This window comes from Haliotis rubra, unplaced genomic scaffold, assembly GCF_003918875.1.
Source record: "Haliotis rubra isolate DU_JTF1 unplaced genomic scaffold, ASM391887v1 Scf194, whole genome shotgun sequence".
NCBI classification, from domain to species: domain Eukaryota; kingdom Metazoa; phylum Mollusca; class Gastropoda; order Lepetellida; family Haliotidae; genus Haliotis; species Haliotis rubra.
The window spans coordinates 1,322,256-1,603,548 of NW_025765936.1; the positions used below are offsets into that span (position 1 = coordinate 1,322,256).

At 40.6% G+C, this 281,293-nt stretch overlaps 7 protein-coding genes and 1 long non-coding RNA gene across 10 annotated transcripts; 2 read left to right on the plus strand and 6 right to left on the minus strand.

Annotated features, from left to right (window-relative positions):
- Window positions 1-26,151: 26,151 nt before the first annotated feature.
- On the plus strand, window positions 26,152-48,303 carry LOC124274782. Its single transcript, XR_006898031.1, has 4 exons — window positions 26,152-26,164; window positions 28,636-28,639; window positions 44,781-44,785; window positions 48,172-48,303. It is a non-coding gene; the product is annotated as an uncharacterized LOC124274782 (long non-coding RNA).
- Window positions 36,875-45,755, minus strand: LOC124274779 (ependymin-related protein 1-like). Its single transcript, XM_046710155.1, has 6 exons — window positions 45,585-45,755; window positions 44,588-44,698; window positions 43,976-44,060; window positions 43,431-43,595; window positions 38,553-38,650; window positions 36,875-37,145 (listed from the first exon to the last, which is right to left on the minus strand). The coding sequence occupies exons 1-6, from the start codon at window positions 45,717-45,719 to the stop codon at window positions 37,083-37,085; spliced, it is 657 nt and encodes a 218-aa protein (XP_046566111.1). The 5' UTR covers window positions 45,720-45,755; the 3' UTR covers window positions 36,875-37,082.
- A 5,178-nt stretch (window positions 48,304-53,481) lies between the features above and the next one.
- On the minus strand, window positions 53,482-67,355 carry LOC124274780 (mammalian ependymin-related protein 1-like). The gene is made up of 6 exons (XM_046710156.1): window positions 67,171-67,355; window positions 63,344-63,454; window positions 60,427-60,511; window positions 57,529-57,690; window positions 55,897-55,994; window positions 53,482-53,670 (listed from the first exon to the last, which is right to left on the minus strand). The coding sequence occupies exons 1-6, from the start codon at window positions 67,315-67,317 to the stop codon at window positions 53,620-53,622; spliced, it is 654 nt and encodes a 217-aa protein (XP_046566112.1). The 5' UTR covers window positions 67,318-67,355; the 3' UTR covers window positions 53,482-53,619.
- Window positions 67,356-86,905: 19,550 nt separating this feature from the next.
- Window positions 86,906-108,794, plus strand: LOC124274746 (histone-lysine N-methyltransferase PRDM9-like). The gene is given in 15 exon segments (XM_046710118.1): window positions 86,906-86,978; window positions 87,225-87,286; window positions 89,668-89,848; window positions 89,970-90,036; window positions 93,444-93,568; window positions 95,047-95,114; window positions 96,814-96,919; window positions 98,510-98,587; window positions 104,587-104,757; window positions 104,760-104,785; window positions 104,788-104,895; window positions 106,316-106,481; window positions 107,011-107,100; window positions 107,629-108,261; window positions 108,264-108,794. Coding segments are annotated over 14 exon segments (2,085 nt in total). The 5' UTR covers window positions 86,906-86,978; window positions 87,225-87,274; the 3' UTR covers window positions 108,518-108,794.
- Window positions 108,795-119,481: 10,687 nt separating this feature from the next.
- Window positions 119,482-137,689, minus strand: LOC124274747 (chymotrypsin-like protease CTRL-1). Its single transcript, XM_046710119.1, is given in 8 exon segments — window positions 119,482-119,575; window positions 119,577-119,734; window positions 120,536-120,669; window positions 122,720-122,988; window positions 125,856-125,953; window positions 127,479-127,570; window positions 127,957-128,103; window positions 137,599-137,689. Coding segments are annotated over 8 exon segments (1,077 nt in total). The 3' UTR covers window positions 119,482-119,487.
- Window positions 135,769-144,877, minus strand: LOC124274754. The gene is made up of 6 exons (XM_046710122.1): window positions 144,600-144,877; window positions 143,336-143,440; window positions 142,245-142,329; window positions 138,747-138,912; window positions 137,627-137,724; window positions 135,769-135,850 (listed from the first exon to the last, which is right to left on the minus strand). Exons 1-4 carry the CDS (start codon window positions 144,729-144,731, stop codon window positions 138,749-138,751), a joined length of 486 nt encoding a protein of 161 aa, XP_046566078.1. The 5' UTR covers window positions 144,732-144,877; the 3' UTR covers window positions 135,769-135,850; window positions 137,627-137,724; window positions 138,747-138,748.
- Window positions 144,878-152,816: 7,939 nt separating this feature from the next.
- Window positions 152,817-183,152, minus strand: LOC124274783 (trichohyalin-like). The gene is made up of 13 exons (XM_046710157.1): window positions 183,020-183,152; window positions 182,117-182,266; window positions 181,459-181,600; window positions 180,078-180,262; window positions 178,501-178,950; window positions 176,119-176,283; window positions 174,671-174,787; window positions 172,703-172,948; window positions 170,678-170,785; window positions 163,037-163,879; window positions 159,933-160,002; window positions 158,757-158,907; window positions 152,817-156,581 (listed from the first exon to the last, which is right to left on the minus strand). Exons 1-13 carry the CDS (start codon window positions 183,026-183,028, stop codon window positions 154,757-154,759), a joined length of 4,461 nt encoding a protein of 1,486 aa, XP_046566113.1. The 5' UTR covers window positions 183,029-183,152; the 3' UTR covers window positions 152,817-154,756.
- Window positions 183,153-185,631: 2,479 nt separating this feature from the next.
- On the minus strand, window positions 185,632-228,298 carry LOC124274784 (centrosomal protein of 152 kDa-like). Of its 3 annotated transcripts, XM_046710162.1 has the most exons (10): window positions 199,440-199,746; window positions 195,903-196,058; window positions 194,432-194,593; window positions 193,274-193,474; window positions 191,892-192,039; window positions 190,074-190,165; window positions 188,031-188,194; window positions 187,631-187,830; window positions 187,039-187,159; window positions 185,632-185,754 (listed from the first exon to the last, which is right to left on the minus strand). In XM_046710162.1, the coding sequence occupies exons 1-9, from the start codon at window positions 199,620-199,622 to the stop codon at window positions 187,116-187,118; spliced, it is 1,350 nt and encodes a 449-aa protein (XP_046566118.1). In that variant the 5' UTR covers window positions 199,623-199,746; the 3' UTR covers window positions 185,632-185,754; window positions 187,039-187,115. The 3 variants fall into 3 exon arrangements, with proteins under 3 accessions (XP_046566118.1, XP_046566115.1, XP_046566114.1); XM_046710159.1 differs by lacking the exons at window positions 185,632-185,754; window positions 187,039-187,159; window positions 187,631-187,830; ... (1 more) ...; window positions 190,074-190,165; window positions 191,892-192,039 and adding exons at window positions 204,008-204,117; window positions 223,047-223,196; window positions 228,188-228,298 and having other exon boundaries at window positions 193,292-193,474; window positions 199,440-200,437; XM_046710158.1 differs by lacking the exons at window positions 185,632-185,754; window positions 187,039-187,159; window positions 187,631-187,830; ... (1 more) ...; window positions 190,074-190,165; window positions 191,892-192,039 and adding exons at window positions 204,008-204,117; window positions 223,047-223,196; window positions 227,602-227,855 and having other exon boundaries at window positions 193,292-193,474; window positions 199,440-200,437.
- Between the last annotated feature and the right edge of the window lie 52,995 nt (window positions 228,299-281,293).

Consider the following 281,293-nt stretch of genomic DNA (forward strand, 5'->3'; position numbering starts at 1 on the left):
ATATCGTATTTAATTTGGATCCCAACTGTGGAAAAGTTGAATAATTTCCGGAAAAGGCTTGATTCGATACAACCTTTGATTTAATTCACCATGGAATTCGACCATAATGAGATTTTGTTTTAAATTATAAAGCATGGAGATCATTGAAAACTAAAACAGGCCGACGGACACGCATCAATACCTGAAATTCAATTCGTGTCAGAAATAAATATTCCATATGCAGTGGCAAGAAAAGTGTGTACTATTGTTTCGGATGTGGACACAAGAAGTGTAAGATTAGAAGAATTGAAGACATATCTCCAACTTCAAGGACATCCATGTGGAGTAGTTGAAGATACTGTACATAAAGCAGTTTAAGTTCCAAGAGAAACACTTGTGAAAACAAAAGAAACAAATACAGAGACGGACATTCTCCCGTTTGTTTGTTCCTACAATCCTAATAATTGTACAATTATGCCAATTATAAGAGTAAATCTTCAAGTTTTGTATAAAAGTGAAACTATCGAAAAAGGTTAATGTAAGAGTAAATATATACGCAGCACTAGGCAGTCTAAAACTCTTACACAAATCCTTTTCTCCATCTATATTTCCAATTGCGTACTCATCACGATGTGGCTGAGCTGTTGCCGATGTGACGTTTTAATACTAACTCACTCACTCACTCCAATTGCGTACACACATATTTTTTGCATGTGTGGCAGTGTATCCTGGAATCCTATTGCTGTAGTTGTTGCCCCAGGATATTTTTACTTATGTGCATGTGTTCGTACGAGTAAGTGGTGACTCCATCGATGGCGATCCATCGTTTCGTATCCATGGGAGACAGCGACGTCTTGTTGATTCTCAGTCCATATATCCTGTGTCTGCCGAGGACGTTTTTGTTGACTGTTCTGTATTCTTTTAATACAAATTTCTCTTCACTTTCGCCACACTTCCATGCTCCTTGCATAACTTCAAAGGAGTTCTCACACCTTTTCTGCACATATCGCAAACATAGTTCACGCTACCCCTTTATAAGTTTCATGTGCTGAGAGCACCGAGGGCCTCTACAGTTCTTCCTACACAAATCGGTCGTACCGAGAAGCACGTCAGAACACTTATTCAAAGCCATTTTCATATACTCAAAGTGAGCCATTCCTTTAATTAAGCGATAAAAGTTACATTTAGAGCTATGTTTCCTATGACTATTATAAGAATCTCATATTCGCTAGGCCAACCCATTTTCTCAGCAACCACAAATCCTGTATGTCTAATTGGAAGTTCGAGCAACCTTGGTGTCAGGTCGAAGAAATGGATTTGTGGTTGCTGAAAAAAATGGGTTGCCCTGGCAAAAATGAGATTCTTATAAAGGCTTTGGGAAGGACTTGATCCCGTTCCGCTATTGTGTATACTACGCCAGGACCAAAGACCATTTTTTTTAAATATGTGCATTCACCTTTTATTTCTCACAGACCCATGAAGGTCCGGGTTAGAATTGGTCTTCAGCAACCCATGCTTGTCGTAAGAGGCGACTAACGGGATCGGGTGGTCAGGCTCGCTGACTTGGTTGACACATGGCATCGGTTCCCCAATAGTGTGAATCGATGCTCATGCTGTTGATCACTGGATTGTCTGGTCCAGACTCAATTATTTACAGACCACCGCCATATAGATGGAATATTGCTGAGTGTGGCGTAAAACTAAACTCACTCACTATCTCTCACAAAAAAAGCGTATCACCGTCATTTATATTTTTTTTAAATATTAAAGTTCAGTTGCTGACAAAATCTGGTCTAGACATTCAAATTTTGTTCGCTCAAATTTCGTGTAATACTGACATTATCAATTACAGCCATGAGACCAGGTTATCGGTCATTCAAGGCTGGGAAGGTGAAGATCAACGTCAAGAGACACGTGACCCAACTGTCTTGGGATGCAGCTTTGGGTGTGTGTCAGTCTGAAGGAGGGTCGCTGGTCAAGTTTGACACCAAAGAAAAGGAGACCGCAATCATAGAGAAACTTCAGATTAATGGCAAGACAGGTATGTCAAAGGTAGTGTTAACTGATCGATGCTTGGAGGACACGAAGCGATTGGAGAAAGCTTGTGGAATATATACTGAACCGCAAAATAAACGTCACTCCCTTTTTGAAATTGGTAATCAGTTTAATTCAAACACATGTAAATAACATAATAATTGTCGGAAAGATTTCAAAATTGACATGTTTGATAATCAATACTTAAAGACGAATTACAGACAATGACAAGTCAAAATGACGACAGGTGGCGCGACAGTGCGATCCGAAACTCAATAACGTGTAAGGCCTCCTTGATCGTTGACAACAGCGTTGGATCGTCTGTACATGGAGTGGATGAGACGGTTGATGAAGGCCGTAGGAACTTGTGCCCATACTCGGGGATACAACTGAGAGAGTTCAGCTTCAGTTGTCGGCCTTGGTCGCACATCATTGAGTCTCCTCTGAATCTCGTCCCACAAGTGTTCTATCGGGTTTAAGTCTGGACTGAGGGCAGGCCATTGAAGAGTTTGTATGCCATGTTGACGGAGAAAGTCTGTAGTTGCTCTGGCAGTATGGGCATGCGCGTTGTCATGCTGGAAGACGTGGTTTCCATGACGACCAAAATGTGGCACGACGAAGGGTCTCAGCGCTTGATCAATGTAGCGGGCAGATGTTACACCATTTCCTCTATTACGACCAATATTCTGGAACACCATAGGGCCTAGTTTGTGATTGAGAGCAATAGCACCGCACACCATTATGCTCGGACCTCCCCATGAGTCTCTTTCCAGGACACAATCATCCGCAAAACGCTCCCCGCCACACTCTCACTCTGCCATCAGCCGCCGAGACGCAATATCGGCTTCCGTCGGAGAAGACTACAGTTCGCCACTCGCGGTGACGCCAATTCTGATGATGTGTGGCCAACTGGAGACGAGCACGACAATGTCGAACATTGAGGATCGGACCCCGGTAAGGCCTGTGACATCTGACGTTTCTCTGCCTCAAACGCCCCCGCACTGTGTCGGCGCTGATTGGTCTCTGATTACTGCCAATGGTTGTCTGTGCCGTTTCCGTATTTCCCTAGCGAAACGATTTTGCAGGTGATGACGGACAATCTGCCGATTTTGCCTCAACGTTGAAATAAACGGCTACAAATGAGGCCCAACGATCTAATCCCTGTATCGCAGATCAGTCAGACTGCCATTGACAATGACAGGTTGTGTCCGACCATCAGATGTGATGCCACCACATACCATAAAGCTTTCGCCACCAAACTGCCGACGAATGCGTCCCCATACAGCTCACCTCGCCGTCTGTACACCTTTGCCCTGCCATCTGAGCTGTCCACATGAACTTTCGACTCGAACAGTGCACAAAACACCATCCAAATCGTGTCTCCTGTACCGTAGACGTTGAAGCAAAACTGGACATATTGCAGGCCGTCGGGGCCGGATGTTGTGCTCCCTCAGTCGGTTCGGTACAGTCCAGGAACTGATTGGACGTAAGTCAGGAATGGTACGAGCAGTGAATCTGTCAGTCTGGAATCGATATCCTTAGACGCTGACTCTCTGTAAGCCGTTGCATGACGTACGCGCAGTTTAGGGTGAAATTAACGTGTTTTCCACAACATCTAGCGGCCAGAAAATAATCAACCGTTCTTTCATTTTCAATATCAGGTGTGTGAACTTTAGGTGTCAATAAGCATGCAAAAGTGAGTAAGGTCATTGTACACAAAGTGCACTTGCCTCGCACGATACGTGACATCAAATTCCATGCAAAGTGCTTTGCTACTTTTCCAAAAACGTCAGGGGGCGGTGGGGTAGCCTAGTGGTTAAAGCGTTCGATCGTCACGCCGAAGACCCGGGTTCGATTCCCCACATGGGTACAATGTGTGAAGCCAATTTCTGGTGTCCCCCGCCGTGATATTGCTGGAATATTGCTAAAAGCGGCGTAAAACTGAACTCACTCACTCACTCACTCACTCCAATAACGTTTATTTTATGCACGTTTATGTTATGCACAGTTACTTTTATCCGTTAGTATACATGTAGTTTTATTTGTATATAGTTACATACTGGTTTTGAATATCTGTAGTTTGTGATATTCAAGTTATTTTGCTGTCCATATTTGTATAGAAATGAGTACCTCGTGGTCGACATGAAATACTGTCAGTTTGACTATCGGTCTTAACTTACTCTCTCACTTTTTAAAGATCGTCATCAAACACTTACTCAGAGTTGTTTATTCAGTGTTCCCGTGTTCGTTCAGGACAGCATTTGACCTGCCTTTGCATGTGTTTGTAGCATATGTTATAGATGTGACAGGATAGTCGCACTTTTTTCATGAACACCTGGAGGTGTCCTCTCACTTAGCCAGATTCTCTCAAAAGAGGTCTCTCACATAGCCAGAGTTGGATTTGGCTGACTAGGGTTAGTGTTTTGATAGCACTTAGCCATAATCTGTATCAACAAAATGCTTAATTAGTGAGATTAGTGAAATTTGTATTAAGGTGAGATACATTGATATGGTATTATTTGCATTTCTTCACATTTTGCATATGTGTTTGTTTGTTTGAACATATTTTTTTATTCAGTATTGAAAGGGATTGGGCTCAAGTTACTCAACTTATTAAAGCCCCCTCACAATAATTTTATGCAATAAAGAAAGAGATTCAAATAATGTAAACAAATACATGCTTGAAGCAAATTTATTGCATTAAGAAAATATGATAAAAAGTAGTGACGAAAAATGTTAACATGTTAATAAATAGGTACAGACTATAGCCCTTGAACAAAGGCTCACGCTTGAGTGTCTAATGCTAATTACCTAGCTCGCATCTCTCACCTAGCCATAGTGCAATGTTGAGAGTGAACCCACCTGAAATCACGAATGTTTGATAGTGATTAAATGCTAACAAGTACCAAGTCACAGAAATAACGTTTGGTTATCCCCTATTCTACTCAACGAAGGGGATTGGGGGTATGAATATAAGTTCCCAGCATTCTTTAAGGCCCGAAATTAGGTCACGGCACTTCGCGAGACCTTAGTACTTCCGGTGACATACAACGTTTCATACCTGTTCGAATGGTCTCATGGTTGTCAGTTGACAGTGAGGAACCGATAATCCTTGCAGGATTAACAAATTTCCGATCTAACCATCCCCAAATTAGCCAACAATTACGACTGTCAACAGCTGTGACAGCAAAGAATGGATGTACACGTGGTCCGGTCTAGTAAAGTCATATATGGCGGTCGCGCAATTTGGAATCAGAACTGGAATAAAAGCTTGTCACCAATTCTCCAGCCTCAGTTCATGATATTTATGAAGGAGTGAGTGAGCGAGTTGGAGGGACGCCAAATTGAACAACATTCTCCATCGCCTTGTGTCAACTTCATGTCAGATTAAAGCCAGAAATGACACATTTCTCCAACGTGCCCAAGGGTCGTAAATCTCTAGGGCGAATTGCAGAGCGTCAGACGAAAGTACCTCCTATTTCTGAAGAATGTTGCCTGATGTTTTTATCACTATAGGCCCTGTCACACTTCTGCGTATCCTCCCAAGTAGTGGTCTAGCTTTGGTGACTGGTGGTCTATAGCTCGTATTTTAATGGCATTACATGTAATATTGATCTTTGTGTTGAATAAATTCTTTTGTCATTTGAAATGGTTAGTTTTTAGACTCAAATTGTGATAACTTGCTAAAGTTTTACTGTCATTTGTGACAGATATTTCTTAAAGTTAAACCAAATTTTTCTCGTCAGTATATGGCTGAAATATTGGCGATGAGACGTTTAATTAAATTTTAACTTACTTGCTCACTCCCAATGAGTATCCTAATTCCTTATTGACCTTTCTTTCATATACAGTCGTACGCACAATACGCACCTCATATCGTTTTGTGTACGGCCCAGTACGCCTGATACGCAGGTCATAAGACAGAAATGTGCAGTGCATCAATCCCGCATCGGTCGAGCGAAGTACGAGTACGTCAGGAGTTCGTGGGGGATAAGCGGTTCATACACGGTTCATACGCGGTAATACGCTGATCTCCCGGAACGAGCTATGAGCCGCGTGTATTAGACATATACATAGCTTACTTGCAGCGCAGATACAAGGCACGCTGAATGAACTCATATGACCGATATTTTGTACGAATTAGTACCGTTTGTCCTGCGATCGGGAAGCGCACTGTACTTATGTGTAACTTATGACAAACACACAGACTGTACAGATTTGGTATAAATAGGATGGCTCCTCTAGGCTCCAGAGTGAACAGACCTCCTGAAGATGGCAGATCCAGGCCGGAACCGGCGAGACCACATGGCTGCTGTCATCCATGGAATTTATAAAATCTGGTAATGAATCTGGTAATGAAAACAGCGAGAAGCAGCCGCCTTTTCAATATATTGGGAATAGGCTCGGAATACGCTTGACATTCGACGGAAGTGCGCCAGGCATGCGGTCGGCACAAGTTCGGTGCGTCCGGAATACGCTCGGTATGCGCACTGCATAAGCAGCTATTTGCAGTAAGAAATATATTGTTACGCAAACCATACGCAATGGATGCGCTGAATTCGTTATTTATACGCTATATGTGCGTCACACATAAGTCAAAGTAATCGAAAATATTAGCAACTTTGAGCGCACGGCTGCGTACTAAAAATGTTTTATAAGGAACTCACAAGCACTTGATATACGCAAAAGTCTGACAGGGGCTGAAGAAATTATTTACGCCCACTTATTTCATATGCTGCTTACTGTGGCATCAAAGATTTGTGTTGCATATGAATGTCCATGCACGTTTCTTTTGCAGTTTATCTTTGGATTGGCCTCAGATATTTCAAGATACAGGGCAAGCATCTGTGGACAGACAAAACTCCCTTAGAGTACGAAAACTGGCACATCGGGGAGCCAAGCTACAGTTTCCACAACTTCGGTGGCCCAACAGTCGTGGAAGATTGTGTCGCACTCGTGGGTCTGTTTCTTATTGGCAATCACTGGAACGACGTTTCTTGTAATAAAACTAAGAGCTTCATATGTGAAGTGAGTGAGTGAGTGAGTGAGTGAGTTTAGTTTTACGCCGCACTCAGCAATAATCCAGCTATATGGCGGCGGTCTGTAAATAATCGAGTCTGGACCAGACAATCCAGTGATCAACAGCATGAGCATCAATCTGCGCTATTGGGAACCGATGACATGTGCCAACCAAGTCAGCGAGCCTGACCACCCGATCCCGTTAGTCGCCTCTTACGACAAGCCTAGTCGCCTTTTATGGCAAGCACATGGGTTGCTGAAGACCTATTCTACCCCGGATCTTCACGGGTCTTCATATGTGAAGTCCAATGATTGATACCAACCATTTAGAGTTTCTCAAGTGTCACATTTCTGAGAGGTAATGACGGATCATGGATTTCTATATCTGAGTGTGAAGTTGACGGATGCTATGAAAATGTTTGCAGGCTGAATACTGGAAAAGAGCATTTTATTGGGGATAAGGCAAGACTTTCTCAGAGTTCGAAAACAAGGGAATCGGAGGACTAAGCCGGATCAACATGGCATTTAGTGGCGCAATATTTGGGGAGGAGTGTTGCACTGACGGGGAATGTGTTTCCCGTAACTTACTTGAACGGCCGCCCTGCAAGAAGCGACTTCATTTGCGATGGTCATTGACTGATACCACGTACCATTCAGAGCTTGGAGGATCCTGGATTTCTTCCGAGATGTGAATGTTTACATTTATTGTTTATTTTTTATTGTTTAAAATTTGGGCACATTTGGTGTGTGTGTTCTCAGCAAATAGTTCATTTACTGCTTTAATGTCATTGAAAATATTTTACTTAACACATCCATATCTTCTGTAACGAGATTAAAGGATTACTGTCAAACATATTTTGCCGAACTGCGTGATGTTTGCGATCACTTGGGATTTGGTCAAGTGGGGAACCCTGTATTTCTTTGCGTCCATGGTGCGTGTGCAGCTGACGATATACACTCGTCTTGCTACAAACAACAGTTAGTTAGCACAAGGACCTGTGAAGATCCGGGTTAGAACTGATCTTCAGTAACCCATGCTTGTCGCTAGAGGCGACTAACGGGATCGGGTAGTCAGGTTCGCTGACTTGGTTGACACATGGCATCGTATCCCAGTTGCGTAGATCGATGCTCATGCTGCTGATCACTGGATTGTCAGCTCCAGACTCAATTATTTACAGACAACGGCTATATTGCTGGATTATTGCTGAGTGCGGCGTAAAACTAAACTCACTCAATCAGTTAAGCACAAGAAGGTGAAACGACAGGCGTGGGTTACTGAAGATCAATATTTTAACCCGGACCTTCAAGGGTTCGCATTGAAATTGAACAAAATGTGTTTACCCATGATTTGATTTGATTTTAATATAGTTCATTTGTTTTCATTATGTCTATTGCTACCCGAACGTTTTCACATTATACATCTGTAGAATATACAGTTTTGTTTGTTTTATATCTGCTGTCAACCATATTGTTTCTTGTAGCAACCTGGCCACCGTAACCTGACCACCGCATTCCCCGTATGCCGTTAAGAGCACGTGCAGTTCATGCGTCGGGCGCGCTCGCGTCTGTATCCCTGTAGTGGTCGGCTGGTAATAAACGATGAAGGCTGGTTGATGCTGTGTCCTGTGTTGGCCAATGACATAAATGAAAACACTACAAATTGGCGACAAGGATGGGATACTCTCAGAACGTCATATTAGCAACGAATATTCGTCTGTGTGAAGGTGAGACTGAGAGCATTGGTCTGTGTTAAGGTGAGACTGAGAGCATTGGTCTGTGTTAAGGTGAGACTGAGAGCATTTGATGTAGCGAGTGTTGTGAGGTTCAAGATGGTTGCTGTCTCATCACATGGTAGAATGGAAGAATTTTCCTTATCCGAAAGTGGAGATAGGATTGAGTATATTGAAAGACTGAATCAACATTTCGTTGCTAATGATATTAAAGATCCTAGAACAAAGAAGGCTATTCTACTTACTGTGGTAGGACGGGAAACATAGTCTCTAATCTGGACTTTAGTTTCACCGGCAAGTCCTACACTGCTCTGTGTGGTATTATGAAGAACCACATAAACCCCAAACCATTGCTGACAGCTGAGAGATTCAAATTTCACCGGCAAGACCTTCTGAAAAGTCCTACGCTGCCCTGTGTGGTATTGTGAAGAACCACATAAATCCCAAACCATTTGTCATAGCTGAGAGATTCAAGTTTTACAAACGGAAACAACGTCATGGTGAAACTGTGAATGCGTTCCTGGCTTCGTCGAGTGAGTGAGTGAGTGTCACATACCAAAGTAACCACAACAGAAGAATATGTTTTTAGAACTTTTTTCCTCCCCTTAAGATATACACGTAATTAAAACCCAATGACTATACAAAACTAAACTAGTTCGAAATGGACTAATACAACTAACTAAACTAACCATCTAACCTAACTGTACATACATTTCTGTCTACCTCTACTATTGCTAAAGTTACACTATCAACACCGCTACTGACTATACCAATATCCTAATACCCACACTAATATAGACAAAATTCCTATATACAAAATTGAACACTAAAGAAATGAAATAGATAACAACAATGGAAATTACCACTCTATGGTTTTTCAGATATAAAACACATTCTCATAAGAATGTCAGTGCGCTTTTGTTCCACTTTATGTCACTTCCTATGTATTGGTGTGGTACCTCTCACACCTAGGCGATGATTTCCCTCACGGAGTAGAAGGTGCCTGTGTAGTTGATGATGGCTGTGCCATCTACATCTCACTTTACTCGGAGATAATCCTCTCCATACTAGGCAGCGGAGACTTTTTGTCTCCTTACGGGCGGAGATATTTCACCTCTCCTTACTTCAAGGATAACCGGCCAGTTCCGGGACATTACAATACAATACAGGTATCTACAGTTACTCGTAAAGGCACGTGTCATTACCTTATACTTTACACATTACTCCGATTTACATTTTTGAAAGTGGAACTGTTTACGTGGATCGGTAACTTCATTTCGTGGCTATATAAGGTTACAATATATGCATATATATATCAAGAAATAATCCATCAATAAAACATGTCTACATCTACTCAATCATTTACTAAAGTAATAATAATAAAAACTTACGCCAGCCAGCGTGAGATGTAACCAAATAGTACTTGAACCCATGCAGGTGAACACGATGGTGCTTCTGGCTGGCTGTACAAATTACTGCCATCTCCCACTATTTATACTGACCCCCCATACCCAAGCTACTCTACAACACCCCATTGTTTATCAATTAACTTGGAGGGTACGTAAGTCCCGAAACATTCAAAGGAAATTTAAATATTATCAGCTGTTTTAAATGTAGTATTCTTGTCATTTTAATTTTGGCTAAATTTGACTTCGATCGCCAGCGGCTGAAAGGGTGATATAAATCCAACTAGGGTCCATGCAGGTAGCAAAAGTACTGTATGTCCCCATGGTCCCTAGTGTGGTGATCTACCTTCAGATGTTGGCGATCTATAGCCCAATCTTACATTGTATTGTCCAGAAATAATTTTCTACATTTTAAGATATATGCTAGCTAGTTTTAACTCAATCTGTGATAATCTAGTGGTTTTACTGTCCTTCGTTGACAGGGTTTAATATATTATATGTATGTATTATGAATTTGGAACCAGTTTTAGTCACGATGTGGCTGAAATATTGCCGATGTGACTTTAAATCTTAATCTCAATGAACTCCACAACTCTCTGGCCGTACCTGGTCACGCTTCTCAACATGAGAAGGATGACTGCTTTCACAAGTCATCGAAGTGTCACTCTTGTGGTAAACATGGTCTTCTGAGTCGTAAATGTCCGGATAAGTATAAATCCAAAGTCTCAAAGTCTTACAAACCTGTGAAATTGAAGAAAAGATCATCTAAGGTGAAGTATATTGAAACAGTTGATAATGAAATGTGTTCGGTCAGTGACAGTAATAGTGATATCTCCCCTGACACGGTGTTCTCCGTGAAAGCCATGAAAGATGACAAACCCATTTTCCTATATCAGTAGAAGGGACTTTGATTCCCATGGAATTGGATACCGGTGCTGGCGTTACACTCATTTCTGAGGATCTGTACAAACGTGAGTTCAATCATATTCCGATCAAACCTTCACCTCTACTCATCTGGAAACATACACAACTGAGACATTACCAGTGCTCCGAACAATCAGTGTGGATGTTGATTAGAACTCTCAAACGTTCGCTCTTCTGTTACATGTTGTTGAAGGGAATGGACCACCTTTGTTGGGTAGATATTGGTCATCCAAAATACAGATTGACTGGTTTTCAATCAAGAGGATCAAAGCCTCAGAAGTGGATCCTGCCCGTGAGGAAATTAAGGAGCTTATGACGAAGTTTTCTTCACTGTGTGATGGAAGTCTGTGAAGGGAGTGAACCTTCATCTTGCTGTTAAACCTGATGCGAAACCCAAGTTCTACACACCTAGACCAGTCCCCTCCGCCTTACAGGAAAATGTTTGTGATAAGCTAGACCGACTAGAGTAACTTGGTGTCATTGAAAAGGTAGACTATTCTGAGTGGGCTTGTTCTGAAACAGAGGGGCCGTCCGAATCTGTGGGGATTATAAGCTCACATGTAACCAAGATTTGGAAGTTCCTCAGTATCCTCTTCCGCTGCCTGAAGATTTTCACAAAGTTGGATTTATCTCATGCTTATCAACAGGTTCTGTTGGATGATGAATCCCGAAAATATGTTACCATTAACACACATAGAGGACTTTACAATACACCCGATTGCCATTTGGTGTCGCTTCGGTGACAGCGCTGTTCCAGAACTGGTGGCTGTTCTAGTCACTGGTGTTTTCATTGATGACCTTTATGTTACTGGGCTAAATGATAAACAACATCTGAACAGATTGACAGTGTATTTGAATGATTGGATTCTCATGGCATCAAGCTGATCAAATCCAAGTGCTCGTTTCTACAATCGTCGATGGAATACCTTGGTTTTCGGTTGACAGCGAAGGAATTCATCCAACGAAATCTAAAGTTGAAGCTATCAAAGATGCCTCCTCGGGGACATGTCAACAAATCTAACAGAGCAGAGTCTTTTCTCGGATGCGTGAACTACTATAGGAAGTTCATTCCAAACATGTCCACACTGTGCTTGCTCCTCTCTGAATAGATTGTTGCATCCTCTTCCGCTGCCTTTCCGGGTGTTGCTTTCGACTGGAGCATTGAATGTGAAGTTGCGTTCCAGAAACTGTGTAGTCTCCTGACAACATCTGATGTGCTTGTTCAGTATGATCCCAAGAAATCTGTCGTGTTGGCCTCTCAGTCATGGTACTGGAGCTGTCATATCATCATCATCACGATCAATGGTGAACATCCCATAGCACATGCTTCAAGAACACTCACATCTGCAAATACGAATTACTCTCAGATTGGAAAGAGGCATTGTCAATCATCTTTGACATACAGGAGTTCCATAAATATCTATATATATAGGGCGACGTTTGACACTGTACACAGACCACAAGCCTCTGACCAGCATTTTTGGACCCAAAACAGGGATTCCAGTCCTTGCTGCTTCTAGACTCCAGATATGAGCCATACAACTATCTGCTTATACTTATGACATCATATACAAGACAACCAAGCAAAACGCTAACGCTGGCTGTCTGTCGAGACTTCCTCTGAAAACCACTGAACAGCCACAAACCATGCATTCTTTCTTGACCAGTGAAGCCACAGAAGTCCACCTAGCTAAGCTTGAGCAACTGCCAATCACACTGAAGGAAATTGCTGCTGCTACATCAAAGGATAAACTCTTATACAGGGTGAAACAGTTCACCATTAGTGGATGACCTTCAGATGCAGATAAGATTCCAGATCTCGTCCCCTATTTCAAGAAGAAGGTTGAACTGAGTACTGAAGAAGGCTGTTTATTGTGGGGAGTGAGGGTAATTGTACCATATCAGTACAGAGACTGCGTTTTGGAAAGTCTACATGATGCTCACCCGGGAATAGTGAAGATGAAATCTCTGACCGTGAAGATCCGGGGTAGAAAGGTTACATCTTGTGGTGGCCCAACATGGACATGGTCATCGAAACTTTTGTGAAGAGTTGTAAATCATGTCAAATTGTTCAGTCTTCACCACCGATGACAAGAGACAACCCTTGAATTTGGCCTACGAATCCCTATTAAAGTATCCATGTTGATTTTGCAGGACCGTTTATGGGTGAGACGTTTCTTATTGTTGTGGATGCTCGATTAAAATGGCCTGAATACAAATGAAATCGACCTCAACAGCGAGTACTATTCAGAATGATCTATGTATACTAGGCACATAAAGAAACTGTGCATACAAAAATTTAAAATATACATTTATCAAACCTGTGTAGACACATAAAGATTTAAATTCAGAGATTAGTGACGTGTATCCAACATGCATGCACGTCACAGGTTTCAGACTGCAGTGATGACTGCCCGAACCATCCCAGGACTTCGACGTATCCACCCCAACACAGTTCGACAATGTTTACGTCATCACGGGATCAGACCACGACGTCCCGCCATACGGCCTATCCTGACACAACGTCATCGACAATCTCGCCGAATGTGGTGCCGAAATCATGTCCGCAGACCCTTGTTTTGGTGGAGAAATGTTGTTGTTACAGATGAGTCCAGGTTTAATATTTCCCATAGTGACAACGCGTGGAAGAACGTTATGCACAGGCCTGTGTCTTGGAGAGGAATCGCTTTGGTGTTGGTTCCGTGATGATTTGGGGTGGATTAACAGCACGCCAAAGAACTCCTTTGGTGATTGTTCATGGCAACATAACTGGTGTGGGCTACAGGGATCAGATTCTTCGACCTGTGGCAATTCCTTTTCTGCAACGTCATGGCCCTGGGTCAACATTCCAACAGGACAATGCCCGCCCTCATACCAAGGGTTGCTATGGATTTTTTTGCAACACCAAAACGTTGACTTACTGCCTTGGCCTTCACATTCACCGGATCTCTCCCCGATAGAGCATGTTTGGGACGAGATGGATCGACGTCTACGCCGTCTTCCTCATCCGCCAGATAACGTCCTTGACCTTGCAATAGAACTAAGAGAATCTGGCGTGACATTCCACAAGCCTTCCTTGAACGTTTCATAGGCTCTATGCGTCGTCGATGCACTGCTGTTCTCAATGCCGATGGTGGACATACCCGTTATTGAGCTTGTGACATGGTCGTTTGACCCCTGTCCCGCTTGTGGACTCGTGACGTCATTGTGATTGACTTTTCAATTGGAATTCTCCCGACTTGTTATGGTCTCATGATCCCCCCCCATTAAAGTTTATATGTACCTTTGACATTGTTATCGTACTTATCAACTTGGATAATAATTTGACAATGCACAGTTTCTTTATGTGCCTAGTATATAATATGGAGAATCGTTACATATGTCCAATCAGTGACATTTTGAACGAGGTACTGACAACACGTGATTTGTGAGCAGTAGTTGAACATTGGTGGGTTCGGAAATGTTGTTTTCCTGCGATATGTCAAACATGATTGTCACGTTCGCTACAAGTTCATGTAAGAAACAATTACAGTCTCAGTACCGCATATGACCGCCACGTGCCTGAATGCATGTCGTAACTCGTCGTCTCATTGATGACGTCAGAGGTCTGATGACGATTGGTGGAATCATTTGCCACTCCTCCATCAGGGCCTCCTGTGGGGTTGTAACTGGTGGTCTTCCTGTTCTCGGCCTGTCCTCAGACCTTCCTGTCTGCCGGTAACGTTGCAGAAGCCTGGATACCGTCAGTAGCTTACACCCACCTTCTGGCAAGCTGCACCTGTGTTGCCCCCATTTCGGCCATACCAATGGCTCGCTCTCTTTCCTCACGTGTCAATCTCGGCTTGTATCTTTTGTGCTTTTATCAGCTGTGTTACCATGTTGTGCGGTGATCACATTTAAACACTACCTAGACACGTGCATTTCGTTCTGCATGCCTAAAACCTGTTTTACCAATCTCTCGTGCCAAACTCCTATTGTGAGTTGTGTTGCGTTTCGGCTATGTTATTTTCCCATCTCTGTGCTTAGGTAATAACTGTCAGAATACCTACTGTGAATCATTTTTTCAGGAAACCAACATTTGCCAACCTATACTTTCTTTTGCCGCTTAGTTTAGCTGTAAGTATCATTTAGTATTATCTATCCAAACCTGATTCTGTCACAAATGTTCACTTTTATATAAACAGGACTAGAAATATTGCTTACTTTGTTTTCAAGTATGTCGGAAAAGTACTTTAGGATTACATTATTATGCCTCCTTTCAGATAAAAGTTACAAACGAGTGTCTGTTTATGAACAAAAGGTGAATAATTAATCATTCTAAGATAAGGTTTTTGCTTAAGAAGCTAATTCCTTAATAATTAATCAGCATCCTTCAGCCAGCGTTGAATAGAACGTTAAATATATTCAGCAGCTAAAAAACGTCAATACGAATTCAAAATTAGATAGTCACGTAATCAAATCATTACAGAAATAGACATAATAAGCGGATGAAAATCATTTTTTGGTGTACAATATCTTGACACAACAATTAATAACTCAGCACAATTTCAAGACATTACGTGAACGTTCAGTCCATTCAGACCCTTGACTTTAGTATCTTGTGTGACCACCACGAGCGGCAATAACTGCAGCACAGCGTCTGTGCATGGAGTGCACAAATCGATTGATGAAGGCCATTGGCACCTGGAACGATACTCTGAGAAAGGCCTGGCACAATAAATCGGCTGTGTTCGGCCTTGGTATGACATTATTCAGTCTCCTCTGAATTTCATCTTAAAGATGTTCAATTGGGTTTAAATCAGGACTAAGGGCTGGCCACTGCATAATGTTGACACCGTTCTGCTGTAGGAAGTCCCGTGTAGCTCTGGCAGTATAGGCCCGGGCGTTATCATGCTGGAAAATGTTGTTCCGGTGACGTGCGAAATGTGGTATGACGTGGGGTCTGAGAGCTTGGTCGATGTAGCGCACCGCTATGAAGCCGCCTCCTTTCCTTGGACCAAGGTTCTGGAACACCACAGGACCCACTCTCTGGTTCAGGCCTATTCACCCCAGACCATGATGCTTGCACCTCCCCATGAGTCTCTTTCCATAACACATTGGTCTGAGTAACGCTGGCCACGTTGTCGCAAATATTCTTGTTCTGCCTTCTGCAGTTGATACGCAGTACCGACTCTCATCTGTGAACAGAACACTTCTCCATTGCCTGTATCGCCAGTTTTGGTGTTGTAAGGCAAACTGTAGACGTTCACGCCGATGACGAGGGGTGAGGATAGGTCCACGGTAAGGTCTACGGCAATGGAGGTTCCCGCTGTTAAGACGTCGGCGTACTGTATCAGTACTGATTGGTCTTCCGTGTGTTCCCACTGTCTGGCGTGCTGTTTCGGATGCCTGCATGAAGGGATTCTGTACATGCTGTCGCACAACATGGCGGTCTTGTCGTCTTGTGGTCACCCTTGGTCTGCCAGTACGGGGGCGATTATTTGTGGTGTTGGTGGCCCGGAAAGGTTGCTGCAGCCTGTAGATGGTCCGAACGTTGACCTGGAAGTGATTGGTAACGGCTTGTGCAGTGTGGCCAGCTTCAAGTCTTCCTAGCGCCTGGTTCCTCTGAGCTGTTGTGAGAAGGGGCATCCTGCTGACGTTGTAATGTGAATGTTTCAACCAGGTTTGGGGGTGCATTTTATAGGGCTGGTCCTTGTGAACAGCACGTGCAGCATGAGTTGCATGAAAACATGGAGAACATCGTACCATCTCCGAGATCAGGTTGCGTTTTTGAGACCATTTCCTGGGTTCAATTCTTCTTTTGGGAAGGAATGTCTTTGCTCAGGTAAAGTTGGAGATGTTGTCAAAATATACAATCAAAGCATTAAATAAGTTTACAGTTATCCGTTTCTGCGAAGGAAAATTCCAAACTGAGTGTTTCCTTTGCTGCTTAGTATATGACATTAATGACACTATATCTTTCACCATATGGGTAATAATAAGTAATTAATATAAACCGTCTCACTGTTGCCATATTGGTGGATGATGCAAGATAAACTAGAACGTCGTGTTATATCATTTCTAACCATGAACTTTGTGATTGCACATGTAGATCCTGGTTCGATTCCCCACATGGGTACAATGTGTGAAGCCCATATCTGGTGTCCCCCCATATCTGATGTCCCCCGTAAAACCATACTCACTCACTCACTCACTCACTCACTGCACATGTATGTGGCTGTTTGTGCTGGTGTGCGTGTCGAAAGAGTCGACCAAGGGGTTCGGGTGGTCATGATGTTGATCACTGGATTGCCTGGTCCAGACTGGATTACCAATGCTGACTTTACAGTGCTAGCCTCGTCCACTGAGGAGGGGGGGCAAGCAGTCATATGTTCCTTTAAGACAATTACCATAATCTTATAATACCATTTGACCCGTGCACAGGGGCTTGTAACGCTAAAAACTGCCATCAAGGTATATACTGTCACTGACGGGGTCTTAGTACTATATAAAAGGAAAGAGATGTAACGAGGTCAACACACCAAGTCCGTTTCAGGACGGATTCAACAGTGCTCACTGTATTTATCCCATTTAAAGTATGCACACATTTCAAGCCAATAGATGTCCCTACAAAATGAGACATACAGCACAAAAATCGAAGACGCACTTTGGGAGCTAGGGTCTTCGGAAGCTCGAAAATTCGTGATTTCTCGATTTCGAGCCAAAATCCCTGATCAGAATTTGTAGCGGTTAACTCTCCAATGTTCTTGTTTAATTCACAGTATACACAAACGACATGCACAAAAACAATTTGAACTGATGACACCTGTCAGCGGGCTAGTCGCCATTCTTTCGGAGACACTTACATATCACCGTTATAATGAGTTTACGTACATTTATTCATCGCAAACAGAATTGTGTCGTGCCCGTTCGCCATTGACGACCTTGGCCTTAACCTGCCCCGCACTGAAAAGAGTCAGCGATTTGATAGGACATATTTTATTTTTAGCCAATGAGCTCCCTTGCCCCTTTAAACGCAACATAACGGCTCTCATGGGTCCAACTGAGGGTATTTCTGACGATCTTGCGGGCTTGCTATGGAGATTTCAAAACAATAATATTAGACATATCTGCATGCAACTAATCAACTTTAATCTTTATCATTGGGCATATTTTACATCTCTGGGAATATTTTAGTCTGACATTTTTTCGGTAATTCATATATTTTTTCAGCGAATTCATTTAAAATTCCACTTGGGGTAAGACAGCAAGGTTACACGAATGTACAGTTTGAGAAATATTTTAAAGTCATTTCTGAGTTTCTGCTTTGGGATTTAATGTAGCTTTGATAATTTTATTGACATATTTAATAAAACAAATCCCATTTGTGATTATCAAACCCTATTTAGAAATATAATTGGAAATAAAAGGTGAACATCTGGTAATGATTACGTCAGAATCAGTCTGTAACAAATAAGTATTTCTCCTTCTTTTAGTTGTATCAAAATGGTTTAAAAACATAAACAGCAATACAATGTATGATTACTTCGGTGATATTAAGTACCATTGGAATCAAACAAGAATAGAGTTATCGTTCCTGTTTAAAGTACTTATTATGTTCATGCGCCAATATGAAATCCTTCCAGAGGGGCACGAGTCGCTATTCGGCTTGTCCCGGAATAACACGAGTTGGTCACGAATGGAATGGATTATTTACAGACCGCCGCCATATAGCTGGAATATTGCTGAGTGCGGCGTAAAACTAAACTCACTCACTCACTCACTCATTTTCGATGCGAGTGAGTGAGTATGGTTTTACGTCGCTTTTAGCAATATTCCAACAACATCATACAGCTGAAATAGTGAGTGAGCGAGTAAGTGAGTGAGCGGGTCGGTGGGGTAGCCTAGTGGTTAAAGCGTTCGCTCTTCACGCCGAAGACCCTGTTCAATTCCCCACATGGGTACGATGTGTAAAGCTCATTTCTGGTGTCCCCCACCGTGATATTGCCGGAATATTGCTAAACTAAACTCACTCACTTCACTAACTCTACTGATGCTGATCGTTCTCTTCAATAAATGTGAAATTTAAGGCCAAATATTTAATGAGCAAGTGTTAATTTGTAATACCATGGATATGAATAATGTAAATATATGTGTCGTAAAACACTCTTTGGCCTCCGTAATTAGTCCAACGCTGGTGATAATTAAGCTGTTTGGATTAAGAGAGGCCAGAGCGGGAACACTTAAGAGTTCAGTGGCCACTCTGGGTTGAGTTGTTAACAAGGCGTGAAAGCTCAGGGGCCACTGTGGCAAGGACCACTCCGGGCTTAAACCGTTTCCAGCACTGTTTTCCCTTTTATAAAGAACGGAGCGGATCGACAGTGATCCATACACTGACGACCGTGCATCTTTGGCTGGGCCTCACATATTTCAAACAAGAGAACAGATTTTTGTGGACTGACAAGACCTCTCCCACAACACCATTGTGCAACATTACACGCGTACATTGTACTATACATTGTGATTATTTAGATTTGTGATATATTTTAAGGGACGGCGGGGTAGCCTAGTGGTTAAAGCGTTCGCTCGTCACACCGAAGGCCCGGGTTCGATTCCCCATGTAGCGGACATAAAATTTCCGAGTCCCGTGCGCGGATTCGAACCACGGACCTTCTGATCCGAAGTCGGACGCCTTGTCCACATGACAAAAGAGGTTGGCCCCGTCAGCAAGCTCACAAGGTAAGGATGTCATCTGTGGGATGTCTCCACGCCCTACTACACCCACATGGGTACACTGTGTGAAGCCCATTTCTGGTGTCCCCTGCCGTAATATTGCTGGAATATTGCTTAAAGCGGCGTAAAACCCAACTCACTCACCCACCCACTGTGATATATTTAGGCTAATACTAGACTTAGATAGAAAGATCTGGAAATCACTCCAGCCTATGGGTTACTTGAGAATTTTCTAGCATCTTTTACAGAGGTTTAACTTACAACGAAAATAGGGACAAGTTTAACAGAAGCAATTTGTTAAAGCTGTAGAAGCAGAATGCATGTCCCCAGTAAGTGGGAATATCAGTGGTAGTTGTCAATGAATGTTTAATGATTTCTGATCTCGTTTCATTTCGAATGTGTAAATGATACTACGTTTAATTATCCGTGTGAAGTGTGTATCAGATATATCATGTATATCATTGAGCTGATGTTTCAAATCAAGAACTTAGTATCATACACACACGCGCATACAGAAAGAAAAGCGTCACTTTAAATACGAACGTTATAGAATGACAGTCCTTGCTCATGTGATACTGGCGTCAGTGTTTCACTGCAGTGTTTGTAACGAGAACCAGGGCCTAGGAATATCAACCCCCAACAAGACACAGATTGCATGTGCTCAGTTGAGGGCATCCAACTGTTCTCATTCTATCGGGTGGAATCTCCGCTGTGCCACAGAAGGTCTCACGGTGACCGCAAACTCCAAAGGTAGGCCTCCAGGTTTGAGCCTGAATTGTGTCTTCACGCTGCTCCAGTGCCTGTTCGTGTGCTGCTCATATATGGTAGAATTAGTGTCTGGCCAGTAGTTTCAGTGAGTGAGTGAGTTGAGTTTTACGCGGCACTCAGCAGTATTCCAGCTATATGCAAATGTCTGTAAATAATCGAGTCTACAATCAGTGAGGGCTTGAAGAGATTTAGCAATGGGGAACCGATTCAGTCAACCAAGTCAGCGACCTGACCCCGTTGGTGAGTCGCCTTTTAGCAAGCACCCCAAACGCTGTTAGTGTTAGTGCGTTTGTCTTCTTGTATTCCTAAAGAATCTGATTTGGTAAACAAGCAGAACCTTGCTTATATCAATACCTCACCAGTACATATATCATTTAAACAAAATACAGCGATAATTCAGATCTAGGTAATTTGGGATTCATCATTTTTAAGCAGAGATTTGAATTCACCGATTGACTTAGCGAATACGATATTATCAGGTAATGAATTCCAAATTTTTATTGTGTCAGGTAGGAACGATTGTTCATATATTTTAGTCCTACAATTTATTGTTTGTAGTTTAGATTTCTTACGGAGATTGTATTGACTGTTTTCAGAGACAAATTTAGGAACAAGGTCGCAGAAGTAGTCAGGTGCCAGATCGTTATTCATCTTGTAAACATTTATGAGTTAAATGTCGCGCCTTCTTTCTTTTAATGGTTTAGACTTTGATTCGATATATAACCTATGATGACTAGTGTTACGAGCTGCGCCGCATGTTGTACGAAGTGCATCTAGATGTAACCGTTCAAGAATAAGGGACTGATCATTTGTACAATTATCCCAGATATGACAACAATAGTCAAATATCGGCATCACAAACGATTTGTACATGGTGTCTAGCGCATTGCTTTCAATTTTGTTAATAAGGAGCTAATCCTTTCGCCATGACTTTCAGAAATCTATTTCCTATTCCATCTGGTCCTGTAGCCTTTGATGGATCAAAAGAGAGGAGAATATCTTGAACTTCATCAAGTGTAAGATTGATAGCATTTAGTGAGTCTGTAGTAAGTTCAAAATGACATTGAGGAGGTCGTAAATCTGGATTTTCTATCACTTCATTACATGTTGGGACTAAATGGATCAGGCAGTCAGATTCCATGATGTGGTTGATAGCCTAATTCGTTACTGATTCACAGGTACAGATACATGGTTTGTTACCATGGAGTTCTTCCAAGTGTCATGAAGAACGTTTCATTGTAATGATTGACAGCTATAGACTGCGGTTCTAAACAATATTGTTTAGGGAGTATTTTGAAAGTCATGTATAAAATATTGAATTTTGTCATTGTTATCCAATTATCCTGCCAAACAGATATACTCTATATTACATGTTAATTCTTAAGTTTCTAAAGATTCTAAACTAATGAAGTAGTTTACCGGGAATCAGACCGTAATCGAATTCCTTTGAGAGGCATTTAGAAGTTGTTGACGGGTGGATTCCTCTGTTTTGTTGATGAAGTTGTTAACGCTGTTATCAAAGCCCATGTGTTGTTATTGTGTCTGGCTTCCTAATGCCCTATTGTACTGTACAAACATCTCCTCTAACTTGTATATATACTAAGCAGAAAAAACCCCGTCAGTTTTGGAATTTTCCTTTGCATAAACGTATAACTGTAAACTCTTTAATGTTTTGATTGTATATTTTTGACAACATCTCCAACCTTATCTGAGCAAAGACATTCCTTCCCAAACTCAGAATGGAACCCAGGAAATGGTCTCAAAAACGCAACCTGATCTCGGAGATGGTACGGTGTTCTCCATGTTTTTCATGCAACTCATGCTGCACGTGCTGTTCACAAGGACCAGCCCTATAAAATGCACCCCCAAACCTGGTTGAAACAGTCGCATTACAACGTCAGCAGGATGCCCCTTCTCACGACAGCTCAGAGGAACCAGGCGCTAGGAAGACTTGAAGCTGGCCACACTGCACAAGCTGTTGCCAATCACTTCCAGGTCAACCTTTCCGGGCTACCAAAACCACAAATGATCGCCCCCGTACTGGCAGACCAAGGGTGACCACAAGACGACAAGACCGCCATGTTGTGCGACAGCATGTACAGAATCCCTTCATGCAGGCATCCGAAACAGCACGCCAGACAGTGGGAACACACGGAAGACCAATCAGTACTGATACAGTACGCCGACATCTTAACAGCAGGAACCTCCATTGCCGTAGACCTTACCGTGGACCTATCCTCACCCCTCGTCATCGGCGTGAACGTCTACAGTTTGCCCTACAACACCAAAACTGGCGATACAGGCAATGGAGAACTGTTCTGTTCACAGATGAGAGTTGGTACTGCGTATCAACTGCAGAAGGCAGAACAAAAATATTTGCGAAAACGTGGCCAGCATTACTCAGACCAATGTGTTATGGAAAGAGACTCATGGGGAGGTGCAAGCATCATGGTCTGGGGTGAATAGGCCTGAACCAGAGAGTGGGTCCTGTGGTGTTCCAGAACCTTGGTCCAGGGAGAGGAGGCGGCATCACAGCAGTGCGCTACATCGACCAAGCCCTCAGACCCCACGTCATACCACATTTCGCACGTCACCGGAACAACATTTTCCAGCATGATAACACCCGGGCCCATACTGCCAGAGCAACACGGGACTTCATACAGCAGAACGGTGTCAACATTATGCAGTGGCCAACGTTTAGTCCTGATTTAAACCCAATTGAACATCTTTGGGATGAAATTCAGAGGAGACTGAATAACGTCATACCAAGGCCGAACACAGCCGATTTATTGTGCCAGGCCTTTCTCAGAGTGTGGTTCCAGGTGCCAATGGCCTTCATCAATCGATTTGTGCACTCCATGCATAGACGTTGTGCGGCAGTTATTGCCGCTCGTGGTGGTCACTCTAGATACTAAAGTCAAGGGTCTGAATGGACTGCAAACGTTCACGTAATGTCTTGACATTGTGCTGAGTTATTCATTGATGTGTCAAGAAATTGTATACAAAAGATGATTTTGATCCGCTTATTATGTCTATTTCTGTAATGATTTGATTACGTGACTATCTAATTTTGAATTCATACTGACGTTTTTTTGCTGCTGAGTATATTTAACGTTATATGCAACGCTGGCTGAAGGATGCTGATTAATTATTAAGGAATTAGCTCCTTAAGCAAAACCTTATCTTAGAATGATTAAATATTCACCTTTTGTTCCTAAACAGACACTCATGTGTAACTTTTATCTGAATGGAGGCATAATAATGTAATCCTAAAGTACTTTTCCGACATACTTGAAAACAAAGTAAGCAATATTTCTAGTCCTGTCTATATAAAAGTGAACATTGGTGACAGAATCTAAAACAAATATCAGGTTTGGTTAGATCATACTAAATGATAATTACAGCTAAACTAAGCGGCAAAAGAAAGTATAGGTTGGCAAATGATGGTTTCCTGTAAAAATATGATTCACAGAGAACAGTAGGTATTCTGACAGTTATTGCCTAAGCACAGAGAGGGGAAAATTGTAAACATGATTTAGTTCCGAGTAGTAAATGTTCCGGTTCGGAATAAATGCCGTGAAATTGAGAATGGATGACACGAATAAAAATTCCGCATATACGGCAAATATTCCATCGAACAGGAACAAATACCGTAGGCCTAACCTATTCCAGTCATTATTGAATGCAAAATGGACTCATCCAACTTGTCAACATCCGGGATGTCTACTAACTTCAACTTGGTAACATGTTGACTGTAACCTGGCTACTGACTAACTGTAACTTGGTTATATGCTGACTGTAACCTGGCTACTGACTAACTGTAACTTGGTTACATGTTGACTGTAACCTGGCTACTGACTGTAACTTGGTTACATGTTGACTGTAACCTGGCTACTGACTGTAACTTGGTTACATGTCGACTGTAACCTGGTTACCTACTGTAACTTGGTTACATGTCGACTGTAACCTGGCTACTGACTAACTGTAACTTGGTAACATGTTGACTGTAATCTGACTACTGACTAACTGTAACTAGGTTACATGTTCACTAACCTGGCTACTGACTAACTGTAACTTGGTTACATAGTGACTTTAACCTGGCTACCGACTAACTGTAACTTGGTTACATGTTGACTGTAACCTGGCTACTGACTGACTGTTAATTGGTTACATGTTGACTGTAACCTGGCTACTGACTGACTGTTAATTGGTTACATGTTGACTGTAACCTGGCTACTGACTAACTTGGTAACATGTTAACTGTAACCTGGCTACTGACTAACTGTAACTTAGTTACATGTTGACTGTAACCTGGCTACTGACTAACTCTAACTTGGTTACATATTGAATGAACCTGGCTACTGACCAACGGCAACTTGGTTACATGTTGACTGTAACCTGGCTACTGACTGTAACCTGATTAATGAAGGTAACTTGGTTACATAATATCTGAACTCTTTTTAACACGATTCATTTAGAATCATCAGTTCGCATTCTGTGGAATCTACAATGTATTTTCATAAAAAAAATTAAGTAACTTTCACACATGATAATTGCTTCTTGATAGCCACATGATTTGTTCCATATGGAACAAATACCGTAGGAAAATCTTTTTTTCCTTTCCGTTCCCCCAACGCCCCAATTTTTAAGACCACCCCAACAAACAAAACCCTCTTTTAGACACTTTGTGATGTGTGTGGAAGTTCCTCTTTACCCGGAATAAATTCTGTGTGTGCGGAACGAAATAATTGTTCCGCATGCACTATTACAGGAACAAATGTTGGAATGAAAAGTTCCGCCGGAACTTTTACTATGGGGGAACCAAATCTTTTTTACAAAATAACATAGCCGAAACGCAACACAACTCACAATACAGGGTTGGCACGAGAGATTGGTAAAACAGGTTTTAGGCCTGCAGAACGAAATGCACGTGCCTAGGTAGTGTTTAAATGTGATCAACACACAGCATGGTAACACAGCTGATAAAAGCACAAAAGATACAAGCCGAGATTGACACGTGAGGAAAGAGAGCGAGCCATTGGTATGGCCGAAATGGGGCCAACAGAGGTGCAGCTCGCCAGAAGGTGGGTGTAAGCTACTGACGGTATCCAGGCTTCTGCAACGTTACCGGCAGAGAGGAAGGACTGAGGATAGGCCGAGAACAGGAAGACCACCCGTTACAACCCCACAGGAGGCCCTGCTGGAGGAGTGGCAAAGGATTCCACCAATCGTCATCAGACGTCTGACGTGATCGATGAGACGACGAGTTACGACATGCATTGAGGCACGTGGGGGTCATACGCGGTACTGAGACTGTAATTGTTTCTTACATGAACTTGAAGCGAACGTGACAATCATGTTTGACTGTTGACATATCGCAGGAAAACAACATTTCCGAACCCACCAATGTTCAACTACTGTTCACAATTCACGTGTTGTCAGCACCTCGTTAAAAATGTCGCTGATGGGACATCTGTAACAGTTATTGCCGCTCGTGGTGGTCACACTAGATACTAAAGTCAAGAGTCTAAATGGACTGCAAACGTTCAGGTAATGTCTTGAAATTGTGCTGAGTAATTCATTAAAGAAGTTGTTAATCCATATATTATTATCCTTCCGTAAACTAACTCGCTGTAATCGACAATGGCTTTCTTAAATTAACCAAGTTTACAATTTAATACAAATACAAAGGTGTTACTCCGGCAGTACAAAATAGAAATTCAACGTCAGGATAATACAAAAGCAGTGGTTATATAAAAAGACAATGATGGTAATATTCGCCTCATGGCACCAATTGTCAAGTCTGAAAATAGGCTGAGTATCTAGGGTAAGAATGATCTCCACACAATTATAGATCTTTTAGTCACTTGAGATGTAAAATTAGATGAGAGGCAAGAGTTAGCTCCCGTTTTACACCCAGGAAAAGGACCCCAGAGAATTCTCCAACTCCCTGGCTCAGTACATAGAGGAAAGACCCACAGGGTTGCAGTATCATAGATTACCTTTCAGAGCTCTGTCTAAATATAGCACAAGTCTAAATATAGCACACCACTACAGTCAATTCTGATTTATATGCTTAAGGAAATAGATTCGCAAGGAGAGGAACAAAATTGGTTCCGTTGTCAATCCTATTTCTTGTCTAAATGTTTTACACCCAGAAATCCTTTCTAGAAGGGGCGGGGAACATCAGGTTTGTTTGTTATTTTCAATGATGTATTCATTTTGCTTTCATCACTATTCTGTTTGGGCAGATATTTGAGGTTTGTTTTCATCAGTCGTTTACACTTTAAATTATGTCGGATGGTCAAGTCCACTCCAGAACCAAAGACCAAGTGTTTGAGAAAGAGCGTATCACCATCAATTATATTTTTTGAAAATATATTCCTCAAAGTACTCACCCCAAAGTCATAGTCAATTTATTTCGGTAAAAATATTTGTTGGCTCAAATTTCATGTAATATTGAAATTATTACTTTAAACCATGAAATCAGGCTATCGGGCGTTCAAGGCTGGGAAAGCGAAGATCAACGTCAAGAGACACGTGACCCCTTTGGGTGTTTGTCAGTCTGAAGGGGGGTCGCTGGTCAAGATTGACACTGAAGAAAAGAATACCGCAATCAAGGAGAAAATGAAGATTAAACGATGTTTTGGTAGGCCAGGTATGTCCTTCAAAGAATGTTGGTGGCTGTAACCACGACTGTAGTGTAAAAGGCGGACCCATTAAGGTTATGTAATGTAATTACATAGAGAATCTCACCCTCGTGTCTTCTGATATCAATTATATCAACACGAGTTGATAAAGTTACAAATATCCGAGGCTTGCCGAGGATATTTTTACTTTATCAACGAGTGTTGATATATTTGATATCAGAAGACACGAGGGTGAGATTCTATTTATCATCCAAAATCACTCTTCATTAATTTTCAATGAAAAATGTACATCTCTGAACATGGTACTGCCATTAGACTTGCAGTGTAGCGATGTCATAGCATTGTGACGTCATCAAGTACATGACGTCATAGCATTGTCAGGGCATTGTACAAAATCTACTGTCAAAACGATATCTCCTAGGAGATATCGTTTGATCTCACACAAGCGATATCTCCTGTGGAACACAGTTTTGGATGGTAAAATCATATATATTCCTACGGTTAGTGTTCGTTGGTGGATGTTCACCTACATTTATGAATAATATACACCCGAATATACATCCTGCTAGAGGCCATGCTGGTAGCAAATGTACTGTAAGGCCCCACTGGCCTTAGTATGATGATATATACTAAGAGATACAAGTAAAGGATCACAGGAGAATTCAAGCGTTCCTTTTATTTTCCAGTTTTCATCACCACAGCGATATTCAAAGATGGTGATGAAAACTGGAAAATATTAAAGGAACGCTTGACTTTTCCTGTTTGTTTCTCTCAGTATATTTTCAGTTGCTGACCATCTATCGTCTGTATCAAATATAAGTCTTTGATAGTCTATTTATTTCATGTTTTCATAAGGTCAGTGTCCCCGTGCTTGCTCGGTTGACCTCCCTTTGTATGTGTCTTTAAATATACATGTGTTCCTTACAGTAGTAACGAAATTCTGCTGTACTGACCATATAGCTTAACTGACTCACTAACTAGAGCTCTTTTCTGAAGATCATTGCAAAACTCTTACTATAAGATAAGTTAGAAAAGAGATAAGATAATGCTTTATTATCCCGAAGAAATTTTGCTGTACACGATTGCATGCAATACAACGAAAGATACATATGCAAAAACACCTATATACATGTTAAATATTACTATAATAGATGGCAATAACGCCCAATATATGAGGTCAAGATAAATGAAGAATAAATAATAACATATCTAAGATTTTATAGCTGTAGTGTCGACATTAAAATTATCCTGATGAACAAAAGCAATAAAGCATATTAAGAACACAGTTTGAAACAATTGATAAAGTATTTAGCTGCGATTAAATATTAACATAAATCAAAATTTTAAGTCCAGAAATTTTACTTGCTGTGTTAACAATTTTATAAAGTTTACATCGATTTTACCCCATACCAGCAATGTACATTGAAAACTAAAATACTTTGAATAAAAGACTTGTAGAATAACAATAATGTGGTTCTGTCAATCTTAAAATAACAAAGACGACGTAAAAAGTATAGCCACTTTAGTCATTCTTGTAGATGAAATCAGTGTTACTGTTCCAGGTGAGATTAGAATCTATCACTGTGCCAAGATACTTCCTCAAAATGTATCTATCGTTTTGTTATCAATGGCAATTGCCAACAGCTCACTTTACTTTTCCAAAAATCAACCATCTCCTTTTATTTCTTAGAATTTAATTCAAGTAAGTTGGTTTTACATCAATCAAGAAATTTTGTGATTTCAGAGGGATAGTCATTCTCTAAGTACCTTATAAATCCAACATCTGAAAACTTTACAGTTAAATATTATGAAAAACTATTGAGACAGTCTTTTGTATACTCATGCCAATAATGGTTGTCACCCCCTTCAATTTTTTTAATTGGAGAGGGGTTTTGGGGTGGGGTCGTGAGGTGTGTGGGGGTTGGGGTTGGGGGGGGGGGTTGGTGGTTTGACAACCATTATTTGCATGAGTATTTATAAAAAAATAAAACAGGGGAAAGAACACAACCTTGTGTGGCACCGGAGGATATGAATGTTGTTGATTGGGTGTTCTTAACAGTTACAAACTGGGGTCTATTTACAAGAAAAGATTATATCCATTGTATAACACATGAGTTGACTGACATATTACAGAGCTTTTGCATTACATATGAGGCTGGATGGTATTTTAAACCGAAGAAAAGTCAGCAAACAAAAACGGACATGGGAATGAGAAAGTTCTAAATGTTTGTAAATATTGTTTAATAAAGTGATGGTAATGTCCTCGACACCTCGCCCATCCCTGTAGGCAAACTGAAGAGGGTCGACAAGGTGATCTGTTTCTTGAAAGGAGCAAACGCTTTACAATTTCACTTCATAGATATAGACGTCAAAGCAACTGAGTGGAAATCATTATCTGTGTTGGGCGTGTGGAGTTTAGGTACTGGGATAATAATAGTTTTCCAAATGCTTGGGATAGAATGATTGTTGATCGAAGTTTGAAAAATTGTTTTACAAATTCGGGATAATTGTTCACTTTAAAACTTTACCACGAAGATTATCCGGACCAGTTGCATTGTTAACATTGATTTGAGAAATGAATTGGGGACATCAAAGGGAGTCAACCAATCACACGGTCATCATATTTCGAACATTCCTCTTTCATTCAAGCCAACAGTATCAAATCGAGAGTAAAAAGTGATAAAATAGTTGGCAAACTGTAGAGAGTCCGAGACGTTTATGTCAGCACTCTCCTTATTTGTCCCCAGTACACATTTAACACCGTTCGTCCGACAAGGTTTCTGTGTGTTTGTAGCATAAGCTACGGATGGGACAGTCGCACCTTTTCAGGAACACCTGAAATCCTGACTGTTTGATGGGGATTCATGAGTAAATGCTCACAAAAATCAAGTGAAAAACATAACATTTACTTGTCCGCTATACTGGTTCCTGGCGTCCCCAAGGGAAGTAACTATCAGTTTCGCTGTCTTGGTTGATGATTTTCATCGTATCATAGTGGTAGCTTAGTGGTTAAGGCGTCCGCTCGTCACGCCGAAAACCCGGGTTCGATTCCCCACGTGGGTACAATGTGTGAAGCCCATTTCTGGTGTGCCCGCTGTGATATTGCTATAATATTGTTAAAAGCGGCGTAAAACTAAACCCACTCGCTCATCGTATTATCACTTGATTATTTTTGTTCCAGACTTAATTATTTACAGACCGCCGTCATATGTCTGGAATACTATTGAGTGCTGCGTTAAATAACAAAGAACGAAAAATTTTAGGGTGGCATTAACTAGACAGTGAACCGTTATTATTATTATTATTTATTATAGTATATATATATATAGCGCACAAATCCAGGCAACTCGATCATTGGATGTCAATCTCAACGGCACATCATATTATCAATCTCAACTCCCTTGGGAGTATACAACTCTTGCAGCCACTTGGCGCACCGAGTTATTGTGGCTTTCGCATCCTTACCAGGTACCCATTCACAGCTGGGAGGACTGGGACACATAGTCACAGTACTTTGTCCAAGTTCACTGGACGTTGCTGTACCCGCAACTAGGTGTTTGCACGTATTCATGTGGCCACCATCTGGTCATATACCAACGGATTGGTTTTGTTTAAGTGCACAGGGTTGTGTACTGTACACTAGGGGTTGTGACAACGCTGAAAGAGTCTGCACACAAAGTTGACTCCAAGGTTTTTACACCCGGTCACAGGTGGGCTCGATCCCGACACCTCAACCTCACTGGATCACTCGCCTGGCGCCTTACCCAGCTCGCCCACCTCGCCCAGCTCGCCCACCTCGCCCTCCTTAAGGGAAGCAGGCGACCTGGCTGGTTACCATTACTGGACCTCAGTGTTTGGGTCGCTAATTTGTTTTACTTATAATAAAATGACTATCTTTGGACTAGAAAATACCCTTTAGTTGATGATGTTCGTGAAAAGTGAGTGGATGAGGCGGAGATCTCTGGATTCTGGCACACCAAAGGGAAGTAACTGGGCTAGGCGTATTGTGGAGCGTTAGGCGTCTGGGCCACCAGTGCCTAGCATTTAAGCATGTTTTTGTCACTATAAAATTAATTAGAGACCGTGTATTTAACATGTTGTTTTCTGCCTCATAAAAGTTCATTTCCTTTACAAGAAATGTGTCACATATGAATGTCTATACACGTGTCTCTTGCAGCTTTTCTTTGGATTGGCCTCAGATATTTCGAGAATACGAGTATGTTTTGGTGGACAGACAAGACTCCCGTAGTGCACGAAAACTGGGGCCGCGGAGAACCACGTCTCACCTCCACGCAAGTCGGTCACACTTTAAAGAAACACTGCGTGGCACTGGCGAATTTCCAGTTTGTCGGCACCTTCTGGGTCGACCGCCGATGTATTAAAACAAGCGGCTTCATTTGTGAAGTTCATTGATATGGTCCTTTCAGAGTTTCTCAAGTGGCGGATCCCGAATATCTGATGGTCTGCGTGCGCGAATCATGTGTGCAGCTGACGATGCATGTACCTGTTTTAATAAATATGAAGCATTTGGATTCTTAGTTGTCATTTTCAAAAGTGTGTGCGTGCGTGCGTGCGTGCGTGCGTGCGTGCGTGCGTGCGTGCGTGCGTGCGCCCCTGAAAAGTTATTGTGACACACAAACATTTTGTTTGCTTGTTAACGCCGCACTCAGCAATATTTCAGCTATATGGCGGCGGTCTGTAAATAATCGAGTCCGGAACAGACACTCATCCAGTGATCAACAGCATGAGCATCGATCTAAGCAATTGGGATGCGATGACATGTGTCAACCAAGTCAGCGAGCCTGACCACCCGATCCCGTTAGTCGCCTCCTACCACAAGCACGGGTTACTGTGACCAATTCTAACCCGGACCTTCACGGGTTGACACACTAAACAACAGATATCAAAGTCAGACGGTTTACAATATGTTCATGTAATGATTGATCATTTTTAAATATTGTTTTTTGTTAATGGATTGTGTCTGTGAGTAAAGTGACATTTGAGTTCACAAAAACACACGGTGCATGTTGTTACTAGGAATTATCACCTAGGCGACAGGGATTTGCTCGTGTGTAGTTCATATAGTGTGTTCATCTGTTTCATAGCTCTATCATAACGTCAAATTGAGTTCTAGTCACCAAACTATTCATTGGTATGGGTGTTTTGGATAATATTTGGATTGTTTAGTTTAGTTGTATCGACTTTCCAAGTGAGAGTTTAAACCTTCAGCACTTACAAAACGTGTCCAGTTCATTCGCATAGCCGTTCATCATGAGTGAGTGAGTGAGGAGATCGCATACTTTGTCTTCAGGGTTTCATGTTTTGATGCAATAAGAGTGTCTTGAAAAGATCTGTCACACTCGAGTTTTCACCAAAGATCATATCGTCACTGAAATTGGCAGAAAGAAAACTTGACTTAATATGAAGGTCCTAGATCAAGATTTCCCATCAATGATATTTTATCTTAATTAAAGTGTACTATTTCAGGCCATATTTACTTATAAGGAAACATTTTTCGTGCTAGAAATGTAAGAATTTCATCGAATTTATTATTCTATATTTAAGTGAGTGAGTGAGTTGAGTTTTACGCCTCACTCAGCAATATTCCAGCTATATGGCGGCGGTCTGTAAATAATCGAGTCTGGACCAGACAATCCAGTGATCAACAGCATGAGCATCAATCTGCGCAATGGGGAACCGATGACATGTGTCAACCAAGTCAGCGAGCCTGGCCACCTGATCCCGTTAGTCGCCTCTTACGACAAGCATGGGTTACTGAAGGCCTATTCTACCCCGGACCTTCACGGGTCCTATATTTAAGTAGAGGATCAAGTAACTAATATGTTTGAAGGTGAAGGAAACTTTGGGAAATATCCCGAATATGACAGCAGAGGCATAGCTTAGGGGGCGTTGAGGTAGCGTAGTGGTTAAAGCGTTCGCTCGTCACGCCGAAGACACGGGTTCGATTCTCCACATGGGTACAATGTGTGAAGACCATTTCTGGTGTCCCCCCGCCGTGATATATGTCGTATGGTATGTTTCTGGGCTAGACTCCTATCTGGTAAAGAACAAAAGCTGTCAAGAATGTTATACCAAATGTTATACAATGAAGCCTGTATAAAGAATAGCAATCAAAAATGGATAAAATCTGTGGAAGCCGTTTTTAATGAAACTGGCTAAGTCAACAAGCTGTCTTTCCCAATGAAATTCAAACTATTATCTCCGTACGGTTAAATGATATAGCAACCCAAACATGGCGCGCAGAGATTTCGAATTCTTCCAAGGGTACCATGTATCGCGTATTCAAATCTGAACTTTTTCTTGAAAATATCTCACATACATGTATATCCCTCTCTCCTTGGCTCCTAAATGTCTCTTGTTCAGAACTTCCAGCCATCGTTTACCAAGAGCGTGGCTGATTCATGTGGGAAGCCTCAGTGCATTGTACTGACAATGGTAGAAACAAGGATTTGAACATCATGTGCTCCTGGGGTAAATGTTTTCATTACATTCGGGGATTCCCCTAAATACTTCCCACAATTCCCCGATGTAATCGCGCACGCGTTAAAATGGCCGCCTAAACCTCGGAACAGAAACGTTTTTATATCACATTTTCTGAGATTTGGCTAATAACGTAATAATTATCGAACATCCATCTGTAGTTCAACACTCAGTGCTGGAGATCTTGCAGTTTATGGCTGTAATTCATCTCTCGCCAGATCGCAGATATATTGCATGCCAAAACTTCTGTCATGGATTCGAGATGCTCAGTTCATTGTCTAAAACACACTGCCTTTCCCTTAGCGCCCTTAGCGTTAAAAAAATATGCTGGCAGCCATGTTTGTTTTAATGACTCTCTAATGATACCCATAACCTTCATTAAGTTAACGGCGTCATTAAAACGTTAGTACAACTGAATATAATGATACATGAACCTACTTAATGAGACGTTAACGCTTCATTAAAATTTGATACATCCGGGATCTGGTTATCTAGTTATTTTTAAGGCAATTTATGGAAGTCTATGGGAAACATTTATCTTTGTGTAACATACGTAGGTGTGAGACAAGGGCGTTTGTATGCCTCTTTTACAATCTGATGGCAAAACTTTGACTTTCGTGCCTGTTTTCAACACTGCTTTCTGGATTCAAAAGCACCCACTCGACCGTTACATCATCTGGACATTCGTCACTTCAGTCCGTTAGGCTCAAAAGCGGACCGATGAATTGCAATCTAACTCGAAAACTTATAAACATAACATACTCAATGAAACGCTGAGCATAATCAAAACATCATACCAACTCTGTGGGGTTTTTGCAGAAATTTTGTCCTAAAAGAATAAAGTTGTTTAACAAACTATCATTAAAATATTGACACAGTTCACTGTTTGTTACGAGGGAGGAGTGCAGAGAAAGGGACAGCCAGGTGTTCGAGAAGCACGTTCACAGACAAAGTTATTTATTCATTAACCTGTGCTGTGCCGTCTCCATCCGTTCTCGAACACCTGGCTGTCCCTTTCACAGAGTTAGTATGATGTTTTGATTATGATTAGCGTTTCATTGAGTATGTTATGTTTATTAGTTTTCGAGTTAAATGTAATTCATCGGTCCGCTTTTGAGCCAAACGGACTATACACTGATGTACATATGTCCCTACAGGCCATTTACTCTTATTTAACGAGAGACCAGTCAGTAGGCGCATCAAATAATATAAGTTTAGGAACCTACCTAACATATGATTCATTTATTAAATCTACCTTTTTTCACAATGTCTGAAAACACTTATTACATTTCAAATGAACATATATTATCGACAGAATTATAATTATAAACTATTTTTCGCAATGTTATTGGAAAAAAAACTGATTCTCTGACACATGCTTCGGCAACGGCTCCATTTCAGAATTGTCAAAGAGCAAAGTAACTATGTTTCGAGGAAACAATTAAACACATTAAATAAACTAAAGAATAAAATCAACAGCAGTACTCATAAAAAGTTGTCGAACGAACATTTTATAAGTTACTATTTCCATCTTTTTGTGTGCGATCATCTAATGTAAGTCAAGTGACATCCCGGCTTTCGTCGCCTCAATCTTCACGCTCGGACACGATGTTTAATGCTAAAATATATGCATGAAGCATTTTTGACACAGATCATAACCTAGCACGCTACGTCCACTAAGTTCCATAATGTACGTATAGGTGGTGATTTTGTGCGTAACACGTTCAGAATAGCATGATTTTACCAAAGACTTTCTCCTTAATCTAAAGGTTTTCATTTACGAGGACGGTATTGATGTAATATGATTGGGTGCCTCGGGACACGTGCATGATTTTGACCAATCACGATCCTTATAGCAGTCGGTGGAGGAAAAAGCGTCATTAGAAACCAATATTTATCCAATAAACTGCGAAAAAATACAGTTACTCAGCGTTATTCATCAAATCCTCGAAAATGGAAATATTTCCCTCTGTTGCAACATGTTACCGAGCCAAAAAACCCTGTTATTGTGAAATAAACGACCATACATATTATTTCAGAAATCTTTCTAAAACAATTTTCAGATTACGTAAAAATGAAAATATCAAAAGAAAACGGTAAGGGGATATAATGACATGTTACAAAGGGAAAAATCGCCGCATTCTTTGCTTCCTTCATGGTTTATCTGTACATTATAATGTGTAAGCTTTATTTTCATTAAAATTAACTTATTTGAATTGTAGTTGTATTATTGAATACTATTTTAAAAGAATAACTTTCACATTTATAAATATTGTAGGATTAGACCTTTCAAATGTAGTTGCTATAATGTTTTCATCGGCTTCATCTATGACTTCTGGGAACTCTGTGTCATGGCAGTAAAAGTCTCTGGTTGACTGGTGTTGAAAGAGCTAAACCATGTGTTACACTGTCACAATATATGGCAATACATATTGCAATGCGCCAACACATATCGCAATATATCGCAATACGAAGATTTTGGCAATACCCAACCCTAGTAAAATATTACCTTACTGGGCCAGCACTGTAAAAAATAAAAATCCGGAGTAATACATTTTATTGTCAATCACTAAAAAGCTAATAATCTGGAGTAATACATTTTATTGTCAATTACTAAAAACCTAATAATCCGGAGTAATACATTTTATTGTCAATCACTAAAAACCTAATAATCCGGAGTAATACATTTTATTGTCCATCACTAAAAACCTAATAATCCGGAGTAATACATTTTATTGTCAATCACTAAAAACCTAATAATCTGAGAAATACATTTGTGTTATTTCGCTAGCACTGAAAACTTAATCTGGAGTAATACGTTATGTTATTTGGCTAGCCACTAGGCTAAACCCCTAGCCAGTCGCCTCTTACGTAAGTTGCTGAAGATCAAATGTAACCAGGATGTTCAGTGTTTTATGTTGCAAGCCCACTGTGCACCCCATGAAGACTCCGTGACGAATATAAGTCTACAGCATGCTACTCTCGAGAGTCTTTAGTCCCGAGAGGGGACTAAACGAGCCGTATATGGTCAGACTTGGTTCATGTGTGGATCATGAGTGCTCATGATGTCAGTCACTAGAGTGACTTGAATATTTACACATCGCTGGATTATTGATGAGTGCAAAGTTACAAAACAGGTAAAGAATGAAAGCATTTTTCTATATTTTTATTATGCATTTGTGGATGATATCAAAGGATATTATTTGCTGTCCATACTGATTCGATAGCAATCACCTCAAACAATGTTGAGATTTGAAAGAAAAACAAACATGTATTTCTTGCATTTGAAAATCTCAATGGAAAATGGTCTTCAACAGGAATACAATGGCTAGATCTTGATGTACCGTCACGGGTGTCCATTACACGTGGTGAGTTGTAGGGGTACCAAGGAAACTGTGAATGCCATGGTTTTCAAGTGGTGTCTGCAACAGAAAATACGCGTGTATAAAACGTAGGTAACAAACCGCAGGTACTGACTATTTCCACAATAGGTGCTTATGACGTCATAGAGTTTGTTGTGACGTCACTTCTCAAGTGGTGTCTGCAACAGAAACAACGAGGTTTGATTTCGGGTAAATACGTAGCAACTGACTGATTATTTTTCACCACGGAGCTCATGTTTGTTGTGACGTCACTTGCTTGTCACGTCACAACTGATACTGGGAACCCGCTGGTCGTTACTAGATGGATTTTCGCTCATTGAAGGAAAACATTCGTCACGTTCCCCACTTCATGCTTCTTTCTGTCGGAACAAATATTGGTTCCCTCCATGCGATGTCACACTGTCATTCAGGGAACCATTCTTGATTGTAGCCTATGTTACTCAATGTTTCTTCTTGGTTTACCCTGCTCACTCCGCCAAAAAACAAAGCTTTATTGCAACCACTCAATGTCACTCAAGCACTGCCTCAGGCAACCATTCGTGGTTTACCCTGCTCAATGTCACTCAAGCATTGCCGCAGGGAACCATTCTTGGTGTACCCTGTTCAATGTCACTCAAGCACTGCCTCAGGGAACCATTCTTGGTGTACCCTGTTCAATGTCACTCAAGCATTGCCTCAGGGAATCATTCTTGGTGTACCCTGTTCAATGTCACTCAAGCATTGCCTCAGGGAATCATTCTTGGTGTACCCTGTTCAATGTCACTCAAGCACAGCCTCAGGGAATCATTCTTGGTGTACCCTGTTCAGAGCCGCTCAGTCACTGCCTCAGGGAACCATTCTTGGTTTACCCTGCTCAATGTCACTCAAGCATTGCCTCAGGGAACCATTATTGGTTTACCCTGCTCAATGTCACTCAAGCACTCTACACCATGCTACGAACGCAGGAGGTTGACATAGCTTTGACATTTTAACGCAGTAACTTGAAATTTCAACTTACATCCCTTGACATTTAACCCAGTAACTGGAAATTTCAACTTACATCCCTTGACATTGTAACGCAGTAACTTGAAATTTCAACTTACATCCCTTGACATTGTAACGCAGTGACTGGAAATTTCAACTTACATAACTTGAAATTTCAACCATCCCTTGACATTTTAACGCAGTGACTTGAAATTTCAACTTTACATCCCTTGACAATTTGTAACGCAGTAACTTGACATTTCAACTTACATCCCCTTGACATTTTAACGCAGTAACTTGAAATTTCAACTTACATCCCTTGACATTGTAATGCAGTAACTTGACATTTCAACTTACATACCTTGACATTTTAAAGCAGTAACTTGAAATTTCAACTTACATACCTAGACATTTTAAAGCAGTAACTTGAAATGTCAAGAATACAATAATAACAATAATGGGAGGTTTCCGTGCATTTCTCACCGCCTTGGCCTCGTCACAAGAACTCGGGGGGTCGAATATAGAGGGGTCTTCGATTTTCAGCATGACGTCGGCGAAACCAATAGTCGTCATGGTGGCAGCTGTAGCAAAAAATAGGTTTATTCATATTTCATTAAATAAGACAGAATTTGGATGGTAAACAATGATGACACTGACAATATTTTTTACCCATATGGGACTTCTCTTTATATTTGAAAGTGATCACATAATTATATATTAGAAATAACACAAAACAACACAATAGACAGACAAAGCTAACAGTCATTTAAAAGACGAATACTTGCTAGAATAAAATAATTTTGAACTCCTTTTGTTTTAAAATAGGGCATTTGGTATCGGCGGCCTAGAGGTAAAAGATCATATTCAGTAAATAAGATGTGGCTGGAATCGGGTAAAATTCTCTCAGCGACTTGAAGATCACGGAAATTAAGATGAGATGGTAAATCCGAAACAGACACACCAGAGATTTTTCATGGAATTAAAATGATTTGTTAAGATAAGATAAGCAGTAATGGCTTATGTGAATGCCTCTCCATTATAAATATACACATGGAAGAAAGTATCGCAACACCTAAGGTTTTTACCCCTATAGAGCCGTTTATTTTCATATCGTAATTGTGTTTGTATGATTATGTTTCTCCTTCGGGTGTTTACCCTTCGGGAGCACCATACATGATTACCCTTCGGGAGCACCATACATGATTACCCTTCGGGAGCACCATACATGATTACCCTTCGGGAGCACCATACATGATTACCCTTCGGGAGCACCATACATGTTTACCCTTCGGGAGCACCATACATGTTTACCCCTTCGGGAGCATACCCTTCGGGAGCACCATACATGATTACCCTTCGGGAGCACCATACATGTTTACCCTTCGGGAGCACCATACATGCATACCCTTCGGGAGCACCATACATGTTTACCCTTCGGGAGCACCATACATGTTTACACCTTCATGGGAGCACCATACATGTTTACCCTTCGGGAGCACCATACATGTTTACCCTTCGGGAGCACCATACATGATTACCCTTCGGGAGCACCATACATGATTACACTTCGGGAGCACCATACATGTTTACCCTTCGGGAGCACCATACATGTTTACCCTTCGGGAGCACCATACATGATTACCCTTCGGGAGCACCATACATGATTACCCTTCGGGAGCACCATACATGTTTACCCTTCGGGAGCACCATACATGTTTACCCTTCGGGAGCACCATACATGTTTACCTCCTTCGGGAGCACCATACATGTTTACCCTTCGGGAGCACCATACATGTTTATACATGTTTACATTCTTCTGGGACCTCAGGGAGCACCATACATGTTTACCCTTCGGGAGCACCATACATGTTTACCCTTCGGGAGCACCATACATATTTACCCTTCGGGAGCACCATACATTCCGTTTCAGGGCTTTCATACCATGCCACATGCTTACCCGGGAGCACCATGCATATGCTTACCCTTCCGGGGAGCACCTTCTTCAAAGGCACCATACATGTTTACCCCTTCGGGAGCACCATACATGTTTACCCTTCGGGAGCACTACATTCATACATGTTTACCCTTCTGGGAGCACCATACATGCTTTACCCTTCGGGAGCACCATACATGTTTACCCTTCGGGAGCACCATACATGTTTACCCTTCGGGATACACCATACATACATTACCCTTCGGGAGCACCATACACGATTACCTTCGGGAGCACCATACATGCATACCCTTCGGGAGCACCATACATGTTTACCCTTCGGGAGCACCATACATGTTTACCTTCTGGGAGCACCATACATGATTACCCTTCGGGAGCACCATATGTTTACCCTTCGGGGAGCACCATACATGTTTATCCTTCGGGAGCACCATACATGCATACCCTTCGGGAGCACCATACATGCATTTACCCTTCGGGAGCACCATACATGTTTACCCTCTCGGGAGCACCATACATGCATACCCTTCGGGAGCACCATACATGTTTACCCTTCGGGAGCACCATACATGCATACCCTTCGGGAGCACCATACATGTTTACCCTTCGGGAGCACCATACATGTTTACCCTTCGGGGAGCACCATACATGTTTACCCTTCGGGAGCACCATACATGTTTACCCTTCGGGAGCACCATACATGCATACCCTTCGGGAGCACCATACATGTTTACCCTTCGGGAGCACCATACATGTTTACCCTTCGGGAGCACCATACATGCATACCCTTCGGGAGCACCATACATGTTTACCCTTCGGGAGCACCATACATGTTTACCCTTCGGGAGCACCATACATGTTTACCCTTCGGGAGCACCATACATGTTTACCCTTCTTTCGGGAGCACCATACATGTTTACCCTTCGGGAGCACCATACATGTTTACCCTTCGGGAGCACCATACATGCTATACCCTTCGGGAGCACCATACATGCATCACCCTTCGGGAGCACCATACATGTTTGCCCTTCGGGAGCACCATACATGCATACCCTTCCGGGAGCACCATACATGTTTACCCTTCTGGGAGCACCATACATGTTTACCCTTCGGGAGCACCATACATGCTTACCCTTCGGGAGCACCATACATGTTTACCCTTCGGGAGCACCATACATGTTTACCCTTCTGGGAGCACCATACATGTTTATTCTTCGGGAGCACCATACATGTTTACCCTTCGGGAGCACCATACATGTTTACCCTTCGGGGCACCCATACATGTTTACCATGATTACCATTCATGGAGGAGCACCATACATGTATTACCCTTCGGGAGCACCATACATGTTTACCCTTCGGGAGCACCATACATGTTTACCCTTCGGGAGCACCATACATGTTTACCCTTCGGGAGCACCATACATGTTTACCCTTCTGGGAGCACCATACATGATTACCCTTCGGGAGCACCATACATGTTTACACTTCGGGAGCACCATACATGTTTACCCCTTCGGGAGCACCATACATGTTTACCCTTCGGGAGCACCATACATGATTACCCTTCGGGAGCACCATACATGTTTACCCTTCGGGAGCACCATACATGTTTTACCTCTTCGGGAGCACCATACATGTTTACCCTTCGGGAGCACCATACATGTTTACCCTTCGGGAGCACCATACATGATTACCTGCTTCGGGAGCACCATACATGCATTACCTTCGGGGAGCACCATACATGTTTACCCTTCGGGAGCACCATACATGTTTACCCTTCGGGAGCACCATACATGATTACCCTTCGGGAGCACCATACATGTTTACCCTTCGGGAGCACCATACATGTTTACCCTTCGGGAGGGAGCACCATACATGATTACCCTTCGGGAGCACCATACATGTTTACCCTTCGGGGAGCACCATACATGTTTACCCTTCGGGAGCACCATACATGTTTACCATACTTCGGGAGCACCATACATACGGGCAATTGCATTACCCTTACGCTACACGGAGCACCATACATGATTACCCTTCGGGAGCACCATACATGTTTACCCTTCGGGAGCACCATACATGTTTACCCTTCCGGGAGCACCATACATGCATACCCTTCGGGGCACCATACATGATTACCCTTCGGGAGCACCATACATGTTTACCCTTCGGGAGCACCATACATGTTTACCCCTTCGGAGCACCATACATGTTTACCCTTCGGGAGCACCATACATGTTTACCCTTCGGGAGCACCATACATGATTACCCTTCGGGAGCACCATACATGATTACCCTTCGGGAGCACCATACATGATTACCCTTCGGGAGCACCATACATGATTACCCTTCGGGAGCACCATACATGTTTACCCTTCGGGAGCACCATACATGATTACCCTTCGGGGAGCACCATACATGATTACCCTTCAGGAGACACCATACATGTTTACCCTTCGGCAGCACCATACATGATTACCCTTCGGGAGCACACCTTCGGGAGCACCATACATGATTACCCTTCGGGAGCACCATACATGATTACACTTCGGGAGCACCATACATGATTACCCTTCGGGAGCACCATACATGATTACACTTCGGGAGCACCATACATGATTACCCTTCGGGAGCACCATACATGATTACCCTTCGGGAGCACCATACATTGATGTTAGATATTCATGAGCTACTGTCAGTGGCGAGCATCACGAGTGTGCAAACGATTCAATGTTTAAAATAATTTAAATAAAGCAGTGAAAGTCGGTGAAATACATCTCTAAATAGTGAACTCAAAAACAGCTAATCGAACGGTTTTTGTACTCCGGGCACTGCATGCGTCATATTATGACGTCATACGATTGTTATCGATACAGCTTCTCGGCGAAGAGTTTGGCGGTTACCGTGGCAGCGGGTAATATTTTTTCCAGTTGTCACCCTCCTGGGAGGGGTGACACGGAAACTTGTTAAAGCGTCATTGACAATATGAAATTAAAGTATTTTTCATGAAGGTAAGATAATACTCTTTCTTAATAAAGTACAGATTCTAGTACTTTTGCGGGATGCGGGATTCGAACCCACACCCTCAGAATCAGGCACCTAATCGCCAGCACATAAAGTCAGCCGTCTAACCCGCTCAGCTTGGTGTGCTGGCGATTAGGTGCCTGACTCTGAGGGTGTGGGTTCGAATCCCGGATGATACTCAACCCAACAAAAGTACTAGAATCTGTACTTTACTAAGAAAGTGTAATCCCAAATGTAACATATGTTACATTTGACCACTTTCTAAATGGCATTGTGTAATCATTTCTGGTGTCCCTCGTCGTGATATCGCTGGAATATTGCTTAACGGCGTAAAACCATACTCACTCACTGAAAATAGGAAAAGCTTATAAAAGACCTACTGTTGCCAATTTGTCCGTAAGTGACGAGAGTAATGGGCAGACAATCCAGGCTGGTCACAGATAGATAGCCCTCCATTGCGTTGGCCGTGAACTTGTATGATGTGGCATCAAGCTCGTTGTCAGCCCCTGCTCCAAAATAAAACTGCCCAACCTCCTCTGCGCCCGCTGAAAGAAACTTCCCACTTGAATACATAGATGTTCCTGTTATACATGGGTCGATGGGGTAGCCTAGTGGTTAAGACCTTCGCTTGTCACGCCGAGGACCCAGGTTACAATTTCCCCATGCCCCCCATGGGTACAATGTGTGAAGCCAATTTCTGTGTTGTGTGAATAGAACCCGGGTCTTCAGCGTAACCAGCGGACGCTTTAACCATTAGGCTACCCCACCGCCACACACATGTGTGGACATTTGAAGGTGTTTGATATATAATATGACGTCTGACGTCTGGTTTGAGTGCTGCTTAGAGCGCAATGCGCGCACCCATGCGTCGTGACGTCACTCGGCATTATGATTATGATTACGTAAGTTAATCAAAATAACATACGTGGGGTACAGGCCTGTTTCATGGGCTGGTCGATGGACTTTACTTCGCACAGGTCTCTTGTACTGTCGATCAGGTACATCATTTTCTGTGAATTCAAACACAAAATCAATCAGCAAGTAGAACACGATGAAACGACCGAAAGTTGATTATTCTAACCCTCCCCACAACTACACACACATACATACACACATACACACACACATACACACATAAACATACATATACACAAACATAACACACATACATAAACACATACACACACATACACATAAACAAACACGCACATATATACACTCAAACACGTACATACACACACACAAACACACACACAAACATACATACACACAAACATAACACACATACACACAAACACACATACATACACGCATACACACAAACACATACACACAAACATACATACACACAAACATAACACACATACATAAACACACACACACATAAACAAAGACGCATATATATACACACAAACACGTACATACACACATACAAACACACACAAACACACATACATACACACAAACACACATATATAAACACACACAAACACACACACACACAAGGTACACACAGTAATGTTTTGTGAAGACTTACCGTGTTGAAATTGATGATCGTCTTGTTCGTCATCCTCAGGGATCCTTCCGTCACAGTCGTTGTCTGGGCAACCATTTTATTGATGTAGTCGTATGCCGTCATACCGCTCACCTATAGGGAAAGATATACACGTACTGCAGCTTTACGTGGGTACTGGGATCGTTTCATACATCTTTCTCTGAATACAAAACAGATAGAGTCTCCGATCTTAGTTCTTATGCATTTATTTCGACCGGCATCATTTTACACATCATCTCATGACGTCATCATTTTCTACACGTCACTCATTACGTCATCATTTCCCGCACACACAGAAACTATTTCTAAACAAAAATGAGACTAATTATCATTGCTACAGAGGCTGTCTGCTGACTGATGTAAATATAACAAAAAAATATGATGTTAGCTTACATTATAAAATAGAATAATGAGGGTCTATTTTTACATACAACAGAAAGTCCTTACTTCAAAAATATTACCTACCTAACTTGCAAATCAAGCTTAGTCATATGGAAAATCAAGGTCACTTGATCAGGTGTCCATTAAAGAGTAAGCCTAATTATTTTATAAAGTAACTAGGATCTCAAGGGGACTCTAAATTTAGTTCTTGACAGGCATTTCGACCAAAATAAAAGGATATTTTCGGGGGAAGAAAAACAGTTCGTTATAACCGTCAGTTCGTTATAAGCGTGTTCGTTTTAAACGCTGTAAACTGTAAATCAAGAACCAGTCTACCTCTTCACTTCCGGGTTAGAATTTATCTTCAGTAACCCATGCTTGTCGTAAGAGGCGACAAACGGGACCGGGTGGTCAGGCTCGCTGACTTGGTTGACACATGTCATCGGTATCCCAACTGCATAAATAAATGTTTGTGTTATTGATCACTGGATTGTCTGGTCCAGACTCGATTATTTACAGATCGCCGCCATATAGCTGGAATGTTGCTGAGTGCGGCGTGAAACTAAACTCAATCACTCACTGCTACCATGACACCAACCTTAGCAGTTCTACTGATGCCGTCGGTGACCGCTCCTGTAATGCTGCCCATGTCCCCCTGCCATTGGTCGGGTGTACAGCAGGGGTCAGCAACAGCGGCAGCAACGACGACGGCGAGGACAATGATTCTCAACATGGCGGCAGGTGTCTGAATACGCCCCTCTCTCGAAAACACTACGGTTTATAGTACACGCGTGACATGTGACCAGGGAAACAAGACAGGCCGATATCTACGGAAGCCTGATGATGCCACTTTTGTATCATATTTTTTTTTTTTTCAGCGAAATATTTTCTCGTTGCCTCAACTATTTTCTCGTTGCTTCAATCATTTCTCGTTATTTCAAGTTTCTGTCAAAAACTTGAAATTTTGAGTATTTTTTTGTCGCTTCAACTATTGTTTCATTACTTCGAGTATTTTCTGGTTACTTCAGTTATATTTTCATTACTTCTATTATTTTCTCTTTGCTTCGAATATTTTCTCGTTGTTTCAATTGTTTTCGAAAACTTGAACTTTCAAGTATTTTCACGTTGCTTCAATTTATTTCCCAAAACTTGAAATTTTGAGTATTTAATCGATGCTTGGAATATTTTCTCGTTACTATTTGAAAGAAACTTTTCGAAAAAATACTCACAGCAAGGAGAGATTAATTGAAGCAACGAAAAAATAATTGAAGTAACGAGAAAATACATGAGTGAGTGAGTTTAGTTTTACGCCGCACTCAGCAATATTCCAGCTATAACGCGGCGGTCTGTAAATAATCGGGTCTGGACCAGACAATCCAGTGATCAACAGCATGAGCATTGATCTGCGCAATTGGGAACCGATGACATGTGTCAACCAAGCCAGCGAGCCTGACCACCCGATCCCGTCAGTCGCCTCATACGACAAGCATGGGTTACTGAAAGTTCATTCTAACCCGGACCTTCACGGGTAGAAAATACTTGAAGCATAGAGTAAATACTCGAAATTTCAAGTTTTTGACAGAAACTTGAAGTAACGAGAAAATGATTGAAATTACAAGAAAAATACTCGCAGCAACGAGTAAATAATGAAAAGATATATGCTGCAAAAGTGTCAGCATTAGGCTTTCGTAGATATTTGTAATTGGATAGGGTGAAGTGTCATTATACCATGTATCTACCTTAATGAGTGCACACATCAGCTGAGTGTTACCGACTTGTTCGGGTAACAACACGTACCAGCCTGAACTGTGTCAGTGCATTGTTGAGCGGTAAACAAAGTCCAAGCTGGGGTTAAGTTACAGTATTTGTAAACAATAAATAGATCTGTAACTTGGATACCTTTCTCTAAACTGCCTGGAAAGAGTGAGTAGGTTTAGTTTGACGCCGCCTTTAGCAATAGTCCAGCAATATGTGAGGCCCATTTCTAGAGTCCCTTTCGGTGATATTGCTGTAATATTGCTAAGCTCGGACAGTCCTTGAATAGGTGACTGTGTTTGGCAGCTTGACTCCAGAGAGTTTCTAGGACTTGTGTCCTGCCCCACAACGAAGCACATGTGAATCATGTGGTCCCACCTTAGGCAAGCGAGTTTGTTCAAAACTGCCTCTGTTCACCCAGTAGAAAGTGGGTACCCGGTGGGACAAGTCATGTGACTAATAACCTTCTAGCGCCTAACAGGCAGCTTGGCTATCCGGGGTAATAATGTGTTAGCGCTTTGAGCATGTACAATTTGTGGAAAAGGCGCGTTATAGATGGCCATTATTATTATTGTCAGAAGGGCTATGCTCCCGGTGGAGAACCCGGGCACTTTCCTGATCTGCGCCAAGAGATCAGGAGGTACCAAACCAAGGGCACCGAGAACAATGGGGAGTCTGACGACAGTGTACTTGGGATGCAAGCGAGACATTTCAAAGGCGAGGTCTGCATATTTATCATGCTTTTCCTGAATCTTGCCAATCACGTTGCTGTATTATTATTATTATTATTATAATTATTATTAAAAGCGGCATAAAACCTCACTCACTCACTCAATCAATCCATCCACGGTTTGGATATTCTCTCTTTTATCACATATGCATTGGCCCGTGAAGATCAGGGTTAGAAGTGGTCTTCAGCAAGCTATGCGAGAGGCGACTAACATGTAACTCGTGAACATACGGGTTAGAAATGATCTTCAGTAACTTATGCTTGTCGTAAACTGCGACTGACGGGATCGGGTGGTCAGACTCGTTAACTTGGTTGACACATGTGATCGGTTGCCAGTTACGTTGATCGATGCTCATGCTGCTGATCACTGGATTGTCTGGTGCAGACCGCTCTCATAGCCGGAATAGTGCTGTGTGCGGCGTTAAAATGCCAATTCTTACTTGATTACCACTGGCTTCCAGAAGCCTTTTCACAAACCACATTGGCTTCACGTATGTATACATTCTGCTCAATATTGGAACCCTATTGAAATTGTACTTATGTTACCGTTATTTTACGAATAAGAAAATTTCACCGTGTCAAAGAACATGGCACATCCGTTACCAATTCCGACAGCAAACCAGCCAACTTTGACCACATCAAAGCAAACCCAAATCACCAAATAGAGTGGTTTGACATCACCATTCTTGCTAACAATCAGACGAACTTCACTAAACGCACGTTCACCGAAGCCATTCATATCAAACGCCAAAAGCCCACCATCAACCGAGACCAAGGATACTTCATTCTATCCTCTTATGATGCACTCCTCCACCAGGCCCAATCTACTGTATAAACTCTACTGTATAAACATCTCATTATTATTTATCAGCTTATTGCCCAGCCAATTATGTTGTTATCCTAATTACATTCCATGTCTATACATCTCCTCCTCTTCATGTTCCATTCCTCCTTGACAACGCTACAAGAATCTGTACCGAAACGTCGCACTCACGAAATAAAGAAGTTTTTAGCCATAAAGTTTGTTCAATATTGTACGCCCTAACTTCTAAAATGCCACGCAAACAAATATTTGAACCGATTCATAATTCCAGCTATAATCATGGGTAGAAATATGCGAAAGTATATAGTAACATAAGGGTGATGTTATACTTATTGCGATTGGAGCAAAAACATTAATATTATGTGATTTGAAATTTGCTTTGTTGTTATTGTCATATCATAGTATTATGAATATTTAAAAAATGCTGACAGTAGTGCTAATTGTGTCTGTTAAGATTTGATTCCTTGCAAAGGCGAAAGCAGAATATCTAAGATTATTCGGAGTCTATAAGTATATTTCTTAAAATTGAAAAAATAAATTCCTTTTTCGATCTTAGCGCTACGACTCTCGTAAGTCTTTGTTACAGTATAGGAGGTACGATTGCAACGAGAAAAGTTACGAGATCTTAGGCTTACGATAACTTTGTGAAACGGGGCCCGGAATTTGTAAAAACAACAACGTTAGCACTGTCTTTTAGTGGCATTTAGAGGTTGTACGTAGATGTCCAAGATATTTTTATAGTTCACCTGATGAAGGGACCTGGAATGGTCACGAAACGTCTTTGGGGAAATAAAAAAGAAGTTTAAATCCATAAAAAATATATTGGACATCAACGTTAGCACTCACAAATGTCAGGCAAACATGACGTCACTCGAGAATTATATGACGTCACTCGAGCATTGTATGACGTCACCTTGCACTCATATGACAATACTGTCACGTGCTTCGCTGATAACTTGATAACTCGTCTGGTAATAGATTATGAGAGAGAGATAAGTTTCATGGAAAATATGTAAACGCGGTGAATGACTATTTATATTTTCCTTATATCTTATGAATATATACGATATAGATTATCATATTTAATGTCTGATGGTGTAAATTAACTATACATATTAAAATGGTTTAAAAACGTCAAAGGTGCTGCAGGTGCTATTGTTATTCGTAAAATAAAAGTAAATTTAGTCACAATATGTCGTAATTCAGTGAGAGTATTATGTATGGAACTTTGAGCAAAGAGAACTTTCCAGCTTCTCAACGACATGTACGTCTGCAGTTAACGATGTACTCTCGTGTATGCATGTGCGTGTGGGTGTGCGTGTGTATTGGATATGTACGCCACCAAACAAACACACAATTACATCCCGGGACGGTGGTGGGGTAGCCTCATGGTGAAAGCGTTCGCTCGTCTTGCCGAAGACCCAGGTTCGATTCCTCAAAAGGGTACAATGTGTGAAACCCATTTCTGGTGTCCCTCGCCGTGATGTTGCTAAATATTCCTAAAAGCGGCGTAAGACTCTACTCACTCACTCACTCACTCATTCACTCACTCGCTCAATTACAACCCACGCTTTCACCCAAGTAGCGATATCCGCTTATTCAAACCAATTGCCATACAGTTTTCCGCCTATATGCATACATTAATATTCAATATGGTATATTGAACCGTTAACCTTTAGGAAACACCAGACCAGCTTAAGACGTCCATTCCCACGCTGAAGCAGAGCAAGTAGTCATGTGTTGCTTTAAGCCTATTACCTTAATCTTATATGCACCATTTAAATACTATTTAAAATGTACCAATAAATATCAAAGAAGGACATTTAAATCTATTATAACTGACCCTGACCTTAACGAAGCCCAACCTTTCTTTTTATCTCAAGCTTCTTTCAAAAACTCAAAATTTTAAACAATACTTAACATTTCAGGTTTTTAAATAAACCTGTAGTAACGAGAAAAGAAACTCTTTAAAAAAAAGAAACGCATAGGCCAAAAATAGGGAAATGTATTAAACGTATTTAAGTGTACATAAGTCGACTGAGCTTGAACGTAGATGAAGGAAATTCGACACTCGGCCGAACAAATGTATTGTTGTCATTGTCAGCATTAATTCCGTTCACTCACTGCACATGTGTGGACACAAGGGGGCGTTCAGGTCAGTACCTGGTGACACCACCCCTTGCAGCTGTCACTGCTCGACACCGCCTTAGAAGGGATTGCACAAGTCGTCGGATTTTTGCTTGGGGAATTCTTTGCCATTCCTCCTGCAACGCGATGCCAAGCTCTGCAAGTGCCTGAGGATGTTGGTGACGTTTACGGACGCGTCGATCAAGTTCGTCCCATAGATGCTCGATCGGGCTCAGAACAGGTGATTTGGAAGGCCAGGGAAGGACACTGACGTTAACGTTGGCGAGATGGCACCTGTTACAAGAGATGTGTGGGATCGAGCGTAGTCGTGTTAAAACATCTCCCTCTAGCGGTTAAAGAGTGGGAGGAGGTGATGTCTATGTAGCGAGTAGCTGTAAGATTGCCTTGAACCACCACTATTTATAGCTCTGATCTACCCGCGTAGGACATGGCTCCCCACACCATGACGCCCACTCCACCATATCTGTCCACCTGTCAAACGCAGTTAGGCGCAAAACGTTCGTGATGACGTCGAAAGACACGTTGTCTCCCGTCCCGTCGTTGCAGGAGGAAACGCGATTCACCGCTGAACAAAACGCGTCCCCAGTTACCCAGGTTAAATGCATGTATCCTGTTGCACCGTTGGAAACGTCGTTGTTGGTGTAGTCGTGTCAGGTTACAGGTCCAACCTTTGGTCCATATGCTCAAATTCCAACTTCTCCCAGACGATTTCTGATGGTTTGGTTGGTTGCTGTAGCAAATCGGTGACGTAGGTGAAACATTCGGATGAATCGGTCCTGAGCAGGAGTGGTCAGTTTTGGTCTTCCACTTCTAGGGCGATCTTGGGTCGAATTGAAGCGGGTATATCGATGCCATAATCGAGATATGGTGCAGTGGTAGACGTTCAAGTGTCTTGCAACGGCAGACTGGGATTCCCCTGCTTCCGAACGTCCAATGGCGATATTATCGTCAGAAGCATTCAATCTTTGCATTATTTATCATCGTTTACGTCGTAAATTTCGTAATGAAATGATGAATTTGGTTTGGCCGTTTATATTCGATGTCTCTACTCATGTTTCCGATACATTGCACGTGCCTTACGTGGAAAACATTTTCTGCATGCACTTTCATGTACCGTTTTCATTTTTGTATCCGTTTGAGCGCAGTACACAACAACCACGACACGATTACAGGATTTAAACATAGGAAATGTCTTAATGACGACTGCTGTCAAAGTATGTCGAAATCAACTGCTGAGAACGCCTGTGCGTTTCTTATTATTTTTAGAGTGTACTTAAAATTTCAAGTTTGAAAAAATATTTGAAGCACCGAGAAATTAATCGAAGCAACGAAAAAAAATCATTGAAGCAACAAGTAAATACCTAAAATTTCAAGTTTTTAAAGAAACTTAAAGTAACGAAAAATATACTTGAAATTTCGAAAATTAACGAGACAATAATTGAAGCGACGAGAAATTGATTGAAGCAACGAGAAATTAATTGCAGCAACGAAAATACTCGAAGCAACGATCGGTGAAATTTTTTATTATGATAGAAAGTTGGCAGCATTAGGTTTTCATACACCTTGAGTCCTCGTGTTCTGCAGCGTGATAGATGTCTCTCAATATATAATTGTTTGAAGAAATCCATTTCGTGCAACACACTTCAATAGGTCCAGGGGCGTTGGGGTAGCCCAGTGGTTAAAGCGTTCGCTGGTCACGCCGAAGACCCGGGTTCGATTCCCGACATGGGTACAATGTGTGATGCCCATTTCTGGTGTAAAAATGAGTACACGTGTATAAATGGGATTGTACCAAAATATTGCAACCGTTATCAAAACGAGAGAACAATCAAAGCTTAAGGTAAGAAACCGCAACTATTTCGAGGGCCAAAAGAAACTTTACCACTGTAGAGATAAAATTGAAAAAAATAAGAGCGTCAGAAAGACTTTCTGAAGTGACACTTTCCAGAAAGGCAGTAACGGTGACAATACCAAGCCTTGTTTCAGTCCTGTTATGTTTTTAGTCAGCGCTTCTACTTTTGCGTCAGAAATACGTTTCACTCGATGAATAAATTGGTATGGTTTTTGATACATTATTCCAATAATACAACCCTAACCATCGCCGTATATGTGCGCGTGCGTGTGCGTGTTTGGGTGGGTTTATTACTGGTGTTCCCCTTCGTGAGATTTTTCAGCTGATCATGTTGTTCAAGATTCATCTCTTAATCCATGCTTGTCGTAAGAGGCGACAAACAGGAGCAGGTGGTCAGACTCGCTGACTTGGCTGACACATGTCATCGTATCCCAATTGCGTAGATCGATGCTCATGCTGTTGATCACTGGATTGTCTGGTCCAGACTCGATTGTTTACAGACCCCTGCCATATAGCTGGAATATTGCTGAGTGCGGCGTAAAACTAAACTCACTCACTAGTACTCGTCTTCAGTTTGAATCATTTTGAGCCGAGATCATGGTCCCATTCAATAAAGCGATCGTAGAGCAAAGGTGATACTTTAACATAGAATTACGACAACCGTAACGCTGAGGTGATAATTTAACATAGAATTACGACAACCGTAACGCTGAGGTGATACTTTAACATAGAATTACGACAACCGTAACGCTGAGGTGATAATTTAACATAGAATTACGACAACCGTAACGCTGAGGTGATACTTTAACATAGAATTACGACAGCCGTAACGCTGAGGTGATACTTTAACATAGAATTACGACAACCGTAACGCTGAGGTGATATTTTAACATAGAATTACGACAGCCGTAGGGCTGGGGTGTTACTTTAACATAGAATTACGACAGTCGTAGCGCTATGGTGATACTTTATAATAGAATTACGACAGCCGTAGGTTACGAGGTGATACTTTCACGTAGCGCTAAGGTGACGCTTTAACATGGAACTACGCTAGTCCTAGCGCTATCATTACTTTGTTGAATAGTGCCAAGGACAGATCACGTGGTTATGATTAGATCACGTGGGTAAGACTCGGTTTCCCTGTTGATTGCGTATATTTGAAACGATGTTAAAAACAAAACAAAAACAACATCGGATCACGGCGGAATTGTTCAGCTTGTGACTTTTTTTATTGATCTAAAGTTGAAACAGAGTTGCTAGTTCTCTCGCGTGGTTCCGTACCACATAGGGCAGCGTGGCGAGACATGTTAATCCGAGGAAAATAACTAAACATGGAGGCCAAGCATGCCACGTGTAGTACTCTTCTTGGCGTCTTGCTGAAATGACAATACATATAAACATATATAAATTACCGACAAAGCGTTGATTGGGGTAGCGATTGATATAATAATAATAATAATAATAATAATAATAATGAGAAGTCTTATAATGCGCTAATCTCCACGCAACAAGGCGCTAACACCCTGATTATTATTACCCCGGATGACCCAAGCTGCCTGTTAGGCGCTAGAAGGTTATAGTCACATGACTTTATCCAACCGGGTACCCATTTTCTGCTGGGTGAACAGAGGCTGGGTGAGTGAGTATGGTTGTACGCCACTTTTAGCAATATTCCAACAACATCACAGCGGGGGACACCAGAAATGGTCTCCACACACCGTACGCATGTGGGGAATCGAACCCCGGCCTTTGGCGTGAAGAGCAAACGCTTTAACCACTAGGCTACCCCACCGCCCCTATGTAGTGAAGTGAGTGAGGTTACCGCTATATTAAAAATTATAACGCTGAAGCCGCTTTTTGCGTCACCTTACACATGGGGATTAGAAACAGAGTTCCTCTTGCTTGTCGTACCAGGCAACGGTACGAATAGCATCTTCAGACTCGACTGTACCCGTGAAGATCCGGGTTAGAATTGGTCTATAGTTACCCATGCTTGTCGTAAGAGGCGACTAACGGGATCAGGTGGTAAGGCTCCCTGACTTGGTTGACACAAGTCATCGGTTCCCAGTTGCTTAGATCGATGCTCATGCTGTTGATCACTGAGTTCAGACTCGATCATTTACAGACCGCCGCTATATAGCTGAGTGCGGCGTAAATATTGAAACATCAGTCTCGGTTCACCGATTTTAGATTGTTTTTAAGTTCGTGTCATAATATCATGGATCGTTTTAACATCCTGGGTATTGTAACAGCAAGTGAGTGAGTTAGTTTTACGCCACAGTAGAAAATATTCCAGCTTCATTGCGGCGGGATTTTAATAATCGAATCTTGACCAGACAATCCAGTGATCAACAGCATGAGCATCGATCTACGCAATTGGAATACGACCAAGTCAGCGAGCCTGACCACCTGGTACCGTTTGTCACCTCTGACGACAAGCATGGGTTACTGAAGACCCGCATCTAACCCGGAATTCTTACCCGGATCTTCAAGGGTATTGTATCAAAAATGCTGAGGGTTGAATCAGTGAGGTAAGTATTTTGTATCATTAAGACCTTTTGAAAATGTTTATAGGCAACACTTACCACTTTGGCTTGATCACAGGCCTCCAGATGTGTATAGGTAACACTTACCACTTTGGCTTGACCACAGACCTCAAGAGGATGTTTACAGAGAACACTTACCACTTTGGCTTGACCACAGACCTCTGGTAGATGTTTATAGGTAACATATACCACTTTGGCTTGACCACAGACCTCTGGTAGATGTTAATAGGTAACACTTACCACTTTGGCTTGATCACAGACCTCTAGAAGATGTTTACAGGGAACACTTACCACTTTGGCTTGATCACAGACCTCTGGTAGATGTTTATAGGTAACACTTACCACATTAGCTTGATCACAGACCTCTGGTAGATGTTTAATAGGTAACACTTACCACTTTGGCTTGATCACAGACCCCTAGAAGATGTTTACAGAGAACACTTTACACTTTGGCTTGATCACAGACCTCTGGTAGATGTTTATAGGTAACAATTACCACTTTGGCTTGATCTCAGACTTCTAGAAGATGTTTACAGAGAACACTTACCACTTTGGCTTGATCACAGACCTCTTGAAAATGTCTATAGGCAACACTTACCACTTTGGCTTGATCACAGACCTCTGGTAGATGTTTATAGGCAACATTTACCACTTTGGCTTCATCACATACCTCTGGTAGAGATTTATAAGTAACACTTACCACTTTGGCTTGATCACAGACCTCTGGTAGATGTTTATAGGTAACACTTACCACTTTGGCCTGAGCACAGACCTCTAGAAGATGTTTATAGACAACACTTACCACTTTGGCTTGATCTAAGACCTAAAGGAGATGTTTATAAGCAACACTTACCACTTTGGCCTGATCACAGACCTCTTGAAAATATTCATAGGCAACACTTACCACTTTGGCTTGACCACAGACCTTTGGTAAATGTTTATGAACAACACTTACCACTTTGGCCTGAGCACGGGCCTCCAGGAGATGTTTATAGACAACACTACCATTTTGGCCTGAGCACAGGCCTCTAGGAGATGTTTATAGACAACACTTACCACTTTGGCCTGAGCACAGGCCGATGGTGGGGTGAAGACAGATTTATCTTTGATTCCAGGAGTGATGTTTACAAACCCAGTGGTGGTCATTACGGCGGCTGAAACAGAAAGAACATACAGAATGATCCATACTTTGAGGGCGTGAGTGAGTTAATGGAGTTTAACTCCGCTTTAGTACAAAGAAGACTTTACACTTAGGGGGGATTGATCTGGGTCTTCGTCCTTAGTAGCAAATGGTAGAGCCGTTGTGCTCTAATGAGCTATAAGGTAACATTATCGCAACTTGGAATAATATCAGCAATGCGCACAGCTAATCCATATTTAGTTTAATGACAATAGCAGGCCTAGGCTTCAGTTATCCAAACGTCCTGAATCAAAGGGTACCATATGCCTGAATCAAAGGGTACCATATGCCTGAATCAAGGGGTACCATATGCCTGAATCAAAGGGTACCATATGCCTGAATCAAGGGGTACCATATGCCTGAATCAAAGGGTACCATATGCCTGAATCAAGGGGTACCATATGCCTGAATCTAGGGGTACCATATGCCTGAATCAAGGGGTACGTTACACCTGAATCAAAGGGTACCATATGCCTGAATCAAGGGGTATGATACACCGGAATCAAAGGGTACCATATGCCTGAATCAAGGGGTATGATACACCTGAATCAAAGGGTACCATATGCCTGAATCAAGGGGTAACATATGCCTGAATCAAGGGGTATGATACACCTGAATCAAGGGGTATGATACACCTGAATCAAGGGGTACCATATGCCTGAATCAAGGGGTATGATACACCTGAATCAAGGGGTATGATACACCTGAATCAAGGGGTATGATACACCTGAATCAAGGGGTATCATACACCTGAATCAAAGGGTACCATATGCCTGAATCAAGGGGTATCATACACCTGAATCAAGGGGTATCATACACCTGAATCAAAGGGTACCATATGCCTGAATCAAGGGGTATGATACACCTGAATCAAAGGGTACCATATGCCTGCATCAAGGGGTATGATACACCTGAATCAAAGGGTACCATATGCCTGAATCAAGGGGTATGATACACCTGAATCAAGGGGTACGATACATCTGAATCAAGGGATACCATATGCCTGAATCAAGGGGTATGATACACCTGAATCAAGGGGTACGATACACCTGAATCAAGGGGTACCATATGCCTGAATCAAGGGGTATGATACACCTGAATCAAGGGGTATGATACACCTGAATCAAGGGGTATCATACGCCTGAATCAAAAGGTACCATATGCCTGAATCAAGGGGTATGATACACCTAAATCAAGGGGTACGATACACCTGGATCAAGGGGTATCATACACCTGAATCAAAGGGTACCATATGCCTGAATCAAGGGGTATGATACACCTGAATCAAGGGGTACGATACACCTGAATCAAGGGGTATCATACACCTGAATAAGAGGCATCGTACATATGAATCAAAGGACATCATACACCATTACTTGGTAGATCTGGGTTCGATTCCCTACCTGAGTACAATGTGTGAAGCCCATTTCTGGTGTATTGCAGGAATATTGCTAAGAGAGGCGTAAAACTTCTCACTCACTCACTCACTCACTCAAATAGCTACGTACTTGTGCCGAGATCACCGTAGGCGATCTCGGTGATTGGGATGCAGCCTGTTGTGGTCATGGAGACGTAGGCTGTGAAAGGATCTTGTTGGATCATGTATGAGGTTGCCTGCAGCATGTTGTCACCGGCGCCATAGTAAAAATTACCGAGCTCTTTTGCATTATCTGGAGAAGAGATAATCAAATGCCCTGGATCACGATATTACAAAGTATTCGTTTCAACATATATCGTCTTTGTATTATCACATCGCAACTTTGTATCAACACACATCGTCTTTGTATCAACACACATCGTCTTTGTATCAACACACATCGACTTTGTATCATCAACTCACGCCCGTTGCGTCACCCACATTGCGTCCGTGGTGTAGTGGTTAGAGCGTCCGCCCAGAGAGCGGAAGGTCGCGGGTTAGATCCCCGACCGCGTCATACCAAAAGACGTTAAAATATGGTACTTGTTGGTCCCTGCCTGGTGCTCGGCATAAATGGGTACAACAAGGACTGGTCGGCTCGGAGTCAGTATAATGTGTCTGAGTGGGGAATTCATGCTTCACTGCAGCATGGTATCTCAGTGGGCTAGCACTACAAAACCAGCTTCAGTCTGGGCTAGTACAAGCAGCCGCACATACACATACATACGCATGCACGTCGTCATATGAGCGGAATATTCTCAAGCACGACGTAAAACCCAATTTCACCTCACCTCACCTCATTGTAAGATCACATTGTATTATCCCCTCGGGTTTTGGAATCATCACATATTATCACATCGAGTCAGATATCATCACCTCGAGTCACATACCATCACATCGAGTCACATACCATCACATCGAGCCACATGCCATCACATCGAGTCACATACAATCACATCGAGTCCACGATATGGCTGAAATATCATCAATCGAGTACTATTGCAAATATCATCACATCGACGTTACATTGAGTACATATCATCACATCGAGTCACATATCATCACATCGAGTCACATACCATCACATCGAGTCACATATCATCACATCGAGTGACATGACATTGAGTCACATATCATCACATCGAGTCACATATCAACACATCGAGTCACATCACATCGAGTAACATACCACATCGAGTCACATCATCACATCGAGTCACATATCATCACATCGAGTCACATATCACATCGAGTCACATGACATCACATTGAGTCACATATCATCACATTGAGTCACATATCATCACATCGAGTCACATATCATCACATACCATCAACACATCGAGTCACATATCATCACATCGAGTCACATACCATCACATCGAGTCACATACCATTACATCGAGTCACATATCATCACATCGAGTCACATCACATCGAGTGACATATCATCACATCGAGTCACATACCATCACATTGAGTCACATATCATCACATCGAGTCACATATCATCACATCGAGTCACATACCATCACATTGAGTCACATATCATCACATCGAGTGACATCGGGTCACATTGAGTCACATATCATCACATCGAGTCACATACCAACACATCGAGTCACATATCATCACATCGAGTCACATACCATCACATCGAGTCACACATCATCACATCGAGTCACATACCATCACATCGAGTCACATATCATCACATCGAGTCACATACCATCACATCGAGTCACATACCATCACATCGAGTCACATATCATCACATTGAGTCACATATCATCACATCGAGTCACATATCATCACATCGAGTCACATATCATCACATCGAGTCACATACCATCACATTGAGTCACATACCATCACATCGAGTCACATACCATCACATCGAGTCACATATCATCACATTGAGTCACATATCATCACATCGAGTCACATATCATCACATCGAGTCACATACCATCACATTGAGTCACATATCATCACATCGAGTGACATCTGGTCACATTGAGTCACATATCATCACATTGAGTCACATCAACACATCATCACATCGGGTCACATATCACATCACATTGAGTCACATATCATCACATCATCACATACCATCACATCGAGTCACATATCATCACATCGAGTCACATAGTCATATATCATCACATCGAGTCACATATCATCACATCGAGTCACATACCTTCACATTGAGTCACATACCATCACATTGAGTCACACATCATCCCATCGAGTCACATACCATCACATTGAGTCACATATCATCACATCGAGTCACATATCATCACATCGAGTAACATACCATCACATCGAGTCACATATCATCACATCGAGTCACATATCATCACATCGAGTCACATATCATCACATCGAGTCACATACCATCACATCGAGTCACATGACATCACATCGAGTCACATACCATTACATCGAGTCACACATCATCACATCGAGTCACATACCATCACATTGGGTCACATACCATTACATCGAGTCACACATCATCACATCGAGTCACATACCATCACATTGAGTCACATATCATCACATCGAGTCACATATGAACACATCGAGTGACATCGGGTCACATCGAGTCACATCGAGTCACATACCATCACATCGAGTCACATATAATCACATCGAGTCATATACCAACACATCGAGTCACTCAGTCGCACGCCCCCTCACTCACTCGCACGCCCGCTCCCTCCCTCACTCACTCGCTGGCATGCTCCCGCGCTCACTCGAACGCACGTTCCCTCGCTCACTCGAACGCACGCACGTTCCCTCGCTCACTCACTCGCTCGCACGCTCCCTCACTCACTCACTCGCACGCAAGCTTCCTCACTCACTCGCACGCACGCCCCCTCGCTCACTCACTCGCACGCTCCCTCGCACACTCTCACGCACGCTTCCTCGCTGATTCACTCGCTTGCAAGTACCTGCCATCAGTCACTCACTCACTCACCTGGGACGCAGGCCTTCTGGAAGGGTTGGTCAAACTCCATCACGTCACAGACGCCCGACATCTCGTTGAAGTTATACATCAGTTTCTGGAACATTATCATATCCAGATATATCACCCCTGATGACGTCACCAGTTCGTCACTGCAGTCAAATGTGACATAATATTTACACACACGTCATTGCACACAGGTCCTCTTTCCACAAAACGATATTACAGCTACGAGTAATATCAAAGTGCATTATTTCATAGAGTTGGAACAAACAACTACAGTACAACCAGAATTTGTTGAGAATTTAAAGATTGTAATTTTTTTCACTCATTACTCACGTATTAAATGTGAATATTAGCAGAACATAACTCCAGATTCAAAAACAGGTGAACAGTTAGTATTTTGTCAAGTCACCATGGGCTGCAATGCAGGCTTCAATGTGGCGGGGCATACTACTGATCAAAGAAGTTAGAAAGTCGTTGTCCATGCTGTCCCAATATCGGACCACCTCTTCGTTCATTTCAGCAATATTTGTCAGATTTTTCCTTCATAAGTCCCCAAACATTTTCTGTTGGATTTAGGTCAGGGCTATAGCTTGGCCAATCTAATAATGTCGTATTTTGGGTCCGAAACCAGGCCTGTGAATGCTTTGAACGATGTTTTGGGTGGTTGTCCTGCTGAAAAATCCACAATTTCCATAGAACACGTGAGCAGATGGAAGTAAATGTCCCTCGAGAATATCTGTGTACCGCTCACTGTTCATATTCCCTTCAAATACACAGAGGGGCGTTGCCCCTAACACAGATATGCAACCCCACACGTTAAATTTCGGACTATACTTTGGGCGCTGATACAAAGGTTTTTCAGTTTGTTTGGTCCAGATTTTCAGTGTATTAGGAAACAGCCACACAGAACTTTCATCTGAGAAAATCACATTGTCCCAGTTAAAATGTCTATGCTGTAAGCACCAGTTCAACCTTCGCTCCTTTTGTTCAGGTTTCATGATCGGTGATGGAATGCAGCTCAGTTCTAATTGTCTCCTTACAGACAGCCACAGTTTCTCTATCAATCATATCCAGCCTTAAGTTTTCTAAACTCCTTCGTTTGTTTTTAGAAACGAGTATACCAAGCCGCCTCCTGTCACCGACAATCAATTTTATGGGCCTACCTGCGCCTCCATGGTGCTCAATGCCATATCCATTTGCAATATTTTTCAATAAATTTTTCAATATTTTTCAACACGATAAACAGTGGACAAAGGGATGCCACTTTAGCTGATCTGATGTCCTTGTTATAATACTCTAAAATCAAATTCTTCTTCTCTAAATCATCCACACTGAGGATCACTGAAAATGTCGTAAACAAAGGGGCATAACTCTTCACAAACTAATGATAAAGGATTAACGGAGTTGTCTCTCTTGAATAAAACCAAGCACTTGATAGCTGGTCAAGGTTGTTTATACTAGAAATCCAATTAAACATATTCCTAAAATTCTCAATAATTTCTGGTCATACTATAGTTCATTAAATGAATATAACAGCAATACAACGGGGCGTGTCACATCTTCCTGGTATTAGCCTGTGCACATATTAGCGATTATTACCCATATATGAAACATATATATCATATGTCCACATGTGCACATATTACATGATCGCTTTTGCCTAGCAACCATTGTTTCTGTATTTCGTCGTCTGTAACGTCATACAAAAACTGATGGTGACGTCAATGAAGAGGGCCGTCACACTTGCTTATCGTGTTTCACTGCACAAATATACATGAATAAAATGGATAATTAAGACATTATTTCACTCGAGCAACACTAAATTTCACACTCGTTTCGTATAAGCCGTATGACACACTCGTTCGTGTAATAATAAACATTATCTAGAGTATGTTAGGGGTTAGTCTGGGTCTGGGGCTGACGGGCTACGAGAAACTGACTGACTGACTGGGTTTTACGCCGCTTTTAGCAATATTAATAATAATAATAATAATAATAATAATGTGTCCATTTATATGGCGCCAAACTCCACACTAGGTATGCTCATAGCGCTAACAATCAAGGCACAGCACATTATTACCCAGGATAACCCAAGCTGCCTGTTAGGCGCTAGAAGGTTATAGTCATATGACTTTTTTCCACCGGGTACCCATTTTCCTGCTGGGTGAACAGAGACAATTTTGAACAAACTCACTTGCCTAAGGTGAGACCACATGTGTCACATGTGTTTCGTTGTGGGGCAGGACTCAAGTCCTAGAAACTCTCAGGAGTCAAGCTGCCAAACACGGTCACCCATCCAAGGACTCTCCGAGCTCGACGCTGCTTAACTTCACCGATTTGTGACCTGAGCTTTAAGCACAGGACCACGCGCCACCACAATATTCCAGCAATATCACGGCGGGGGACTCCAGAAATAGGCTTCACACATTGTGCCCATGTGGGGAATCGAACCCGGGTCTTCGGCGTGACGAGCCAACACTTTAACCACTAGGCTACCCCACCGCCCCGCTACGAGAAACAAGAAAAAGATCATGCTAGCAAAATAAAGGCTACTTGTAACTTGAAATATACGTAAACAGGCACCCATTTCATTTTGGAATGTAACGGTAGGATGTTCAGAAGAAAACTACGGGCAGATAATGAGCACAAGATTAACGGCGAGCACAGGCAGGGTAACAATAAGCAGCATCTTTTAGCGTCTTCGTTTATGGCCGGGGATCGAGCTACCGATCTACCGTTGTGTCGAAGTTTGATGTGCCGAACCTACGCTTGTTTCGAAGTAAACTCTTGGCCCCTGCGCATTTCTAATATAGTCACTATTTGAGGATTTGTCAAACCTCGAATAACTCGAAGTAGCTACACAGGTTTCTTCAACTTCGTGTGACTTTAATTAAAGTGTAGAAAGACACTCTTGTCTGCTTACCTTGTTGTAGTCGATGATTGTCTTGTTCTTGAAGGTCATGCCGTCAACCATGGTGGTGGTGTCAGAAGCTAGCATCATGTCGGTGAAGTCGTAGGACATTAAAGTCGTTGACTGTTGAAGAAGAAGATATCGATAGCTCGTCTCAGAAAAAAATGCCCATTAAAACCATCATGGAAAATGACGCCAGGTGTATTTCGCAATAGGTTCACGTGGGTTTTTTCAAGTGAATATTAGTAGTTTACCTGCCTTTGCAAGTGTTTGTGACGGAAGTGGTTGATCGTGAAAAATGAACCAGGCTCGAATAGTTACATGTGACTTTGATACGCTTAGTCATTGTTCACATACAGATATTTTACGTGATATGTTTTGATTGTGGCGTCATCGATAGTCAACAACGAAACAATAAACAAACAAACCTGAACCAAGCAGGCAAAAATAAAGAGGATTTCCTGTGTAAATCGACTCTTGACCAGACAAACGGATGGTTGATAGCATGAGCAACTGAGTACGATGAAACACAATCAGCGAGGGCGTCGTTTTACAGTGACTGAATTAAGTTTTACGCCGCTTTCAGCAATATTCTAGCAATATCACGGTGGGGGACACCAGAAATGGGCTTAACACATTGTACCCACGTGGGGAATCGAACCCGGGTCTTCGGCGCGATGAGCAAACGCTTTAACTACTAGACTACCCCACCGTCCCGCGCTGTTTTACAATGCGGTTGTCGTAATATGGGCCGTGAAATTATGCACATTACGGTAATCGTAGGGCTACGATGGTACTGTGGTACGGAACCTGTGCCCAAGTAACAACTGACTGACTGACTGAGTTTGGTTTTACGTCGCTTTTAGCAATATTCCAGCAACATGACGGCAGGGGACACCAGAAATGGGCTTCACACATTGTACCCATGTGGGGATTCGAACCAGGGTCTTCGGCGTGACGAGCCAACGCTTCAATCACTAGGCTACCCCACCGCCCCCCCCCAAGCAACAAGCACCTGGTACGGGGACGCTGACGCACCAGTATATGAGAACACGAACAACGTCGGAGGACTTGGAATGAACAAGGGCATACATGTGACCAATCGATCCACATAAATTCGGTTATTCTCGGGAAAGCAGGTTGGTGCGTAAACATTTGTTTGTTTCTTGTTTTATGTCGCATTTGGCAATATTCCAGCTATATGGCGACAGTCTGTAAATAATCGAGTCTGGACCAGGCAATCCAGTGATCAACAGCATAAGCATCGATCTACGCAATAGGGATACCATGACGTGTCAACCAAGTCAGCGAGCCTGACCACCCGATTTCGATAGTTGCCTCTTACAAGCATGGGTTGCAGAAGCTCAATTCTAACCCGGATCTTCACGCGTTAGTGCGTATAAGAGTGAGTGAGTAAGTAAGGCTTTTTTACGCCGCTATTATCGTATTGACTTAGCCATATCAACTGGTATGTTATATTTAAACCCTTGGTGTATTTGAACCCAAGTTTAGAGAATGTTCAAAGATAAACAAAAATAGCCCCGAACAATCAAACAAACAAACAAAAACAAAACATAAAAAACTATCCTACGAAAACAACTACTAGCAAGCACAGCCATATAGCTGGAATATTGCTGAGTGCGGCGTAAAACTCAACTCACTCACTCACTTGCATACAAGGTTAAGTTGGACCGGCGCAGAGAACGCGTTTACGAGCGGTAGGCGGTGCACGGCAAGGAGCAAATCCATTTTGTTTGTGAAAGGCAGAGCTGATGTAGGCTAGTGCACGTGTATTACATGACGATGAAATTGATTTTGCGCGTAGCTGCACACGCCTTGCTTCACCCATCGCACTATACTTCATCGCGGACAACCTGGGGCTCCTTCGCTAACAATGGCAAGCGCCAGTGGTCGGCACCCATACATGCTAATACGGGTCAATTGTCAGGTCGGTGCTCAACTTATCCTTGTTTGCCAGCAATAGCAGTTTTATAACTTTTGCAACATTCTTTTATAATTGAACCTTCACGGCTGGCTGCCACACTCATCTTTACTTTCAGTCGTAATATATATACAAACTCAAAACATTTCTTTCATAGTGATATGTGATGATATTCCCACATCGGATGTCTCGAAGTTCGTATAACTCGATTTTTTTTCTTGGTCCCATGAATATCGAGACAACGGTGCTCGACTGCACTTCATATCAAAGTCAAAAGTCAAAATATGTTTATTTGTATGTAAGGCCCCCGGCCCATATACATCGGTTACAAAGAAGGTTCTTATTTAGGAGGATAACAATTGTTTTCTTAACATAATAGCATGATGGATATACAGTGATAATCTTTTTAAAATGGAGACATCGCATGAGGAAACAATTTTGTAAAATGCTGCATTATTACTTCTGATTGTAATACACTTACGGAGATAATCAGAACGGATTTTATCATAGGCTGGACATTCAACAAGAAAATGTAATTCGTCTTCAATGCCTTTTTTACAAAATGGACATGATCTGTAATTTCTATCAATGGATAGTCTTCTTCCTTCTTTTACTTTTAAATCTAATAGTCCCAATCTAAATTTTACAAGTACCAGTCTCAGATTCTTTGTAGTCACGAGGGATAAATATCTTTCTGGTTCTAAAAGGGACTTAAACTGTCTGTAACAATCAAAACGGGAGCTTTCTTCTAACCTCGAGTGCCATTCTTGTTGAAAAAATACATATACAGCGATCTCTAAACTGGTTCAGGAAAACATTGACATTACCTACGCCTTGGTTTAACCAGACGATACCAAAACCTTTAGAACAAAGAAGGTTCCTTATATGGGACGCCCAAGTTTCTTTGCCGTTACTTTCTAAATGTAGAAGCATATTGTAGGAAATGTTCGGGAGACGGTGATTGTGCTATCTTTAGCCAGTATTTTAAGCATCTAATTTGAGCATTAATGAAAACTGGAAATCTCCCACATTCTCCATATACCATGTCGTTAGGGGTAGATTGTGTAACGCCTAGAAATTTCTTGCAGGCCAGTAAGTGTATCTTTTCAAGCGCTTGGAAAGGTTGGAAGCCCCATATTTCGGAACCGTACAAAAGAATAGGCTGAATGTGTACATCAAATAATTTGAAAAACACGTTGTGGGTAAGGAAACCAACGTTGTTATAAACGGACAAGAGGTGTAACAGTGCTTTCTTAGCTCTGAGAGCTAAATCTGCAGCACAATGTGTCCAGTTCATAGTTAAGGAAAAGCTTTACACCGAGGTATTTATAATGATTTACGACATTAACGGGTTTAGAATTAAAACACCACTTTTCCTTCGAAGAGAGGGGACCACCTTTTCTAAATACAACAATATTAGTCTTTTGAAGATTTACTGATAGCGACCATTCTGAAGAATATCTTTCTAGTATGTTTAGTTGGTTTTGTAACCCAATAATTAAGGTAGATACTAGAATTACATCGTCTGCAAAATCATAATGTGCGATCCACATTAATAAGTGAGCCGGTATATATTTCAGACCGTGACAGGCGACTGAAAGTAAGAATAGTTGATGCACGTCATCGTGTCCCAGTTCTGGAGATCGATGCTCACGATGTCAAGCACTTGAGTGTCTTGTCAAGATTTCATTATTTACAGACCGCAACCATATAGCTGGTATAATACCGCGTGCGGCGTTAAACAAACAAACAAAAAAACAGACAGACAGACAGACAGACAAACAAACAAGCCATAAATACCTGAGCTGAGGTGCTCTTCCCATTGGTTAAACAAAGAAAGAAAGAAACGAACAAACAGACAGTCAGACAGACACACAGACAGACAAGCCATAAATACCTGAGCTGAGGTGCTCTTCCCGTTGGTCACAGATCCCACGATGCTGCCAGCAATGCCTTCCCATTGGTCGGGGGTGCAGCAAGGATCGGCAACAGGACCTGCTGCAGTCAAGGCAACGAATAGAGCGAACAGGGCGATTTTCATCATGACGGCAGTTTTGTGATGCGTCGATGGAATAACGTCCGTACTACACGCCCTATATATACACCCGTGTCACACGGTGTGGATGGTGCTTGTCGGTAGCTGGTTGGCTGGAGTGTAACCGGAGCCTTATAGATATGTTGCAATGTGTACGGGTGTACTTTAAACATGCTTGTTGGAGTCACCCGAGCTGTGACTGAGTGTTTAACCCTGACCTGGTTTTAACAGCAGCTCGAATATCTTTGGTCCAGCTCGACACCATGAGCATGAGCCGGCTGGGTAAGCTTTGTTTACCCCTTTTCGCGAACACCTGGTGTCATGTATTTCATGTACTTTTACAGCTAGTTTGTCTTGAACGCCCACTGGAATCGGCCTCAGTGTATAATGTGTTATTCCCTGGTACTGAGGTCTTAATATACTCCCCCAAAAAAGAAACGCATCAGGAATTTCAACTGTACTTTTATGTTTATTTTGAAACATCTTGTAGGCTTTATAAGTCAATGAAATATAGCGAAATTGCACACTGGGAATGCAGACTTATCCGTCTTTGGCACCAACTCGAGGAGTTTGAGTGTCACATGGAGACGTGTGGTGGCGCTGAGGTCAATACCTCGTGTGACCACCGTGGGCATCCAGAACTGCACGGCATCGCCTCGGCATCGAACGAATAAGTATCAGAATCTCGTGTTGCCCAATCGCAGCCCACTCTGCCTGTAGTGCCTGTGCGAGTTGCTGAAGTGTCTGGGGCTGAGGGTTACGGCGTCGCACCCGTCTGTCCAGGGCATCCCACAGATGTTCGATCGGGTTTAAGTCCGGTGATCTTGAGGGCCAGGGGAGCACATTGATGTTGTGGTTCTGGAGGAAGTCTCTAGTGTGACGTGCTGTGTGGGGCCTGGCATTGTCCTGTTGAAACAACTCCCTCTGGCGATCAATGATTGGAAGGAGGTGTGGGCGTAGGATTTCGTCACAGTACCGTTGAGCTGTCAGGTTGCCCTGGATCATCACCAAATCACTTCTCCTACGGCAGGTGATCGCTCCCCACATCATAACACAGCCCCGGCCGAATCTGTCCACCTGGGGAACGCAAGCGTCGGCGAAACGTTCACGTCGACGTCTGTACACCCGCATTCTTCCATCGCGTCGTTCCAATAGAAATCGTGATTCATCACTGAACCAGATTCTACGCCAATTCGGTAGGTTCCAGGCCTGAACGTTGGTGCACCATTGAACTCGATGTCGACGATGTTGTTGTCGAAGCACAGGGCCAAAATAAGGTCTTCTGGCACGAAAACCAGCCTCTCTCAACCTGTTCCTGACGGTTTGTGCAGAAAACCTCCTCAATCCGGGTATTTGTCGAGCGGTACTGGTGGCCGTAGCTGTTCGATGACGCAGGTGATGGACCCGGATGTAGCGATCCTGCGCCGCAGTGGTCGCTCGAGGTCGCCCACTACGAGGGGCATCTGCTACCGAATTCTGCCCGCGATATCTCTCCCAGAGCCGTGAAATGGTGCTTTGGTGAACATTCATGCGTCGGGCAACTGCACGTTGAGACTGGTCAGCTTCAAGCAAACCAATGGCGATATGACGGTTGGCTTCACATAGACGTGGCATTTTGCGTACGTCAACAATATTCCAAATACATTGAATAATCGACAGACAGCGATCAATCTTTTATACCCATCATTGAGACTATCTGATCCCCAACTTCCACGTGCATTGCATGTGAATTGTGTATTCTGTGACACTACAGGCCGAAATTGAAAATCATGCTGTTAAATACAGGTATTTTACGGATGGTGCGTTTTGTTGTGATGTTTCAAAACATAAACACCATGGGACTCATAAACAGAGCAAACCTTTTGTAAAATGAATCACGTTTTAATTCATTGCTACATGAAATTGCTATTTTCATGATGCGTTTCTTTTTGGGGAGAGTATATTTGGAAACAATAAAAGACAATGAAAGAAACAGTTAATAAATAGTGAGTTTAGATTCAACGTCGCTTTCAACAATTGTCACGTTTGACGATACTGTTGAATGCAAAATGGGGTTAGTTTTTGTTTTTTTGTTTTTTTTGTTTTTTGTTGTTGTTGTTTTGTTGTTGTTGTTTTTGTTTTGTTTTGTTTTTTTTTGGGGGGGGGCGGTAACGCCGCACGCAGCAATATTCCAGCTATATGGCGGCGGTCTGTAAATAATCTAGTCTGGACCAGTGATCAACAGCATGAACACGTCTACACAACTGGGATACTATGACATGTGTCAACCAAGTCAGCGAGCCTGACCACCTGATCCCGTTAGTCGCCTCTTATTACAAGCATGGGCTGCTGCCTTTTTTGGGCCCCCCATAAAAATTGAAAATCAAAATGGCCTCCTCAAGTAGTCACATCAAGTAGTGGTGGGTGTGCATGGTATATCATCACCTGTGACCGTATATCTATTTTCTAATTGTTTTTAAAACCTGACTCTTTTTGCCATTTAAACGGTGCTGATCACGAAAAAATAGAATACCGTGCACACCTACCACTATCCGAGGTGACTATGGCGGCCATTTTGTTTTTCAAATGTGAAGGTCCAAAAATCATTTTTCAGCTTCTATCATATTTATTCATGATCAGCACTCTTTAAATGTCTTAAAAGTCCGGTTTCCAACATTTAATAAATAGAAATACAGCCATAGGCGAAAATACTCTACACACCGACCACTATTTTAGGTAATTTTGGCGGCCATTTTGGGTTTTTTTCAATATTAAGGGTCAAAAACACTTTTTTCAGCTTAATATCCTGTCTTTTCGTGATAAGCACCCTTTAAAATAATGTAGCCTGGATACCATTCTAAAAAATGCCTCTTGCATTACTTTATCCACAATCGGTCTAAGTCTAATACAGGGGCCCTCACACAAGGGCTACCAGTTCTCTAGAACTTCGACGCCCTGTCCCGCTCTGCCAAACCAGGGGAGACAATCTCTGAGATTCAAATAGTATATGAAATAAGCCAAAACCCAGCCAGACATCAGGTCTGGTAACTTCAAAATGTTACCAGCCCAAAATGGATTTAGACCAGAATATCCAAAGAAAATAACTCAATTTCTAGTTACAATGAATAATGTAATGAACCTGAGACATGTCTAACAGGCTATTCACAACTGCCATTTTCAGAGAAATCCGAGTTTGCAGAACTCCGCGCATCGATAGGTGTCGCTGTTTTAGTGATAATATAAGTAAAGGCACTGCTTTGAGCTTGCGATACGCTAGTTCAATGTTCAAACAATAATTGACAACTAATGTCAAGTCTACGTGTAATGCTCAATTAAAAATAAATTATAAGATATGGTGAATTTACTCAGATGTGTGGAACATGTTATCAAAACTTTTTACGAGACCATCAGGCTAGCTGGCTGTAAATTTGTGACCCCTCTCGGGCGGTCGGACGGGCCTTATTTCATACACTGATTCAAACCGACATTCCGATGGCAGGGGCCTACTTTGCTCCTGATTGTAGTTAAGACGATAGACACTACATGAAAACGATACGTATTGCGATACGCTGATCGAAAACCGGTATTTTGACATGCATTCGGAAAACTTCGTAACACTCGGAAATCTTCGGATATTTCCGTTTTTTTAATTGTTCTTTTCCCTGTTTCATTAGTGTCAAATGTTTCTTACATTTTTATTTTGTCATGATTAAGAGTTTTTATAAAAGGTTAATCAATCATAGTGATTTTGTTGTGTTTTTGCTTTATAACCAAGCATTAACTCGATTATAAGTAGTTTTTGTTAAAAAAAATAATCCTTGCAATATATTGCAATACATATCGCAATATATGCTTCCGCATCGCAATATATCGCAATATGAAAATTCTCTGCAATACCCACCCCTACTAAAAACGTGTGATAAATTTCAATAAAAGGGTTGAAAGATCCAAATTTCTTACAGGTAGACGAGTGAACAAATTAAATCAATACAACGACTTTCTTATATAAAAAGAACGATGCCCTCTCCGTAACAACCCGTACTGCAACGAAACTATGTGTTTGTATGATACATCCAAAGGTCCAGAATCAATCAAAGTTAGTATCTAATTGATCTGACTCAAATTGTAATTGTTGCGTTCAACGGGTGCGAAAGTTTTCCAAGTTAGCATTGAGCTGTGTCAAGCTGCAAGCTGATGCAAATTCGTAATCACGTCTTAGTGTAACCTGGCCACATCACCCCAGTCAAGGTTGTAGCATTGTATGCAAATATATTTAATCAGCGTCTCATCAAGTGTTGTATTTATTGCTGCTGTCAACGGAGATCGCCTTTCATAATCTGATAAAATGGAGCTTACGGAGTTGATACTGTGCATGTTACTACCTTTAACATATTCGGGTATTGAGTAATTGAAAAAAAGGATTAAATTGTTCATACCAAACCTGCATGTAATATCTGGGCGTATTTTGGGGTGTGGTTTTTTTTCAAAGTATTGAATTACATCTAAAATATGTATTTTATTCCATATGGTTATGACAAACGTATGCCCACTCCCTTAGATTTCAAAAACATCACGTTCCACCATCAAACATGGATTTACACTTTACCAACCTCTTGAACGTTTTTTATAACAAAATCTTATATAGAGACTCACTCACATTCATTTTATTTTTGAGTAAAAAATAATAAATATATTATTCTTTTCTTATTAGCCGCCGAATTGTTTCAGACCAGGCAGAATATAGCAGGGGTTGAGAAACTGTTCTCCCATATGGATGTTCTTTTAAGTCTAGACGTTCCCTTAAGTCTAGGAGTTCTCGTATGTCTAGACGTTCCCTTAAGTCTATACGTACCCTTAAGTCTAGACGTTCCCTTCTGTTTAGACGTTCCCTTATGTCTAGACGTTCCCTTAAGTCTATACATACCCTTAATTCTATAAGTTCTCTTATATCTAGACGTTCCCTTATGTCTAGATGTTCTCTTATGCTTAGACGTTCTCTTATGCCTACACGTTCCCTTATGTCTAGACGTTACCTTAAGTCTATACGTACCCTTTAGACTATACGTACCCTTAGGTCTAGAAGTTCTCTGGTGCTTAGATGTTCCCTTAAGTCTAGACGTTCCCTCAAGTCTCTTATGCTTACACGTTCCCTTATGTCTATACGTACCCTTAAGTCTAGACGATCTTTTATGCTTACACGTTCCCTTAAATCTACACGTTCCCTTAAGTATCCTATGCTTACACGTTTCCTTATATCTAGACTTTCCCTTAAGTCTAGACGTTCCCTTATGTCAAAACGTTCCCTTAAGTCTATACGTACCCTTAAGTCTAGAAGTTCTCTTATGCTTAGACGTTCCATTATGTCTAGACGTTCCCATAAGTCTAGACGTTCCCTTAAGTCTAGAAGTTCCCTTATGCTTAGACGTTCCATTATGTCTAGACGTTCCCATAAGTCTATACGTACCCTTAAGTCTAGACGTTCCATAATGTCTAGACGTTCCCATAAGTCTAGACGTACCCTTAAGTCTAGAAGTTCTCTTATGCTTAGACGTTCCATTATGTCTAGACGTTCCCATAAGTCTAGACGTTCCCTTAAGTCTAGAAGTTCTCTCATGCTTACACGTTCCATTATGTCTAGGCGTTCCCATAAGTCTAGACGTACCCTTCAGTCTAAAAGTTCTCTTATGCTTAGACGTTCCATTATGTCTAGACGTTCCCATAAGTCTAGACGTTCCCTTAAGTCTAGAAGTTCTCTCATGCTTAGACGTTCCATTATGTCTAGGCGTTCCCATAAGTCTATACGTACCCTTAAGTCTAGAAGTTCCATTATGTCTAGACGTTCCCATAAGTCTAGACGTACCCTTAACTCTAGAAGTTCTCTTATTCTTAGACGTTCCATTATGTCTAGACGTTCCCATAAGTCTAGACGTACCCTTAAGTCTAGAAGTTCTCTTATGCTTAGACGTTCCATTATGTCTAGACGTTCCCATAAGTCTAAACGTACCCTTAAGTCTAGACGTTCCATTATGTCTAGACGTTCCCATAAGTCTAGACGTACCCTTAAGTCTAGAAGTTCTCTTATGCTTAGATGTTCCATTATGTCTAGACGTTCCCATAAGTCTAGACGTTCCCTTAAGTCTAGAAGTTCTCTTATGCTTAGACGTTCCATTATGTCTAGACGTTCCCATAAGTCTAGACGTACCCTTAAGTCTAGAAGTTCTCTTATGCTTAGACGTTCCATTATGTCTAGACGTTCCCATAAGTCTAGACGTTCCCTTAAGTCTAGAAGTTCCCTTATGCTTAGACGTTCCATTATGTCTAGGCGTTCCCATAAGTCTATACGTACCCTTAAGTCTAGACGTCCCATTATGTCTAGACGTTCCCATAAGTCTAGACGTTCCCTTAAGTCTAGAAGTTCTCTTATGCTTAGACGTTCCATTATGTCTAGACGTTCCCATAAGTCTAGACGTTCCATTATGTCTAGACGTTCCCATAAGTCTAGACGTACCCTTAAGTCTAGAAGTTCTCTTATGCTTAGACGTTCCATTATGTCTAGGCGTTCCCATAAGTCTATACGTACCCTTAAGTCTAGACGTTCCATTATGTCTAGACGTTCCCATAAGTCTAGACGTACCCTTAAGTCTAGAAGTTCTCTTATGCTTACACGTTCCATTATGTCTAGACGTTCCCATAAGTCTAGACGTTCCCTTAAGTCTAGAAGTTCTCTTATGCTTACACGTTCCATTATGTCTAGACGTTCCCTTAAGTCTAGACGTACCCTTAAGTCTAGAAGTTCTCTTATGCTTAGACGTTCCATTATGTCTAGGCGTTCCCATAAGTCTATACGTACCCTTAAGTCTAGAAGTTCTCTTATGCTTAGACGTTCCATTATGTCTAGACGTTCCCATAAGTCTAGACGTATCCCTTAAGTCTAGAAGTTCTCTTATGCTTAGACGTTCCATTATGTCTAGGCGTTCCCATAAGTCTATACGTACCCTTAAGCCTAGACGTTCCATTATGTCTAGACGTTCCCATAAGTCTAGACGTACCCTTAAGTCTAGAAGTTCTCTTATGCTTAGACGTTCCATTATGTCTAGACGTTCCCATAAGTCTAGACGCTCCCTTAAGTCTAGAAGTTCTCTCATGCTTAGACGTTCCATTATGTCTAGGCGTTCCCATAAGTCTATACGTACCCTTAAGTCTAGAAGTTCTCTTATGCTTAGACGTTCCATTATGTCTAGACGTTCCCATAAGTCTAGACGTTCCCTTAAGTCTCGAAGTTCTCTCATGCTTAGACGTTCCATTATGTCTAGGCGTTCCCATAAGTCTATACGTACCCTTAAGTTTAGACGTTCCATTATGTCTAGACGTTCCCATAAGTCTAGACGTACCCTTAAGTCTAGAAGTTCTCTTATGCTTAGACGTTCCATTATGTCTAGACGTTCTCATAAGTCTAGACGTTCCCTTAAGTCTAGAAGTTCTCTTATGCTTAGACGTTCCATTATGTCTAGACGTTCCCATAAGTCTATACGTACCCTTAAGTCTAGAAGTTCTCTTATGCTTAGACGTTCCATTATGTCTAGGCGTTCCCATAAGTCTATACGTACCCTTAAGTCTAGAAGTTCTCTTATGCTTAGACGTTCCATTATGTCTAGACGTTCCCATAAGTCTAGACGTTCCCTTAAGTCTAGAAGTTCTCTTATGCTTAGACGTTCCATTATGTCTAGGCGTTCCCTAAGTCTATACGTACCCTAAGTCTAGACGTTCCATTATGTCTCAGACGTCCCATAAGTCTAGACGTAACCCTTAAGTCTAGAAGTTCTCTTTATGCTTAGACGTTCCATTATGTCGAGACGTTCTATAAGTCTAGACTTTCCCTTTAAGTCTAGAAATTCCTCTATGCTTAGACGTTCCATTATGTCTAGACGTTCCCATAAGTCTAGACGTACCCTTAAGTCTAGAAGTTCTCTTATGCTTAGACGTTCCATTATGTCCAGACGTTCCCATAAGTCTAGACGTTCCCTTAAGTCTAAAAGTTCTCTTATTCTTAGACGTTCCATTATGTCTAGACGTTCCCATAAGTCTAGACGTACCCTTAAGTCTAGAAGTTCTCTTATGCTTAGACGTTCCATTATGTCTAGGCGTTCCCATAAGTCTATAGGTACCCTTAAGTCTAGAAGTTCTCTTATGCTTAGACGTTCCATTATGTCTAGACGTTCCCATAAGTCTATACGTACCCTTAAGTCTAGAAGTTCTCTTATGCTTAGACGTTCCATTATGTCTAGGCGTTCCCATAAGTCTATACGTACCCTTAAGTCTAGACGTTCCATTATGTCTAAACGTTCCCATAAGTCTAGACGTTCCCTTAAGTCTAGAAGTTCTCTGATGCTTAGACGTTCCATTATGTCTAGACGTTCCCATAAGTCTAGACGTTCCCTTAAGTCTAGAAGTTCTCTTATGCTTAGACGTTCCCATAAGTCTATACGTACCCTTAAGTCTAGACGTTCCCTCAAGTCTAGACGTTCCCTTAAGTCTAGGAGTTCTCGTATGTCTAGACGTTCCCTTAAGTCTATACGTGCCCTTGAGTCTAGACGTTCCCTTCTGTTTAGACGTTCCCTTATGTCTAGACGTTTCCTTATGTCTAGACGTTCCCTTAAGTCTATACATACCCTTAATTCTATAACTTCTCTTATATCTAGACGTTCCCTTATGTCTAGATGTTCTCTTATGCTTAGACGTTCTCTTATGCCTACACGTTCCCTTATGTCTAGACGTTACCTTAAGTCTATACGTACCCTTTAGTCTATACGTACCCTTAGGTCTAGAAGTTCTCTGGTGCTTAGATTTTCCCTTAAGTCTAGACGTTCCCTCAAGTCTCTTATGCTTACACGTTCCCTTATGTCTATACGTACCCTTAAGTCTAGACGATCTTTTATGCTTACACGTTCCCTTAAATTTAGACGCTCATTTACGTCTTGACGTTCCCTTAAATCTACACGTTCCCTTAAGTATCCTATGCTTACACGTTTCCTTATATCTAGACTTTCCCTTAAGTCTAGACGTTCCCTTCAGTCAAAACGTTCCCTTAAGTCTATACGTACCCTTAAGTCTAGAAGTTATCTTATGCTTAGACGTTCCATTATGTCTAGACGTTCCCATAAGTCTAGACGTTCCCTTAAGTCTAGAAGTTCCCTTATGCTTAGACGTTCCATTATGTCTAGACGTTCCCATAAGTCTAGAAGTTCTCTTATGCTTAGACGTTCCATTATGTCTAGACGTTCCCATAAGTCTATACGTACCCTTAAGTCTAGAAGTTCTCTTATGTCTAGGTGTGTTTGTAATCGAAGGATATGTGAAGTCCATTTCTGGTGTTCCCTGTCCTGATGTTGCGGAAATGAATTGCTTACCTATAGTAATCAACGGTGCTGGCCTTTATCATATCATATAAGTACGAAATACGATACTCTAGCATATAGTACCATCATGGCAATGTGTACATCTTATAACAGTATCCTGGTATTGTTTAACCAGGTATTTGATCGGCGGTCCTGATGAGGCTCCATGTTTCATGATCAACAAGCAGCTTTGCCCAGCATTCTCCGCGGGTTGGATGGTTTGTTGTTTAACGCCAAACTCAACAATATTCCTGCTATATGGCGGTGGTCTGTAAATAATCGAGTCTGGACCAGACAATCCAGTGATCAACAGCATGAGCATCGATCTGCGCAACTGGCAGCCGATGACATGTTTCAACCAAGTCAGCGAGTCTGAACACCCGATCCCGTCAGTCGCAGTTTACGACAAGCATAAGTTACTGAAGATCATTTCTAACCCGTAATGTTCACGAGTTACATTCTCCTAGGGAGATGAGAAGGCAATGTTACAGCGATCAGGATATCAAATAAGTGAGTGTGTGTGTTGAGTTTCACGTCGCTTTTAGCAATATTCCAGCTGGGACACCAGATATGGCCTTCACACATTGTACCCATGTAGGGGAATCGAACCCGGGTCTTCGGCGTGACGAGCGAACTCTTCAGCCACAAGGTAAGAGAAATTGTCACTTTGATTTGTGTTCAGCCAGCTAGTATGACCATAAGTACAACAACAACAACCATAAACCGTCAATCTGGATTATTTATCGAAACAGGTTCTACTGGGCGTTAAAGGCAAACAGTAGTGAGTAAGTGAGTGAGAGAGTTTAGGTTTACGCCGCACTCAGCAATATTCCAGCTGTATGGCGGCGGGCTGTAAATAATCAAGTCTGGACCAGACAATCCAGTGATCAACAGCATGAGCATCGATCTGCGTAATTGGGAACCGATGACATGTGTCAACCAAGTCAGCGAGCCTGACCACCCGATCCCGTTAGTCGCCTCTTACGACAAGCATAGTCGCCTTTTATAGCAAGCATGGGTTGCTGAAGACCTATTCTACCCCGGATCTTCACGGGTCCAAAACAGTAGTGAATATTCCATGAGCGAATCAGTGATGACACCGGGTAAGGGTAGGGAGGCTGTGTCTCCCCGGTACCACCGATAACCTACACAATTTGTATAAATACTAGTGGTGGTCCGATTAATTGAAATAATCGAAGATTGGTCGGAGTGACTAAACGACCAAGCAATCGATCATGTTTTCTCATAATCGAACAAAACAATTCTGGAACACTTGTTTGCATTAACAATATTTTTCACAAGGTTGGTTTTGTCTGTTACATTTCATGACCACTACAAGCTCGTTCCAAGTCATGGTTGAATTTATCTTCAAGAATCCAAGAAATTAATGTTCCTAACCTACTAGTCATCCTTTAAAGATGTGAAATTTGCCAATGCCTTTTGTGCAATTTGCAATAACACCAAAGAACTACAGGGTTTTTTTCTTTATTTTTTTTGTCCATTAACAAAAATAATCAGGAAAATTTCATAAATGACGCTAACCAATTATTTTCGATGATTGATCGGTTGTAATGAACCAATCATCAATTATGAGATTTTGACCAATTCCCAGCACTAATAAATACGTAATACGCAATATATACGGCGGTGGCCTGTATAGATACAAATCTTAGCCGGGGGATCCCGTGATAAAGTAGACAATCTGGTGATTGTTTAGCTATTTGTAAAGCTAAACACAACATGTCAATTTTGAATTGTGACTGCTGTCTACCTATCCAGAGATGTGTAAAGTGACCCTCAACAGAAAGGGGTTTATTGCTAATTGAAACCTCTGATTGTCAGTACAACAGTACTCAATTTTATGCATCTATGGATTTGGCACGGGATAAATCGTCATAGATGATGCCCCTTAGTTGCGTCAGGATCCGAAGATCGTAGGACAAATACGACCGGATTACGACCCCTGGTTTGAGTGATTGAGTGTGATTTTGCACCGCTTTTACCAATATTCCAGCAATATCACAGAGGGGAAACCAGAAATGGCCTTCGCGCATTGTACCCATGTAGGGAATCGAGCCCAAATCTTCTGTGGGACGAGCGAACACTTTAACCCACCGACAAGGCTAAACTTGAAACAAACAAGAAATGGTTAAGTGATGTGATGATTTCTTATCGGGAATTGTGGTTTGGACCTGTGTGCAGTGGTTCAGAGACTTTTCAGACAAATAACGTGTAATTTCAATTCAGTCACTCTAATCAATTGTTAAATTTAACTTCCTTTTGTCCATTACATGAACTGTTAAATCGTAATTACTCGATTATATCAGTTCTAATACATCGAGGATTCAAATCTAAATATCCACCCCTGATTATAATTCCTTCGTCTACGGGGGCGGTGGGGTAGCCTAGTGGTTAAAGCGTTGGCTCGTCACGCCGAAGACCCGGGTTCGAATCCCCACATGGGTACAATGTGTGAAGCCCATTTCTGGTGTTCCCCGCCGTGATGTTGCTGGAATATTGCTAAAAGCGGCGTAAAACCAAACTCAGTCAGTCAGTCAGTCCTTCGTCTACGCGTTGGGCTCAAAAGTTTAGCAAAATCTTCCGGTTACAGAGCATCTACGCTGAAAACACATTGCTCGTCTCTAAATCGTGCATTTTGTCAGTTACCCTTTACCAAGCCCCAATATACTGAACACAGTTTTCTGACAGAAGACCATTAACACCCGTTACACTCCTTGACCTACAAAATCGGCATTTCAACATCCATTATCCTCTTAGTTATAGTTAAACCGATCAACAGACCTCGTCTCAAGTGTTGTCTTAACTCATTAGCCTCACATGGGTTTACCGTGTGGACTCAAACACTCGTGGATTTGCTTTCCGCTGATTCAGCAACTTTAATGTTCTGGAAGGGTGGCTGGGGAGGGGATTGTAGTGGTGGAGGGGTTAGGGTTTTAGGGCAGGTCTTTGGGGGGAGGTGGAGGGGTTGGGTTTTAGGGCAGGTCTTTGGGGGGAATGGTGCATAGATGAAGGCATTTTCGGTTAGGCTGAATATTTTTTCTGTCATAACGTGAACAGAATTTTTTTATGAAATGTTTGGCATATCAATTTCGTTTTGGCATACTGCATATCAGCTCTATTTAAATAACATGCGGCAAATAAGTGTCATAGGCTACGACGAACAAAATGGTGGTAGCGTGGTAGGATTAAAGCCGCATTCAAGTGAGTGAGTGAGTTTAGTTTTACGCCGCCCTCAGCAATATTCCAGCTATATGTCGGTGGTCTGTAAATAATCGAGTCTGGACCAGTCAATCCAGTGATCAACAGCATGAGCATCGATCTGCGCAATTGGGAACCTATGACATGTGTCAACCAAGTCAGCGAGGCTGACCACCCGATCCCGCTAGTCGCCTCTTACGACAAGCATGGGTTACTGAAGGCCAATATTCTACCCCGGACCTTCACGCATTCAAGAATATTTTGCTCTAACTGTGTGAGTGAGTGTAGTTTAACGCCACGTTCAACAGTATCCTATCAATCTTACGACTGGAACACAAGAAATGTGCTTCACGTTTTGCAAAAGTGTTTGGACTCAAACCTGTGTTTCAGTTGCGAGGAGCTAACACTTTAACCACTTGTCTCCCCACGCACATAAACACATATTGGGCAAGTAAAAACGTATGTTACTTTGTTTTTTTGTGTTGTCATGTTGCCGTGAAATAGGCTTTGTACGTGCGTGCGTGCGTGCGTGCGTACGTGTGTGTATTGCACGAGTTGCGTGTGTGTGTCATTGCGTATGCATGTGCGAGCATGCGAATGGCGTATAAACCTGCTATAACCAAGTTCCTTCCTCCCTGTAGTTTTGACAGCGTATGCGAGACAAGACACCGTAGTTCCTCCAATAAGTGCCGGATCTCCCATAAGCGCCGGGCCTCTAATAAGCGCCGGGTCTGGATATCCGTTGAAAAAAATAAGCGTCCGGGGGCTTAGTGGAGGAAGTACGGTATATTCCGAGGAGGTCTTATGCTAAAACGAGGATCTACACGTAAGTATATGAGTCATGGAAATCAGCCCTTCCGTGAAGATCCGAGTAAGAATTGATCTTCAGCAACCCATGTGTGTCGTAAGAGGCGCCCAACAGGATCATGTTTTCAGACTCCTGGCTTTGTTGACACAAGTCATCGTATACTAATTTTGCGTTGATCGATGCTTATGCTGTTGATCATTGGATTGTCTGATCCAGACTCGATAATTAACAGACCCTGCCATATATCTGGAATATTACTGATTGTGGCGTTAAACAACAAACAGACAAAGTAACCTGACATGTAAGTAACCCGAATCACAGTGACAATATGCTTGAGGTTATTTGCGTGTTTTAGTTACAATCAAAAAACTACGTTGGAGTTAACGTCGACAGTGACGTTATTGCGTCATAACGACGTTTCGTGGATCTGAAACAATGACAGTTTAACAATGATAACAATGTGTCCATTTATATAGCGCCAAACTCCACACAAGGGATCGCTGAAGCAGCTTTATCTTGAAAGAATCCACATCATGGACATGAGGGGTCGCTGGGTGGCAGTGTGGAGTTATACCAAGTTTCCCGAGCAAATCATTCATGGTCTGCAGTGTCGCCTTGCATGTCCTGTTTATGCACCTCCAGTACACCTGGTCAGTCTTCTCTCTGTTCTTGGAGTACTTGTGGCCTGTATAGTATGCGCTTCTTCCGCCATGAAGGTTTGGGAGGAAAGACAACTGAACTATTGCATTCGCCATAATTAATCAAAGTACTGGTCAAGTCAAGACACATGGTTTTTATACTGAACTTAGTCTGTTAGGAATTGTCTAAACATCTCTCATATTGATTAGAAGAATAACTTTCATTAATCTTATTACTAAGTGTTTGAAAATAAACTTACTACTTGTAATCTCTTTATTGTCAGATCACTTGGACATATCTTCATTGATAATCACGCCGAAGACCCGGGTTCGAATCCCCACATGGGTACAATGTGTGAAGCCCATTTCTGGTGTCTCCCGTCGTGATATTTCTGGAATATTGCTAAATGCGGCGTAAAACCAAACTCAGTGAGTCAGTCATTGATAAACCCCTTTAATTAATCTTATCTGATTAGTAAGCATCTTAAGACCCCAAAGATCTCCCATAGCCTCTCCCAAATAAAATGTAACAAACAGAACTTACGGGTCAGTGACTCCATGGTCCACACTGACCCATGGAGAAATCACTCATGCGTGGTTAGACAATCCAGGTATAGTCAGGGCCTAAAAATTAGACGAACCGGGTTGTAATCGCTCATACCGTTAACAGTCAAAGCACAGCACATTATTACCCTGGATAACCCAAGCTGCCTGTTAGGCGCTAGAAGGTTATAGTCGCATGACTTATCCCACCGGGTACCCATTTTCTGCTGGGTGAACAGAGGCAGTTTTGAATAAACTCACTTGCCTAAGGCGTGACCACATATATCCCATGTGCTTCGTTGAGGGGCAGGACTGAAGTCCTAGAAACTCTCAGGAGTCAAGCTGCCAAACACGGTCACCCATCCAAGAACTCTCCGCGCCCAACATGAGCTATATGCACAGGCTCACACACCACCTAGACTAACAACTAGTCTCTGAAATGAACATATTTTACTGAAAAAAATTCATAGTGAAAAAATATATAATATAATGAAAAGGAGCCCTGAGACTTTCTTCAGCTGAGGAAATCTAGACTTGCCACATTTTCTAGACTTGCGTGGGCTTTCTTGGATATATTTGCTTCAGGGTCTGTACGACAGGCTCACACACCACTATGTTACTGACATTTCTGAACACTTTTAGTCACATCGGCAGTGTTTCTGCCATATCGTGACTAAAATAAGATATACATTCGGTAAAATAAATCTGTACAAAGTGAACACAAAAACAGCTGATCGACCGGTTTTCGAACTCCAGGCACGGCATACGTCACATTATGACGTCATATGATTGTCAGCGCTTCAGCTTCTCGGCGGGGAGCTTGGCGGTTACCGTGGCAGCGGGTCATATTTTTTCCAGTTGTCACACGAGGGTGACACGGAAACTTGTTAAACCGTCATTGACCAATGAAATTAAAGTATTTTACATGAAGGTAAGATAAAAAAAACAACTGTCGACGAAGAGCAGCAAAATCAACTAGAATATCACAGATACAGCTGCAAAACTAGCATGTAAATCTAACTACTGAGTCAAAAAAGAAACTTCACATTCTTTCTTCAGGGCACTATAAAAGAACAAGAGATGGTAAGATGGTTAAATTGTTATTATTTCATTGCTGAGATCTGTGTGATGTACTCGATACACTGACAGTGCCATAATCAGTTCCATTAGGCTACACCGCCGTTCCAAAACATGGGTATACAGAATGTCAAGTCACAAAATGGACGTCGAGAATGGAGATTGGCAGCCCGCAACCGATTTCGAATGGTCTGTGAGGACAGTCGACCTCTAAACATCTCAGCCCTGGTTCGTGTAGCCGGCAGAAATCTGTCACGTAGGTGACGTAGGACGATTTGACGGTCTTCTGCTCGTGACGTCACACGTGGACGACCCGACCTTGGGCGATCAGAAGTGGTGCCAGTTTGTTGTAGACGACCTCGCAAGTCATACACAGTACGACGCCTGCATCCCATTGCACTTGCGACGTGAATAACTGATCTTCCCGCTTGCAACATGCCAACGGCACGTTCACGTTGCACATTTGACAATCGTGGCATTTCAAGTACCGTTAGAACTGTGGTTTAAAAGTGTTTTTTCAATTCTTGAGGCCAATGCAAACACGTGCATTTGAAGAAAACTTCGATGCGAAGATCACGTGATCGACTGCACGTGCAAAACCTGATTTGGCACTAACGTCATTTGCACGACGAATGGATGTGTTTGAGTGGGTTTTGCTAACGTTTTCCTAGAGTCGAAAGATAGGGGATCCCATTTCGGATACATAGATGTATCATCAGAGAAAAATTATTCATTATTTTTCAAATTACATTTTGTGAAGTTTCTTTTTTGACTCAGTATATAAACACTACAGGTTACAGATCGCCGACAACTGAAGGTGATCACCATACCAGGAACCACGGGGACTTATGGTACCTTTGCTTCCTGCATGGACCCTAGCTGGATTTACACTATCACTTCAACCGTTGGCCATTGAGACTGAACTGAAATGGACTCAGACCTTGAGTTATGTTAGGGATTAGGTCTCGCGGTTTTTTCATGTCATTTTATTAATTTACCTTTATATACTTAATCATTTATGAATATACTTATCGATAGTTTTTACATTTATTCATGAATTTATTTAACTGTAAATTAAATTTAATTTCATCATATTATTTATTTTATTTTCTCTGAATCTATCTATCGGTATATATTTTGTTTTCATTACATTACAATGAGAGAATCCAGTGTTTACTTTGATTCTTTTAATCTCTAATCATGTAGTCGGTCATTGCAAAAATATTATGATTATAATCCATGAAACATAGATATTGTTGATGTATTTCTTCTAAAAAAGTAGAATAAAGGACTCAAAATTATAATCTTTCCGTTTTTCTGCTTACTGTTGAAGCAAACCAATTTAATGTTGGTAAAAGTGAAGGATTATCTGTGTAGTCAGCATTACAGGATGTCAATCACTATAAGGAGACTCGGCGCATATCTTCGTATCCCAGCTGTGTAGATCGATGCTCATGATATCAATCACAAGATTCGAATATTTCACAAACTGCCGACGCCGCTGAAATATTGTTAAGTGCAGCGATAAACAAGAAAGCATATCTTGAACGCAGGCGGCTGATTATGAATGATGAACATCGAACTGATTCCCTCTTCAGTTAGGCGCTGATTGGCTGGTTTGAGACTTCCTCTATGGTGGGATATGGCAAATACTCATCAGACGTTATCGTTTATTTCAGGACCGGACTCCACCCATTATTTGGGCGGTTGGGTAGCTTAATGGTTAAAGCTTCCACTCGTCCGGTTTCGATTCCGAATGTGAGTAAATTGTGTGAAGCCAATTTCTGGTGACAAGCGAACATCAGGCTCCACCCTACCCCAAACCCTAACCTCAACCAGCCTACTTCGCTTCTCTCCACCCTCTCACACGCTGTCCTAGAGTCAATGGTTTGTCTAACGCCAAACTCGACAGCGGTCCGAGGCCTACCGTGACTGACATTTATCCTAATTGCTTAGATCGAGCTAAGCAATCGGGATAGTTGTTGAATCGCATCCACCAACCCCGTGAAGATCCGGGTTAGAACTGATCTTCAGCAACCCATGCTTGTCGTAAGAGGCGACCAACGGGATCGGGTGATCAGACTCGCTGACTTGGTTGACACATGTCATCCCAATTGTGTTGATTGATGCTCATGCTGTTGATCACTGGACTGTCTGGTCCTGACTTGATTATTTACAGACCGCCGCCATACAGCTGGAATGTTGCTGACAACAAACAAGCAGATAGTTTTCCAATAGTCAATGAAGCGGAAGTAAAATAATGTGAAGGTATAATTTTATGAGATCAACTGAACGGCTTGGCACTGCACCCACACTTACAGAATTTCGTTATTTGGAAATATTCCAAAGAAAGCAAACAATTTGTCATTTTGTATATATTGTTCTGATTATCAGTAAGATAATTAAATGATGAGACAATGTCTTTCAGAAAATGGCCAGATATAAAAATACTTGAGATTACTCTCTTTTAATAAAGACTAAATTCTAGTAATTCTTCCCATTCGGGACCCGAAAAAACAGTCACTGAGTGAGTTTAGTTTTAAGTCGCTTTTAGCAATATTCCAGCAAATATTATGGCGGGGGACACCAGAAATGGGCTTCACACATTGAACCCGTGTGGTAAATCGAACCCGGGTCTTCGACTTGACGGTGGGGTAGCCTAGTGGTTAAGGCGTTCGCTCGTCACGCCGAGGACCCGGGTTCGATTACAAACTCTTATATAACTCTTGAAAACTTTGAAATGTTTCAAAATTGGTCATGAAAACTATGGGGTTCACACGAGTCAATTCATCGTACAAAGGATCGTCGACACGGCTTGCGCCATCATCCATGTCAATCAAACAGCTCAATTTCACCAAAAGGATCTTCGTCATCAACTTCGCTTGCGTCATCGTCGTTTACATCCATGTCAGCCTCCTTTAGGTACATGTCCAACTATGAGATGACCACGTTTTACGACTACAGCAATTTACGATCTGCATAATTTAGATCATCACGTTCAGTATTGAAAGTTTCATCCTCTTCAGGTGCATGTCCAAAATGTTCGTGAAAACCACGAATAACACATTCAACAGAGTAAATGGATATGTTCGTCATGTCAAATATAGGAAGAAATAACATGAACTATTAATTTTGTATTGTAGAAAGGGGAGGCTACTCTCATTTGACACATTTTGGAATTTAATAGACGCCCATGGGCTTCTAAACAAGAGGGCTTGCTTTCGGATAACCCCGGTAGTGTCAGAATCATATCTTTACTAGTTCAGGTAATATCTGAGTACAAAGTATAATGGTTTTGCCTGGACAGAGATTGTTAGGATTTGGTTAATGACTACTGGTTTTAGACGATGATGGTGTTCATGAATGTCACATGAAAAATATGTTGCTTTTTTCTAATTCATAGTTTGTAGTTTTTCGAAGCCGCAAACATTATCCTAATTTCCCACTTTTTCCATGAGGGTCCTTATTTTTCCCACGCTCTCTAAAATCTTGTGATGTCGTAATGTGTCGCAAACAAAAAAAAGGAAAGAAATAGGTGTTGGGTCCTAATGTTCATCAAAGCTGAAACGATGAATCTTTAAGCCATGTTTAATTACTCAATATATTGCAAGAAGAAATGAAACAAGATCACACTAATTTCCGTCTCTTAATTTTTAACTTTATAGGAATGGTTAATTATTATTTAACCAAGAATGTTTATTCAGTGGCATTCATGGAACATGCCTTTGTAAAATCTTAATTGTTCATGAGCAAATTTCAGCAATGTTTGACCACGTCACATGAAATGTGTCACGTGAGTATGACGCGGGAAATTGGTTACCGGAAGTGCCAATGTCGTCTGCTGCTCTGTACTGGCATTTGCTTTCTGTTGCGCAACCAATTCTTGAACGTACATTTGAGAGAGGCTGCGACTTAGCACCCAGTTATATGTTTCGAATGAGACATAACTGCAGAAAGCACGCTGAAAATTCTTAGTCGTAGTATTGATCTGGATTTGATCCGTTGCTGTCGGTAAGTTCTAGATAAAGTTATGTAATATATTCTAACATTGGGCATTTTGATCCATGACAGATTTCAGAACAATAATGTCTGTATAAGTGTTTTTGTGATAGTCGCTTAAGTTATTATAGTGATACTGCCGACTCCATGTTGCCTGCGAGTACTCGGTGCTAACTCCGTATTGTGTAATAAATAAATGTAATTATTATGTATGCTATGTATGATCTAAGTTGAACAAGCTTCATGTTCACGTTTCAGATTTACACTTTTGACTTTGATTCTCTTGAGCATCGAAGTGAGCTTTCATCATGGACATACCAGTAAGTAGCTTACGTCTTCCAAAGTCTTTTTATATTTTTTTAATGTTGCTATGTTACTTGTTTGTCTTTAACCGATCTCTAGTCGTGTTCTTTTGTTATGGGCTATAGGCTTAATATTGAACTGCTTAGTCTATTTGCCAGAAATTGCGTGTTCAAGAAATTTACAGCCTTCATTAGAAAGCCACTCCGTTGACCAAAGCCGAGATCTGTCGGAAATGAGGAAATTATCGTAATTCGTAAGAAATTATCGTTTTTCTATTACAAACGTTAATGTATGATGTTATCAATAATCAAACAATTTTTCCTATTAACGATATCTCCGATCATCGATCATTTTAGTCAGCCCTAATGGGAAATGCTTCAATCTATATTGTTAAAACTTGCAGTTGTCTAACCTCCCAAGATCAGCAGCAGACAACGTGTACACCATGGTCAGGACTACCCTGGGTTTTTTTTAAATTTTGTACAAACAATGTTTAAAAGACTTTGAAAGCTTGTCTTTAATCTGTCTTTTTGTTCAATATCAATTTCTGTATGACCCCAAAGTTCACTAAGATGCACTTTGGTCTGTAGTTGAGTTGAAAATGAAATAAATCTGCTGGAAGTAATCATTGGTCCTATCACAAGTACAAGTACACAGTAACACTGCTCATTTCAAACTGGTGAGGGGCAGTGGGGTAGCCTTGTGGTTAAAGGATTTTAAAAGGTCCTTCACATTGTTTATTTTCGCTCTTAATGAACCCCTGGGTATATATAATATTCACAAAATACAGTTAAAAACAGTAATATTTCATTATGCAGCTTGTATAAGGAATCTAAAACGCACCTTCCTCGAAAACGTCACGTGGTCGCGTGACGTCATACCCGAGAGTCGCTACATTAACAAAGAAAATACAGTAGTACCGAGCATGTTTGCTTACTGAGGTCAGCTTCTAGTTTAGCAAATAAGTCAAACCTGGATTTGGATGGCATACTAGATACAGATAATATCACATACATACAACCTTTACAATTTGAAATTATTTCTAGCGGCAAGACCGATTCTACCAGTTGACAACATGTAGCTGTGGGACGATCCCGATCCCGACTATGTTTTGAATAGACCTGCTGCAGACTGATATGCAAGTCACTTGCCTATCACATGTTCATGGAAAACTGATTAGATACTAAATTAATTTTTCAGCGGTCATGGTAAAATTTGCAGTCATGATAACGGCAATGTTTGATCAATGTGTTGAGCCTGTCTTCCGGTTTACATCGGTATGGGAAGGTAAACACTGAAATAGTTACGTTCGAGGTTCATGATTTTATGAAGGTTATTAAAAGGCCACTGATCCAGAGCGATTAATGTTTCTCGCCAACAGTCTAATTACGAAACCAAGCTGCAGGCTGGTCAGTACCTGCTCTCTCAACCGTGATAGGGACTATGCTACTATCCACCTTGGCAGAATTTCTTCAACCTAAACATTAGGAAGGGTGGATGCCCGTTATTTGAAAATATCCCAGGTAGTTCTTGTCTGACTGTAATAAAGAATCCCAGCAGTGTAAACATTTCTAGATTTTCTAATGCCTGGATGGTATAATGACTGATCCAATTTGATTCTAATTCTGTGTTTTGTACCTTGATAATCAATCATGTCATGTAACAATATGATGCTTATTACCTATGCAATGATATTAAATACACACATTTGATGTATTTGAATCTGTAAACTAAACAACCCCCACCTTGCCATTGCTAGAAAATTTACTTAGGTAAATAGGTATGTAATGTACAGGGTAATCGATAATAATTACCCTATATAAATATCTTTACTATTTATTATTTTGGGTATACTAATTCCTGATCAGTATACACTGCATGTAGTGTTGTTCGCGCGCAGTGCACTGCAACATATAGTTTACCGTGATCTTAAGATTACGAGAGCTCATACCGTTGGAATTAGTATGTAAAACAGATCCAAGCCTTTTCTTCACCTCGTTCCATCAGTCTACCTGATGTGGCGTAATTTATGTCGCGACTTTGGTGTTGACTTGTGCTGCCTCAGGTAAGCTACGTCTCGACATGGGCGCCGCCATGTTGTGATGTCATAGCGAGGTGTTTTAGAAGGTTTCGTATCTAGGATTTTATGTCACAATAGAAATAATGGAGACGAGGAATTCTTTGATTAACATTTGAAACAACAGCAGAAAAAGACAGAATCATATCTTCATTAATGAATAACCTATTTATACCAAATCATGGAAACTGTGATTTATTTATGGATATGCATATTTTATGAAATAGAGAAATTCAGTCTTATGTTGATCGTGATTTTATTTTACCTACCGTGATGTTCACATAGATTTGATCCAACTCAAGAGAATTTCTTATACCGCAGATCCTACCAGCTTTGAACAGAGATGGTGAGCGTCCCATTGACTACAAGGCTATAATGAAGAAGAAAGTTTGTGATGATATCGATCAGTTCTTCACCAAGGCTGAACTGAGCAGCTTGTCAGATTATGAAAAGTTGCGATTACGAAACATGAGGAAAAACTATGAGATGATGGCTGAATTAGGTATGATACCTTATTTGTTGTTGTTTTATTAGATTCCATATTTAAGATGAAGGATTAGAATGTATTCAACATACAGCAACCTTGCTTTGTCAGCATCAAAATGAAGTGTTTGACATTGTAGGAGGTCCTGGGGTCCAATTGGGTGTGATTTTGATGAACAATCTGAAACCGATCTGTGAAAACAGAAGGTCATAATTTTCAAATTGATTTTGTGCATATCAAAACGTATATCATGAGAGGATAGAGCGATTTCTTGAAATGTTTTGACCTTCTTGACAGTGTTAAATGACTTATCAGTGACAACATTACTGTCAAATTAAACGTACAAGAACCTGTGAAGATCCTGGTTAGATTTCAACTTCAGTAATCCATTCTTGTCATAAGAAGAACTAACAGGATCAGGTGGTCAGACTTGGTTGACATGTCATCATATCACAATTGCATGGATAGATGCTTATGTTGTTGATCACTGGATTGTCTGATCCAAAATTCTGTCTTTGAGTACAGCATCGCTCTGTCTCAAAATTAATTGTATTATCAGCACAAAATTATTTTTGTTTTATCAAAGTTCCATTACTGTAAGATTTGTGTTTATGTGACAATGAGTTACTGATAACTGAATCTACTCTTTACTGCTAAACAAAGACACATTATAAATTCAAAAGGTCTGACACCTGTTCATTAACTACAGTTTGTAATAAATGAACTGCCACTTCTCCAGATTTTAATTGAAAAGTCAACTTCATATCGTATTTGTTATTGTTATTCTTAAAGAGGCTGGGTTACCAGCATTTCAGAATATCAGCAAACACATATCACCTCTTCATTTTAACTATTATCTGCACAGTATTAGTGACTCATTGAATAGTAAATAGTATCTGATGAACTGTAACACCATCTTTTTAATGGTACAGTATCTGTTTTTAATTTATACCATGTTTATTCAGTTTAGATCATGACTAAGAACCAGAAATTAAACTCTTGTGACATTTGCTGGTCATTATTAAAGCAAACACCACATAATTGTAACTCCAGTTCCTCTTTGCTCTAGCCTAGCCTTGTAAGGAAAAAATAGTCTCCTTTGCCTTGCACTATTGCACAAAAGTTCTTAATGTCCTGACACTACTTTTGTCATATTTTCAAAGCCACATTAATGACTTTCACCACAATATTTCAGTACTGCCTTATACTCTGTTACTCTCCTTCCCCACCTGCCTACTACTGGCTACCGATATGACAGTCTATAAGTCAATTTTGAGGACCAAAAAAGCAGTCTGTAGAAGGGGGTCGTCTTATCCATGAGTTACACTTTCGTCAAACTTTTTCCAGGGGTAAGAAAACAACATCGTGATTACCACTTCGTGTGAACAAACAACAGAAGACGACTTTTGTCAGTAGAGACGCCAAATTTGCAATTAAACATCACTAGACAAGATTAATTACCATTTAAGGTATAAGTTGTTTTTGCTGGGCATTGTATTATTTGCAGGATTAAGATTACCGTGTGTATTTGTCTCGCATTACACAAACCCGGAAATAGTAATCAGCTGTGCACATCGCTTCCCGCTAACAAGTTCAAACATGCACAATAATATAACGGGATCTAATTCTGACGCAGTAAATCAGTAAAATATAATACAGAATACCATTATTTAACCCAAAGAAATATATCCTAGCATTGTGTAATTTTAGTTACAGTTTTTGCTCTATAAATTAATTAAGATTACCGCGATTTGTCTCTGCATTAACAAAGCCGAAATAGCAATCAGCTGTGAACACGCTTCCCTCTTAACAAGTTCAAACATGCACAATAATATAACAGGATGAATTCTATTGATTGAATACTATTATTTAACTAAAAGAAATATATCCTAGCATTGTGTAATAGTTTTATGTAAAAAATATATTATCAACACTAAGGCTATAATGGACCATCATGAACGTGGTAAGCACGCGACATGGAACGAGGCGGTAATCAGTTTGTGATTGTTGAATGGGGTAAAATAAGCAAGCCAGTTTGTTGCTACAATAAATATGATATTTAGAGAAGCAAAATATATTATGCATTTTTCTGTCAACTACACTTTGTTTTCGATCCGTGAGTAGACACAATATATATGACAGTGAATTCTTTGAATAATGTGGACCAAAGTTATAATTATTGGTAACTGCCAGTTGTCTGTGGATGAGTTTGTCGCTATGGTTTATTGTTAGTGGACTATTTTTCTTATTGTCATATATATATAGATGAAATATGGACACTTAAATAAGATATTTTGAAACAAAAGTTGACTTCAGTTTTTATTTACCGATGGTACTTTTTCTCTTGGGTTCACATTTCCATACTCACCGATTTCACAAAATGCATTCGCTGTTGATGCAAGCAGTGATCGCCGGGATATAAAAAGGAACACAAACACATGTTGCCACAATACACCGTAATCTTTATTATGTAATATTCTCACCAACACTTACGCTTGTATATCCACTTTCCAAATGGCGCCTCGCTGATGCAAGCAGTGATAGTTAAAAAAGGTAAACAAACACCGTAATCTTTATTATGTAATATTCTCGTAATGGTGTCTCGCCGTTGATGGAACATACTTTACCGGGTACTTTGGTCTTCTGTTGGCCATGACCTATCGCGGGGCGGCCTATCCATGAGAGATATGATTTTGACACTGATTTTGAGGGTCAAGTTTGGTGGTCGGCTTATCCATGGGGTCGGCTTATAGACGGTCATATACGGTAGTCAACTGTGTGCTGTTATGGTGGAAACAGACATGTAAACAAATTTCAAAGGCCTAGACCTTGATTCCTTCGCTAAATGCAGTAGTGCTAGTCATTTTTATATAGCTTGAGAACAAGTATTTGTCAAATTCAGTCTTCATGAAATGCTGATGAAGCTCAATATCTGATACTACTGATTTCCTGAATATTTATGGTTTGGGCAAGGAGAATTTGGTGCAGATTTTTGGCTTTGCTGTAATTAGGATGGATATGCAGATACTCTATAAAGCGACCCAATGAATAACATCAATACCCCCATTAATTTATGCTAATTTTTATACCCTATCTATAAAGTGACCCAAAACACATGACATTATAATTGCATGCACAACCCCTTCCTTCGCAGTGTTTTGTTTATATCATGCCTGGTGGCATAGAACTGCAGTGCATGGAAACATTTTATATTTTGACAATGTGCGACACCATATTGGTGACATTAAACATTCATCACTATGCATTCGTCCAAATGACCAATACAGGGAAAAAAGTCTTCTTATTTAATTGCATCCCTACTAGAAACAATGGTGGTGATAAAACATGGTTTTACTTTTCTTACTTTGTAAGCTCTGAAAATAGTAAGGGAAGGCAGTGTAACATTAAGGGTATCTTTGGTTTTCTCGCCATTTCTTTTGTATCTAAGAGTTTGCCTCTGCCTCTGAAAACAAGGGATCATTTAGATTCACATACAGGCCACAGGAAAACATAGCTCCTTTGAAAAGGGTCATGTTCACAAAATATTCATTGTTGTCAAATTTCATACTCAAAATTCATTTTAATTTCCAAATGACTACTTTTCTTTGCTCAGGTTTACTAGTCATCAAACCCTGACTTCATGCGAGGACCCAAAGGCAAGAAGGGTAAAGAAAGTTGTTGAGGACTCTGATAGTGATGAGGAATGGATACCAGCATCACAGAGGAAAAGTAGCCGAAGTGGGTAGACCAGTTTTGAGAAAAGAAATGTCATGGTTCGAAATGGATATTTGTATGCTACTTTGAGACTAGTGAAATATAGAAGGAAATGATTCATTACTAGTGATATATTTCAAAGTACCTAATGGCTTAATGCTTAGAGTCCCCTTTGAAATTCTCTGAAAGTGTCATGGAGTTAAAAAGAAACTCACAAGTAAGATGGTAATTGAGGGATGTTATAAAGACAAATAAATTGTTAATGGCAAGTTTAGATTCAACCATGAGGTAGTTGTCATTGTTAGAACTTGTTGATTTGTGTGTATTCAAGAATGATTTGAATAGATACCACTTTCCAGTAAATGTTTGTATTATTAGATGTTTAAATGTACTTTTGACACAGAAATTTTTTCTTTCATATGTAAATGTAAAAAAAGATTTGGATAGCATTAACAGAGGTACAGATAATCTGCGTGCATTCATGCAAATTATGCAAATATTTTTATGTGAAAACTCACCTCCTATTATGTCTGTTATGCATAAGTACGCTCATTTGTATTTTGTAAATACTCTGTAAATTTGATTGTACATGCGTACACAGAAAACTGAAGTCTTAGCTTGCGTACCAGTGGATAGATAAAACAACAGGTATATTGAGAGGTTCTATTTCGGCACATGAACACTCAACTAGCAGTCTTTCATATCGTTTCTCATATTACAGATCAAATGTAAATAAAACACTAACATTTAAACTTGATTATATTTTTACAATTAATGGAAAATGGCAAAATACCCAATTGATTTTGAGTGAGGTGAGAGTACAATTTGTTTGGTTACTCAAAGGAAAATTAGGATACCCAATTGAGATGAAGACAAGCGGGTACATAACTCAATGACCCAAAAAGTTATCTGTAGCTCTGGCATTAAGCAGACTGAGATGTTCTTCACATGATTTATTTATCAAAAGTGGAAGATTAAAATGTCAAAAAAGAAAATAGAACTTGCAAACTTTGTGATCTCAACCAAATAGAAGATGATTATCATTTTCTTTTAATTTGCCCTGCTTATAATTCCCCAAGAAAGTTGTATATTAAGAAATATTATTTTGTCCATCCAAACCATCTCAGCATTGTTAAATAACAAAAAACATACAATACTTCAAAACTTGTCCATGTTTGCTTACTATGTCATGTTGTTTAGAACATAATATACATGTATCTCAGAACACAATGTAACCTACCCTTGATTATTTTCTCTTCTTCATGTGTATTACATGTGCGTGTAAATATTGTTTTGTAAATGTGTTGTACGACAGGCCTGTGGCCTTTCAGCACTGTAAATATAGAGATTGAGGATTTGTGTGTATTCAGATAAAAAATATGATAAGGCAGAAGTTATTTACAATATTTAGGATTAGTTTCTAATGCTGATAGTGGGATATCAATGAGCATTAACAGATTTTGGTATTGAATTGTTTGTAACTCTCATGTCATATTTTCTAGCTGTCCAGCCAGTAGCTACATTCAGGTATCCTGTCAAAGAGGAGCCAAAAAAGAGAAAAGTAAAGCAGGTGAAAAAGACATAAAGTGTCAAGGTAAGTCTGTGCTGTTTCACTCAAACGCCTAATGAAATTAGCTCAGTTCTTTTGAAAAAGGTATTTTGCATTATATCAGTAAAACATGCTTTCATGAAACAAAGCAGGCTTCACTGCAACAAAAGACATGGTATATATAGCTGTCAGAAGAATATGTGTTTCCTTAGTGGAATTATCCATTTGTACTATTTTCGTACATGGAATAATTAACTTGGATTTATTTGGAAAACATTTCTATTAAATATTGATGTTCTTTTTAACTCCCCGCAACTTGTTTTGCGGGGTATTAACCATTCAATACCGCAAGGGCCGCTTAAGTGACCACAACGCTATGAGTCCCCAGACACGGAGGCCGCTTTAAGCTGCCAGGCAGTAGTCACGCCAAAATGAGACATAATTTTCAAGAATGTAATTGAAAACAACGATTCTCGACACATGCTTCGCAGCGGGTCCACAATAACATTGTCAAAGAGCAAAGTAACGATGTTTCGAGGAAATTATTAAATAAATTGAATAAACTAATGAATAAAATCAACAACAGCATTCATAAAAGTTGTCAAACGCACATGTTAAATTACTATTTCCATCTTTTGTGCGATCATGTAATGCAAGTCAAGTCACTGACAAGTGACATCTCGCCTCGACACTCAATCTTCACTGACACGATGTTTAATGCAAAAAATATGCATGAAGCATTTTTTGTCACAGGTCATAACCTAGCACGATACGCCAAATAAGTCCCATAATTTACGTATATGAAGCGATTTCTTGCTTAATATGTTCAGAATAACATTATTTTACCCAAAACTTTCATCTAAATCTAAAAGTTTTCATGGAAAAAATCGCCATAGTTTTTGCTTCTTTTCGTGGCTTATCTGGACATTATAAATGTAAACTTGCATTTTCATTAAAAAATAAATTTATTTAAGTTGTAGTTGTATTATTTGAATTATATTATAAAAATAAACTTCATATTTATCAACAGTGGGATTTAGATCTTTTAAATGGTGTATGCGAGATGTAGTAGTAATAACGTTTTACAAGCATATAATTTCCTTCATAAACATAGAGCTTCCATCTGTGACCTTAGAGTCTCTGGGAACTCAGTGTCATGGCAGTAAATGCCTCTTGTTGACTGGTGTTGAAAGAGTTAAAATGGACTCTGTCCATGCGTGCACATTCGTCTTTTATGGTGCAGAACTTTAAAACCGTTCACTATTTCTTCACCAAACTTGGCTCATAGATAGGTCTGGTAGTGAACTGGTGCCTTTCAGTAGTTTTGATTTCTGAATAACATATTTTTGTGTTTTCATGGCAACAAGTTTGACTTCGAGTTAATTTGGTGGTAGTGCTCACCTCTGGAGCAGAAATTCAAAACCTTTCAATACTCTCCTTCCGCTTTGCTATATACACACCAAAACATTTGACATAATCATAACTAGTAGACATGAAGCATGAAGAGTATTTTGCCATTGCGGGGGTATCGATGACTTTGTTTTCTTGTTGGAACATAATTCATGTAGAACAGATCATCAGTGACATCTTGAGAGCGAAAAAAAAGGACTAGGGTATGGTTGTCAGGGAAACTTGAAACGTGCTTGTTTTACAGCTTACAGTTACACTCTGCCCGCAATTTCTTTCTTTAATATTTAGTATAAACTAATGTTGCAGAGAGCTGTTAAACCAACAGCTACTGAGACTGTCAGCTCCCTACCCCCTTCGACCGAGACCTGACTTGAACTACATGAGGATGGAAGGCCCTGATGATGATCATTTTCTTTGTGAGTTTCATCAGGAGCAGTAATGGTATTCTAGCAATGCATGCAAAGAAATATTTGAAAACTGGGTATTAATACCTTCATTGTAACTGATGTAAGTTAAATATGTGGGGTGTTTTTTACATGACTTAAGTTTCGTAAATAAAATAAAAAACATCAACTTAGAAATCTTGAAAAAGTGTACATTGCATTGAATACATAATTTTCAAAAGTTGAGGACCATAGGATGCGTCCATGTTTATCTATCATTATATCTAATTCTTGCGTATATGGCCAGTGTTTGATTTCATTCTGTGCAGCAGTATGTCCAGTGATAAATTTAGGGAATGTTGAGAGACTTTTAATGTCTTTATTTGAACTTCTTGACTACATGAGTGTCGTATAATGTATTTTCAACTAGTAAACTTTGCCATTAACATTATTAATTACTGAAAACAATGTCAGAGAGAGTAAGACCCAAAAGTATTCGGCATAAAGATTCAGGTTTTGTATGTGTTCATAGTATTTCTGGCTTATGTGAATAATCTGTTTCAGTGAGTCTGCTCAAAATTCCATTCATTAGTGTAGATATTTTGTACCTGGTGAGTTGTTACAGGGCTCAATTTAAAGAAATGAAACCTACTTGCACCCAGTGCAACCTTAGGTAGAAACCTTGTTGCATCAGACAAAAACAGGTTGCACCTGATTCTCAATATAAAATCTTGCATAAAATATTATGCTTGAGTTTTGGTAATGATAGTTTGTGAACATAACAATTTCATGAACAGTAAGTCCTTCAGTCACTGCTCATACAGTCATCAGAGTCACTCTATTTCAAGTTCCTCATTCTGTTTTCCAGCTGAAGTCTATATAATTGACTTTCACCTGGTGCAAGTTTGACCAACTAGGTTGTACTTTGTAATATTGGGTTGCACTAGTGCAAGTAACAAAGCACTAAATCGAGCCCCTGACTGTTATCAATTAGATGTATGCATTGTTTGAGAGGCATTCTAGAAGTTTAGCAATAGGAATGAAAAGCGTTTATGGATGATCAACTTCTTTATTGTACAATTGCGACGCTTCGGTATAAATTCTTGAAAACGGTATAAGCATCTTTAACGTAAAACGTAAATTGTACAATAAAGAAGTTGATCATCCATAAACACTTTGTCATTCCTATAGATATATAAAGGTTGTGATTTCATGCTTAACATCCAAAGATGTCTGCTCATTATCAGCATGATCGGCTGATATAGTCATGTCTTGCCCTTTGTCAAATTTGATTACTTTGGGGACTCAGTCAAATTTCTCCTTTTTAGCTTGTAATGGAGAAAGGACTTATTTCTTTGCGGCATCTTTATATATGCTACAATTGTAAAACTTTGGTCTAATGTCTCAATTTGCCAAATGGATATAACAATCATCACATGAAGGCTTGCAAGTCCTGCAGTCCTTGGATATCAAATTTTGTTCGGCATTGTAATTTTAGCCACCAGCAGAACACAAATTATTTGACTGATTTTCATTTTCTGATACTGTTTAACATATGTGTTGTTCCATTGTTGCTAAACATCAATAGATCATCAGTTATTCAACTATAGAATTGTGTTGCAGACTGTGAAGAATGCAACAAGGAGTATGAAGGAGATTGTCCTGTTCATGGACCACTACTAGTCATCTTTAGACACTCAGGTTTGTACAAACAGTGAAGTGTACTGTGTATAATATTGATACGCCAGATTTTGAAGATCTAAATATTGAAATGGCACGGAGAAAATATTTCCAGTCTGACGGCAGCAGCACAACTAAATATTGTACAATAATTTTCACCATGATTTATTTAAAGGAGCACTGATCCAGAGTGAGTGTGTTTAGTTTTACGCCACACTCAGCAATATTCCAGCTATATGGCGGCGGTCTGTAAATAACATCATCCAGTGATCAACAGCATGAGCATTGATCTGCGCAATTGGGAACTGATGACATGTGTCAACCCAGTCAGCGAAGCCTGACCACCCGATCCCATTAATCGCCTCTTACGATAAGCATGGGTTACTAAAGATCAATATTCTAACCCGGACCTTCACAGGTTCACTGATCCAGAGCAATTTCCGTGGACTGGCTGTTGCTTTTGTTATTGTTTTTCTCCCAAGACTACCCGGATGATATCCCATAATTCTTGACTAGGTAGCGATCTCTGCTGTGCAACCCCGCAAGCGCAATTGGTAGTAATAAAGTTTTGTCTTTGAATTAATTGGAAAATGTCATCTATTGTACGCTTTAATATTTCCTTCTTTGTTTATCTGGCAGTGGTAAAAATGTTGATACAGAAAGAAGTCAATGTACGTTTCGTATTTTGCCTTATTATTTTTTATCATATTGTAATGCACTTTGGAACTTCATAAAAAGTACACAATCTATGTTTTGGTGAATTTATAAGATGACTGTAATATCTATACATTTTATAGATAGATTTCACACACACACCTGCGCCTTAAGTGCGACCTAGTGCATGTTGGCTGTCTCGCATTGAAGAACTTCACGGCTTAAAAAAAAAAAATTGAATAAAACAAAATGCAACTATCAATATTAAAAGGGTTAATCCTTTGATCGATGTTTATCATTTTATCTCGTATGGATAGTTCTGTTTGCTTCACTTGCATGCATATATTACATAACATGAAATACTGTTTGAAACATCACACCTTAATTCATAATGCTTAGTATTTACTCCAGACGAAATGCTAAATGGGAAACGCCGGTTAATCTGAGTGGTGTTACCATTAATTATACCAGTTATAAATTCATTAACTGACCATCAATTGAACAGGTGTACCGTATATGACCGTCTATAAGCCGAATTTTGAGGACCAAAAAAGCAGTCTGTAGAAAGGTCGTCTTATCCATGGGTTACGCTTTCGTCAAACTTTTTCCAGGGGTAAGAAAACAACATATCACTAGCGTGAACAAACAACAGAAGACGACTTTGTCAGTAGAGACGTCAAATTTGCAATTAAACATCACTAGACAAGATTATTTACCTTTTAAGTTATAAGTTGTTTTGGCTGGGCATTGTATTATTTGCAGGATTAAGATTACCGTGCGTATTTGTCTCTCATTACACAAAACCGAAATAGCAATCAGCTGTGCACACATTTCCGCTAACAAGTTCAAATAAGCACAATAATATAGCGGGATGAATTCTGACGCAGATCGTCAGTAAAATATAATACAGAATACTATTATTTAACCCAAAGAAGTATATATTAGCATTGTGTAATTTTATTTACAGTTTTATGTAAAATATATATAATCAACACTAAGGTTATATGGACCCTCATGAGCGTGGTAAAGCATGGAATGGGGTAAAAAATCACGGAAGCCATTTAAATTCACACATTTTACCGATGTTACTGTAAACTAGCAGTCAATGGAAAACGAGGCGTAATCAGTTAAGTGATTTTTCAATGGGGTAAAATAAGCAAAGCCAGTTTGTTGCTACAATAAATATGATATTTAGAGAAGCAACATATATTATGCATTTCCTGTCAACTACACTTCGTTTCAATCCGTGAGTAGACACAATATATATGACAGTGAATTCTTTGAATAATGTGGACCAAAGTTATAATTATTGGTAACTGCCAGTTGTCTGTGGCCTGTGTTTGCCGCGATTAGGGACCCCATTGCGGAGGATCGACTTATGCACCGAAACATACCATTTTGACACTGATTTTAAGGGTCAAGTTTGGGGGTCGTCTTATCCATGGGGTTGTCTTATAGACGGTCATATACGGTAGGTTTATACTACCAAACATGGGTTACAGCAAGGGATTAGTATCACTGTATCACATGCAATTTTTATTCCCTAAAAACTGGGAGGTGGGGGTCAACGCTGTTTCAAGGATATGAACTTGTTGTTACATGAAAAATACATATAAGAATTTGCTGTGTACAGTATATAACTGTGTTTACCTAAGTGTTCACCATCAAGCATATACTGCTTGACTGGGCGTGGACTTTTCGACTGCAAGGGATTAAGCGTTATGAAGTGATAAATCTGAAAGACATGTTTTCTCCAGGTGGGGGCATCTCATTGTTAGCTACCTAAGGGCAGTTGACCTGTACCATAAATTGTAGCTCTGTAATGTGAATAACAATTGCCTGCTTTTTGAATTTGGTGCTAAGACATTTATGCCTGGGGGCATATAGGTAACCACCCTGTCCGTCTGTCCGTAAGAAACAGGGACTATACTTTTCAACAAAAGACGCTCTGTTGAATTCAATGAACTTGTACATGGGCTTTCTTGGGACTCTAATGGTGTGCATCTCATATTTTGTTTTTCATTTTATTGTTCAACTCAATTCAAGTAAAATTTTAGATTTTTCCAGCAATGTCAATGTGATGTACAGATTAAAAGAATCAGATATGTTTAAGTATCCTAGGTAAGGACATGACGACGTTACATGATTACATATTGAGGTAAATGCCACAGAAATTTGATAAATTGGATTAGTCATCACACCATCTGCAATCTGAAATTCTGCCAAGGTGGACAGTTGCCCAATCCTTGTCAATGTCCATCACGGTCAAGGGACCACATGGCAGCTAGACATCGTGATTAAGATTCTAGGTGCTAAACAGGATTCGCTCTGGATCAGTGCCCCTTTAAGGGAAAATGCTATTAATTTGACGAACTTATGTGATTCAAAATATATTTTGCTCCCCACCAAACCGTTTGTCGGGGTATCATCAATTTCATAGCTTAACGTGGGTGTTGTCATTTTTGAATGTTAGTATACAATGCAGGAAATCCCATTTTGATGATAACATAGTTTATAGGTCCAGGACAAAATGAATCTGAACTGTTCTTGCAGTCATGATAGTGTTCAGGAAATCCTGCTCTCAAGTTTACAGCAGGTTTACATGTTTACTGATTTCTTAAACATTAAGTTGAAAATGACATGATTGTTGTGATGTTTTAAGTTTAATAGGATCATTGAAAGGTATGGGCACACTTATTTTCTCAATGCTACACCTAAATTATCTGGATGGTGCCCTTTAAAAACATTGCCCTGTATTGTTTCAGGTGAACAAGCAATCGATACCAAAACTTTGTCAGGGAAATTTGAAAGCAACTTATTAAACAATATTAGACACAATGATATATACATTTCCAGTCAGGAAATTTGAAAGCAACTTTATTAAACAATATTAGACACAATGATATGTACATTTGACACACACTGAACTAGAAGGTTAATTAGAGTAACATCTACGGGTATAATGGAACAGTCCACTGTCTAGTGAGTGGAGCAGGGTGAGCCTGAAACAGGTTCTGTCACTGAGAAGTTTGATTGTGGGTAAATAGAACTTTGTTGTGATTAAATGATAACTGATTTCTCTTTCTCAAAATTGATTTTAGTATCAATTACTATCGAATATAAAAACAGGTTTGTCACTAAGAGGTTTGATTGTGTTTATTGATAGAAAAGACCCTCCCATTAATAGAATATCTACAACAGAAGTTAACTGAGAAAACGTTTTGTTGGAGAGATTTAGATATGTACATATTTGAAAACATTCTGATTTGCAGTAAATGATACACCTGCATTGCAATGTAAGATGCGATTAATACAAATCAGTCTTCTAATTTTAACAATACTTTCTAAAGATTGTAACAGTTTGTGTCTTTGAGTAGTATACAATGGACATAATAATACTGATTGGCTCGAAGAGCACCTTGTTTCCATCACAGATGCTCAACGGCGCTGCATACATCGTTAAAAACACAGTAAGTGTGAAAAGAGTTCCTTCAAGGAAGTAATGAAAACATTCTGACATCCATGGCCACGTGGCATTGACATGATGCGTCATATTTTAAATATTTATTTTAATACATCGCTATTAAGTGCACTCGTCATATATCATATTTGATTTATATGATACAACAGTGTTGCAAAATTCTAATAGCTAAGCTAATGTTTTCAATATGATGATGCCGACTCCGTTAGACTAGAAGGTGAAATCAAAATGTTTATGAAAATAAACTGTTTTCATATTGCAGCAATAAAATTTCAAATTGCTGTCTTTGTCCATCTTTCAAAATAAATAATATAGCTTCAGTTTGTTCCTGAGTTTTTATTTGGACTATTCCATTATAATGTGCAGGTAATCAATAGTAGATAATCTGTGCACTGAACCGTAAATGTTGTTTTAAAGTGTCTACGAACTGGCTGTCTGCATAATGGGAGGACACCCATTTTCTGGTAAAATAACAGTCAGGTTTTCTCCTAGCCAGTCTCATTACAACCATAAGCAGGATTAGGGGGTAGCTATTTGGTATATTGTTATGTTAGTTACATATTACATATGGAAACAAATGGCGAGTAACCATTGAGGCTTTGCAGTTTTTCATCCCAGAAATATTATTTTGACATATTGAGGTTATAAATGCTAAACATTTTACTTCAAACGAGTCAAAGAATTGAGGAGTTGAGACTTTTGGGAAACAAATATTTTCACCTGAATTCCTCTGAATATATCCAAGCCAGACATAATCATATTCAATGCTCTTATATATTTAATTTTAGAGAAACACATCACTGATAAATTATGACTGTCCCGCATAGTCAAAACATGATTTTGTTGTTTTCCTGAACATGATGAATATAATTGATAGTAAAGCAACAACTAAATTGTTATTGTCTTTGATGAAGAATAGTTTTATTCATTTAGAATATTGCCCTTCAGTAACCCATGCTTGTCGTAAGAGGCAACTTAAGAGTTTGAGAGTTTTAAGCATTATTTTTCTGTCTGATTTCTGTGATATTGTAGGAAAATAGTTTTTCTTAGAAATGTTATTTTCATATTATCGGGTGTCAGGTTCATAATGTAAACTTAGTTGGAAGTTTGAAATGTCAATCACCGGAATTCTGAAAGAGGTTGCTTGTAATTTATAAAAATTCCCCTTGTTTCTTTCGTTTTGGCAGTAAAATTCTGTTGGAATTATCCTTTCCTGGTTGGTTTATAGTCTCGTGATGTGCTGCCATGCTGTGCTCAGTTTGCCCTAGCCTGGTGTGTTTTCTGTTGCGCATTCCGAAGTGTGTTGTGGTAGAGCTGCCGTGATTGGTTGGCTGACTACCTTATGGGCCAATGGGTGATAAGGTTACTACTTGACTATGGTTAAAGGTTAGCCGACGGGTATATAAGGGCCTGTAACACTCTCAGAAGTTGCTTGCTTCAGGATACCCTGACCGTTAAGTAAGTTGGGAGGTCTTCCTCCTTACCTTGGTTATTTAGTATAAATTTTAGAATGTAGAATAGGAAAATGATTATGGGGTTGGGGAAATGATAGGTTTAGAGTAGGCTTTATTTTGTAGGAATTTATTAGTTAGGACTTTCTTTTAGGTTAAACAGATTACCTTGCGTGAGTGTGTGTGAGAAAGGCTTGTGTTTGTTCTGTTAAGTTTGGATCAGTTTAGTTTAGTTAATTAATAAATTGTATTTATTTGGTAAATTTGAATTGTGTTATTGTTCGGGAGAGTTGTTAGCAATGACATGAACCACCATAGGACCTGAAATAAGGTTTATAAAATGTTCCAGTCTCTAGTTAAGATCAATTAAAAATACACAACGCAGAGTCTTCTACTGAGACCGTTTAACAACACTGAACCTTGACACTTTACATGACCTTACTGTCACTGGGCGACCTATGTCAGCGGTAAAGCCTATTACAATATATTATTCTGGGGTGATATATGCATAATATCTTGTGTTCTTGCTTCTGTATGCAGGTGTTATCTCCAAGTAAGAAGGGTGAACGAGCTGAAAAAGACACTTCCACCAGGTCTAGAGATTAAAAATCCTCAATCCCAGATGCTGGCCTCGAGGAGTGTTTGCCACCACTGACTTCCCAGCACGCACAAGGTTTAGTCCGTATGAGGGAGACATAATTAAAGATGCTGATGTGGCACACAACTCTGGATACTGCTGGCAGGTACTGAACCAGAGACAAATTGTGCAACAGGGCCTGTGGTGCCAGTCTTTACTTTAGGTACTAAGCTGGTTCCTGGCTCCCTTTGTGCGCATCTCAACTTGTGATATGCAAGACAGGGCCCAGCTTACTTCTGGTTCCAGATTTCGGGTGACAGGGGTATATTCGAGAACCAGTTTTGGTTTAAACTTGCTCGATTTAATAAGATAAGATGATTTCTTTATTATCCCAAGGGAAATTTGTTTTGCGTCATACGCAGTTCTCCAGTTTTTCATTCAAAAAGCAGCTGTATATAACATTGCAAATGATAATCATAAATATGACTATATTTAGACCAAGTGAACAACCATGTTTGGCTGTCACAGCTGTTGAAAGTCATAATAGTTGGCTAATTTGGGGTTGGTTTGATGGGAACTTTGCAATTCCTGCAAGGATTATCGGTTATTTACTGTCAACTGACAACCATAAGACCATTCAATATGGTATGAAATGTTTGTCACTGGAAGTACTCAGGTCTCACAAAGTGCGTGATCTACTTATTGGCCAGAGTAGCTAGTTAATTAAGGAGGGGACTAAATTGGGAAAGTTTCAGCCATATTTCGAACATTTCCTATCTGATGTGAATTACTATCAAAAGAGGAAGGGATGGTGGGTACACGAAGCTATAGTATATTGATGATTCAGTTGTTAATGTCCCAAAGAGGAAAAACATCGGTATATTCTGAACTGTATTCCCTCGTAAATGATGTAAGTTGTGCCCCTGACAAGGAAATGCTGTGTAAGTAACACCATGAGGCGATGCTGATTTGTAAATGGAAACTATTTGCAAACAATAGACATCTTCACATTTGCTCACACCATAGGTTATGGATTGATTGATTTTGTAACTAGTTTCAAAATTTGGAGACTGGTATCTGTTACCCAAGTGCATAACTATGAATGATAATTTGCAGTTGTGCTTTTTGAAATTTCTTGTAAATAATAAACTCACTATTATATATTGAAAAGAACTTTTACAATCGTGACTATATCTGCTATCTCACAATAATATCATTGCAGTCAAATGTAACAGAACATGATTAATTATTGCTCTGTAGATGTTATGAATGTTTCTTATTTGAAAAGGTTTAATCTTATTCAAAAGAGATGGACAAATTATTTTATTACTGCCAGGGCCTTGGCAGTGAAAATCAACAACTGCTCAGGAAAACGTTTTAGTTGAATTAATCATGTGAGCAGGTTTTACTTTTCAAACCCAGTATAGTCGTGTTGAAAATCTCCATAACAGGAATTATGAAAATATTATACAACTGTTCTCCCTATGATTTCATTCAAAGTTAAGTGAGGCAATACTTGTTTAGTTGCAGGTCTGTGTGTTGTATGTTGTAAGACTTGTATGATTTTGATGACTACTGTGTTTCAGGTCTGTGTAGATGGTCGTGGTTCTCACTTTGTGGATGCTGCCAATATGGAGACTGCCAACTGGATGAGGTTCGTGAACTGTGCTCGGACAGAGGATGAACAGAATGTTACAGCATATCAGTTCGAGGGAAACATATATTACCGATCATACAAGCCAATCTTACCAGGTGAACTGATCCGTGAAGATTCGGGTTAGAATTGATGTTCAGTAGCTCATGCTGTGTATTGGACAAAGCATTGTATTGTTATACAGGTATCTGCACTGTGAATCATTAGGAATTTAAGTGTTTTAAGGATACAGATTGTACATATAGGTCCTATTTCCTGCATTATGACTGGTGAATATTACCATGTCGAAGTCAGTGGAGAAAGAAATCACTGTTACTTTTTTGGTCAATTTGAATGGTGACCATTTGTAAATGAACTTCTTTGTTGATTTCAAGTTAAACATATAAATAACAACAACAACAAAAATCTATTTTTTTCCAGCACAGAAAAATATATTGCAATCTGTATTGTTTGGAAAGTATATTTCATTATAATTATATGTTGGTAATGCCATTTTGACCTATCTGTATATTGACTAACTTGATACTGTCCTAAGCTTTATATGTAATGCGCCATTACAATACTGACATGGATGTGAAACCATAATTCACTAACCCTCTAACTCCTGTTGTGATTTGTTTACATCAGGTCATGAGCTGTTGGTTTGGTATGGACACAATTATGCACAAGACCTGGGGATAAGAAGAGAAGTGAAAGTGCATCATTCAGCAATTCCAGGTAGAAGTATTCTGTGTGATAGGTTTTGCCAAGAAACCTATCATTAAAATGGTTCCTGATAAGGAATTGTTTTATAGGAATTTAGAGAAAAAATATGAGCAAGTTAGGTGTTACACCGCACTCAGCAATATTCCAGCTATATGGCAGCTGTCTGTAAACAATGGAGTCGGGACCAGACAATCCAGTGATCAACATCATGAGCATCGATCTGCGTAATTGGGAACCGATGACATGTGTCAACCAAGTCAGCGAGCCTGACCACCCAAACCCGTTAGTTGCATCTAATAACAAGCATGGGTTACTGAAGATCAATTCTAACCTGGAACTTCATGGGTAAAAAATATGATGGAAGTTCTGAACTATTTTTGGTATCTTGGTTCAGCACTACTACAATGTTTAGTTGTAAATGAGTATCGGCATGAGGTCCTGTGTCCTGTACTAAATTATCACCATTATCTATAAAATTTATCAATTTTTAATGTGTCAATTAAGTTATGTTTTATAATGTTCATGTTTTTAACGTTACAGATATCTATCCATGTGATAGCTGTTACCTGAGTTTCAACTCCATTGGCTACCTGTGGAAACACATGAAGAACAAACATGAGGGCCGAGTCACTGATCAGATCCGTTCCATGGCCAAGTTATAATGGATACAGTGTCAGAGATTTCACTTTCAAGTTGGGCTCTGGATTCATCTTTGTGCCACTCTCTACCGCAGAAGGAGAAGTCAGAAAAGCTGCATGGAAATGTGTAAAACGGAACCATCAATTGATTTAAAGATCCCACAAAATACTTATAGAAACATAGAAGCTAGTAGAAATCATGTTAAATCAGTGAAAGTGGTATGTCTCAAATGTGGAAGAACATTTAAACATTCAGAGTCTTTAGTGAGACACAAATGTGTGATACGAGAGAGACCTTACAAGTGTAGTGAGTGTGGGAAGGGGTTTACAGTAGCAGGTAACCTGCAGACACACATGAGATGTCACACTGGAGAGAGACCTTACAAGTGTAGTGAGTGTGGGAAGGGGTTTACAGTAGCATGTAGCCTGCAGAAACACATGAGATGTCACACTGGAGAGAGACCTTACAAGTGTAGTGAGTGTGGGAAGGGGTTTACAGTAGCAGGTCACCTTCAGAGACACATAAGATGTCACACTGAGAGAGACCTTACAAGTGCAGTGAGTGTGGGAAGGGGTTTACACAAGCAGGTAACCTGCAGAAACACATGAGATGTCACACTGGAGAGAGACCTTACAAGTGTAGTGAGTGTGGGAAGGGGTTTACAGTAGCAGGTAACCTGCAGAGACACATGAGATGTCACACTGGAGAGAGACCTTACAAGTGTAGTGAGTGTGGGAAGGGGTTTACATATAGGCATTCCCTAAAGAGTCACATACAATGTCACAATTGACGAACATTATTTAATTGGGGTCGTGCAATATATGAATTAGTGTATGGAATTTTTAGTTTACTAATGCTACTTGAATGTGTTTAAATCTATATTTACACTGCATGAAATATATATACTCAATTCATTGCAAGAATTATTATTTTGTACAGTCTTTTAAAATATGCCATTTTAATTGTGACTAAAATTTTCAAGCATTTATAATATAATGCTCTTATGAAATATTGTTAATATTGTAAATATATGTCAAGTTAGAGAAATAAATACTATATACATGCAATCGTATTCTGTCTTCGGGAATAATGTACAACATGAATACACTGTTCACTATTCATTGTTATATATTTTTTAAAACGGTAAGACATTTGGATGTTTTGTACTTCCTAAGGTCTGTATATTTACTTCTTGTTAGTCTGTGCCAGTAGATTTATGGTGGGTAAAATGAGTGAGAAAGGTGCAGCTTCATGAGCCCCAGACACGAGACCTCCAGCACGAGCTCATCGGTTTCCACGTGCAGGGCGTGCTGGTGTGCACTGGGATATGACAGCCGTCTGTTCCCTCACAATAACCATGTGCATTTGGGTTATAAAAAAAGTGTTGCGATCGGTTCCAGAGCAGGAAGTTTATTTTTTATCCTTTTGGTATGCACCGCAGGCATTTAATGGGTCTTTCTTGGCCTTTGACTAGATAAGCCAACAAGTTGAGTGAGTGAGTTTTACCCCGCTTTTAGCAATATTCCAGCAGTGTCACGGCTGGGGACACAGGAATGGGCTTCACAATCGAACTCCTTTGGGTGACGAGCTAATGCTTTTAAACACTGGGCTACCTCCGCGTGGTTTAAATGGAAGAATAGTTCGTATCAGGTGTGTAATGTTCTTTGTTTGGGTTTGTTTATTCTATAGTCACCTTAACCTTTTAGTAACCTTTTTAGGGTTTATATTTGGACTAGGATAATTATATTACCTAGAATTTGTTGTCGGGGAATTAGCTTGGGACTGCAACACCTTCAAATAGCCAAGAGAAGCATCGATTTGTGGCCAGTCTTGAGTGCATTTCAAATTATATAATAATTAGCAATATAATAACATTAGCAATATTTCAAACTTGGACAATTAATACATATGAAAATCATGTGAATTAATAATTACATGACACTATACCTTACAACAGGGAGACTATATAACGTTCTAGAGTATCCCTGCTTACAATAAACAATTGCCAAGATTACACGGAAGTGAGGACACTTCATATTATATTGGAAAACAATACTGGTGATGTAGGGCAGCTGAGAAATATGCGTAGAGAATGATGAGGTAAGACACATAGTACTAAATAATTGCTAAAATAATCTATGTTTATGGAGGTCGTAAATGATGGGCGATACTTTGCTACATCCCAAGAATACAACTTGAGCAGAATATTAAGAATACACAAATAATAAACTTTCAGTCGGCTTGTTGAATATTATTACCACTTTTATATCTAAACTACCGTGAATTACTAAAGAATATATGTCAACGGCCTGTTTTGTAAGTTCAACTTCTACATAATAAGAGCTTAACGATACTGCGAGCGTAGCAATATCTGAGCAACAGAATGAAAAACGAGCATAGGCGGCTCCAGAGGGGAGTGCGCACCCCGCTTTTGTGATGAAAGTTTGTTAAATGACCATTGAAACTCGGGTGAAATTGAAGTGTGCACCCCTCCTTTTCTCCATAGTGTGCATCCCCCCTTTCTCAAAAAGCTGTATCCGCCCCAGACAAGGTTTATGAGTTTTGCATGTACAGTATAGTTACCTCACATAATATGTCCAATGTTAAAACATTGATCAAAGGATTGATTGCATAACACGCAATAAAATATACAACACGTGCACAAGAATTACGTTGCTTCCACGAGAACGGTTATACGTAATTTAATATACTTACATAATGTCTAAACGTTACTATATTATGCTGTAAACTGTTTTGATGTACACTAAGTTGCTAGATTAGTGCTAAATGGTCTGACACAACTATGATTAAAATACTCCCTGTTGTACTTAATAAATACTGCATAACTTAAATGATAATATTGGTATAAACTTAACAGTATGGAACGCAATAGAAAACAATGGAAATAAGAACATAATTTAAGAACATACAATGAATTAAATGCATATGGCTTTCCTTCAAATAACCAAGAGAAGCATCGATCAGTGGCCAGTCTTTATTCGGTGCATTTCATGAGTGAAATACCCCGAATAAAGGCCTTTATATATACCACCGATGCTCTCAGAGTTCGTGATATGGTGGCACGTTCAACGGTCACTTTAAACAATACTTACAAATGCTGCTAATCTACACTGATGTCCGGGGTAGAATAGCCCTTCAGCAACCCATGCTTGCTATAAAAGGCGACTATGCTTGTCGTAAAAGGCGACTAACGGGATCGGGTGGTCAGGCTCGCTGACTTGGTTGACACATGTCATCGGTTCCCAATTGCGCAGATCGATGCTCATGCTGTTGATCACTGGATTGTCTGGTCCAGACTCGATTATTTACAGACCGCCACCATATAGGTGGAATATTGCTGAGTGCGGCGTAAAACTCGACTCACTCACTCACTCAATCACTCACTCACTCACTCACTCACTACACTGATGTCTATCTGAATTTTGAGATTACCTCGTAGGTTTGAAAGACTTGAGAATGCAGAAATGACTAAACTTATCTAACAGTTATCTCGGAGAGCGTGTTATCATAGAGTAATGTTTACTTCTCTCTCTGGGTGCAGTTCCACTAACCGATCTTAGCCCTACGCCAATCGTAAACCCCTAAAATCCCAATCTTAGCGTGACGTTACGATCGGCATACCGTTCCACTAACCAACAATTAGTACCTAAAGCTTATCAAGAAAACTCGGCATTCAAGACGAGCGTATATCGACACTGACGGATTTTAGACTTTGGACGGACCAGGCATGTGGTCTTAAAGCTTAACACATAATGCTAAATATCTTTCAACTTGGAAAATGAAGATCAACACTAACTGAGACAGCGTTTAGTATTCTCGTTATTGAGTAAAATATAAAAAAATGTGCCGTTTAGTCTTATTTTATGAAGTCACAATTATTTATATAAGAGGAAAATATGAGATATTTTAGAACTATGATAGTTCTTAAAAGCCACGCTCGGCAATCTTTCAGCTATATGCGGCGGTCTGTAAATATTCGAGTGTGCGCACCACAACCGATCAGTCGCCTTTTATATGCAGGGGTTGCTGAAGACGGGTTCTAACCCCGGATCTTTACATGTCTACCCGTGAAGATCCCGGTTAGAACTGATCTTCAGTAACCATTGATTGTCGTAAGGGGCGACTAACGGGATCGGGTGGTCAGGCTCGCTGACTTGGTTGACACAAGTTATCGATGCTCATGCTGTTGACCACTGGATTGTCTGGTCCAGACTCCATTATTTACAGACCGCCGCATATTAGCTGGAATATTGCTGAGTGCGGCGTAAAACTAAACTCACTCACTGTTTGCATGTCAATATTTTTACCTATATCTTGTGTGAAACTGTATGCTGGCCAGGTATGTGTATTTGTCTCATCGGCATCTTTATTGTTAATTGTTATAGTTGCTTTTATAAGGCACCAACAGCATTGACTTAGCTGGGTCCGACCACGACCATATTTTGCAGAACTTGATTTAGGCAAAGGCATCGTACATCAAATCAGGAATTATTTATGTATTTTTATATTTTTGTACGTGAATGTAATTTAAGTTTTCAAAGTATGCACAACCTTGCAATTGAATGAAAATATCGGTCTTTCGAAAAATGCAACCACTAATGGTGTTAGTCATTAATCAAGTTATCAAATATTCAGAGCACGGATTATTTTCCCCGGCATCTCCACCATAATAACCCGTGAAGATAACCCGGGTTAGAATAAACCTTCAGTAACCCATGCTTGTTGTAAGAGGCGACTGACGGGATCGGATGGTTAGGCTCGCTGACTTGGTGGACACATGTCATCGGTTCTCAATTGCGCAGATCGATGCTCATGCTGTTGATCACTGGATTGTCTGGTCCAGCCTCGATTATTTACAGACAGCCGCCATATAGCTTGAATATTGCTGAGTGCGGCGTAAACCTAAACTCACTCACTCAGAGCTCATCATGTTACTGTAAACAACATAGTATTTGTGTTTTATGCACATTCAAACACATGTTTGATTTTAGTCAGTCTTCGGTCATCAGTGTTGGTTGACTGACTAAAACAAAGCCTCTGACACACGCCTGTCAAATCAAGACATCCGCGCAATTAAGATTGATAAGGGCCGCTCATAATTTATGGATGATCATTACAAGGGGGTGTCATCAGTCTTGTACACATGTATACTAAGGGGTCCACAATGATTTTGTAGATGATATGGCGGGGGTGGGGTAGGGGTGTCATTCACATTGTACATGATTAACCGTAATAACATCACGGTCTTTTATTAAGGATTCCGGTATATAGATTGGTTTTTTCCTAAAATATGTGCATTTTAGAATATAATCGAACTCATCGCCCACATCATTCATACAAAATAATTTAATAACTTTGTTAAAGGGTAGGGACGTTAAATAATTTTCAAAATTTAAATTTATATTTCAAAAGAGCATATGTTTGACTTTTTAAAATTTTCCACCACTAAGCTCCAGGTTTGAATAGCACTGGCATTTAAAATTGAGTGAGCTGTAATTTTCATCCAGGAAGATGAAAAAGAGACTGAAAGCCATACATAACTTAAACCAATGCTATTAAACATATTCTCTATACAGGAAATCTAGCTTCAGTTGTGAATACCTTCATTATGTAGATTTTATACAATAGAAAAAAGATTGAAGAAAACTTAGATGAGTTGTTTGTAAATAATTTAGATAAAAAAAAGTTAACATACGAGTTTAATCTTAAACAGAAACTGGGACTCTACCTAATTCAACATAAAGCATATACAATAGTGTACCTTTCTGTACATGTAATACTTTTCTCATAAAACAGATATGTACATTTTCTGTTTGTTTTAAATTAACATATCCCCAAATTTCACAACCGTACAACAAAATGGTTTCACCATTGAATCAAAGCGATATAGTTGACATTGTATTGATAAATTTAACATTCGACTTTGCGTTAAACAAAATACATGGCCTTAGTAGCTTCTTGTATGGGGTTTGATATTGATAATTTGAAAGAACATTTTCATCAAAAATGACTCCAAGATATCTATACACAATAACAGTTTTCCTTAGGTTCAACTAACTGGTTGAAATATCCAATTGGGACATTCACATTTATATGTGGGTGTTGCCCTAATTAATCCCTAGTCCAGTGTCTGATAATTGGGATGTCTAAAACTTTTCAAAACTATAATATACACAAACTTATCCTTACATTTAACACTAGATCGCTGTGAAAATACAGGCGACAAAGCACTATCCATCATAAGAAGTCAGTCCGTTTTAGGATGCCGACTTAATTGACTGTTGTCTTATGTGAATGGTCACGTCCCATTAGTCCTACTCCCACTAGTCATACAGCAAATGAGGGAGTAATTAAAACAGCAACAGGCATATACCCTTTGCGCAAAATGGACTAGCCCGCTAATTAGAGAGCTTGAGGTTAACAATCAACATTGTATACAGTTCTGACTCCAAAGATATTGCCGATGTGACCTTTAACTTTCAACCCACTCACCTCACTCTGACTCAAATGCTCATTCCCACTGACCCAGCTTCTTGCTGGGGATTAAAAGAGATTAAGAGTTACGGGTCAGTGATTGTGCAGGGTGAATTTGTTACCCCTGCTTTGGCTGTGACATAAGTTCACCCAGCACTCCAATCAGACATTTTAAGAGGAGCAAGCCTTGGTAGAGGCATGTGTTCTACAGTTAAGAAACGGTGCCAGACCTCCACCAAGGAAAGAAGATATGTGGCACTGAACCATGCCTTTGAAATGTACAAAAGTGAACTGACAATTGGTGCCAGAACAGTCATTTCATACATTGACTCAGTATCACATTTGACTGGTTTTATTAAGTGTGCTGTGAAATATTGATGTTGTATTAATTTGTATAAATGGATTATATTATATATATGATGTGATATATGTTGTATAAAATGGATAAATGATTATAAGTATATAATATAAGTAATAGCTATAGACACGCATTGAGTCAACAACAGTAGTATTATTTTATCCCATGTGAGGAATCGAACCCGGGTCTTCGGTGTGACGAGAGAACGCTTTTAAAGAACCAATAAACCTTTTTTTTTGATACTCTTTTAACCATTACATATGAAAGATTTGTGGTTAGTCTTATGCGGAACACCAAATTTATTCTTTAAAAACTTGTGGTTAATTAATACCGAGCGATTAAAAGTGGCTCCAAAGTCGCCTGCTTCCCTCCTCGCCCGCCAACGAAACCACAGACAGGTTACGTAACTCTGTCGCCAGAGCACTGCAGTGACGTCATATGAGGAACGATTTTCAGTTAGTTGTATAGAAAGTGTGTAGCACGCTCATCATTTTGATGATTTTCGACATCAACGACGACATGCCGAATCGTTGCTTTGTCGTCAATTGCGCCTAGGGGTCGGGCGGATGGTGTCACCATGCACAGATTACCACAGGACCCCGCAGTTCGTGCTAAATGGGTTATGTTTGTGAGTGCGAAGTGAGCATTGTGTGTTCAGATCGCTTCACGGAAGTTAAAGAATCAAAACTACTTACTAGTTGTAGTAAAATATGTATATGATTGATGACCATAAAGATTTTCCGTGACACAACTTGTAAATATAACGATTTCTTCCTCGGAAGCGAGGTTGTAGTCGAAGTAACAATAATATTGTAAGTAGTATTATATTGACACCCACCTCGCTGCCAGGAGAAATTGTTATGTTATACGCTTATAGTCATGCAAAATCCTATTGGCCATCAATAAAATATATATTTTACTACCAGTAAAAGTAAGTTTTGATTTTGTAACTCGGTGAAAACAAACCTAAATAGCATTTATCCTCAGACTGGCGGATGTTCCCGACAGGGCGCCGCCATTTTGAAAATCGTAAAAGTCTGTTAGAATTAATGAGATTATAGTTTGTTTTCATCAAGTTAGAAAAGCAAAACTACTTTCTACTCAGAAGTAGTTAAATATGTATTGGAATCATAACCAAACGGATTTTGCATGACACAACTTATAACATAACGATTTCTTCCACGGAAGCGAGGTGGAGACCGAAGTCACAATACTGCGCGATAAATTTCTGCTACATTCACATGGTTAATGTCCACTCACCAGTATGTATATACTAGTCAATGTGCGTCTTTATATTTGGTCTTATAATCCTAATTAGTTTATAACCATACTTGTATGCATTTTCAAACTTAATAAAAGCAGACGATCTGCTGATACTTATAGAGTGAATTTATATCAGAACTGTAATATCTAGACATTTTATAGTTTGCCATTGTCAATCATAATTCGCACACACACCCTAGTGCATGTTGTCTGTCTCATTACACTCACGGCGAAAAGAATGATTCTGTTGAATGCTACGACAAAATGAATAAAACAAAATGCAAATATTAAAATTAAAAACAGATTAAAGTTATAGGAACAATATCAGGCCATTACCTTGTTCGAGGAATGTATCCATCAATATCCACAGAACTGTTCCAAATGATATTTCTTTTAACAGTTTAATATACGAAAAAGTGATAAATCTTTCAGGTATTGGTGTATAGTCTCATTGGTCACCCAAGATAGCACACCTGGCAACTAATTGCACAATGTCCGCCTTTCTTTAAAAAAACAGTAATTTAGTTAGCCAATAATGGGCAATCAATCAATGTATTGCCGGTTAATCCTTTGAAAGAAGGACGTTGTATTTTACGCATACACCGACACGACAGAGTGTATTCAGTATAGATTAGTAAAATCTACATACATAAACAATACCTTTTGACAATTCCGCTGTGTAAGATAAAAGTAATTAATCAATCAGCGTGTTATCGGTTAATCCTTTGATCGATGTTTATAATGTTGAATATTTACTCCAGACACAAGAAATGCCAAATGGGAACCTTTGTCGGGTAATCTAAGTGTGTTACCACTAATTATACCAGTTATAAATTCATTAACTGACCATCAAGTGAATGATGACAAATAACATGTGTAGGTTTATACCACCTAACACGGGTTACAACGAGGGAGTATTAATTGCTGTATTGCATGTGAAAACTTATGGGCCGACACTGTTTTGAGAATACAAACAGATTTTACATGACATGATTAAATATCGAGGTAAAAAACACAGAAATGGGATCAATTTGGATCAGTCATTATACAAATAGGGCCTAACGACACCAATCGATTTTGACAGAATCGTCTATGAAAACAAGTTGTAACTCGGAAACTAGGCAAAGCAGGAGACAAAATTAAATGACAGTAGATTGTGAGAACATATAGCTTTCATTTCCCCACAACAATTGTCACGATTTCAGGTTTATACAAGCCTGTAAACAAGATAATGTACCCCCTAAAATGTAGATGAATTCTGCATCGGCCTTCAAAGCTATTCCTCATATGACGTCACAGAGACGCGCCGCTCTGATTGGTTGAAATTTCGTTCGCGGGTGAGAATTGTGCACTGTTGTCAAAAGGTCGATTTAAGTCAATTAAAGGTCAAAATGAGTAGTTTTAATGACGGGGTTTCATTTATAACGATGCCAGTTAGTGATTTATGTATTTGTACCTCTAGGGTATATGTGATCTTTAACCACTAATCTACCACACCGCTCCCTATCTAAAAAACACGCACCTCAGGGAAACGTTGTTATCGTTGCGAGTGAGTGAGTGGGAGCTACACTAAATGTTGAAAAATGACCTCAAAGGTATATATGTGACAATGCAAAAAATATCAGTCTACTCTTTTCGCTGAGAAAACATCTGTTTGCTCGTCATAAAGTGAAGTTTGTTAGTATGTTAATACGGTAACACGATGAGTAAGAACGTTCTCGATTCACTCGAAGCCGATTTCTATTGTCTTCTGGTGTTTGTGTATTCCAGTTGCATGTGAGGTATCCGGACCAGACAATCCCGGTGGTCAACATCATGAACATCGATCTACGAGTGAGTGAGTGGAAGGTTTAGTTTTTACGCCGCACTCAGCAATATTCCAGCAATATCACGGCTATATGGCGGCGGTCTGTAAATAATCGAGTCTGAGCCTGACAATCCAGTGATCAACAGCATGAGGATCGATCTGCGCAATTGGGAACTGATGACGTGTCAACTAAGGCAGCGAGCCTGACCTCCCGATTCCGTCAAGCATAGGTTGCTAAAGACCCATTTCTTCACAGGTCTGTCATTAGGGAAATATTTTTATTAAAGTTTCTTGAACAGTGTTATATGCAAGAACACTATGTGAAATGGAATATTGGTCAAGCTCACTCACTCCAGAGTGGTATGAGCCATCAATGTACATATTTGATACATTGAGTTGATCTATGCTTATGATGACGGTGGGGAAGCCTAATGGTAAAAGCGCCCGCTCGTCACGCTGAAGACCCAGGTTCGATTCCCCAATCAAACCAAACTCACGCTCACTTGCTCTAATTCAATGGATACCATTAATCAGTTTCCAAGGCGACTGCCCCACACACAATAATGTCCTGGTACTGTTCGAAGGGGATTTAAAACCAACTCTCTACCACTTACCCATTTTCACACAGACGTTACGCCATTTTAATAAAACTGGGTCCCCGACCCACAAAACATTGCAGCGCTACGACTAAGTCTATGATAAACGATAAAGTTACGACAGGTCGTAACGTTACGAAAACTATGTTGGATCAGGGCCAGGGCCTAGATTTTTCGAAGCCTCTCTTAGCGTTAAAATAGCCGTAAGTTAATGTTAATGTATTGCACTTACGACTATCTTAGTGCTAAGAGAGCTTCTGAAAATCTAGGCCCTGGTCCCTTAGCAAGGTGGCTGAAGTTAGCTACGGTAGCTATTGTTCTGGGCCCACTTGTGCAACGACCTTCGTAACTCTACGCTCAAAGAATGGGAGTTACGATTGTCGTAGAGTTATCACTTCGTGCTATTGTACCTAGGTTTTTAACGATTAACCGACTTTGATTTTTGACTTGTTGCCTAACAGAGCTACTCTGTTTGCCTAATACTAGTATATTCCCGAACTAGCATCCCTACCATGGCGAACATTGAAAACCCACTAAAACTGAACACGATTCAGTTCCTAAACACTTAAAATAGGATATAATGTGTGAAGCCCATTTCTGGTGTCCCCGCCGTGATATTGCTGGAATATTGCTAAAAGCGGCTTAAACTAACCTCAGTCAGTCCAGTCAGTCAAATAGGATATATTATATTTGCACTTCTGTATTTTATGTACATATCAGAGGGTATGGATTTTTTCACCATACTTGCTGAGCAACCTTCCGGTTCCAGCTGCTCAAAATAACGGCATTCTTGCACGTTTTAAGATATACGTATTCGTGTTTGAAGTCAAGGGCAAAATGAAACTTTATAACTTGCGTTGCATCTTCGTCTTCAGATCACGATGTATGCACTTACAAATGTAGGATGCAGGTTTGGATCTGAAATCTGAAGAAAAGACGATGGGATGTTACGGAGTTCCTTCAAAACGACATGTCAGCATCAAAATCGTTTTATGTGGAGCAACACAAAGAGGATGTTTGTGCTAGTTGTAAAATTTAAATTTGGGGATTCATTTTGAGATAGTTCGACTTCGGTGAATCTTGATCTTCATAAGATTGTCTTCAATCAGACAGCCATATTGGATCGAGGGTTTTTAAAGTCACCAAAAGTCACTTTGGCGGATCACATCGAGATATTCTTTAACTTTAGATTCTACTGACTTAATGGTCACATATACAACTACATGGTAAAGACGTGTTTGCTATGTGTTTAATGTGTGTACAGGATGCGACAACGGTCTAGAGATAGTGTAGTCCAGTGAGCTCCGTTCCCCGGCGGGTTGACTTGGTGTAGTATTGCATGACGGTATTGATCCAGTCCCGGAAGTAAGGCACATTCGTGTAGACGCCAGGTGTGTATGCGTCTGCGCAGTTGTAGCCCCATGATACAATTCCGGCTACCTCCCAGAGACCGTTCCTCTTGCAAACCAGTGGCCCGCCGGAGTCACCCTGGAATTAGAGAACAACGTGTAATCATTCTATTTTTAAAAAAATAAATAAATAAATAAAATAGAATAAAAAATATAGGGCGGTGGGGTAGCCTAGTGATTAAAGCGTTAGCTCCGTCACGCCGAAGACCCGGGTTCGATTCCCCACATGGGTAAAATGTGTGAAGCCCATTTCTGGTGTCCCCGCCATGATATTGCTGGAATATTGCTAAAAGCGGTGTAAAACTAAACTCACTCACTCACTGCAAAAATAATAACAATAATTAAATGATAATGGTGGTGATGATAATGATGATCATGAGTCTAGTATATATATTTGAGAATTATAGTGATAATGATGATAATGAATTCTGTCTTGAGAGATATCAACATTTTTAAGACTAAGTTGGTTATATATATTGTAGCCAGATCTGTTAGCATGATAAAGTAAAGTATACACTAACGTTTTGTCTCTGAATATATGTCATTTTGACAAAACAAATAATTCCATTTTAATTTAATTTGTGGAATGGGAGACACAGAACCTAAAACCTGAGAAAATCTAGACTTGCTTCATTTAGAGCTTCAACACTACAGGAAGGTCTCGGAAAATAATGTGGTCCAGTGAGAGACTAAATAAAGTACTGACTGTCATCATAATTGCAGTTAATTCAATGTAAGAAAACCGACCATTGTCTTGATATCTTTGAGTGTCCAATGGGGAACATGACAGAGTTGATGGTGAACGGCCCAGGGTATTTATGGAGATTTGTCGAGATAAACAGCATTAAATACCCTGGACAATCGAAGATGGTTACCTGACAGGTGTCCTGTCCCCGCGCTTGTTGCCGGCACACAGCTCGGAACTGGGGATTGTCTGGTCCATCAGATAGGAGCAGATATCATTCTTCACTAGAGGTAGGTCCACCTTGTACAGACGCCGAGTCCCGTACCCGTCTGGGGACAGTACATACAACAACGTCACCATACACGACTAGAATAGATGCATTATTTTTTAAATAACGATCTGTCTGCCAGCGACAAAACCGCTTTTAAGCATTATTTTAAACTGACAAACAAAATAAATTATACTCCTGGTGCTCGAGGATCATTTCCCCAAACAAGGTAAGTAATTTGACAAGAGTTGTCATTGTCACTTAAGAGTCTCAAATACTGTGACCCGTGAAGGTCCGGGTTAGAATATTGATCTTCAGCAACCCATGCCTGTCGTAAGAGGCGACTAACGGGATCGGGTGGTCAGGCTCGCTGACTTGGTTGACATATGTCATCGGTTTCCAACTGCGCAGATCGATGCTCATGATGTTAATCACTGGATTGTCTGTTCCAGACTAGAATATTTACAGACCGCTGCCATACAACTGGAATATTACTGAGTGAGGCGTAAAACTAAGCTCACTCACTCACTCTAATACTGTGCACGTGTTACCTAAATGTTACCAATTGCGATGTAGCTAAAGCTTGACGTTCCACCCCAGCGAAACGATGAAAGATACTGTGCGTAAAACAGACTACGACTGACCTGCCCAAAAGTGTTTGCAACCCTAAGAAGGATAGTATTGTCCATCATACGGAAAGTATTACTACAGCACCAAAGATATAATTAGAACTGTCCATATAGATAAAAAGTGTACCACAGTTATCTACACCTCTGACTCTCTGGGAAGATGTCATCGTCACATTTCATAGAAAAACCTTGGCCCACAATTGCTGTTGAATGAGTGAGTGATTCGGTATAGCATCGAACTGAATAGCATTATAGTTCTATCATGGGAAATAAATCCGCAACAATACAGATCGGAGACAAATCTTGAAACACAACAGGGGCAAATCTGGAATTTTGAACCTCCGACCATGGGGTTCTGGCAAGGCTAAGAGTAGACTAAGGCTAGGCTAAGAGAAGCAACTCTGCACAGCAAATGACAGCGTCTTGCAAGACTGGGCCATTCACTGGATGACCTCGTCCCTGTGGCTCCCTTTACTAAGCTTTTAATATCACTCGTGACAAAATCCGTTACTCCAAGTTGTTCTCTAAATAGTGGACCAGGCCCAGGAAGCAATGTCAGTAGTAGTACATGAACTAGGACTCTGAAAGTATATGCCACACATTAGACTTATTTAGGAGTACTGTTTGTAGAACAGAACAGAGCGTCTCATATTTGGCATGTGGGGTAAGGTGTGCCTTTGACAGTACGGAGCATGGTGTCAAACATTTGACAGAACTGGACAGGTGAGGTGAATCAGGTTTCATTTACGTGGCGTTCAAGGCTATTTCACTTATATAGCGGTGTGCATGTGCGTGTATGCGTGCGTGCTTTCGTGCGCGTTTAATGCATGGCTAATGCATAAGTCACCTGCATTCATTGGCCCACTGAAGATCATGCAGCACTACTCAGATACAGTATTGTTACTCGACCAGTTCCTTGTTTAACATAACCTAATGCCGAACAGTAGGCAGGGTAACATCAACCACCATCTTTTGACGCGACCGGGGATCGAACCACTGACATTCTGCACCCTGACAAACACTCAGTCCACTAGACCACGAGTTTCCTTTTAGTTGTTTAACGCCGTACTCAACAATATCTCAGTTATATGCCGGCGGTCTGTAAAATCGAGTCAAGACAAAATATTCCAGTGATCAACATCATGAGCATCTTTATTCCCAATTGGGGAACGATGACATGTGTCAACCAAGTCAGCGAGCCTGACCACCCAATCCCGTTAGTCGCCTCTTACGACAAGCATGGGTTACTGAAGATGAATTGTAACCCGGATCCTGACTGGTACTACACCACAAGACCCATATGTGGCGGTGAGGTAGCCTAATGGTTAAAGCGTTCGTGCGTCACGCGGAGGATCCGGGTTCGATTCCCCAAATGGGTACAATGTTTACCCATTTCTGGTGTTCCCCGCCGTGATATTGCTGGAATATTGCTAAAACCGGCGTAAAACTAAATTCATTCACAAGACCCGTGCACGAGTTTACCTGTGTGCATGGCGCCCCATCCTGTGGCCGTGCAATACATGCCGTCAAACGTCTCCGTCTTCGACGGTAAACACACTGGACGTATGTATTTAGTATAATCCTGGACGTGAGTCGCTATCTTCAACATGGCGATGTCGTTCTGGCTGGTGGTGGCGTTGAAGCCGCTGTGTACGATGAGGGTTTCCACTTTCACGATCTTCTCGTAGCCGTCCACTACAGCACGATCATACTCTCCCAGCACGGCGTTCCACGCAAACGGGTTCTTCTCCCTGCGGAATGTCAGTAAACAAGGTCCTGGGGGCGTTGTACAAAGCAACCTTAGCGCTACGCCAGACGTAAGTCTATGGGAGTTACGATCACATTGGCGCTAAGATCGCTTTGTACAACGGCATCCTGATCCACAAAGCCTGAGTAGTGCTACGAGTGTCGCAAGCCTTTGGTAAGTATAGAGTTACGACAGGTCGTAAATCCCTGGCATATATATATATAATAAGTTTCATCTAGCCGCAGCAAATCAGGCCTCCCTCCAAGCGTGTCAAGAAAGCAACCAAAGATCACCAACAATGCCTCAAGAAACTTTGTGTTGCCCATATTCCTACACCCAACCTTTAGAGACGCTAATGTTGGGTCTTGACCAACCATAGTTATCAACCCAACTTAAGGTTAGCCTTAGTTAAAGATTTGTTTCAGTAACGGGAGGCTAACCTTAGTAAAGGTCTAAGGTTGTAATCTTAGAGATATGGTTGACCTTAAGAGATAAGGTTGTTTTGAACAACGAAACCCTGACAGAAATCCCTGGATCGGTTCCTGATATCCATTTCAAAGAACATCTCGTCTTGGCTGAATGAAAGAATGTACAAATGTCATCATTGTTATCACATGTGTGTCGGATACTGTACCTCTATGTATTTATTGAAGAATGTGAAATATATAATTAAAGTGTCTGATACTGACAATTAAACTGGACATACTGATACTAATTATTGTTAAGGAATGTGAAAGAATGAATAAATATATAATAAAAAGTCAATATCACTTTGTTGTTATTTATACTTTTAATGTGTGGGGAATTGTCTGTGTGCGGAATTGTCCGAGTGGGCAGTTGCCCTGTTGGGAATTGTCTGTGTGAGTAAATGTTTTATACGCACTCACTGAGCTAGACAACCGTGTTGCCGTGCAGGGGTATTAGGGCATTGCTTCGAGAACAAAATCACATAAAATTACGTAAAATGGTATAATGACGTATTTTATGGTGCTGTATTCTAAAGGTAGGCCTATATCTCTTCCATAGGTTTCTGAAACTAACTGAAATCACAACCTTCTTGAAAAACAAAAGTCTCAAAGGGATCGGTCATTCAGCTTGCCGCGTATACATTAGCTTTTGAAGAAAACATGAACATGCAACGTTATTGTCAAAAATATACTTCGTTTTCATTTGTTTGCATGTTTCATTGCGAAAATGCTATCGAGATTTAGGAGATAATCCTATTGTGTTTACATTTTGGGAGTGATTCTAGTTGGTTGAACGCTGCTAAATGTAATTAAAAACAGAACGCATTCTACCATGACATATGCACCATGAATACAACGCGTTTTAAATATGCACTCATTACCTTTGCGTAGGGTAATGAGTGTAAAATATTCTACGCGCAGTGAACCGGCTCTCAGAAGTGGTTATTGAATTTTTTTACTTCTAAGTTTTAGTAACAGCCAATCAAAACGAACATACTTAAAATGTCATGGTAGAATGCCAATTACAGTATCTAATATTCTTGCCTGTCGTTTCAATTTATATTTAGTTCTTGCCCGGTGTCAATAAATTACCTTTCTGCTGCTATGAATAATATTGACAGGATAATAATAACAGCTTTATGTCAGTATGTAAACTGCCGGATAAAATCAAGTATTCAGCTGTGCTTGGTAGTGGCAAAAATGTTTCTTGAAACAAAGAATAAATGGTTGTTTGACAGGGATGTTTTTGTGTTTTGGACCCCGCCTTTCAGCGACTGTTTCTGTCTTGTGACCGATAACGGTTTCCTGGACAAATCCAAGTGTAGATTTCTTTTCCAAGCAGTTCATTTGGCAGTACATTGAAAGATCATTGACATTCGTTATTTAGTATCAAAATACCTACGTGAACAGGATGATTATTTACTTTTTGAATTTTTTTGTGTCGACGCGTCAGTGCCTATATGGTTATTGATATCAGGATTCTGCATTTAGAACAAAAAGCACAATTAGTGTCAAAAGCTAAGCCTATAAGCCCATACACAATAGCCTGTTATTGGTGTTCAATTTACGACAGGCAAATAATATTATACTTTAGAAAGGTGGAGAGGAGTTGACTATTTTGATGGTTGAAGAGGAGGGACATGTATAGTACGATTTATGTAGGAATTTAGTACACATTCACAGATGGCTAGTTAGATCCTAGTGCATATACGTTTTAGTTTTGGTAAAAGAAGATACTGTTGGAAAGACGACCGATACACTTTGAATGTTACAACAATTTGGTTACGTGGTAACACCTTTTGTACAATGTAACGTCATCACAGTGTGGAACTGACCACATAGCCAACTGACAGCCAAGCAACAGCTGGATTAAAATAGTAGCCTGCACATCGAGACACAAGAACCACACCTATAACTGCACTACGTGTAATGGGTCCTAATGAGGTCTAACGACGTCATTCGTTTATCAGTCGTGCACCACTGACGTCATTTCAAAGGGACATAAGCTATGGTGGTGTTCATTGTGGACATAGAACTCTCGGTTAATGTGGCAAATGTGAATCGATATAACGCAAAAAATATATTAGTTACTTCTGATATCTGTATTGTTTTGACGTTAAAATTACTTTTGACAAACATTTTCGTGTAAACTTGCCCTATAACGGTTAAGCCTGCGGATTCCCTTCAATCTTTATATTACAGTGAGTGATGGAGCTTTTTGCAATATTCGAGCAATATCACGACGGGGGACGCCAGAAATGGGCTTAACACATTGTACCCATGTGGGGAATCGAAGCTGGGCCTACGGCGTGACGAGCCAACGCTTTAACCTCAACGGCCCTTATAGTCCGGTATTGTTTAGATATGAGATATATCGTAACGTCAAGGCGTGAGAGGATGTTACTGTTTGAAGCAGTGAGCTGCAGTCAGAATCCACTGGTCACTGATGAGGATGCCCCCGCACTCGTGGCCCTTGTTAGCTTCGTAAACCCTCAAAGACACCTGTGAGTAGAAAAAGTACAATGCATACATAACGTCAACGCTAGGGAATAACCAGTTATATCCGACGAAGACGGAACTCTGTATATCGAATGTGGCGACAGTCCCCTACCTCCCACCTTACCCGTGGCCCCATACTCCCATAAAGCGACACGGGCTGGACCCTACAATATTGAAGAATTCAGAGTGCTCTGATATATCCGAACACAATGAACATTAGCGTGATCCACCAGTAGCGTTACCCATCCGTGAAGGTCCGGGTTAGAACTGCTCCTCAACAACCCATGTTTGTCGTAAGAGGCGACTAACGGGATCGGGTGGTCAGGCTCGCTGAATTGGTTGACACATGTCATCGGTTCCCATTTGCGCATATCGATGCTCATGCTGTTGATCACTGGATTGTCTGGTCCAGACTAGATTTTTTACAGACCGCCGCCATATAGCTGGAATATTGCTGAGTGCGGTGTAAAACTGATCGCCCTCACTCAGACGAAGCATACCCATTGGGAGTAAAAGCAAACACACAACACGCATGAACGTTTAACAGCTATGAGCGAGTAAGTGAATTTAGTTTTACGCCACTTTTAGCAATATTCAAGCAAAATCCATGAAGGACATGAAAAATAGGCTTCACACATTGTACCCATGTAGGGAATCGAACCCAGGTCTTCGGCGTCACGAGCGAACGCTTTAACTACTAGACCATCGCAGCGCACTTTTTAACAGCCATATGAGGGCGGTCAGGGTAAGAAGAATGCGGAAATGGAAAAGATTCCTGGTCGTTTACGTTTGAGTGGGACCCAATTCCAGGGACACGTACCACAAAAAGATCCTAGTGCTACGGTAATCGTAACTCCAGTACGTCAGCATAGGCTTTCGACCATCGCAGAGCTAAGATCGCTTTGCGGTACGGGGTCCAGTGGTTTCCAGTGTGCCAGCAAACCAATAATCACTTTAATGGCGAATTTTGGGTTCAAACTGATATCATCTGATCCTGGGACATTGGAAGAGAATTGAAAACGAGGCATCTTGTCGATGCTTGCCACGACTTGAGCACAAAAATGGTACTGACAGACTAGGGAACATCTCAGGGTGAATCCCATAACATGTTTCCAGAAAAAACAATCATCGGATTGACAGAAGTAAACGAATCACTAGTTGTCCGGAAAACAATGTGCTTTGGGATTTTTTAAAATTGAGTGAATGAGTTTAGTTTTACGCCGCTTTTAGCAATACTCCAGCAATATCACGGCGGGGGACACCAGAAATGGGCTTCACACATTGTACCCATGTGGGGAATCGAACCCGGGTATTCCGCGTAACGTGCGAACGCTTTAACAACTAGGCTACCCCACCGCCCCCGGATTGAAAGAAGTGAACGAATCACTGGGTGTCCAGAAAACAATATGGTTTGGTCCTCTCCTTCCAACGCAGACAATTTTCTGTCTTGAAGCAGAACCATGAACAATGTACACATCCGGGTTTTGCAATAAAGGTCGAATAAATGATAAAACTGCTGTTAACTGACCTGCCATGGGAATTCGCCAGGGGCGGCGACTGTGCCCCCTACTATTCTGTTTGTCGCTGGTAGTGGATCGGGAAATGCCACCCCACACTGACCTATACAGACAAGATTGGTACTCTAAATTATTTATGGTATCTTCAACGATAATATTTCGTTCACAAACCTAACGTGTGTGTTGTTGTTGGGTGCGTCACAAACCTACTGCGGGTTTGTTTGCGTGTGCGTGTGTGTGTTGTGGTTGGTGCAGAGAGAGAGAGTGAGAGAGAGAGAGAGAGAGAGATGGGAGAGAGAGAGAGAGAGAGCGAGAGAAAGAGAGAGAGGGCGAGCTAGCTTGTCTGCATATTTTGAAGGGGTACCGTATTAATACAAAAGAAAATGGACATACCAATATATTTTTAATGCCGAGCTGCTGACCTTAATTTGATGCAAATTCTATTGACCCAAAGTCTGACCGAAGTATTCGTATGTATGATGACCACACCTGCTGCTATCGTCGTGACTGACGGCTGTACAGAGGGAATGCAGCACATCTCCTGGAAGCCACACCCATTATAGGTGTACTGGTAGCCGGACAGACACTGGTTGTACACGAAGTTCACACAGCTGCCGCCGTACTGGCTCTCGCATTCTGAAATGTAGTTATGCCATCGTCAGATGTTAGAATTTTGTCTTGGGTCACAGTTTCTCTGATAACACCAATGTACACAAGGACGACACATGTGTTGACATATGTCTATTCCAGTAGACCCATGTGTATTCCAGTATAGACACATGTGTATTCCAGTATAGACACATGTTTATTCCAGTATAGACACATGTGTATTCCAGTAGACACGTGTGTATTCCAGTATAGACACATGTGTATTCCAGTATAGACACATGTGTATTCCAGACACATGTGTATTCCAGCAGACACATTCCAGTAGACACATGTGTATTATTCCAGTAGACACATGTGTATTCCAGTATAGACACATGTGTATTCCAGTATAGACACATGTATTCCTATAGACACATGTGTATTCCAGTATAGACACATGTGTATTCCAGTATAGACACATGTGTATTCCAGTAGACACATGTATATCCAGGTATAGACACATGTGTATAGACACATGTCTATTCCAGTATAGACACATGTAGACACATGTCTATTCCAGTAGACACATGTCTATTCCAGTATAGACACATGTCTATTCCAGTATAGACACATGTGTATTCCAGTAGACACATGTCTATTCCAGTATAGACACATGTGTATTCCAGTAGACACATGTCTATTCCAGTATAGACACATGTCTATTCCAGTATAGACACATGTATATTCCAGTAGACACATTTCTATTCCAGTATAGACACATGTGTATTCCAGTATAGACACATGTCCAGTATATTCCAGTATAGACACATGTATATTCCAGTATAGACACATGTGTTTTATATAGACCAGTCCAGTAGACACATGTATTCCAGTATAGACACATGTCTATTCCAGTATCCAGTATAGACACATGTGTATTCCAGTATAGACACATGTGTATTCCAGTATAGACACATGTGTATTCCAGTAGACACATGTCTATTCCAGTATAGACACATGTGTATTATTTCATGTAATGCTGAAGAGGTTGCCGGCACAGGTACTACAAATATGTAACTCAGGTTTTTGCATACAGAAATGTATTCTAAACAAAGTCAAAATACAGAAACGTACATTGTATCCTAAACGGGGGACGAGTCCATATCCCACAACCCAAAACCCAAACCGTAAGTGTTATTCGTTGAGTTGATTGCGAGTAATATTGTGCACCACGAAATATTCGCTGCTCTGTATACTCGTTTCTTACATAGCGAATCAAACGTATCTAATACAACAGTATGACAATTCGATTAAGAAAACGGCACAATGCAGAATGGACTCGTCCCAGGGTAGGTTTCTTTTATTCTGATTTGGGCTGGGGTACGTTTCTATATACAGATGCCGACAACAACCCCCTTCACCCCAAGTAATATAGACTACCTAACAGTGTGAGTGAGTTTAGTGTTACGCCGCACTCAGCAATATTCCAGCTATATGGCGGCGGTCTGTAAATAATCGAATCTGGACCAGACAATCCAGTGATCAACAGCATGAGCATCGATCTGCGCAATTGGGAACCGATGACATGTGTCAACCAAGTCAGCGAGTCTGACCACCCGTGTAACTAATAATATACTGCAATATGTGTGCCACTTAAACTCTTTCCGTTGTAAACGACCATTCTCAGCGAAGGTGCAACAGGGTAACGCGAGAACTTGGCTCTGTCTTTACAAGTCACACGTTACTCTCCTACCCAGGGTTCTATGCGGCCAGCATAGTACGATAGTACATGTGAGGATTCGTCACATCTTACTCAGTCCATTTGATATAGTGTATCTGTTTTTCAACTGTTTTATTTTGATACATATAATTAAACATCAGTGATAGAGTTCAAGCTTCTCTGTATCACCTAACGATGCCTCCATAACACCAGGCCTGACTATCTATCTGAACTCTTGGCTCCTCCATACACTCTGGAGAGCCCGTAAACTTCGATCAAGTGACGACAATCTCCTCCAAGTTCCTAAATATCGACTGAAAACATTTGGCTCCAGATCCTTCTCCAGCACTGCCCCTATCCTCTGGAACTCACTTCCATCAGAGTTGAAACTGTGTCCAACCTTTGAGAAATTCAAATCAAGACTGAAGACCCATGTTTTCCAAGTATCATAGTGACATTTAATCCAGTGAACACTCCCTGAGTTTTATCTGACAATTCCCTGTAGCGCCTTAGCAAGCATATCTACCTGGATTGCGCGCATTATAAATGGACATTTATTATTATTATATGATAGATATAGAATACTACACGAGGTCTCATTACATACGAATTATACGAAACGAGTGTCTTTCCTATGGTATCTGACCGAGCCAAAGCGATGTCAGATATTATAGGAAGGTCACGAGTTTCGTATGATTCGTATGTAATGAGACCCAGTGTGGTATTTTATTTATTACCCACGTCTTACATGCATTAAATTGACAAAATAGCGTATTTTTGTTCTGTTTTTGGTTTCAAACCCGGTTTCATAAAGAGGTTGCGGAAGAGTTTTGTACTGTAGTACCACTCTCCTACCCAGAGTTCCATGCGGCAAGCCAGCATAGTATCTCTGCCACAGGCCAGAAAAAATGTGACAATTCGTCACATCTTGCACCGTCCATTCAATATAATGTACAGATTTCTTTTACTCTTTTATTTTGACGAGTCTACACGTCTAACTAAACATCTTTAATAGAATGGTTAAGTTTCACTGAGAAAATATCCAAAAACATGTAACACTATTTCGATTTGCGTAGCGATCCTTTGTTTACATAGGTTGTACGGCTCCACGTACGTGCTGTCATCGAAGCTGGTGGAGAGCAAACGATGGAGCCAGTTTGACTTCTAAATATGTACTGTCATAGACCTTACTGTCGCAGTTGTGGAAGAATATATATGTAACAATGTAAAACATTATGAAGAGAGCGCCGAAAAGCTTTCGTGAGTCCAGTCTCTTCTTATTATGAATATGCGCGTTTGATTACAAACAAGAGAAAAGTCCGGTCACGTGATATGCAAATTAACCTGTGGCAGTGATGTTATGTTATGTCATCGCTGTGCCGGAGTGTGCTGTAGTACAATATTTGCATGACGTCATACTGTAATGATGTCACTGCCTTGGTAACAGACGTCACGATGCCTGTCAGTTGTCATCGCCTCGTACAGCCTCCTACAGTAAACTACTCCGTAGCGCCTCGTTTCTTGGTTTCCAGTTGCTTCATTCGGCTAACATCACTGGTGGAAACATTGCGCTTATGTTTTTCGACGGATATAATGTCTCAGTTCGACTCACAATTAAACAGCGACACGGCAACGTTCGCAATGTTTACATTCCCACAATGCATTTAAGTTGTAGAATGAATGAATTCACGTGTTTGTTATGAATGAAAAATAGTTACGTCAGAATGTGACCTAATTGAGAGGTCATCGGTTATCCAATCAAATCGTTAGAATCTCAGGTCAAGTCGTTACGACACAGGGTGCCGTTGTACAAAACAACCTTAGCGCTAAGGCTACCTTAATTAAGCCTATGTTAAGGTATGGGAGTTACGGTCACCTTAGCGCTAAGATCGCTTTGTACAACGGCACCCAGGTCAACGCGATACGACACTCGTGTGACGTACGAGATAGTATGCAACTACCCATACGTTGACCTCGTGGGTAAGAAAATGGTTTACTTTCATTGGGAAAATATCCTAAAACGTGTCACACTATTTCGATTTGCGTTGTTATCATTTGTTCACATTGATTGTGTGTCTCCGCGTGCTATCGTCGAAGCGATACCGTAACTTCGATGTGTAAATATGCATCGTCATCCACCCCACTGTGGAGGTGGGGGTAGCCTAGTGGTTAAAGCGTTCGCTCGTCACGCCGAAGACCCTGGTTAGATTCTCCACAAGGGCACGTTTCTGTATTCTGTTTTTGGTTAGGTTACGTTTCTGTAAACATTCGTTGTACCCCTGTCCACAACCACCTCTTCAGCAGAAGTTGGACCGTCGCTTAGAGCTATCGCCCACCAGAACACACAATGATCCGCATTCGTGACCAACAGGTGTTATAGCGAGCAATTTTGCGACTGGTTCAGTAATTCTGTTTATGTTGAAATGTTAGAGAGAATGTTGTCGTTCTTGTGTGAAGTAGTTCTGATGTTCGTAGGCCAATTTGAAAACCTCCCAGAGGGGCACGAGTCGGTATTCGGCTTGTCCCGGAATAACTCGAGTGGGTCACGAATGCTACTGAGATGCATGAGCTAAGAACCGTAACGTTAAGAACGCCCACAGAATATTAAAACAACGAAAACTGCCACGAAATCAATCTTTGGTTCCTGTTCTATGTCGATTTCGAAATAAGTGAGTGAGTCTGTGACTTTAGTTTTACGCCACACTAAACAATATTCCAGCTATATGGCGGCGGTCTGTAAATAAGCGAGTTTGGACCAGACAATCCAGTGATCAACAGCATGAGCATCGACATGCGCCATTGGGAACCGACGACATGTGTCAACCAAGTCAGCGATCCTGACCACCCGATCCCGTTAGTCGCCTCTTACGACAAGCATTGGTTACTGAAGATTTCGAAATAAATATGAGCGTCATTCTAAACTCTTTCATGATCCATTAATGTTGTTTTGTCTTTAACTTATTGGCCACAACAAAAATACTCACGCGTCAGGGAGGTGACATATCCGAAAGTACATGCACAAAGAATAAACACAAACCCCGACATGGTTTTGAAAACACGACCCATATAAAACAAGGAATCTTATCAGTCAGACCAGAATAGTTGAGTTTCTTAATGTTCAGAGATATTCCATTCGACTCCTAATGTACCCTCAGTTCTTTATAACAAAGACGATGATATGGTATATATTTAATTTAAACAGCATAAAGAAGAAAGTTAGGAATGTGGTAAGTATCAACCAAAAATAATAAAACAAGAAACAAATTTGTGTTGGTTGCAAGCCGTTGGTACATCCATGGCAACAAAACAAATAAGCCCAGCCAGGGTGCGCCATTCCAACAAAACCTTCTGAGGTAGTAATCTATTTTCAGAATATGTTACAGAAATATCTTATCAGCATTCATGTGGGCAGCTTATCGTGGCTGTTTTAAGTAAAGGCAGTGTTGTGTTCGATATATTTGTTGTGACCTTAAATGTAGAATGGGCTTAAGTGTAGAATAGTCATGAATATTCATCAGTGGGCGGAGATTATATAACCACGTCGCATACATTACCTTCTTCCATAGAACACAATAGGATTCAATATTGAATTTGCACCGAACACATTGGCAAAAGAACAATATTCTTGAGAAAAGGATTTTGACCACACAATTACAAACGATTTCAAAACGCTAGGCATAAATTCGTTCACCGGAACACTGCAAACAGAAGGTCTAAAGCCAATTATCAAATACACCACCGTCGAATAAACATGTGGTATATGTTTTTTAGTCGCCATAAAAAAGTTGGTGCATGTTCGGTGAATCTGGGTGGTACCTATTTCAGGGCGAGAAGTGTGCGATTCGAGATCTCCATGACATTACCTGACTTGTAAGGTATTTAATGGCCCAGTGCAGACAGGATACTTATCTTAAATACATTTCTTCTGATATTTCTTCCAATTACCAGCACCGATTCCTTAACTCAAGAATGCAGCCTTTATCCCATGCACGTTAATTTGGCCAGGAGCCAGGAGCTGAAAATTGACAGATTAGTACCACTCAGAGGGACCAAACGTTTTAATGTTTTTTATATTCTTTTTGGTCTCTACATATCAAAAATGTATGATGGTTTGGTAGCTCAAACTCAGAACGAGGCTAAATCCAAGATGGCCGCCAAAAAAACCCAAAACTTTGGTTTGAAATAAAAAAAAGGGAGGTAAAATAGTGCTAACATGATTAAAAAGATTTAATTAATATCAAGTTGTGTTATTTGATACCTTTAAATCATATCGTTTCCGGATTTTGTAAGAGTCAAAATTGTAAGTTCAAAGAGCTTTTTCGAAAACTCATAATTTTATTTATTCTGAAGACAGCTCTTTAATTTCAAAGAGTGAGAGCACCTTCAAGTTCATTAAATTGGTTAGTGATAGTCACTGGTCCGCATCATAAACATCAGCTGCATCATCAGTGTCACTCTTCGGCATGTCATGGTCCTCGCATACCATATTGTCACAAGTCTGGTTCCAACATGACACAGTGCATTTCAGTCCATTGATAAGGCACTGACAACTTGGCAGCTTACAAACTGTTGTGCACTTGCAAGAAATGAACTCAAGAACAGCATCTGGAACAAGAGGTCCTGTCATCCAGCAAATCTCTATGTGACCATTTTCTTGCACCCACCCATGACCATCTGTTGCCCGTTGAGTTGGATATTTAGCTTCCAGACAGTTGTTCCATATTGCAGCTTGATAGTTTGCTCTCAGGATGTGCATAGATAGACAATCAAAGGAGGGTGTCAGTTGTCCTGATTCGATTTCCCCTTTTCTCACTTCAAATACGTGGTACCTAGCACAATTGATGGACATCCCTTATTTGGGAACATAAGGCATACAGGCGGCATGTGAATGCTTGAAGTGAGTCAATCAAACCTGGTGGCACAGTCCATTCATTCACAAGTTGTTGGAAAGCCTCTTGATATTCCTTGCTGTTGACAAGAAGTTTGCATGCATTGACCTTCCTTCTGCCTAAAAAAGAACTGACAGTATCACATACAGTGTATGCGTGTTGGGAAGGGTCTTGCAAATGCTTGGACCAAACGCCGCAGCTTTCTGATGAAGCAAGAAGCCGTCTCCACTGTCGTATCATGTGTCCTGAAGCAACGTTACAGTGAACTAGGCTGTTCTTTGACCCCCGGCTAACTTACTCTGCTGGTACACTTCCAATGCCACATATCTTTTATATCAAGGTATCTTTTTAGCACTATTTTACCTCCCTTTTTTCATTTCAAACCTATTTGTTGAACTTTACTCACGATTAGTGCTTGGAATTGACATTTTAAAAAAGTTTTGGGTTTTTTTTGCGGCCATCTTGGATTTAGCCTCGTTCTGAGTTTGAGCTACCAAACTGACATGACCATCATACATTTTTTATATGTAGAGACCATAACAACTTTAAAAAACATAAAATTGTCTGGCTCATGGCCTGAATCAACTAAGACAAATACAGCGCATTCGTAAGTTGACTTACTTTTGTAATAGGGTCTGAGAAAAATTATGAGTATATCAGATATTCATCTCACTAACCTATGGTATAACCACTTTGTACAAAGTATAGGGACGGTGGGGTAGCCTACTGGTTAAAGCGTTCACTCGTCACGCCGAAGGCCCGGGTTCGATTCCCCACATTGGTACAATGTGTGAAGCCCATTTCTGGTATCCCCCGCGGTGATATTGCTGCAATATCGCTAAAAGCGTCGTAAAACAATACTCACTCACTCACTTGTATGATTTAGCCCTAATTTGTCATGTTTCAGTATGAGTTGATTGTTTGGCATTGAATGTGTGTAGTTATGTGCGCTCCTACAGTAAGTAACACAACGAAGACACCCCGTGTCTGCAAGAAGGGTAAGTACGTCACACCCTCCGTGTACCTCACTTTGCATCAACAGACAACACTTCAGTTTTAGGTTTCTTTTCGTGAATAAAAATTGACTCGTATTTTGAATTTGGAAATGGTTGAATACTGTTTAATGTTGATAGGTTACAGGGAACCGGAGAAAAGGATGCCCGTCCATCTTTTGTCTCAGGGGTGTCTGGAACACAATAATAATATTCAAAATATCACAAAAACATACAAACTAGCACAAAATGTACAAAATACCACACAAACATACAAACTAACAAAAAATATACAAAATACCACAAAAACATAAAAACTAACACAAAATATACAAAATACCACAAAAACTAAAAAAATAACATGTATAATGATTAGATAAATTGTAGCGTTCAAGATTATTGTGTCTATTTAACATGGATACATCACTCAGATACAGTATATAAACTCCCACAGACCAGCCCTTACAGTGTGCAAAATACACATTATGTCGGAAAGGGCACGTTAAAACTCCATATCATCATCATCATCTTAACTTTGATCATAGCCAATGTGTTAAGAATGGGCTTAAGAAGTTCGTAGGGCTTACGAAGTTTCGAGAATAGCTAGCCAGAAGTAGCCAGAAGTTTTGTTTGGGAATACAGAATCTCTGATAATAACCTTCAAAAAATGATCTTTTTCGTTAGCTGCTTGTATAATGCTGCACTGAGCAATTTGCCAGCTACTATTATAAGGGTAATGCTATTTTTGAGGGCATTATCATTTGCAGAAGCCCGAGGTCTTCCATTAACTGCCCGACGAAGGAGGGCAGTTGAAAAAGACCGAGGGCTTCTGCAAATGATAATGCCCTCAAAAATAGCATTACCGTTATTATTGCTAAAATACATGGAATTTGTGTTGAAAAGAAAAAGGAAACAATGAAGGAATCGGACTGTAAGTTTACCCAAATCAACTTCTGACGGGCTTGACTGCCCGAATGCAATTACGTCATCGAACAAATTCAAGTGTCGTCACAACAGAAAGTGACGATATTCAACCTTGGCCTTTGACAAGACCATAGCCTGTAACCTGTCAAACCATGACAGTGCTCGGTTTTGGTCCATCAACAGCCTTAATAGTGCAATTGTTAAGGTTAGCACCAACAAGAAAGCCAATATTACTGCTATTTAAAGCGGGAATTTGGGTTGCTTTGACTTGTTTGACCCAGAATATCTGCCAGTCGAAAGCCAATTAATGTCGAACTATGACGTCACTGAACTGATAGTGGCCCGTCGTTAAGGTTGAGCGGTCCAATATCATTTGCAGCGGACCGCAAATTTCTGATAATGTGCGGGCCGTTTCATGATAATTCCATGTATTTTAGCTATAAATATATGACGACGGTCTGCAGTTAGTCGAGTCTGGACCAGACAGTACAGACCATTGATCTACCAGTTTGGATACGATGACATACATCAACCTGACCACCTGACACCTGATCACTTCTGACAAGTATTCAAACACATATTAATAACAATTTAACGGCTAATAAGGACCACACACGTAGAGAATTGACGGTGGACCTAAGTAGGCCATGGCTCACAGGGAGTCAGTCTAATAACTAGGGCTGGCCAAATGATCGATTATCGGAAATATCGTCGATACTCGATAGGAAAAATAATTTCATGATTATCTATATGAACATTGTGTTATCGATAATATCGTATATTAAATTTTGTGACAGAAAAAAGTTGGGGATTTTATTCGTGGTCTGCTTCTAAATTATATCCAGGACGCTGTTTTGTTAATCCATGCAAAAACATGTCACCATCCACCAACTATATTCATTTCTCTCATGACCTTTTGCTCAAAGTTACGTTTCCGATAATCGATCGATATTTTGTTAACGATTATCGTTCTCAATGGCCTATATCGATAGCCAGCCCTACAAATAACGTGAAATACTTATATGTCTTAGAAAGAAGTACACTACCTCCTTTGCGAAGACGCAGCTGTCAGGAGGGTTGAAGATGCTGGGGTCGGCAATACCGTCCATGATGTCCCTGAACACCATGAATGTCGTCTCCGACACTGTAACAAATGGGCACGTGAGTGAGTGAGTGGGTCAACTCTCCGATACGCGTTGTAGTGAGTGAGTGAGTTGTGGATGACTAGTGAATGGGACCTGAGTCAGTGAGTGAGTGATTGAGTGACTAGGTTTTGGAATGTACCAGTGAATGGGTTTTGGGTGGGCTGTTTGGTGGGTGAGTGAATAAAGACCCCGATAAGATGTTTGATTGAATGAGTGAGTAAGGTTTGGGTGAGTGAGTGAATGAAGACCCCGATAAGAGGTATAAGTGAATGAGTGAGTAAGGTTTGGGTCAGTGAGTGAATGGATACCCCAATAAGAGGTTTAAGTGAATGAGTGAGTAAGGTTTGGGTGGGTGAGTGAGTGAATGAAGACCCCGATAAGAGGTTTAAGTGAATGAGTGAGTAAGGTTTGGGTGAGTGAGTGAATGATGATCTCTATAAGAGGTTTCAGTGTGTCAGTGAGGCTTGGGTGGGTGAGCAAATGAAGACCACAATAAACGGGGCACAAGAAGCCCTCTAATTTCACCACCATCCACATGCATCCCCACTTACTGCCTAGACTTAGGTATCTAGTGTATAATCATGCATATACCATACTTTTGCAAACATATCCCGTTATGTCACATCATCTACTGAATCGAAAAATAAAAAAATACGATTGAAACATGAATTATATTGAAGTGATGTCATCGTATCCCAAATGCGCAGATCGATGTTCATGCTGTTGATCACTAGATTGTCTGGTCCAGACTCGATTATTTACAGACCGCCGCCATATAGCTGGAATATTGTTGAGTGCGGCGTAAAACTAAACTCACTCACTCACTATATTGAAGTGTTACTAGGTTTTAAATACATATTTTGCGCCTAAGTTTTGTCTTTTCACACTTGATTAAAACACTTCCGTCTTTTACACTTCAAGAGTTAGATACAGGGTAAAGAGAGGTTAGAAATGCCGTTTCAGTGGTTTCTGAAAACCAAAGTTTAAAAAGCGTTTCAACTACGTATCAAATAATACCTACGGTTAAAATCGAAAGCAAGAATGGGCACACATGTAGAGTCCGGACTGTCCCCTTCTGTGACCGTCACGTAACCCGTCTTCTGGCCGGACGTACATGAACGAAGCCGCCTGAAGGCGTTCCTGGTCGCCGCCTCCGACGAAAAAGTGATCATTCACTGTAGCATCATCTGAAATGAAAACGGAGTAGTGCCTGGGATGAGTGAGTGATTGAGTTTAGATTTACGCCGCTTTTAGCAATATTCCAGCAATATCACGGTTGGGGACATCAGAAATAGGCTTCACACATTGTACCCATGTGGGGAATCGAACCCGGATCTTCGGCGTGACGAGCGAACACTTTAACCACTAGGCTACCCTACCGCCCACCGTGAAACAAAAATACCGTCCGTTCATAGCTTGGCTTAGTGACCGCTAGAATATTGCCGAGTGCGGCGTAAACCAACAGCCACTTCCACTACAAGTGTCTCTAACCTCGGTCAGTCTGAGGTCATCTACGGCCACCCGGCCGGACACCGTCCCGCCTCTCATCTCCCATTGCAAGGGGGAACAACAGGCGTTCACTGTCGCCAGCAGCAGAGCAAGTACACACAGTCTCAACGCCATTGTACCCATGTGGGGAATCGAACCCGGATCTTCGGCGTGATGAGCGAACACTTTTACCACTGGGCTACCCTACCCCACCGCCTGAGATAAGATGTCACCGACAGACCCATAAATGTTTAGGAATCCACTTTTGTACAATCATTTATTTTGTCATTACGGATTTGTTTATTTCTTGCTTAATGTCCCATACAGAAATATTCCAGCTATATGTCTGCGGTCTGTAAATAATGGGGTCTGGACCAGACAATCCAATGATCAACAGCATGAGCATCGATATACGCAATTAGGAACCGATGACATGTGTCAACCAAGACAGCGAGCGTGACCACCCGATCCCGTTAGTGGCCTCTTACGACAAGCATGGGCTACTGAAGATCAATTGTAACCTAGATCTGACTTTCACTATAAATTATATGACAGGGTAAAAAACTAAACCAGAAAGTTCTATGGACAGGCTACTATGGCGTGGTCACTATGGCCCAAGATGGCGTGGCAAGCTACCATTCTATGAAAATCTGCTAACAAGCTTGTACCCCACGACAAACTAATATTCCATGTCAACCTTATATCCTATGACAAAACACCGTCCTGTACCAGGCAACTATCCTGAAACAAGTTGATGTTCCAAGACAAGCCTCTGTCCAGTAACAATATTCTATTGTATGAAAGGCTACTGTTGTCTTTTGCTACTATTCCCTGAGCAGGTATCATCGTATTGCTAGCTACTATCCTCTGACAAGTAAATCATTGCATGAAAAACAGCTATTCGTTGAGAAGCTACTTTCCGTGATGAGCTACTATTCTCTGCACATCCTATTGTCCTGTGACGAGCTATAATTATACATATGCAAGTGAGTGAGTGAGTGAGTAAGTTTAGTTTTACGCCGCACTCAGCAATATTTCAACTATGTGGCGGCGGTCTGTAAATAATCGAGTCTGGACTAGACAATCCAGTGATCAACAGCATGAGCATCGATCTGCGCAACTGGGAACCGATGACATGTGTCAACCAAGTTAGTGAGCCTGACCACCCGATCCCGTTAGTCGCCTCTTACGACAAACATGGGTTACTAAAGATCAATATTCTAACCCGGACCTTCACGGGTCATACATATGCAGATCTCAGTTTGAAATACTTTGTTGGTAAAACCTTTATGACCATTCGTTCTAAAATTATGGAATATGTATAAACACAAAAGGTATAATTGCTATATGTGTGAGGTTACATGCAAAGTTTAAAGGGCAAGTGTACACGAATAAATCACATTTATTCTTATGTGAATCAAAGTGAACTGTTTTAATAAGTTAATACCAATGTTTGAAAATATACACTCATTTTTTTTACAACGTAAGTATAACCCTCAAAATAAGCGCTGAAATGTTATGCCAATATGAGGTATTTTTTTGCCGAGCTAAATAGGCCAGAGTTACCGCCCTTTGATTATGACGTAATTGGTGCCACTTGAATTTAAACTGGTCTCCTGTCTAGTCCCAAATCAAAAGATAATAATACTGATATTAATCACGTGAAAAAAAGTTCGTGAAAATACGAAGAAGCATAAGAACAGAAAATGTAAGCAGCAGGACGGATTGGTCGTGTGTATTTTCATTCATAACCTCGCCTCAATGAAAATACCAAATATGTATAACAATGTTGACGTCCGTATGACATCACTATCGGGAAGCGACTTTTGCAAAATGGCGTGTTCACTGACACGAATTTTCGAAGGACATTTTCGTTGTTTCAAGCAACGTATATGCATAAATGTGACATGTAAGTAGTCCGAAACTTCTGACAGTCTGCTGGTTGTTATTTTCTTTTTGTTTTCATTGTGACCAAGGGAAATAGTCAGAAATTAAGAGAAGTACCGTCATCGTTGTGCGTGAGTTTGCGTCAGTTATGGCGTCATGCTTTCAAAAACTATAATATGTTGTGATGTATCTAGAAAATCATTGGCATACACCTGTTTTATTTAACTATCGCTTGCTACGATACCTTTCCCATGCATGTTCTAAAACTAATGAGCAATTGTATGCAACAAGTAGGCGAACGGATACAAAGTGTAAAATCTGAGATTGGCTTTGTATACATTTCAAACAAGTATTCTTTCACAGCGCGGCAACTCATATCTTCGATATATTTCGTTAGATTTCACTGAAACACTTCCTGGTGGTGACAAAGTCCATTTGTCAGTTTCTTTTTTGAACTGTATGAGGAATTCAGGATTCATGGTAAGGAAGATGGTGTTGAATTTTATGGACGAAACATAACCGACATACATGTGACGTGATTTTATAAACACTATGTAATATGGCTGAAAACTTCACTTTGACGTTTGCGTATTTTTCAAAACATTCTCAGCGATTCTCGGTTCATTGATAATGTTTCAGAACGAGCATTGGTGATTCGATCATACAACAACAAAACTATTGCTGATCACAATGATACATCTTTTCTCTTTTAAATTCAATTCTCCCAGTAAAATTTGACATTTTACCATAAATTACGCAAAACGCAGTGAATGGTGATTTAGTAATGTGTCAAAACTGGCGAGATTTTACGATGCATGTAATTTTCAGTAAATTTTATCTACAATCAGCGGATGCTATCATAGAAAAACGAATTTCAAACAGTGTTCAAAACTGCAAATTGCATTTATCTGCGTGATGTAGAGTACTATCGATATAAAAGTGAATTAGGTGGAAGAGGCGGACATATCGTACGATTTATGTAAGAACTTTAGTAACAAACGTAGAATGCCGGCATAGCCATGGTGCGGTGTTAATTGTGCACATGGAACTCTTGGTAAATGTTGAAAATATGAATTGATATAACGCAAATAATAAATTAGTTACTACTGGTATATGTAATTGGTTTTTAAACATGATGGCTCACCTGGAGTGCACGCGGGCTCGAACGGCACATCAAGGGTTCGAATTTCACAGGATCCTGTGACCTGGTTTATCTGGTAAATCCGTTCCTGTGCAAAAAAAAGACAAACAACATCGTGAACTGTATGTTCGCCAGATCATTAACTTGGCGCAAAAAGACGAAGAAATATAACATTGTTATGTACTGAAGGAAAGATGTAAGAGAACGGCTGAACATGGCGTAAGTGAGTATGCCTTTAGGCCAGAAATGGGCTTTACTCATGGTGCCCATGTGGGGAATCAAACTCAGGTCTTCAGCGTGACGAGCGAACGCAGTAACCACTAGGCCACTGGCTATAGATGGAAGCATGTAAGTGAGAAGCGATATTGTTGGTAATATACTAAACAACAAAAGAAACCTCACATATGTTACTTTATGTCCCAGACATTCCCATATAGAACAAAGTGTGTTGCTTGGGAATAAATCTGGTTTATGGACACCATGAGCGTCCACAGAAACAGGAGTAGGCTTTAAGGTGCGCTTGGCACCCTCCACAGTCAACAATAGCATGATGGGTCACCTTTTTATTTCACAGGTGAGTGAGTGAGTTTAGATGTTTAGTCACACCGGTAGTATTTCAGCCATATAGTGACTAAAACAAGCTATACATTCATGACACATAAATCAAGAATATAAATAACGAAGGACAGTAAAAGCAACTATTTTCTACCATCAGATGTTTCGATTCATTTAAAGAAAAAACAACATGTCATTTGATATAAAGGTACTTCGTATAAAGTAGGGACGGTGTTGTAGCCTCGTGCTTAAGCGTCCGTTCGTCACGCCGAAGACCTAGGTTCGATTCCCGACATGGGTACAATGTGTGGACCCCATTTCTGGTGTTCTACGTCGTGATGTTGCTGGAACATTGCTAAAAGCGGCGTAAAACCATACTCACTCTCACTCACTCACTCACTCGTATGAAGTAGATATATTTGCAATATTCATTCGCGAGCTTATATTCATTTTCATCAAAACAGAATGTATTCGTTTACATTTAGGATTGATATGCCATTTCAGGATGGTGAGGCATACAAGCCGACGTTCATACATACTGCTTTATAATCCATGATGGTCATATTCCTGACGTCCGATGTGACGTACTCGCTCCTCATGGCGACTTTCAGGTTGATGGCGTCGTAGTGAAGATCATAGTGGAACTAAAACGACAATTTATAATTTCTGAAAAATATGCACAAAATAGCAAAAAGGTTTTATTGTTTGGTATCAGTTACACGTTCGGGGGTTGGGAGGGCTTGGAGTAGATCAGAGCTTAAAGCATTCGCTCGTCAAGCCGTAGGCACAGGTTCGATTGTCCCCCGCCGTGATATTGCTGGAAGCTAAACTCACTCCCTGATATCACTGCTTCACAATTGTCAGTTGGTAACGGGTATTTTGTGCTGATTGATCACAATCGGTACGAATCTTGGATTTGAAATCACGATCAGCGGATCCTTGAACGACTAAGGGACATAACCCTGCACATCAACTCGCTGCAGAGTTGGGTTACCTTGTGCACGCCAGGAACCTGTGAGTGTGAGTTCGAATACTATTCGAATTTTATTTCCAAGATTGCCAGTACCATAGTGATGGGATAACGGTAAATACGGCAAAGAGCTACATCAACACACTCTCTCACGATAATGGGGCGGTAGGGTAGCCTAGTGGATAAAGCGTTCGCTCCTTACACCGATGACCTTGGTTCTATTCCCCACATAGCTACAATGTGTGAAGCCCATTTCTGGTGTACTCCACCGTGATATTGCTGGAATATTGCTCAAGAAAAAGCGGTGTAAAACCATACTCACTCACTCGCACCATAACTAGAATTTAAATACACTAAAACCAGGGTGTTTTTCACGCCTCGCCATTGGTACAACACATTTTCCCAAGGAACACGTGCTTTCAGGGGTTACATTGTGCGACGTGGCTGAACGTTTGTCATCTTTCCCAAATGTCAAGTTCTTTCTGTTCCTTTGGACAAATTCCAGGCTCGAACAGACACCAACGCAGTAACTGACTGACTGACTGAGTTTAGTTTTACGCCGCCTTTAGCAATATTCCAGCTATATCACGGCGGGGACACCAGAAATGGGCTTCACACATTGTGCCCATGTGGGGAATCGAACCCGGGTCTTCGGCGTGACGAGCCAACGCTTTAACAATTAGGCTACCCCACCGCCCACCGCAGTAACATATCTGGAATATTGACGAGTGCAACAAAAAATACCGTCCGTTCATAGCTTGGCTTAGTGACCGCTAGAATATTGCTGAGTGCGGCGTAAACCAACAGCCACTTCCACTATAAGTGTCTCTAACCTCGGTCAGTCTGAGGTCATCTACGGCCACCCGGCCGGACACCGTCCCGCCTCTCATCTCCCATTGCAAGGGGGAACAACAGGCGTTCACTGTCGCCAGCAGCAGAGCAAGTACACACAGTCTCAACGCCATGGCTGTAGTGTGTCTTGTGTTGCGCCTTGGGTCTTGATTATCACCTAGTTAAGTTACATGTCCCACTATTTAAACATAAACTTGTGTATCATGCTGATGTTCTCACGTGTCATGTCTTCTGACCACGTGTTTATCTTAACACTACACCTCGTGAACATGGGATAAAGGTTAAATATCCAGGTAAAGGTTAATCATATCAACGTGTCCATTGTCGTTATAAGTCTGCAAAGCCGTTGGCAAACAGTCGTTAACAGTATCGTTTCCATCTCATCCACGCTTCTATCCCACACTCCGGCACAGCGATGACTTAACATAACATCACTGCCACAGGCTAATTTGCATATCACGTGACCGGACTTTTCTCTTGTTTGTAATCAAACGCGCATATTCATAATAAGAAGAGACTGGACTCACGAAAGCTTTTCGGCGCTCTCTTCATAATGTTTTACATTGTTACATATATATTCTTCCACAACTGCGACAGTTAGGTCTATGACAGTACATGTTTAGATATCAAACTGGCTGCATCGTTTGCTCTCCATCGGCTTCGATGACAGCACGTGGAGCCGTACAACCTATGTAAACAAAGGATCGCTACGCAAATCGAAATAGTGTTTCATGTTTTTGGATATTTTCTCAGTGAAACTAATTAATTCTATTAAAGATGTTTAGTTAGATGTGTAGACTCGTCAAAAATGAAAGAGTAAAAGAAATCTGTACATTATATTGAATGGACGGTGCAAGATGTGACGAATTGTCACATTTTTCTGGCCTGTGGCAGAGGTACTATGCTGGCTTGCCGCATGGAACTCTGGGTAGGAGAGTGGCTTCTATCCGTAACCCGAACCTGAGGTCACGTGATACGGAGTTCATGGGTCATATACCGTTCTGTTCTCAACCTGGCCTGATAGTGTGTTATGTCACTGTCCGTTCTATTCAGGGATCCTCCCCGTTTCTCAAAGATTTCTGTCGTTGTTTAATGTCGCACTCAGCAATATTCCTGCTAAATGGCGGTGGTCGAGTCTGGACCAAAAGATCCAGTGATCAACAACATGAGCATCGATGTATGTATGACATGTGTCAACCAAGTCATCGAGCTAGACCACCCGACCCGTCAGTCGCCTCTTACGACAAGCATGGGTTACTGGAGACCAATTCGGTTATCTAATTATTTATCTAGTTTATAAACATAATATTTAAAGAAGTAAAGAAAAGTAAAATATAATAACATAATTCGAGGATTTACATAACATAACCATGTCCCCTAATTGTTAGATATATATGTTATGTCTCTATGCCATTTTTGTACTCTTTTGCGTTTTTAAGAATAAACTCTTCCGTATGTTGGCAGCCCGCTAACATGTCATGTCGGAGACGTCATTTGGGTTCGTCGTTGCAGACTTTCACTGCAACAAATGCCAATCAAGTTGGTGGCGTTGTATATTTCATGCAGGTGTTCGCGGGTATTGTCACGTGATGTCATAGATACGAGCTGAACCAATCAGGGCTCACTTCCGTTGCACGAGTTTTTGATGCGCGTTAATCCAGAGCAGACGCTGTGAATGGAAGCAGAAATGACGAAACCTGGTATGTAACAAGTGCAACATGCACGTACATGCACGTACATTAACACTGGAAATGTTTCTGTGACACCGCGATCAATGTTGGAGACGACCGTAATTATTTTACTCTTTCCGCGCATCGTAGTCTTGTGCCAAGTTGTGGTTGACAATGATAATGCCCTATTACCCCAAGGGGAATTCTTTTTACATTTGAAAGTGGTGACATAATTAAATATTAAAAATGACATAAAGGTTAAGACTGACTGACTGAGTTTGGTTTTACGCCGCTTTGGTAAGAGTTCCTCCCGTTCCCCCATCCCAAATAATATGTATAAATATTCTAGAATTATAAACAAAACTTAACACAACAATTACTAGAGAACTCACAAAATGATTAAAAGTCCAAAATTTAAGTTAGGGCTAGGTTTAGGGCTAGGTTTAGGGTTAGGTTTCGGGTTAGGTTTAGGGTTAGGTTTAGAGTTTGGTTTAGAGTTGGGGGAACGGAAGGAACTCTCCGCGCCGCTTTTAGCAATATTCCAGCAACATCACGGCGGTGGACACCAGAAATGGGCTTCACACATTGTGCCCGTACGCTTTAACCATTAGGCTACCCCACTGCCCCCATAAAGTTAAGAAAACACAAAACAACACTATAAATAGACAGACAAAGTTAACAGTCATTGAAAAGGCTGGTATGAAATAATTTTGAACTCTTTTTGTTTTAAAATGGGGCATTTGGTATTGACGGCCTAGAGGTAAAAGATTATATTCAGAAAATATAACATGGCTTGAATCAGATAAAATTCTCTCAGCGAGGTTAAGAACACGGGAATTAAAAAGAGAAGATATAAATAAGAAACAGACACCCCAGGGATTTTACTTGCAATTAAAATGATTTTGTTAAGATAAGATATGCTTTTGATATTAAGAGAGCCATACCAGCACTGAATTGAAAAAAGTTGAAATACTTTCAACAAAACAACGATAAAACGACAGCATCACCTTTTTGCTTATGTTAAAAGATCTCAGCTTGTGCATAAAATACAATCTTTGCTGGCATTTCTTAAAAATAAAATCGGTCGGTGGGGTAGCCTAGTGGTTAAAGCCTTGGCTCGTCACGCCGAAGACCCGGGTTCGAATCCCCACATGGGCACAATGTCAGAAGCCCATTTCTGGTGTCCCCCGCCGTGATGTTGCTGGAATATTGCTAAAAGCGGCGTAAAACCAAACTCAGTCAGTCAGTAAAAATAAAATCAGTGTTAGGACCCCACTGTAGTTTATTGTCGAAAATAGTGCCAAGATATTTGTAAGTACTATTTTACAATTTCGACAGTTTCACCCTTGGTATCAATAGGCACAGTGTCACTTTGTTGGTTTTTAAAATCCACGATGGGTTCCTTTGTTTTCGCAATATTTAATTGCAGGTAGTTGTCATTACACCAGTGTACAAACTCATTTACGTCGTTTCTGTAATGAGCTTCTGTCCCTTTAATCAGACCGACCAAAATTGACGAGCTATCACTCGTGCTATATTAATGCTGTCAACATGGTCATAACATGTCCAATATTTATTTGTAACTGTTTCACTCTTTTTGTTGAATAAAACATCAACTGCTCACTTGTTACTGTGTTCGAGTTTTAGTTTTACGCCGCATTCAGCAATATTCCAGCTATATGGCGGCGGTCTGTAAATTATCGAATCTGGACCAGACAATCCAGTGATCAGGGAAACGATAACATGTGTCAACCAAGTTATTGAGCCTGACCGCCCGATCCCGTTAGTCGTGTTACTGCATTCGGAGAATGTATTAAGTTGTTTCACTGAATGGCAACGCTTCCGATCGTTCCAGCCTCTAAAATCAATAGAGAGATGTGTCAATATAGATTACTTAAAACATTCATTATATCGAAAAACAATATGAAAGTGAATTAGCTAGAAAATTAAATTGGGTATAGGCAGGGGTGATAGGAATTCTTTCACTATGAATATTTTGAATATTACATAAACGTCTGACTGTTATTGTATTCTTTACTCAATATTCGTATTCGTTACCTTATATGTGATATGTCTCATATCGACCTCACAGTGGACTCGTTGCAACTCTAGGAGGTGAGGTGAGGTGAGGCGAGGCGAGGCGAGGCGAGGCGAGGCGAGGCGTGGCGTGGCGTGGCGAGGCGAGGCGAGGCGAGGCGTGGCGTGGCGTGGCGTGGCGTGGCGTGGCGTGGCGTGGCGTGGCGAGGCGAGGTGAGGTGAAATTGGGTTTAACGTCGTGCTTGAGAATATTTCGCTAATATGACGACGTGCATGCGCGTGTATGTGTATGTGCGGCTGCTTGTACTAACCCAGACTTAAGCTGGTTTTATAGTGCTAGCCCACTGAGATACCATGCCACAGTGAAGCATGAATATCCCACTCAGACACATTATACTGACTCCGAGCCGACCAGTCCTTGTTGTACCCATTAATGCCGAGCGCCAGGCAGGGACCAACAAGTACCATATTTTAACGTCTTTTGGATATATGACGCGGTCGGGGATCGAACCCGCGACCTGCCGCTCTCCACTACACCATGGAGGCGGTCATTTCAGAAGAGCGCCCACATGTTATAGTTATAGTGTGTAACCCATCTCCAGGCACCTTGGTTGTCTAAGCGTAACCTACTAATCTGAAAAGGATACGTTTTGTTCATGGTATTCACATTGACTATCGAGGTTGTAGATACTGGGGGATATATGAAAGGATGAAAGCTCGAAAACAGCACAACACTGAACATTCAAATTTGGCACAAAGATTATTGGATAATTGCTCTAAATGTTAGTGTAATTTGTTTTTCGTTTATACAGCAATGATACCTTAAGCTTTGATATGTTTATGCATCTTTACGGAAACGTAGCCGAAGCTATACATTGTTCTGCAGGCTCATGGGCTTGTATAATGACGGAATGGAAAGATATTTGGTGGAATTACGCACATGTGTCTTCTATTTTACAGCATGCATTTTGGGGCAATGTGGCCCATACAAATATAGATATTGGTTTTACACTGCTTTTAGCCATATTAGAGGAATATAAATGCAGGGAACTAAGCGGGAACATAAAAAATGGGCTTAACACATATACCCAAGTGGCCAGAACCCATCGTCCGCTTGACAAGCGAATGCTTTAAACACCAGGCTACCGCCCCAGACATATGTTATATGCATTGTCAAATGGGTACATGGTGTTTTAGAAGAGGTATATAAGTAGGCCACAGATATGGACAGAGACTAGCGGCTACCCTGTCCATTCAGTGGGGATAAGTAAGGGGACTGCGAACCAGTCCAGTCACAACCAGCCAAACAGCAACTACTACAGTTAAGTTTTTCTTGCGTAACTTGGGGCGGTAGGGTAGCCTAACGGTTACAGATTCCGCTTGTCACGCTGAAGGGTATAATATGTGGAGCCCACATTCTGGTGCCCCCCGCCGTGATATTGCTGGAATATTGCTAAGAGCGGCGTAAAAACATACTTGCTCAATAACTCTAGCGTAAATAGAACTGTGTGAAACACGTTCTGTTTGATTCTACACTCGTAGTTTATGTAGATCACTTGATTGTCTAGACCAGACATCTATTTATTGGCTGGTGATATAAAGTTAGATTATCGTGGTTTGTTTGTTGTTTTCTTTCTGTTTATTTTCTTTCTTTGTGGACCCGTGAAGATCCGGGGTAGAATAGGTCCTCAGCAACCCATGTGCTTGCCATAAAAGGCGACTATGCTTGTCGTAAAAGGCGACTAACGGGATCGGGTGGTCAGTTTCGCTGACTTGGTTGACACATGTCATCGGTTCCCAGTTGCGCAGATCGATGCTCATGCTGTTGATCACTGGATTGTCTGGTCCAGACTCGATTATTTACAGACCGCCGCCATATAGCTGGGATATTGCTGAGTGCGGCGTAAAACTAAACTCACTCACTCACTCGCTCTTTCTTTGTGTGCATGCCCAGTTTGTTCTGCACAATATTCGAGCTCTACTAGTCACTGAGCTTCACACCTTGTATCAATGCAGGGAGACAAACCAGTCAGTGCTTTAAATGTGGTGCGCAAACGCTACTAGCTACCCTACCACCCTGTTGCACCTTAACAACATGGCTACCCCACCACCCTGTTGCATCTTAACAACATGGCTACCCCACCACCCTGTTGCATCTTAACAACAATGGCTACCCCACCACCCTGTTGCATCTTAACATCATGGCTACCCCACCACCCTGTTGCATCTTAACAACACCACCCTGTTGCATCCTGACAGCATGGCTACCCCACCACCCTGTTGCATCTTGACAACAAGGCTACCCTGTTGCATCTTGACAGCATGGCTACCCCACCACCCTGTTGCATCTTGACAGCATGGCTACCCTACCACCCTGTTGCATCTTAACAAGGCTACACCACCACCCTGTTGCATCTTGACAAGGCTACCCTGTTGCATCTTGACACCAAGGCTACCCCACCACCCTGTTGCATCTTAACAAGGCTACCCCACCACCCTGTTGCATCTTAACAACATGGCTACCCCACCACCCTGTTGCATCTTAACAACATGGCTACCCCACCACCCTGTTGCATCTTAACAACAAGGACACCCACCCCATCTTGACTGTGCCCCACCACCCTGTTGCATCTTAACATCATGGCTACTCAACCACCCCCTGTTGCATCTTAACAACATGGCTACCCCACCACCCTGTTGCATCTTAACATCATGGCTACCCCACCACCCTGTTGCATCTTAACAACATGGCTACCCCACCACCCTGTTGCATCTTAACATGGCTACCCCACCACCCTGTTGCATCTTAACATGGCTACCCCACCACCCTGTTTCATCATCTTAACATCATGGCTACTCAACCACCCTGTTGCATCTTAACAACATGGCTACCCCATCACCCTGTTGCATCTTAACAACAAGGCTACCCCACCACTCTGTTGCATCTTAACAACAAGGCTACCCCACCACTCTGTTGCATCTTAAGAGCATGGCTACCCAATTGGCTGTCAGTAGAAAATGTAACATCTAAATGATTCCATGACCAAAACACACTTTAGTACATTCCTGAACTGACCCATCTTGAAAATATGAAACAAAATCTGTTGTTTTATAAAATATTTTATTGACAGTATAACGAGAGACATTGAAATTACAGACAGAATAACATCATATATGTGTATGAAACATACACAGATCGCTTATCAAGTAAAAGTATTAAAAAAAGTTCCAGAAGGATTAGCATGTAGAGAACCAATAATATACATGCAAATATATCTAGGGTCTACAGTATTATTGTTCCTGTAGAACAAACATCAGATCTTCAAATGGATAATCTACCTAAATCAGATCTTTCACTCCTACCCAAGAAAACTCTGTAAAAGCTGACCACAGAGGTCATGTGTGGGCAAGTCTGTAGGATGCATGGCTTCTTGACTGACTGACTGACTGAGTTTGGTTTTACCCCGCTTTTAGCAATATCACAGTGGGGGACATAAGAAATGGGCTTCACACATTGTACCCATGTGGGGATTCGAACCCGGGTCTTCGACGTGACGAGCCAACGCTTTAACCATTAGGCTACCCCACCGCCCCTCATGGCTTCTTGAGTCTCTTCCAAAATGAGTTATGGTGAAAGGGTCGATGGCACATTTACTACAGATATGTACCCCATGTACGTTTCTGTATACAGAAATGTTCCCAAAACAAACTCAAAATACAGAAATGTACCTGTATCGTAAACATGGATGAGCCCATATTCCACAGCCCAAAACTGAAACCATGGTTCCCATTTTACTGATGTGCATCCGGAATATTTCGTTACTGTGTATGCTCGTTTACATACCTCAATCAAAAGCATTTAATACAACAGTCTTAAATCAGACAGCTCGATTCAAGAAAACAGCACAGTGTGGAATGGTCTTGCCCTAGGGTAAGTTTCTGTATTCTGATTTTGGTGTGGGTACATTTCTGCAGAAACATAACTGGGGTACATTTCTGCATAAACATAACTGGTGTACATTTCTGCATAAACATAACTGGGGTACATTTCTGCAGAAACATAACTGAAGTACATTTCTGCAGAAACATAACTGAAGTACATTTCTGCAGAAACATAACTGGGGTACATTTCTGCAGAAACATAACTGGGGTACATTTCTGCAGAAACATAACTGGGGTACATTTCTGCAGAAACATAACTGGGGTACAAATCTGTATTACCCCTGCCGACAAAGACCCATTCAGCATTAGTTATTTTCATGTTTTTTTTCACTTTTCATAAAGTCTTTTCTTAACTATAGAAAACTCACAGAAAACACAAATAACCTGTTAAGTGCAGATGCCATACAGCTAAAACACAACATATACTCATGGAAATAAATATGGGAACACATGAAGGTACAAGTGTTCCTTTATTTATTTCCAGAATTTCACTCACATTGCAATACAACGCATGCGAAGAAGCCTGGAATAGAATATAGGAACACTTTTGTTTTCATGTGTTCCCTTATTTGTTTCCATGAGTATATAAAGCAGAGTCCTTATTAATTTCCATTCAGACCTGACCTTTCAATTTCAAAATTTCAGGGTTTGTCAGTTCTTTAAGCAGAGATATATCCTACTGATTTAAGATCTGAATATAATCAGATATATAATGTTTACTGGACGGAATCTGATGGTCTATACATTCATAAGTTATGACTAACTAGCTCATAATAAAATTTGTTCAATATAAAATATATACAATACGAGCCAAGGGACACTTTTAATCATTATGTACAACCTGAGCATAATATTTGTAACTCTTGATAAAAATATGAATTTTCAGTTTCAACATAATTCTTGAGTGTTGAAAATGTTCACTGAGAAGGTTGATATATTTCTCCTCCTCAAAACGGTGTCATTAAATGCGTATGAATATCACATACAGCTACAACAGTATTTACATTATTGTACTAAATATACAGATAATTTACTCTGCCTGTAATATTCTTCCTGTAAAATACAGTGGAATCTGTTAAATCCGGACTCTTTGTAAACCAATTTTCTCCATAATCCTTCTCAATAACTACTGTCTGAGTCACGGCAAAATTGTTCTTAATTTATCATTAAAGCTTATTTATAATCCGGACTCTCTCCATTACAGATTACAGACGAAAATAACAGTCCATTGAATAAACATCTCCGTTACTTCTGTTCTCAGTAGTTAATTTATTCTATCAACACACATTATTTAATGTGACAGGATTAAATCAGTGTCAGCTTGAAGCCCTATAAATGACACATTCACTTCATAGTTGTGTCAGACCGACCAGTGAAACATCATGGCATGTCTATGGTAACAGACAAATTTGGACTAATCCGGACTGCTTTTTAACCTGGACAAGTGAGTCGGTCCCAGGCCAGTTTGTAATGGACAGATTCCACTATACAGGTTTTCTTCACAAGTGATGAAAGTATAGCTTTAATACCATTTTAGCTCTAGCAGGGTTTTTACCCGAAGACGAAATGTGAAAAAAAATTCACAGAAAAAATTCATACTGCATTGTGAAGGATGTACAGTTATATACAATGTACCACATTCTCGACAAGGAAAATTACCATTGGATTAGATTATAAACATATTTTTTAGATCTTAAAGTACACCTCACTGCTTCATCACTTTACAGGATTTCCTATAAGCACTTTTGGAATGAGTGTGGGTTCTATAGGCCCCTAGCCTTGGTAGGGCAAGTTAAAACCCTGTAATACTCATGGCTTAACACTGAGCTCCACACATTGTGGCCTGAGGAGTAAAGACACAATTTGACGGAGGTAATAAGGCAAAAATAAATATCAACATATGTTCAAATTTTTCTGCTCCCATTCTTATATACATGTACATCAGGGACAGAGATGACCAGTTGTCTGTTAGTCCAAGATGAGTAATGATCCTGATACTTTTATCCCCCAAAACAGACTGAGCAAGACCAAGTGTCTACGGCAGTGTATGACACAAGGCTAAAATGACACAGATTGTGATCAAGGGACTTGATTCTAATGCTAAATATACAAATCCATATATGGTGAACACTTTTTCTCTGGTAGGGTGAAACATGATTTCTTTTAACAAGCATGAATATTTTCACATTGTTTTGCAAAGCACTTTGATATCTCAATAAGTCTACCCAGAGAAAGGCAATCGCAAATTTCGGTTCAGAAGTGGAATGATGTTTGTGTTACTATCCAAACAGAATCCACTCTTGTTGTCCGTGTATTGGAGACTTTACAAAATCTCTTGTTTTGGGCAATAAAGTTGGAAAATAATGACCAGAATTTATGGAACCTAAAGAAGTAGGGTGACAAGAGTTAAAATATACATGCTGTTTTTACAAACCATCAACATGCATCTTTCTGAGCACTGACCAAGATCTGAAAATGAAGGACACAAATTATTTTTCAAACAAGCGAGTCTTTGAAACACGCACTGAAACATTAACTGGTGGAGTCTGAAAACTCTCTCTGCCAGAATCGTGGTCTCGTGACGATTGGAGTTGTCTCCCCTTGTGAAAATCTCGGTAACTGTGGGCCCCATTTGTTCGAGATGTACTTCTTAATGCTGATTGGTTATTGTTCACATGATCACCACCCTCAGTCATGCCCTTAGTTTGGTTGGACGTTGAAACCATGTCTGACTGTCTCTCCCTCAGTTGTCTCCCTTCCCCAGACATTGTGTCTCTGACTTGTCTCCCCTTGTCCAACTGTGCCGGAAACTCTCCCACACGCTCGCATGCGCGGAAGCTACTCGAGTCCTTGTCCGATTTCAGTGAAGCTAAGGGAGCAAATTCTTCTTCAAGTGACTGCTCTTCAAGAGTCAAACCCAGTACTGACAAATTCTCAAGAGAACGAGCTATTTTGCTCCCAAACAAATTCTTGGGTGACTTTTTTGGAGTGTGATATCCACTCTCACTTTCTAATCTTTCAGGCACGGGGTTGAATTTACGAGGAGAAGGTTTCCCTAATCCCATAGACTGAAAGTTAAGCACTGGTTCATCGGTTTCTGCTATTCTCAAATCTCCTTCAGATAAACTGTGGTTGGAGATTAAACTTGTGGATGGCGATCCTGCTTGCAGACTTTGTCGGAGAGGGGTATATTTATACTTGATCTGAACAGGAGATTTTCCGGCACTTTCCATCACCTGCTGCCTTCCTTCCTGGTTGTCGTCAAAGTCAGCTAACATGTTCAAGGCTATCTCAGACTGAGCTTTGCTCATACCTTTGTATGAAAATTGTTGCAAGGGTTTCGGCGTGGAAAATTCGTCCTCCATGCTGCGTCGAAGTAGGGACATTTGTGGATGTCTCTTCGACACTGATGGAGGCAAAGAGGAATCTCTGACCAGCTGAGGCTCTTGATAAGAACCAGTGTCTCTGCCATGGGCTCGATTAGAACCAGCGTCTATGCTATGAGCTCGATGAGAACCTGCGTTTCTCTCATGAGCTCGATAAGAACTAGCTTCTGAGCTACGGGCTTGATGAGATCCAGTGTCTTTGCTGTGAGTTTGATGGGAAGTAACACCTGCGCTTGTACCATGGTGAGAACTAGTGCCAATACTATGACCTCGATGCTCATTTATGTTTCTCTTTGGAACAGGTTCTCTTGGTTTCCTGAATCCATCATTGTCGTATAATTTACCATAACTGTTCAGTTCTCTGGGTTTAGCTTCTGATGTTTTTCCAGTCTGAAAGGTACCGTGCCCAGACTTGGGCCTCGTCGAGGTGCGTCTCTCAGGAGGATCCACAGGTCTGAATGACCTTGCATCATCTTTTCCATATGAAGCAGAAGACAACTCTCTTGTTTCAGGTTCCGATTGAACTGGTGAAGGCGTTAACAGGATACGTGAGCCATTGTGATCAAAGAGAGACAGATTTTGAGATGGACGTGGGAACACATCCTTTCCATTCTTTGGCACCATTTTAGAATTCTGTTTTACATCATTTCCTCTCCCAGGATTCCCTGATGAGTGATTAGCTTGGGTCAAGGTCACTTGGAAATTCTGACACGAGGACCCTGAGCTTGTAACGCTGCTTTCACTGCGAGGGGTCAGGTTGCTGGTACTTGACACATCGAGAGATATTGAAGAATTTGAACTCTTGGCCTGCGACAGGTCGGTGGCCTTGACCTCTTGGTCAGGGGTGTTTGACCTTGAACTGCTGAGACTGATTGACATAGCCTCAAGGGCCTGGTCAATGGCTGCCAGTTTCCCTTCCAGGTCTGCCCTGTTGAACACAAGAAAGTGATTCAGTTATATTCCACTGAAGGACAAAATTAACATTTTAAAAGAAAAATACATTCCGTGATTTGGGGAATTTCTTGTTTTAATACATTTCCACTTTTGCTTGTACTTACTGGTATGCCTTGGGAAGGATTATGAATGTCATTTATCAACTTTAACTAGTTTTGTTCTTTTATCTGGTCACCATTGCTCAAAGGCCACATAATTATGGTTAAAAGAAGAAAACCTCTTGCAAATAAGCATGAACTAAAGAAAAACAACAACAACCCAGTTCGTGTTTCATTTTCTAAATTTAGAATTTTATCATTTCTTTAGGGTAAGCTCATTTGAAATAGAAGAAAAATGTGGACCAAACACACATAAACTACAATTGTTTGTAAGTTAACACATTCATCAACTACTTTCACATCCAAAACACATAACATACAATCAATCATTATTTCAAAATTCATCTAAACATGAACAAACACAGAATTAGATACACAATTTTAATGACATGGCTGGTAACCATGGCAACAGACTCAGTGACAATGAGCCGCTAACATTTAATCTAATCACAGACTGGGGACAGGTCAACACAGACTAAAACCATTACCAAAGCTACTTATAGAAAGAAACCTTTTTGTCAAGAGTTTTTATGTCAGTCAGACCTGAAATTCAATTTGAATATTTTCATCAATTCATCCTGAAGAATATCCCTGAAGAAATGAAGCACGCAGAAAAATCACTGACATCTTACACTTGAACTAAATACCTGCATTCTGTATACAAACAACGTGAGACAGGGATATCAAACAAACTTAGAATACTTCCTCCATGACATCAAAGCAATACCTTCCTTTTCAGACTTATAATTATTTATTATAAAAAATTTCCCCAGAGTGGTGAAGGTAACCCTGCAGAAAATGTAGCTGAGCTGGGATTCATCACGTCTTTCCAGGGTCCATACAGACACCTGGAACATGTATGTGAGTGAGTGAGTGAGTGAGTGAGTGAGTGAGTGAGTGGGTGAGTGAGTGGAGTGAGTGAGTGAGTGAGTGAGTGAGTGAGTGAGTGAGTGAGCATAGTTTTATGCAACTTCTAGCAATATTCCGGCAATATGGCAGGGTACATACAAATGGGCTTCACACATTGTACCCCTATGGGGAATAAAACCTGCATCTTCTACGTGACAAGCAAACACTTTAACCACTAGGCTATCCAACTGCCATATGCTCACATCAGAACACTTTACAGTGATCAAGGAGTGATGCATTCCTTTCAAAGAAGCTAGACTGGTGAGTGAGTAAGTGAGCTTTTACGCCACTTTTATTCTGGCTATATGACACCAAAAAATGGGCTTCACACATTATATCCAAGTGGGGAATCGAACCCCAAGTGTTCTATGTGACAAGCACTTTGACGCCAATTTCAGGAAACATATCTCTGACAAGACTTCTGAGTGAGTGAGTGAGTTGGGTTTTACACTTCTTTTAGCAATATCCCAGCAACATCACTGGGGGGTGGGGCACAGAAATGGGCTTCACACATTGTACCCATGTGGGGAATTGAACCTGGGCTTACGGCTAAGTAGCGAAAGCTTTAACCTCTACTGATTTTTCTGATAGTCTCAATGTCTTCTAAGCAAAGGTTAGCTTGAAAGGGCAATGGTAAAAATTGACACAGCCTTCACAGTGTTCACTAATAGCGTCTGACCATCTGACAAATCCGGCAGATTTGCCAACGGTCAGACAGAAGTCTACAACCCGCCGGCCCCAGTGTCTGACTGTATATTTCACAATGACTTTGACTGAAGTTGTTTTATGTGACATGTGACACTTGTTTGCTGTTTATAAATCTTATGTCTGTTAATAATTTCAATGTCAATTATAAGAAATATTAATCTGAAATGTGTGTTTAATGTTATCCCATGGGTCCTGTGCATTTTCAATGGGTCAGACAGACATCTGAAACTTACAGGACCCAATGTCCTGTGACTTTGAAACACCATTCGTGAACACTGCCTTCAGGACACTTTGCCTCAGGAAGGTTGGAGATACATTGCAATCACCCACGAACAATGAATTCACCTTAATTCTTAAGAAATGGACTATTTAAACAACTTTTCAACAGAGTGGTGTGTGAAACTGTAATTATTTTAATTTTAAAGTTATCTCACCCAATGAGTTCGTTCTGTAGAATTTTGCGGATGCTGACTCGGTAGAATCGCTTCAGCTGGGTCACGGTGACCTGCTTTTCCCGAGTGATACCGGTACGGACAGTGTCGGCAGCTCGGAGGTTTGTCTGGGTAATATGCTGCATAACATCCTCTGAAAAAAAATAATCACCATGAATATTTTGACATTATTGATGTGAAAAGATATTGAAAACGGACATTAGGCCAGACCAATTTTATGGTGATTATTCATACCACTGAATGGCAGTAAAACCTTGACTTTGACTTTTCATTCATATGCTGAGTCCTTCAAGAGGCATTTTGTTTAATTCAATAAAACTTCATAAACATTTCATATTGTTTCTGTAAATTTCCTAAATCAGGCACTTGTAAATCTTGCAAACCCTAAATCTTATCCTTCAGTTTGGTCTCAAAATCCATTCATTTCATTAGTTGGAACACCTATGTTTGATAGCAACAATCTGCTCCCTATTAGTAAAAGGAAGTGTACCGTATTTGACATATTTAGGGTATTGTGCTCAACAATTGAACAAAGAAATCAACATAGGTCACCGAGGAAAGTGGAAGTACATTGCAAAACCTGTTGATGATTTTTTGTGATCTTAATCCTTTTCCTAATTACCGCCACAACCCCTTTCCTGGTTTATCCCCTCTTGGATTTCTACTACCGTATATTACTGTAGATAAGCCGACCCCCTAACTTGACCCTTGAAATCAGTGTCAAAATGGTATGTTTTGCACCCAAATCAAAGCCGATTCTCCACACCACAAGACATCTGGCAGTTGGATGTAAAATGTACACAAGCCGACCCCACACCACAAGACATCTGGCAGTTGGATGTAAAACGTACACAAGCCGACCCTACGCAATGGCCAGCTCACACCACAATACATCTGGCAGTTGGTTGTAAAACGTAAGTATGTTTGGTGAAAATAGTATCTAATAAAGATCATACTGACCATTATTCTAGAAACCCGTGTTTGTTTTCTTATTTATATCCCAACGATCACTGTTTGAATGTATCAACAACGAGACGCCATTTTGTGAAGTCGGTGCATATGGAAATATGAACCCATGAGAAAACGTACCCACGGTAAATAAAAATGAAGTCACCTGCTAAATACGTCAAATACGATATTCAAGTCCTGATAACTCACCTCTAATTTTGTCTACTGTGTCCAAGTACTGGGATCTCAGGTCCAACATCATATATCCAGATTCTTCTGTCTGAAAAACAGTCAAATATCTTATGGACAGAGATTCTAACTTGTTAATCATCTTTCATGAGTGCCGGATCAAAGCCATAAGCTTCTTGCTTTGCTTTTGACTTCCAGTGTACCTATCAGCAGTAGCCTTGAGGTATGCTACTTGTCTTGTATTAATTTGTCAATTGTCATCGTGGTGAAAGCGTTTGTATGTCACCACCATGGGTGAGGTGAAATGGGGTTTAACATCGTACAATGTACTTGCGAATATTTCGCTCATATGACTATGTGCATGCGTGTGTATGTGTGGCTGCTTGTACTAGCCCAGACTTAAGCTGGTTTTATAGTGCTAGCTCACTGAGATACTATGCTGCAGTGAAGCATGAATACCCCACTCAGACACATTATACTGACTCCGAGCTAACCAGTCCTTGTTGTACCCATTAATGCCGAGCGCCAGACAGAGACCAACAAGTACCATTTTTTAACGTCTTTTTTGTATGACGTGGCCGGGGGTTGAACCTGTGACCTTCCGCTCTCTGGGCCGACGCTCTAACCACTACACCACGGAGGAAGTCCACTACCATGGGTTCCATGTTGGGGTGATGATTGAGGAGAAAACAACTTTTGTGATAGCGATAGTCTATTGCAACATACTATTGTGATAGCGATAGTCTATTGCAACATTCTATTGTGATAGCGAGTCCATTGCAACCAACTCTTTTTCTCCTTGAATTGTCTCATTTGAAGTCATTTCCCAAATGAATGTAAAGTTCATATGAAATAAAAACAAGTTGAAGTAGTTTCAATCTCACCCACGAGAAGAAAAGACAGAGAGACAGAGGGAGAGAGAGGTGGGAGAGGAGAAGAGAAGAAGGAGGGATCTGCCAATGCAGTGTGGGATTACAAAACAACAACATTAGTGAAAACAGCCCAGCGTGTCTCCCCTAACTTTCATATTGCATTTTGATTTGATTTGATTTGTTTGTTGGTTAATGCTGGACATGCCAATATTACACCTATATGGCAGCAGCCTGTAAATAATCAAGTCAGGATCAGACAATCCAGTGATCAACATCATGAGTATTGACCTACATAATTGGGATACAATGACATGTGTTGACCATGTCAGCGAGCCCGACACGCGATCCCTTTAGTCGCCTTTTACAACAAGCATAGGTTACTGCAGACCAATTCTAATGCGGATCTTCATGGGTGCTTGAATCTTGAACTCTAAAACTGACCTGTACTGGAGTGCTGGTCATCGTGTGGTCACTCCGTTTCTTTAACTAAGACTGACCTGTACTGGAGTGCTGGTCATCGTGTGGTCACTCCGTTTCTTTAACTAAGACTGACCTGTACTGGAGTGCTGGTCATCGTGTGGTCACTCCGTTTCTTTAACTAAGACTGACCTGTACTGGAGTGCTGGTCATCGTGTGGTCACTCCGTTTCTTTAACTAAGACTGACCTGTACTGGAGTGCTGGTCATCGTGTGGTCACTCCGTTTCTTTAACTAAGACTGACCTGTACTGGAGTGCTGGTCATCGTGTGGTCACTCCGTTTCTTTAACTAAAACTGACCTGTACTGGAGTGCTGGTCATCGTGTGGTCACTCCGTTTCTTTAACTAAGACTGACCTGTACTGGAGTGCTGGTCATCGTGGTGGTGGTCACTGACCCGTTTCTTTAACTAAGACTGACCTGTACTGGAGTGCTGGTCATCGTGTGTGGTCACTCCGCTTCTTTAACTAAAACTGACCTGTACTGGAGTGCTGGTCATCGTGGTGGTCACTCCGTTTCTTTAACTAAAACTGACCTGTACTGGAGTGCTGGTCATCGTGGTGGTCACTCCGTTTCTTTAACTAAGACTGACCTGTACTGGAGTGCTGGTCATCGTGTGGTCACTCCGTGGTTCTTTAACTAAGACTGACCTGTACTGGAGTGCTGGTCATCGCGGTGGTCACTCCGTTTCTTTAACTAAAACTGACCTGTACTGGAGTGCTGGTCATCCTGTGGTCACCCGTTTCTTTAACTAAAGACTGACCTGTACTGGAGTGCTGGTCATCGTGTGGTCACTCCGTTTCTTTAACTAAGACTGACCTGTACTGGAGTGCTGGTCATCGTGTGGTCACTCCGTTTCTTTAACTAAGACTGACCTGTACTGGAGTGCTGGTCATCGTGTGGTCACTCCGTTTCTTTAACTAAGACTGACCTGTACTGGAGTGCTGGTCATCGGTGGTCACTCCGCTTCTTTAACTAAGACTGACCTGTACTGGAGTGCTGGTCATCGCGGTGGTCACCCGTTTCTTTAACTAAAACTGACCTGTACTGGAGTGCTGGTCATCGCGGTGGTCACTCCGTTTCTTTAACTAAAACTGACCTGTACTGGAGTGCTGGTCATCGTGTGGTCACTCCGTTTCTTTAACTAAGACTGACCTGTACTGGAGTGCTGGTCATCGTGTGGTCACTCCGTTTCTTTAACTAAAACTGACCTGTACTGGAGTGCTGGTCATCGTGTGGTCACTCCGTTTCTTTAACTAAGACTGACCTGTACTGGAGTGCTGGTCATCGTGTGGTCACTCCGCTTTCTTTAACTAAAACTGACCTGTACTGGAGTGCTGGTCATCGTGGTGGTCACTCCGTTTCTTTAACTAAGACTGACCTGTACTGGAGTGCTGGTCATCGTGTGGTCACTCCGTTTCTTTAACTAAGACTGACCTGTACTGGAGTGCTGGTCATCGTGGTGGTCACTGACCCGTGCTTCTTTAACTAAGACTGACCTGTACTGGAGTGCTGGTCATCCTGTGGTCACTCCGTTTCTTTAACTAAGACTGACCTGTACTGGAGTGCTGGTCATCGTGGTGGTCACTCCGCTTTAACTAAGACTGACCTGTACTGGAGTGCTGGTCATCGTGGAGGTCACCCGTTTCTTTAACTAAGACTGACCTGTACTGGAGTGCTGGTCATCGTGTGGTCACTCCGTTTCTTTAACTAAGACTGACCTGTACTGGAGTGCTGGTCATCGTGTGGTCACTCCTTTTCTTTAACTAAGACAGACCTGTACTGGAGTGCTGGTCATCGTGTGGTCACTCCGTTTCTTTAACTGCCTCAACAACTCCTTCTTCTCCAGCTTGTGTTGTTTTTTCATTGCCTCCACTGTCATCGTGTTCGTCTTCTGACGTTCCATCATCTTCTGTGTCAAATTCCCCATCGCAGCCTCACTTTCACTCAGAGCATTTTTTAACTCCTCTTTTTCTAGAGAATTCTTTTTGATCACTTCCTGCAATGATTTCTCTGATTTTTGCAGACGCATATTAATATTGTCAAACTTGTCTTTCTGCGATTTCATGTCGTTTTTATAAGCCGACTCCATTTTTTTCACAGAGGTGAGTAATTTATCATTTTCTTTCAATCGTTCATCCAATTCTGACTGTTTTGATGCAAGTTTCTCAATCAGAGTATTTTTTTCTTGAAGGAGACGGTTAAGTTCTTTCTTATATTCCTCCTTCATCTCCTGTTCTTGTTCCTGTTCCAAGTCAATAAGCTGCTGAGATTTCTCTGCCAGCTGATCTTCTAAGTGTTCAATTTTACGAATATATGAAGCTCTTTCTTTTTCAAAATTTTCAGCCATTTTCTGAATCTGAACTTGAATCTTTCCAATCTCGCGTTCACCTGTTGGCAGAGAATCATTAAATTCGGACTGGTAACGATCCTGTAGTTTGTGTACCTCCATCTCGAGCTGTTGCTGGTAGGCAGCTTCGAGCTCCTCTCGCAACTTCTCGACTTCCTGAGACATATGTGCGTCTGCCTGCTTGAGAAGTGAGTCTCGACACTTAATGGACTTTTTTAATTTGTCCGTCTGCTTCTGCCATACTTCTCTTTCTTGTTCCAAAATAGAAGTCTGAAAAAGACCAGCTGGTTAATTTCACTGTTTCTTATTTCAAATCTTCCTTACATATGGAACGTGGATAGGAAAATGTTTCTTTATATAAAGGACCTAATTTTGAACCATTTATTTTTCAAAGAACAAATGTTACATATAGTTTATCTTTAAAGTACCACAATATTGGGGCTGCAATGAAACCAGTATGAGTCAATTATGATACATATCAGGATTATTGGGAATCGAATTAAATATCAACTCAGCAGTTGATGTATTTTTCATGATATTCAGTGAAATATTTAAAAAATAATGAAATTTTTAGAGTAAAATTGATATTTTATACTTATCCTGACTCATGCTCTTTTGCTTGTCTTCTTCTTCTTGCGAACATAGTGGAACACTTGTATCTCCTTATTTGAAGCTCCCTTCAAAATAAAATCACTAATTGGTACTCACCACGAAGTTGCTCCCTTTGTCTCCCCTGGAGGGAAAAGGTGTCGCCACCCTCTGGCCATGTGCTCCACTCTCTCCTGATTTAGCGAGCCCAACACTTGAATTTACAGGGAAATCCAAAGTGTTATGTGGGGAGGATGGGAGGGCTAACCTCATGAGTCAGGATAAGTATAAAATATCAATTTTACTCTAAAATTTCATATTTTTCCTTATCCTGACTCATGCTCTTTTGCTTGTAGCATCCTACGGAACGGAGGTGGGTAACAGAATACTTTGGATTTATAATTAGTGATTTTGTATAGATATACTGTAATATCCCTCACGGAACTTCATGAAGCCTTAGATTTAGGATGTTTCCTGTATAAAGAAAACCATAGGTTATATAAAGCCATTAAAGGAATTACATTATGAATATATTGAACAATACATATAAATTATATATATATATATATAGGTGACTCTGATAGAGGCACTGAAATTGACTATATCCAAGTATATGCTTAAGGTAGAATACTTAAGCTGAACATATATACATAGCCCTAAAACTCCTTAGAGTTATAAGCTAGATGAGTATGTATAAAATACATATTAATCTTGTGAGGCTAATATTTTAAGCCACGAGGGACTGTCAGTTGCTGAGCTGAGGACCAGTGGTCCGAAATGGTGAATGCCAGAGACATCTTCTGTAGTGATGTCTCTTAGGTAGTGATTAGCAAATACCATGTTAGATTTCCAATAGCATCCTTCCATAATCGTGTTCAAGGAACAGTTACCGTGTAGGGCGAGGGTAGAGGCCAGTGCCCTGATCTCATGTGGATTTGATGCTGTTGGTGGGTCCAAGCCTGCTGCCTTGTAGGCACGGAGAATGACAGTCCTTATCCAAATAGATATTGTGGTCCGTGACACTTCTGTTTGATTCAGAGGCTTATAATGGGATGAATAAACGTTTGAGAAATCTTCTCCTTGTTTTGGATCGTCAGTAAATAAACTTTGAGCTCTTACGGACACAGTGATAGGTCTTGTGTATCTTGTGATCCGAGAATAGAGGATAGCGCCGGGATGTGGAATAATCTGTCTGGTTGACCTGGCAGTTGATTCTTTGCAATGAAATCCCATCTTAATCCGAGGTGCGCTGTGTTATGATTGTCATCAAACTGTATCCTCTCAGTAATCCAGAGCGTGAATTTCAGACATTCTTGCTGCTGTGGCTAGCGATAGCAGAAACAATGTTTTCTGTGAGAGAAATTCAAAGTTTGTCGATTCCAAGGGTTCATAGACCTCACTCGTGAGGTGTTGTAACACTACATTCAGATCCCAAGCTGGAGCGTGGAACTTCCGCTTTGGTCCTCCAATCGGAAAGCTCGTAGTAAGGCCAGTAACTCTGGAGATCTTGTCAATTTGACACCGTTCTCATGGTGATTACAGAGCTAAGCTGCAAGATATGTTGATATCGTTGAACCTTTTAAATGTTTGTTTTGGCGTAGGTAACACAAATAGTCTGCCACTTGAGGTTGTGAAGCCTCTCTTGCTGTAAACCCTTTCTTTGTTGCATAATTTTGAAACTGTGCCACTTGTCGTCAGCACAAGTTACGAGTTGAGTAACGTAAGCAAAGCGTGACTGCTTTTTGCCGCCCTGGCAGAATATCCTCTTGTTTAAACACATTTGTATACAGTCCATACGTGTAGTTGGAACATTGCTGGGTTTCCGTGCACTTGTTTGGTGTGAGGATGAATTAACAGGTTTTGCCGCTTGGGTAGCTCCAGTGTTGGTTGACCGATTTCTTGAATTAGTATGGAAACCACGTTCTGGCCGCCAGTAGGGCGCACCAAAGTGAGTTGTAGGCTCTGTGTTTGTCTGATTTTCTGTAATACTTGAGGTATTATTGCTGGCGGAAACGCTGCGACGCATTGAGGCCTTCCCATGATAGACTTAAGAGTCCGTTGCCCAAGCTTGGGGTCTGGGACTGGTGACACTAATGTCGGTAGCTGATTGTTGAATCGTGGCTTAATAGGTCTATTAGCCGGGCTCCTAATTGCTTGATTATCTGTGCAAAAATTTCCGGTTGATCATCCACTCTGTCGGTGATGGTAGATGAGGCCGAGAGAGAGCGTCTGCTAGTATATTTCTGGCTCGGGAATGTGCACTGCTCTGACATGTAGATTTAGATCTTGTATTAAATCGAACAGTTGAAAGCTTAGGTTCAAAAGGTTCATCGATCTCGTTGAGCCTTGCTTGTTTATGTAGAACGCCACTGTCGAATTGTCTGTATGGATCATTAGGGCTGCATTTTGTAGAAATGTGCTCCAATGTAGAATGGCGTTGATTACAGCTTTCATTTCTAGACTGTTTATATGGAGTTTGCATTCTTGCTGATTCCATAACCCTGATATCGTGTGGTTGGTGAGATGAGCTCCCAACCTTGGGAGTGACGCTGCCTACATACAGATGGGTTTTGTATTCCTGCTCTGCTAAACAAATCCCTTCGCAGACATTCGATTTCTTGGTCCACCATAGTAGATGTGGTCTGAGATGTTTCGGTAGACTGAATGGTTGTACATCGTTGAGATGTGCGTTGATGAGGACCTGTAGGGGACGTAACTGTAATCTGCCTGTGACAGTCATGTCTTGGGCTGATGTGAGAAGACCTAGTAGGCTCTGCCATTGTCGCAGTGGTAACGGAGAGAGTAGAGCTGGTGGAATGGTCTGTTGTATCTTGAGCCAACGGTCTTCTGGTACCATAATACGGTTGCGATTTGTGATGAATCGAATACCTAGGAACTGTAGGTCTTGCGATGGTACTAGGTCCGACTTGCGTAAGTTTACTAACCAACCTAGTTGTGTTAGTAGCTTTATGATGTAATTTAACTGTAGTTTGAGACGCAGTGGATCTTGATCTACTTGTATCCCGTCGTCGAGGTAAAACGCACTGCGTAGCCCTTGACGATGTAGAAATTTGATAATCGGTTTCGTTATCCTCGTGAATAGCCAGGGGGCTGATGATATTCCGAATGGGAGTACTTTCCACTGGTAATGTAGCCCTTCTAGAGTAAATCGTAGGTATTTCCTGGAATCGGGATGAATGGGGATGTGCAAGTAGGCATCCTGTAGATCTATGCTGCCCATGTAGTCCATAGGGATCTAATCATCTGGCGTAACTGAGGTAAATGTATCATGCGAAAACTTCGTGGTTTGCGTGAGATAGTTCTTGTTGAAAAGCTCATGTTGTAGATGAGTCTGTATTTCTCCGTGGAGTTTTTCTTGGGAACTAGGAAAACTGGGGAGTAGAAACCTGGTTCGACGTTTGCTTGGTCTATTACTTCTATGGCCTGTTTGGATAGGAGTGATGAGACAGCCTCTTTTATCTTTGGTAGTTGTTGCTTTGTAAATCGAACTTGGGGGTTTGATTGTCAGCGAGGCTTGTCCTGTAGAGGGATACTGAAATCCGTGGTTGAATAATGTTGGAGACGTAAGGATCTTGCAGTATTCCCCAGTTTTCCCAGTGTAGTTGGAAGCGCCCACCCACTTGAGTTGGTTGTACTGGAACGGCTGGGGGTGGAAGACTCCAGTCGTTCCAACCTGTGTTTCAGCGTCTATAATTGCGGGGAACCTCTGGGTGTCCTGCCTCTTCCTGATCCTCCTCTATAGTTGCCATATGGCTTACTCTTAAAAGAATCTTTACCTCTAGAGCTGGCTATCTTCCTGTCTCTTGCTCTTTGTAGGCCCGTGAACTTAGATCTGCCTGAGTATCTTTGTGAAGTCTGACGAATGACGCTGGCTAGTGTGTCCATCGATCTAATCATAAGGACTTCCCTGGAATCCTTAGAGACTTCCTTGGCGACCTTTGTCGATTTCTCCGTCAAAGATGGATGTTGTCGACCACGGGGCTGTATAAAGTGGGGCTGTAAAGTTCTCCCCCCAATTACAGGAGGCGAGGAGGCCTTGACGACGAGCCAAGGACATACGTCTCGTCATGGTTTCTATATGAGCCAACTTGCGATCATCCATCTTGTAAATCTTGTTCTTTACATCGCTGATGATCTTATAGTTCTCATCGATGTCCTGGGCCTTGTAGAAGGAGTCCATGTTATGCGTGGAGAACTTCTTGGCTTGAAAGTTGGGTAGATGTGGTATCTGAACTTTCGTAGCTTTCTGGAAAGCTGCATCTAGATTCTGTGGCACTGCCGCATAATCGGGTCGATCGGGGTAGAGTGATTGCATCTGGATCATCTTCCTTCATCAAATACGCCTGAGCTGTATTGCCACTTTTAGATGGTGATGTGAGATCTAGGTTATTGACCATCCAATACCGTATCTCTGCATCAGAAAATATGATTCCTCCATCATCCTCAAACCATCATCATTAATAAATTGTAGATGCTCCGGGACTGGCGTGTAGCTGTCTGTATATCTGATGAGGTTTGTGGCGCATCTAGTTGACTTGTGCCGCTTCTATGTGGAGATCTGATGGGTGATCGACCTGGTGATGAACGGAGTGGAGATCGTCTATGGGATGATCTTCTCGGAGACTTGTGAGGTGAATGTTGATAGCTTCGCGAAGCTCTTCGGCAGTCCCTCGATGTTCTTCTAGACGATGAAGATCTGGAATCATATGTCCTTCGCGAATGCCTTCGCGAAGCTTCATTTGCGTCCGGTCCGGGGGATCGATGATATGACCTTCGCGAAGGCTTCCGTGATGTCTGATGGTCTGAGTCCATATCTAGAGATGAAATCGAAGATGGTGATGATCTCTCCCGCCTTCGCGAAGGCCTTCGCGAAGGCTGTACATCTAGGTCCTTCGTCAAGGTGGTGCGGGACTTCCTTCGCGAAGGTGACATCGTCTTGGCTGCTACGTTGGACGGGGTGCCTCTGGGGTGTTGTCTACGTTGGAGCCTTCGCTGGCAGTTCGGACCCTGCTTGCGCAGTTTGTAGTGGTCCTCCATGATGTTCATAATCTGCCGCATCATGTCTTCTGGGATGATCTGTGACGAAGTCGTCGGGCTCTTTTCTGCGATGGGGTTCACATCAATGACGCCTGACGCCGGTGTAGAGGCATCAGGCTGCATGGAGATCTCTGCAGAAGTCACAGTCGCTGACACCGGTCGCTTCTTCTGCCGTGAAAGTCGGGATGATTATCGGCTGATCATCGAGAGGCCCAACTCTGCTGCTGGAACGATCTCGCTGAGAAAGTTCTTGCTGTCTTCGTAGATTTCCTTTGGAAGTCTGGCGCTGCCCTGGGTGTCCTCAATCTGGCGTTGAGACGACGATGAGGCCCTCTTTGACTTAGTCTGCAATGACGGGATGTCTGGGGAGGCCGGTCGCTTCTTCGAGGTAACGGACTGGCGTCCCACGTTCCTCTGCCGCAGGGGTCTCTAGCAGAACACCAGACGGGAGAGGGTCGATCGCTAGCAGCTGACTGGAAGGAATATCTGACTCTCTGCCATGTTTTGCCCTTGTTTGCGTGATCTATCTGCAGCACGCCTTAAGACGCAAAGATGATATTTATTAAATGCAGAATGAGATAAATTAATGCAGTAACTGCAACGTGAATTAAACGCACACGGCGTAGAACAACTAGGGCATATTACATGTGGATCGGAGGCAGAAAACGTAATCTACAAATCGCACAGATTTTCATGAACGTAAAGTTAGCTGAACAATCAATCACTTAATACGTGAATAAACAGTAGAAATACGATAATTAATCAATACAAATAGTAAAGGATACTAGCTATACCTCTATAGTAACCTATGAGAGGTAAAACTAAGAGATTATCAAAGGATATGGTGTGTAAGGAGACACCAGGCGCTCTCACATCCTGCTCACTGGGCGAAGAAGGAGAGAGTGGAGCACATGGCCGGGGGGTGGCGACACCTTTCCCGCCAGGGGAAGCAAAGGGGAGCAACTCGTGGTGAGTACCAATTAGTGATTTTATTTTGAAGGGAGCTTCAAATAAGGAGATACAAGTGTTCCACTATGTTCGCAAGAAGAAGAAGACAAGCAAAAGAGCATGAGTCAGGATAAGGAAAAATATATATGTTTTGGTTCTACTGATCATGAATTGCATTCATAGAAGTTTACGATTCCATTCACCGAAAATAGAAGCGAATCGTAACAGTCCTACACAATATTATCAATTTCTTGACACGAACATGAAATACGTGTAAATTAAGTGGAAACGGAAGTGTAATTCATATTTGCTTCCAGTAAATATCATATTCTGACACTGGTCATCGCCCGTTAATCGCCTCAATTTCTTGACACAAACATGAGATACGTGTAAAATTAAGTGGAAACATAAGTGTATCTCATATGTGCTTCCAGTAAATATCATATTCTCACACAGGTCATTGCCCTGACTTACCTCCAGGTCCCCATCTGCTGTGATGCTGGTGGACAGGTCGCCCTGACCCATCTGCAGCTCCCGAGACTTCCCGTCTGTCAGCTCTTCAATTCGCTCCTGCAACTCCCTCTGGTGGTAGAGACAGTCAAACTTCAGACAAAGAGTGAGAACTCATCACTCACTATATTTACACCTATAATCAGTGACAATGAGTGAATCTTGTACAATAATCAAAACACAATCAGGATGAATCTGAGTTTAAACCCACAATCGCAGAATTCCTGCAACCCTGCTAACATCAATAATCATTGCTCTCACCAGTGCTACCCGTGAAGATTTGGTCTAGACTTGATCTTCAGCAACCCACGCTTGTCGTAAGAGGTGACTAACAGGATTGGGTGGTCAGGCTCGCTGACTTGGTTGATACATGTCATTGTAGCCCGATTGCGTAGATCGATGCTCATGATGTTGATCACTGGATTTTCTGGTCCAGACTTGAATATTTACAGACTGCCGCCACATAGATGGAATATTGCTGAGTGCGGCATAAACCTAAGCCACTCGCTCACTCACCAGTGCTGGTTATCACTCACAATATGCAGATTGATAACAGAGCTCAGTAATTGGTTGATAATTGATTGCAATATTAAACTCCACCACAAAACTCATGTGCATGGATTAACACAATAGAGGATAATTCCTGTTGAGACATACACACGAGTATGTTGTTTACACAGCAGTTTTACGAGTCAGGAAACTGCATCAGTTGTTTATGTTTCGATATAACAAACGTAACAAAAGAAAAATACTTTCGAAAGTTTAATTTGATGTTTCATTTTTTATGAATATTGATCAGTCTCCCAAGCCCACCGATAATCATGACGCAAGCAAGATCAATCGACTGACCGTTTATCGATCAATCTGCCAACTCTCACATCATGTTATCAATCTTTATCTCTAATGGAACGAATATGTAGTTCACTTGACTGCTGACTAACAGTATGGATGGAGACTAGAGGTGTGATGATACAGAAATTTCACGATACGAAGCGTATCACGATATGCTGTCTTCAGTTATTTTCTTTAAAAAAGTGTATTTTGATAACAAGTAAGAGTGTAAATTTTGACATAACCGTCAATTTCTAGGGAAAATTCCAAAAATTTTAGGTCAACGATACATATAACGATATGAAAAATGTATCACTATATTTATTGTCAGAAAAGGTATCACGATTATTGATACTACAATATATCGTCACAGCTCTAATGGAGACATAGGCTGCATTTTTTCCCCAGATCTACTTGGGACTATTTCTTAAACGGAAATTACATACGATGGAACATTCCCCTTCATTGCCCGTTTCTACTGGAAAAAATATATCACTTGGCTGCCGACCAACAGGATGGATGAAGACGCTGCATTCTTAACCATATCTACTTTGTACTCTCTCTATTTTTTAAACTTGAAATTTCATACACTGCGACCATTATTAATAAGTGCTCTAACACCGAATACCAATCCTTATTATTAGGGCTGCGCAATATAACCGGTTTACCGGTATATACCGGTTTAGGCATGAGATCGATACGTATTGCGATACGCTGATCGAAAACCGGTATTTTGACAAGCATTCGGAAAACTTCATAACACTCGGAAATCTTCGGATATTTCCGGTTTTTTAATTTGTTCCTTTCCTTGTTTCATTTGTTCCAAACATTATTTGCATTTTTATTTTGTCATGATTTAAAGTTTTTATTAAAGCCTAATCAAGCATAGGGATTTTGGTGTGTTTTTGCTTTGTAAATCAAGCATTAACTCCATTATAAGTAGTTTTTTTTTTAAAGAATTCTTGCCATATATTGCAATACATATCACAAAATTTTCGGCAATACCCACCCCTACTTATTAATGTTTCATCGAATTAACTTGGTTGCTGATAAACAGGATAGAGATAGATGCAGCTTCTTTTGACACATCTTCTTGGGACTTGTTGGTTTTTGATAAGAATATAGTATTTGACTGCGACCTTGCCCTTCACTGCCTACCTTCTCCTGCTCCATGAGGTCTTGCTGTTGCCGACTATTCCGAAGCGCCTCAGTGAGTGTGTTCTGGTGTTCCTCTATGAAGGCTTTGTAGTCCCTCTCACACTGTTCCGCCACCTCTTTCGCGGCCTGGCGTCTCTCAGCATCCTTCTGGCAGATGAGCGTCTGTCTGTCCTGGAGCCAGACGGACTCCTTCTCCTTCAACTCATTCACCAGACGGGTCTTCTCCAGCTTCAGGGTCTCCACCTCCTGGTTGGAGAGAACAAGTTCATATGGACTGCACAGTGTAACTGGTATACCAATACATTGTAGATATCAATATATCACAATACCCTTTTCAAACGATGTATATATTCTGTGTTCCAGTATAGCGAGTAAATGTATAGCAAGTTTTGTTTCATTTCTATCTTTCAACTTAAAATCTACACAGATTCTACAGTCAACCAAAGATGACATCTTGAAACATGGAAGTGGAGGCATGTTTCCGAAGATTACTGAAGCAGATGGAGGCAGTCACAACACCAAGGAGGCACTCACTGGCTGACCCCTATCCATTAGAACCAGGAGAGACTATCTCCACAGAGACAGTTTCTGGACTGATGCCCTGTGTACAAGGTCACATAGCTGTCTCCAGAGAAGCAGACTCTCTATCTAGTTGAACAGAAAGGTGGTCACTGGGCAGACCCTCTATCCACAACACCACAGAGGCAGTCTGTGGGTAGACTCTCTGCTCACAGCCTCATGGAGGTTGTCTCTGGACTGATGCCCTGTGTACAAGGTCACATAGCTGTCTCCGGAGAAGCAGACCCTCTATCTAGTTGAACAGAAAGGTGGTCGCTGGGCAGACGCTCTATCCACAACACCACAGAGGCAGTCTGTGGGTAGACTCTCTGCTCACAGCCTCATGGAGGTTGTCTCTGGGCTGATGCCCTGTGTACAAGGTCACATAGCTGTCTCCGGAGAAGCAGACCTATCTAGTTGAACAGAAAAGTGGTCACTGGGCAGACACTCTATGCACAACACCACAGAGGCAGTCTGTGGGTAGACTCTCTGCTCACAGCCTCATGGAGGTTGTCTCTGGACTGATGCCCTGTGTACAAGGTCACATAGCTGTCTCCGGAGAAGCAGACCCTCTATCTAGTCGAACAGAAAGGTGGTCACTGGGCAGACGCTCTATCCACAACACCACAGAGGCAGTCTGTGGGTAGAGACTCTGCTCACAGCCTCATGGAGGTTGTCTCTGGGCGGATGCCCTGTGTACAAGGTCACATAGCTGTCTCCGGAGAAGCAGACCCTCTATCTAGTTGAACAGAAAGGTGGTCGCTGGGCAGACCCTCTATCCACAACACCACAGAGGCAGTCTGTGGGTAGACTCTCTGCTCACAGCCTCATGGAGGTTGTCTCTGGGCGGATGACCAGAGAGATGAATGAAGTGAAATTGGGTTTTACGTCATGCTTGAGAATATTTCGCTCATATGACGATGTGCATGCGTGTGTATGTGTGGCTGCTTGTACTAGCCCAGACTGAAGCTAGTTTTATAGTGCTAGCCCACTGAGATGGGCCCACTGAGATGAATACCCCACTCAGACACATTATACTGACTCCGAGCCGACCAGTCCTTGTTGTACCCATTAATGCCGAGCACCAGACAGGGACCAACAAGTACCATAGTTTAAAGTCTTTTGGTATGACGCGGTCGGGGATTGAACACGCGACCTTCCGCTCTCCGGGCGGATGCTCTAACCACTACACCATGGAGGTGGTCAGATGAATGAAGTGGTTTCATGAAAAGCGACTGTTGTCATCACAAGACAACCCCAATATAAATATATGATTCAAACTAACAAACAACAGCTGTTCTAATCACTGTATCAGTGACATGCTTGTTTTCAAATATCTTTCCTGAGAATTCACAATGATGACACAAATTTGTTCATGCTTGCTTTCATGCTAAAGAGATGCTTACATACCTGCTCCAAGATTGACCTTGTGACCTCAGCAGCTGATCGGCCGGCTGCAAGTGTTGCATGCTGGGACAGGTGTTTATTTTCCCACTCCAGTCTGGCATCTTCTACAGCTCTGCTCATCTGCAAGAATAGAACACTCTGTAACACCAAGTCAGCTCATATGTCAAGCACCTGCTGGCAGGTTCTACCTTTCACAACCCCACAATATGGAGCAGGGTGAGGTATGTTATTTAGGAACGTGAGTTTGGTTCCAAGCCACCGTGAACGCTATTTTAGTTGACATGAAGGGATGACAATTAACCTAAGAAAACACAAGCATTGTCACTAAGTTGACATAACCCCCCGCCGCAAATTATCAAATCAAACTTAAAAAGTAATGAAAGTTTAAGATGAAGTTAAATGTCAACAAAAACATGACCACTCAACCTCTCTTGATATCTTCTCTTTAGTTGTTTAAACACACAAATATTTTCAAGACTGACTTTGACCTTGACATGAATGTAATAGTGTATGAAATATGCAAAAATGGTACTAAAGAAATTGCTTATTGAAAAACATTCAAGGGAAGTCTTGAAAGTCTATGAAGAAAATCCAGTGAATTCAGGTTAACATGCTGAAATCTTCAAAGTGTTGCAGTGACCTTGAAAATAATGTGAAGGTCACAAAAATCTAGTGAACCGCTCTTGAGATATCTTGCTAACAAGAGTAAAACGTTAAAGTCCCCTTGTGACCTTGAAATGAAGGTCAAGGTCACCAAACCTGACTGGGACCTTTCTTATACTGTGATGAACCTAGGTACCAAATATGAAAAGAATCTAGCCAACAGTTCTTAAGATATTCAATTAAAATTCGTAACGGACGGACGGACGGACAGAGCCTAATACTATATCCCCGCTCCCCGCTAAATGCGCAGCAGGGGATAACAAGCCTATAGGGCAAGATGATTTTTTTCCTGCTAGCCCTGCAAAAGGTTTTGAGTCCTTACATATCAAGACCCTTAACTTTTAATTTTAAAGACTCAAAAAGTTGTGGTACAGGCAGGATGGATAAAAAATCGATCAGCCCAAAGTAATTTCTACTAGACTTGGGCCTATGGTTGAGGATTAATTTCCACTCATGACATGGCATGAGAGCCGATTATGGAAGGTCAGTCTGAAATGGATCAGGTCTTGGGTGTGAAACTAAAGAACATGGCATAGTGATGACTAAATTAGAAACATAATCAGGGAAAAATCTGGATTCAAACTTATGATCACATGTTTCTTGGATGCCCAAGGGAGGCAACTCTACATGAAACAAAAACAATTGATGCACATGACAGGGTTACTCATCCCGTTCATAGTCCAAACTTTATGTCACAAGATTACTCTTAAGACAATTCTTACTCACCCCGACCACAGTCTGAACATCATGTTACAAGATCACACATAACATGATTCTAGAGCACTCACCTCCTGTCGGAGTCTTCCTCCTATCTCGTCCTCCAAAACCTCCCTCATCTTCTTCCTCTCTTCCTCCTCCTGACGATGCCACTCTGTCTCTGTCGCCTTCACGGTCATCTCCACCTCCGCTAACACCCTCGCCTCCATCTCCTTTCTCCAACGTTCTCTTTCAACCTGCAAACAACGAGTTAGGGAGGATTGAAGTTTATCTCGCTCCACTTGCAAACAACGAGTTAGGGAGTATTGAAGTTTATCTCGCTCCACTTGCAAACAACGAGTTAGGGAGTATTGACGTTTATCTCGCTCCACTTGCAAACAACGAGTTAGGGAGTATTGAAGTTTATCTCGCTCCATTTTCAAACAACGAGTTAGGGAGTATTGACGTTTATCTCGCTCCACTTGCAAACAACGAGTTAGGGAGTATTGAAGTTTATCTCGCTCCACTTGCAAACAACGAGTTAGGAAGTATTGACGTTTATCTCGCTTCACTTGCAAACAACGAGTTAGGGAGTATTGACGTTTATCTCGCTCCACTTGCAAATAGTGAATCATTGAGTATTGACATTTATCTTGCTCCACCTGCAAACAGTGGGTCATTGAGTATTGAAGTTTATCTTGCTCCACCTGCAAACAGTGGGTCATTGAGTATTATAGCTAAAATACATGGAATTATCATGAAACGGCCCTCCCATTATCAGAAATTTGCGGGCCGCTGCAAAGGATATTGGACCGCTCAACTTAACAACGGGCCACTATCAGTTCTGTTGACAAGTGACGTCATAGTGGGTGCGTGGGCATACGGTTCATTTGACATTAATTAGCTTTCGACTGTCAGATATTCTGGGTCAAACAAGTCAAAGCAACCCAAATTCCCGCTTTAAATAGCGGTAATATTGGCTTTCTTGTTGGTGCTAACCTTAACAATTGCACTATTAAGGCTGTTGATGGACCAAAACCGAACACTGACATAGTTTGACATGTTGCAGGCTATGGTCTTGTCAAAGGCCAAGGTCGAATACCGTCACTTTCTGTGGTGATGTCACTTCAATTGTTCGATGACGTAATTGCATTCGGGCAATCAACCCCGTCAGGGGTTGGTTTTGTGTAAACTTACAGTGAAATTCCTTCGTTGTTTCCTTTTTCTTTTCAACACAAATTCCATGTATTTTAGCATAATAATAGCAGTAATGCTATTTTTGAGGGCATTATCATTTGCAGAAGCCCTCAGTCTTTTTCAACTGCCCTCCTTCGTCGGACAGTTAATAGAAGACCTCGGGCTTCTGCAAATGATAACGCCCTCAAAAATAGCATTACCCTTATATTGAAATTTATCTTGCTCCACCTGCAAACAGTGAGTCATTCAGTATTGAAGTGAGAAAAATAGAATGTAGGTGATTTGGGAAAGGCCACAAATATTTTCCAGTGAAATGTTACAAGTTCTGCAAAGGGTTATATTTGCATGCAGTGGAATGAAAGTTGTACTGAAGAATACTTGGGAACTTTTGATAAAAATCACACAGTTTTCATTGACACTTTATCTGACTTTAAACTCTACCTTAGTAAAGAAGATCAAAAGCCCATTGTCTGGCTAACTGAGTATGGTTTTACGCCATTTTTAGCAATATTCCAGCAATATCATGGTGGGGGACACCAGAAATGGGCTTCACAAATTGTACCCATGTGGGAAATCGGACCCTGGTCTGTTATTTGGGCCTGATCTAGCGAATGCTTTTAACCACTGGGCTACCCACTTCTCTTTTCCCCAAAAGCCCACTGTAAACCCAGCTTAAAACAAAAACCCAAAATTATTTTCATACCACCATCAAGATACATTTTCATACCAATAACCCAAAATATTATACCCAATACATGTTAATACTAGGACTGCACGGTATTACCTATATACTGGTATATCGCAATACGCTTTTCAAACGATACATACTGCAATATTTTTCTGAGATCGGGTACATTGGATAAAGAACACATACAAAGTTTTGTGATTATCTTGATAGTTTAAGTTAAAATCTACACATACTTTCATTCATAAGTGTTTTCCTTCGTTATTCAATGACAAAACGGCATACTGTGATACTATAAATTGTATAAAAAAGTAAACAGAATCCATGACTATGCAACCTAATTTTGAGAAATTCTGTTATTAAGACCATAACATATATGTTTAGGGACTTACAACGTAGAAAATTGGATTGACATGCACAATTAGAGTCACTAACTGTCAAACATTTAAGTACCCAATATATCACAATACGTATGGCAATACGGGTACCTGAATTGCAATATATTGCAATACAATTTATTTGCCAATACACAGCCATATTTAATACCAACAACCCTAAATATCTCCATACCATCTACATTTTCCCAACTCACCTCCAGTCTCTTGGATACTTCTTCCTCCACTAAATTCTTCTTCTCTACTTCAGACAAACCCTGTTTCTGAGCACGCTCCATGACCCGATTGACCTCCAGTTGCAACTTCCTGTCTGTCTCCAGCTGCCATTTCTGTTTTTCAGCCTGAAGACGATTCTGAAAAGCTGGATCCATCGATTCCCTTCCAGTTCGTTCACTCATCCACTTCTGATGAGCGCTCTCCACAGCATGTTTGATGTCCACCTCATGGAGTGCGTCTGCTTCCACCTGCCACAACGTTTTCTCCGTTTTAAGTCTTTCTTTCACTCGGCTTTCAACTGTATCCTTGTGCTGTTCAGCAGAAGTCTTCTCCCAGTCTTGTTTGGCCTTCTCCACAGCTGCAGTCACTGTTTCCTCAAGCTTCTGATCAGACTCAGTCTTCCATTTGGCTTTGGCAGATTCCAGCAGATCCTACAATGATAAATGAGTGAGTGAGTGAGTGGGTCAGTGAAGTACAGTGGAAGCTGTCAAAACCGGCAGTTGTCCAATCCGGCAAGTTGTCAACACTGGCATAAAATCTCAGTCCCGTCTGTGGCTAGTGCAATTAGCATCATTTAAAAGCTCTGCAATCAGGCAGCTGTCAATTCCGGATCTCGGCATGAAATGAGCCGCCCGAATATGGGTTTATACTGTAATCAGTGCTGTCTAATCCGGCGTGGCTGCGGATTCAGCTGGATGTGTATTGTCACCAATTAATCCTGCGTTGAAACTACATGGTTGCTGACAAAGACAATTTAATCTTAGTTCAGCATGGGTATACTTGTACATGTAACTGGTGAGTTGTCATGTTTTATTGTGATACAACAATGTATATGAGAGTGACAAAACTTGTTCCCTTCTAGTCGGAAATAACCGTGTCATCTGTACAATCCGGCATGCTGTCTAAACCAGATTATTTCTTTAGTTCTGACAAGTGCCGGTTTAGACAGCTTCCACTGTAGTTGAGTGAGTCGGTTAATAAGGGAGTGAATGAGTGACTGAATGGGTTAGTGACACGGATTAGTGGGTGTAGTGAGTGCGTGGAGTGAGTGGGTGAGTGAGTGAGTGAGTGAGTGAGTGAGTGAGTGAGTGAGTGAGTGAGTGAGTGAGTGAGTGAGTGAGTGAGTGAAGTTTAGTTTTACACTGGTTTTAGCAATATATATCACAACAGGGGACACCAGAAATGGGCTTCACACAATGTCCCAAATGGGGAGTCAAACCCAGGCCTTCGGCGTGACGAGATTATGCTTTAACCACTGGGCTACATCACTGCCCTGACTGGGTGAGTGGGTGAAAGAGTGACTGAATGCGTCACTGTCATGATTCATCACGTCTTTCCAGTGTCAACAAGTCAATAATCTGGGTCACATCTGAGTGAGTGAGTGAGTGTGTGAGAGTGTGAGAGAGTGGGTGAGTGAGCGAGCAAGTGAGGGTTAGTGAGTTGAGTGATTGAGTGGGTCAGTTAGTTAGTGAGTGACATTTTATTATACAGTGTTTCAGTTATTTCACTGAACTTGAAGCTTGATCACAGATTTCTGCTATGTTGAGACTGAACCTACCTCATATCTGTTACTTGTATCTTCCGTCTTCAGCCACTGAGCCTTGGCCTGGTCAATGGCTGTGTTAACTGCCTCTTCTAGCCTCTGATTGGCTAACTGCTGCCATGTGACCTTCTCAGTCTGCATACGCTGCTGTATTTCGGACTCAAACAGAATTTTCCTTTCCGCCATCCAGGTAACTTTTGCTGAAAATAGAATCACATCTTATTATTACTCAGCAAGTTTTGATGCTAGTTTGGTTTGATGACATTTGAACAGTATTATAATGGCTTCTCAGCTGAGATACAAGGAAAGACCAAACAACCAACAACATATGGCACAGACAAACCTAAAACATCTGGGATTCGAAACTGTGTCCAGGGTATAGCTTGTAGATTTGTCTGTTGTTTACTGCCGCACTCAGAATATTCCAGCTATATTAGTCTGTAAACACTGACTGACTGAGTTTTTGTTTTATCAGCTGCTTTAGCAATATTTGGGAAAATTATCATCACGGCCAGGGGAACCCTTTAGAAATGCCACTTCACACACACTATCAATTTGTGGGATTTGAACCCGGTCTTTGTTGACGAGTTTTAACCACTAGGCTACCCCACCTATATTAGTCTGTAAACCTGAAGACATGGTCATCAATGTCCCCCGCCACAGTGTTCTGTTCCTATTTGGTTCCTGTTTTTACATCTCACTACGACATTCATTTCCTGAAAACACATACCCCATTTGGTTTCCCTATCAATAATGGTTAGGGAAAAATGCTATTGGTGATAACGTGCACTAAGTCCAGAAACTCACGACAAGGGCCATAACTCTGTAACAAATTGTAAGATGGTTTCCGTTTTTGAACTCCATCAAGGCATTCTTGTCCTGAAAACTCATATCAAATTTGGTTTCCCTATCTATAACGGTTTCTGAGAAAATCTGTTCCCATTGGGGATGCCGTTCACTAAGTCAAGAAACGCATGACAACAGCCATAACTCTGCAACAAATTGTAAGACAGTTTCTGATTTTGAACTCCAAAACACATACCAGATTTGGTTTCTCTATCTAACTGTTTTTGTGTAAATCTGTCCCCATCATCTCGGACAGACGGAAAGATGGACAGAGCTCAAACCAATATCCACCTCCACTATGTGGTGGGGGATAATAATCAAGTCTGGACCAGACAATCCAGTGATCAACAGCATGAGCCTCAATCTACGTAATCGGGATATGATGACATCGTATTGACAATGTGTCAACCAACTCAGCGAGCCTGACCATCCAATCCTGTTAGTCGCCTTTGCCAAAGACCAATTCTAACCTGGATCTTCATGGGTCTGTAGATATGTCATATCATGGACAATCTGTGATTTCCTCGTCCTTGCCATCAAAAAGGCTCACCTTGCTCAATCTTCTCCTGAAGCATGTCCTCCATTGCTGCCTCATGTTTGAGAGCCATCTCCTTTTCCACTGCCTGCCTTACTTCCTGTCGCACATGCTCAGTGTCCTGCCCTCCCAGCCAATCAACACGAGCCTTTGCAAGCTGTCAAAGTCAAGGCCATAAATATAGTGAATAAAAAGTAACACATTCTTGACCACGATAATTCAAAAACAAAATGAAAAAAAATTCAATGAAAGCTTTGATTTTTGGTATATCACAACACACTTGATTCCATCCAAGTTGAAAAACACAGGAAATTGTTGTTGTCATGGACAATTATAGGGTTTGAAGCATTCACATTCAACAGTCTCTCGTCTTGCGACAGGACCACAGCACAAGGCGAAGTAGCGTAGTGCGCATGTAAAGGGAAGTAACTCTACATAGTGTCGGATCAAGTTATTTCAGTATTGCTGCATTCCACTGTGTTCTAGATGCGGAATATTTACCTTTTTATTTTTAAATGGAAATAAAAACACACATGCGGCAGGGTTTATGATGCTGCTGAGATGCCAGAGAACCAAGATTAATTTTTTTAGGCCTTAGATGGGACCTAGCCATCAGGAAGACGAAGCAATCTTTCGGAAATAAACAATACTTATGCATGAGTTCCACACCTACCTCAGCCTCAAGCCTCTGTTTGATCTCTTCCTCTTGGGTGACCTTGACCTCATCCATGACTTGAGTGCGGAGCTCCCCACGTTTGATGTCCAGCTGTTCAATCTGTCTCTCCATCTCCTCTTGTTTCTCCCTCTCCAGTTCATCCCGCAACTACAACACAACAGGCAACTTCACAGGAGGAGGTTTCTGGACTGCAGGGATCTGACGACCCTTACAACAACCCTTACTAATGATCTACTGTTTACATAATAGCAGATCACATTCTGTATGGCAATCCTACATTATAATAATACTGAGAATATTTATACCGCGCCAGGCTAGATATCCTGCTCAAAGTGCACAATCTGATCATTATTACCCTGGATAACCCAAGCTGCCTGTTAGGCGCTAGAAGGTTAATAGTCTCAGGACTTATTTCAACCGGGTACCCATTTTCTGCTGGGTGCACAAAGGCAATTTTGAATAAACTCACTTGCCTAAGGTGAGACCACATGAATTGCATGTGCTTCGTTCTGGGGCAGGACTGAAGTCCTTGAAACTCGAGTCAAGCTGCCAAACACGGTCACCCATCCAAGGACACTCCGCGACCAACATTGGTAAACTCCAACTGATTTGTGACCTGAGCTCTATGCACAGGACCACACACCTCTACATTACTCTGAAGCATATTGCCATATGTTGTCCTGTGTGATGTGAGAAGGTTTGATCCTCAAGGCTATCTCAAACCAACATTTAACTGAATGAAGGCGTGTGCTCAAGTCACAACTACATCCTCCTCTCCGTGAACCACCCAACTCACTTCTTCATAGGTGGTATAATAGCTGAGTCTAGATTCAGATACAGTGACATATAGCAGCAATTCTGTAGGACAGCAGATCAAATTAGTTTTAAAAATTGACTCACAATCTTCATTTCATTCTCCTTCTGTTCTTCAAACTGCCTGGTGAGGACATCCTCCAGTTCTGTCCTCTCCTCACTTGTCCTCACGTACAGGTCCTTCACCTTGTCCAGGTCCTGCTGGCCAAACCATCAGGTCCGACCTGCAAACAACAAACATCACAACAATTATCACTTGGACCTAGTTGACAAAATGCACACTTGAATTTCATCAACATGTTGAATTGTTTTATCACCTTAAGTAATGATTCCGAAAGAAATATTTGTATGAAATTTACGTACACAAACATCATCACACTTTTAGTAATTTACATTAGGGTGAAAGAGTGGCATTCACGACAATGGAATCCATGGAATTGCTCGCATGCAGAAATTAAAATGGTTACAGACACGTGATTTTTGGTGCTTTGGGGGAGGGGGAGGAGGACCATTCATGGACCATTTTAACTGTCAATTAAACATAAATTACATTTTGTTTATCTGAAGTGATCATCCGCGTTCATGATGATGTTTATCTGTGTCGATGCTGCTATTAAACAATAGAACGACATGTTGTTTCAAAGAAACCAATGGTCCCATAACGCTTTGCAGCAAAGTTACAATGTCATCACCGTCACGTATGAGTACGTTCTTAAAAAAATCAGTCTTTAAAATGAACATTACTGGTCTGTGTTCAACTAACCTGTATCTGTTGTAAACATAACCTGCTTGTTATCTAAACTATATCATTTTATACCTCCAAATCATACATTGTTTGGTATTGTAACAGTTTCCAGATTTTATTTATGGGTAATACAATCTGACATAACGTAAATTACACGCGTGCTGTCGACAGTTGTTTATTGCTTAGTTCCTGATTGCTTTCAAAACTTAACAACATTCGACCTGTGGTAGCGGTGGTCATCTTAGAGGCAGCCCCTGTTGATGGGAACGTCACTCATCGACATAAAAAAAACCCCACCCATGTATGTCAATCCATACTAGGTATTTGTTTAAATAATGTTGTGGTGCATATATGAAACGAAACACGGTTACTAAATTTCATTGTACTCTCTTTCTTAAGGTTTTTGTTTCCTATACTTTACTTGTTATTATTAATGTATTTAATGATCTAAAAGGCCCGCTTTTGGTCTCATGAATCGCATCTTGCAAACTCAACGACTGCAATTGTCCACTCTCATTGGGAATGATTGCATCATCACTGGAAGAATCCTCCACATCATAATTGTCTGTATCTGAGATGCTGCCATCACTATCATAGCACCTGTCACAGTCAGAATCTTGAGCTGTGGGCCTCACCATCCTCTCCCTCATATGCATGTAAATCTATCTGCTCATCGTCTTTGACTTCATGAGATTCCTGGGGTTGGAGAACCCTCCTCAGCCGCCTGGGTTTTGCTTTCAACCAGTGGTGAATGGCTTCACTGGGGCCATACTCTGGCACTTCAGAATCTGACCAATGACGTTACTGCTACATTTAGATATTTATTTATTTTGAGTGCATTTGACTGTTGATTATGTTTTTAAAATTAGCAAGTCCCGATATTAGTCAGATATTATTTTCTATACCCAGTCACCACTGAGTGATTGCCATAATACAAATACAGTAGATCTGCACCTCCTTTCACATTGCACTAAGGTTATCGTAAGTCACTAAGGTAACCTTAGTGCAATGTTGTTGGTGAAATTGGAGTTTAACGTCGGTTGAGAATACCATATTGCATGCGTGTGTATGTGTATGCACGGCTGCTTGTACTAGCCCAGACTGAAGCTGGTTTTATAGTGAGCCCACTGAGATACATGTTGAAGCATGAATTACCACACATTATACTGACTCCGATCCGACTAGTCCTTGTTGTACCCATTATCTTTAAAGAATGGGAGTTAAGGTTAACCTTAGTGAAGGTCGTTTGGTGAAAGGAGCCCCAGAAACAGTTGATTTTACCACTCTACCTTATCTTAGCAATTTCTGTCTCGTATCTGTTGACGATTTGCGCTCTCTCAACGCTGAATTTGGTCTCCAACTCCTGTCTCAACATGTCGCGGGCGTCTTCGTGTACCTGGTCACATGTCCGCTGACACCTGCAAAAACACAAGAGTGACTGAGTGAGTTGTTTGACAAGCTGCACCTGATCACACATCCATCAATACTAATTTCATCCATGAAATAACAGGGGTTCAAATAAACCGGGCAAGTGACTTAAAGAAAGTAACTTGTCCTGACTAATTCTCCACTTGCCCTGATTTTATGACATAATTATGATGATGTAATTATGAAAGAATAAATTAACATGGTATTTGATGTTAAAGTGATAAATAGCAAAGAAAGATAACTCTACTTTATTATCATTGCAAAATTTAATAGCTACATTTTGAGCAGATATGAAATTAAATCCAAGTTTATTTGCAGTTTGAAACCATAAGTGGAAATTATCTAGTAGCCCACGGACAAGTAAGATACCATTATTTGATTGCCCGAAATGAAAACTGACTTGTCCCGGGCGTCGGGCAATGGGATTTTTGAACCCCTGAATAACAAACATTTATTGGCATTATCAATATAATCTATGACTCCTGCAGTATATCAAGATGATGTTCCCCATATCCCACCTCTCAAGGGCATCCCTCTTGTCATGGTCGTAGTCTCGCACCATCTGTGAGATCTGATTGGTCAGCTCCTGGTTGATCTCTGTCAATCGCTCATCATTAGCACCCACTTCCTCCAGCCTCTGTTTCAACTCCTGAAACACAACTTATCTCCCTTGAACAAAACAGAAGTCAGCATTTTGAGGGAAACACAACTGACAAACCATTCAAGGAATTTTCCTTTCAGAATATTTTGCAACGCAATATATTTAACAAAACACATATTAGACCATGTGATGAAGCAATTATACTAATTACAAACTGCAAATTTAATTTTGTTTATACAGAATTTGACCTCTTAGAATTTTGAAATTCCTATCCTACAACTGCCATTTTCCATGTTTTTATCACAAAGGTCAATCTGTCACCATAGGCTGGACTACAAGGAGTGAGTGAGTAAGTGAGTGAGTTTAGTTTTACGCCGCACTCAGCAATATTCCAGCTATATGGTGGCGGTCTGTAAATAATTGAGTCTGGACCAGACAATCCAGCGATCAACAGCATGAGCATCGATCTGCGAAATTGGGAACCGATGACATGTGTCAACCGAGTCAGCGAGCCTGACCACCCAATCCTGTGAGTCGCCTCTTACGACAAGCATAGTCGCCTTTTGTGGCAAGCATGGGTTGCTGAAGACCTATTCTACCCCGGATCTTCACGGGTCGGACTACAAGGACACTATAGATGATTTCACCGAAGCACTACCACCTGTGGACGTTGTGCAGGTTCAAACACTGCTGAGTACAGAGAGGAACAACACTCATCCACTGTGTCCAAAGTCAAACATGAAAGTAAAGGGGCCAACCCATATTTTAAAGATAAAGTTTAAGGGTTCCCATACCAGGGATTCAAATAGCATAGCATAGGACCCTGAGATCCCATACCACAAAGCGATTGTAACACTAAAAATGTTGTCAGACGTTGAATATAATATGGGAGTTACGAACACCTTAGCACTAAGATCGCTTTGTCGATTGGGAACCCAGGGCCCCATTCCATTCAGCGAAATACTACAACTGTTGTCAGGGGTGGAAATAACTTTAAAATTGCTACTCTACTCCGGTACAGTGACACATGTAAAATCACTTTCCCTGATAATTTTTCCACTATACCGTCCGTTTTCTTGTTGATTTTTTAAATAAACAATATAATTAACATTGGAAAGTCAACTGGACAAAAAGTTGCCCGACAAAAAACACACTGGACTCGGACATCGGGCAATGGGTTATTTCCACCCCTGGTTGTAAGGGTGTGGGAGCTATGATCATGTCAGCAAAAATATCTTTGTGGAAAAGGACCAAGTAACACACTTCATTCCAGAAACTGCAGATGCCGAGGTGAAGCAACACTGCCTTCTCACTGCTTCCAAGCAGACGTACCTCATTATCCTCTAATAAGGCTGTCTTCTCACGGGTAAGATTCTCGATATCTTTCCGCAGCCTCGCCTCCAGGGCGTTCATCTTCTGCCCCGGCTGCAGCAGTTCCTCGAAGTCTTGCAGCAAACAACAGTAACTCATCACAAACAACAGTAACTCATCATTATAGTATGAATTGGGGAATTCAGTTGACTTGATCGTATCAAATCAGACCACAGAATTCAGTCGCTTTTGATTGACCAGTCAGAGGTATCAAATTTGAAATGTCGCCTGTCCAAGGACCACTGATTGAAACAGTGCCAACTCAAGCTGAAATTAGTCCCATGTAATGTCAATGTATAAATCAGTTTTGAAATATAACCCCAGAGACCGTATTACTTTTCTATTAGACCGCCCTTCACAAAAATAGACCGTCAAGGATGGTGGGACAGGCTATAATTTATACACTGGTAATGTTTTTTTCAATTTGCAGATATAATGACACAACTGCATACATCCCACAATACCATGACCAAGATGCATCCAAGATCATCAACACAAATCTTCCTTGGACTGCCAAAGGAGCTCTGTATATCTGTTTGCTTATTCACTATTATTCTTACCTTCTGTTCTCCTGTGAGTTTTTCCAGCTGAGAGTTTTCTCCCCTTAGGGCCTTGACCTCCTTCTTGTACTCCCTCAGTTCCTCTTGGATCTTACTGACCTGCGACCTCTTCTGTCTGTTACTGGTCAAGCATCTCTCCAGCTCAACCTTCAGACTCGTGATCAGCTCACTCGACGACTGGCTCCCATCAAACCTGCAATACAAAGCTGGCAGTGTCAGCTCACTCAACGACTGGCTCAAAAATGCGTTATGTTCCCCCAAAACTCCAGAAGAAAGATTAAATTAAAAATTAAATTGTGCAAAGAGCAGCATAAAACCATACTCACTCGGTCAAATGCTTTTTATCTCATTTTACACACGGATGAATGTACATAATATGCTTGTTCTACATACTTTGCTTGTGATCTTGGAGTGCTGAAGTCAAGGGTTTTCCGAATGCCAAGGTCAGTCATGGAGTCGTCCCCGAGGCCACTGCGTGTCTGGGTGTTGGAGAAGATGCCGAGTGTGGAGGCAGACTCGTACATGGACAGCTGTTCCTTGAGCTCCTTCACCTCATGCTGCAACAGCAACAACAGGGAAGTCAGAACCGGTATACTGCAATTCGAACTTCACAATACAATATATTGCAGTACACTTTTCACGAACCTGTTCACCAGATACGATCGGTACTTTTCATGATGTAGTCAAAACTACTAATACCATTTGTATTTCCTTTATATTATTACACATTAATAGTTTTGAGAATGTTTATTGGTCATATAATTGCATTTGAGTGACTTTTAAACTATATAGATAAAAAAATAGTTTGGTAACGGCACTCGTAAGGATAAACAAACCAAAATTGCGGACGAAGCTGCAGACGCTTTTTCTCGTCAAGTTCCAAACTTAAAAGCGAAGTCTTCAATTTGGAAACATTTTGAATTGATCTCTTGTAATTACATCTGAGTGGCCAGTGGCATTGTTTCAAAAGAAAGGAAACAATAATTTAATTACCTTAAACCATGTGTTACACTTTCACAATATATGGCAATACATATTGCAATACGCCAACACATATCACAATATATCGCAATACGAAAATTTTGGCAATACCCAACCCTAGAAGTCAGTCAGAGGGAAGGGTGAGTCAAGTCATAGAAGTAGAGGGATGGGCGTGGAGATGAAGCCAGTGATTCAGAAGGGAGCCAGGAAAGGGTAAAGCGAATTGTTTATAGGGGATGGGTGGTCACTATGGTGGATGGTGGAGGCATTCAAGCTGTTCAAATCAGTTTTACATTGTGGGTGATGATGGTGGCTGGGTGGCAGGTAGTGGGAGAGTACTTTGGAATCTTGGATGGTAGATGGTTGGTGGTGAGTGGGGAATATGCACAACAAGGGAATGTGGTTGGGGATTGTGGAAGGACAACAGATGGTGTGTGGAGGGTGATGGGAGTGTGGATTATGTCAGTGGAGGTTGGTTGTGGATTGTGGTCAGGGATGGTGTCTGGGAACGGAGTGAGTGAGTGAGTTTGAGTTGGTTTAGAAATATTGGTGGAAGGGAGGTCAGGGATGGTGTCTGGGAACGGAAGCCAAAGCAGTTAGTGGTAGCCTACAAGAGGACACTGGTGGATGGAAGGGGCTTGGCGACCTGTAATGTGAGGTGAAATGGAGTTTAACGTGAATATTTCGCTCATATAATGTCGTGCATGCGTGTTTATGTGTGGCTGCTTCTACCAGCCCAGACTTCAGTTGGTTTTCTAGTGCCAGCTCACTGAGATACCATGCCACAGTTAAGCATGAATACCCCACTCAGACACATTATACTGACTCCGATCCGACTAGTCCGAGCACCAGGCAGGGACCAACAAGTACCATATTTTAATGTCTTTTGGTATGACGCGGCCGGGGATGGAACCCATGACCTTCCCCTCTCCGGGCGGACGCTCTAACCACTACACCACGGAGGCGGTCTGATGACTAGGGATCTCACGATACATAAGTTTCAGGAATCGATACGTATCACAATACCCTTGTCACGATTCGATACACATCACGATATCTATTTTTGCGGCATTATTGCGTAAATTTAGTTACATTTTGAACATTAATATTTCATATTTTATAATTGTCCAGGAAAAGATCAACATTTTTTTTCTCAGAGATTAAAAAGTTTCCCATCTTTGTGCATGAAAAATAATCGTTTATAACTCTCATAACATAAAAAACAATGTAAACGATACATAAACATATTTAAACCGATACTTTCAAAACTAAATATCGATACAGTTTTGAATGTATCGGTAATTGTATCGTCTTAGAAAAAGCATCGATGTATCATGGTATCCCTACTGGTGATCTTTAAAGTAAGTGTAGTAGAGAGGAATGGAATCAGTCAGTGGTTTGAGGGAATATGGTTAAACTTGGTAGGAGCATCTGGGTGGAATGTGCAGCACATACCTGAAGTGTATCACACATTTCTGATGACATCTTCTGTGACGCTGTCATCTGTTTCAGTGATATCTTCAATTCACTCACCTCCTGAGATGAAGCTGCAAAACAAACTCATCCTATGAGATGACCATCACTGTCGGAGGTACATGCAGTGGCACTAAGCTTGCAGAAACACTGACTGTCAACTGACAAAGCTACAATGCAGTCCTGTTATCAGTTCCTCCTGGATTCCGCGGCAAAGTTAAGTAAATTCTGCATTCCAATTTTCAAAATTCTGCAAAAATTCTGCAGTTAAAAACTTGAACAAAAAACACACAAGTAATGCAATTTCAATCTGCAAAAAGATTGATTTGTTTGCAGTACAAAATTCAAATAATATCATTGTAAGGTGATGACTGACTGAGTTTGGTTTTACGCCGCTTTTAGCAATATTACGGGGGACACCAGAAATGGGCTTCACTCATTGTACCCATGTGGGGTAAGGTGATGAAGAAAATTATTAAAATTGTGACTATTTTGAAAAATGTAATTTTAATGGTCATTCTTCATTCAGCTTTCAAGATAAGTAAATTCTGCGGCAGAAAATTGGCAAATTCTGCATGAAAATGTGTTTTCTGCGGACCAGACGTTTTTCTGCATCAAAAGGTAATTTCCGCGATTCATTCTGCAACCGCGAAATCGTGGAATCCAGGAGGGATTGTTCTATAAACCTGCAGAAGGGGTATAGCTCTGTACATTCTCAATATCATTAAAATTGAGGAAAACCAAGTTCTATGGATAGTCAACCTGCTTGATAACGGTGTTAGTACCTACACCGAAACGTCACACTCATTGTAATAAAGAAGTTGGCTATTCTTAGAATTTGGTTTTCCTTCACCTATACAACCACAAAAATGTCTCTCAAAGATGTTATCATTATAATCAGCATTTCTTGATACCACCAAACTCAGACCTGAGGACATCATGAGGACAGGAGGTAAAACATGACTTTCAACCAATCTATCAGTGCTCAACGACGAGAACAGATTAGTGACAGTTGAAATGTGTTTTGTTTAATATTGCCACCTTGATATCACTAATACAGGGTACATATACTTGCTGTAGAAATGATTCATCAAAATCATCATCTTTCACATCAATGGGATAAACTTTTGAAACAGAAATGACTCTCCACAACCCATGCCAATAATACGTTCCATGCCATCTCTTGTACTAATAGGGGCGGTGGGGTAGCCTAGTGGTTAAAGCGTTGGCTTGTCACGCCGAGGACCCGGGTTCGAATCCCCACATGGGCACATTGTGTGAAGCCCATTTCTGGTGTCCCCTGCCGTGATATTGCTGGAATATTGCTAAAAGCGGCGTAAAACCAAACTCACTCACTCACTCTTGTACTAATATGAAGAATTTATCTATGTTGGCTCAGAGGACAATGTTTGGTCCCAAATCTAAGAACTAAAGACATCATTTTTCACATTTTGCCTCCATGTTGAATCCCAGACAAATTCCTGAACATGCATTTAAAGACGAATACCTCTGAATTTAGGAAAATAATAACTAAAAGGACAATGAACATTTTGAACAAAATGATCATTTTCCCCAATATCCCATCCAAGGATGCTCTGCGTTGAATCCAAGATCATTCAGTGAATGCTGTTGTGTGACCCTGACCTTTTTGGATTCAAAGATAAAATACCTCTGAATTTTTGAAAATATTAACTTTGGACAATCCAAAGTTTTGAACAATATCACAATTTTTCCTTCCAAGGGGATGTGATGTTGAATCCTAGACCATTCAATGACTACTGTTGTGTGACCTTGACCTACCTGTTTCCAGTAAAGATTGGCACCGTCTCTGACTCTCCTCCAGGCTTTTGGTAAGTCGGTTGATTGTCTCTGCTCGAGATATCTGAGACTTCTCACTGACATGGGTCAATTCACTCAACCGCTGACGCTGAGAGGAGATTTCAGAATTCTGAAAAACATCATCATCATCATCATCATCATCATCATCCAAAACTAACTCCAAAAGTCTTGCCAAAGCTAAAAATGAATCTTCCTCTAACTTGTGCAAGGTGAGAATATCACATTCATGGACAGAATTGGTCCAAGGCAAACTACGATGGTCGCAAGAAGCTCCAGAGGGATCAAGTATTCAGGCTCTGACTGGACTGACAGTGTTGTTGCATTTAGTGAGTGAGTGAGTGAGTTTGGTTTTACGCTGCTTTTAGCAATATTCCAGCAATATCACGGCGGGGGACACCAGAAATGAGCTTCAGACATTGTACCCATGTGGGGAAACAAGGTGTAGCCCAAGATGAAGAATGCCTTAACCACTGGGCTCCGTCCCTCCTACAAGTGAGTGAGAGAGTATGGTTTTATGCTGCTTTTTGCATATTCCAGGCTAACCAGAATCGGGCTTCACACATTGTTGCATTTAGTAGTATGGGACATTGTCTATAATCATTGTTGCATTTAGGTATGGGGGTCTATAATCATTGTCATTAGTGGGGCAATGGGTTAGCCTAGAAGTTAAAGCGGTCGCTCGTCACGCCGAAGACCCGGGTTCGATTCCCCACATGGGTACAGCCTATTTCTGGTGTCCCCTGCCATGATGAGCAAGTTTTGGACATAAAGTAACACGTGTGAAATTTCGTTTTTCGTTCAATATAGCTACATCAGCTAAGACTTTCATGATTCCTAGGAAACGACGCCAACCTTTCAATTAAGTCTTACTGGCGATGGAGTTTGAGACGGAGTGAGTGAGTGAGTTTGTGTGGTTTTACCCTGCTTTAAGCAAGATTTCAGCAATATCATGGCGCAGCACACCAGAAATTGTATTCACACATTGTACCCATGTGAGTGAGTGAGTGAGCGAGCGAGTAAGTTTAGTTTTATGCTGCACTCAGCAATATTCCAGCTATATGGTGGCAGTCTGTAAATAATTGAGTCTGGACCAGACAATCCAGTGATCAACAGCATGAGCATTGGTCTGCGCCATTGGGAACCGATGACGTGTCAACCAAATCAGTGAGCCTGACCACCCGATCCCGTTAGTCGCCTCTTACAACAAGCATGGGTTGCTGAAGGTTCATTCTAACCCGGACCTTCTTGTACCTATGTGGAGAATCAAAGTTTGGTCTTCGGCGTGGCAAGAGAATACTTTAACCACTACCCCTCTGTCTGGTTTAATTCAGACCATAGCCTACCGTTTGGTTAATGGTTTCATTGGCGATGTCCAGTTTTTCCTTCAGGTCAAGGACTTCCTTGTCAAACTTCTGCTGCATGCTGCTGACCACGGCCTCGTGCTGATTGAGAGCCCGGGCCAGACTGTCAGACTGCTGCAGGTTTGACAGCTCATGTGTCAAGTTCTCAAGGGTCGTCTCGGTCGTCTGCAGTTTCTTCACATACTGAAAATATGAACACACCTTCACTCAGATACACAGTAGCATTTACACCCAGCAGAAACTGGGTACCTCGTAGGATGAGATTGTAAGGAAAACGTAAAATGCGATAAGCGTAAAACAGTGGCTGCCAATAACCCCTTAGAATATTGTTCACACAGCAGAAAATGGGTACCCGATAGGATAAGTCATATGATTATTAACCTTCTAGGGCCTCACAGGCAGCTTGGGTTATCAGGGGTAATAATAATGTCCATTATGCTGTATGCGCTTAGAGCATGCCTCTGCGGCATGGAATTCATTAATATAGAAGTGGTCTTCTTTAGATATTGGGAATTTTAGAAAATGTATATAAGAACAAGAACTCATTAAAATTAACACACTTTAATATAATTTATATATTGGTTATGTGCTTGAGAGATACATTTAGCCGCATGGCTTAGTGATCTCATATAGTGTTAGAGCATGCCTGCTGAGACCCTGTGTATCCGACTCTCCACCTGTGCCTCCTCGGCCTGTGTGTGTATAAATTGTGATAATGTTGTGACTGATAGTGTTGAGACTCTCCACCTGTGCCTCCACGGCCTGTGTGGGTATGTGTGTGTGATCTCACCTCGCCGTGTGATCTCACCTCGTCTCTGATAGTGTTGAGACTCTCCACCTGTGCCTCCACGGCCTGTGTGTGTATGTGTGTGCAAGCGAGCGTGTGATCTCACCTCGTCTCTGATAGTGTTGAGACTCTCCACCTGTGCCTCCACGGCCTGTGTGGGTATGTGTGCAAGCGAGCGTGTGATCTCACCTCGTCTCTGATAGTGTTGAGACTCTCCACCTGTGCCTCCACGGCCTGTGTGGGTATGTGTGCGCAAGCGTGTGATCTCACCTCGTCTCTGATAGTGTTGAGACTCTCCACCTGTGCCTCCATGGCCTGTGTGTGTATGTGTGCGAGCGAGTGTGTGATCTCACCTCTTCCCTGATAGTGTTGAGACTCTCCACCTGTGCCTCCACGGCCTGTAGTGTTTGCAAGCCCAGCAGCTGGGCGTCTCTCATCCTTGAGTCTCCTGCAGCAGCTCCTGACACTGCCTCTGATAGTGTTGTAGCTGGATGCCAAGCCTCCACCTTTCTCACCTGTGGGATCAGCAGGGTAAGCTTGATACATAGTATGCTCTCAAATAGTTTCCCCAGCAGCTGTCTGTATGAGTCATCAGTGTATGACACTGGCACTAGTGGATGTCTCACCTGGGGATTAATTGAAATCTACATCGAAGAGCTCTCAAATACTGTCTGCAATGACCAAACGACTAAGTGATCGATCACCTTTTCTATTAGAACTATTGTTTTAGTGTTTGAAACACTTGACGATAGAACATAAGTTGCCAGGGCCTGAAAACATGTTTCTGGAAAGCATAGATTACCTCTAGTCTCTGAAATGAACATATTACACAGAAGGAAATAAAAAGCGGTTTCTAAATTATGTTAATATTTAATAATACAATAAAAAGGAGCCCAGGGAGATTCTTCATTTTCAGAAACTCTGGTAATCTAGACCCGCCACACATTCCAGACTTACATAGGGCAGGGTTTTACGGACAAATGTAGAGAATGGACGCAGAAAAAAAGTCACAGCATCCAGAGGGACATAAAGTATCATTCTCTGTACCAACAACACATCTACCTTTGCTAAGTGTTTGGTTGTTTCTTTCAGAGCAGTTACTTGCATCATTTCATCCACCAGTCCACATGATCAGTGATACATTCTAGACTCTAAAGAAGTTATCAAACAAACAGTTCTCTACACCATTACTTCACAAGACCCTCATACTGCCTGCCCTTAAAGGTAATAATTAGGGGTCCCTGGGACTGTCATATTTGAGAGTCAAGGTAGTGAAGAGGCCCAGATAAGCTGCGTATCCGGGTAAAATACGCATAGAAAATTTCCAATTACGCATTGAAAAATAATTGTTGCGTACCAATTACGCATTTAAAATGTTAGATACGCAAAAACTTTAAAACAAATGCGTACGGAATATATTTATAAAAATTGCTTGCGTAATGAAAAAGACATCGCTTGCTATCAAGTTGTACTGTTAGTATAGGACTAGTGTTGTACTGTCAGTATAGGATGAGTGATTTTTTATGAAATCATTTCCATTATATTTAAGTTAGTTTTGATTAGGTATGACATAAGGCAGAACATACCTGCTTAGTAAACTTACTCAATGACATAATACATAGGTGAGTAATATGACTGAAATACGCACATATTTGAAAGCAGTGGGTAACGGAAAATGAAATACCCACTCAACATTCATAATACCCACTCCCAAAAAATACAGTGGGTACAGTACCCACATGAGCTTAAATCTTATCTGGAGCTCTGGTAGTGTATGACTTACTATAGAAAGCAGTGAAGCTCAGAATACAATCAGCTACTGACCTTGTGCCAGAGAGAGCTGGTGTTTGAGGATGCGATTCTCCCTGCCGGACTCCTGTTTGAGGGTCTCAAGGTCCCTTTGGAGGTCCTCCAGCTGCCGACCTCGAGCCTTGTAGAGGATCTGCAGCTGCCCCAGCTGTCTCTCGTCCTCTCCACCGTCTGTCGAGAGATACGGACGTAACCATGCGTGAATGGGGTCACTGAGCGTTTATTTTAATGCAGCTTCCAACAAAATGTCAGTGAAATCAGATATTTGACTCTGATACAGTCTACTGGAAGACCAGAGGACACTTCTGTAAAAGGGTATGTTACAAGGACTCTCAGCCATGTTGAGGCTTCTGCATTCTTAATATGAATGAATGAGTGAGTGAGTTTGAGAGTGAGTGTATTTTTATGCCACTTTTAGCAATATTCCAGCAATAACAAAGCGGGGACACCAAAAATGGGCTTCAGACATTGTACCCATGTGGGGAAACAAGGTGTAAGCGACAAGAAGAACGCCTTAACCACTGGGCTACCCACACCGTCCCTCCTACAAGTGAGTGAGAGAGTATGGTTTTATGCTGCTTTTTGCAATATTCCAGCAACATCACGGCGGGGAACCAGAATCGAGCTTCACACATTGTACCCATGTGGGGAATCGAACCCAGGTCAAACCCGAGCGAATGCTTTAACCACTAGGCTACAGCCCGTCTACTCGAAGACCTGAGGACATAAGCATAGTTCTATATTCTTAATTGTTAATCACAAACAATCATCAACAATACAGGTGAATTGCTTGAAATGTTTTGCTGCAATCAGTAGTCTCCAGCTATAGGATGAAAATTATAGTCTGGATTGGACAAGCCAGTGATCGATATCATGAGCGGTAAAACACACAGCTGTGACATCCAGTGACATGCAAAAACATAATCATAATTCCTGACTACCAAACTTTACCATAACACAGCTTACAAGAAACCTACACTCAAAATCCTTCTTAAGAATGGGTGAGTGAGTGAGTAAGGTTTGGTGCCGTTTTAAACAATATTTGAACAATAACACAGTTTTAGTTTAGTTTTCGCTGCTTTTAGCAATATTCCAGCAATATCACGATAGGGAACGCCAGAAATGGGCTTGACACATTGTATCCATCTGGATAACCCTTGAAGATCTGAGTTATAATTGGTCTTCCCAACCCATGTTTGTCATACGAAGCAACTTAGACAGAGATGCCAACCCCAAAGTGATGCAAATAGTCATTCTAGCACGACATTGTGTGATACTCGATTCTGATTGGCTAAGAGCTCATCAAAACTGTACTTAAATGGCAGTTTAAGACCGCTAATTAAAGTGACCGATTCACCGCGTATGAATACAACGAACTCGTTGATCCTATTGTTTGTAAACAAACATTTCGGACATCGGCAATTTCTATCTCGGCAGCATCTTTGGTGTTTTTGAAGTAAAAAGCGAATGAATTGAAGAAGAATTTCTTGACCCTAATCCCAGTGAAGAAACTACGAAGCTGGAAAATCCGTCAGCAGTGCAAAAGTGGCAGTACATTCAAACCTGGTCCAGATTTACGGTGTTGACGTCGACAACACATGTCAGCCCACACGTCCTAACCTGACCACTTCTGTCCCGGCCGTAATACCCAGTCCTTCCACTTCCAATGTCCATGTATCCCACATAAAACGTGGGATGTCAGGTCTTTTCCAATTTGGAATACTTCGGTGGTTAGCGGCAACTAAGCTTAGCGAGTTCACGGCTTGAATTGGGGCGAGTCGATTGTCATACAGTAGGGAAGATCAATAATTTGCTTGAGAAAAATCAAATAATTGTACTTGTTCACAGTATAAACTGTATTTTTTTTATTTATGTATGCTACTTGTTACAAATACAGGCATACTGGTTCCTGAAATAAAGCATTTATGTTGTTGAAAATGTCTTATTTTGTTAATTGCACAACCTGTCCCTCAACGGGACAATTCCAAGCGATTTCCAGGAAAAAGGCCCCCTCATGCCTTGTGTTCTTGCGAGCCAAACAGTTCGGTTTTAAAACGCTTATCAGTCATGCTAGAATGAAGATAAAGCTACTCTGTTTTCAATTTTGCGGGCCTTTATCGTAGATTTAACACCGCTAAATGTTTAATTTGGATGTCTTAAATCAACGACAAAGGACCGCAAAATTAAAAACAGAGAAGCTTTATCTTCTAATTTTATGGATCAAAATTAGTAGTTTGACCATAAAATTATGAGTCAACTAGATACTTAAAATCATGATGGGATTCTGAGAAAGATAACACGACACTAATCAAGCGCAAAGCTTTAATTTCACATACCTCTAACAGCAGATTTCCAAATTATCGGCATTACATTTCTTTTTGTCGTCTCTTTTTAGCGAAAATGTATGTAACTGACGAAAATATAAGCTGTTGTCTCTATATCCAAAATTTAATGAATTATCTTCAAATTTCATAGAATGTCTTGTGCAATTGTATTGGCGTAGTATGAGGTTAAAATTCGTAGCGACTACAATAAAGTCGTAGAGGTTGGCATCTCTGCTTAGGTTCAGTTGGTCAAGTTCTCTGACTTAGTTGACAAATATCTTTGTATCCATAATTGTGAAAATTGATGTTGACGATGGCATTCACAGGATTTTCTTGTTTAGACTTAATTATTTACAGAGTGTCATCATATAACTGGAAAATTGTTGGTTGCCGTGGTTAAAAAAACCCAGATGGTATAAACCCACATGGGAAATCAAACCCAAGTCTTCAGCATTATGCTGAACCAATGTCCTAGAACAATTCTATGTGAGTGAGTGAGTTGGGTTCTACACCCGCTTTAAGCAATATTCCAGCAATATCACGATGGCATGACGAGCGAACGCTTAACCACTAGGCTACCCCATCGCCCCGAACAATTCTAACATACACATCTGACTTCTATATGTTACACAAGTTAACCAGTTAGTTGAGAAAGTAAACAATTAGGAGATAAACATCACATGTTGGCCATTTTCCGGGTGTTATTGAGTATTTGAAGCACGAGAATTCATTTGGAACCGACGGCTTCAGCCGGAGGTTTCAAATGGAATATTCTCGTGCTTCAAACCTACGGGTACGGGTACAGCCGTTTTGGCTGTCTCCCATGGTAGCATCTGGAACTGCTCATTTGTGACTTCATTCAGACTTCACAATATGATTTTAATGACGTCATCACAGCTGATGATGTAACAATACAATGGTGTGAGCGATGTTTGCATGTATTAATATGCAGCGAATTTCCGGGAATCAAATACCATTTGATCATGTTTTTCAACCAATCAGATTAAAGAACACAGTGACTTTTGGTTTACAATAAATGGTATTCCAATAGGCCTATGGGGTAAGTTACAATAAAATAAACATCCAAGCAAATGAGATGGATGGTCATACTCTTCAATGATCAGATGACAACTGTAGTTGTCTTGATAAACGTTCCCATTAATATTAACGCTCGTATTCAAAATGTGTTGCAATTCAAATGATGCACAAAATATCACACAAAACATACCTTGTTGCAGGAAGTCCCTATGATTGCCTGCACTCTCCTGATTGGCTGATTCAGGTTCTGGCAGCATCTGATTGGCCGACAAAATTGGTTGCTCAGGTTGGGGAGCTTTGTACTGAACCTTGTAGGATTCTGGGTAATCCTGTTTCCGTGGTGACGGTGGACCCTGAAGAGGTACACCAACATCTTGTCTGTGGGTCATGTGTCTTATTATACCCTCATTAATATTTGATGCCAGAGAACTGTGGTAGGTTTGGTTGTAATGAAGTTCCATTGGTTGAGATTCTGTGTTCAACGAAAACTGACCCGATTCAGGTCCAAAACCGTAGGCTTTGTCAGGTAGGGTTTGTCCATTTGCAAAGTTAATCTGAATCTCACTATCAAGATGCCGATGAGTATTCGCGAAATTATTTGAACCAGTTTGAAATTGTTCATGAGAGTTATCTCCCCCTGGAATGTCATCTTCCCTGTAGAGGTCTCTAAAATGCTGGTTATAATTCTGACTCCAGAGCTGGTTTTGTGCTTCTGCTCTTAAATGTTCATTCCCGCCTTCCGTTTCTCCTCTCTCAACTCCGATAATAATACGATTCTCCATTGAATTCATCCTGTCGGTGTCATTGTCAAAACAAGGTTGGTGGTAATGAAACCCTGGCATGTGCTCGTGCTTCTGAGCTTGCTCTGTGACCTCAATATGACCTCTGCCAGGGTCAAGGTTTTCCACACTGCCACCCCATTGCAGGTAACCTTGACCTTTATAATCAGTCACACCTTCGGGATTAGAGTATTCATTGGATCCGTACTCCCGCACTGGAGCTTGGGAAGAAAGGTTGTATGTGCCTCCGAAATTTGGCGTCTCTCCATGTGTCTGTGTGTAACCTATGTCATGTGACCCTGGTTCACGTCTGCCATTGGCTAGGGGTACTGGATATCCCCACTCCTGACTGCTGGCCTTGGCTGCCAAGATTCTCCCACTTGCTCTCTTTCTGCGAGGCGTCCGTCCACTGGAGAATCAAGAGTCATGATATAAAAGATGAAACTTAAACATATTAAATAGTTGTGTTCCGATGATAAAAAGTAATCGAAAATTATTTGAAAGAAGGATTAATAATAATTATCGATTGTAAAAAACCCATTTTCAATTAATCAGAATTTTGTTGTTTTGGTATAACACACTTGAATGAAGTAAAATAACCATTAACTTTGACGAATATTCACGAACAAACATGCACTCAAGAGCGTATAGCTATGTGCATTGTATTCATAGTTTCGTATTCATCACTACGGTAAATATTACCGTAACCTGTCTATGAATATATTTTACATCTATTGTTAACGTAATGAGATATACTGATAAATACTTGTTCTTGCATGCGGGCATTCCATAGCATGACAGTATTAGTCATAAAAAACACAAATTAGAAAAAACCTGGGAAAAAACCCTTAAAATTGGTGATTACTTTAAAAATGTATATATTTCGGTAATAATCGATTACCGTTCACCACAAGTCCTCCGATAATCGATAGTGGACTTGGTTTCCGATTCCCAACACTAACCTTAAACATTAGTCAAAATGGCAAAAGAAAAGCAGGACTAAAATAAGGGAGGTAACTCTGAATGAAAAAAACTGTGAGTTGAAAACATTTCTGAAACTTGCAGGTTTGTCAAGCTACGCTTTAACATACTTAGTCAGCTTCATTACTAAGTTTGTCGCTATACTTAGCAATATTGCAAATTATCAAGTTTGGACCAAGCAATCCAGTGATCAACAGCATGAGCTGTCAACCAAGTCAATGTGGTCACCTGATTCTGTTGGGCATTTCTTAAGATTTTAATGATCACTTCTAACTCATATCCTCATGGGTGATAATGTGATGTGTGTCACAAAAACCAAGTTGTTTATGTCCATGTCATATTAACCGGATGCTTTTATGAAACAGAAAAATTAACAATTGAAATCAATGAAAAGTGCACAACTGAAGATGATGACAATCGTTAGCCAAAACACAGCCTGAAACAACCAGTGGCTTAATCCATGGAATACATACAAGTAACAGTCAATGTGGCTATAGAATAGATCACCCTTGATGCAAACTATCTGGACCCCTGGAGATTGACCAAAAAAACCAAAACCTGCAAATCTTGGAATAAATTTGAACCTCTTGAAATGCATTATAAGAGAATACAGAAGCATGGTTGGTAAGCAGTGATCAAATATAGGTCAAAATGGTCAAGTCTTTAGAAGTGAAAGACATGAGGGTGTAATTTATGAAGGAAGCACAAAGACTTGGAGTATATTCTTACCCCTTCATCAGTTTATTCATAATACAGAAGTTGAATCCTCTCCAAGCCTCCCCCAACATGGTCAAGTTAAGATATATAGCAAAAATATGATTATGTGGCGAGATCACCACTGAAAGCATAATGAACCAGGGCCTAGATTTTTGAAGCTCACTTAGCGCTAAGATAGCAGGGTTCGAAATCTATCGCTAGTCCGCTAGCCCAAGGCTAGTAAATCTCCCGGAGGACTAACAAAACATCTAACAGTACTAGTCCGCCGGGCTACCAGGCAGTAGTCGCATCAAAATGATATATAACTTTAGGAACCTAACTAACATTTGATTCATTAATTAAATCTAACTATCACTTTTCACAATGTCTGAAAACACATATTACATTTCAAATGACCATATATTATCGACAAACTTAAAATTAAAAGCTATTTTTCGCAATGTTATTGGAAAAAACAATTCTCGGACACATGCTTCGGCAACGGGTCCACATCAAAGTTGTCAAAGAGCAAAGTAACGATGTTTCGAGATGATAATTAAACAAATTGAATAAATTGAAGAATATATTCAATAACGGTACTCATAAAAGTTGTCAAACCTACATTATAACTTACTATTCCCATCTTTATTGTGCGATCGTGTAATGTAATTCAAGTGACATCTCGGCTTTCGTCGCCTCGAACTTCCTGCTCGGACACGATGTTAAAGCTAAAATATATGCATGAAGCAATTTTGTCACAGGTCATAACCTAGCACGATACGTCCACTAAGGTCCAGAATATACGTTTAGGTAGTGATCTTGTGCGTAACACGTTCAGAATAGCATGAATTTACCCAAAACTTTCGTCTGAATCTAAAAGTTTTCGCTTTCACGAGGGCGGTATCCATTGCTGTAATATGATTGGCTGCCTTAGGTCACGCAGGTGATTTTGACCAATCACGATACTCGTAGCAGACTGTGACAGAAAAGCGTCATTAGAAACTAATCTTTAACCAATCAAATCGCTTCTTACAACTGTGAAAATACTCTTGGCAAGGGTATAGTGATATAGTTGATGTTCAGAGCTTTCGAACGATACCGCCATCAAACAAATCGCTCACATGTTTTTATTGAAGCTTCAAAACGGAGGTATTTCCCACTGTTGTATCACGCTACCGAGCGGAAAGCCACTGGTATCAGGAAATAGACGACGACCATACATATTATTTGAGAAATATCTTTATAATAGTTTTCCGATTGCGTAAACATGAAAAATAGAAAAGAAAAACGTAAGGGGATAATTATGTCATGCTACAAATGGAAAAAATCGCCGCATTGTTTGCTTCCTTCGTGGTTTATCTGGACATTATAAATGTGTAAGCTTGCATTTTCATTAAATATTAACTTATGTACGTTGTAGTTGTGTTATCTGAATAATATGATCATATCCATCTGTCATGACTGAATTAAACTATGCCAAAACATATTATGTGTGTGTTTGTTATGATACACCTCTGCCAATACTGCTTGACTAAGTCGAATTAATGATTTGGTTTATTAAAGATTGAAATTTGAGGACTACCAAAATTGTGTGAGGACTAGTAGTTTGGTGAGAGTCACTAGTCCTCATGGCTAGTACACTTTTCAAAGAGATTTCTAACCCTGAGATAGTCGTAAGTACCATACATTAACATTAACTTACGACTATCTTAGCGCTAAGAGAACTTCGAAAATCTAGGCCCAGAGCTCCAGATAAGAATTAGCTCATGTGGGTACTGTACCCACTGTATTTTTTTGGAGTGGGTATTATGAATGTTGAGTGGGTATTTCATTTTTAGTTACCCACTGCTTTCAAATATGTGCGTATTTCAGTCATTTTACTCACAGTAGTATTATGTCATTGAGTAAGTTTACTAAGCAGGTATGTTCTGCCTTATGTCATACCTTATCAAAACCAAGTTAAATATAATGGAAATAATTTCATAAAAATCACTCATCCTATACTAACAGTACAACTTGATAGCAATCGATGTCTTCTTCATTACGCAAGGGATTTTTATAAATATATTCCGCACGCATTTGTTTTAAAAGTTTTGCGTATCTTACATTTTAAATGCCTAATTGGTACGCAACAATTATTTTTCAATGCATGATTGGAAATTTCTATGCGTATTTTACCCGGATACGCAGCTCATCTGGGCCTCTGATGAACTTTACTATGTAATTGCAAAGTAACATTGGTAAGAAGTTTTCATCTTTCATGTTCAAATTGCAAAGTGAAACAGCAAACCAAGATGCTCACCCTTCTGTTAGGTCTTGGCATCCACTGACGTTGACGGAGTCATCTGATGTCACGGACAAGATGTCATCATCCAGGAGGTCGTCAAATGCATTTGTCAGCAACTGCCGCAGCTAAAACATAAAGACAAAAGATACAGATAAGTTTGAAACAACAAGACGCTGATGGGTGAATTAGGGCTTAAATGTACAGTGTTTGATTTCTTTGTTTGTTGTTCAACGGCAAGGTCAGCAATATTCCATCTATATGACGGCGGCCTGTAAATAATCAAGTCTGGACCTGACAATCTGGTGATCAACAGCATGAGCATTGACCTACGCAATTTGGACACAATAACATGTGTCAACCAAGTCAGCGAGCATTATTACCCGATCCTGTTAGTCGCCTCTTATGAACAGCATAGGTTGATGAAGAATAATTTTAACCCAGATCTTCAACAGTCAAATGCGTAGAGAGCATGTTCGTGAAAGTGAGCTGACCTATACTTCAGCTTTTCACTGGAGGTGTAACGATATAATGAGGTAACTATATGATACCTTCCCCTGGTAAGACCAGACAGAAAATTTAGGTTAGCATTCAAAATGGCAACGCCCATTTAAAGGTGTGAGACTGTGAGCGCCAACAATAAGTCGTTTGACAGGGTGAAAAATATTTTCGAATCATGTTCAATTGAATGAATCATGGTTAATATTATTTGTATCATGAAACACTGTCAAAATATTTCATTCATGTCAGAGCACGCAATTCAATACCATTTTGGTTACTGGATTTGTATCCCTATAGAGCAAGGGTAGAAATAACTTTAAAATTGCTAGTGTACTCCGGTACAGTGGCACATGCAAAATCACTTGCCCTGATAAGTTTTCCACTATACCAGCCGTTTTCTTGTTGATTTTTTAAATAAACAACATAATTAACATTGGAAAGTCAACTTGACACCGGTACAGTGGGATATATAAATTTGCTGCCCAACAGAAAATAACACTGGACTCGGACGTCAGGCAATGGGTTATTTCCACCCCTGTAGAGTGAGTTCAGTTTCACGCCGCACTCAGCAATATTCCAGCTATATTGCGGGTATCCAAATAGAATTCTTCTGTTTCATAAGTTGATATTCTCTCCTTAGTACAACTGAATCACAACACCAACTCATAAATCTCAGACAGCAAAGATGGGTGCGGTGAAATTGGGTTTTACGTCGTACTTGAGAATATTTCGCTCATATGCATGCATGTGTATGTGCGGCTGCTTGTACTAGCCCAGACTGAAGCTGGTTTTATAGTGCTAGCCCACTGAGATACCATGCCGCAGTTCAAGCATGAATACCCCACTCAGACACATCATAATAACCAAGCCGACCAGTCCTTGAAGTACCCATTAATGCCGAGCACCAGGCAGGGATCAACAAGTACCATATTTTAATGTCTGTTGGTATGACGTGGCCGGGATCGAACCCATCACCTTTCGCTCTCCGGGCGGACGCTCTAATCACTACACCACTTAGGCTGTCTGGTGACTAGGAATGTCACGATACATAAGTTTCAGGAATTGATACGTATCACGATACCCATGTCATGATACGATACCTCTCCGGGCAGATGCTCTAACCACTACACCACGGAGGCGGTCTGGTGACTAGGAATGTCACGATACATAAGTTTCAGGAATTGATACGTATCACGATACCCATGTCATGATTCGATACATATCACGATACCTCTCCGGGCAGATGCTCTAACCACTACACCACGGAGGCGGTCTGGTGACTAGGAATGTCACGATACATAAGTTTCAGGAATTGATACGTATCACGATACCCATGTCATGATTCGATACATATCACGATACCTCTCCGGGCAGATGCTCTAACCACTACACTATGGAGACGGTCCAGAAAGATAGGATATTGTAGGGGAAGACACATCTGCTACTTATAGTCAACCAGAAATGCTAGAGAATCTGCACAAACTGGTTATTCAACAGTTTCAGTTAAGATTCGCAAGTTGTTACATCAATATAACACAATAATAACAAGAAGACATGGTCATCAATAGCCCCCCCCCACAGTGTTCTGTTCCTATTTTGACAACTATTCATTCTGCCTACATATAGCGATACATAAGCTGTTAAATGAGAAACAGTTTCTGCGAAAATATGTCCGCGTTGGGGATAACATGCACTAGTGAGTTTGGTTTTACGCCGCTTTTAGCAACATTACCGCAATATCATGGTGGGGAACACCAGAAATGGGCTTCACAAAGTGTACCCATGTGGGGAATCGAACCTGGGCCTTCGCTGTGATGAGAGAACACTTTAGCCACTAGGCTACCTAACCACACCCTCAAACTGATGGATGATTATTCTGCTGTGTTTACAGGTGGTTTCTTAATTTCTTCGGTTTATGTATGTCGGTTGTGTCGGAAGTTATACAACTCACAGAAATGACCAATGAAGCAGTTGCTTTGAGCACATGTTGATTATTCTCAGCCCAGTTCAGTTCAGTCATAACAAACTCCAGTATACTGAACAAATAATCAGGCTTGTGATTTATTCACTGTAACATACAGTTATTAACATGAATTGAAAGAAAAATCTAAATTAATGAAGACCTCACGAAAACTATCATTGTTTGCTTATCAGATCGATTTTATAGACTCTGAACTGAATTGTGAGGGTCACTCATAAAACTTGCGTCAAGCTTGACTCGTATGATAATATTTTGAGAGTCTTTTACAAAATTGTTGCGTCAAATATGCAGGAATAAGGCGTCATGTAAAACCCTGTTGCACATGTAACACTGGACACTATCTGACATTCACCAGACACCGATACAACTCAACATATACAAGCCGGGTGTAAAAACCTTGGAGTCAACTTTGTGTGCAGACTCCTTCAGTGTTGTCACAACCCCTAGTGTACAGTACACAACCCTGTGCACTTAAAAGAACTCACGAATCCGTTGGTATTTGACCAGATGGTGGCCACATGAATACGGGTTGCGGGTACAGCAACGTGCAGTGAACTTGGACAAAGTACTGTGACTATGTGTCCCAGTCCATCCAGCTGTGAAAGGGTACTTCTTTAGGATGAGAAAGCCACAATAACTCGGTGCGCCTAGTGGCTGCAAGAGTTGTATACTCCCCAGGGAGTTGAGATTGATAATGCGGTGTGCTGTTGACATTGACATCCAATGATCGAGGGGAAAAATACCAGCGCCTTGAGCATGCACTGGTGCGTGGATATGTGCGCTATATAAATATCCTACAATAATAATATAATAACAAATACAAGCCGGGTGTGACTGGACACCCATACAACTGTACCTCAGATGTAATGGGACAGCCACTGGACACCTTTGGGACACCTTTAGGACACCTACCTGTAGCAGAGCTCTTTCCATGTCCTTCAGTTCCTCCATGGTGGCCTAGCGTAGACTTCACTTACACAACACAACTAGACAGTAGAGGAGAGCAAATTATCTACCTTAACAAACATTTTGACAAACTGACCCTCATTGCTGGCCATGTTTTTATGACACATAAACTATTGAAATTCAGCTGAATTTCTGAACTACAGAAAAAGGTATGATGTTCTTCTAACATTTAACACCAATACTGATCAGATTCTTTGAAAAAATTATTTCAAAAAGCCATTCCTTTAAAAATAGAAAGACTAAGATTTCTAGCAGGAAGGTATGAAATACAATCATGGCTAAAATATAAAAAATACCATTTGTCATAGTAATGTCACCACAAATGTGCAAAATGCCATTTCTTACAAAAAGGTAAAAAGGTAAAATGCCATTTCTTACAGAAATCTATAAAATACCATTCAGGGCTAAATATAGGGAGTGAGTGAGTGAGTATGGTTTCACGCCGCTTTTAGCAATATTCCAGCAATATCACGGCGGGGACACCAGAAATAGGCTCCACACATTGTACCCAGGCTAAATATAAAAATACCATTTGTTGCAAAAACGTTCAAAACACCATTATTTCACAAATTCCTAGCATGATCTAAAATACCATTTCTTCAAAAAAAAACGTTTAATCTATTCGTAAAATTGGAAAATGACTTGAAATATGTCAAACAAAATCCAAATTCCAAACAAACTGCAAATGTGATAAACACTAATATATGGACATGATAACATAAGAGGCTGACAAATGTAATGTTTCCCCTGTACGTCATTGTCTGGCTTGGACAAAATGACTGATAACCAACTACAATCAGGAAACATAACATGATTTCAAAAAGATTCATGTAAATCTCAAACAGCCAAAATGACCAAACTGCTTCCAGTTTCCTGAACACATCTCATAGATAACGAAAAAACACATTTAACTAACAACTACACAATCTTTAAAGACACCAGAAAGTATGACAGGCTATGCAGTCTTTCTGTTTTCAGTTTCATCAGTAAAAGGCGTGGCCTAGTAGTTGATGCGCTCGCCTATCATGCCGAAGACCCGGGTTCGATTCCCCACATGGGTACAATGTGTGAAGCCCATTTCTGGTATCTACCTCCATCCCCCCAATATTCCTGGATTATTGCCAAAAGCGGCGTAAAACTATACTCACTCATTCATCAGTAAAAGAAAACACCACCATTCCACAAAATGACAGAACCTCAGCATAAGACACCTGTTACTACACAACAATTACAACTGTCTAGAAACTCTCTCTCTCTCTCTCGCTCTCTCTGTATGTCAGCTGACCTCCGACATCAACATCCAAAGCCAAAACACAGCTAACCTCAATATCTGGTCAGATAACATCCTCAGATATGCTGGATATCGGTTATCAGAGTGAAGCTCTCAAAATCCCCCGAGATTTTCGTCTTCAAACAAAATATGAACTGTTAACAGCATGGCTGTTGAATTATCAGTTATCAGAACATTCAAGGCTTGGATAGAGATACTCCATCTGTGTAACTAGCTGCAGCTGATGCCAAAAGATGTTATGAATCTTGGATATCAAAATATACCTTTTCGGGGGTTGGGGGTGGTCAGGGTATGGTTGGGGTGTGGTCGGGTGTGGTCAGGAGATGGTTGGGGGTGTTTGGAAGGTGGACAGAGAAGACGGTCAGGGTATGGTTGGGGGATGGTGGTTTGGGGAGATGGTTGGTGGGTATGGTTGGGTGTGGTCAGAAGATGGTTGGGGTGTGGGAAGGTGTGGTCAGGAGATGGTTGGGGGTGGTATGGGGTGGACAGAGGAGGTGGTCGGGTTTATCAGTATGGAGTGGTGGTAGGGGTGGTCAGGGTGCAGTCAGGGTGGACATGGGTGGTCAGGGTATGGTTAGGGGTGGTCAGGGTATGGTTGGGGTGGACAAGGTGGTCAGGGTATGGGTGCAAGAGTGGTCAGGAGATGCCTGACGTCCGAGGTGTTTGGAGGGTCGGACAGAGGAGATTTGTATATCACACTATAGTTTGGGGGTTAATTATGTTGTTTGGTCAGGATATGGCAAGAAAACGGGGTGGTATAGGGTTTGGTTAGGGGTGGTCAACATGTGCCACTTGGGGGTGGTAGGGTATGGTTTAAAGTTATTTGGATGGGGTGGTCAGGGTATGGTGGGGGTGGGGTGGTCATGGTGGTGGGGGTGGTCAGATGGTGTGTGTGTGTGTGTATGTGTGTGTGTGTGTGTGTGTGCGTGTGTGTGTGTGTTGGTCAGGGGGTGAGGTTGAGTTTAGTTTTACGCCACACTCAGCAATATTCCAGCTATACAATTAAGACCTGGGAAGATCCCAGTCAGAATTGGTCTTGTTGTAAGAGGCGACAAACAGGATCGGTTGGTCAGGCTCGCTGACTTGGTTGACACATGTCATCGTATCTCAACTCAGTAGATTGATGCTCATGCTGTTTATCACTGGATTGTCTGGTCCAGACAAAAAAAAAAGAAAAAGCTATATCACAGTCAAACTCAGTCAAACCATAACCATCACACACTGCCTACAACTAAGTGCATTTTACGCCGTTTTAAGCAATATTCCAGCAATATCATGGTGGGGAACACCAGAAATGGGCTTCACACATTTTATACCAAGTTTTATCAAGAAATATTGAACATATAGGAGTCATCATGGATATGCTCTGGAAACAACCACAACCCTCATTTTCAGGAATCCAATCCAAATTGTTATGATGAAAACACACACAAAAAAAATTCACAAATTATAAAAAAGCACCCAATAACCAGTAGAATGTTCTGTCTGGCTGGTATTAACATGAAACATTCAATGGCTTCGGACACTAGAGTGAGTGAGATGGGTCTTATGCCACTTTTAGCAATATTTCAGCAACATCACGGCGGGGGACACCAGAAATGGGCTTCACACATTGTGCCCATGTGGGGAATCGAACCCAGGCCTTTGGCATGACGAGTGAATGCTTTAACCACTAGGCTATCCCACTGCCCCTTCGGACACTGGAAAAGTGGACAGCAGATAGATGGATGGACAGAATACATGTGACGAACTGACCAAAACAAACAGCTACATTGTTTAATAAACCAGTGAGTGAGTATGGTTTTGAACAGCTGTTAGCAATATTCAAGCAATATCACGGCCAAGGACACCAGAAATGGGCTTCACATATTGTACCTCTGTTGAGAATCGAACCTGGGTCGTCAGCGAGACAATGCTTTAAACACTAGGCCACCCCACCACACCTTAATGAACCATAGCAAGAAAAAAAATCACTCTCATTATTAAGAGTTATCTTATTAATAAGTCATATTCATCACAGAATTAATTCTTTTTCTCTTACAGAAATATTTGTTTCTAATATGATCAAATGTTTATGAAACTTTCAAGAGCTCTGTTTTAATTACAAACATAGGTAGTTATATGTATCCTGAGTATACTCATGACATTGCCACGTGAAAGTTCCAATGAGACAACTGTCACCAAAAGTAATATTAATCTCCAATCAAATCACCAACCAAAGAGAAGAGGTATATCTGCAAAGTCAAATTACTGAAACATAAATAATCCCCAAAAATTATCAAACCTGTCACCATCTCCACAAATCTGAAACCTCCTCCATAAAATCTGAAACCTCCAATACCGGAACAACAAATTATTCTTGTTTGCCAAACGTCCTGAATGACTGACATGCCAGTAATCTGTTAGACACACATTGACCACAGAGAATGGACACATCTCGTCCCACCTTCACACTGACCTAGTGACCAATCCAGATCGGATTCTACAGTCGGTCCTCCTCCAGTCTACAGTCTCACCTCCACACACTGACCATTTGAGTGGACACATCACATATGCAGTGGTAGACAAATGCTTAGTCTCTGAATATAAATATTTTTGATTGTAACAAATAAACCCATTTAAATTGAAAAGAGCCCCAGGAATACCAGAGATTAACCTGGAGAAATCTAGACTTGCTTCCATTTGGGGCTTTAGCATTGCAGGGAGGGCTAGGTTGTAGGGAAAATAATGTGGTTCAGGGACTGTGAATGTGAGACAGACTAGTGCATTGGCTTTCTAGTCTCACAGTCCCAGATCCACATTAAATTCACTCCCCCACCCCCACCCCTTTCTGCAGTGTTTAAGCCCTAGATGAAGCAAGTAGATTTCATCAGTACTGAATAAGAAAAGGTACGATACCTTATGGGTAAAAACTTCTTGCTTGACAACGGTATAAGAATCTATACCAAATCGCATCATAATATAATATAGAAGTTGTTATCCATAAAGTAATGCACCTTTTCTTATAATTCATCAAATTCTAAAATGGCAATCGAACAGATCTGTTCTGAATCTCCCATCCCATTGATGCTTCTTTATAAATTAAAAAGAATTATTTGTTCCTATCAAAATAATACACATTCAAAGACTAAGCATTAGTCTAGAGGCTATTCAGATGGATGGCCTACAGTTTGACCCCCCATGCTGCAAGCGACAAGCAATGTACTGCCTTCTTACATTGCACAAACTGTCATTTAAACGTACAGTGCAAATACAATTTGTCTTGCTTTAATCCCACTAATTTGTACACTATACTGGGTGGTATTTGTACAGTGCTCAAACTGACTGGGCGTCTTTGTATGCCTGTTCTTGTTGAAACAGTGAAACCTTGTTTGAAAGGATACCCTAGCGTTCAGGACAGTGTTCATGAATAGCGTCGGCCCCTCAGACAAATCCAGCAGATTCGCCGCCAGTCCAATGGAAGTCTACAACCCGCCTGCCCCAGTGTCTGACTGTATATTTCACAATGTTTTTGACTGAAGTTGTTATATGTGACATGTCACACTTGTTTGCTGTTTATAAAGTAAAGGTTTGTTAATAAGTTCAATGCCAATTAGACTGACTGACTGACTGAGTTTGGTTTTACGCCGCTTTTAGCAATATTCCAGCAACATCATGGCAGGGGACACCAGAAATTGGCTTCACACATTTTACCCATGTTGGGATTCAAACCCGGGTCTTCGGTGTGACGAGCCAACGCTGTAACCACTAGGCTACCCCACCGCCCCCAATGCCAATTAGAAGAAATGTTAAATCTGAAATATGAGTTTATTTTTTCTTCTTTGGGTCGTGTGAATTTTCAGTAGGTCAGACTGACAAACTTACAGGACCCAATGTCCTGTTATTTTGAAACACCATTCGTGAACACTGCATGGACGAATACAGTTACAACTAACTGTATACAACTGAGTGTATAATACAAGGACAGTAGTCTGTTTGCAGTGAAAATGTACCAATGAATTTCCTTTTAAACAAAAGAGTGAATACAAAAATGTGAAATTAAGATTGAGAATCCTCATAATTTTACCTTGCCAATTGAACATTTAAATCTCAGAATTTTATTCAACTTAGGATAAAAGTTGTTTAACAAATGATATGGTTTCAAATTGCTATTATTGGTTTGTATTACAAGCGGGTAAGCGCAGTAGTTGGAACAGTGAAAACTGCAAACAGACTATAGGGCTGTGTATTGGCAAATATAATTGTATTGCAATATATTGCAATTCACATACCCATATTGTGATACATATTGCAATATATTGGGAACTTAAGTGTTTGACAGTAAGTGACACTAATTGTACATGTCAATCCTATTTTCTACATTATAAGTCCCTAAACATATATGTTATGGTTCTGATAGTCTGTTGTACAGCAGCAAATATATCCAAGAAAGCCCACAAAGTTAGGTTGCATAGTCAGGGATTATGAGTTTTTCAGTAAAATTGTTCACAATTTACTGCACTACAGTATAGTCAGGGATTCGATTTTCATTTTTACAAACTGAATACAGTATGCCGTTTTGCAACTGAATAACAAAAGAAAACATTTTGTTGAGAATGAAAGTGTGATTTTAATTTAAACCATAAAGATTAAAACACAAAAACTTCAAATATGTTCTGTACCCAATGTACCAGTTCTCAGACTGACTGACTGAGTATGGTTTTACGCCGCTTTTAGCAATATTCCTGCAATATCACGGCGGGGGACACCAGAAATGGGCTTAACACATTGTGCCCATGTGGGGAATCGAACCAGGGTCTTTGGCGTGACGAGCCAACACATTAACCACTAGGCTACCCCACCGCCCCACCAGTTCTCGGAAATCATATTGCAATACTTATAGCTTGATAAAGTATACCGGTAATACCATACAGCCCTAAAATTCCCGTATTTTGGTAATACAATACAGTACTTTTAAGAACATTCCTTGATAAATTATTTTAGACAAACTCAGATATCAACAGACAATTGTAGATAATTTTTCAACATTTAAAACCATTAAGATGTGACATAAGTGTATATATACAGTTTCAAGTGTCCCAAAATATCATTTATATAATTCATAAAACCTAAAAGTATGTACACACAGACACATGCTGTATCACCTGTATTAAGATGAGCTTTAAAACAAAATTGGAAAATTAAAGCAGGGGCTACAGAAACAGATAATAACTGATCCCTATTGAGAAATCACACAATGAATAGTCCTTAATTTGTTGTGAGGGAGTGAGTATGGTTTTACAGCAGCTTTTAGCAATATTCCAGCAAGACACCAGAAATGGGCTTCACACACTATAACCATGTGGGGAATCGAACCCGGGTCTTTGGCGTGACGAGCAAATACTTTAACCACTAGGCTACCCCACCGCCCCTAGGTGAGTGGATGTCGAGATGTACACACAATATCTTAAAACATGTCCATTAAACAAATCATTTAAGATAGTTTAAACCAAATTGGAAATATTGAGTGAGTGAGTGAGTTTAGTTTTACGCCACACTCAGCAATATTCCAGCTATATGGTGGCGGTCTGTAAATAATCGAGTCTGGACCACACAATCCAGTGATCAACAGCATGAGCATCGGTCTGCGCAATTGGGAACTGATGACATGTGCCAACCAAGTCAGCGAGCCTGACCATACGATCGCCTCTTACGACAAGCATGGGTTACTGAAGATTCATTCTAACCCGGACCTTCACGGGTCTGAAAATATTGAGACTGGGTCATTGATAAATGATTGTACAAGACATCACATAATGAATAGTTCTTAACACACAATAATGAATAAACCTATGTCCAAATGCACCCACAATAAACAACAATAGACAATACACGTCCAGGCACTCCTCTACAAATGTCCATTTATCATTTCATTTATCATTTAATTGGAAAAATTGAGACTGGGTCATTGATGAATGATCCCTTTTACAAATCACATAATGAATAGTTCTTAACTTACACATTAATACATAAATTGGAAGTCCAGATGAATCCACAATACCTCAAAACACTCCTCCACAAACGTTCGCTAAATACGCCAAACTTATGACCTTGAAACTAAAAAATAACCAGGAGGCCATCCACTACACTGACTTTAGAACAAAAACACCAAACAACCTGTAGATTCCCTCAACAAAATCTTGAAATGAAAATTTCACAAACTGTCGATGATGATCAGGAATTTCCTGTAGAACTACAAACAGACTCCACCAGAAGCATCCCTTGACTGACGTGTTGCTGTACAAACGAGCAGCTTCATCTTGCTGGAGTGAGGTCACAACTCTCTCAGTTACATAATCCTGTCTGAACGTGCTTCTCGCCACAAAGGCTGTCATGATATTTTCCTGACTGGGATCAATCCTCTTACATGGAAAACTGGCATGATTCTTGAGAAAATCAATGATGTTCGACAAATGTGACAAATTGAGTGAGTGAGTTGGGTTTCATGCCTATTTTAGTAATATTCCACTTATGCAGAAAACTTAAACAAAATAAACAAAATTCTGGAGTGAGTTTTGTTGGATGCAAATTTAGTAATATTCTGCTCATGTGGAAAACTAAAACATACATCAATGCAGGACTGAGTTGTGTTTGATGCCCATTTTAGTAATATTGCACTTATGTGGAAAACTCAAGCAAGAATCAATGCTGGAGTGAGTGAGTTGTGTTTGATGCCCATTTTAGTAATATTGCACTTATGTGGAAAACTCAAACAAGAATCAATGCTGGAGTGAGTGAGTTGGGTTTGATGCCCATTTTAGTAATATTCCACTTTATATGTGGAAAACTCAAACAGTAATCAATGCTGGAGTGAGTGAGATGGGTTTGACACAAAATTTAGTAAATCTTTTGCTTAAGAGGAAAACTATGACAAAAATCAGTGCTGGAGTGAGTGAGTTGGGTTTGGTGCCCATTTAAGCAAAATTCCATTTATGTGGAAAACTCAAGCAAGAATCAATGCCAGAGTGAGTGAGTTGGGTTTGACACAAAACTTAGTAAATTTTCTGCTTAAGAGGAAAACTATAACAAAAATCAATGCTGGAGTGAGTGAGTTGGGTTTGGTGCCCATTTTAGTAATACTAGTATTCTGCTTCATGTGAAAAACTGGCATGAAAATCTTTACTGCTCCACAAACTGAGTGAATTGTGTTTCATGACCATTTTAGCAATATTCCGTTTACTGAAAATCAATGCTGGTATAATTCTAAAGAATCAATGCTGGTCCAAAAATTCTGAAATTCAGTTAGATTGACTTCAAGTCTGGTGGAATAGATGGTCAAAGAGCTTGATCAGACTGATACAGTGGCAGATCAGTGCTATGTATAACAAGCATGTTGTAAGACCAGACCAAAATGATGATGGTTTGGCATTGTTTGAATGAGCTGAGGTGAGGTGAAATTGAGTTTAACGTCGTACTTGAGAATAATTTGCTCATATGACGACGTGCATGCGTGTGTATGTGTATGTGCGGCTGCTTGTACTAGCCCAGACTGAAGCTGGTTTTATAGTGCTAGTCCACTGAGATACCATTCCGCAGTGAAGTATTAATACCCCACTCAGACACATTATACAGACTCCGAGCCGATCAGTCCTTGATGTACCTATGACTGCCGAGCGCCAGGCAGGGACCAACAAGTACCATAATTTAACGTCTTTTGGTATGACGTGGTCGGGGATCAAACCCGCGGCCTTCCGCTCTCCAGGCGGATGCTCTAACCACTACACCACGGAGGCAGTCTTGTTTGAATGAATGGTGATTATTTCATATGCATGTTTACCCAAATTCAGAGGATACAAGCTGTTCAAACTTTTTATTTGTTTGTATTTTGGTTTGTTTGTTGTTTAATGCCACACTCAGCAATATTCATACCATTTGATGGACGCATTGGAGGTCTGTAAATAACTGAGTGAGTGAGTGAGTTAAGGTTTTAAGCCGCACTCAGCAATACCCCAGCTATATGGCGGCGGTCTGTAAATAATCGAGTCCGGACGAGACAATCCAATGATCAACAGCATGAGCATCGATCTGCACAATTGGGAACCGATGACATGTGTCAAGCTAGCCAGTGAGCCTGACCACCCGATCCTGTTAGTCGCCTCTTAGGACAAGCATGGGTTACTGAAGATCAATATTCTAACCTGGACCTTCACGGGTGTTGTAAATAACTGAATCTGGATCAGACAATCCAGTGATTGACATCATGAACATCAATTTACAAAAACAGGATACAATGACATGTTTCAAACAAGTATCTCAGTCTAACCACCTGCTTAGAATGACGCTGACAAGAATGGGCTACTGTTTATGTCCAGAGAAGTATGTAGTACAAATCGAGACATAGGGAACATAGTTTGGTTGTATCCTACCATGTGATAAATGTACATGACCAGGGTACCGCGTACAAAACAAACACAGCGCTAAGACTACCTTAAGTCTGTGTTAAGGTATGGGGGTTATCGTCACCTTAGCGCTAAGATCGCTTTGTACAATGGCACCCAGGCTTTTAAATACTTTAACAGTGTTAGATGAATTGCAAATGTGTTCGGCAGATATCTTCATTGTAGCTTACTATATTGAGAACAAATTGAAATAAAAAGGAACTGGTCAGTGTGCTGTTTTGCCTGTTTGTGGAGCAGATGAGATCTGTTCACAATGAGTGAATAGGTGAGTGAGCCGCACTCAGCAATATTCCAGCTATATAGACAGCTGCTCGCATACATATTATCTGAGAAATCTTTTTATAATAATTTTACGATTACGTAAAAATGAAAATATAAAAGAAAAAGGTCTCTGTGTCATTGTACGTTTCCATTTGTACACATACAGAGGTACAGATAAGCTGTGTATCTGCGTAAATTAAGCAAATATCTATGTGAAAACCCAATTCCTATTAAGTCTATTGTGTACAAGTACGCTTGAATTTTTAAAAATACTCAATAAATTTGATCTTACATGCGTACACACAAAAATGTCAAATCTTAGCTTGTGTACTGGTGGATAGATAAAATAACTGAGGTATACTGATAGCTTCCATTTCAGCACATGAACTGGGCAACTTGCAGTCTTTCTTATCGTTTCTCATTTTACAGATCAATATAAATAACAAATACATAAACCAACTTTTTACATTTTATTATATTTATATAGACATGATGGACACCATTAAACATGTTAATAAGAATTTAAACACAATGAATAAGAACCAACTGAGAGAGTTTCTTAACAAAAATCATAAACCACTGGAAAATACTGACCTGGGCCCCGCCATTGTACCATGATCCCATCAAACTGAAAAGCCGATAACCAAACATTGTTTGAAGCCTACTATCCAGGAGTATCTTTCTTAACAACCTAAACCTGTCACTTATCCCAGCAACAGCCATCTGAGCGTGCACATGTTTAATAAATTAGTAATCGTAAATGTTCAGATCCACTCCATTCTGTTACTGCAATCCCAGCAACACTGTGGTTGTGTTTTGTGGGAATCAATCATCATGACAGCGATGGCACTGAGATATATTTAAATCAACATGTTTATTTTAAACATGGGGATAAAGCAAGGAGACTATCTCTCCCAAGGCTTATCACTGCAAAAGAACAAGAGAAGTTTCTGGGTGGTTCGTGAACCTCTGGGATAGAAATGTCAACATATTTATGCATGGTGTCCTTTGGAATGTAAGCATGGTAAGCTTAGGAATACTTCCAATGGAATTTTTTTTGAAAGTATTCAGTTAGCTTATTCATTTGTTCATATTACATGGGTTCGTCTAGTTTACATGGAGTACATTTCTCAATGACTTCACAGCAAATCTTTATTTTAAACAAGGGGATAAAGCAAGGAGACTATCTCTCCCAAGGCTTTTCACTGCAAAAGAACAACAGACGTTTCTGTGTGTTTTGTGTGCTAGCCATAGGAATACTTTCCAATGAAAACTTTTTTAAGAAGTGTTCAGTGTTCAGCCAACTTGTTCATTTGTTCAATGAGTTTGTCTATCTTGCTTCCAGTACATTTCTCAATGACTTCACAGAATATAAAATGCTGAAAGAAAGTTTTGCGGGTTTTTTCTGCGGGGGCAGTGACTCCTTTAGTATTTTGATGATGCATCTTGTATGTTGAAATCATTTAAAGGTTTTGGAGACAGGTATTCAACAAGGGGATATTCTCTCCTTAGCCTCATTACTAATAACAAATGATAAATTGCATTGGATATATTTGCATACTTATTCCTTCAGTGCTTGAACTTTATTTGTAAGTCACTTTGCTAAAGGGTGAATATTGCTGACTTTGGCATAAAATAATGTTCACACTGTCACAGTAGTTTACAATACAGTAGGTTAGCTTACTCTTTTCTCAATCAGCAAAACCACTTGGTAATAACCCCTGCAGTGCTGAGAGTGTCCCCCTAGTGACAGCTCTCAACCTAGTACCAGATCCCCACCAGTTGCTAAGACCCCATGTCCCAACCCCCTTCCAACCCTCCTCACCCACATCCATTTGACCCCCCCTGGAGTACTGACAGTCCCCCTTCAACTGGTGACAGCTCTCCAGTACAGCACTAAAGAACTCTCCCCACAAGTTGCCAGGTAGGTTTCTCCCGTCTCACACAGCCAATGTTCCAGCAACTCAGTATAACCTGTAGTATTTGTATATTTGGAGCTTATAAAAACTCCCTCAACTGAGACTTGAAGTGTGAGTGTGTGAGTGAGTGAGTGAGTGAGTGAGCAAGTCAGCGGCAACTGTAAAATTAAACCTGGACCTTTCATGTGACAAGAGAATGTATAACCATTAAGCTACCCATCACTACGGGAATCAAGACCCATTTTATTATCTAAAACCTCACTACATGAAACAAGACTCAGCATATTATCTAAAAACATCACCACAGGAATCAAAACACATTGTATGATCTATAACTATCACTAACGGAATCAAGACACAATCCAGCACAAACAAACAAACATCAGGCTGAACTTTAAAGTTTTTAACAAATTTTATGGTGAAAATTTAGTGACCATCACCGATCATTAGAACATATCGAAGAGCCTGGTTCATTTCTCAATCGACCACATGGCAGATTTTTCAAAATTCAATTTTATTTCATATCCTCAAGATTGGAAATTGCCTTTAGTCAAAGGGGCAATGTAATTACATTTCAATAGTGGGAATATCCAAAACAGAGAAACTAATCATTTTGAGGCCTTCCTGAGTGCAGTTAGATTGCCAAGCCTTTGAGAAAATCCATCTAAAAGCCTAACTCATGACCAAAGTTGTTACAAATCCCATTCAAGTGTTTGATATGCCAATGGCTGGTTCATGTAATGAGTTATTTCACCCCATGCTGGGAAAACCATGACTAGTTGTAATATTCTTCAGATCACGTGAGACCAGGTGAAGAACCATCGCCGGTACAGGTACCCAGCAAACTATGCTGGTCAAACAAAACTGAATCACCATCAGTGTTCACGAATGGTGTTTCAAAGTCACAGGACATTGGGTCCTGTAAGTTTCAGATGTCTGTCTGACACATTGAAAATGCACAGGACCCATGGAATAAAATTAAACACACATTCGAGATTTAATATTTCTTATGATTGACATTGAAATTATTAACAAACATAAGATTTATAAACAACAAACAAGTGTCATAGGTCACATAAAATAACTTCAGTCAAAGTCATTGTGAAATATAGTCAGACACTGGGGCCGGCTGGTTGTAGACTTCTGTCTGACCGTTGGCGAATCTGCCAGATTTGCCCGAGGGTCAGACACTATTCGTGAACACTGCACCATGGTGACAAAATTACTTTAAAAACCGAGACCTGAAGCTTAGTTACAACTCAGGAGACAAGAAAAGAAAGCCTTTGTCCTATACATATCCTCTTAAAAATAATGGAATAGATATGCTAACCAGTGATCAACATTAGGACTGCGCGGTATACCGATATATCGCAATACTACTACTACTACCAGTATGGGCTACTGAAGACATATTCTAACCCGGATCTTTACGGGTTCCTTCAACACTGAACAGCATGACATGTTTACATATGTATTGCATACTCTCTGTAAGTCTTTCATGACAGAGCATAGATCAATATAAACAAGACGTGGATCCATGCAATAAAGGTAAACAAAGATAGATTCACAAATGATATAGTTTTTCTTAATTCAGGATATTTTTTTTTATAAAGTCACCCAAATATGACACATGATTATCTAAATGTTTAGGCCACTGTCACCATGAGTGAGTGAGTTTAGTTTTACGCTGTACTCAGCAATATTCAAGCTATATGACAGCGGTCTGTAAATAATGGAGTCTGGACCACACAATCCAGTGATCAACAGCATGAGCATCGATCTGCGTAATTGGGAACAGATGACATGTGTCAACCAAGTCAGCGAGCCTGACCACCCAATCCCGTTAGTCACCTCTTACGACAAGCATTGTCGCCTTTTGTGGCAAGCATGGGTTGCTGAGGACCTATGCTACCCCTGATCTTCATGGGTCCACTGTCCCCATGAAAAAGGTAAAAACTGTTTGATTTCTTTAGCATGGACAAATGATATTCAGCTTGAAATGGGTACTAAACAGGGTGATATCCATCCCCAAGTCTTATTACTGATAAAGATGAAAAAGTTGAGATAATCAGGGCTCGAATTAAGAGATGTTAACCTACTTGCACCTGGTGGAACCTAAGATTAAAAACCTAGTTGCACCAGCCCAATTCCAGTTGCACTGTTTTTATTGCAATATGTAGTGAAAAAAATATGTTATTGCTCGACAGCAGCTGACTGGATGGGAAATCCGATGTATCGGCCATGTCTACACCTAGTTTGCGTGACCTATCTGCAACACGTCTCAAGACGCAAAGATGGTATTTATTAAAGGCAGAATTGGTTAAATTAATGCAGTAACTGCAACGTGAATCAAACGCACAAGGCGTAGTACAACTAGGGCATACTACATGCGGATAAGAAAAGACAAATAGAAAAATGTAATCTACAAATAGTACAGTTTTTCATCAACGTAATACTTGCTGAACAATCCAGCAAACTCACGTGGAATAAACGCTTAGAAATACGATTAATTATCAATGCAAATTAATGAAGGATACTAGCTATACCTTTATAGTAAACTAACCCGGGTCTTCGGACATAGGAGAGGAATACTGTGTAGGAGAGTGTTACAGCTTACACTACATCAATTCAGAATCTGTAGGTTAACAAGCACTTTTTGTGAAGAGCCATCATTGCAGACTGAAATAAAGTATCAGGGCTCGATTTAAGACATGATAACCTACTTGCACCAGGTGCAACCTGATATAAAAACCTAGTTGCACCAGCCAAATTCCAGTTGCACTGCTTTTATGGTAATATGTAATGAATGGAATATGCTATTGAATTATTTAGATGTTTTATTCAGAAGTTTACCCACTCACAACTTGACCTGCACCTGGTGCAAGTTAGAATAATAACTACGTTGCACTTTGTAATATTGGCTAGCATCAGTGCAAGTAACAAAGCACTGAGTATGAATATCCAGGAACTCATGTTGTAACCCTGTTTAGAATTAAAAATTAGTTTAGCAAGCTACCTGTTTGCTTTTGGATCAGACTGTGCACACATATACATGTATTAGCTGCAAATGCCTTCATTTGTATTTTGTTTTGAAAATATAACATTACCATGATTACTATGGAATGGGAAAATATCAAACCGGTGGCAGTCAATAAAAAGGGAGGTTACTCTTGAACATCGGGAGACAATCTGGGTTTGCAATACTTTAATTTACCAGTTTGCCATAAGGGCCTGCTGTTGCCTGCAGGCTTCAAAATCTACAGCCCTGAATGAAATCTGCAGGCCCATTTTGGTAAAGTCAAACCAATAAAAACAAAATATACTACACAGTTTCATTTCAAAGTTCATCCACAATACTAAGCTTTCTACAAAATCAATTAGCGAAGCCCATGGTGCAGAGAGAAGTTTTCATTTGTTAAAGACTGGTGTTGACATTCCTATATGCAACACGCTCAAATACCAGGAAGTGAAACTGTAAGTTATCACATTATGATGGATCATCATGATCATGTATGATTCCCGAACGTTAATAAAGAAAACTTTTATGCCATAATGGGAAAGATTCCAGTTGGGAAAAAAATTGACAGATAATTTACTGAAGGCCATAAGGGCCTGCAAGTATTTGAAACTGACAGCCCAATGCAATAACAACCGGCGCTGGAGGTTACTCTTGAACAATGAGAGACAACTCCACACTGACCTCATGCTGTTGTTGCTCCTCTTCCTTCCTGTATTCAGCTTCCTCCTGGTTCTGTAATGCTGCCCCGTCAAAGTTGAGGCTTGTCCCCGGGTTCATGAGGCTCAGATTGCTCATCCTTCAGCCTCTAACAGCCTCCCCATGATGACATTCCTAGTCGTGATACAACAATCTTCAATACCATGAGCATGTTGAGACATAAGTGTTTACTTACAAATGAACTGCAACAAATTTCTGTACTTACGAGTGAGTGAGTGAGTAAAACATTATAGTCACATTGGCAATATTTCAGCCATATTGTGACTTAGAAAGTTATAAATTAACAATAAACGCAATTAAATTATAAAAACCTGTTGACGAAGGACAGTAAAATAACTAGATTATCACAGTTAGAGAACTAAAACTAGCAAGCAACTTTTAAAATTAGACAAATAGTACAGACAACACAATATTAAAAAAATGGGCTAGACATCACCAGCAACTGAAGATAGATCACCATGCCAGGAACCATGGGGACTTAAAGTACTTTTGCTACCTGCATGGACCATAGCTGGATTTACATCATCCCTTCAGCCGCTGGTGAGTGTAGGTATATTTAGACATAACTTAAAAGGACAAAAATGCTACTTTTTAAAATATTCAGTAAGCTTAATTTACCTTGAAAGTTTTGCGACTTATGTGCCTGTACTTATGAACAAGATAAAGGTATACCATATATCTTGAAACTTAACTTGAGACTGAACTAAATGTGAAAAATGCTTTTGGCTAGTGACAAACAGTGGTATTAACTTGGAGGCCCGTTAATTTCAAGATTTAAAGCACATTAGGAGAGGAGTGGCGCTTAGCAATGTTCCTGCAATATCACAGCGGGGGACCCCAGAAAGGGCTTCACACATGGTACCCATGTGGGCAATCGAACCCAGGTCTTCTGTGTGACAAGCAAACGCTTTAATCAATAGGCTACCCCACTATTGTTGGGAATTTAGTTAAAACCTCATAATTGATGATTGGTTCATTACAACCGATCAATCATCGAAAATAATTGGTTAGCGTCATTTATGAAATTTTCCTGTTTTTTAGTTGTTGTTTTTTGTTAATGAAAAAAAACATAATGAAAAAACATGTAGTTCTTTGGGGGTTTTTGTGTGGCAAATTTCACATCTTGAAAGGATTACTAGTATGTTAGGAACATAAAATTCCATGAGTCTTTAAGATTAATTTAATCATGACTTGGAACAAGCTTGTAGTGGTTATGAAATGTAACTTACAAAACAACCTTGTGAAAAAAATTGTTAATGCAAAAAGTGTTCCAGAATTGTTTGTGTTCGATTATGAGAAAACATGATCGATTGCTTGGTCGTTTAGTCACTGCAACCAATCTTCAATTATTTCAATTAATCGGACCACCACTATACCCCACTGCTCCCATTAAGAGTTGAATTAGGAATGCATACTGGGATCCCAAAGGATATACATTTGTATTTTCGTTAACTCGTCAGTATTCCACCTATATGTCTCTAAGTAGTCAAGCCTGGTACAGACAATCCAGTGATCAACAACATGAGCATTATGATTACACAATGCCATTTAGAAAGTGGTCAAATGTTACATTTGGGATTACACTTTCTTAGTAAAGGACAAATTCTAGTCGTAGTGGCTGAGCGGGTTAGACGGCTAACTTGGTGTGCTGGCGATTAGGTGCCTGACTCTGAGGATGTGGGTTCGAATCCCGGATGGGACTCAACCCAAAAAGTACTAGAATTTGTACTTTACTAAGAAAGTGAAATCCCAAATATAACATATGTTACACCATGAGCATTGATCTTCACAACTGGGACATGAAGACATGCATCATGATCAATAAAGCCAGCTGGGCTCACTACCCAATCCTCTTACATGCCTCTTACTACACTGACTGACTGAGTTTAGTTTTACGCCGCTTTTAGCAATATTCCAGCAATATCACGGCTGGGGACACCAGAAATGGGCTTAACACATTGTGCCCATGTGGGGAATCGAACCCGGGTCTTCGGCGTGACGAGCCAACGCTTTAACCACTAGGCTACCCCACCGCCCCCCTCTTACTACAAGCCTGCTTTGTTGAAGACAATCTAACTTGGATCTTCACAGGTTTCAAAGGATTTATGAAAGTGTGCAAAATACTTTTTTTGGTGGCCTTAACAATTAGAAATTCAGCAGTAAAAGATGAATTAGAACAAAAAATTGTTTATTTTCACAAAAGATTGCTATGATTTTCAAAACAATTCAAGGTATTTTTTTCATAGTGACTAAACATGCCACAAAAGCATAACACAAATTTTTCTAATGGTAAACAGTAATTTTTCTTTATAACCTTACCATCCTTATAATTTATGACTCCTGTTATGCACTGTCCCTTTATCCACCAACAAACCCTTTCACAAACATAATCATTCAAATGAAAATATAAACGAATGGTCTAACATGTAAGCATTGCGATCAACAGATCAAAGCAGTAACCATTTCAAACTGCAAAATGTCAAGGTTTATTTTAATTAGGAGCAGACAAAAATAAAAATAGAAAGTTAAGGATTTATATGAATCAAAAGTTAAAGTTAAGGATTTATATGAATGAAACCAAAACTTGGCTGACAAACTTTGATTTGAAAACACTACAAGCAGTGTGCAAAATAGCCACTTGCCCCAAGCCCGTGGCTAGTGAAAATCCAGTCAGTCAGTAAATCTCCACAGTACCTGGCCCAACTGGCTACTGAGTGGCTAGTGAATTTTCATGGGGTCATTTTGTAAATATATCACTCTCTCCGATTTGTTAAGTTAGAAAACACTTTTAAATCATGCAAGATTATAGCCTGATAAAAATGTTTATCACATTAGCAGCTTAATCAACCCGTGTCTACATTCAAATTTCTGGCTAGCGAATTATTTTGTGGGCTGGTAACTTACAGGCATAGCTGGCCCAACTGGCTGGCAAAATTTGGAAACTATTTCGCATACTGACTACAACTCGTACACGTAAATCTGCTATTAAAATCTCCAGGCACATGCAAGGGACACAACTCTGCAGTGACTGGGACATCTGTACCCCCCACACAGCAGTGGGGTATTCAAATTCATATGGCTTGCCAAGCTTATCTCTTCTAAATCAATAATCCTTTGACAGATTGATCTCAAAGGGATAATCCAATCAGCAAGATCAGATCGTAATAATAGAGCACAGTGATCACAACACTGAGGACTTGCACAACTTCAAGTTCAAAAGTCAGAAAATAGTGATCATGAAACTGTTTGTTTTACTTTGCCAACTAGCATGAAGCTCAAAACTGGTGAACACAATTGACAGGGATAGTATTATCTATTCAAATATGACCCTGATCACTCCTTAAACTCAATGTGCTCAACAGTAATTATGGTAATCAAAGTTATCAAGTCTTCTTCACTTTGTTACACTATGACCACTAAAAAACCCTGGGCCCCGTTCCTCAAAGTGATCGTAGCGCTACGACAGTTGTAAGTCTATGTTAAAGTATGGGAGTTACGACTGTCGTAGCGTTACGATCACTTTGAGGAACGGGGCCCAGAACTGTTGAATGCCCAGGTTAATTTCAGAAAGCATTATGTGGATGTCAGATGTATTTGCATTCCAAATAGACGATCGAGACTGATAGTGATAATCAGTAACTAAATATCAACTGTTTACCAATAAATATTGGAGTTGTAACTTTGACGAAAAATATTTAAAAGTCCAAATGAAATCAGTGCATTTCACCTTTATGCATAATGCATGGATTACAAACGAAAACAAACCGGCACATGAACAAAGATGTAAATCTTTTTATTGTGAGAGTACATGTAAGTTATTTTTTATAAGATGCAAGAAATAATTGATGAATTAATTTTCACTCCAACAATCATTGATAATTTTCCCTATCTATGATATGTCTGATTATCGATAATTTCATCATAACCTGATAGTCTCAAGCAAATATATTTTGCACTGTTTTGATCATCACATAATAATATACATCCCGATCCCCTTCACATAAAAAACTAATGGTACTATATGTGTCCTAACTTGCATGGTCCTGATACATGGAAACTTCATCATTATCAGTATCTTAACAAATGCTGCGAAAAAAGTTCACTTTCATCTTTGTCAACTGGATTCGGTCACACAATTTACAGATGCATTCTAACTGAGTGATTGCTAAAAAATATTATTACATTAATTCGTATAATGCAATGGTATGGTAGAATTATATGTAAAATTATTTTTTTTAATAACACACATGTATTCCTTTGCTAAATTATTCATGGTACATCCTAGCTGTGAGTTGAGGAGGTGCAAAAGTCAAATGTTCATTATATTCTTGCAGCCTTTCAACAATTAGCAGATTTGAAGAAAAATACAAACATTGTCTGTCAACGTGAAAACAGATTCGTTACTGACAATTTGTAGGATTGAAAACTACAGCCACAATCATATGATCATTTTGTAATACAAAAAATAAAAGGAGACCAAAACTATCATGATCACGAGCTTCAGACATCTCAAACATACCTTCAGCGTCTGTTAATCAAGCACCTTTAAGACTTACAAAATCTTAGCACTGTTCACGATCAACAAACGTACGAAAACTCGAGACTTGAGTTAGGCTTTGTTGACAAATTGACCAAGTTCTTGCTCTGGCACGCAACATTCCTTCAGCCACATGGTACACTATCCCTTCGTGTCACTGATCCCTTTGTAAATGGTTTTACTACTTAGCTCAGGTCACTGACGCTCGGTGCTATGAATGTGTTGACAGGCGTGTGTTCATGTTTCAGGTAGAAACATGTTCATAACGTGCACCTGCTACTGTCCGCACAACTACCATTCAATGATTAAACTTTGTTGGATATTCGTCTTAACTATATGTTCCTAATTCTCCAATCGTTCATAAACATACACATTTGTAATGGCCTCATCAAAATAAATATTACATTAACACACATAATAACACTGCGACTCCTGAAATATTGTATCAGGATCTCTTCTGACAAGAGCTGTAACGAAAGTAGTATCGTATTGGAACCAGAGTTTCAAGTTGATACACTGTTTTGATAGAGTTTGCAACTTAAAATGTCACCAAATTACTGTACCTTACCTCAAAATTAAGTATTCCGAATGACAAACCACAATCAATGTATGTTTCTTCGTTAGCTCTTGTATGCAATCGAACGGGAAAGGCGTGACATTTCCTCCTTTGAAAGCGCCGCCATTTCTACACCCATAATGCATCGGAAGAAAAACTTCCGGCGACAATTGTGTAAAAGTCAACCCGGAAATATTTCCGAATTAGTAGATTAACCTGACATTTGGATATAACTGAAACGTTTGTCAAACGATAATAAAACAAACTCACTCACCAACTCCAATACAGCACCAGCTCCCTCCCTCACTCACTCACCGATCTGACCACTCACTCACTCACTCGAAACGAGAGAAGACTTCGGCGACACCATTCGCGTTTCTCGAGAATGGACAAATGTAGTTTTACGCCGCACTCAGCAATATTCAAGCTATAATTAAGGCGGCGGTCTGTAAATAATCGAGTCTGGACCAGACAATCCAGTGATCAACAGCATGAGCATCGATCTACGCAATTGGGAACAGATAACATGTGTCAACCAAGTCAGCGAGCCTGACCACCCGATCCCGTTAGTCGCCTCTTACGACAAGCATGGGTTACTGGAGATCAGTTCTAACCCGGACCTTCACGGGTCATTTTTGTTTCAGGGTCTGTATGACAGACTATGTCAGTAACCACAATCAAGTTTAAGATCGAGTAGATATTATTGATGTATTTAGTATAAGCTTATGTCCATGTCTTTGGCGTGCCGAGCCGGCTGGGCGGAAGGGATAATAATATTGTTCTGAGACTGTGATACAAACTAGCCAGGGCAGGATAAGGAAAACCTAAAAATTGGGCAACAAACGAATATTATTCTCTCTTAATTGTAAATAGATCAAACTAGATTTCGATAATCTAGGAAATTTGGTTGAAACTGGGCAATATACACTTACTCCGAGACATGAACCGAATTTTGCATGTAATTCTAAAGTACCACAGCAATAGTATATGTCTTTCGTCTTCTACCCTCAAACACAAGGGTCTCAAGGTCATGGAGTATCAGTTCTATCCCTCCCCACATACCCCTCAAACACAAGGGTCTCCAGATCACGGAGTATCAAGGGTCTCCCGGTCACGGAGTATCAGTTCTACCCCTCCCCACATACCCCTCAAACACAAGGGTCTCCAGGTCACGGAGTATCAAGGGTCTCCCGGTCACGGATTATCAGTTCTACCCATTCCACATTCCCCTCAAACCCAAGGGTCTCCAGGTCACGGAGTATCAAGGGTCTCCCGGTCATGGAGTATCAGTTCTACCCCTCCCCACATACCCCTCAAACAGAACGGTCTTTAGGTCACGGTGTATCAGTTCTACCCCTCCCCACATACCCCTTTAACTCAAGGGTCTCCAGGTCACAGAGTATCAGTTCTGCCCATCCCCACATACCCCTCAAACACAACGGTCTCCAGGTCACGGAGTATCAGTTCTACCCCTCCCCACATACCCCTCAAACACAGGGGTCTCCAGGTCACGGAGTATCAGTTCTGCCCATCCCAAAATACCCCTCAAACACAATTATCTCCAGGTCACGGAGTATCAGTTCTACCCCTCACCACATACCCCTCAAACACAATGATCTACAGGTCACAGAGTATCAGTTCTACCCATCCCCACATACTCCTCAAACACAAGGGTCCCCAGGTCACAGAGTATCAGTTCTGCCCTCCCCACATACCCCTCAAACAGAACGGTCTTTAGGTCATGGAGTATCAGTTCTACCCCTCCCCACATACCCCTCAAACTCAAGGGTCCCCAGGTCACGGTGTATCAGTTCTGCCCATCCCCACATACCCCTCAAACACTAGGGTCTCCAGGTCATGGAGTGTCAGTTCTACCCCTCCCCACATACCCCTCAAGCACAAGGGTCTCCAGGTCACAGAGTATCAGTTCTACCCCTCCCCACATACCCCTCAAAACTTAGTGTCATTAGCAAATAGTGTATAGCTTTAGAAACAAACACCACTCTCACCTTCAGTGAAGTCAAACGTGTCACGAAAACAACAACATAAAATAGCCAAAACCCACATAAGCATCCCAAATCATTTAACCACTGGACTGATCTGACCAACAAGAATTACACAATAGTTAAGAATTTTCAAAGTCGGGTTTTTCTCAGTAAGTGCGGCGATAAACAAACAAACATGTTAATAGAAAATTATGCTACATCTCTTTCCGTTTAATAAAAGTCTCTTTGGGGATGTACTGCAATTCCTCATCTTCTATACACACAGTCCCCTTAAGAAACCATCTGTTGACATGGTTGTGAAATATTTCCACCTGTGAGTGTCGAGTGTACTCCAGTTCTCGTCGTACCTCAATCTGCAATCAGGATACATATCGTAAAGGTAATTTGCAGAATATTGTAGAAAAGAACTGTACACCAATATGATCAACTGACGCAAAGACAGGCAGAGTTATAGCGATTATATTAAACGTTTATGATGCACTCATTGTTCATTAGTGACAGATTCTTTGGCATCATGGTTTGCTTGTTGTTGTTTAACGCCACACCCGGCAATATTCCAGCTATATCGGTCTGTAAATAATCGAGTCTGGATCTGACAATCCTGTGTTCAACAGCATGAGTATCGATATAGGCATTTGGGATACGATGACATGTGTCAACCAGGTAAGGGAGCCTGACCACCCGATCCCGTTAGTAGCCTTTTACGACAAGCATGGGTTGCTGAAGACCAATTCTAACCCGGATCGTCACGGCTATGTTCGCTATTTAAGCCTTTCCAATAATTACCAAATCAGTTTCATTACTCGTAACAGCTTAATTGAGAGAACGTTTACGTTATTGTGCATTTATCGAAGGATAACAGTCACAAATTTGTTTAAAGTTCCATAGTGAAACATTCCTTAAATATGTTTTGTAATCCCCTTGCAATTTGGAGACAGTTCACATCATGCTGCTAACTCTTTTCCTCAGGAAATACTATTAAGTGGTTCAACATGTGCTCAAAAAATACTTGATTATTATGTTCATTGATCTCAATTGACAGTTATTATACTATTATTACTTTTTGTTAATCATTTGTTATCAAGAATACCAGCCTGTTATGAGTACAGGCAATGTATTTGATGTTTTCGGAAACCAATTTTTTCACAGAAAAATACATATACAAAAATATATTTGCAGGCAACGATGAGATCTCCTTGGCTTTACTTTCTATCTATTGTATCTGAGGGCTAGATATCATCGTCCAAAACGGAGACAGAACACATGTTTTGACAGGCGAGCGGATCTCCCAAATACAGCCGGGGTCACGGGGGGGTCACGTTCCATATTTTAAGTAGTTCCGGAGAAGAAATAGTTCCTTCTTTAAAAGGCTGTATCTCAGTTGTTCTTGGGTCTACGTTCAAAACAATTCTGGAATCACCAGGACATCATCTACCACACTGGCACTTTTTGTGCAGAATTTGCACATTTTGGGAGCAAACTACTCAGAAAAGTGCTGAAAAACATGGCCAAAAACCTGAAAACAAAAATAACTGCCAAACGGTACGTTTTAGCGACTTGACCCGTCCAGGCATCTGTGTGATTTTATGTAAGTGATTCGGATCATTGGTTTAGGAGTTATGTTTGGTACAAAAAATCGGCGGAATAATAAATGATAATAATAATAATAATCCAAACGATTACAATAGGTCTCCTGCCTAGAGGCAAGAAGCCCTAATAGTTTTAAGCACTGATTGCAATGTCTCTAACTACTTACTGCAACACAAAACCAGGTTGATTTCCAGACGCTTGAAACTGTCACATGCATGCTTGTTATTTTGCCAACGGTGCAAGGTGAACTAAACTGGAAATGTGAAGTGCTTCAGATGTGTTAACAAATATAGTCTTTCAAATGTGTTTTCACTTACATAGTCTGCACTTAGGTGAGTGAGAGTGTGAATTTAGGTTTACGACGCACTCAGCAATATTCCAGCTATATGACGGCGGTCTGTAAATAATCGAGTCTAGACCAGACAATCCAGTGATCAACAGCATGAGCATCGATCTGCGCAACTGGGGACCGATTACATGTGTCAACCAAGCCAGCGAGCCTGACTACCCAATTCCGTTAGTCGCCTCTTACGACAAGCATGGGTTACTGAAGGTTCATTCTAACCCGGACCTTTACGGATTCTGCACTTAGATTAATCCTCTTAAAAAGAACTCGGCAATGACAAATCATAACTTATTCCCCCACGGGGAATAAGAATACAATGTACGGTTTGTTAATATAGTTGTTTTTACTGTTCCCCGAAGACATATATAATTGAACTTTATGTGTTAAGTATAACTTGTTTTACTCACGATGTGGCTGAAATACAGCCGATTGGCTTAAATTGGTAACTGACTCACTTTGATGGCTGAAATAATGCTTTAATGTTAATGCATATTAACTCACGCACTTGCCCTAACCCATAGGTCGCTGTTTAATGTCACACACACACACACACACACACACACACACACACACACACACACACACACACACACACACACACACACACACACACACACACACACACACACACACACACACACACACACACACACAGTACATGTGTACAAAATTGATGACCTCCCTAGAACAAAATAGTGACTCCCCTTAAAGTCACCATCACCCCCAACCCCGTAAATTATGAATGGTCCCTGAAACGAGTTGATCATATGTGGTCACTATAATTTGATTTTGACCAATCACAGTCGAGTAATTAACGAATAATCATTACACATGGCTTACCTGAAACGTGTCATTTTGTCCATTTTCCATTTCATCGCCTTTGTTATCCAGGTACAATTCACGAGTAACATCTCCACCAGTCACATAAAGATGAACGTAAGCGTTTGTGCCACTCTCCTTTTCAGTTCCAGTTTTGGTGACTACTGTATATTTGCATTTAACAAAATCTTCACCCTTCTCCTTGGATTGACCTGAAACATTGCATATCACAGTAACACAATTACAGGGAGGGGCACGTGTCAGTCTCCAGCTAAACAAACATCCTACTTACAGCTCGCTGGCGTCATGCAGTTGACAATACGCTGACAACTGGTGGCCAGACTTGATAAGTTGTTCATTCTTACATATGCATATACATACATGCATATGGTTGTCATTTGCAGGTTTTTATAAGTTGGATAAGTCAAATACCTCATAAGTTAACAATTTTGGCGCGTCCCTTGAAATTTTACTTATCAGGTTTCCACTGTACATGTCTCTGACTATGCACTCATTCTCAATAACTGGGTGCAAATGCTGTCGCCGCCATGATTCTCTTAAATTTCATTAGCAAATGTTATTATCAGTATGGCTGAATAATGGTACTACCCTGGCCTACATACATCATGCATAAACAGTCCAATATACTTAAACGTATACTTGTTATAGCTTCGATAATCGGTCAATTTGAAATGTTCGTTACTGTCGCCGGTAACTATACCCCATCTTGCAGTTTAATTCACTGCAATTTGTTGTACAAATACCCGGATATTAGTACATTTCCATATTAACATCGGTCCAAAGTATCCTTTCTGAAAACTGCTAAGCCACTGAGTTCTTCATAGATAAATAATTTCAGTTTAATGCCATGTCGCCAGTTTTGAAGAAATGTCCGTGATCGATTTTCAGATTGACATGTACATGTGTAAAACAAATCATAATCTTACTCATTCACTTTAAATGAATACAGTTTATGTTTAAATTAATGGTGTTCGTCATTATTTGGGGCTCAGAACATCCCCTGCATGACATATCTCAACACATGAAAAATATCCCATGCGTAAAATTAAGAGTGAAATCTCCGTTATCACCCAAAAGTTAGGAATTTAGACATTTATCACATATTTTAAGTTACATTTAGACCATGAAGTATGTCAGGTGGGAAAAGGGAAAGAACATCCAAAGCTGGTGTGTGGTAATGGTAATTTCCTGATGTATTTGGCATGTAATGTAATATCCGTTACTGAAATGTTCGTTACCAGGTTATTCGAAACTATGGCTTGAGAATTTTTGATACCATTTTTTCAAATACCACGTGACTTTATGATGTCATGTTGATCTTAGAGAACCGCCATTTTATGAAATCGAGCTTCACGGTGAAAAAGTTTGGAAGAAGTTTCTTGATGTTGGTGAGTACCTTTTGTCATCCGTCCTAACACTATGCATGTATATGGTACATTCAACGTGATTTCATCTAGTATTTTTTCATTTGAAGATCGTTAAAGCCTATGTTGATATAAAACCTGTTTCATTACCTTTCTAGTTGTCTAATTTTAGAATGAAAGGGGTTGAAATGTTCGTTACCAGAGGTAACGAACATTTCATAAAAGTTCGCACAGTTTTTTCCTCAATCAACACACTTTTCATAAAAGAATTTAAGCAAAATTTGTTCATTTATAAATAAACATTTGCATAATGTACAAATAAGACAGACTTTGATTCAGGTAATAGTTATTATATAGACAGTTCTAAGCGTATTGTTTAAAATATTATGGTTGTCTTTTTAGAATTACATCCAGTACATGTTTTGAGTAGTGGTATGCCAAATATTTGAATCAGATAAAGATAACTTTATTGAAAGGAGGTTGAGTAACAATTAAACAACTGAATTATGGAAACATATAACTTTTTTTAAGAAAGGTAATTTCGCGCTGTCATCATTTATTCTAGGATAACGAACATTTCACAAAGTGGTAATGAACATTTCAGACGTTGGATTTAATTAATTTCAGGTATTGCAATGGGGAAAATAAGGGCGGAGGTCCAAAAAGCTTACCGGGAGAGACTGAAGGCGAAAAACAACGAAGCATACTTGGCTAAAGAAAGAAAAAGGAGAAGTGATAGCTATGTACCATCAGCCCAACTATCAAGGAGAGATCGTTTACGCCGGAACCTAAGAAACAAGGAAACCTTAAGGAGGCATAGACAGAGAAAGAGAGCTATTGCACAAGCTGATGATGACAGAGCTCCAGCTCATGATTTTGACACAAGTGGGTATGACAGTCTACCAGATGGATCGCAGGCTCCACTTCTGGTACAGATGAGGTTCCCAAATCGAAGAAATGGACCCCGGAAACGGATAAGTCATGCTCTGGCTGCCAAAACTAGCCAAGTCAGCAAACTGAAAGATGACTTACAGAACCTCAAGAGGAAGTACAAGACTGTCCTACGGAAGCTGCAGAGGAAAGGTAACCGTGGTCCATTACCACCATCTCCACAAACACCTCGACGACAGACAGCAGCACAGATTAGAAGAATGGGACTAACAAAAGATCAAGGGAGGCGTGTAAAGAGACAACTGTTGCTTGGTAATGTTCTTATGAAGGAGCTGGCGACTGCGAGATCCAGTATCAGATCATCAAAGAGGCGGGTAGTTCACAATATCGTTGCTGGCAAGATTGTAAAGCGCTACCGATGTATTAACATGTTGAGTCAGAAGACAGTTTTGAGTAGGAACAAGTTGGGCAAAGTCAAGTCAAAGACAATAGATCCTGTGCGACAGAGGCGATTTCGAGAAGTGATGAGGTTTCGAGAAGATGTCCTTCAATTCATGAATAGAGATGATAACAGCAGAAACCTCCCCGGAAAGGCGAAAAATGAGCACAGGCACAGGAGAATACGTGCAAAAAGAATACTAACAGATTACCTGACAAATCTCCATCAAAATTCCTTGCAGAACATCCTGTAAAACTTTCTTTGGCTTCTTTCTGTAGAATTAGACCCAAACAAATACTTACCACAGCCTTCATAACACGTGACTGTTGTTTATGCACACGGCATCAGAACATGGCACTCATTCTGAAGTCTCTCAAGCCTTTGTATCCGGAGATCCCCCTGAATCCTGAAAAGTATTCTGAAAATCCTCGAATCGATGACATGAAAGCAAACTTACCACATCCAGAGTTCACATATGGGCAATGGAAGAAGAGTGCCTGTGGAGATAAAGGCAAAACAAAAGTGGTCATGAAAATAGTCCAAGTCACCGAATCAAAGTCAGTCTTCTTTGAAAACTGAAACTTCAAACACTTGAATTTATCGATCATGTATCTCGGTTGAAACCCAGTACTCACAAATACGTGAATTGAAGCAAAATCTTCCCCGGCATGAAGCTATTATTCATATGGACTTTGCTGAAAATTACAACTGTAAATCTGTCGAGGAAATACAATCCCCTACTGGAACCAGACCTCTGTAACTCTTCACCCAGTGGTAGTATATACTCTACCTGTCGATGGATCTGACCTGCAACATCAGAGTTTCGTCCTGGTGTCCGACGAGATGAACCACAACTCCACCACAGTACTTACCTTTCTCAAATACATCATCCAGGAGGTGAAGCAGCTGGATCCCGAGTTGAAGCATGTGCACTACTGGACAGACAGTCCCACCAGCCAATACAGGAATAAGTCCATATTCAATTTAGTGGCAAACCATGAGGACGTGTTCAACATCACAGCTACCTGGAATTACTTTGAGGCCGGCCACGGCAAAGGGCCGTGTGACGGTCTCGGGGGAACAGTGAAACGCATGGCTGATCAAGCCGTGAACGCTGGGAAAGTTGTCATTCAGGATTCGAAAGATTTCTTTGCCTGGTCCCAATCACAACACTGTTCCATGCCAAATGTGAATTTCCTCTTTGTGTCTACAGAAGAATGTGAAGCCACTGCAGCATCACAGGCAAACCGGAAGCTGAAGCCAGTGAAGGGAACCATGAAGATCCATGCTGTCAAAGGTCGAGGCAGTGGGCACATACACGTGCGTGACACAAGCTGTTACTGTAACAGGTGTTTGGGAGGTACTGTATGTGACACCTGGCGGGAGGAGACCACAGTCACCCAGGACCAAGAAGACCACAGTGTTCTGACAGAGACAGACATGTCAGGTATCACCTCTGCTGTTGTAAATATGTCAGATGACACTGGAGTCGCCGCAAGGCCTAACTACAATGTAGGAGAATTTGTAGCAGCGCTGTATTCCGGAAGATGGTATATTGGAAAGGTCGAGACTGTGGATCCGGAGGACTCTGAGTATGAAATCAATTTCATGGAATCAAAGAAGTCTAACTTCCAATGGCCTGCTCATGATGATGTCATCTGGTGCAAAGAAAGTGATGTCATATGTCACATCAACACTCCTGTTCCATCTGGGAAGTCAAAGAGGATGTACACGATCACCAAAAGTGACAGACTTACAATTGAAAGCCATATGAAATAGAAAGTAACAACGTAACGAACATTTCACTCCTAAACCAAAAATTCACAACATTATATGCTGTTAAGTTTTGTTTCACGTTTCGGAGTTTATCAAGTATTTGTACTTTGTATTTAATAAGACAGACTAAAAACTGAGCAAAATAAATATTATCGTAACATCAGTGACAATAACAACGAACATTTCATTCAAGTAACGGATATTTCTGACATTTCGATTTGGATTAAATCAAACAACTGTCCTATAATTTCCATAATGTTTGTTTTAGCCTCATGTTGAATAATCACAGTGTTATTATTTCAAATTCATGTCCCAAAAAATGAATGATAATACAATAAAATAAACAATAGTTCACTTTCCTGCAATTAAACATTTAAAAATGTCTGAAAATAATGTCAACTTTGGCTTGATTAAAAGAAACAAACGTGCTTATTAATGCTTTATGCTATTGTTTGCAGTTATTTACAGCTTTCAATAACTGGAAGTGTGTTCAGTTTATGTCTGTCTGTGGACAAGATAGTTTTTCTGAAAACATGGCTTTGGCTAAAATATTCGTTACTTTTATAGTGGTTTGTATTTAGTGGTTAGAAAATTAGTAAATTTTGTTTCCTCCTCAAATAAACAACACATGTGTTAAAAGATTTAACTCTCAGAGTAGTTGCAAGTATTTGTCAATTCATGGCATTTTACTTCATGTGTTTAGTTCGTTCCTAAAGTTTGCCTTGATAAAGTTTGTTCAATATTTGCATATTCAGTATGTTGTATTCTACACTGTATTTGCTGGGAGCCACAGAGTCCACCTGGTAAGATCACAGTTACGATGTTACGGAAACATATGCTTCTTAGCTCTGTAGTAAGGACCATGATTGTATCGTATGTGGTGTTTTTATTGACATAGGGGGTTATCCATTGTTATAACGAACATTTCGGCGTCAATATTTTCTTAGTGTTCACCTACTTTGTAACCTTGTGAAAATTTCAAAAGTTTTCTATTCTTGTTGAATTCACGTTGGTTTTAGGCAGCCCAGTATGCTACCTTTGCAAAATAAATGAGTTCACTCAAATACAACTTGATTTATTTTTCAATATTTTTGTGAGCTATTTGCACCCCGTTATTGAGAATGAGCGTATGGAATGTTCTACTGCGTGTTGTGCGCGCACCCGAGGAGATCTCTCGTTTCATGTCTATATCTCACTACAATCGCCGGTGGCTGAAGGGATGGTGTAAATCCAGCTAGGGTCCACGCAGCACAGGCCCTCGTGTCTTTACGAGGAATAAAGTTTAATTTGTTTTTTGAGATGACCACCGACTCGAAATACTTCACAGTACAACACTTCCACGATAATGTTGGTTTTGCATTTAATAGTATTGATATCTAACTCAAAGTTCAGAAAAGCAAACATCCGAGGGGTGAGTTGAAATTTCTGGTCACATTGGCAGTATTTTAGCCATATAGTGACTAAAACAAGTTATACATTCATAACACATAAACCGAGAATATAAAAAACACGTTGACTACACAGCAAACCACAGATACAGATTTAAACCCAGCATGTAAATCTATAACTATAGACAATATACCATATAAATCTACAGATCGTCAACAACGGAAGGTAGATCACCATACTAAGGACCGTGGGGACTTAAGGCACGCTTGCGTTCTGCATGGACCTTAGCTGGATTTACACATCACTTCAACCGCTGGCAATTGTGATGTTTTTCTATTTACAAAAACATATTTATAAAGATAAAATAAAAATGAAACAATTCAATTTCTTTAAAAAATCAATGGAGCGTCCTCACCATTGAAAAGGTACCCATGAGTATATCTAGAATCACCAATACGACATCGTAGCATACTCACTACTTCAAACCTGGACTGACAACTCAAGTAGGTGTATTTGGTTTAATTTCATGTAATTTATTTATACCCAATTGAGTGCCTACTTCTTTTGCATTAGATCGCTGATGTAAGTTCTAATTATCGGTTAACGCTAGTTATTTTACAATCCGTCGATGACTGGTCGTTTAACAACTCTTATTTATTGTTCATGCAAAACCTCGTCACTATATAGCTGAAATATTGCCGAGATGACGACAAATTTTAACTCACTGACTCACTCATTGTAATCTGTAGAGGGAAGTAAGTGTCACAGATTTGTTGAGTGCTGATGTAGCTGAAGCATCAACCATAGTCTTACCAGGAAATCCAACATGATTTGGTAACCAACAAAAAACGATGTCGCATCAAGAAAGTTAAGTAAGTCAATAATCTGAATTGAAAATGGATGTTTAGCAGACATATTTTTCATAGCCTGAAGACACTGCTCAATAGGGATATGTTGGCATGTGTCTGCCAAGTCAGTGTTGACCACCCGATTCAATTAATTAGTCACCTCTTAAGACAAGCATGGGGCACTGAAGATCAGTTCTAACCCAGATCTTCACGTATCCTGTAAAGAGAAGTTCCGAGAAACTACTTTTTGTACTTCATCTTTATTTTCGTGCCAACCATTTGACACACGTTGTAAGTTTTGTGAAATTGTGCCAAGTTGGTCAAAGTGAGTGAGTTGATCAAAGTGAGCAATAGTTCAGCCATATCGTGAGGAAAACAATTTATTATTATATTACAGATCAATACAATTAAAAATTAAATGTCTGTTGTCGAAGAAAAGTAAAATTACATTACTAGTATATCACAGATATTAAAGTAAACTAGCATGCTATCATAAAACAATATTATTAAAAAGAACAATGCAATATAAAAATGGGCTATAGGTTCCCGACAACTGAAGGTAGATCACCATGCTAGAGACCATTGGGACTTACAGTACTTCTGCTACCTGCATGGACCTAAGCTGAATTTACATCTTACCTTCAGGTGTTGGCGATTGTTTAGCAAAATAGCCATACGTTAAAAGAACAAATATGCTACTATTAAAATTCAGAGAAAGGAAAAATACTTTGAATGAGAAGGGACTTACGTACCCTCTCAAAGGGACACATTTTTTACGCTACTTCAACCCCCTTTGAAGGTACATCAACTAACAATCAAAGTTATTCATTCTACCAAAATATAATCACTGACTTATTACAATCCATTTCAAAATTGATCATTTATCAGTTGTTACAAGCTACTCATTAGTACATCTAGCCCCTTGCCTGGCTGTTCTGTTAGGTGTTCTCACTCTCCTGTAGCTGGATTAACTGCTAGTAATTGACAAAACAAATATGAAGATTCTATATTTATTTACGTTCACAAAATATATTAATTCAGATCTTGACACACTGTCTGAGATCAGTTGTTTTTACAAGCAATAAACAACCAGCCATCAAAGCTAGACACCCTCACTGGGGATCTTTAGGACTTTACAGTACTTCGGCTTCCTGCATGAACCCCAAGCAGGATTTAAGCCATCACTTTGGCAGTCATAGAAAAAGCTAGGCATAAATCAAAACATGTCCAACGTACTGTGAAAGTATTTGGACTAACATGCTAGTATCATTTTACAATACTTCAACCCCATTACACCCGCGAAGATCCGGGATAGGATTAGGCTTTCAACAGTTGAGCTGAGTTGGGTTTTACGTCACATCTGAATTATTTCAGCCACATTGTGACGAGATCAAGTCTGCATCCATAAACATTAAGTCCAAGGTCTAAATGAGTTTTTGAAAACATATATATTCATTACATTATTATTTGCAAACAGAACCTGTCATAACAACAACTTAAAAGCAAGCAATTCGTTATTTACATTACATAGTTACAATTTATCATACAGGTCAACTTCCCTCAGGTAGTTAATAATGAGATGCCAACTCACGCGGGAAAACAGATTTTTCGGATTTCTGGCATCATATTGTGAGTCCCTGGCAGTCGAAAAGTCCGCACAGTCGAGCAGAGTATGCTTGATGGTAATCACTTCATTGCAAGAGACACATGGGAGGTCTATCTCCATCCGTTTTCAGCAGATAGTCATGAGTAAACCGACTGTGGCCAATATGACATTGTTGTAAAATTACCTCATCCCGTCTTGACTCACAACCCAAGTAGGTATAACCAATTGTTGGTTTCAATTCATGAAGTTTATTTTTTCCTACTTGGGTGCCCCATCTTTATTGCATGAGGTCCCAAGTATAACTTTTGATAGTGGGTTTGAAGTCACGGCATGGGATCATCAGTGGAGATAAGAGCTTGTCAAGAACTGCTTTAGCTGCAATATTGGCCTTTGTGTTACCTGCGATGCCGACGTCACCCGGCAACCAGCACAGGACGATGTCACATTGGCCAGTAGAGGTCGTTATAAGTTCTAAAATGTCTTGGATGATAAGGTGACTTGAAATAACATTTTGAAGTGCTTGACGGCAATGGAATGGATCTGTTGTTTAATATAAGTCAAAGCTGTGAAGAAGCTTTGGTCTCAGCAGTGAAAATGGAACTATTGTCGGGAATCCAACAGTCTTGGATCCAATGACTCTAGCACTGGCAACTTGGCAATCATCCTTTGATCCGTCTGTGAAAATGGATCTATGGGTGTTATAATTGGAACGTAACTGGTTGTATTTCTGTTGGAACACACAAGGATTTGTTTCAGACTTTTTGAGTTTGGTGAGGGTAAGATCGACCTGTGGTTTCACCTTCTGCCAGGGTGGTGAAGACAGGAGTCGGTAAGGTGTTATGATAATGAGATCAATTTTAGCTGCAGATATGTGTAGTTGGATTCTGAGTCCAAGTGGTAGAACCAGACTATTAGGAAACAAGTTTTCATACAGAGGGTTAAAACACAAATGTATGCGGGATTCGATTGATTTGAACGTAATTTAGTGGTATACTGCAGTGAAAGTTTAATGCGGCGTTGTTTAGGATCTGTACAAGTGAAGGAGGGTAGTCTGATCCCCCACCACTCTGTTTTTGAAACGACTTTTAGCAAGTCAAGGTCCTTCAAGCACTTTGTTTTCAAATATCTTATGTGTGGTAAGAATGTCAAGTGACGGGTCGAACATGAGTCCGAGGAATTTGGCCTTTTCTACTACCTTGATGGGAGTACCAACTAAAGATAGGTCTGGATCCTTGTGTCGTTTGTATTTACGACAAAAGTGAATACAATTTGTTTTGGATTTCGAAAAGTTGTAGCTGCCTTTCTATTGCGTGCATATTATACCGATACCACCGCATGAAATATTGAAATCATCCACGAAAAGGACCCATCAACATGAATTGTTCAACAGGTTAGTGAGCCTGTTAATTTTAATGCTAAAAAGGGTGACAGACAGGATGCTGCCTTGAGGGATGCCCTGATCTTGGAGGAAATAATCAGACAACGTGGAGCCCATGTTTCTACGTTGTATCGTATGCTTTTTCTAATCGAAAACGATAGATACAGTATGTTGTTTGTTGACAATGGAATTTTTTAAATGATTCCAGACGCACCAGATGGTCAATCGTACTTCGGTTTTGGGAAACCACACTGGAGGTCACTGAGGAGGTTATTGGTCTCCATGTACCAGATCAATCGATTGTTGACCATGGTTTTACAAACACAGCTAGTTAGTGATATAGGACGGCCATTTAAGGTATCAGCATGGTCACGGCCAGGTTTTGGTATGGGGATGATAATGGCATTATGCCACGAAGGAGGAAGTTTCCGGTTGTCCAAATGTCACGAAATATATGCAGTAGTGTTTCAAAACTTGAATCTGGTAGGTGTTTCAGAATATCATCAGCTCCTGCCGCAATGTGAGCCTGCCCCAGGGCAGTACGTAATTCATGGAGAGAAAACGTTTCATTGTAATCCTCACCATTATCAGAGTTAAAATTGACTCATTTCTTTTCTTGTTGGGTTTAGTACCTCTGGAACCGAGTGTTATAAATTGATGAGGAGGAATGGTTTGCCAAGGTTTCGCCAAGTTTGTTTGAAATTTCAAATTTATTTGTTAAAAGAGAGTCACTATCTTTGAGATGGCGAACACCAGATTTTGAGCCTTTGCTGTTAATCTTTTGAATCATGTTCCACACCTTGAACATGGGTGTACCCATGTTTGTCGTAACAGAATCGGGTGATGAGACTACATAATTTGGTTGATGTATGACATTGTATTCCATTTACCTAGATCGATGCACATGATAATAATCACTGGATTGCCTGATCCAAACATGATTATATACTGAACGCTGTTATAAAACTTGAATACTGCCGAGCGAGGCGTTTCACAACAAACTACATTGTGAATACATTATAACCTCATTTATAAAATAAATAAAAATAATTACCATTTGGAAATGACGAGGCAGGCGTGATATCAACCTTCAGAAGTCCCCCCTTCTTGCACAACTTAGCGGGGAACTTTATACCGCCGTCATCTGAAACATTAATTGTGGCATGGCAGCAATACATGATCTTCAAAACATAAGCTGTGGGACGCTCAATTTTAACCCATTCACTCACTCAGCGAACTAATATAACCCGTGACGACCAGGGTTAGAAATGGTCTTCAGCAGCCCATGCTTGTAGTAAAAGACAACTACGGGATCTGGTGGGCAGGCTCGCTAATTTGGTTGACACATGTCATCGTATCTTAAATGTGTAGATCGGTGCTCATGCTGTTGATCACTGGATTTTATGGTCCAACAAACCACTCATGAACTAATGTCAAAGCATGGTTTTACAACGTCATACAACCATACAAGGAAAGTTTGACTTCGACAGTCCTTCTCCTCTTATCATTCATCCGCTCAGGACCATATGTACGGATGATTTATGTAGGGTATCTAAACGTTTTTCAGAAATAAATAGCACATCGATTTAATGTTGTTCTACACTGCTTTTAGCAATATTCGAGCAATATAACGCTGGGGGACACCAGAGATGGGCTTCACCACCTATTGTACCCTTGTGGGGAATCGAACCCCACCATGACGAGCGGACGTTTTAACCATTAGGCTACTCCATCGCCCCTTCAATGTCTAAGACTCTGTCTTGGAACAATCCTTCTTTTCCGTCTACGAGTGGAGACTTGGCATGTGATATGATCATTCCACCTAAACCAAGGCAAGCTAGAAATCTGTCCCCATTGGTGATACCCCACACTTAGTCAAGAAAAGCATGACAAGGGACATAACTCTGTAACAATTTATAACACGGTTTCTGTTTTCGAACACCATCATGTCCTGAAAACACATCCCAAATTTGGTTTCCCTATCTATAACGGTTTCTGAGGAAATCTGTCCCCATCATGACGGACGGACGGACGGGGCGGGGGATAATAATCCCAAGAGAACACCTATCAAAATCATAAGAAATCTCCCTTGTTTATTAGTGTTTGTTTGCTGTTCAGCGCCTCAGTCAGCAATATTCCAGCTGGGCACGGGGCGGTGGGGTAGCCTAGTGGTTAAAGCATCTGCTCGTCACGCTGAAAACCAGGGTTCGATTCCCCTCATCGATACAATGTGTGAAGCCCATTTCTGGTGTCCGCCGCAGGGATATTGCTGGAATTTTGCTAAATGCAGCGTAAAACCGATCTCACTCACTCCAGCCGGTCACACTTCCTATTCTACAATTGGTAATCTGATTGGCGACGATGCAAGGCTATTCTAGACTATCCTGGGGCCCACTTTTAAAGCTGATAACTAGTATATGTCTGAATGATATCAAGTCCTAGTTTCCACAACTGTTACCTACCTATCTGGGGGACCCAAAGTATACTGTAGTGTCTACAGTTTTAGATTTGCATGCTAGTTTCACATCTGTATCTTCAATATACTGATTGTTTGGGGGCGGTAGGGTAGCCATGTGGTTAAAGCGAAGCCCCAGGTTCGATTCCCTCATGGGTACAATATGTGAAGTTCATTTCTAGTGTCCTCCGCCGTGATATTGCTGGAATATTGCTACAAGCGCCGTAAAACTCACTCACTCACTCACTCTGATTGTTTTTACTGAAGTTTGTAGGTTTTAATATTCTCGGTCCATGTATCATGAATGTATAACTTGTGTTAGTCACTATATAGCTGAAATTCTGTTGATGCGACTAGGACTCCTAACTCAATGCCATTCAATTATGGGGAATGTTGTCAAATACCAAAATGAATTTTGTAATCACCTGATTGAGAAGTGTCACTTCGTTGAGTTGGTAGGTCCAGCTTGGGCTTGTTACTTAGACGAGAAACGGCTTTAGCTGAGACGATATCTGAAAACAAAATGATACATGACTTCACTACTGCCGCATGTTAAACATACAAAGAAAATATATATGGAATGACATGGTCAACTCCTCTCCCTTTTGTTTGTTGGAACAATGTCAGTAATAATTGAGATGATACATAAGTCCCGAAACATTCAACGTAAATTTAAACCTACCACTTTCTTTAAATGCAGGATATGTGTTTGTTTTTTTACAATTTATGGCTATATTTGTCTCGACCCGCTAGCATCTGAAGGGATGGTGTAAATCCAGGGTCCATGCAGGTAGCAAAGTACTTAAGTCCCCATGGTTCCTAATATGGTGATCTACCTTAAGTTGTTGGTGATCTAAAGGCAGTTTTTATATTGTATTGTCCAAATAGTGCTATTAGTTTTAACTTTTCACACTAGTTTTAGTTGTAATTGTGATATTCTAGTTGTTTTACTGTCCTTCGTAGACAGGTTTTTATCATATACATATATTCCATTTCAATGTCACATATGTTCTCGTCACGAGATGGCTGAGATATTGCCGATGTGACGTTAAATATTAACTCACTCACTCACTCACTCTACCTTCAGTTGTTGGTGATCTTTAGCCGGTTTGTATACTGTGTCGTTTACAGAAATATCGCTTAATGGTTAACCGGTATTTTCAAATGTAAATCTGTGATATTCTCTTTATGTTTTACTGACCTTTGTTGACAGATACACATGTCGTTTAAGTTCGTTTTTATTAATGCAAAGAATTCAAAGTGACGCTGTAGCGGAAATACTGCCGATGTGATTTAACTCACCGCCGATGTGATGTAACTCACTCTTTGAAGCCACGGTCATCTACATTACACTGTCCGTAAGGTATAGTGAGTGAGTTAAAATTTCCAGCCACAACGGCAGTATTGCAGCCATGTAGAGTGAGTGAGTGAGTTGAGATTTAAAGTCACATCGGTACTATTTCAGCCATATCGTGACTAAAAAAACAAGATACATATATATAATAAATACAGGTAAATTATGAAACCCTGTCAACGAATGACAGTAAAACAACTAGTTTATCACATATTTCAGTGAGTGAGTGAGTGAGTGAGTGAGTGAGTGAGTGAGTGAGTTTGCTTCCTGCATGGACCCTAGCCAGATTTACACCATCCCTTCAGCTCTTAGCATTTTAGACAAATTTAGCCATACATTAAAATGACACATATTCTACCATTACAAAGAGCAACCATATAGAGACCAAATCCCACCCCATAAACATATAAAAGCGTAGAATATATGCGTTTTTAATTTATGGCTGTATTTGTCTCCAATCACCAGTGGCTGGAGGGATAGTGTAAATACAGCTAGGGTACATGCAGGTAGCAAAGTAACGGGGCAGGGCATTCTAGGAACTACCTTGGTGTGCCTCAGGCTTAAGCATCATAAGCTATGTTGTATAGGAGACAGTGAGGAAAATTGCATAGACCGATGCACACTGGATTGACTGGTGCAGACTCGATTATATACAGACAGCAGCCATATAGCTGGAATATTGCCGGTGTGACAAGAAATCTTAAAGGTCACATGCAACGCAAAACACAACTTTGCAGATTCTGATACCTTTCGGTATGGACTTACAGAAACAAATCATCAAATATGCAAATTCAACTTATAAAGTTGAAATATAACGCGATGAAAACCCCCAGCGAAATCGGAGTTCAAACGATTCACTAATTTCACCCCAGCGCTGGGGTGAAAAGTGGTTTCAGCAGCTATGCTGCGCTGCGCTCATAACGCATGCGCAGTGAATAGTTCGCAGAGCTTGAAACAGGATGCATGCCCAGATTTTAAGATCGTTAGCAGTCTTATCTTGGTTGTGTACACAAACAAGTGAATAATCTACTCGTTACATAGAAAAAACATGTTGATTGTGATAAGCTATTTGGGAGAATGTTGTCAAATGACAAAATATATTTTGTAATCACCTGGTTGAGAAATATCACTAAGTTGAGTTGGTACGTGCAGCTTGGGCTTGTTACTTAGACGAGGAACGGCTTTAGCAGACACAATTTCTGAAAACAAAATGATACTTGACTTGTGTGAGTGAGGTTAGATTTTTGGTCACATCAGTATTTCCAGACACATAAAATTAAATAGAATATTAATACTTGTGGACGAAGGACAGTTCAAAAGACCATAACACCACAAATATAGATGTAAACACGACCATTTACAGACCGCCCCATATAGTTGGGAAACTGCAAAGTGTGGCATACCAACCCACTATATTCACCCCTATGTTTTGTTCATGTTATAACACTTACGGAAATTATTGTACAGTTTTCTCAGAAATTATTGAGAAAATATTTGCTTCCTAATACTGATAATAGAATTTTAAAATAGGTGCTACTTTATGTACTAAGGTACTCAATATGGGAGGTAACCCTTATAGGCTTAAGAATGAACCTTCCTACACCAAGAGTTATCTCCCCTGGTGTAGCAGACGGCTTCCTATTTGGCATGACAGATTTGACAGCAGAAGAGAAAAGAAAGCTGGTTCTAAATGATTTTGCAAGGGGTGTGACTAATGCAAAAGGGTTAGCTGATAGACATGACGTTCCCCTGTCTACTGTATACAAAACGTTGAAAAATATTTAGTCAGGAGGTGGGACTGAGCACAAGACAGGGGCAGGGAGGCCAAGGAAGTTCAGTACTACGGATCGCCGGCGACTGTGTCAGATTTTGAGTATGGGAAAACTGAAAAGCGTTGAGAATATCAGAAATGAGATGGTTAATAGAGGAAGTCCTCAGGTATGTAAAAAAACCTTTAGACAAGAATTACAAAGACTTAACTGGGTGAAAAAACGCGGGATTCGTACACCATTAAGGAAAGATGCACAAAATGAAGGACTGGTGTAGGGCTCACGAAAATCAAGATTGGGATAGTGTTTTCTTCTCTGGTGAAAGTTCTGTCTGGCCTTTTCCCAACTGGGAAAATTTGGACAAAAGATACCATATCCACCAACGCCCAAATTTCACAAGTGGGGTGGGATATCATCACGTGCAGTGACGCCGTTGCATATTTCCACTGGAAATTTGACGAAGGAACGATATGTTAACATCTTAAATGATCACCTCCTTCCAACGGCCCGAACACTGTATGAAGGTAATTGGATTTTACAGTATGATAACGACCTAAAACAGTGGTTGTCGGACGAAAATGTTCATGTTTTACAGACCAGGCCCCGATTTCTCAAAATAAACTGAAGTTTTTACTCAAATTTTAAACTGAGCTTGACAATTTGAAACAGATGATTTTTTAATTTAACTGCATATTTTAAAATTAAAAGGCCCAAACAACTTAAGTAATCTATCCACCAAATTTAAATTGTCTACCATGTTTGAGTTTAATATCTATTTCAGTTCATTCTGGGAAATGCATTTTCCTCCGTTTTTTTCAAAACTCAGACTTAAGTTTTTTCGAGAAATCAGGGCCAGATCCTATTGAGAATATGCGGGGCTAATGAAGGACAGAATAAACCAAAAAGGTCAAAGACAAGGAGTTCTCACTGAAAAGACGCTTAGATTGTAAGAGAATTATGTCTCAACATATTCATTTGAGTAAAAATATTGATTGTATACATGTATTAGATATTTGCTGAAACAACTTTCTCAATAATTTCTGGGAATACTAATAGGCTATGTTGTTTTCATGCTTGACAGAAAAGAACTGAATGACTGATATACACCAATGATGTCATGACACACCGGGGCGGTGGCGTAGCCTTGTGGTTAAAGTGTTTGCTTGTCACACCGAAGACCCGGGTTCTATTCCCCACATGGGTATAATGTGTGAAGCCCACTTCTGGTTTCCCCAACCGTGATATTGCATGAAAACCTGGGTCTTCGGCGTGACGAGCGAACGCTTTAACCGCTACACAATGGGTAGAGGGTAAAGCGTTCGTTCGTCACTCTGAAGACCCGGGTTCCAGTCCCGATATGGGTACAACGTGTGAAGCCCATTTCTGGTGTCCCCCGCCGTAATATTGCTGGAATATTGGTGAAAGCGACGTAAGACCATACTCACTCACTCACGACATACCACATTTCAGTCGATACTTGTCATACACTTGTTGTCCTCTGAGTTCATATGATCTCTCATTCCTCCCTTCAACGACGACGACATGTTGACACCTGAAATCCCTTGTGCACAGAGAGACACAATGCAGGCTTGAAACTGTTGAGACCTCAATGTATTTAAAGTTTTCATTTGCACTTGTATTAACTCTTCTACCGAAGTGTGTATGAATTTGCTCAGTTGCTCCTCCATAAAGCTGGCATGTACATATTAGTAGAAGTGAACGTGCAAAGTTGATTGGAAACATGTTTAGGGGACACAGTGTACTTCCCGACCGTCAGAGACTTTGTAAAGTGAGCAGAACAGGAAATAGCTTCTTCCAGGCATCACTACATCCTATTTCTTACCGTCTTCGTAACGCCCTCAAATTTCAGCCAATCCCTTTCAAGAAGTCTAAACGCTGATTTATTGATGACTAGATGCTGGGTGTGATTTGTTTGTTGTCTAACGCCACAGCGTTTTTATAATTATATGGCGGCGGTCTGTTAATAGATTCTGGACAAGACAATAATGTGATCAACATCATAGGCGCTTGGGATACGATGTGTTTACCAAGTCAGCGAGCCTGACCCTGTTACTCCCATGGGTTGCTCAAGACAAATTTTAATACACGGATCTTCACAGGTTAACACCAATTACATATGTGTCATCCAAACATCGTTTCTCTGACAGACTTGCAGGTCATTCTAGCAGTTGCTTCTAATAGAGACCAATAAGGCTGAAATGTCTTGAAATGTTTTAGTGTAAAAACAATCAAGGAGCTTTTTGGCCAGGTCAGTTGTCATTTGGTGATTGTTTTTTTAAAGAAATTGAATCGTTTGAAAAGTTTTGATAAATTTGTTTAGTGTGTTTTTTAAATAAGTAAATAGCACAATCGCCAATGGCTGAGGTAAATGGAGTTGTGTCCATGCAGGAAAGCAAATGTACCCTAAGACGCCATACTCTACCTCAAACTGTTGACGATTTGTAGCTTGTTTAACACCTGGTATCATCACAAATTATTCATAAACGCATACTCTGTCATCTTATCACATGGTGACAATCACTGGATTGTCTGGTCCAAGCTCGAATTGTTTACAAGCAACATCGTACAGCCTTAATACTGCTGAAACAAATATGTACTCATGATATGGTCACCATTGTACAATCGATTCTGCTTTTAGCAGAAATTTCTCCTGAACCTGGAAAGGCTTTTGTCGCTTCTTGAACGTTTCCAGAGCAGAAACGTTGGTGTCAGAACTTGAATCATATGGGTTACATGTTGAAGACTCCATTTGCTTTCAAACAACATCGTACAGCTGTAATCCACGGAAACAAATATATACTGATGATATTCTCACAATTGTACAATCCACTCAGCTTTTAGCAGAAATCTCTTCCAGAGGTTTCGGTTTTGTCGCTTCTATTTATATGTTGTATTGTCTATCGATTTAGATGCTGGTTGTTTTAATGGAGTTCATCTGCATGTTCTTATGTTCTCGATTTATGTGCCATGAATGTATAACTTGTTTGGTTACTGTATGGCTGAAATAATGCCAATGTGACCAGAAATCTTAACTCACTCACTAATTGAAGTATGTAACATCAACTAGTATTTTAATTGTTGGGTTACAGCTTTGCACGGAGCCACTGGTTGTCAAATCTACCTGGGAATCATTTATGAGGATGTGAGGTGCTCGAGAATATTTCGCTCATATGACGGCGTGCAAGCTTGTGTATGTGTGGCTGCTTGTACTAGCCCAGACTTAAGCTGGTTTTATAGTGCTAGCTCAGTGAGATACCATGCAGTAGTGAAGCATGAATACCCCACTCAGACTCGATTATTTACAGACCGCCGCCATACAGCTGGAATATTGCTGATTGCGGCGTAAAACTAAACTCATTCACTTACTCTGGTCAAAACTTGACTTTCTAAGGGGCCGTCGTGTAGCACACGTCGAACTAGAAATAAATTGGGTTTGTTTTGTCCAGTTAAATTTACTTCCCACGGTGTATTTTTCTCAAGTGAATAATTTAGTCTGCATGCAGGTTCGCGAAGACTTCCCACGAAATACAAATATGACATTCAAGAAGATAATAATTGTAAATGGCGCGCATTTACATGTAATAGACTATTTGTAGATAGTGCACATTTACTGCTTGTGGCAACGAGACGGCCAAGCAATCTAAGAGGTAAAAGTGTAGCTAACAAAATTACACGTTGAAAATACGATAATAAAATATATTAGTAATCAGGATAACATGTATGTTTTCTGTTTCTAATACAAATATTACGCTTCATCTGATTTAAAGCTTATGGCACAATATGTATTTGGAAAATAATTTTGGTGTTCCCTGTACAACATTAAACCTAGTTAATTCTGGTTTATAATATCACATTTTACTATTTGCAAACATCAAAGCCCGTTTGGTAAACGAATGGGAACATGGAAATCGTGAGAAAGGCGCGATATTAATTTAATGTGAAAATGTTCAAGTGTAAGTGAGAATCTGTTTAATGTATGTTTGTTTGTCTGTCTGTTGTTTTAGGCCGCACTCAGCAATAGTCGAGCTGTATGGTGGCGGTCTATAAATTATCGATACTTGACCAGACAATCCAATTTTAATTTAACCCTGATCATAGAATTGCTGTAAGAGTCGACTAACAGGATAATGGCCGGTCAGGCTCGCTGACTTGGTTGACAAATGTGAGGGGCGGATACAGCGTTTTGAGAAAGGAGGGGGTGCACACTTCATTATCGCGAGAGTTCCAATATGGTCATTTAATAAACTTTCAGGACTAAAGAGGAGGTGCGCACTCCTACAATCATCCACCCACCCACCCCCGGATCCGCCTATGTATGTCATCGTTTCCTAGTTGCGTAGATCGTTGATCAAGTTCTTGATCACTGGATTGTCTGGACCAGACTTTATTATTTACAGACCGCTGTCATATAGCTGGAACGCGGCGGTAAGCAACAACCAAAAACATTGGAAACAAACATCAATCTTTGACAGGTTTTATCACCGATATTCACCACGCCTGGAGTGAGTGAGTGAGTTAAAATGTAAAGTCACATCGGCAATATTTCAGCCATATCGTGACTAAAACTAGTTCTAAATTCATAATACATATATAACATATAAAACCCTGTCAACGAAGGACAGTAAAAATTTTAGATTATCACAAAATGAGTTAAAACTAGCTAGTATATATCTTTAAAAGTAGAAAACTATCTTTGGACAATACAATGTAAAACTGGGCCAGTAATCGCCAACAACTGAAGGTAGATCACCAAGCTAGGGACTATGGGGACTTACAGTACATTTGCTACCTGCATGGACCCTAGTTGGATTTACACCATCCCTTCAGCTGCTGGCGATTGTAAGAAATGTCAACCAAAATTAAAATAACAAGAATACTAAATTTAAAAATCCTGGTAAGTTTAAATTGACTTAGAATTTTTGGGGACTTACGTACCCTCTCAGGAGGACAATACTTTTACAATACTTCAAACCGATCCGTTAGTGGCCACTTACGACAAGCATGGGTCACTGAAGATCAATTCTAACCCGGACCTTCACGGGTTCGGACATAAGCAATCAAGTATTAGTTTCAACATGCCAACAGCTGGAGAATCGCTTTGGAGCAAGATGTCCAACACCAAAATTGCCAAGAGATGCTGGACTTCGCTGGAAATATATGCAACACCGAACTCACATCTACATGCGAGAAGTTGAGAAAACAACACCAAAGCCTCTTACCGCGAGATTCAGGGTTCCGAAAACGGATACAGAAATTTCATCTATCGATCGTAGAAAGTAAGATTTTAGATAAGAAAAGTTTTTAACCATAATATTTTTTCATGTTTTGATATGACGTAATTTGAATGAAACTTTGAAAATCTCGTGCCACAAGTTGGGTAAGTTAAAGTCTTAACGGGAGACGTTCCCTCCTCTAATCAATCACACATTTACCAAAGTTTTAGTTGTATGTAGGCATAAAAATGTAACCGTATATATATTTTCTTTCAACAGGATATTCCAGGCGAACTGTAACGCAAATGAGTTGCATAGCAGAGCAAATGACCAGTCTTCGGTCTTTGAATTACTGTTTTGCCTGGTATACACTGAACTTTGATTAGTATTTTTAATTCACGAGTTTAACAATAGAATACTGCAGAATTGAGTACATTTGTAATATTTTATATAGAAAGCTACATGAAGGAGAAACTATATCTTAAATAGTAATCGTTGTACAAAGCCTGACGTTACATGGAATTGAAAACGTGTATTGGTTCGATTTTTCAAGTATTTCAGATTTGCCGACAGCACAATGGGCAAAATTCAATAGGCTGTTAAAACGTTCAAAGAATGGCAACATAACAGAAATCAACGCAGATCAACGCAACATTAACCCCATTCTTGTGTACATAGAGAACATGACCTGCGATGAACTGGATTATTCCATTTCACGTTTCATATATGAAGTGAAGAAAGTGGACGGATGTGAATATCCCCTGACAGTTTTGTCATGTGTCTCCAGCTGTATCTGGACACACTGGACAAATGTTTCAAGCTTCTGTAGGACGACTCCTTCAGTCAGATTTGCAGCACTGTGGATAACAGTCGGACGTGCAGGACTAGAGACAAGCTCAAGTTATCACACTGGAGAAGGAGGAGGAGGAGGAGGATGTGTAGTCTGCAGGCTGTCTCGCTCAGCTGTTGGACACCCTTGCCTACCTGATTGGATTACACTTTGCTTTAGCGGGGTCAGGAGCACAGAGATCTTGTAGAGGGGACGCGTCCCAGCTTCAGGTGTGTGGAAGTAGCAGTGGAAGATGTACCTGTTGAAATCAGTGGAGAATCTAATACAATATCAGCGATATTAAAGCAGTCTTTAAATATACGGGGCTGTGGGGTAGCCTAGTTGTTAAAACATTCGCCCACGTGCCCCGAGTGTGAAGCCGATTTCTGGAAACCAAAAACGGTGTAAAACTAAACTTACTCACCACTTACTTTACATAAAGGAGCCATTTGAGGACAAGCACAGAATTTCGGGTAGGACAGAATAATCCACATAATCCTAAAGAGCTGCAGTGAAGAAACCTCACTTAACATGTGAATATCCTTGACTCTCTGACTTGACATGGCTACACACTGTCAGATAAAATAACACAACTGATAAAAGATATACTAAAGATAATGCAAGCATCGCATAGTTTAACATTTGTACAAATATATTTGCCATCAGTTGTCCCGTCAGAAGAGACATGACAGCATATCCTACCATGTCAACAATGGATGATATACCATACAATATGTTTCTATGTGTATTGGTATCAAGAGCCCACGTCTGGACTGACGGGAAAACAGGGGCACATACTACTGCTAAAATACTTGTCCCTATCCACAACCATGTGATATCTATTTCGGATGCGTACGCATGTATGACAGACATGGTGTTATGGTGTGGAGAAGTATCACATCTCATGTTCGGACACAACTTGTCATTGTCAATGGCAATTGTCCTGACACGTAGGACATCCCGGTATTCCCATGACCAGCTGCTTCTCTCACCTGTTCTCTATCGAACACACTTGGAATAAATTAGAATTACGTTTACGTCAAGCTCAGAATCAGCCATTGACGTCTGCTGAATTGGGACAAGCGTTGGTTCAGACATGGAACAACATTCCCTCATCTATGCATCGTCGTTGTCAAGCCTGCATCAACGCCAATGGTGGACACACACGATAATATATTTATGAACTGACTTTTGAAACCACATCTCTTCAAGGGCATGTGACGATGTCTGGTGTAAAATCAAACAAATTTCGATCTTATCTTGTCGTCAATTAAACAGTGATGTAGGAAAACACCACGAATCATGTTGTTCCGTTGTCGCCTTAAAAAACGACATAACATCAAATAATGCACTGTTACTTTATTCCAGTAGTATAGATTGTGACAGTGGTGTTGCTTTCACAAACTGGTGCCCAATGTCATGGGTTTTGTTTAAGATAGTTATGTCCAGGTCTTTAGCTTATTTAATAAAATTCAGGTGAAAAATGGAATTGTTTCTGGTTTGGGAAGATATAAGTCTAATAAAGTTCTATGATTTTATGTAAGAAAGTAGCCTGTAACTACTATTACATCAACATGTAAACTTAATACATATATTGTTTTTGCATTTGTGTGTGACCTGTCTGTTGAGTATCAATGAATATATATAATATACAGAATATATAGCATCATAAATACTTCTCAGGTCTACGTTTTGCCCATTCATTCAGAAACAGATCTGAACACACCTTACAATGAATTCAAGAAGCTTTAAATATAAAATACAATGTCCTTAAACTTTCATCTGCCTATCAAAGACTATTGTCTTCGTCCGGTTCTGTCATTTCAGAAATGTAAATGTTAGACAGACACGGCAAATTTCCATAAATGACACGTAGCATGTAATACCAATAATACACACTGTTCTATCAGACTATGACCTGTTAATGGAGAAATCACACTTCCTTGATCATCGCAGTTTGTTTATGACTATTTTGTAAGTGGCAGGCACATCCGGTAGGTTTGACCCTTTACCGGTGTTATCACTGATTCCCAATGAACTTTTAACATATTAACCGTTCTCTCACCAGTTGCTTTTAAAGGTTATGTTTCTGCACATAATTCTCGTTTAGAACTCACTATGTATTGTAAATCTATTGGCCAGTCCAACTCCACCAGGCAAAAGTTTTGGATCGAGCGGGATGGCAGGCACGGAAGCTAAAATAAAATACGATATGTTCATGACAGTTGCGGCTGCTGTTGAACCAACCTGGTATTTTCAGGAACAGAAGAGAGATCTTACAGTGCCGATGCGAAACAACTGTGAACCACGCCCTTTTGAGAAGGAAATTTAAGGTAAATGAAACAGTGAAGCTGACAAATGTGAACTGATACATCTCTGGACATTAATCTGCGACTGTATGCAGATTTTCTATGGTAATATCAATGACTCGGGGTTTCGGGGTTTCGTTAAACTTCTTTTTGAAGGGCGCATCGTTCCTAAACACATCTCTGTGCCCTTACATTCAACAATGCTATCAAACACACAAGCCCTATCTGAACACCAAGCTGTGTCAACGTTTTCGTCTTGTGGCTTCTTGAGGCAAGGAAGGCCGTTTGTAATGGTTTGCTTTTGCCATCTGGTGCGTGTATGCATTTACTTAACCGTCTCTAATTAGCTCAATCTGTTAGTTATGTTGCATCTCGCTTAAAATGTATGCTTAAGAAATCATGAATTGATTACGAGTCACGGTAATGGATAATATAAATTGAATATACAGACTGTAATTATAATTGAATCCATTTCCAAGCGTTAATTGTGACATCTGTGCATTTTTGTAACCATTGTGGGTTTTGATATATCCAACAAATCCGGTTTCAACATGGCTAGAGATCCATGAAAATTCTAAAATACAAAAAGGGGTTTGTTTCTGCGAATTACACAGAACACTGTGTGAGACAAATGTTCATTTGATATCAGGAATCCAGAGTAATTGGGAAGGACAGAAATCACTACCTTGAACAGAAGCATAATGAAATAGTTTTATGACTGTGATGCCTTCCGTCAGGTGGCGTGGGTAACCCAGTTATTAAAGCATTCGCTCATCATGCTAAAGCAGCACTCAACAAAACTGAGACACCACTTCTGATACCTTACAGCGATTATGAACCTGTTATTAGATGTTACATCAGAAAACTAATGCAAACAAATATCACGCCCTAGTAGTTATCAATAAATTAATGAAATAAAAACAACTATCGGTTGCACCAAATTGGGTTGTCCGTCCAGATTTGAAGAGAAATTTTACGACAATGTCGTATTAGTAATAGCAGATATGCCCATGTTTTTATTTAAAGGTGAGAATCCTCCGTTTTGTATCCCTTGTGATGAAAGAATTTCAGCCACGCATGTCCCGAAGGATCTTTTTATTATGGTAGTTCTTGTTAAATTATTGTTCTTCTAAAGAATTAAATTGAATTAATTAATATATATTTTATGTAAAGTAAAATTTCACTTGACCAACAAAATAGAACCAAATACGCAAACAGAATAAAAATGACTGAAAATTCTTTGTAATGCTGGTCTTGCATTTGCTGCAATTCAATAAGAAAGTGTCAAGGCGGCAAAATTAATAATTACACTAATCAGAGTTCATTCAAAATGTGCGTAAAGAGTCACATAATGTGACAGAAGAATGGGGACTATTTATATGGATATACAACTTCTTTATTCTGTATAGGCGACGTTTCGACATAGATTCTAATGTTGTTATCAAGCAAGTTAATCGACGTTTAAGGGCAGCCGGACTCTGCAGTTCGTCCACCAATAACACCACATCACAGACAGGCGCGTTTGAGATGGAGTAGACATCATGGCGCTGGAATCAACGTCAGTGGTCTCGTGTGCTCTTCCCAGATGAAAGCAGATTCAATTTGTCCATCCATGATGGTCGGCAGAGAATTTATCGTCGCAATGGAGAGCGAATCACAGATGCTGTGGCCACGGATAACCGGTTTGGTGTGTGTGTGTGTGTGTGTGTGTGTGTGTGTGTGTGTGTGTGTGTGTGTGTGTGTGTGTGTGTGTGTGTGTGTGTGTGTGTGTGTGTGTGTGTGTGTGTGTGTGTGTGTGTGTGTGTGTGTGTGTGTGGCGGATCAAGTGAGATGGTTTGGGCAGGGATAACTCCTACTGGAAGTACTCAACTGCACGTGGTCGACGGTAATCTTACCGGACAATGTTATCGGGACGTGATTCTGGCTCCTACAACAGTACCATTCCTGCAAGCTATGCATGGCTTTGGTCGCGCCTCTCGTTACTGCAAGACAACAACGCTATGCCTCATTGGGCCAGGATTATCACGGAATTCCTTAGGCAGCAGGGTGTAGAGCGACCAGCGTGCTCGCTAGACCTCAACCCAATTGCGCATGCCTGGGATTAACTTGGTGTACACACGTCACCCAGCACCAGTGGATCTCCCAGGACTCCGCCGAGCTCTAGTAGAGGAATGGAATGCGATTCTTTATGAAATTGATAAGGAGCATGAGAACAAGGTGCGCCTTTGTCTTGGGCGCTCGAGGAGGGTACACGATACTGAATGACCGAGTGCTTCGTGTTTGTCATCTTCATGTTGGGGGTGGTGATCTATATAACCGATGTTTCTAGTGCTGTTTGAACTTTTTGTCTGTATGTCAGGATGTGTCACGTTTGTCAACACATTAAACATCATGATGACACTCTTAGGTCTGTTATTTCTGAGAATTTGTTCCTTACATGTGCTATATATAATTTGACCCTTTACTAATGGCGCAAAGTATACTGACTGACTGAGTTTGGTTTTACGCCGCTTTTAGCAATATTCCAGCAACATCACGGCGGGGGACCAGAAATGGGCTTCACACATTGTGCCCATGTGGGGATTCGAACCCGGGTCTTCGGCGTGACGAGCCAACGCTTTAACCACTGGGCTACCCCACCGCCCCGCGCCAAGTATAATGAATGAATGCATGATTGAATGAATTGTTATTTGCAACATTAATATTAGGAAGTTTAATTAAGGTGGATATTATTTTGGTATTTCCAGTCAGTAGATAATTCCCTTTGTTGGAGTCCCCAACTTCGTAGCCAGCACCAGAGCACGAAGTGTATCACAAGGTTTGTTTGGTTACAGGCTGTTGTCATATAGTGAAACATATTTCCCACAAGCATGAAATTAATACCGCTAGTACATACTTCACACCATGACAGGTCTATTAATAATGTTTAACTGAAGGTGATTCTATCTGTAGTGTGATGAATTTATGTATACATATGAAACTTCTGAATAATGAGCAAAACGTGTCTGATAACAAAAGCAACCCCGCAATGAAATTGGTTTCATTGTCTCGTCCATCCACAATATGAAAACGTCTATGCAGTCTTGTGTTCGGATAGGGTTTCTGTGTTTGGTGTCATTGTTGGATGTAAGTATATACCATGGTGATGACTCATTTTACCCTCTCTTTTTGACTCTACAATTGATTTTGAACTGTTCTCTTAAACGTTTTTGTACATATACCATGCACAAACGGACGGTTCACTTTAGTTTGAGTTTGTAACACACGAACATAAACGAGAAAGAAAGTGAATTGTATGAAAAGAACATTTCTGAACTAATCAAGCTCCCAAACACACATGTATGACACTCCTCAAGCATGTGACATCGCACAACACCTAGAAGAGTGAATCTGAGATTGTGTAAATCCTAGTATCACCTAAAATATGGTCTAGCTTTGATTGCTGGTCTCTTAATGGTGTGTGTTTTAAATTGTTGCAAATAATATGACTATGTTTGAATGTGTAACATTTGTTTGCTTTGAAATACAAATTTGTGATTCTCTCTAAAGTAGTATGCTTTAAGGAATTAATTCATATTTGGCCATAGTATTGACGTTGGCTACAACATGCAACTTTCGAATTTGATTTCAGTTGTGTTAGTTTTAGTTTCTGGTTCACATAGAATAGGTTGTAAATAGATATACCTCTCCAAATCACGGATGGTGAGCTAGGATATCAGTATATAAGAATAGAATTGAAATAGATGAACGAGTTACCCAATTACATTATACATGTACTAAGTATACAGCAGCTCCACTTTAAGTTTCAAATCAATTGTTTCAAAGTATCGTGTCTCATTTCTTGTTACGTTAAGGGGATTTTACTTCACTTGATTTCAATTGGATTCCTGGTTTAGTTCATTTCAAGCCCGGTCTCACTAATAAGGTGCAAATGGGTAAGGGTCGTAAGTCAAAAATCAACTACACAAAATCTATGCAAAAACATTTGATTTAGACAATTTGGTATGTGGTCTACTACATATCACTTTTTCAGCCACACCATTTTACAAATAACCATACAGCTGGTATCTAAATGTGGCACCTTGAATTATAAAATATTATCACCTGATACGTACGTGACCAGTTTTTCTGACTAGAGAATTAAGTGACAATGTGATAAATTATTTGAGTAACCTATTAAATATTCTGCATGAGTTTGGCGATTTAGTAACACACATGTCTGCTCAAAAACTTTAGAAGTACTTTGAAATACACATTGTAAATCATTATTACTCAGATTGTTTTTTTAAAAAATACCAACAAATTGCAAAAAGCATTCTAAAATCAAACCTGATAACTTGATTAGCCGACAATCTGAGGGCGTAGTAGACCAAAAAATGAGTAGCAAAATATTTAATCGATAACCAGTTGCAACAACATAAAACTCATGAAAATTACCAGTCACTTTTTGCAGTACAAACAGTAACGTATGTAGCCCAACTTTCAATTGTTTCAAATAGGAATTTTATTATGAAGAATAATACTTTTTCTTACCTAAAACATCGATTAAAACATCAGGATTACAAGATTCTATCGTTTCTTCCTTTACAGTTTTTAGTACTACATAAAGACAATATCAGGGCGATCAATATTAATCATCATACATTTGGCAAAAGGAACATAACAAGACTGTATCCTCGATCATTCTTTCTCAAGTAAGGCGGGTCCTTTTGCTTTCCGAATTTACCGATATTCTGTCTAAATTTCTGCTCTTCGTTTTCTCACTTGACAAAAGAAACAAATGAGTAACGTATGTATAATACATTTCGATACATACGTTACCCTATAATTATGCTCTTTCACATAAAAAAAGACCCAGGACTAATCCAAATGTTATTACAAATATGTAAACTATGTCTGATAAGCTACTAAAGTACCTTTCATTTGTACATCAGTCCTTCCATCCCATTAAACAATCAATATTCATATCAATTTTCATATCATTCAGAGAGGTGACCATCTCTTTCCCAACACATAGCTCATTATGTGAAAATAAAAGGACATTAAATAACACTGATTGCCAGTTTAAGTCTGAATGTTTTTTAAAAAAAACAAAGTTTCTGGCTTCAAATGATATGACATTTACGTTTGAAACATTCAACAAATGTTGTTACCTACGTTACCGCTGATAACGTATGTATCAGTTACTTTAGCATGCCTTGATCGAAAACTGGACCACCAAATGATGCCCTTAGCATCGCTTTCCTGTTTGTTATGATGGTAGTTAAAACACACAATGCCAATGTGAAAGAATTACACTTTGTAACATGTTTAACATAACGTCTTTAATTATGCATGGTATCACCTGAAGTTTAAACAACATTACCTCATAAAACTGATGTGGTTTCTCTCTCAAAATGTGTCTGCTGTTTGATGACTGTCGCCACATGAAGTAGGTATAGCCAAAACCTAATCATATTGTTTGGAACACTTAATTCCGTACTTTCTAGTAACGTATGTATATTTTCAATGGTTTTCATTTTCATTTTTGCAAATCTATACACACTACTGATCGTATTATGAGCTGTTTTACAATGCTAGAAATGTGTGTTGTTGGTATAATGTTTTGCGTGAAGTGTTATAGAAATTGAAGTAATTATTGGCATGATAACGTATGTATTGCTTGATTTCTACGCATCTTGTTTGTGGTGTTGAAAAGTATTTTTTCCAATACTGAACTATACTTATAGTTAAAACCTGTCGTAAATGAATTGGTAAATGTTTTGAGTATACATAATTGATACTGTACTTCACTTAAGCCAGAAAGGTACGCTGCCACACTGTCATCCAGAAAAACACAACGTATGTATCCAAAGTTTGGCGACAACATTTCAACACTCTATAACTATTCCGATTTAGATGTTTTGCCTTCCTATTCTCATTTGAATGCAGCGTAATAAGTACATTGTTCTTTAAATATTCAATCTGAAACCCAAACTGCAAAATCAAAACGACAGTATTAACTTACGTGAATCGTCTCCGACATGGCGACAGTAACGTACGTATCGTTTTGCCAACTTTGACTTTTTCTGCATTGCCTATATAAGGACAGATGACCCGAAACAGTGTTTATTGGCTAGGGCGAGTATAAGACTTTGTGAATAATGCAAATACTGGGCACAATATTTGTTGGATTATGAACAAATGGCTGGCGACATCAATTGCACCTCATTAGTGAGAATGGGTGTTCAAGGGGACTTTACGTTCAAGTGCTTACAATGGGATTTCATGTTTAGTTAATTACAGGGGGACTTTACGTTCAAGTGCTTACAATGGGATTTCATGTTTAGTTAATTACAAGGGGACTTTACGTTCAAGTGCTTGCAAGGGGATTTCATGTTTAGTTAATTACAAGGGGACTTTACGTTCAAGTCCTTACAAGGGGATTTCATGATTAGTTAATTACAAGGGGACTTTACGTTCAAGTGCTTACAAGGGGATTTCATGTTTAGTTGATTACAAGGGGACTTTACGTTCAAGTGCTTACAAGGGGATTTCATGTTTAGTTGATTAAAAGGGATTTCACGTTTGATTGATTAAAACGTGATTTCATGTTTAGTTGACTACAAGGGGATTTCACGTTTAGTTGATTACAAGGGGGTTTCCAGTGGTCTTTATAGTAAATAAATGTTAGGAAATTCAGTTAAGTTTCCAGTACAAATGAGGATAAGTGTCCATATTTCACACTGAAATTACCATTCCATTACATGTATCTGGCTTCACAATATCACTTACCTGCAATGCGTTCACTACAGGGCATGGTTGACAGTTGCATGGGACCTGCACTGCGGGATCTACAATGCATCCTTAATGTGACACAACAGAAGGTCAGTCTGTTCCAACCCACATTTTCAACAGGTAGGATGATCGGGGCTCTACTGTTCTTGAAAATACGAGGCCGTTTCAACACCTATGGAGTCGCAGCCACTACCATAACAATTTCAAGTTGTCTTTTAGCTATCGTCCCTGTAGTGCCCTCATTCTGGCTGGCTCTTGGGTTATTAGGTGCAGCTGGATTGGCTGATGGAGTAGCAGTGCATGGTAAGACAATCGCTCCTTTGTCCACATCCACAATCACTATTGCATTGCATACCATATAAGTACTGGTAAAATAAAGAAACCAACATTTGCATTGGAATGGTCTGTAGTTCATGCCACTCTTATAGGAATAATTTCATGACAATTCCGAAACATGTATGGAATTAATGTTCCAATGAGGAAAGGGAAAAAGAATAAGAAATTATTTGGAAAGTGCGTGAAACTGGAGTGTTTAGATTGGTCATCAATTGCTCTGCACCTGTGTCCCCAGAAGATCTTCAAGTACATTTCGTTTGATTGAGACCTTGCTTTTGTGAAAGCTGTCTTTGTGTAAAGTGACATTATCACATCACAATTTAAACACAAAAGTTCAGAAACTTTCCGCACTGTGACCAGTTTCTGATAAAGAATTTGACAAATATATATTTAGGATGAGAAATGAAACAAAAACATTTTTCGGAAAGTCAAAATTTAAACTACCTCGCCCGTCTCACAATCGCAACCGTCTGAAGGGATGATGTAAAGCTTGTGTCCTTACAGGTAGCAAAAGTACTGTAAGTCCCCATGGTCCATAAGTGTGGTGATCTACCTTCATGGTACGGGCAAACAATAGCATATTTTTATGTTGTGCATTGTCCGAATAGTGATATCATTTTAACATTAAATGCTCATTTTAAATCTGACTGTGATAGTCTAATTGTTTTACTGTCCATTTGCCGACAGGGTTAATGATATACATTTATTCCTTGTCAATGTTAATTTTGTTCTTGTCACGATATGGCTGAAATATTGCCGATGGATATTAACTCACTCACACTTAAATCGTTTTCATCTTTGGCGATTTTTGTCAACCTCAAAGACAAGAAGGAAAAAACCCATTCATTTTCAGCAAAAATAGACATTCTCGCCCATGCGACAAATCGTCCGCCCAGGGGCAAGATATTTTAATAACTCTCTAAATAAACCGAAAAAGGTCAAAATGAGTTAAATTTTGTGTCATGATACTTAAAAACATACTTTCATTCATTTACAACCACCAAACCATGAAGAAACCATTCATTTGAGCAAAAGTAAAGGCTCTCGCCCATGTGCGAGATTTTTCGAAAAAAATGTTGTTGTTTTTTCAATTGTTCATCTTTGCATATATTCATGATAAGTGCATGTTGAATTTTGTCAAAGACTTTCCAGAATTAAATTGTGACGTGTTCATTATATTTATTATTTTCACGAACTCCTTCTCTTCAGTCAAATATCTCCATAAAGTGGCTCGTGAAATATAAGACTTGATAGGTCTGTCAGATTAATGTGTCATGATGCTTCCTTTCTTTTAAAGCAAAGGTTGTCCTCTCCGGGGAGTTGAGTAAAGAACACGCTCCTTCAATTCACATAATCAACTTCGCCATGTCTGCAGGGGATTTTACAGGACCATTGGTTATCTCCCTTTTTCTTCGCGATACCAACCATACGGAATCAATCTATGCCAATGGCAATACAACATTAGCCTCAAATATCATCAGTGCACAGTACCAAGACGATATATGCGATTTTAGGTCAGATGTAATGTATGGATTTTTCGTTATTGGTAGCCTAGGAGTGCTTGTGTTCACGGGTTACGTACTCACACTTCGGGTATTTCAAGAGGAAGATATCCCGAACGAGATTCAGCCAGAGGAGAAGAGTGTGACCCTAGTCAGCACCAGTGATGTCGTATTTTTATCCTTTACCATGTTGTATACTGCAATCTGTGGGCCTATGATCTTTGTATATGGCCAATACTTACCAACGTTTGGCTTTCATAGCAGATTATACCAAAGTACCTGGCAGGTGACACGAATATTCCTATCATTCTATGCCTGCATCATGATAGGTCGTTTGCTTGGTATGCTCAGCAGCCTAATTGTGTCACAAACTGTTCTCATTTATGTCTGCACAGTTGTGGGCATAATGGTGTCTGCCATGCTCGTATGCGTATCTGAAATAGATACAACATGGTTGTGGGTAGGAACAAGTGTTTTAGCCGTGGTGTGTTCCCCTGTGTTTTCAGGAGTCCAGACATGGGCTCTTGAGGCTAATGGACATAAAACCATTTTGTACGGGATTGCGTCCATAGGGGACATGGCGGGATATTCTGTGTTGTGTCTTCTGACTGGACAACTCATGGCATACTTCTTAGTGGAGGTTTTAAACTATATTATGCTTTTTGTATCTTTACTGCAATTATTGTTAATAATAGTATTGCATTTAACAGCACAAAAACAGGACAGATTAGATAACCATGGCTATTCCTCTATTAAGTGAGTGAGATTATATGGAATTGCTTTACAGGGTTGTATATTTAGTGATTTACCTCCAATGGCCAAATGAATTCCTATTTTATGGAAGAGAGGACGAATTGAAGTTGAGTGGTCATTTTAGCAGAAGAAACGAGAGTGAGTGCGTGAATTTAGTTTTACGCCGCACTCAGCAATATTCCAGCTATATGGCGGCGGTCTGTAGATAATGGAATCTGGACCAGATAATCCAGTGATCAACAGCAATGAACATCGATCCCCGCAATTGGGATACGACGATATGTGTCACTCAAGCGAGCCTTGCCACCCGATCCTACGAGAAGCATGGGTTGCTGAACATCAGTTCTATCCCGGATCATCAAGGGTGAGATGGGCTTCACACGTGGTGTCAATGCGAGGAATCAAACCACGGTGTTATGGTGACGTCTGTAGTGACCAAGGAATGCTTTAACTGCAAGTTACGGCTATGCTTTTGAAAATAACATTGTTGAAATAGCCCCATTTTTTTACAAAACAATAGGTCACAGAACTATATGCAAAGCAAGGTGAAGAGATACTGTACTGATTTCAAGATCTTTTCTGTACGCATTATCCACGGAACCCCACTCGACCATTTAGGTTTGAGGCAATCCCTAACTATCGAAAGGCAACAGTTCACAACAACACCTTTGGTGACGAAATTGTCTACGATTTTCAATCTCTACTCTGGAAACAAAATCTAAAAATATGATTAAATGTATTTATGAAATTAGATGTGAGTGAGTTGGAAATCTGTTTACAAAACGCCTTTACCTAGAAGCATGGGAACCTCTCCGACCTTCGACATAGCAGTCAACAAACTATAATCATTTTGTTTTGAATTTCCGGGGGAGCTTTAAGAGGGTAAAGTAACAGTTGCAGGAACAGCCTCAAGGGCGGGAAGCACGTGCAGCTTAGAAGAACATTTAGGTGTTGTATCAACACTCTTCCAGACTGGAATTTGAGGACATTCCTCATTCACTCTCACTAATCTCAGATTGTATACTTATGATGACTGATTGAATGGTAGCATTATCTTAGCCACTTCTTATCCAGCACTGATTCTCTATTTCATTTGCTGTAAAAACACTTACAAAAATCATGACAATTAAACATTATAACATTAATCTAAGTATTGAGATGCCTGACACTTTGTGACTAGTTAATTCATATACATTAAATGAATATATATTTAAAAGACATTGCTGTATCTGTGCGCATTTTGTTATAGAAAGAGCATTATATTCTTGACATATACGGTCACTGACTGGTTATCTTTAAATAAATACCTTCTGCTACCGGCAATCAGAAAATAGATACATGGCTGTAGACAATATTCGTATAGACATTACAAACAATATCACAAGTTATATGGCAGAGATAAAAATACAGATTCTTGGAATATGTTCTAAACGTTACACACGTTGGGCATGTATTGACGATCGGCATCCACGACTCCAGTAACTAAAGTGAGCGGTATATTCTAGCTGAGATAGATTAGGCTGCTGGTACACTAATGGTGGCCTAGGACAGCAAGGTTTCCTTATCCGGGATTCGCTATTTATTCATAACCTATTCAATATATATTTAAACTACAGGGAATTAACATATAGCGACTAAACGGAAAATTCGAGCAGCACTTTAGAATAAGTAAGATGATTTCATTGTTCAAGCAGGGTAACACGGTTAGAAGGACTTTAAGCAAATTTAACCAAATGAGAAAGTAACAAGTAAAAGTGACTTACCTTCAAATACAAACAGAGAGGATCTCAGGCAAAACAGGAATAACTCAGTGGCGAGCTACACCTGTATTTATACCCGAATCTCCTGTCCGAATTTGAAAGGAAGTCGAAGAGCGCATGTCACACTGGTCATATTATGCAAGTTTGGCAAAGCTGGGTAGACAAAGCTGGGGCAAAGTTAGCTAATTGGAAAACATAATCGCTGCTGGAATGTTACCGTTAGGGTCGGTGTCCTTTGTTAATTATTTTGTGTTGGCCAGCCGTGTCTAGCTCGACAATGCACCTACTCTGTTAATCACTGTGTGTTTGAGACACAAAGAGCAGTGGCCTAACACTCCCAGAGTCGCTAGTCCGGTTCTGGCAGCTTGAATGTTATAAATTTGAGAATAGTTGTGTAGGTTCTGAAAACTATGTGCCTTAACTGGACTGAGAATGTAAAATTATAAGATTGTAAAACAAATCAAAAATAGATAAAAACTTGAACACAAGTAAGGTAAACTTTGGCACTGTTATAGTACCCCTGGGCGTCGTGGAGCTTTTGACCGCAAAAGCCTTTTGTTTAGCTTCTGCTATTGTAAAGACAAAGATGTAACGATACTATAATGCATACAATACAAAGCACACAAAAAACTTCAGTGAAAGAATGTACAAACAATATAATGATATGACACTAGGTATGTATTAGCAGACAGCCCACTTAAAATTCTTTTTGACATGGAGGAATGATTTATGATTTGATAACGACCATCATGAACCATTAAGATGTAGGCAGCAAAAGGTTGGGTGAACATTCTCTGGAGCTTACGGGCAGTAAAGAAAGAGAGACTTGCTGAGTGCTGGGGACAGTTAGTGCGGTGTTGGTCAGAAGATTAGTGACTGTGAAGGCAGGCCAGTCGACAGTGAGGGTGGGAAAGAAGTACCCCTGAGACACGGAGATGTTCTACAGTAAAAGGAGGCTGCACGTCCCAATAGGACGGGCAGAGGCTAAGAGACAGAATAGGGACAGTGACACATTCTGGACCAGTGGTGAGTTCCAGAACGAGACCATTGTGAGTATTGCGAGTATTGCGTTGATAGATTAGGAGGAGAAGAATAGAGGTGACAGCAAGGGTGATGACTCCCAGAAGATTTGAGACATGGTAGTCTGCAAGATCAGAAACAAAAGCTGGACTGGCAGTAGTTTGGGGATTATAATTCAACGATGGGGGTTGTACCGTTGTTACTGGAGAAACCCGAGTGACCAATAACAGTGCTGCAGAGAGTGCACGAATTTTGTAAAACATCCAAATACACAAGATAATCGAAAGAATTGAAGTATGAAGCTGTTATGGCAATTATGGCATTAGTATCTGGCCAGGAACTTGGTAAGGTGATTTGCCCATCAAGTAGAGGCTCCGCAATAGACTGAAATATTGTTTCAGTTTTCTTAGCGCTTTCTGCCACACGTTTCAGACTTAGATGCGATTTTTGATCATTGGCCAAAACACTAGAAATTTCATGCGAAAAAATGTTAAATTTGGGAATTGAGAAATTAACCATTTTTCGAAAGGTGGTATCACCAGCAATGCTAGAGAGGGTAGAGTCATCAAAGAAGTGTTGAAGAAGAGCAAGATTGACAGGATGTAGATGTGTGATTTGATTGTGATAAGCCCAACATGAATCAAAGGGTGCCGGATAAAATAGATCTTCAGTAGAGAGAGAACAGTAGCAAGGAGTCTTAATAAGACAGAAATGACAGCCAGTAATCACACGATGTGTGGTTGGACAGGTGAGAGTAAGGAATGGAATTCTATAAACTAAGACATTAGAAGAATCGACTGAGATAAGTTGAGGCGGTTGAGCTTTCGTAACATAGCGGAAATCACAAAGTGACTTGATGAGACTTTTACTGTTTTGGAAAAGTGCAAGGACACATGATGGTTTAGGTGAAGACTGAAGCGCTATTCTGAAGGGACAGTGGATAACAAAATCATCACCTGTGCAGGAGGCTAGACTAGAAGGCTCAAGGCTAATGTGATGCCGAGAATCAGATGAAAGGGCAAAATAAGATGGAGCGTCCAACAGTTGGGTGGAGTGGGAGGAAGTATTGTTCACAGGCACTGGGACAGAGATAACTTTATATATTTGAAAAGGTGTAGCCAAAGAAGATAAGGGAAATTTAACAGAAACATAGATATGGGACCGTGCAAGCGAAGATAAATTTAGCATGAGAATAGTAAAAGGTTGGACTTGTTTGGAGCAAATGGAAATTTGGGTATTTATTGGATAAAATTAATGCCAGATGATGGATCGTTTGTTCCAAAATATGAGGGGCAATGAGCAGGGGAGACAACTTATTCTTAGCCAAGTCTACAATTCTAATTTCAGTTCCTTAAGCTGATGCTCCACAGTATTTGACTTTTGTATTTGGTCAATTAGAAGGGAAGTCAGGGATGCAAAGGTGGATTGGATATTTTTAGCGTTATTCTGTATTGCAGTGGCTGTGAACGTGATGGCATCATGATTTGCCTTAACGCCTTTTAAGGCATTTTTAAAGCGAGTGTCTACTAATTTCATGAAAGAGGAGATGTGGACTGAGTGCTGCTGTAATACATTTGAAAGGTTGATGTCATGTTTGGTAAGCGCATTTATATGCTTCAATAGCAGGTTGACGTCGTCAGTTGTGGCTGTACCAAATAAAGTTTTTGAAAGTGAACCTACAAAACTAAGGACGGCTCATTTTGAACGACTGGATGATGGGATTTTTGATTCTGGAATTAATTTAAGTATTTGCTGTCTTGTTTTATTCAGTTTGGCAACACATTTAGTTTTAATAACGTTAAGATGCATTTGTATTTGATGTAGGAGAGCGCATGTGCCATTGCCTTGATGACATCCGCTAATGGTAGGAATGCTTGGAATATGGGGCATCTTAACTTCATAAGTGTGTGTCCAATATTCTGTTGAGAAATGGGCTTGGGTGGTAGGCTGAAAAACTATGCCATAGTTGAGTCTTTGTACTGGACTGGTGCCAAGGGTAGGATGAGCGAACAGAGCCATAAGCCACAGGATTATCAAGCTCCAGGACGGACCTTTGATGAAATGAGAAAGGAAGCCATTAGAGTTGACCTGGCTGAGAAGAATGTTGTGGCCACAAACATCAAAACAACCTAGCACTATAGGACACAGAAACTGGGTAACTGCAAAATGGGGTTGGTCACTCATAATAATGGCAAATTGACTCACGTCATAAAGATCACTGTGGTAGCCAGACAACACCTATGCAAATGATCTACTGAAAAGACTTGCGCCCAAGTTTGCGCCGCCTACCAGACATTGTCCGAGACCTATGGAAATGCTTGATCAGGGATGGATCAAGATTGGAAGCAGGCTCCCCAAGTAGTTTGTGAATAGCCTAACCATTTGATTTGGTACATTTGGTACCCTTTGCCCGTTTACATCTAAGTATTTGTTCAACAGGATATGTTTCATCGTCTTGTGATGTGTCTTCCTGTTGCTGAGAAGTAGATGGTGAAGAGCCTGAATCAGATATGTGTGGCTCTGTAGGTACCATCTGTGTGTTGGGTTGAGTGTCATTGTCAGCAGAAGGGCTGGATAGTGGGGCCTGGTGTGTGTCAGGGCGTGTGTTGTCTTCAGCAGAAGTACTGGGATTAGGAGACTGACTTCCAGGGGTAGGAATGTAATCTGGAAGTCTGTCATTGGCTTGGCGAGCAATGTGAGGCTTGATTCGATTGGCGTGGATAAGGGCCTTGTGTGTTTCGTTTGTTTGGACATGTTGCAGTTTGAAGGTGTGATTTGGACCTAACTCGAGAATTGAGGACCTAACCATTTAACTGACAGCTTTGGGGACCTACCGGGATGTACATGGGAATTCTTCATCAGGACCAAATCACCTATAGAGAATTGGGGCTCTAGCTTTGAGGTCAGTGCGCTCTTTGTTGATGTCTTGGGACAATTTCATATTGTCTTTGGCAATTGTCTTGGCTACTCTGAGATTGTCCAGAAGGGTCTTAAGATGACGCTCTGCAGTTTTGCCTACAGATGGCTTCGGACGAAGGGCAACATCAATAGGGAGATGCATCTCTCTGCCAAGAGTAGATAGAAGGAGTGTAGCCAGTGGAGGCACATGGTGCTGTGCATTGACATCATTATGCAGGAATTAGGTCTGCCCAGTTGGACTGGTCAGAGTCACAGTAGGCTCTGAGTGCCTGTTCAATGGTCCTATTGCGTCTTTCACACATTCCATTGGTTTCAGGATGATATGACAATGTCAGATGATGCTTAATGTCCAACAATTCACAAAGGGCATTGACAAGTTTAGAAGTGAACTGCCGACCTCTATCCGAAAGGAGAGTTTTGGGAGCACCAAAGCGAGTGATGACCTGATTGAAAGAATGTTGGCTACCTCAGTGGCATCTTAAGTTTTCATAGCAAAGCCCTCTGTCCAGCGGAAAAGGAATCCACTACCAGCAGGACATATTTAAAACCATCTTTGGTTTCAGGGAGGGGACCAAGGATATCTATATGAATGCCTGAAAAGGTATCCTCGATGGGCATTGGGACCATAGGAGCATGTCTGCCATGAGTCATGGGTTTAATTTTCTGACATGTCTCACACGACCTAATGTAGTTGTCTATGTCCTGATACATGCCAGGCCAGTGGTACTTAGACAGGAGCGCTTGAAAAGTAGAATCCCTACCCAGATGACAACCTCCTACTTTTGAGTCATGATAGGCAAATAGGAGATCTTTGCGCTTGATAAGTGGGACAACAAGCTGTGTAATTTGAGGAGGTCTATGGGCCTTGGCACCTCAATGTTTAGCTTGATAAACATGAAAGAGAATACCATCTCTAACAACATATTCCTGTGAGCGACCTACAAGACCTTTGACTTGAACATCATTGTAAGTTGCAGGGATTTCACCTTTGGAGATGTAGTCAATAATGGGTCTAAGGTCAGGGGAATTGTATTGCTGTGTCACCAACTGATCATCGTCTCTGTCAATCGCTGCAACGATGAGAGATGGACCAGATGAGGGTGGTTTGTTTGCATAATACAAATCAACCGCTAGTGGCTCAGGAGTGTCTGGATCCTGGTGAAGAGAAGATAGGGAGGTTGATGGTGGGTCAGTAAGAGGAACAGAAGTTGATGTTGAAGGAAGGGGTGAGGTTGGGGATGCATCGGGGGTTGAAGAGGGTGCAAAGGGAGATGCAGATACGACTAAAACTGCTTTGTCTGTGGTGTTGGATTTGCATGAGACAACATGGGCTTACTTTCTGTTGGAGGGCAATGGAAGAGACGGAATGTCATCTGTGACGGGTGCAATCTTAGCCTCAGGGTATTTTGTGCGAGATAAGGCATCTGCATTTGTGTTTGATTTGCCTGGCCTGTGGACTATATCAAAATCATAGTCTTGTAACATGATTGACCATCGACCAAGGCGACCTGTTTCTTCCTTAATGTTTTTGAGCCAAGTAAGTGCCTTGTGATCAGTGTAAATTTTGAATTTGTTTCCAACCAAATAGACTCTAAACGTTTTTATGCCCTCTACGACTGCCAAACATTCTAGCTGTGTCACCCCAATTCTTTTTCTGTGAATGAAGTGATCGTCCCCATAACAGATGACATGTTCCTTACCATCTGGACCAAGTTGCCCTAAAATATCCAAGAGATGTGGTGGAAGCATCTGTCGTGAGAATGAAGGGTTTTGTAGGATCAGGATAGACAAGGATAGGAGATGTTGTCAGTTTTTGCTTTAAGAGAGAGAAAGCCTGTTGACATTTGTCTGTCCAAGAAAATTTGACATCCTTCTTGAGAGTGTCATAGAGAGGTGCTGCTATACCCGAGAAATTGGGAACAAATTTCCTATAGTAACTGCACAGACCGAAAATGACGAACATCATGAACGTTTTTGGGTGGGGGAATTTGTGTGACTGCTTCTATTTTAGATTGATCAACTTCAATACCATTTTTGGTGAAAATGTGCCCTAGATATTGGACTTGTGTTGCTGCAAATTTACATTTGCTTGGTTTCAAAGTCAAGCCAGCTTGCTTTATCTTTTGAAAAACACATTTTAGATGATTCAAATGTTCTGAAAATGTTTTGGAGTAGACATCCACATAAATAAGAATGTATTTCCAGTTCATGTCTTTTAGCGCTTCTGAAATAGTACTTTGAAATGCCATGGGAGCATTTTTAAGGCCAAATGGGAGACGGTTCCATTCAAAAACACCATCAGGAGTAATGAAAGCAGATTTGTGTTTTGTTTCTGGATGAAGAGGAATTTGCCAAAACCCACTAGCACAATTCAAAACACTGAAAATTTTTGCAAGACTTTCTCCAACTGCATCAATGACATCTTCAAACCTAATTAGAGGAAAGAAAATTGGCTTGGTGACAGCATTCAGGCGTCTGTAATCCACGGCAAAACGATAAGTGTTGTCACGTTTCTTTACCATAACGACTGGGGAGTGCCACTCTGATGAACTAGGTTGAATAATTTTGGCATCTAACATTTCTTTAATTTGTCTTGAGCACTCTTTCCTAACTTCAGCACTTTGGCGATAAAAGGGGCGTCTAACGGGTCTAGCATCGCCTGTCTCTATCCTATGTTTGTGAAGATGTGTTTGACCAAGTTCAGACCAATTGTGTGCAAAAGCAGAGTGTTGAGAGTTGAGGAAAGAAAGAAGTTTTTGTTTTTGGACAGCAGACAGGTCTGAATCAGAAAGGTCAAAGGATAGTTCTGAAGTAGTAGTGTGTTTTGCTGATGAGATGGGGACTGGGGTGGAGTTGTCAAGACATGGGGTGTAGATCCTGAATTAGTCTGACCTCGTGTAACTGCTGCAGTACTGGCCTGAGAATGAGGACGACATGTGTCATGGGATGGTTGGGGTTCAGGTTCAGGTGAATCTGGCAATACTGAGACACTGGATGGGTGCACTTCACATGCTACAGCTAGCACTCTTTTAGTATTTAAGTGAACAGGGGATTTGGTAGGGTTGAGGAAGCGCATATAAACACCGTTCTTGGACTTAGTCACTAAACATCTGCCGCCCTGCAGTTTAACTCTTGCAAGCTCAGGAACAGGTTCTAATAGAAGAGTAGAGCCTAGCCTATGACGAGAGATTTGGACTGGAATGTCTACCTGACAAGAGGGTGGAATTGTGATTGGTTTCTTTGCTCTAGCATAGCCTGCACTAGATTCAACTAGGGAACAGTGATCAGAACTTTCTTGGATAATCAGGCACCTGTCAGCTAGTGAGATAGCTGCTTTGTATTCAGAAAGGAAGTCCATGCCTAATATCAGAGAATGGTGTAGAGATTGAAAAACATAGAAGGATTGGGAGAGGAGGAGATGACCTATGCAGATATCAAGAGAAATGGAACCTAGCACCTTATGAACTTCGCCACCTACACCAATGATTTCATGAAGGTCAGAGTCTTGTAAGTGCCGTAAATGGTATCCTACTTTTTGAAGGTAGCTCATGCTGACACAGGACACAGAGGCACCTGTATCAATTAGAGCTGTTGTCTTCACTTGCTTCACCTTAACTAGAACAGTGTTCTTAACCAAGGGAGCCACAAGTGAGACCATGGGTTTCTCATGCCTGATCCCAGCCATCTGAGAATCAGTAGCGCCGAGTCCCTATTGCCTTGGGTATTCATTCTGAGAATGATATGCCCTTATGCACACGCTAGAATGGTGACCTACTTTATGGCAAAAAGTACACTGGGTATTAAAATGTGGGCAATATAATCTGTCTGAACAGTATATACCACATCCGATACATCGTTGCTGCAGGAACGGGGGTACTGGGTACTGTGGGCGCCATTGATGACTGCTGGTCTGTCTTTGAGGGCCCTGATTCCTTGGATGTGGTCGACCTTGAGGCAGCGGGTACTGTTGAGGAGGTGGTGGTTGTCTCTGGATCTGGGCGTCATGATGCTGCTGCCATCTGGGTTGGTAGCGTTGGGGACGATGTGGCTGGAACTGTTGCTGCTGCTGTTGCTGTTGTTGTTCTGAAGACGGTCTGGTGGCTTCTGTAGCAGCAGCCTGAACTGGTGGGGCCTCAGTCTTTGTGATTAGGGTGGCCACAAGTTCTGATAGGTGGTCTACCTTCATGGCCATGTTGATGTCCTGAGAACTCACACTAGTCTGGGATCTCTCAGCCAGTTCAGCATGGTGACGGACATCTTCCAGGGTGGCAGGCTCTTTGTTAATAACCCACTGGCGGATGCTAGGCCTAAGCCCATTGACGGCTACTGCCAATATCCCGATACGATAATTCAAATAGGCCACGATACACGACGTTTTGCTTCGGAATATTGCCGAATCGCGAATATCCGACAAATATCATTAATTTACTTTTGCTCTGATGATTAAAATATATGCATCAAACTTTACTTGTTGACGGTACTATTTTCCCTTTATAAGTTTCCTTCGAAATTCTTGCGTCAGGAACTGTCAAACATAGCGCTCGCATTTTATTAACATTCAAAGTCCGTGTATAAACTTAATTATCTCATTTCCGAATGAACATTGAAAACGCTGGCGGATATTGACGAAATACTTTCAAATAGTTTTGGTGTTAGAATTAAAGATTTTAGTATCGTGATCGCCAATCTCTTGTATCGGGTTTCGTATCGTATCGCATTAAGGCAATACTTTGGCAATATCGCCGTGACTAAATTTTTAGTATCGTATATCAGATCGCAGGTTGGCGACAATACCAGCACTAGGCTGGCGGTAACCAGTGCATAAAGGTTCGCTCGTCACACCGAAGACCTGGTTCGACTTCTTACATGTGCGCAATACGCCTTGCCGCAAGCGGCGTAAACTAAACTCACCACTGTGTGTATGGAAACTTATATTATTGGTGGGTATGTCTGTCATCAATCCTACACTGCTAAATAACTTCAAGCTTGTCGTTTTAAAACTACCGCACAAAGTGTTCCAGGAATAGTATCCCAATTAATCTGTATGTGTCTGGGAAGACAGCAAAAGAACTATCCAAAGACGGAAACAACACGTACAACGTATAAGCATATATTTATTCCAATACACGTCAATATACTGCCGGAACCCTGGCTGCTTAAGACCCGGTATTCCTGGAAATAAAAGACATTGTGAGAATAATTACACGAAAGCCCCAATGCTAAACAATCAGTATGAAGCTATTTTGTTGTTACATTGTACGTCCTATTTCAGAGGGAGTTTCGGAGTAGCCTAGTGGTTAATGTGCGTCGCCCATCACGCTGAAGACCCGGGTTCGATTCCACATGGGTACTTGTACAACGTGTGAAAACCCATTTCTGGTGTCCCCGCATATTGGAATATTGCTAAAAGCCGGGCGAAACATAAACTCACTCACTCCCATTTCACTATAATCGGGGTGGTTATATCACTAAATAGGTTAACCGAATAGCATAGGAACCACCATTCACTAGAATGCTCTGCATCCATGCCTTCAACATCTGTGATGACCTTAAAATAACCAATTCGGCACCAGACCTTGGTCCATGATTTGTAGGGTTCCGTTTCCCGTTCCATTAAACAACTACTTCTCTTTGATAAATTCTAGATACTGGCACAATCCACCTACCACGTAATTCACATAATTACCAGCCCGAAAGGACCACCCCGAACATCCACTTGCAAATCACAAACACGTTTCAAAATACACACATTTGACATGACCGATTCAGCCTTGAAGGAATGATCGATCGATCGATTGAGTTTAGTTTTACGCTGCTTTTTGTAAGCAATATTCCAGCAATATCATTTGTAGATATACTACCGAACTGGAGTCTGGCGTGAGAGAGCCAACGCTTTTAACCACTAGGCGACCCCACCGCCCCCTCGAAGGAGTGAGGCTGATAAGCGAAACCTTTATAGAAATATCATTAACCTCCCTCAAATTATTCTACATTTGCATAATCAAATTTTTACTTTGTGTTCATTTCCCAATGAATGTTACAATTCTTAAGTCCCGACAACCGAAGTGGACTAATTTCACCACTACGTATCGTACTCCGTGTGTGTACAGGGCAGGGGTAGCCTAGCGGCTAAGGCGTTCGCTCGTCACGCCGAAGACCTGGCGTTCGATTCCCAACATGGGTACAAAATGTGTGAAGCCCATTTCTGGTGTCCCCCGGGCGTGATACTGTTGGAATATTGCTAAAGCGGCGTAAAGAGCCCAACTCACTTCACTCACTCGTAGTGTACACGTCGGTCTGTCGATTCATGTACTCCCGGAAAGGACACCGTCAATCCTTAAATTGTGATGATGTTGTAAAAGTACATAATCATAATTGACAATTGACATCAATGTAATAAAATATAGACACACCGTGACATTGATACGTACACTGACCTTGAAGGTGCTGATTGAACAACACACATGTTACAGGAGTGATTATCATGAAGGGGCGGCGGGTAGCCTAGTGGTTAAAGTGTTTGCTCTTCTCGCTGAAGACCAGGTTCGATTCCCCACATGGGTACAATGTAGTAGCCCATTTCTGGTGGTATTGTTTGGAATATTGCTAAAAGCGGCGTAAAACTCACTCACGCTCTCAATCAATAAATCACTCATTCAATATCATGAAAGCACGATGTTATAATATGTTCGTGATATATTTTCAATACCTTAGGGTTTGTAGTTCCTTTGCTGCGGGGTATCTCTAGTAAGTTGGGTATTTCGGATAGGACGGGTATCCTTTCGGGTGGGACGGGTATCCTTTGGTAGGGACGGGTAGTGGCTTGCAGCTTCCATCGCCATAGTATGGTACAGATTCCGTATCCCGATACAGATAAACCAGGATGTTACCATCATGTTAGATAACAGACGCAAAGCAGTGAGACGATGCTTTAGTATCACCGGTGGGCACTGTGAGGAATATAAATGATACTTCATCATCAATAATAAATCATAACTGTTATTCATATGAATCATCACATATTAGCAAGCCTTTCTAAAGATGCGCGTATCAATGATTACATACTTTTATGTCATCACGAGTCATCAAAGACATTTCATCGGACAGACCTTGAATGTAATATTAAAAGGGTCATTGAAATAAGATTGTGAAACGACATTCGTGTGGCCATTGATCGATGTAACAGCGGTCATTATCATATGATTTAGCGAAGCTGAGGCTTATTTGAAGCCAATTATTCCAATTTTGAACATGTTCACTGTAACCGGAACAAATGGTCAACAGGCAATATTAAATGAAGCATATATGTATGTGCTGCGCGTATGCGGCTGCATACAAAGCGTTGCATGTGAGCGTATTGAGCGTATGTATGTACATAGAAGGAAGGTGAGCGTGAGGATGCACGTATGTATAATGGGCGTATGTATGGTTGCTGCATGTGGCTGTGTTGCATATGTGGCGGTGAGCGTATGTAATGTATGAAGGTACGCATGTATTCGTGATGTAGTATGCATGGGCGTGTGTGGCGTATGTGGATGTATTGGCTGTAATGGCTGGCGTATGTATGTTATGTATATATATCACATGATAAATAAACAGAATTTTTCTCCAATTATGTCTTTCGTTTCTTGGCGATCATTATATGTGGTTGCGTGATGCCCATATATATATAGAGATAGAGACAGATTTCATGCGTATAAGATTCAATCATCAAGAATTTATTGATTGAGCATTAGTTGTGTGAGCAGGCAGTGTAGTAGATGCTGTATTACAGCTCATTGAAACCGTAATTTGCCATTCATGTCGTTTTAGGTTACTCTTATGTGGACAATATCCCCATGATATATACATAAGACAATAATCATCGATAATGTATTGAACATGAGATGTGACGTCATAGGTAGTTCGTTACAATTCAAATAACGTCACTAATGTTTTCTGGTACCACTGAGGCTGATGAGCTGCAACCCCTACACTCAAGCACATCGGTTATTGATCTTTACAATCTAAAACGCAAACAGGATTTTTCACGGAAAACCGGATTTTACCTCGCGAATTTTAATACCAAAGCAATCAACACTTATCGACAAAGGAACGGTTTTAACCTCTTCGTCGAGTCTCGTAATAGTTTTAAGTGTCTGTTATTTCGACACTCGAGGATATTCTGCGTGTTCCAGCATTTATGGACAGCCAAAGTCTAAATTGGATGTATTTCATCATATCCATAAATATGATTTGGTGACTTTCATTTAATATACACTCATGCCAATATTGATTATCACCCCTTCACCTTAAATTGACAGGGGTGGGGTGGGGGTATGAGGTGGGGATAAGTGGGAGGGGGTGACAACCATTATTGAATGAGTATTATGCTAAAATAACATAAGATCATTGAAGTGACATTTTCTGTCATGAAATAATCGCTAGAGTATATTGCTTTGTCAGTTATATTTTGTGTTCACTTTTTGATAAATATTTTTCGTTAAGTTCCACATCGTATGTGTCCATAACCTTCCCCATGTAACAGTAACTGCCTCATGTCTTTAGTTTTGTATTGTGGATGCACACATTTTCCATCAGTCCCTGTAAGATTCGAATGTGTTGAAATTAAGTTTTGCCTTCCAGGCGCGTAGTAAGCCAATTTTTTCGTGTAAGCCCGAGAGGTTGTAAGCTATATATTTAAATAGTATTGAGGGCCTGCCCAACTTTCATGGTGATCTCTCGCACAGTCATGCGTAAGCCCGGGCATTTTATAATAATCGTAGCTACGCCACCTGCCTTCGAAAACCCGAACCTGGGGTTCCTTTCACGAAGCAACCTTTACTAAGGTTAACCTTCACTCCCATTCTTTAACATTGCACCGAGGTTACCTTAGTGACTTACACAATCACCTTAGATTGCCTTTACTCACTTACGATCCTCTTAGTGCTTTGTGAAAGGAGCCCCAGCCTTTTCCTCCACCAACTCTGAGATAAATAATTTTCATTGGAATTGTTGTTGTTGTTAGAACTGACCTTGGTAGCGGTATTCGGGGTAGTACTTCCCAGGGACGCTTGGTTTGTAGTGACCTCCGTCGTACGCTTCCGGTTTCTGACCCTGTACGGATACTGGTCGTAGAGAGCAATTGAACAAAACCACAGCGCATGCGCATATGAGAGCAACCGACAAGACAGACGTCATGGCTGAGATTCTGGAAGAGATGAGTTATCTTCAGTTGTGTTCAAAAGGACAATAGATAACTTTACAATCATCAACGGCTGTTAGATCGTTGATATTACAGTCTACGTCAGTTATTAGATCCGCTTCCGAATGAAAGAATTAAAGATAAAGAACACATTGAGATGAAACGCATCAATATCTTAAGTCAGCATTGTTACGAGCGTGATTTCATTACCAAACCCGATCCAAGCACAGGTTATTATATATCTAGCTCTTCGGTCTCACCTTATGATCTATCAAGTTTCGGTCACGTTTGAACAGTGTTAATACAGATGGTTTTATCCCCGACAAAGTTCACTTCTCATTCTTATCAATGAACTGAAAACCTACAGAACAAACGGTAATTGTTTTACGCTATAGAAGATATTTCGAGCAAAAATTACTCGAGCCCCTCGATTGACTATATTAA

Excerpts from the sequence above, each read along its gene's own strand:
- LOC124274779 (XM_046710155.1), bottom strand. The coding sequence starts at position 45,719 with ATGTTGAGAATCATTGTCCTCGCCGTCGTCGTTGCTGCCGCTGTTGCT. Across the intron at positions 44,699-45,584 it reads GCATCAGTAGAACTGCTAAG|GTGAGCGGTATGACGGCATA; the intron begins GTTGGTGTCATG and ends CTTTCCCTATAG. Across the intron at positions 37,146-38,552 it reads CTTGTGACGAGGCCAAGGCG|ACACCACTTGAAAACCATGG; the intron begins GTGAGAAATGCA and ends TTTCTGTTGCAG.
- LOC124274780 (XM_046710156.1), bottom strand. The coding sequence starts at position 67,317 with ATGATGAAAATCGCCCTGTTCGCTCTATTCGTTGCCTTGACTGCAGCA. Across the intron at positions 57,691-60,426 it reads CCAGAAGGCCTGCGTCCCAG|ATAATGCAAAAGAGCTCGGT; the intron begins GTGAGTGAGTGA and ends TCTCTTCTCCAG. Across the intron at positions 53,671-55,896 it reads CCTGTGCTCAGGCCAAAGTG|CAAGACGCCAAGAAGAGTAC; the intron begins GTAAGTGTTGTC and ends TTGTCATTTCAG.
- LOC124274754 (XM_046710122.1), bottom strand. The coding sequence starts at position 144,731 with ATGGCGTTGAGACTGTGTGTACTTGCTCTGCTGCTGGCGACAGTGAAC. Across the intron at positions 142,330-143,335 it reads CCATCATGGATTATAAAGCA|GAACGGATTTACCAGATAAA; the intron begins GTATGTATGAAC and ends TTTTTTGCACAG. Across the intron at positions 138,913-142,244 it reads CGAGCCCGCGTGCACTCCAG|ATGATGCTACAGTGAATGAT; the intron begins GTGAGCCATCAT and ends TTTTCATTTCAG.
- LOC124274783 (XM_046710157.1), bottom strand. Across the intron at positions 174,788-176,118 it reads GAGGAAGACTCCGACAGGAG|ATGAGCAGAGCTGTAGAAGA; the intron begins GTGAGTGCTCTA and ends CTATTCTTGCAG. Across the intron at positions 158,908-159,932 it reads CACAGTAGACAAAATTAGAG|AGGATGTTATGCAGCATATT; the intron begins GTGAGTTATCAG and ends ATTTTTTTTCAG.
- LOC124274784 (XM_046710159.1), bottom strand. The coding sequence starts at position 223,160 with ATGAGCAATCTGAGCCTCATGAACCCGGGGACAAGCCTCAACTTTGAC. Across the intron at positions 200,438-204,007 it reads TGCCAAGACCTAACAGAAGG|TGGACGGACGCCTCGCAGAA; the intron begins GTGAGCATCTTG and ends TTGATTCTCCAG. Across the intron at positions 193,475-194,431 it reads TCAACACTATCAGGGAAGAG|TATGTGAAGAAACTGCAGAC; the intron begins GTGAGATCACAC and ends TCATATTTTCAG.